Source organism: Lacerta agilis, chromosome 6 (assembly GCF_009819535.1).
Source record: "Lacerta agilis isolate rLacAgi1 chromosome 6, rLacAgi1.pri, whole genome shotgun sequence".
In the NCBI taxonomy this organism is placed as follows: domain Eukaryota; kingdom Metazoa; phylum Chordata; class Lepidosauria; order Squamata; family Lacertidae; genus Lacerta; species Lacerta agilis.
In genome coordinates, this window is record NC_046317.1 from 16,616,165 (window position 1) to 16,904,522 (window position 288,358).

The 288,358-nt window shown below is 40.8% G+C and overlaps 9 protein-coding genes across 18 annotated transcripts; 5 read left to right on the top strand and 4 right to left on the bottom strand.

The window, feature by feature from the left end:
- The first annotated feature begins 1,992 nt into the window (after window positions 1-1,992).
- Window positions 1,993-22,028, top strand: CLCC1 (chloride channel CLIC like 1). Of its 7 annotated transcripts, none has more exons than XM_033151459.1 (13): window positions 2,011-2,085; window positions 2,542-2,672; window positions 6,639-6,773; window positions 8,853-8,981; window positions 10,124-10,234; window positions 11,698-11,919; window positions 12,776-12,916; window positions 14,707-14,800; window positions 16,878-16,975; window positions 17,065-17,211; window positions 17,998-18,330; window positions 20,098-20,158; window positions 21,899-22,028. In XM_033151459.1, exons 3-12 carry the CDS (start codon window positions 6,639-6,641, stop codon window positions 20,146-20,148), a joined length of 1,461 nt encoding a protein of 486 aa, XP_033007350.1. In that variant the 5' UTR covers window positions 2,011-2,085; window positions 2,542-2,672; the 3' UTR covers window positions 20,149-20,158; window positions 21,899-22,028. The 7 variants fall into 7 exon arrangements, with proteins under 7 accessions (XP_033007348.1, XP_033007349.1, XP_033007354.1 ...); XM_033151460.1 differs by having other exon boundaries at window positions 2,012-2,085; window positions 2,596-2,672; XM_033151457.1 differs by lacking the exon at window positions 2,542-2,672 and having other exon boundaries at window positions 1,993-2,085.
- Window positions 22,029-24,807: 2,779 nt separating this feature from the next.
- On the bottom strand, window positions 24,808-62,421 carry GPSM2 (G protein signaling modulator 2). Its single transcript, XM_033151456.1, is given in 20 exon segments — window positions 24,808-25,246; window positions 25,249-25,342; window positions 27,944-27,981; window positions 27,984-28,071; window positions 28,073-28,161; window positions 28,249-28,311; window positions 28,314-28,398; window positions 29,145-29,318; window positions 31,460-31,530; window positions 32,582-32,711; window positions 32,997-33,105; window positions 37,128-37,202; window positions 37,204-37,281; window positions 38,851-38,966; window positions 39,794-39,917; window positions 41,203-41,345; window positions 42,183-42,318; window positions 43,873-44,094; window positions 53,033-53,333; window positions 62,155-62,421. Coding segments are annotated over 19 exon segments (2,010 nt in total). The 5' UTR covers window positions 53,137-53,333; window positions 62,155-62,421; the 3' UTR covers window positions 24,808-25,175.
- Window positions 62,422-66,552: 4,131 nt separating this feature from the next.
- AKNAD1 (AKNA domain containing 1) lies at window positions 66,553-83,416 on the top strand. Its single transcript, XM_033151093.1, has 17 exons — window positions 66,553-67,688; window positions 69,288-69,346; window positions 70,213-70,301; window positions 70,545-70,693; window positions 70,799-70,858; window positions 71,996-72,129; window positions 73,975-74,131; window positions 75,620-75,789; window positions 76,375-76,465; window positions 76,675-76,784; window positions 79,276-79,370; window positions 79,480-79,612; window positions 79,833-79,933; window positions 81,503-81,625; window positions 82,419-82,503; window positions 82,798-82,942; window positions 83,085-83,416. The coding sequence occupies exons 1-17, from the start codon at window positions 66,666-66,668 to the stop codon at window positions 83,226-83,228; spliced, it is 2,868 nt and encodes a 955-aa protein (XP_033006984.1). The 5' UTR covers window positions 66,553-66,665; the 3' UTR covers window positions 83,229-83,416.
- A 395-nt stretch (window positions 83,417-83,811) lies between these two features.
- STXBP3 (syntaxin binding protein 3) lies at window positions 83,812-114,389 on the bottom strand. Its single transcript, XM_033151465.1, has 19 exons — window positions 114,285-114,389; window positions 110,950-110,999; window positions 108,513-108,594; window positions 105,585-105,661; window positions 104,242-104,320; window positions 102,502-102,602; window positions 101,514-101,662; window positions 100,602-100,692; window positions 97,977-98,101; window positions 94,151-94,255; window positions 92,848-92,905; window positions 92,316-92,381; window positions 90,858-90,938; window positions 89,879-90,017; window positions 88,833-88,939; window positions 87,054-87,152; window positions 85,885-85,970; window positions 85,646-85,794; window positions 83,812-84,697 (listed from the first exon to the last, which is right to left on the bottom strand). Exons 1-19 carry the CDS (start codon window positions 114,334-114,336, stop codon window positions 84,600-84,602), a joined length of 1,794 nt encoding a protein of 597 aa, XP_033007356.1. The 5' UTR covers window positions 114,337-114,389; the 3' UTR covers window positions 83,812-84,599.
- Window positions 114,390-116,255: 1,866 nt separating this feature from the next.
- Window positions 116,256-136,381, top strand: FNDC7 (fibronectin type III domain containing 7). The gene is made up of 14 exons (XM_033151466.1): window positions 116,256-116,474; window positions 118,352-118,370; window positions 120,416-120,673; window positions 124,180-124,275; window positions 124,949-125,203; window positions 126,321-126,581; window positions 127,141-127,398; window positions 128,795-129,049; window positions 130,469-130,726; window positions 131,825-132,079; window positions 133,287-133,541; window positions 134,130-134,393; window positions 135,200-135,229; window positions 135,966-136,381. Exons 1-14 carry the CDS (start codon window positions 116,412-116,414, stop codon window positions 136,025-136,027), a joined length of 2,589 nt encoding a protein of 862 aa, XP_033007357.1. The 5' UTR covers window positions 116,256-116,411; the 3' UTR covers window positions 136,028-136,381.
- An 817-nt stretch (window positions 136,382-137,198) lies between these two features.
- On the bottom strand, window positions 137,199-149,903 carry PRPF38B (pre-mRNA processing factor 38B). Its single transcript, XM_033151467.1, has 6 exons — window positions 149,571-149,903; window positions 143,424-143,492; window positions 142,645-142,796; window positions 142,502-142,562; window positions 140,266-140,489; window positions 137,199-139,292 (listed from the first exon to the last, which is right to left on the bottom strand). Exons 1-6 carry the CDS (start codon window positions 149,901-149,903, stop codon window positions 138,431-138,433), a joined length of 1,701 nt encoding a protein of 566 aa, XP_033007358.1. The 3' UTR covers window positions 137,199-138,430.
- A 3,864-nt stretch (window positions 149,904-153,767) lies between these two features.
- On the top strand, window positions 153,768-163,292 carry HENMT1 (HEN methyltransferase 1). The gene is made up of 6 exons (XM_033151468.1): window positions 153,768-153,978; window positions 155,533-155,645; window positions 156,981-157,115; window positions 158,901-159,083; window positions 160,156-160,327; window positions 161,535-163,292. The coding sequence occupies exons 1-6, from the start codon at window positions 153,862-153,864 to the stop codon at window positions 161,955-161,957; spliced, it is 1,143 nt and encodes a 380-aa protein (XP_033007359.1). The 5' UTR covers window positions 153,768-153,861; the 3' UTR covers window positions 161,958-163,292.
- A 1,535-nt stretch (window positions 163,293-164,827) lies between these two features.
- On the bottom strand, window positions 164,828-199,057 carry FAM102B (family with sequence similarity 102 member B). 4 transcript variants are annotated; one of them, XM_033151470.1, is made up of 11 exons: window positions 198,720-199,051; window positions 184,964-185,084; window positions 182,453-182,482; window positions 182,042-182,164; window positions 181,233-181,279; window positions 174,433-174,539; window positions 171,840-171,935; window positions 169,752-169,938; window positions 169,518-169,645; window positions 169,092-169,161; window positions 164,828-167,371 (listed from the first exon to the last, which is right to left on the bottom strand). In XM_033151470.1, exons 1-11 carry the CDS (start codon window positions 198,866-198,868, stop codon window positions 167,329-167,331), a joined length of 1,101 nt encoding a protein of 366 aa, XP_033007361.1. In that variant the 5' UTR covers window positions 198,869-199,051; the 3' UTR covers window positions 164,828-167,328. The 4 variants fall into 4 exon arrangements, with proteins under 4 accessions (XP_033007361.1, XP_033007362.1, XP_033007364.1 ...); XM_033151471.1 differs by having other exon boundaries at window positions 182,048-182,164; window positions 198,720-198,868; XM_033151473.1 differs by lacking the exon at window positions 171,840-171,935 and having other exon boundaries at window positions 198,720-199,057.
- A 13,723-nt stretch (window positions 199,058-212,780) lies between these two features.
- SLC25A24 (solute carrier family 25 member 24) lies at window positions 212,781-232,280 on the top strand. Its single transcript, XM_033151474.1, has 10 exons — window positions 212,781-213,011; window positions 216,749-216,875; window positions 218,055-218,142; window positions 219,160-219,271; window positions 222,460-222,618; window positions 224,035-224,184; window positions 226,263-226,370; window positions 227,255-227,422; window positions 230,032-230,182; window positions 231,777-232,280. The coding sequence occupies exons 1-10, from the start codon at window positions 212,826-212,828 to the stop codon at window positions 231,953-231,955; spliced, it is 1,428 nt and encodes a 475-aa protein (XP_033007365.1). The 5' UTR covers window positions 212,781-212,825; the 3' UTR covers window positions 231,956-232,280.
- The last annotated feature ends 56,078 nt before the right edge of the window (window positions 232,281-288,358 follow it).

The window sequence follows — 288,358 nt, forward strand, 5'->3', positions numbered from 1 at the left end:
TGAGCTCCCGTTGCTCGGTCCCAGCTCCTGCCCACCTAGCAGTTTGAAAGCACATCAAAAGTACAAGTAGATAAATAGGTACCGCTCCGGCGGGAAAGTAAACTGCATTTCCGTGCGCTGCCGTGGTTCGCCAGAAGCGGCTTTGTCATGCTGGCCACATGACCTGGAAGCTGTACGCCGGCTCCCTCGGCCAGTAACGTGAGAAGAGCGCCGCAACCCCAGAGTCAGACACAGCGGGACCTAATGGTCAGGGGTCCCTTTACCTTTACCTTACTCCTCTTCCAGGGCTTTCTAGGTTGTCAGCTCGAGCCAGCTTAGCCCAGCAGTTCCATCAATCAAAGCATTGCTTAGATCCCCTAATCACTTCCAGCGGTTTGACACCCGCAGGTGCTGCCTGGCTTAAAAAAATAAATAAATAGATTGCCAACTCAATGGGTGGTGTGCTTGGGTGGCTTTCCTTCAGGCAGGGAGGAAAATACCCACACATTCCAGAGGTCTTATGCCTATTTCAAAGTGGGCAAGGCCCATTCTAAAAGAACAAGGGAGGTGTTTATGGTGAGTTCCTGCACCTTTTCCCCTAGAAAAACAACAATACTTTTAACTGACAGTTCCTGCTTTTTTCTGCTTGTCTGAAAATCTGAACTTGTCCAATAATATTAATGTACAAATTACAACAGTTATAACCTGCACACACAGGCACCCAAGTTCCTGTGGGAGATATTGTATAGGTGGGTATAGAAAAAGCATAGGAAACCCTTTCAAAGGGAGGGATTTCCAGTGTGTATCACCTAACCATACCCACCTTTGTGGATGGCAGGATCTATAATGCATGTGGATTGAAAGCAGCAAGTTGTAAACAAGTATGCATGATACCTTCAGATATATGGTTTCACACTTTCAACAGGTAAGTATGTCTGCAGCTTAAGTCTCGGGGTACCTTCCAAGACAAAACAGATATTTGCATCTAGGCAGTAGGAGCAAACACTGGCAAAGGCATGCACTTCTCTAACAAATAGATCATTAACAGGAGAATTCAGGAGCAGAACCTGAAATTTTCTTAATCATTTACGGTAACATATATTTGCATGCTGCTGTTGTGACCCAATTTAGATCAGGCTGCAACTCTCCCAATCCACCAGTTGGAAAACCAGTGCACGGCATAATTTGTTGTTGTTTAGTGTGTCGGACTCTTCGTGACCCCATGGACCAGAGCACACTGGGCACTCCTGTCATCCACTGCCTCTCGCAGTTTGGTCAAATTCATGTAGGGTGCCTAAAATCTTGGCTGGTCTATCTAAAAGTTATACTATATTAAAGGCAAAACACTTAAAAAACAACAACTATACAGCTTAAATGAAGCTTGAGGATGTGACATTAGAGGGAAGTTAAAAAAAAAAAAAAACCATTAGTGGGTACAGTACTTCTAAATTAAAGCGGCCTCCCGCCAAAGAGGACAGTACACCAGCTGCAATTCCGTCTTCTGAATAAGAGTCCCGGGTTTCGCAGAATCATGGAGTTGGAAGGGACCCTCAGGACCAATTAGTTCAAGCCCCTACAATGTAGATATCGCAACACGCGGTTTCCCACCCAATCTGAAACCACACCGGAGTACCCTGCTTAGTTTTGCAAATAGGCTAAGCAGTGTTATTGCTGCAATACTAGTAAAACCTATCAGTTTAAGAACAAAAGCACTCTACTTCGAAATAAGATGCGACACCTTTGCCTTTGCACTCTGGCTAAAAGAACTGCCCTCTCTTTTGCAGCACAACCCCGCGCGCATCTAGTCAAGACAAGAAAGCCCTGCCGAGCAAAACGGATATAAACTTAAGCATCCCAACCTCGCCGCCACCACCACCCTATCACACGGCTATCAGAGCGCCCGCGGCAGGCGAGCCAAGTCGACTGCCGATCGAGAGGCGCGAGCGAAGGAAGCCACCGAACGCCAAGCCCCAGGCCGAGGCGGATGACGGCCGAGGAAGCGCGGTTGGGCCGGAAGTTGCGAGACGGATGTGGGTCCGTTGCCTTCGTTCGCTTGTTTTTAAAAGCGCGAGGAACCGTTGGCGGTTGGCGAAGCGAATACCTCAGGTGGTGCGCGCGCGTTGCTAATGCGGCGGAGGGGGTTGTGTGTTCGTTGGTTGTGGGCGTGGTGGTTTCCTCAGTTTTCCTCCGTCCGTCGCCTCTTTCCCTCAGGCGGGGACGCCCCGCCAGCCAGCGGTCGTGGCCTCGGTCCTCCTCCTGTCGTTCTCCCCGCTCCCCCCGGGCCTGGATGACGACGAGGCATTTTCCCTCTCCGGGGTTGCCGTTCCGCCTTCCCCTTTTCATCCCCCCCCCCCCAAGACGGTTGCACGGCGTCTAATGCAGGCGAGAAGCGTTTTCCCTCTCAGGCAGGCAGGAGTGTGGGCGGGAGTCTGACCTGCCTCCCACCCTGGCTGTTGCTGCTTTTCAAAGCAGCAGCTTTCCCTTTCGGTGGCGGTGGCCAACCCTATCTGTGGTGTGCGGGGAGGAAAAGACAAATCCCTGTGACCTGTGCTATTTTTCCAGAAAAAGAGGAGCCGGAAATCCCCATGAATCTCCCTTGTTCTCTTATAATGGCAGTGGCGCCCACCTGAGAGGTGCGCCGGAGTTGAGTTCGGGCGACTTCTGGCTGAAAAAGCCCTGCCTGTGACCCAAAGGTATGTGGGGCTTTTATGCAGGGGGAGGGGAGTAAATAACAAAAAGAATCTGGGTGTCTGGATTCAAAATGCGGGGTTAAATTCACTCCCAAGAAGCAGAGGCATATCTGGGCTCCCTTGCGCTCTGAGTAAGGAGATGGATCACCTCCCCCAATCCCTTGCGCTCTGATGGCCAGCCAGACTGGGGAGCCACCCCACCCCCCGCGAGGCTGTTGCGATGACCCACACTCCGAGCCAGAGTGGAGAGATGCGGTTTTTTGTATCCGCCCCGCCCCCCCCCCAACTGTGCCCTTAGCGTGGTCCAACCTGACCAACCCCCTACCGGTAGCTATGTCCCTGCTAGCAGGAGAGAGCCCCCAGTAGCAGAGTTTAAATTAACAAAAGTCAAGCAGCTCTATAGCCTTATGTTGTTAGACCCTTTTATCCTATTTAGCCTGCTTGCAAACAGCATTCTTTCTACCCATCTTCCAACGAACTGACTGCATGCTATTAAGTAAGTTTAAAATGTGCTGCTTACAAAGGTCATAGATCCATGCATTTATCCAAGCAGCAGCAAAGAGAACACAGGCAGAATACTATTGGGTAGAAAATACAGAAAGATAGCTTCAAACACCTGCTCTAAGCTTGGAGCTTGCTTAGGCACATCTTCTTTGGTCAGTTACATGGATGAGTCTAGGAACAGACTTCTCTGGTCTTAACACCTTCATGCACTGGTCTTAATGCCTTCATGCATAGTTACGTTTGACTGCAGTTCATTCCCTACCAATGGCTTATCCCTACTTGTTTGAACCCCCAGTTGATGGGACCTGGGAACCACGAGTGGGGAGAATGCTGCTGTTGTGCTCAGCTTCTGCTTTCGGGCTTCCCACAGACCTTCTGGTTGTTGGCTGCTGCGAGAACAGACCTGATCCAGCAGGCTCTTCTGTTCTTGTGCAGCATTGAAATGAGGAGGACTGCCAGTAGCATAGTACAGTGTCCATATTTAGACAGGTAGGCAGGAGTGTGTGTAGACAGATAGGCAGGAGTGTAGATAAGAGGGGGTTATATGCTGTTAAGGACACGGGATGCAGAGTGCCATGGCATAATCTGTATACAAAAGCTATGTATTCCTATAGGACTCCTGTCACTAACAGTCGGGACACTACAGCAGCCTCCCGTGTTTACCTATAGGGGAAAATAAATGTGTGTTCTTGAACACACCATTCAAATAGTTAAATCTGGTTCTTAGCCAGTAGGGATTCAAGCTGTTGAAAATAAAGCTGGCTATTGACTTTAACCTGTAGACCAACATCCTGGCTTCTGTTCCTTGGTCATGTAGCAGAGCAGGTAGCTCTGTGGTCTAAACCACTGAGCCTCTTGGGCTTGCCAATCGGAAGGTTGGCGGTTTGAATCCACATGATGGGGTGAGCTCCTGTTACTCTGTCCCAGCTTCTGCCAACCTAGCAGTTCGAAAGCATACCAGTGCACTCGGTATCGCTGTGGTGGGAATGTAACTGGTGTTTCCGTTTGCTCTGGCTTCCATCATGATGTCCCATTGCACCAGAAGTGGTTTAGTCATGCTGGCCACATGACCTAGAAAACTGTCTGCAGACAAATGCCAGCTCTTCTAAACTGCATTTTCTCATTACCTTAAAAACATTTGAGCTTGTATTGGGGTTTGGGATTTTTGCAAATGGAGACAATTCCAGGTTTGGGACCCCTTGTTTACCTAAAACTAGATGGTGTTTGCCTCGACCAGGCTTACATAACTGAATGCAGCATTGGCAATTCATTTTCTTTCAGGACTCCATAGCTCACAATACTGTTATGTAATAACCCTATTATGAAACAAAATAAAAAAAAATCCTTCCAGTAGCACCTTAGAGACCAACTAAGTTTGTTATTGGTATGAGCTTTCGTGTGTATGCACACTTCTTCAGATACTCACATGTCAGTCTGACATCAGTCTGACATTGGTGACTGATAGAGGGTTGTTCTTGCTCAACTGTCAAGGTCCACAGTGGGTGGGAGGGGTCTACTTCTGCACCTGGCAGCATTGAACCCGTTGCTCACCAGCTGATGAGTGAAGGGTTCATTCCTGTGCTGGGTGCTGCTTTGCCAGTCTGTTGCCTGCAGCAAATGTGCTATAGCCAGCAGGATTGAACCCTTCACTCTGCCCATTAGTTTATGACATTGTTTCAATTTACAAATATGAAACTTTCCCTCTTTTTAAATGTCAGCAATAGTGGACCTTACTAGTAGCAAGACTGTCTCTGTTGATGTCCCAGACAAGTGTGCAATGTGTCTAGTATCAGGTTTGGGTTTGATGGTCCCTAGAAGCTTACTAGAAAGAGTCTTTTTGGGGGGGATTGTTATACTTCCAAATGTTATAAGCATTTAAGTAGACAATGTCTAGCTTATTGGTGGAGTTGCCACTTTAAAAAAAAGTCTGCTTGTAAGTATACATGGATACCATTTGGACAAAGAAGAAGAAGAAGAGTTTGGATTTGATATCCCGCTTTTCACTACCCGAAGGAGTCTCAAAGCGGCTAACATTCTCCTTTCCCTTCCTCCCCCACAACAAACACTCTGTGAGGCGAGTGGGGCTGAGAGACTTCAGAGAAGTGTGACTAGCCCAAGGTCACCCAGCAGCTGCATGTGGAGGAGTGGAGACGCGAACCCGGTTCCCCAGATTACAAGTCTGCCGCTCTTAACCACTACACCACACTGGCTCTACACCACCTTCAGCTCTACTATAATAAAGTTGATCTAGTCTAGCCCTTGAATTCTGGTATGAGGTTGCTATGCAATGAGGAAAAAGGAAATATTGTCTTTCATTTCTTTGACACAAAACTTACAAGTCTTTTTGAGAACCAAAAATGCTGCTGCTAACAAATAATGTGTTTGTGTGCAGAGAAGTCTCAGTGAAATTCTTTTTTTAATGCCAGCCAGACTTTCTTAGAAAATTGTCTAGCTAGTGGCACATTAGTAAAGGAGTTATATTTCACCCTGAACCCTGTAAATGTGGTGTTAAGTTTCCCAGCTGCTGTCTGGCCTAGGTTTTGAACATGTCACACCCTATATATGCATCATAGAACTTGAGTTGGAAGAGACCCAAGGGTCACCTAGTCCAACCCCCTGTAATGCAGGAATCTCAGCTAAAGCATGACGGCCATCCAACCTCTGCTTTAAAACCTCCAAGGAAGGACAGTCCACCACCCCTTGTGGGAGTCTGTTCCACTGCTGAACAGCTCTTACTATCCAAAAGTTTTTCCTGGTGTTTAGCTGGAATCTCCTTTCTTGTAACTTGAAGCCATTGCCTCGAGTCCTACCCTCAAGAGCAGGAGAAAACTCTCTTCCATGTGACAGCCCTTAAGATATTTGAAGATGGCTAGCATATCACTTCTCAGTCTCCTATTTTTTGAATTGTGGGTTTGGATATTGGTATCATTCTTTGAATGGCACTAATACGTCTATGAAACTCCTAGCAGTCAATGGGAAGACTGGGTTTTGTTTTTTAAAACATCTGTGGTCAGGCTTGGGTAATAGGAGTTAACAGCTTGCTTTTATCAGATTTGCCTTTGTCCATATGTATGCCAGAGTTTCGCAACCATGATTTAGGGTAAAGTTTACTATATGATCCTCATTTGAGTGTGCAACCTCAGACTTCCACACATACTAGTTAATCTGATCTGATGTTCATGTAAAATTATGCTACAGATCAAGTTTTTGAAGGTGTTTGGAAGCTAAGCAGGTAGAATTTAACGGGTTCTGCAAGAGATAATTTTTTTATGCCACTCTCGAGTTACTTGCAGAAAGGATAGGGTGCAAGTTTAACAAGTAAATTAAGTTATATTTCTATGTTCCTTAACTAAAGTAACCAGATGACGTAGGCAAATTACCTTGAATAATGCTCAGCACTAAATAGTTCAATTTGTCCCAGAGGATTTTGATTCTGCTAAAACCATCAATTGTGTTTTGTGACAGATGATGCTAGTTCCTTTGATACTGTGTGTAATCCTGCTGATAGGAGGGAGCGAAACTCAAAATGATGACTGGATTGATCCAACAGACATGCTGAATTATGATGCAGCTTCAGGAACCATGAGAAAGCCTGATAAGGTACACATTTTGAATTTGAGTTGCTGTTCAGTAAATGGTTTAGTTGATGCCCATTAAAGAAGCTGCTCACCATGGATGTCTGTATTGCCTCCCTTACAGAACACATGTTGTTGTTGTTGTTGTTGTTGTTGTTCAGTCGTTCAGTCGTGTCCGACTCTTCGTGACCCAATGGACCAGAGCACGCCAGGCACGCCTATCCTTCACTGCCTCCCGCAGTCTGGCCAAACTCATGTTAGTAGCTTCAAGAACACTGTCCAACCATCTCATCCTCTGTCGTCCCCTTCTCCTTGTGCCCTCCATCTTTCCCAACATCAGGGTCTTTTCTAGGGAGTCTTCTCTTCTCATGAGGTGGCCAAAGTACTGGAGCCTCAACTTCAGGATCTGTCCTTCTAGTGAGTACTCAGGGCTGATTTCTTGGAGAATGGATAGGTTTGATCTTCTTGCAGTCCATATGCAACACAGAACACATACTGTAACAAATTAATAAACCTAGAGTTGAACATTGTTTTTTCTTACTGGAACGATTCCATTCTGTTCTTATGATCAACTGATTAGTTGATAGGGGGTGTCTTACTGAGCTCTGATTGCACCTTTAGATTCAAACAGAGTAATTACAAAAAAGGGATTGGAAGAAAGTAATAGTTGGTTGATTTTGAAGGCTGCCAAATTCTCTTCCACATTTCATTGGTATTTTCTTTTCCATTTGTTTTTGAAAAAATTATAATCCATGAGTGCTCTCAGTTGCACATATAGCACCATGTGGACAGGAGGGCTTTGGGCAGTTCTCTATGCACATCCTCTCTTGAGTGCACAGATTGTGGTTTTGAAGGGGATACAGTGGTACCTCTGGTTACGTACTTAATTCGTTCCGGAGGTCCGTTCTTAACCTGAAACCTGAAACCGTTCTTAACACGAAGCACCACTTTAGCTAATGGGGCCTCCCGTTGCTGCCGCGCCGCCGCTGCCCAATTTCTGTTCTTATCCTGAAGCAAAGTTCTTAACCTGAGGTACTATTTCTGTGTTAGTGGAGTCTGTAACCTGAAGCGTCTGTAACCCGAGGTACCACTGTACTGGGCAGCTTCTGCTGGCATGGGACTCCCAGTGAATATGGGAAACCCATGGGTAATAAAAGCGAGCCGGGGAGGGCTGGGCAATGGGCTCTGCGGGTTGGTGAATGCTTCCTTCTGTGAGGGAGCAAAAACATCCTTAGACCTGGCTGATATGGCCAACTATTGCCCAGTTTTAAATCTTCCATTCTTGGGCAAGGTGATTGAGCAGGTGTTTGCTGAACAACTCCAAGCATGCCTGGAGGATGCAGATCATTTGGATCCCTTCCAGTTGGGATTCAAGCCTCATCATGGGACTGAAACTGCCTTGGTTGCACTGGTCGATGATCTCCGGCGGGCTAGGGACAAAGGTGAAAGTTGTTTCCTAGTTCTGCTGGATCACTCAGCGGTCTTTGATACTATCGACCATGACATCCTTCTGGACCGTCTAGAGGAGCTGGGGGCACTATTTCTCTATTTACTCTTTTCCCAATAAATATGCAAAATGAAGCAACCACGCAGTGTTTCCCCTATTTTATGACGTAGTCATAAAATAAGCCATAGCAGGATTTTTTCACAATTGCAAAAAATAAGCCGTACCCCAAAAATAAGCCATAGTGCCGCCATTGTCCCTGTCCAGACCCTGCCGCCTCCTCGGCCCGTCCTGCCTGTTCCTGGTGCAGAGGGAGCCAGCGAGCAGCGTGGAAAAAAAGACTCCTATCACCAGAGTCCTGCAGCCTGTTCCTTGAACGCAGGGAGACAGCGAGCGAGAGGCATGGGGGGGGGGGAAGCCTCCTCCTCAGCCCCTCCTGCCAGCGAGCGACTTAATTATAATTGAATAAATGTAGATTGCTGTACCGTACCATACTGACATAATAAAAATAAGACATCCCCTGAAAATAAGCCATACTGTGTTTTTTTTTGAGGGAAAAAATATAAGGCGGTGTCTTAAAATAGGGAAAACACAGTATTGATATGACATTTCCTGTCTATAATTTACAATAGAAAGATTAAGAAATGCCTATGATTACAGTTACTGCAGGTGAACCAGGATGATTCTGAAGATAACGTTCCCCAAAAATCAGTGGTAAAAGAAAATATTGTGGATGTTTCCATGTGCCAAAAGCAACTAGATTCTTTAATTCTTAAGGTTTGTTTGCATGTATGATGCTTCATATTTAATATATTGCTTTATTTATGAAAATATTGTTTACATATTCTTTTCATAAATTCAGATCTTGCTGGTCTATCACTTTCACAGAAATATATTCCTGGGTAAGCATTCATATTGATAGGTGGTGGTAAGAATCAATACTATTAATTAACTATTTGGTCCACAATCTTATTTTATTAAAACCAGTCACAGTTTCATTGTTGACACCAACAGGTGCAGATTTGTACATTTACAGCACAGTCATCTGCACGACTACATACAAGTTAGTCCCATGGAGTTAACTGAGACTTAACTCCAGGTAAATGTGGGATTGCAGTATTAGTGCCTGCAAGGCCATATTTGTTATTGTATTATTAGCTACTATGTAGATTGTGGAGCAACTATGAAGATCTACCACAACAGCCCCTGTCTATGCAAAAGATTAGATGTAGAAACATAGACTGTTTCCTGGGTTATAATAGGCATGTATAGTTTTTGACCCACCAAGCTGAACCTGGCTCACCAGCTATATATCATAAGCTACCAGTTGCTTGATAACTATATTTCAGCAGACATCAAAAGCAAGCAGCTCATTATGCTCCTGTTAGGTGCCATTCTTAGCTGATGGACTGCATTTGGCATGATGGGTCACAAGTCTCATTTTTAAAATGGGTTTCAATACTTGTCTGGAGTCAAATCTCTTGAACATAAATAGACCTTGAACTGTGTTTTTGGGATGCTTTCAGCAAGTAGATTTCAATTATTAAAGGCCAGAGTGCCTCTGCAATTGATGGACCTTAGCCTACATGTGAACATTAGTCTAATAAGTATATACACACTACAGTGGTACCTTGGTTTGCAACCGCTTTGGATTACAACTGTTTGGATTACAACCACATCAAACCCGGAAGTGTGTGTCCCTTTTTTGGATTACAAACATTTGGGGGGGGGGGCATTGGTGAAAGCGCGCCCTGGGTTACAACCTGTTTTGGTTTACCTCCAGAATGGATTATGGTTCTAAACCAAGGTACCACTGTACAGTACAATGAATTATTTCTTGGCTAAGGCATTGTCTGGCCACAGTATATGTATTATATATTACATGAATTAAGATTAGTAAAATGTGATATTGAAACACTTTATATTTGCAGCTTGAAGAATATGAAAAGAAAGATAAAGCCAAGTTATATGAAAACAATAGCATCCATGTTTTTAAGAGATATTTGAATAAGATTTTAATTGAAGTTGGAAGACTTGGTCTTGTGAGTAACTGAATAAGCTAACGTTCTTATTGCTATATACATTTGCTCATTTAAAGATTAAAATGTATTCTTAGCAGTGTCCTATACAAGCAGCACATTCATTGTTAAGATGGGGAATAGTCAGTATGTCATAGAACCCAACCATGTATTTATTCATTTTTTTCTTTTACTTTGCTTTCATGTGGCTAACAAGTAATCTTACATAAAACATGAAAACATCCTATATTCGTGCATAAAATGGGTTTGGTTCTGTAGGCTTTAATAGACTTCGTCTTAGGCAAAGTCTCTTAGAGGTGCCTTGGGGCTGAATGTCTCTTCCCCCCCCCCTCCCCAAAGGTGTTCCTATCTGGCCCTTAGGATTCTTCCCAGGCAATGCTTCCTTCCCAGGCCATACCCCTCACCAACACTGCTCTACCCTTTCCTCAAGTGCTTTGGCTTAACTCAACTGTCTCATTGAGCTGTGTTAATGCTGCTTACATGCGTGCCTGCTTGCTTGCTTGCTTGCTTGGATGGTGGAGAGAGATGTATAAACCTCTTAATGTAGCCAACTGTAAAAAGAGTAAGAGTCGTATCTGTTGCTCTACAGTACCTACTTTTTGCCTCAAACCTTACCCACCACTGCTATGCAGTCCCCAGAAGGTTGTCCAGGAGGAATGCTGCCCTTGGGCTGCAAAAGGTTTGCCAAACCAGTCCTTGGTTTTTTGTTTTGTAAAAACCCTGGATCTAGGACTTCTATAACTACAGTGTTAGGTTTGATATATGATTTTCACATAACTCCCTTCTTCTGTTGGTACTGTATATACCGGTACATCAACAGCTTTACCTGTGAATCTGGGTAATAGGTTTGAGTAGGGCAAGCCCACCCATGAGGTAAGGTGAGGCGACTGCCTCAGACGACAAGATCCACAAAGACAGTACATCTGGCCTGCAAGGAATGCATTACCTGCTATTGCCAATGTAGATCTTAACTTGCCCCTTCTTCCTTTGCAGAGCAGGGGGCTACACCATTTTGTGGTTCGTCTTAGGTGCCAAAATATATTGGGCTTGCCCTGATTTTGAGACTAGAGTAGGTGAATGTGTACTTAGAAAATATTAAGCAGAGAAATCATAATTAGGGTCTTATTTGACAGACTAGTCCTTGTACAGCAACTTACATGCATTTAACTTGTGCACATTCAGCTTTACACGCTTGGCAAAATAATTTTTTTTTAAATGGAAAGCGGGGGGGAGTATCTGGAGAAAAAGACTAACAGTCCCACCCGCCATTGAACCCAATGTGTTTTGACTATACATCATTTTGGTTTTAGGTGTAATCCCCAGAATGTAACCACATAAACTGTATAAGAATTCTTTGCTCTTTGACTTCGTCACTACAGCAGTCAATCAGTGTGATTTAGTAAGGCTTTGTTATTATCTGCAAGAAATGTCAATTGCCAATTCAATTGTGTTGTCTTGTTTTTTAGCCTGATGATAACACTGGAGATGTGCATTATGATGCTGAGATCATCCTTACGAGACAGACATTTAATGAAATCAACAGGTTCCTTAATGAAGAGGGCTGGAAATCAGCTGCTTTGGATGATGCACTCAGTGATATTCTGATTAACTTTAGGCATCATGATGCTGAAGTTTGGAAATGGAAGTTTGAGGACACATTTGGGGCTGATGCATATAATGTCTTTATGGTGAGATAATTTTTCTGCAGTAAGGTGTTTTTCTACAGCCAATATAGTCATGGGTAACTCGCTTGCACCAGACAGAAAAAGATAAAACCTATATGCAGTGCTTTGTCCCACTGAAGCCTGAGTATATAAAGTCTTTTACTGTTTTCAGGCAGCAGTCATAGGTCAGGACTGCTTAATTTGTGATCTAAATTTCAGCCTACTAGCCATGAATGCTTTCCTACCATGAGTTCAGCACCTCATTTATGTCTGGGTGTGCAAAAATAAAGGGATATGAATCAGTTCAAAATTTATAGCGTTGTCTTGAGTACAGCTTCATGGGGTATGTACTTCAAAAGTCTAAAGTCAATTTGTTTGTTGCATTTATACCCCACCTTTTACTCCAAGGAGGTCAAGGTGTTACACATTGTTTTCCCCTTCTTCAATCCCCACATCAACCCTGTAAGGTAGTGACTGGCCTGAGATCCACCAGTACGCTTCATGGCCGAGTGATAATTAGAATGGTATCTGTTTAAATTTCAGTTCACATTTGGCTGCCATCAAGCTATTGTAAATGAAAAGAAGTTATAGCTGTTAGAATATGAGGTTTCATAAATTTTCACCAACATGATAATGGTTCCACATTGCTCAGTTTTACTTCAAGAAACCAAAATGAGGCTGCTGCCACCCTACCCCATGATCCCTTTAATGCATACTGCTCATGATTCCCTCAAGCAGACGCTGAATGGAAGATTTGTCTATTATCAGAGAAATGCTAAAAATGCTTCAATGCTAAAAATGTAGGTTCCTCCCATTTTAAATGGCCTTGGCTTTTATAATTCTTTTGCAATTTATCTCTTTATCTCTTGTTTTCTAAAAGGTACTTCTGTGTTTAGTGTGCATTTCAGTAATAGTTGCTACAGAACTATGGACACGCATTGGTTGGTTTACACAGCTGAAACGTGTTTTATTCATAAGTTTTCTCATCAGTTTTGGGTGGAACTGGATGTACCTATATAAGGTAAACAATTATTAGTGTTTATTAATTAGAAATGGGGAAGTGGATATCAGTGTGCCCTGGAAATACAGAAAATATTGTGCCACTCACTATTTAGCTCAATAACATAAATCATAACAGGGCTGAATATAAACTCAGGCTACCACACTTGCTACCCTTAAAACATAAAATGTTCTTATCTGGCACATTTTGATATTGATCCAATAATAATCAGGAAGCTATTTTGGGATACTTGTGCAAAACTATTTTAAAATATGTCAGGTTCGTTCTCATTATAGTCTAGTAAGATTGGCACATTGGTCTTCCTTTCTCCATGATTTACTAGCAGTTCAGTAGATTTGAACTTTACTTGTTCTGTGTGCCAATCTTAAAAAATTAACAGTGTGCTGCAGCAGGTCCAATAGACGCTTTCCTCTCTGCTATTTTTCAGTAATGTTATGGCTCAGTCACAGAAAGAAGAGTGCTTGGCCTCAAGAGCCATATGTGTGCAATCTGTTTTGAGTAATCATATGTTTTAAGAAGTAGACTTTTAATAACTTTGAATTATGCAGTTTTATTGTATATGAAAGTTGCAGCCACATTTGTAAGTATATTAGTTGGATTCCTTTATATCTTGCTTTTAGGATACAAATCCTACCAAGACAGTTTACAAGTAACATCAAATTGCATTTGTTGTTGTTCAGTCGTTCAGTCGTGTCCGACTCTTCGTGACCCCATGGACCAGAGCACGCCAGGCACGCCTATCCTTCACTGCCTCCCGCAGTTTGGCCAAACTCATGTTAGTAGCTTCGAGAATACTGTCCAACCATCTCATCCTCTGTCGTCCCCTTCTCCTTGTGCCCTCAATCTTTCCCAACATCAGGGTCTTTTCTAAGGAGTCTTCTCTTCTCATGAGGTGGCCAAAGTACTGGAGCCTCAACTTCAGGATCTGTCCTTCTAGTGAGCACTCAGGGCCAATTTCCTTGAGAATGGATAGGTTTGATCTTCTTGCAGTCCATGGGACTCTCAAGAGTCTCCTCCAGCACCATAATTCAAAAGCATCAATTCTTCGGCGATCAGCCTTCTTGATGGTCCAGCTCTCACTTCCGTACATTACTACTGGAAAAACCATAGCTTTAACTATACGGACCTTTGTCGGCAAGGTGATGTCTTTGCTTTTTAAGATGCTGTCTATGTTTGTCATTGCTTTTCTCCCAAGAAGCAGGCGTCTTCTAATTTCGTGACTGCTGTCACCATCTGCAGTGATCATGGAACCCAAGAAAGTGAAATCTCTCACTGCCTCCATTTCTTCCCCTTCTATTTGCCAGGAGGTGATGGGACCAGTGGCCATGATCTTAGTTTTTTTGATGTTGAGCTTCAGACCATATTTTGCGCTTTCCTCTTTCACCCTCATTAAAAGGTTCTTCAATTCCTCCTCACTTTCTGCCATCAAGGTTGTATCATCAGCATATCTGAGGTTGTTGATATTTTTTCCAGCAATCTTAATTCCGGTTTGGGATTCATCCAGCCCAGCCTTTCGCATGATGAATTCTGCATATAAGTTAAATAAGCAGGGGGACAATATACAGCCTTGTCGTACTCCTTCCCCAATTTTGAACCAATCAGTTATTCCAAATTGCATTAATACAGTACAAAAAATATATCAAAATATTAAGTCATAAGGAACTTCCCACAGGCTCTGTGGAAACAGATAGCAGTAGGATTTTCATCCACTTTTTAAAAAAAGATTCCAAAATGAAATTGATATAACAATTTTGTTATAAATTGTTAAAATCCTTTTGTTTCTGTTGTAGGTAGCCTTTGCTCAGCATCAAGCTGAAGTGGCAAAAATGGGAAAATTTGATACTGTATGTGCTGAGAAGATCCAATGGAGTGATGGTCTAATAGGTGAGCTGTTTTTGTTTTGCTTGCTAACTTTCCATGTCAGATTTCCTTCTCGGTAGTGGCGCCCGTCCTGTGGAACGCCCTCCTATCAGATGTCAAGGAAATAAACAACTATCTGACTTTTAGAAGACATCTGAAGGCAGCCCTGTTTAGGGAAGTTTTTAATGTTTGATGTTTTGTCGCTTTATTACTATTATTATTAATATTCTGTTGGGAGCTGCCCAGAGAGGCTGGGGAGACCCAGCCAGATGTGGGGTGGGGGTGGGGTTTAAATAATTTTTTGTTTGTTTGTTTGGTTTAGTAAACATTTAAGCTTATTTTTAAGATTGGTTCTAAACCCTACACAAATCTGGAGTGGAGTACCTAAGACGGTTGGATGGCTCCTTGTATGTCTCCTTCCAGCAACTCCTGCTTCCAAGCTGTTGCCAAACATACTGCTTTGTTTTCCTTTGGACCACAGTGAGCCTGAGAGTGGGGTTTTGTCTAGACAGCGAAGGACCTCCATACACATTGCTCAGGCTTGTGTTTCGGCAAGGTCACTTCGGTGCTGCTAATGCAGAGGTTTGGCTTCACCCCTGGCGGCGCACTCCATTGTCTCTCGAGACAGATGCCAACAACACATTTCTGATATTGCTTATTTTACTCTCTGGGTCACTCCTCCCTGTGCCAATATAATGATTCAAACATAATTATTCCTGAAACATTGCCTGTATATTCAAGCATTTCAACTTGCTTAGTTGGACTGTGTCATTCATACAGCTGGCTCAATGATAATCTTCTGAAATGAATCTTTCCTGGTGGTAGATTCATTTAATATAATTGTCTTTGAAGAAGTCAGGTAGATGTGCTCCTTGAAATATCTACAGAAAACATATTGTCTGCTTGTTGTTGAGCCCAAACTAGTTTTTTTTGCGATAGACTAGGGTCTGGGAATCAGGTCTGCTGAACATCTAAAAAAATGACAGAGAAAGGCATTTTAGTGGGACGAAGGGGAATGAAGACCTAACTAAATACTGGAGAAGTTCAGCATCACCCTTGGCTTTTCAGCCCAGTACACTCTTCTAGTGCTGCTGCTAAACCAAATAGCCATTTGGGAGGAGAACTGAGTTTGATAATCTAGGTTAGCAAACTTCTAAAAACCTTTCTCTGCTACATTTTCCCATTGTAGGGCTAGGAGAAAAGGGCCTGGGGAAGAGAATACAGAGGGAAAGTGACATGTTTCTCTGTATCTGTTGCATTTTATTTATGTACCTAATCAGAACAAAACAGGACTAAAAGCAAATAAATAGGACTAAGTATTTGGCAGCAGACCAAGGTATGGATACTTCCTCCTCCTGAGGAAAGAAAGTGCCATTTGCCATTTGTTTAGCCCTTTTACCATTTTCCCTCCCCTATATTGCTCACCTAAAAAGTTAAAGGTAATGGACCCCTGACAGTTAAGTCCAGACGCGAACGACTCTGGGGTTGCGGCGCTCATCTCGCTTTACTGGCCAAGGGAGCTGATGTTTGTCCGCAGAGCGTTTTTCCAGGTCATGTGGCCAGCATGACTAACCAGAACAGTGCACGGAAATGCCGTTTACCTTCCCACCAGGGCTGTACCTATTTATCTACTTGCACTTTGACGTGCTTTCGAACTGCTAGGTTGGCAGGAGCTGGGACAGAACAACAGGTGCTCACCCCGTTGCAGGGATTCGAACCGCCGACCTTCCGAACGGCAAGCCCAAGGCTCAGTGATTTATACCACAGCGCCAAAATACCAATCTGGAAGGTTGGGGGTGGGTGTATTCTGTTCTGCAAATTGTGCTTCAGCCATGTCTTCCACTCAAGACTGGGCTTACACCCAGTTTAGCAAATATACTTTAAAATACCCTGAGTGTTGGTGTAAATATTAGAAAATCATTTCCTTCCAGATCTTGTATCATTTCCTCTGATAAGACAAGTATATGTGTTTACGTCCTTCTCACTGTCTATATATGACTTATTATTGCACACTGAAAACATCTAGTTATTTATTCATCCTTAAAGCCAAATTATACTTGCTATTTTTGTGGTTGTATGATTTGTTGCTTTTTAACTATAGAATGGTTTAGAAGCTCGATGACGTTCCAAGATGATCCTTGTCAAAAGTATTATGAAACCGTATTAGTAAATCCTATTTGGCTTGTTCCTCCAACAAAGGTATTTTCTATTTCAACCGAGTCATTTGTATTTTGTTTGATTCTGACAGCTTCACTATCATTCTAATTTTACTTTCTGCCTGGTTTTAGGCATTGGCTGTTACATTTACCAATTTTGTAACGGAGCCATTGAAGCACATAGGTCAAGGAATTGGTGAATTTATTAAAGCACTCATGAAAGAGATTCCATTGCTGCTACATATTCCAGTGCTGGTGATCATAGCAATAGCAGTTTTGGTATGTACATGCACAGACACATGAGGGAACCAATATTGCACACATGGATTAGAAATTGTAAGAGTAGATACAACTAACAATGGATTTGCTCAACAATTTAACACCAGTGAGACTGAAGTAAGGGTACAATTAGCCACTTAGACAAGGTAGTTCCAGAAATAGCATCTTAGTTCTAGCACAATTGTTCCACCTCTTTGTGCAAGAAGAGGCAGCTGTGATTGTATAATGATGCTCTTTCTAGTCCTAAGAAAGAAGTGTTGCAAGATAAGGAAGACTTAACTTGTTGACATCTACAGCTAATATTTTGGGGGCATAAATAGTAATTTATTTTTCAAGGATAGTATAATCTTTCTCCATAGTGAAGTATTCTAGAACTCAAAGGAACAATTAAATTATCCATATTTAAAGATTTATGAAATAGAAAATTGGATTATTTAACATGAATGCCACAGCAGTGCTACATAATTTGGCATTTTCTGACTAAAAGTAAACTGTTAATACTCATTTATAAAGCTCTATTCTAATCAAATATGAATATAAGTAAGCCTAATAATTAAATTCTGTTATATAGGACAGTCACCGAAACACTATTTCCACTATGTCTGAATCAAAATAGTTGATAATGAAGAAAATCTCTTGAAAAAATTATCTTATTTTAATGAATATATATAGGAACACAGATCTTGAGGATCCTATTTTCAAAACAAAACAATGTAAAAACCTGTGTTAAAAGGAGGAGTGGAAACAAAGTTTGTCACAGTACTTACAAGGGTGTCTCTTCCGTAGGGTTTCTGTTTTGGGGCTGGAAGCTCAGTGAATGCGCTAAGGATGTTAAGCTACTCGGACAAGCGGCCACCTCCAGCACTTCCTCCAACAGATAAACAGCCGCCTGCACTTCCCCCAAGGGACAGACAGTTACCTCCTGCACTTCCTCCAAGGGATAAACAGCCACCTCCTGCAGTTCCTCCAAGGATCAGAGCATTACAAGAACAAATGCTGCATCTGCAACCAAATGATGCAAGTGAAAACGGTGTCAACATTATAGAAAATACGGAGAATACGAACAGTATTTACTCCATCAAGAGCGGACCTTATGACAGAGGAGATGCTTCAGTAAAGGTAATATTTAGGTTTTTCCAATAGGTGATGTGCTATATATATTGTTGTCCAGCAGCCTCCCAGATCAAGCAAGTGGAGGCAGTCTCTGGCATTGTGTTGTAGAACCTAGGACTATTTCCATACTGAAACTGCTCTTGCTGTTCTGACTCAGGACTTAATGCGATAAAAGAAGCTAGACGCTGGCTAGAGCACAAATGGTGGAAGTCCTACTTCAAAGATTACCAAACATGTGCTAAAGCACATAATTGTGCCTGCTGTGGAAATGAAAGTGGCAAAGAAGGCCTATTCATCTCTGTAGTAAGCTAGGTGCTATGATTGATGCAGTCCTAAGTGACGTTTCCGTCAAGCCACATTTTGTGGGATCATTTTCAGTTTTTTGCAGCCGGATGGCATTGACAGGGTGCTTGTGAATCTGCACCCAAAAAGATGCCCTTTGGACCATTTTCATTCATGGCTGGTTAAAGCTAGCTAGAGGGGTTTAATTAGATAGGTTCTTGGTGTGATGAATGCATCTCTGCATGTAATAGGTTATGCCAGACATCTTGAAGAAGGTACAGTCATCCCTGAAAAAACCCACCCTGGGCCCTGTGGTATTTAACAACTGCCCAGTCACAAATACCTCATTGAGTGTCATGGTGATGCAGCTGCAGGCATTTCTGGAGAAATCAGGTTATCTAGATCCTTTTTAATCTCATTCATGCCCAGGTTTTTTGGAACTGAATCTGCCTTGGTCACCCTAATGGATGACCTCTGTTGGGAAAGGGGCAAGGGAAGCATGACCCTGTTGCTCTTAATAATTCTTGTCAGCTTTCAATACCATTGACCATGGTATTCTGCTAGACTGATCTACAGGAAATTAGTATCAGGGGCACTATTCTGAGTGGTTCCAGTCTGAGGCAGTTCCAGAGGGTATCACTGGATGAGTTCTCCTTGGCCCCTTGTCTTTTGAGCTATGGGTGCCACAGGACACTTTGTCTCCAGTGCTGTTTATCATCTACATTAACCTATTGGGAATGGTCATTAGGAATTTTGGACCAAGCTGTCATAAGTACATTGATGATGCCCAATTCTGTTTCTATGTAATTCCTGACTTGAGAATGGCCAAAAAAGGCTGTTGTCTGGTGTCTGGATGTAGTGGTGGACTGGATAAGGGCTAATAAACTGAGCCTGAATTCTAGCAAAATGGAAGCTCTGTGGATGAGTAGTTCCTGGGTCCAGGAAGTTGGTAATTTGCATGCCCTGGACAGGGCTGGAAAGGCTAGCCAATATGTTCTCTCCTGTTTGAGAAGTATACAGAGATGTATATGGGAATTTAACAATTCAGTTTGGAATCTTTATTGCAAATAATGAGAAAAAGAACTCAATTTTCTGTAGTTATTAACGCAGGAGATTTAATCTGCATTAAAAACAATTCTCGACAGGCACCTCAACTACCAACTAGGGATGCTAATTTCGTAACTGCCTTCTAAAAAACACCTTAACACAATTTTCACATAAGAGTAACAAAAACAGCAAATAAATTTAAAACAAGACTAAAATCCTAACAAAATAGACACTCATGGTAAGACCCATTTATCCAGCTGGGAAAGCCAGTTGGAACAAAACCGTTTCAATTGTTTTAATGCATGCAGCTGGCTTTATTAAAACGTGTTAGGTTTAATAAGATGTATAGTGCACTTAAACATGTCTACTCAGAAGTCAGTCTCATTCAGTTCAGTGAGACCTAGCTGGGGGTTGTAGCCTTATTTAATGACCTTGTTTTTTCAGTCTTCAGAAGAAGTAAATTCACACAACAGAAACAGAAAAAAAGAACAGTGAAGACCATCCTGTAAGTTGATAAATAATATGTTTGGGCGGGGTACTAAATGAAATGTCTTAAGAAAACACTTAATTCCTAGTATGTTTGAATATCAAATTGATATTATATTTTACTTAATAGATGTTTCAGACTGTTATTTATAAGAAACTTTTCTCCTTGGGTGTTGGATGTCTCCTGTAGCTTGAAGCCTGGAAGCCCTATGACATAACAGATTTTGTCAGACCTCACTTTGTTTTCTGCCTTTGCTTGGAGCAGGCCCAGTTGATTGCCTCTTTCTGAAGTTTCTGTTTCCTCTCTCAAACCTGGTGTCTTTATATGCTCCTTCTGCTTATATCCTTTTCTGTGGTCATAGTTCTGTTTTATATTAAAGTGAGGAGCCTTTCAGTCTCCACAGCTTTTTTGCTGCCTCTCCCCCGTTATCTATCTATTTATCTCTCTGATCACTACCTTTTTGATCAAAGGGCAGAAGAGCTTTGCTCTCTGCTATCTAGTTTTATTCTCTATCTTACTTCACCAAACCTTTATTAGGCATTACAAATATAGCCCATCATAAAACATCCATATATAAAAATTTAAAACATATACAGATAAACATCCATGTAAAAACATGTAATAATGAGGATTTTCATTGGAGTTTCTTCCCACTAAATAGTGCTATTCACCACTCTGAGAGATACTATTGATAAAAACTCAGCCACCCTTGCAGTTACTTCTGAGTTAATGTCATACAGATAGAATCTGATATTTTCATTGTGCCATGATGTTAGACTACCCAAAAAAGGGAATAGCATGCATTTGTGTAGCTGGTTGTACAACGGACAGTAGAAAAGAATATGTTCTACTGTGTCCGGCACATTCAAAAAACATCCACAATGTCTCAGCTATCATTCCCTCTCAACTCTTAGCTTTTGGATTCCTTTTCCTCCTTACCCAACTGAATGGGCTTGGCACATTCACAGGGCTGTCAAGATACATACATAGAATGCACACATTCAGGCAAATAAGCACACTATTTCCCTCTTTTCACCTGACCACTTTAGGCAATAAGGTTTCTAATTCCAGCAGTGCTTGATGGATCAAAGCCTGTATTTCATTGGTTTATGAGGCACTACACATTTTTATACCAGGGCTGCAGCGGCTCCATAAACACCCCATTCATAAAATATGGCAAGCAGCCATGTTGTCCACACGTAACACTACGAATTAGACCCGTTTGTTTCAGAGGAGGTAGCTTTTGCAAAAAAAGGTACTGCAACAAGCCATCCCTCATATGTAGACAGCCACGTTGCTCTCCCATCCACATTACACCCACGGGAGAAAGTAATGTTGGTCTTAGCACAGAAGGTTATTCTCATTGAGAGTCATTTGTGTCCCCTTTAGTGGTTTTTCTTTGTCCAGTTCTGTTTCTGTGCATCAGAGGGTCTTACTGAGCTCATTCACAGAATGGAACTGAGGTATGACAAAATCTGTTGTCACAGGGTTTAGAGTTAATGGCCAAATCTCACTTAAGATACATACATATACCCAAAGAGGACCACCTTTCACAGTAAGACCGTTACTAAAATAACAGATTGAGATACCCCATTAAGGCTGCAATCCTATATCCACTTTTCTGAGACTAAGCCCCATTGAACTCAGTGGAACTTACTTCTGAGAATATATGTATGGGATTGCACTGTTTGTATTTTTTGTTGATTTTTGATGACCTAATACTGTTCCACAAATTCAGTGATATGTTACTTCTTGCAGAGTGAATTAGATACCAAACCAGGTGATCAAGCTACTGATAGAATAGAGAACAGCACAGATCAAAGCCTGGTTGAACTGGACAGACCTAGCCACATACAAGAATTTACAAGAGGCAATGAAGATGAAACAAAATGTAACTTTAAAGAGGACAGGAGTGTACAGCAAGAAGTTCCGGATATAACAGGATGTAAGAAGAAAGAGAGCCGCTCATGTGAATTAAAAGAACCCACAGAGAAGATTGTAGAACATTTGAGCTTTACTGTAAGTTTTAACATACAGTATATTTTGTGTATCACAGAAAGGGGATGTACACCTCAGCCAATACTGCCTTTTCTAGTGAGGTAGCATTGTTGAGTAAACAGAGGTCTTTCCCTCGTTTGCCTGCTGCAGAGGCTGGAAAGACCTACACAGCAATGCCAACAAAGCAGCAGTTTCAGCACTTGCTCTATTATGTGCTAATTTGAGAATAACAATGTTACATTCTAGGCTGCATAATCTTGCCTACTCTCAAACGGTGTGGAGATTTAAGAATGCACTCTCTTGCCTTATTTCAACTTTATATAGCCATTTCCAAAAGCTCGGTAAATGCAGGCAAATTTATTTATCAAATTCAGATAATGTAAGAATGTGTCACATCTGAGTTGAAGTCTTAAATCATTTAGGTATCTGATTCCTACTAGAATCAAGCTTAGTAGACAAATGTTGTTTTATTCACTTAAGATCAAAGGATTATATCCAACTAAATTCTACTTAAGAGTAGTCCAATGAAAATGAATGGATCTAACTATTGAGTATCATGAATGTTCGATCTTTGAGTTGTACTATATTGAATATTTAATAACTTAAGGGAAGAGTAAATTCTTTATTGAACCAATTAGAGCATGCAGACTGAAATGCCCAAGCCACTTCCTTAGCATTAGACACATGCTATATTTGAATTGTAGAACAAATGATTTGAAGATAATAAGAGTCATAAGACATAGTAGAAGATAAACTAAACGTGAAAGATAACATAGACAAGATGTTCAGGGTATGTTTGTGTTTTTAGTACTGTGAAGCTTGAGCATCCAACTTAGGCTGTTGGTAGAGGATCTAAGAGTAATATTTTAATTAAATTTTATACCGCACTTGATCCACAGATCACAGGGCGGTTTACAGCTGAAAAATACAAAATTAAAACCCAAAATATATAATAAAAACAGGAACAAAAACAAACCAATAGCCCCATTCCCAGTGCTCGTATTCAACAACTTTCTGTAGTACTGGCGGTATAGATGGTAACCTTATGGCCCAGTTCTGTGCATTTTTACTGGAGAACAAGCCCTACTAAGTTTGAGTAATGGTGCATAGGATTAGTTAGATTCTTTGGTAAAAACAGCTGCCTAGAGCGATTTGCCCAAGTGTGTTTAATGAAACTCTGACAGCATTCTTTAAATAACAAGCATCTTGGCCATGGTGGAAGGTGATATTAATCTGAAGAAAGGAGCAACAATGTTCTGCTCATAGCTGTCAACTTTCCCCTTTTTTGCAGGAAATTCCCTTATTCCAGCAGTTTCCCAATGCAAAAAACGGGGAAGGTTGACAGCTCTGGTTCTGCTTCAGTTTCCATTACCAATTCTCACCAAAACTCATTTCCCCATGTCGAGTTTATAAATTGCATGTGTGCAAACATAAATGCATCTGGAATGGAGGGAATAGGGAAGGGCTAGCTGGGGTAAAGGTTGGCATAGCAGTGAGCCTTGGCCTCCTATACATTTACAAACAATGGCACTGTAGTCTGTGTTTGAAGACGTCCTAATTTTAGCCTTCTAGCATTACACAAAGTACCAGGATAGTGGCTTTGCCTGTTACAGATTACTAAATATTTGACTCCACACTGCAACAGAAATTAAAAATAATCTGAAAGGTTATGGCTTATATGCTTCTCATTTAAATCTTCTCATTTACAGGAACAAAATCAGAGGAACACTGCTTCCTGATAGACCTCCTTATACCAGGGAAATGATTTTTTAAAATGCATCTGCTAACCAACAAATGTTCGTGAATCTACTTTTGTCAGTTTTCATTCTTACAGTACTTCTTTGCATATTAGGTATCAGGCACATTTTTTCTCGAAGACCTAAATTATATTTATAAAGCACCTTTGTTTCCATACAACAACTTCGACACATTTTAGAAACATTTAATGAGAAAATAATGTAAGTCTAAAAGGGGCTCTACTGCTAAAATGCTTTTAAAATTTGTGCTAAAACTTCTGTGGGAGGGTGTAGTTTCAATAAATATACACAGCATATTCGCCAACAAAATAAATTCTTACAAAATGTTACTAATGAAATTTCTTTTATATTCGTATCTGTAAAAGCTTGTTATTTAGGTTCAACAGGAGAACTTTTGTTTAGCTGTGACATTCCCCTACCACAAGATCAAGAACTAATTTTTCCCCAGGTGTCATGTTTTTGCATGAGGAAGGCTTGAAGGGCCAGCAACATTGCATGGAAAAGGAATGTTGGCTCATACCTAAGTCCATGTTCTTCACAGGTAGGAGAATAATCTCAAGTGGGTTGCTCTTCCCAGTCCCTCTAGGAGACAGGACCATGCAAAGCAAGCTGTCTGACAGAGCACACATCTTCAGCCATGACAGTCCTGCAATCTAGCCCTCACCCCACCCACCAAAAAACAAAACAAAAACCCAGTAACAGGCAGGAAATAATGGAAGACTTCTCTTAACTAATAACTAGCGTAGCTGAAAAAGTCCAGGGTGGGTAGGAGATAGGACCTTACCACAAAAGGAACTTATCTGCGTTAAGAACCAACTGCATTCTCTTTGGATCAGTTCATTTACTTACAGACAAAACGGGTTTAGCTAGTATGAAAATTTATTTTCTCTTTTTTGTTTTTTGTTTTTTTTAAAAAAAACCCAATGTAATACTTATCAATTGTTTTGGAACATTCTATACTTCTTAGATGTTAGAAAAACTTTTGAGGTTAAGTCTAGAGTTTTCCTATTTAATTACATAATTTTAGCTGGATTTTTTTTTCATAAGCTCATGTGAAAAGTACCTTTAAACATTAAACCATAAGAACCAAAAATATATATTTACAGGCAGAAAATTGAAACTGCTCTATAGAGCTTTTTACAAACATTTTTAGATATGTTTTTTTCAAGCTGTGGCAGCAGTAACTGTACCATAAAGGTTTTCCTGTATTATTAAAAGAAAAGAATTCCAGTATTACACAATTCATCTGTTTCATTTCAGTGTGCTTTTGGAGAAGTCCATTAATTAGAATTTGCCCTCTTCAAATCAGAGGGTAGAAAGACTCTCTGTTCATCCATTCTCTTCCCTTGGATCTCAAAATAAGGCTAAAGAAATCTTCATCAGGTACAGTTGGTCCTTTTGTGATGATTGGCGGTGGTGCACATCTCTGATCATCTAGTCTAGAGCCCTAAAATCAAAACAAAGTAGGACAAGAGTTACAGCTAAAATTCACTGTTTAATCATTCCACAGTTCAATTCATCCTGTTTGCCCATGTTAAACCTATTAAAAGTCGTAACATTCACATTTTGGCAGAATATTATCACCCATGGTTTCCTGTCCTTTCCCAGCAGAAACAGCATATACATTGTGTGGTCCTGATTGAATATTCACTCAGAGAAGCAGTACTATAGCACTACTATGTCTGCTCCTCCAGTGACAAAGGAAGAAAAGAATTGTGGTGGGGGGTTTTATTTGGTAACATGGTGAAAGATGTTGGCCAAATTGAGGCTGGTTAAAAGATTTTGTAGACCAAAATCCTGGAAAAACTATTTTACCTCCACAGCAAATACACTTGGAAAACAAGTGCTAGAAACATTTGGAAAATCTTAAGTGATAGGATGTGTGTTTTTGAACTTGTCAGTATGCTATTCTCCATTGTTACTGTTGGATAACAATGATGAGTTCTTGTTCTCATTCTTTTTATTGGTTTTTCACATATAATAAATATAAAGTACAATAAACAATAGCAGCTAGCCTGTCATTTCAGGTGGTGGGCTTAATATGCAAGTTAATGCATATTAAGTCTCTAATCCAGTAAGTCTCTACCACAGTGTTTTCCATGGGTGTGGGGAGGTTGTCTCAATGCAGCATCTCTCATACAAGAGAAGAATGGATGCCAGCTAAAGAATAAAGGACTCATCTTGCATTTCGTCACACTTCTTAGCCAGAGCAACGAACTCCACCCGAGCGTACCATGAATGGATACAGAGGTCATAGCCAGATTAAAGAGGAACACCTTTTCAGGTATGCTTGAGCATATACTTCAAAGTCAGCTACCACAACCTGAACCCATTTTAAGAATACTGAGGGACGTGAACTGCTTATCTGAAAGATTAGCCAACATATTTTTGGTACCTTTCATGATAGGAAAAGTGTGACACAAGAACAAAATAGTTTTAAATTTTCCTAATCTATATTTTAACCATCTCTTTCTACTAGACCTTTAGTCTATGAGCTCTTTGTTTGGAATAGTCAGTTATGTCATGGAAAGAGACTATAGCTTCTTTTCTATTTTGTCCATTCAATAAAACTGATTTACACAGTTTGCTTATAATATGCAAGGCCCTCTAAGCCTCCTTCACTATATTTTCTTTTTATAAATGTTATGTTAGCCACTCCTTCACCTTGTCAAGAATGTGTTTGATATTCTGCAAATATTTTGCACATTTTAGGTATTTAATAATATCACTTGCTTAAACTTTATTCCAACTGAAATACTTTTCTCCCTTGCACAAGATTCACAGCTAGTTGTTAGATGCTTGGGAAGTAGGGCTGGCTGGTGTCAGGTTTTTCAATATTACAATGTATCACCAGCCAAACATTACAGTCTGGCAATTCACCACAATGTTGAAATTAGCTGCATTGACCCCAGCCCACAGGGGAGGGAGCAGAGGCAGTTTCACCTCACAGGGCTGGGGTCAATGCAGCTTGTTCCCAGTGCTGGGGAGGAGAGAATATGTGCTGCCCGCTGGGGGGGGGCATGAAGGCTTTTACCCCTCCCCCAGCTGACCAAGCCCCATGTCCCTCCAGCTCACGGGGTGCTTTTTTGCACTGCATTTCCCATAAGACCCCACCTTCACCCTGGTGGGTGGCTCTTACTTTCCTCCCAGGGTGGTGGGTCACCATGGGAGTAAGATGCAGCGCACCTGGTTGGGCCAGGAGAAAGAGATAACCCCCTTGTGCCAAGGTGCCTGTCTCACCACCACCTTGGCATGGGTGCGCGGCTGCCTGTCCCTCCGCAGACAAGTCTAGCAGAGCACCCACAACGTCTCTGCCTTGTGTGAGCCAGAGTGGGAGCTCCCTTAGACTTCTTCCGCTGCAGGGCAGGCAGCCAAGGGAGGAACTTGTACAAAGGCCAGAGTGCATGGTGGTTTCACCTGGGTGGTATATTGTGAGTGAAACTGCCACCAGGTGCCCAGCTGCAGTTGTTTTCCTTTGGCACACTGGTGGCAAAAGGACTCCGTAGTGGTCCTAGCCCTCATACTGGTCCTGGGCACTGTATTGTTATAGAAAACTCCTTTCGATCCAGGCTTTTAAAACAAAATTCTAGTGACATATAAATGTCATTTTTCCTCCCTGTTGAAATGACTATATAAGAAACCTGCAACTGTGAGGGTCAGGCAGCCTGTTCAGAAATGTGCAGAGGGCTGTTTCTCAGTCAGAGCACTGTTTCTGCTTATTTCTCATCCAGACAACAACATTAGATTGCTTATGAATCCAGTAAGTTGAGTTCCTTATTTGCTTACAGCATTTTGGTGACCTATTTGATTTTAAGAATATATCTGAGGGTGACTTACCACGAGCTTTGTTAAAAATGCTAATATTTAACAGAGGGCATTCATTAACTTTTTAATAGAAAAGACATTAAGCACCACATGTATTTTTCAATTCCTCTGATTTTAAGAACCCGCTGAAACCAGATGTCACCATAATGCTGCATAAAGTTTATTTCCTCCTCACCTTCACAAAACATTACATACCATGTAGAGCACCATTTACAAGACTTACCTGATATTTTATCAAAATGTCAAAGAAGTCATCATCTGTTCACTATTGCTACTGGCCATCAAGCGGCCAAGGACCGAATGACTGTTGCGCTGATTAAGACGAAGTCCTGGTAAATCACTGGCATTGGCTTCGCTGATCATCTAGACGTCTACTTTGAGAGCTAGCAAGAAGATCTAGAAATTCATCAGTGTGAGGTGAGACCATGGATGTAGAAAAGGCTGCAGAAAGAATGAAGAAGAAGAATTATGCTGCTTTTATTCTATTCTGTCAGAAGGTGGGAATTATACACATTTTAAAATTATTACATTTTTTCAATGTTCTTGATGGTGCAGAAGAAGCTGTCACTGCCAGTCTGTTCCTGTCCTGGAACAATACCGTTGATCATCCATTCTGTTGCGCTGAAATCGACTTAGCAAGTCAAAGAACCCTTCATCTCCAGGCACATCAGGGCTGTTCTTTTAAGAAGTCAGATAAAAAAATAGTCAGGCCAAAGTTATACTGGTTACTTTTGAAGACAATAGGAGTGTTTTTTCCTCTACCCATGTTACAAAAAAAGCTATGCACAAATAAATAGCATGGGAAGAAGAGAAGAAGAGTTTGGATTTGATATCCCGCTTTATCACTAACCCGAAGGAGTCTCAAAGCAGCTAACATTCTCCTTTCCCTTCCTCCCCCACAACAAACACTCTGTGAGGTGAGTGGGGCTGAGAGACTTCAAAGAAGTGTGACTAGCCCAAGGTCACCAGCAGCTGCATGTGGCGGAGCGAACCTGGTTCACCAGATTACAAGTCTACTGCTCTTAACCACTACGCCACACTGGGAAAGAGGGAGGGAAGAAGAGCCAATGAAGTAAAACAACACTTAGGCTAACACGCTAGCATCAATTTCTACCCTAACAAAGCCAGCACAGTATTTGAGCAGCTGATACAGGTTTTATAATCAAATGTTTAGTTCTCATTCCAACCCAACAAAATTTTCAAACGGATTTTTCCACCCAAATCCTAACCATGCTTATTCAGAAAATATCCACTGAGCTTGATGGGAATTGCTTCCTAAGAGGTATGCTTAGAATTACCATGATGTTGCTAAGATTTTTTTTTTTAACTCAAGCAAACAAGTTAAACCAATATGCTTCTAAAAAGGTGTTCAAACTATAATTTTAAGATTTCTTTCAAGCAATTAAATATTTATCCACAAATACCTTCTGTGAACTTAGTCGGTGGTCAATAGAATTACTAGTATCCTGAAGCACTTTAGAAGATGTGATGTTTTTGTATTTTTTGCCTTTTAATCGATTTACAAAGTGTAGTTTTGCTGAAGGTTTGGAAACTAGTGGTTTCTGTTTGGCCAGAATTTCACTGTTCCAGTCCTGAACCTAGAGAACAAGGGACACAATGTATATCAAGAACTATCCAGAAGAAAGTCTCTCATTAAGGCACAAAATACTACGTGCCTTACTTTTCACACTATTAACACTCAAGTGGCTGGTTTAATTTGGGTCAATATCTCCACAGAGGAAGCCTGTTATAGCAACAAATCCTACACTCTTGAAGTTCTAAGCAGCCTTCCAAGTTAGAACATTACAAGCAGTATCCACTACAACCTGTTTCATTATAATAGACATGCAAATTTTTGGCAAAAGGGTGGTCACCTTTTCCCAGGGACAAAATACTGCCACTTTTTAGTGTTCCTTTGTGACACTGCACTACATTCAAGAAAGTAGTATTGATCCCAGGTATTATTTAGCTATGCTAAACTAATTGTCCAGGATAACTTTTTAAGACCAAAAATTAAGTTCATGCAGTGATGCCAATTCCTTCTTCATTATACTAATCGTACATCACTTTTTCCCTGTTTAAATTAGCTCTGCCTCCTTAGATACACACAAGTATTCTAAATTTTTAAATATCCCATTTCTGTGTAAAGACCAAGTGCAGCAAAAAGGGGAGACCCGAGGCAAATGCGGGGGGGGGGGGTTGGAGGTGCAAGGGGTGGCAGGAAGCAGAAGCACAAAGGAGACAGTGGAAGAATAGATTGAACTTGTATATTTTTAACTTTTTCTCCTACCCTTTGACTCCCCATGTGTGGACTAAGGGTGGTATTCAACAAAGTTTTGTTTGGGGTAGGTCTACTGAAATTAATGGACCAAACTTAATCATGGTCACTAATTTAAATGGGTCTACTATGAGTAGAAATAGCACAGGAAACAACCCTAAAAATGTGAACTTGGAATTCATTTTACCCATTTCTCAGCAAAGCTGCTGCTCCTCGTAATTTTAAAACAATATACTGGCTGCATTTAATGTTTTTGTTGTTTGTTATTTGCTCCTCCCCCCTGCACAACCCTTGGCTTAGTATTCTTTCCAAATAAGGGATCATGGTTAGTTTTCTGCTCAAAAAACGGATCCCTGGATTGAGTGATCTGCAGATTGATAATAAAACATTAACTAAGGCTCATTGTGATGTGAACAAAACCTTGAAAGAAACCCAGAACATCAAACTGCACAGAAATCAGTCATCATTCCATCTTGCTTAGGATATACTTGTGTACCCTTCATTTCCAGTAGCATGCCTCAATTACAGAACCATACAGTGGTACCTCGCAAGACGAATGCCTCGCTAGACGAAAGGGTGACTCGCAAGACGAATTTTCCTATGGCCGTGACTCTCAAAACGAAAACGTTTTGCAATTCCCCCCCCCCCCCCGTAAAACTGCACTTCCTCCGACCGTGCTTCGCAAGACGAAACTTCCGCTATACGACAACACTCACGGAACAAATTAATTTCATCTTGCGAGGCACCACTGTACATTATTACCCTTAGTACTGTTCTACTCATACAGGTGAAACTTGAAAAATTAGAATATCATGGGAAAGTCCCTTTATGTAAGCAATTGTTTTCCTTAGCTACTGGAATTTAATATATGAGATAGTCATGACATGCAAAGCAAGATATGTCAAGCCTTTGTTTGTTATAATTGTGATGATTATGGCGTATAGCTGATGAAAACCCCAGAGTTGAAATTTGGGGTTCTCATCAGCTGTATGCCATAATCATCACAATTATAACAAATAAAGGCTTGACATATCTCACTTTGCATGTCATGACTATCTCATATATTAGTTTCACCTTTTAAGTTGAATTACTGAAAGAAATTAACCTTTCCACGATATTAATTTTTTGAGTTTCACCTTCTTCTCTCTCTTTCAGTGCTATTTCTGGTATTTCCATGTAGCCATCTTCTGTAAACAATGGCTTAATAAATAACCCACAATACTCAAGACAAAGGGAAGAAAAATATTTTCTATCCCTGATATGTAGTCAATCAACTAAATCTCTGCTTCAGTTCAGCTGATTTGGTCTACAGATCATAAACATCAAATACAACATAAGGTATAGACAACCGCAGGGGAGGGGGAGGCAGCTAACACAAAAGTGGTGCCATTTCCAGTAAAATCAGTGGGAGCTAATGTAGTCCGGATCCAACCCATGAAATATGTTCAGCCAGTCACCAACCTTTTCAGGAGTAAGCTTCATAAGTTCCATGTTTTCCATACTATGGCGACGTCCTACTCGGGGTCTAGCACCTTAAAATGTAAAAATAGTTTATTTTAAAGGAAAGCTTCATAACAAGTACAATGAGGGTAAATTACCTGGACGTTCTAAAATCTAATGACCATCAAAGATCACTATTACTTGAGACTAATAATTGAATTAGAACTCGCCTACATGCAATGTAAGATTTTATTAAATTATGTATTTAATCCCCACTTTTCACATGAAGGTCCCAAAGCAGGTTACAACATAATATAAAAATAATTTGGAATGACTTAAAACCATAAAAATAAGGTGGCTCCTAAAACATAAACCTCAAGTGTCAAAATCCAAGGTGCAGCTTCAGCATTCTCTGAAAGCTGTATAATGAAGTTGCCAGATACAACTCAGTGGGGAGCTCCACGGCTTAGCAGCCACCACAGAGAATGCCCTTTCACAGGCCGCCACCACCCCAAGCCTCAGATGGTGGAAGAACTACCAAGAGGACCCCCTCTGCTAATCTCAGCAGGGTCTGTAAGGAATGAGGCCATCTTTCAGATATTTAGGGTATTTTGTAATTAATATGTATGTAATGTATGGTGTTGGGGCTGAGAGGCGAGCTCAGTGGATTTCAGCAGGGGGGCGGACCAGGGAAATCGCCAATAATTATCTCCTAGTTCTGCTGAGGGACTCCACTGTATAGGTGTACAGTGGTGCCCCGCTAGACGAAAACAATTCGTCCTGCGAAAATTTTTGTCTAGCGGGTTTTTCGTCTAGCGAAGCGGCAATGCAAGCCACGTTTTTGCTAGACGAAAAAAACGAAAAATTCGTCTAGCGGGGCACCACTGTACTTATAAAAGAAAAATGGCTTGTGGTTTTTTTTTTTTTAAAAAAAAACAGTTTCTAAAACCAGAATACAAGAACAGACCCAGTATTGAAGATTAAGGATTGCAAAACTTTTCCCCCGTTGCATTGCAAATACACAGTCTTATAATTTCCCCAAATAAAATGAGAGGTATATCCCACAAAGTCTCAACCTATCTATGAGTGTTGAAGATTAATTAAGATAAATCTTAATACATAATCATGGAAGTTTATACTTACCATTCACGCTATGATCTAGAATTTGATTTTCTGTCATCATTGAACTGTTTGTGCTGAAACTTAGGCCAAGCACCATTTGTAGATCTGAGAGGTTAAGTTTAGCTGTTAGTTCTCCAGTTTTATCTCCCACCTGCAATCAAAAGCATTTTGTAATTTCATATCCATACTGAACAAGTTCCTGTATACACTACCCATAAATATGTAAACCCCAGTCCTTGAACTTTTGAGGTGGCTTCCGTTTTGAGTTTCCCTATTGTACTGAGGCTTCCATATTGAGTTTCTCGGTTTTCAAACATTTCGAAACTTAGAACAGTCTTCCGGAACGAATTGCATTCGAAAACCAAGGTTCCACTGTATATGCATACTTATTTTTATAAAAAGTATACCACAAACAACTTGGAATATGACCACAAACCTCTCTCGAAATGTCCAAATGCTTTTCGGCATAGTGCATAGCTTGTTCATGGTTTCCCAGTGCTGTGTATGCATTCCCCAAACTCCAGCACGCTCTTCCTTCACCAATTCTGAAACACAGTTCAACAGCATGACACTTATTAAATGCTCCATACATTAGCTTTCTAACTGACTTAAACCAGTAAGGACCCGTTCCTACATTAGTCAGTTCATATGCCACAGTAAACCAGTTAATAGTTTAATGCTAATACACTGGTCTGTGCCACTCCCCACTAGCACATGTGAGAAACAAATCATGATCCTTGGCTTAGCTTTATGTCTGAATCAGAGATGATGTTTCATTTAAACAAACCACTATCAACCAAGAACAAGTAAGAACGTAAGAGCCTGATGCATCAGGCCAATCCTTTATCTAGTAAAGCATCCTGTTCTTGCTAGCCAACTAGGTGACTGTGGGAAACCTTTAAGCAGGATCTGAGCACAATAACACTGACTCCTGCAGTTCCCAGTAACTGGTATTCAGAACCGTTACTGTCTTCAACCGTGTATAACCATCTTGGCTAGTAGCCATTGATAGCCCTACCCCCCCCCATGAATCTCTCTAATCTTTTAAAGCCACCCAAGTTGGTGGTCATCACTGCCTCCTGTGAGAGCAAGTTCCATTCACGGAGTTTTCTGCCTCTTAGCTTTCCTGGTCTGCCACCTTAGCTTCAAGGGAATGAGCTTGTTCCAAGGGAACGAGGAGCTCATTGCACTTTGGACACACCTGTGACTTCTGCCCAAAAGGGAGATAGCTGTACATGTGACAAGACACTGTAAAACACTGGAAAGCCCCACACCCCTGCTGACATTCCAGTTGCAGGGGTTACTTTTATTGAGCGTTCAGGTTTACTTAAGCTAAAGGAAAGGAGGGGCAGAGTCTCGCGTGCCCTGGCCTCCTTGCCCTGCTGCTAAACCTGCACACCTGCTTAACTCACCTTGATGCTTTGTCAGGTGGGGCTCCCTCTAGCTCACTAGGTTGCTACAAAACATGCCTAGCTTTCTTCCAGCTACTGTAGTAGTCATTGAAGTCAGGAGGTCTGGCTCAAATTTTAGTTAGCCCCCTAGGAATGGGGAGAGAACAATGGACAGTGGCTGTTGAATCAACTAGTCCTCCTAGTGGCAGCACTGAAACTGCTGGCACATTTGCAAAGCTAAGCAGCATCCAGTATAGTTTCAAATAGGAGGAGGACCATGTGTTGAGATTCTTTGCATTGCAGGGGGTTGTACTAGACGACCCTCAGGGTTCCTTCCAACTCTACAATTCTGTGCTTCCTTGGGAGATAGGCTTCCTTCCTGAGAGGAAGTCCTGTTTACACGCTCTTAGTAATGCTACTGAACAAAGCTAACTAGCTTTATTTTTGTTTTATTTACTGGCAACAACACACTTAACAGAGTCAACAAATGCATTACTTTATGGTCTGCAGATGGGATCCATTTCTCTTGCTTCATATGTTAACTGTAGAGAATCAGAAGTATGAACACGCATACTTCCACAAGCTACTCAATTAAAGTAATATGTAAAAGAATTGGTTCTCAGTAACAAAACAGCAGTTTCAAAACAAAGAATTGAGTTTATATTCAATTTGTATATACAAAATCTCATTAATGCACAATTTCAATTAAAAGTCCTAAAGCTACATAATACAAAGCTTAGTGACAGAAAGTTGGCTAATCCCAATGAAAATCTCACAACTTTTAAAAAATAATTATTGTTTATTCCAATTATTTCTTTCTGCCGCAAGCTTCTTTTCCTTTAATAATGCTTTATATCCTCTCTTGAGGTTCATAAGGTGAACTTTAAGCAAGCCTTTGAGCAAATTCCCAGGAATCAGCTATGGACAAAACTGGCAGCAACATCTATCGACCACTGTCTTCTCCTGATTATGAACTTGCATACAAATACCTTCTTGAGAATTAGGTTAGATAGTAAGGGGCTAGTCTCCAATCTGGTTGCCACCACTAGGGGGGTAAGACAGGGCTGTTTGCTTGCCCCTGCCCTGTTCAATTTCTATATTAACTCGCTAGTGGATCATATGGCTAATGCTGCTTTCCATCCACCAAAACTAGCAGGTCGAGCTTTGAATGTCCTCCTGTATGCGGACGATGCCGCCCTTTTAGCTACCTCCCCCATTAGGCTGAGGAGGATGCTTCAAGCACTTCATGAATACAAGATCCAACACGAGTTCCAACTTAATTATGCCAAGGCCAAAATAATGGTCTTTGCTGCTCGACCGAAACTCAATTTGTGGTCGATTAATGGTATTCCTCTAGAACAGGTTAGTTGCTTCAAATACCTGGGCCAGGTAGTACGATCAAACGGGTCTCTCCTGGCACACAGAGAATATATAGCCACAAATGCATCTAAAGCAGCTTTGCTGATTAGATCCCTATATGCCAAGAAACAGGCACAAACAGTGGAAGTTGCCCTGAGACTCTTCCAAATGAAAGTCCTCCCACTACTACTGGTGGGCATTGCTTTGGGTTCACGTAGGGACTTTGTAAGATTGGAATCTATCCAATCGCAATTCCTCAGGGCCATTCTCAGGATCCCCCCTTCCGTTGTGGGTGCGGTCATGAGATTGGAGACTGGCTGCCAAGCCGTTAGGTCTGTGGCCCTTAAAGTGAAATTATGGCTATGGCTCAAGCTCTGCTTCAGACCGGTGGGTTTGGCCCCTCTGATACTGAGGGATAATTTTAAATCACCATGGGAAGGGAAAGTGGTAGAGGAAGTGCGGACTGTCCTCCCTTTATATAGAGTCCATGCCGTATAGCCATGCTAAAGCAGTGATCGCTCAGAGACTGAGGGATATCGCCAAACATGAGGACATAGCCCGTGTGAAACCTGGGATGTTTCTGGGGGAAGAGGTGTATCGGGCTGCACCAGCCCATTACCTGGCGGATATCCACTATGTGGAATACTGCAGACCAGGGGCGTCGCAGGGTGGGGGCGGGGGGGCCGCCCCTAGGTCAAGGGGAGGTGGGGTGACACTTTGGCCGGCCCCTCTCACCCCGCCCCGCCGAAAGGAAGCAGAACAGGCGCATTGAAGCGCTTGCTCTGCTTCTTTTGCCCTTTCCTCCGCTTTTTTCGGCGGGGGGGGCCGACCAGCGAGGAGGGGGTGTCACGCTTGCCACCCCCTCCTAGCTGGCCACCACCCCCCGCCGAAAAAAGCCCCGGAAACCCCTCTCTGCATACACGTGCATCGTGACGTCATGATGACGTCACGAAGCACGCGTCGTGCCCCTCCCCCAGGGGGGTGCCTCTGCGCTGCCGCCGCCCCAGCAGCACTGAGGCTAGCTACGCCACTGCTGCAGACTACTCACTGCGGCCAGACTGAATGTTCTTGACTTGGCAGTTTTGAGTGGAAGATTTAGAGGAGTTCCATATGATCAGAGAATGTGCCATTGTGCTTTGGGAGAGGTAGAATCCACAGAACACATTCTACTGAGTTGTCCCTTTTATAATGACTTAAGGCAATATCTCATAGCCCCATATTTATCTCAGTTTAGTTCCCGATTAAGAGAAAGGCAGGTAGCATATCTGCTAAATAAGCCCACTGGGAAAACAACCTTATCGGTGGCTAAATTCCTCTTCCTGGTGCTCGTGTCGGAAGCATAAAATCTGTACGAGGTTCAGTAGTGCTGTCCTATTTTATTTGTGTATCCCCTGATGTTTTTTAGTTTTATAATTTTGTATTGAGAAATGTTTTTCTTTCTATCAGTCGAATAAAGGATATGTATGTATGTATGTATGTATGTATTATTGTTTATTGAAGTTTCCAGAGTTGTATTTAGATACTGTATTGAACTAGGTGAGCCCCAGGCTTTTGTTTCTAAAGTAGCAGGTCAAAGGACAAGTCACTGCACAAAACCGAAGGGAATTTTCAAAAGTGTTTATGATATGGCATGGTCACCTACAGTTCAAAGGGGGGGGGGAATCCCAAGGGGCAGGGGCAGGTTCTTAGGCATGCATAGTGCAGTTCTTTGGACCTTTGTCTATTTGAATAGGACAATTATTCTATAGGAACTTAATTTTATACCCTCAAAAAGATCTCTCTCTTGTTAAGGAACAGTGGACTTTTAAAAGCCTTACCTATCATTCAGTTCTTCAGCAATAGCCAAGTGTTTCAGATGATAATCGATGGCCTTTTCATAGTCTTGAAGTAAAGTATGTATTCCCAAGGCTGTAGCAAGCTTGTGCTTCTACAGCCCGGTCTGTAAGCTGCCTGGCGAGCTGCAGTGTTTTCCTGAAAGTACAAACAGCTAGAAATAACCTTTGCTTACATGACTAACAAGAATGTATCTGCACATAGTTCAAGTGGCTCTCAATGTTTAATATACAAATTAATCCTAGACAAAGCTAATTGTCTCCCCATTTCCAAAACAGTCTTTTTCCTTAGACGAAGACTATATATGCATAAACAAACATACAATGGGTCTTTATCAATCAATTTCTATTGTTTAGACTAGGAGTCACAACAAAGAAATAAATAAAATAGTAATAACTTCAACAAAACGATATAATTTATTTATCATGCTACTGAAAGGGCAGAAAACTGGCTCAAACTTTAGAAGCTGCCAAAGCAAATATCACCACTGCTAACAGAGTCACCCTACTTTGCAGTTCAGACCAATTAGGTTCCCCATCAACAGCTAGATCTAAGGATTCTGTATAAACTGCAGAAAAAACAGGTCAATCAAATAATGGGGTACATTTTCCACAGAACCAGTGCTGCAGTCTAAAGCCACAGGGTAAGAACACAGAACCACAGGAAGTCAGACCATTGGTACATGTGGCTCAGGGCTTATCTACAGTGAATGGCAGCAGCTCTTCCAAGGTTCCAGGCAGAGGACATTCCCAGTCTTACGGCGAAATGCTAGGCATTAAACCTTGGACTTCTGCACACACAAGCAGATGCTCTACCATTGACCATTCCCAAAATATCAGTATTTTCCTAAAATGATATTTTAAACAGCTGTCGTTTGTTAGGTCCTTAGATGAGTTAAGATAGTTTAGAGCATTAAAAAATGTAATAAGAGCTTGCTGAATCAAGCCCATCTTGTCCACCACTCTGTTCTCACAGTGGCACAGATTGTTTATATGTTCTAATAAAAACTGATTTTGAGGGTCTTAATTTTCTTTTTCTTTTTTTAAATTAACTTTATTGTTTAATACAGAAAGAATGAATCCAAATGTTGACATCGTCTCGAGATAAACAAGACATATACAAAGAAAAAAAAATTGAGTTAAAAAGCCTGCAAATGGCTCTTTGCTTAGATAAAAACCTCATTATACATGTCATGACCTAATCCGTACATCATTACAAAAAAAACAAAAAAAGAGAAAATACTAGGATATCTCTCTAACTAATGACATCCTGTTCAGAATACATTAATCATATCAATCCCATTATTATCTAACCCTTTACACCTTTTACGCATATCTCCCTTAATTCCTTCTGTCCATTCGTCCATTCAATTATTATTCTGTCCTTAATTTTCAAGGGGGGACTGCCAATACTGACCTTTTGAAAAGATCTTAACAAAACTCAGGAAAGAGAAGACAACCAATCAATATTCAAATAAAACATCTAAATCTGAAAGGAGCTTCAGATTTGGAGTTCGAAATAGGAAATCCAGGCTCACACAAATATAATATTCTCTGGGTTGTCCAGGGCAAGTTATATATGAGTCTAATCTACCTAGCAGATAGGCTAAAATCTGGAAGGATTATAAATTTATAATGAAAACTAGAAGAATTGGAAAACTTATGAAAATAATACTTTGGTTAGGTATTAAACAATACATTGACTAACTTGTAGTATTCGGCAGCAGTTTCAAATTCTCCAAGGAAAATATAAGCATTTCCAAGATTGCTGTAGGCTCTTCTTTCAGCAGCTCTATCACCAAATTCTTTTGCAATTAAAAGGCGCTGAAAAATAAATGTTCTGTTGTCAAATACTGTGGATTTCCGATAGACAACGACCTCCTCTGGAATAGTTAGGAACCCATATGCCCACTACTGTGTCCTGAAAGAAGGAACAGTAACTCTTTCCTGCAAAATTCCAAGTAAAGCAACTTTTAAATTCTCAAGTCTGCTGTTTATAATGGTTCATATTGATATCCAGTAAGTAGTTGTGAACTGTAAAAGGGTGGAATTCAATATGTAGCACAAAATTTTTGAATTACGGATTTCAAATAAACCTTAATGTGGGTTTCTTTTAGTAAAAAATTCAGCTATTTCTGCAGAACATACATTGTTACAGATTCTTGGTAAAGAGGAATCCTGAATAAAGAGGTAAAGAGGAATCTTTCATCACTAGGAGTTAACAGATGATAATAATAGTAATAGTAGCAATAATAAAAACCTGCTTTTTAAAAGGCAAGTGCAGAATACATCATGCTGGAAACTATCACCATATAACGCCAAGCCAAGGTTTCTTCAGCCAAAGTGTGGATTGTCTGAACCAAGCCCAGTTGACTAACAATTGTTTGTTTTCTGGCAATAAACCACAGGGTAAAGCCATGGTTTGTTCTTGGCTTATAGACTTGTTTAGACTATTGTGTGGCATTATGTCTGAACCGAAAAGTCTTTGGCCATGCCACCCCAGATGCTCTCTAATCTATACAGCAAAGCAAGAGCAGTCAGAAAACAAACCAAGCTTGGGAGAAACAAGTCACGGCTCTGCAGGATGACTTCTGGTTTGTTGAAACGAACCATGGCTTAGTGTTATGCGTGAACACAGCACTCTCTTGTACCTGTTCATGGGAAGTAACAGCACTCCTGAAGTTGCCCAGAAGATAATGAGTATTCCCCAGGTTTCCATAGGCACGTCCCTGGGCTGCTCTATCACCCAGCTCTGTCACTATTGTCAAGTTCTCCCTATTTAACAGGGAAACAAAATAAAAACAATTAAAAGGTTTATGTTATAAATGCATAACAATTAGCAGCCATGAAGGTGGCTGCTCTTCCTGCTCATGGAACTGACACGATGACCACAATAACTTTTGCTAGAAGCCATCAATATTAGGTGATTTAATGCTTTCACCCTCACAACAGCCCTGATCCAAAGCTGTCCTTTTATTGCCTTGCAGAGACACAGGAAGAGGGGCCTAACCCAACCTATTGTCATTCTCCCCTTGAAGAGCCGTTGTGTATATAGGCGGTGACCACTTTGCACATGTTCAACAGATGTGTGACTGCCTACATGTGGGCACTTGTGGACCTGGAAGAGGGCATAACGGCAAAGCAGGCTTATGTACGCTCGAGCTAGAAACAGAACCCTGCACAAAATGGCTGACACCTGTGCCTAAAGAGAGATTTTGGAGGCTTATAAACGTGTGGTCATGATCCTTCATAAATATATGCTCATGGATTGAAATGGGATATGTGTCACCAGACTGAAGCCAAATACTGTTGAAACCAGTAGTCAGCAGATCTCATGACTTGGGATAGGAAAGTATTGATGGAGTTCAAATGGGAGTGACATGCAGCATGCAGCACTTTTCCATAAAGGCTATATATATCTTTTTCTTCCAAATTCAGTGAAACAACCTGAAAGTGAAATGCATTTAATGTGTGATAGCCCTTGCAGATTATTAAGATGCAACAACCCATATAGTTTTGACTTGACAAGCCTTCATTAGCTTCTGGTACTGTTCCAGGTACAATGCAGGACTAAGTTTGGAAACTAATAAAATCTTGAATGAAACAGTACATACCATTGTGACTGCTATGATAAACTGAAAGTGTGTTCTACACTGTGCTCTCTGTGAATTAATTTCATTTTGAAAAGGCACATAAACAGCTTTTATGACAATTACTCTATAACTGTTGACATTTCCCTCCTTAGAAATTCATCAGCAAGTGCATTTTTATTGGCCAGAATTAATCTGCTGCAACTGGAGAGACAAGGGGAAGAGTTAAAATTTTAAACACTGGTTTCATCTGAATGTTTCATATGTTCTATTTTTGAAATTTATTTTTGTGTTTGGACTTTAACTAATTTTCAAACGAAAAGAGCTTATTATATAGAGAAGGGGAAATAGAAACACAGTTTTGAAAGCATATCTAATATAAAGCACATTTTAAAAGTATATAAATACTATTTTAAGCTACATCAACTCCACTTCCAAGAATAGTTCTCCCCGCTCTCTTTGTTACTTACTCATAATAATCTGCAGCTTTCTGCAGTGCAGCTTTAACATCATCTGGAAACTCTCCTGGATCATGGGTACCTGCACAGGCTACACTTTTACCCTTGGAGTGATATACATTTCCAAGGTTATAAAGTGCTCTTGCTTCTCCAACCTAAAGAAGAAAAGGCTGGAAATGAATTTCAAACTTACTGCCTTATGAATGCTTTCAGCCAGACATATAAAAGCACATTTCTCAACTATTCAACAATGGATGTCTTCCTATTTATACTAAACAATCATTCCTTTCCTCCAATTCTGATGAGCCATTTCACCACAGCATTCCTCAAGAAGGATCACTATATTTGCAAAAATGTTTTATCAGGTGCCACATCTGCAGACTACAAGAACTCCACACAGACCTCTCTTAATGATCCAAACACATGCTACCTGGATCAGTAGGCACAAAACTTGTAAGGCTGCATCCCCTACTGTATAAATAAATGGAAGGGTAAAAATAAAACACATTTCCACTCTAGGAAATGGAGGAAGATCACTGGCAGAGGTTGTGTGAGAAGATGCTGCTGTGATCTTCTGGACAAAGTGCTTAGAGAAGAAGAAGAAGAAGAAGAGTTTGGATTTGATATCCCGCTTTATCACTACCCGAAGGAGTCTCAAAGCGGCTAACATTCTCCTTTCCCCTCTTCCCCCACAACAAACACTCTGTGAGGTGAGTGGGGCTGAGAGACTTCAGAGAAGTGTGACTAGCCCAAGGTCACCCAGCAGCTGCATGTGGAGGAGCGGAGACGCGAACCCGGTTCACCAGATTACGAGTCTACCGCTCTTAACCACTACACCACACTGGCTTTCATGGGGAAAGCTTTCCTGGGGAACTGAACAAAATTGGAATGACTTGAACCAAATAAAACATTAGCTGTAGCATTGTTTAAAAGAACACTTCCTGTCTCTGCCCCCCCCCCTTAACAGTGCTAAATATAACAAGTGTTTTTACCTTGTCACTTAGCTCTCTAGAAATGTCGAGGTGCCTCTGACAGCGGACAACTGCTTCTTCATAATTTCCAAGGACTTTTAAGGTATTTCCCAAGTTTCCACTTGCTTTAGCTTCTCCTAACTGGTCCCCAATGGTCCTGAAAATCGAAAGAAATATGAACTCATTTCTGCCACTTTTATACCGTTATGTGGACTTCAACCTACCTTAAACAGAAATATTTTCCTATTAAATATCTACATTAGTTACCACATGTTCATTACAATTTGAACACACTTGAGTCCCATCCTAAACATGTTTACTCAGTATTAAGCCTTATTTATGTATTTAGACAACCCATGATCACATTAATTCCAGCTAATGGCTTAGCAAAGACTGCTTGGAGATATTTTAACATTGGTCAAACTGCTACAATGCTATGGCTCCAATTCTAAACACTCTCACTAGGATGTTAAGAACTATAGAAAACAATAGGACTTGTATATGTGCATATTATTGCACAGTAAATGTACTATAATTTAGAATTAAATTACAACTAGGTGCAGCTAGATAATTTTATACCATGAACTTAATGATCTTACTGGGAGTGGGGATGGATTTCAAAAGCTATGTGTATTACTTCAATTTTGAAGTGTACAACATTTCTCTTTTCCCCAACTCCCTGCCACCACTCTATGCTTTACCACTGCTTCTACATTTCTACTACATTAGCGCAAAAATCAAACCAAAGCTTCTGCTGCCCTCATGCTAAACACATTTACTTGAGAATAAACACCATTTTATTGTAGAAAAATACATTCTTAAAGTAAAAGTAAAAAAATGAGAATATGTGACCATCTACATGTCCAGCTGGGCACCCCCTGTCTATACAATGTTTGCAAAAATAAGAAAAAAGAATGCTGAGGCAACCAGCCTCAGTCCTGCTAGGAGCTAACAAGCCCATGCCAGCTCAAGTATTGTTATGAGACCTCCCTGCCTTTATCCCAAATCATCTGCAGCTCTTGATGTTCACCAAGGGACCTGGACTTGGAAAAACTAATGAATATTTTTAAGAACAACAATGAGAAGAATGAATAACAAACTTACCTGCCCGATGGATATGTTTTGGATATGGTATAAACTGCATTTATGTATTTATTTATTTTTATGTAGTACTTTACTGGCTGCCAATCTTATGCTGTGCCAGTTTGTTTCTTTGAAGTGTATAATATTGTTTTGAGAGTAAAACGTATGTGTTTTAAAATTAATTAACAGCAACACCACAATATCAGTGTCAGGAAACCCTTTTTGAAAAAGGTAATTTCCAGTAGATATTTTACACAATGCATTCTAAGGTTGTATTTTCAGATATGCAGGTGGCAGAAAGAAGATTAGTTATACACAATTAATACAAATTAAGACCCGAGACAAATTAAGTGTGTCTTAGTGATCAATGCATGCCTTGCTTATACAATACCCTGGGCACATCTGTGGCCGCTCTCATGAAATCCTATTAGCATATTTCATCACATAATTAGCAGAAATTAGAGTAAGAAATTTCTGTTGACAGAATTATACCCAGCAACCTTCCATTATCATGTGTTCAATATATGGTCAAGTATATCTGGTCAATTTCACTGAACAAAGTTTATTCACAAACAGAAAAAGTAATTGCTATCTAGAGAATCCTGAAGGAATCAAAATCTAAAGTTACCTTGCAAGGGTTAAATCATGGTGGTGATACTCCAAAGCTTTTGTGTATTCATGCAAGTAGAAATAGGCATTGCCCAGTTGGCTGTAAATCGCACTGAGGGTTTTCAAGTCTTCTGTTCCGACCTGAACTGCTGCTTCAAAGAAAGAGACACCAGCTCGACAGTCCCCTGCTTTACACAACCGCTCCCCTTCCAAGGCAAGCTCCAGGCAAGAAGCTTCCATTCTGCAGAGATGAAATGCAAGACGCCATGAGTTCCAATATACTGCTATTCCCTGCAGCTGTCATTAAGACCTACCTAAAACCCACACAAAATCCCTTGCTGGGCACTTTTACTTAAACATAGATAAAATATGCTTAGTTCAAGTGCACACTTAAGCACTCATATGATTTTGCAAAATTAAAATTAAGTTCCTATTATGTTAGAACAGCTGATGCCCTTATTACATATACATTATTATACAAAGCAGAGGGTGTGGTTGCAGCAGCAATCCTAAGCAACACATACACTTAATAAACATGTTTGGTAGCCCACCAACACATTATTAGTCATTTTGCAGCTCACCAATAGCCTGAAAGAAGAGGTTAAGTATCTGCTTTTCAGTAGAAAACAATCCACACCTAGGAGCTTCTTTCAGCACATGCAACCAGAAATATGACATATTTACCAGTACTAGCTTCCCAGTTAATGACCTTATAGTGCAGCCCATTTCACACAGCGGAGGCAAGGGTTGATTTCCAACCCAGTAACGGCTATTTTCAAGGCTACATTTCAGTTCAATTGACTGGACAGATGGTTGAATATCTCTGTGCCTGTCCTGCATAAGCAGCAGACACTGCTTCACGTTTTAAGCTACCAAAAAGACCTTAATTAAGCACAACAGGTTTTAGATTACAGTGGTAAGCATAATTAGAGTACAAAACTGTAGTGCAGAGCAAAAAGTTGCAGTTCAAGCATTTGTAAGGCCCCTGGTATATAATGTCTATTTGGGTATGTCTTGACTGTGCACTACGCATGCCTAGTTGTGGAAGAAGTTCTCTCCCCCACCCCTCTCCACCCAATGGAATAAATGAGATGATTTATATTGGGGAAAGAGTATGGAAAGGAAGGGTTGAAAGGGTTAAATCCCCTCTTCCTGAGCACCACAGTCCCACTCTTCAACACAGCCCTATGGGACATCTAAACAAGAACTGTGGGTGACCTAAATCACTGATATCCTACCCCCTACTGCTGCCGCCACCTGTTTCTGTCTGGTTTTGAGACCTTACTAACTGCTCTGTGCATGCTTGATTGCTCGTTATGTTGCGACTTTAACACAGAAACATGGAGAGTAGAAAAAAAAAGATTGTGAATCTCTTAGCTGATAATCTCAAGTGACTATGTGATTTAAGATAAAAATTAACTGTACCACCAAAATATACCGATGTACCGATATTTGATTCCAGATTCCCGGTTGCAGTGTTGGGCTTTAACAATAAGAAACGTGAGTGCATGTTTTGCCACCTATGCAAGCTCTTAAAATCAGATGTACTGCCTCCCATCTTCTCTGAAAGCGTGCTGACAGTTACCCTGTTTTTATTTATTTGGGGTGGGGGGAACACACATGGAAAATATACATAGATAGCAATACTGATGCTGTATTAGAACTGGTTGCGTGATTGCTTCAAAATCAAGATTCTGGCCTGAATTTCCAGAACAGCGAGTTAACAAGTTAGGTGATATTGCATTAACATGAGTATTTATAGGGTTTTTGTTTGTTTTTAAATACAACAACAACAACAATGCAAAAAGGGTCTTTCCATTTAGAAAGCATAATCCTTGCACTCAGGCCCCTAATGTGTCATTCTGATGTTCAATAATGTTTAGGTTCTCAGCTCTCACCCAGCCAACTTTCACACATAAATATTCTTGGATTCAACCTTTACAGGAGGGAGAAAGTTCGAGTTATTCGTGCCAGTTGGACTGCAGTTCACTTGGGTACAATTCAGCCAGCAGGAATTCCTTCCTCATTCCCTGCCTGAACTATTTGGGAAAAGCCTGGAAAGACAGACCATAGAAATCTTCCATCCCTCTTTCTCTGGCTTCTAAAGAGCTTGGCCTGTTAAGTGGGTTAAAGCCAATACTTAATACCAAGTCAGAACACTGAGCATATTATCACAGAGGAAAAAGGGAAAGGGGGGGGGGGAACCAAGATGTAATTACATATAACAATGACTAGAAAACAGGCAAAAAGATTAAAAATCAAGTTCCTTGCAGTGCAGGCTTTAAGCCCATGTTAGAATCACAGAGGCAGTTGGGGGCAGCCTTACAGACTATCTAGTGAACCCCCTTGCTCAATACAAGAAATCCCGAGTAAGAGCATCCCCAATATATGTTCTGCTTGAAAAACTCCAGCTAAAGCTCACCATCCATCTAGGTACAATCTGTTCCAATGTTGAACTGCTCTGATAATGTTCAACTGAAATCTACCTTCCATTAGATTAGTCCATTAGATCCATTAGATCCAGTAATTTGATTTTGTATGTTTCAGTCATTTTTCCACTCCATCAAGAACATTTTAGGTTTACTACTGTATTCTGAGAAGTTAACTATCCTTCCCAGTTTTCTGTCATCCTCACATTTGAAAACTAGTTACTACACCCTTTCATCTGTCACACATAAAAATCTGAAAAATTCCAGGCCTAAAACAAGGACTTGCTGCACCCCACTTGAAACCAGATTGATGAGGAATTATTGATATGACTTGGAATGTCATGGCAATGTTATTGGATGGCATGCATATCTGTGGTATGATAAGATAAAGGCCCACAAAGGTTTTAAGAACCATATAATAAGAATCATGTTTAATGTTTGGATTAGATATAAAGATTTATTGGAGAGGAAGACACCTAGGTGGATTTCACCATTGGAGGCTAAGGCCCGTAAAAGATTGAATACGGAAACCAAGTGGTTAAAATATAGCGATCTGTTGTTACGAGTGTGAAGATAATTTAAATTGAAGTCGTATGAACAACTTAAAGATAAATTAAATGATTGGTTACAATATCACCAAATAAATGAAATGTTTAAGTATGACTGTAGAAATACAGGTTTTCATCTGAAAAATCCAGATTGGAGTTGGAATTGCTAGAGACTAAGACAAAGAATCTTTCTAAAATGTATATTATTACTGGAGTGGCATACAAAAGATGAACAAAGTGAAATCTGTTATGACTGATTGGGCAAAGGACGTGGGTCACAATCTAATGCTGAATGACTAGGAGAGATTGTGGAAAAAAAGGTATGAATTTTACTGCCATGTACTGCTCTGAAAGAAAATATGAAGAAATGATGTGTAGGTGGTACTTAAAGGTAAAGGTAAAGGGACCCCTGACCATCAGGTCCAGTCGTGGTCCAATCTGGGGTTGCGGCGCTCATTTCGCTCTATAGGCCGAGGGAGCCGGCATTTGTCCGCAGACAGCTTCTGGGTCATGTGGCCACATGACAAAGCCGCTTCTGGCGAACCAGAGCAGCACGCGGAAAAGCCATTTACCTTCCCGCTGGAGCGGTCCCTATTTATCTACTTGCACTTTGACGTGCTTTCAAAACTGCTAGGTGGGCAGGAGCTGGGCTGAGCAACGGGAGCTCACCCCGTGGCAGGGATTTGAAACCGTCGACCTTCTGATCAGCAAGCCCTAGACTCTGTGGTTTTAACCCACAGAGCCACCTGGGTCCCTAGGTGGTACTTAACAACCTGTTAAATTAGCCAAGATGCACTATACAGCTGATATAAATGTTGAAATGTAAAGAGAAGGAAGGTACCTTTGTCCACATGTGGTGGACCTGCCCCAAAGTAAAAGACTTCTGGGAAAAGATTTATAACGAAATGAAAAAGGTGTTGAAAAACACATTGTTAAAAACCAGAAGCCTTTTTAACTGTACTTGGAATTATTGGAGGAGAAATCCCCAAAAGGCCATTACATTCTTTCTGTATGCCGCAACAGCTGCTAGACTACTTCTTGCCAAAAACTGGAAGACACATGAGATACCAACCATAGACACATGGCAAATGAAGATGATGGACTTTATGGAACTTGCTGAACTGACGGGGAGACTGCGCGACCAGACAGAAGATGCGGTGGAAGAAGATTGGAAGAAATTCAAAGTTATTTGAAAAAAATATTGCAATATATAGAATTATGGATGCGTAGAGGAGTTATAGGCTTGCAGCATGAAGTTTGATTCTAGTACAGAATTTTTGTTTTTATGGTGGAGTAATAATATAATTTAATAATAGCTAAATTGGTAATTATTATCAATATGCTAAGGATGATTTAACAATGAAAATCAGATAGGAAGGACCGAGGGAAGTCAGCTAACACTGTTAAAGAAAGTTAGAGGAGAAAAAAGAGGCTTTTGTATTTTTGTTATATTTTTGTATGCTTGTTTTGAAAAAGAATAAATATTTGGATGAGGAATTATTGATATGCACTCTTTGAGTATATCATTCCAACCAGCTGTAAATCCATATAACAAAACTATCCTCTAGCAAACAGCGAGTCGGTTTACTGTCCAAAATATCATGAGGAACAAATTAGTTGAATCCTGCCCATATATTCATACTACTACACAAGAAGACGATTAACATTATGAAGCATATAGTCCAGCAGTTAGGACTACAGAAATACACAGAACACACAAAAAGCATTTAAAAAGTGATATGCAGCTTTTTACCCATACTACAGAAATTGGAGCATGAAGTCACATAAGCAGTTAATACGGTACAGCACCTGACTGCGTTACTAAATTGTGTAATTCTTTTAAATACCATTCAAATGCTATATAGGTTGTCAACTGGCAACATAAACCCCAACATTGTATATACCAAATAACATATATTTCTTCAATATCATGCAACAGGACCTTTTAAAAATTTCTAGTCAAAACAAATGCAGAATTAATGCACCACAGACTATATGTAATAAGAAACTACCAAAAGTATACTGTACCTCTTAGCCTTTGACACTCCACAGCCTAAACACAAGGATATGATAGACATTCTTAGCTTTTGTTAAAAAATATAGTGTACGCCTATTAGTCAGGAATCGTACAGAATAAATCTTACATTTCATTCGTAAGTCTAGTGTCTCATGTTGGCCAGCCATACCATAGATTTGGAAACTTGCCAAAATATCTTAAACAGAACTAAAGCCAACTTCTTTCATTTTGTTACGACGATGTCTGGCCAACATGACTTGAATAAAAACAAAATTGACTACAACAGTATGTAACACCACCACAACAAAAGAATTAAGACACGCTATTGGGTAATCTTACCTAATCCTATCCCCTCCGAAGAGGTTCTCTCCGGGCACTTCATGTTGGATGTCACATTCAATTACCAGTAACTTGACATTTAGAAATTATAGTGCTCATCAACATGTAGAGGTTTTCTATCATTTAGCATGATAAATTTATTGTTATCCTTTCCTGAATTTTCATTTTAAGTAATGGTAGATTTTGATTTTTAATAAAGATTTTAAAGCACAGAGTCAAATGAAGCAGAATTTTATGAAAATTATATTATGGATAAAGTGGCTTAAGGATAGATGGCCACAATACTGGAAGTATTTTTATGACTCAAGAGCAGAGCTTGCAGGGATGCAGAGATGAAGTGTTTACTGTTACAAAGGGATAACAGCAAATAACTCCAGTTCAATTGTGTGAAGGCAATTTTTTGGTATGCCATACTGAAGATCAAAGCAGCTTTGGGAAGAAAAGCTATTACAGATATCTCATTGGATCTAAAAGCTGGGCCTTAACTGAGGTTAGATACAACTTGCTTTTAATTACAGGAACAGCATTAGCAGCTGAGCAAACGCTTTACAACTGCACTATGCCTGTTTTTAAACCTTATGAAATGTTTAAAAAATGCTCATTATACAAAAAAAAAATCGGGGGGAGCAATATATACATTTTTAGGAATTCATCAGTCACAAGAAAAGCAGTTTCATATTTTTACTATCTCTTCCAATACTCAATAAAAGGATATATTGTTAAGGATGCTGACCGGAGGGGGGGGGGACTCTGCTGGTTTGTACACTTCAAGATAAATAATGTCCTGGCTTACCACATGACAGTTTTTTAGATTCTGTGTAATATTTCCAACATATTGCTGCTTAATCTTAATGTTTTTGGTTCTACATATAACCAACAGAATCATTCTTCTCTGAACAAAATGTTTCTCAAATATAATTTTCACAACACATTGTCTAATTTTGCCTCCATTCATTTTAGAATTTCTCAATCTTTTCTTTTTTAAGCCTTTTTCCTTGATTCTTTTAAATGCAGGGAGCTGGTACTTTTGAGTACTAATTTAGTCCTAAATTCTTTTAAGCAACTGTGGGAAAGAATCTGAATGCTAGCAATTGTCTTTGTTTCCCGACCACTACCACACATGCATCTTAAGTCAGGGATGAGCAAACTTCAGGCTTCAGGCATTTTTTACATAATCTCCAAGAGCCAAGCAGAGCCATGTGCAAAAGCATGTAATTAGAACTAAGGAATCCTGACCCCAGGGGGGTCATTTTAGTGTTGCTGTTGATAAATAATCAAGAGTCAGAAATCCCTGCTGATCAACTGTAAAACACCCAGAGATCTACTAGAAGATAGCGATCAACTTTCTGTCCCCCTCTGTAAGGTTTTTCAGTGGCTGCTCATGAGTAACCAGGCTGACTCCGAGGCTTCTAAAACTAGGTTTCTTTATTGTGCAAATATATACAGTGCAGCTACAAAAAAGACATCCAGCTCAACCCTCGGCAGAGTCCGGGAATGACCCCTTCCGGTTCTTTGCCCAGCATAAAAGGCGCGGGATACAGAACCCCCGCCTACCCCCTCTGCGTCTTTCCCCCCTGCGCAAGTGGGGAGACTGAAGAGGTGCTTCCCCTCCAGCCTCTGCTTGGCGCGCGGGCTCTCTATCCCTGTCAGAGCCCTGACTCCTATTTCCCCGCTCCCATCTCTCCCTCCCCACTAGAGGGATCACTGCCTTCCTCACTGGATGAAGACGAATTGCTCAGCAGTTGAGGCGGGGGCTCGCGATACCGATAAAGCCCTGGCAACTCCTTGCTTTCCGGCGAGGGCAGTCCCCTGACATCCTCTATATTAAGCTAACAAGAAACTGGGCCATAGTTGCAATAGAAGTATATGAGAATGTTTTGCACTTTCTATCCCTGCACTGTCATTATGTCCAAAAGATAATGTTTGCATCTTCCCACATGCGGAGGTGCTTAAGCTCTTGATGAACAAAAACATACAGATTTTAACATGTTGGAAAATAATTAGTGCAAGCTATTTGCGCTTCTATTGTTCCATTATCTATGTCAAACCAAAAGCTTCTCTAAGTGTCTACTTATTCCTTTCACATTTCTATTTTTTTTTCTTCTCCTGACCTTTAAAGGGAAAACATGTTCATTTTTCTAAAAGATTTAAAAGATTCCCATTTATGTGTTTTCCCCATAATTTATTTCCTCTTCTCTTTTATTAAAGTTTTACCAAATATAGGTGCCTAATGTCATGTCTTGATATACATATACTGAACTTAGTAAAAAGCAACTTCTATCTATAGACTTGTCTTTAGACACTTGCTTTTCATCACATGCAGTTAAACCCACATTACTCAAGAGTTCAGAGTTTCTGATTGATATACTGCTTGTTGCTAAAGGAGCTGTATCTTGTTTTTCATTTTCTGTCTGGAGAATAAAGAAGTATACACAAGTAAAATGCAAATGGGTCATATACATCTAGAAGGAAAGGAGCCACGTAGTCATACAAAATCCAGAAACTTAATTTTATAGCACTACAGTATTTTGCCAGCATTAGTCCCAATCAAGAAAGGAATAGAAATAGAATATGTAAAGCTTTGTGCACACAGTTGTGTAGTGGATAAAGACTGCTTAGATGAACACCAAATAGCACACTGAGATCCCTTTGAAGTAATTCATGTGATATTTCCTCATTCATTAGAAGACTTTCTGACAAAGTAAAGCAGATCTATGTGTTCATTATTAAGGCAGATTTCGTTTGCTTTAACAGGGCTTGCAAATAACTGATCCTTTTCTAGGCATTCGATACAGTGGTTCATGTGGTGAGGTACAGAATCAGATGCATACAATTGGTCTTTCTAGAACAATTCTGTTCATTTCATAAGGATAATTACTTGCTTGGCCAGCAATTTTTCTTCATTTTTGCTCTATTATTGCATGGTTATTTCCCACACTCGCCCCTTTAGCACTGAGACTGACTATCACCAAAAAAACTCACTGTTTTCTATTCAGAGGGAACACACCCACTTCTATAGCAGCTTTCTTGACTTTCTCTCTCTAAGAACTGCCACAGTAGACACTACATAGCAAGGAAATAAGGAGCAAAAAAAAAAAAAAAAAAAAGCAAATGAGTGGCTCTCGCCTGAATACCTATTTGCTATACACAAACAAGTTGTAGGAAGCACCAACAAACAAATATATGTTCCAGGGAATGCTACTGTTGTTTAGAACAGATTCATGTATTACCTTTCATTCAAGAAGGAAAATCAGAAGATATTAAAACTGTAGGGATTGGATCCTGACCAAGTTAGTTGTACTTGAGTCCCACTGAAGTCAACTGAAGTTAGTGATACCTAACTAACTTGGGCTGAATACAACACAAGATTCACAGAAAGCTCTTCTCAATAAAAATATTGCCAAGTATTTTCAAACTGAGCATGCAACAGACATTGGGAACCACTGGAGACAACACTTTGGTTGTCCCGTGCTCAGAGGCTACCCAAATTTCTGAACACATAGCTGGCTGAGTCCCTTTGTGTTGTGGGTCCCACCAAACAGCTGGCTGTAAGCTGTTTGAAAACCAATGCACAAGGGATTTTGACAAGTTGGCAGGGACAACCTACCTGTCAATCCTCTGACACCAAATCACTGTTAAGACAGGTTATCCCACCCACTATCTAAGTTGATCCTTGGAGGTGGGACCAGATAAAGATCTAACCAACAGAACCAAAGAAGTTCCCCACCACTGTGCTAAAAAAAGGTCTATGAAGTCTTCTGAAAAAGGAGCGTGCAATTTACATGCAAGCTTTGTTTTGCTAACCTTTTAAAAGTATATATTAAAAAAAATAGTAAGCATGCTTACCTGTAACGAACATGAAATGAATGGCCTTCACACATGTTTAACAAAACATTTTCTTCCACTGAGTTGCATGGTGAGTAGGAAAGACAATAGCTAGTATGTTGCATGCAGGACAGCCGTAGGTTATGAGAAGTGCTTTACAACAAAGTCCCCAGTTAGTGTATTAACAAGTTGGAGTTAATAAATTCTATGTTCTTGTTGCAGTAGTCTTCTTTATTAACAAAAAAGAAGCTCCTTGTCAGATGCCACTTAAATGTTCAGAAATAAGATGATGGGCTGTATCTGTGGCTCAATCTGTGTATTTCTGCAAAAGGGAACAAAATATGCTTTTGTTTCAAACTATGTTTTTATCATCACAGCATCCACAGCCAATGAAAAAAGAAGTGTAACCACTGAGCAATCATAACAAATAATGCAAATATGGGGTGTTTGTTTGTTTTATAAGTCAATTTTCATCTTATATTTTGTTTTCAGGTTGGATACCCAAGTACAGAAATACATAAATCACTCATTAATTGTGAATAGCACACACAACTATGCACACATGCCCTTTTCTTCATAACTAATATAAGTCATCATTTAAGAGAATTCTTGGTCCATACTTCAGTTCTAGCTCAAGATACCAAATACAGTATAGATTACCGTTTTATCATTTGCTTTACGTGTGACATAGTTTCAAGTCTATTTGAATTCTAGAGATGCTTATTCTGAAAAAAACACCAATTTCAATTAGATTACTTTCAAGGATGCAGGTTTAGATTCAGCTTTACATGCTACCCTGAAAAGCAGCCTACAACTGACTCAAAAGGTAGTTAAATCACATGATGGTTATTTCACTTATTAGGATACTTGTCGAAATGATTGTTTGCTTGTATTCAAGATATCATTTTCTTTACAGGTGAACCACAACACATTCAGATAGGATTAGAATGATAAAAGTTAACATAGCCATAGCTATGAAATAATCTAACAGGGCAAATAAATTGTGGTTTTCAACTACGGTAATTTGTACTCAGAGCGGGCCCATTGTAATTAATGGTCCTAACTTAGTCACATTCATCAACTTCAACAGGTTTATTCTGAATAAAACTTAAATACCACCCACAGTGTTGGTTTTGACAATCACAGAAAATATTAAAAATATGAGTTGTGTGTGCTTTGATTGTTGAAAAAATAAGTTAGTAGGTATACACTGAGTTTAAGTGATCCATGCAGCCACAAAGTCTAAAAACCACTAAACATAAGCTGATTTGTTGGAGTTTGTGCATTCAGTTACATTCATTACAAAAGAAAATGTAACAATACAATCAATGTTTTAGCTCTCAGAAGACTAGGTCTAGGAAACTAGTTTGTGCTAGCCCAGTGAAATTTTTTATTTGACCTTCTTCAATAGCTAATTCCCATGCCAAGTAACATGTTTTTGAAAATGCCCCTCAGTTTCAAAAGAAGTTTGTTGCATAGCACTGGTCAAGAAAATAAGTCTAAAGTCCTGCTCAAGCTCATGGAACAAGTTTAATTATTTTTGAATCTCAGCCAATAAAAAAATGTTGTGTAGGGAATTGGGTGTAACTAAAAGTAAGTACAAATGTGCATTATAACATATTACAAAAAATATATATTCAAAGCATCCATGCAAGTGGATATAATATTGGTAGTCTCACTCCACCACAAAATGTAAGTACATGTCAGCAGTAAGATACCAATTGACTTTCCCAACAAGTATGCCATAAGTTCCTCTAACATAACCCATATAGTACTATCGCTAGAAAACTGGGAGCAACTCCAAAATACTGCAACACTTTGTCCTAGGTTCATTTAATATCCGAGTTGTTAAATATGTGAAAATCATGCCTACTTGAAAGTTCTAGCCCTCAAATCACAAATCTTCGTCTCTAACTTAACCAAAATAATTTTCAAAATTATTCAAAAGATTTGAAGCCAATATACTGTAGAGTGCTTTCCAAAACCAAACTACCTGTTCAAATGTCAAAATTGAAACTGCACATTTAGTAACCAGAGATGACAGATGACTATGCAATCCCATTATAAGTAAAATTAAATACGGTCCCTCTCATAAAATGACTACCGAAGATAAACATGCTACACATTTTGTACACAACCCAGGCAAAATATAGCACTTTTAAATTCCTGTATGCTCAGTAAGAAGCTATTTCCAATGAAGTCAGACTTAAATGTACTTTAGTGGCATTTCATTTCCAAATTTTCATCTATGCAGGTAGTCTGAATGTTACAGTACATCAGCATCTAGGCCAGATGCTAGATTATGTTGTCAACAGCCATCTCCAATATTTCAGATTTTTATCACTTTACCTGGAATTTAAACGCTGACTGGATCATAATGAGCTCACTATCCAGTTCTCTAGTTTACAATAAAACAACTATAAAACAATAACATTCACCACTGAGAACAGCAATATTCAAAAGCAGCAAAACCATATAGAAAAGGATTACCCACTTTTTATAAACACAAGTTTAGATATTTGTGCTTCTTTAATTTGTATATTTCAGTGTCTATGGAACTCCCTGCAACAATAACTCAGAGATCTTCAATGTGATCCTTTTCCTCTGCCACCCATTCTCTTAGAATGCTTTTAAAACCTCATTGTGGATATAATAGGCTTAAGCATGAGACTGGCACCAACACGGAAGAACGAACAAACCATTAACTAAAATTATGAAAGAGATATTTTGTACATTAAGGAAATTTAGGGGTCTTTCATGTACTTTATTAATTTCTAGGGAATCAAGAGACATTATTGCTGACAGTAGCCACCAATAGGATTTTACCTCCAGAAAAAAATATTTTACAATCCACTTCAGCCTCTGGCACCAAAGCCCCAGCTGTACTTCTGACTGCTTAGACAGTTTAGCTGCTTTCAACAACTTATGGAAACTTTTTAGTAAGAAGCACTATTGCCCAACACCAGCCCACTTCTTCTGATCTTCACCAGCAAAATATAGTTATCACACCAAGAATGAACAGCTTAATATTCAAGCTTCGGCTATCCAACTTCACCTCTATCCAACGCCACCTTTCTCTGCTGGCCTTTACCTCAAACCTCCATCAACTGATTTTTTCAAATAATGTTATTTCTCCACAGTGACAGTTAACTGCCCTCTCTTCACTGACTAGAACCTCCAGCCAATCAGAGACTGTCATTTGCCACACCAATCAAATGGAATCTACCTGATCCAGACTCATCTTCTCTGACCCGCCCCCCAATCTTTCAGACATGCCACCAATCAGCTGCTTACTAAACAGGCTTACAACAGAGTAACAGCACATGGCCTAGAATTTTGACAGTTAAAACTGTGACATCTTGTTCAGAGGCAAATACAGTGGTACCTCTGGTTAAGTACTTAATTCGTTCCGGAGGTCCGTTCTTAACCTGAAACTGTTCTTAACCTGAAGCACCACTTTAGCTTATGGGGCCTCCCGCTGCCGCTGCGCCGCCAGAGCACGATTTCTGTTCTTATCCTGAAGCAAAATTCTTAACCTGAAGCGTTATTTCTGGGTTAGCGGAGTTTGTAACCTGAAGCGTATGTAACCCGAGGTACCACTGCATCCCCTTCTTGAACAAGAGAAGTTACAATTCTCATGGCACAGTGTGGATTTCTTAAGTAGTAGCACAACCATCACCTTCAAGTCAACCAAGACTGCCCCCTCTCAGAACCATGCATTACTTCTTGGACCCGTTCAGTCAACGCTGCTTTAATCAGAGATTGGGTGACCATCTGTCATCATGTATCATATACAGTAGCTGAGATTCCTGCATTGCAGGGGGCCGGACTAGATGACCCTCAGGGTTCACTTCCAACTCTACAATTCTATGATTCAATGATAACTCCTTCCACACATGCTTTCAAGCATCCTGTCTGCCTCCTAATGCTTCAATTACAGAAGCTGATCACTGACCAGTTATAATTACTTCCTAAGCAGGATACCATAAGGGGCTCTGCCCCCTTCACACCTTAGGGTCCCTTTTGAGATATGGTGGGCATGTGCATAATGGGGAAATCTTCTAAAATTAGGTGGACCCCCTCCCCACTTGATTTGGGATTACCCCCTCCCAAGAGCCCCCAGGTCCCATCCCAATTGTTCAAGAAGACCTCCCAAGCACTAAGCTAAAAAGCACTATAACTAAAAGCATAGCACCCGCACACATGATGCTAACTTTTGCTTCTTCAAACACCTCAGGAACAAGCTCAGGAAACACACATACACAATCAGGGATGCACGGCAACATCTTGTTGTGGGGAGACCAATTTGAATAAACTAATAGTCTCTAATAATGAATCTTCTTGAAGCCAAAGCCCCAGCACAAGAGGGAGGTATCAGCAGACTCTGGTAAAGCTCAAAGTTTGCATATGTACAAGTTTTGCATATGTACAAGAAAAGCCTCTAAATGGGAGAAATAAAAAAACAGTTGCATAAGGGCTGAATATGCCCAGCATCCATAGAATGCTGGGTGGGGGATAGTGGTATGGAAAATCCTCAAAGGTGACATAGCTGCTAATCTGGCACCATGGAGAGCTACACAACACACTAACATTTTGTTGTGTTTTAAAGTGTCATTATCAGTTGATGCTGTTTGAAACTACTCTCTGCCACCTCTGTGGTCCAAATGCTGCTTACCACCACTCCTTCTGTTATTTATATATTAAAAATATGCACATTAATTGCATTCATGCAATTGACATAAGTCTAATCTGGCCCTAAACTAGCATGAAATTAATTCTAAATTAGCACCTTGCTCATTAATGTCTCCAGAGCATATTTGAACTAGGGAGACAACATCAACAGTACAACACAGGCATAATTTAATGAAGTCAATTCAACCAGAAATTCAAGGCTGGAACTTTCAAACAAAGAGCATCCAAAGGAACATGCAGTATTTCTCAGACAATTAGTCCTGCTTCTCTACAGCAAACTTGTAACACAGAGGTGCATTATTGTTTAGTGTCTTGAAATTACACCAGGAGGTGTTGCCATCACGTATTTAAAGTTCCCTCCAGCTTTACCATGGATAGAATAATAATGCCAACATTTTAAAAATGGCAACATTGAAAAACTAACAGGAACATATGAGCTACCATAACATAATGATATTCAGGATGCAGGATTAATGTGTTTTATTAATTCTTATTCAGCATGTAGTCTGACAGCAAAATGCTATTTCTCAGCATTTTTCAGCATCAGTTCCATTACTATAAAATGGAACCCTGTTAATTGCCCTCCAAGAATTGTGAGGACAAGCAAGAAAAGACAAAGGTGGAGTTAAGCATACCTAAGGCAACTACATTCAATAGGCTTAGGAATGCTCAACAGTGTGTTGGATTGTGACCAAAGGCTATAAACCACTTGGCACATTATGATAAATGAATAATTGTAAGTAGGAGTAATGAAGACTAGCTCTAGCTCTACCATTTAAAAATATTAATAAACACATGTTTAATAACTAAATTTTAACCTAATATGATACATACTGTCAACATGACTCCCATTTAGATTTCAATTAGGAGATTTCAAGCTTGGCTTGCAACACAGGTTAGTGTTTTTTTTAACACTGCCAAACAGCTACATTTTTTAAAAACCTTTTCCCCATAAAAAGTGAAAAAGACTTTCTGCTTCAGCTACCACTCAACATTTTTAGTTTTTTTGCAGCAGTATTTAGTTGGACTGGACCTTCAACAAAGCTGTGCCATAGACTGTGGGAAGTTTGTTCCTAAAGTCACATACACACAGCTTAGTACACAGCTTTCCAAACTTTTCATTTACAGGTGGGTAGCCGTGTTGGTCTGCCATAGTCAAAACAAAATCGAAAAATTCTTTCTAGTAGCACCTTAGAGACCAACTGAGTTTGTTCCTGGTATGAGCTTTCGTGTGCATGCACACTTCTTCAAGTGTGCATGCACACGAAAGCTCATACCAGGAACAAACTTTTCATGTTGGTGACACACTTTTTAGACATGCATCATTCAGCGACACAGTAATTCAGTTTTACTAGCAAACCAGAGGTTAAACTAACCCCTTTCCAGCCCCGGGAGGAGCGCGGGACGTGTCCGCACGACACACCTACACACTGTAGCTGGCACACTAACATGTCGCAACACAGTGTTTAGAAAGCTCTGCCTTAGTACATAACATCATTTTATAATATTCAATGAAAACCTGTTTAGTAGGTAGTAAGCAAACCGAAGTTAACAATATATTTTAAAATGTTCATTTCGACAGCCACTTTAAGTTGGGCTATTTGACAGATTGATTACCCCCACCTGAACCTGATTATGCCCAAAGATCAACTGGACTACTATTAAGATCCATTAGACTGGCAGGCACAAGAGCAGGGGTCAGCAACCTTATTCAGCTGTGGGCTGGTCCACCATCCCTCAGACAATGTGGTGGGCCAGACTATATGGGGGGGGGATGAACGAATTCCTATGCCCCACAAATAACCCAGAGATGCATTTTAAATAAAAGGACACATTCTGCTCATGTAAAACACGCTGATTCCCAGACCATCCGCGGACCGGATTGAGAAGGTGATTGGGCCACATACGGCCCATGGCTCTCAGGTTGCCTACCCCTGCACTAGAGCTACATGATGCCCAAAGGCAACATCACACCTGCCAGAATCTCCTATGGAGCCCACAAAAGGTATCTATAAATATCCACTCAAAAATCCCTAATAGGCACAAAAAATGTTTGCTCTTCATGCTCAGGTACAATGGCTGAGCCCCTCCTACACTAAACACACCCTGAAACACGCCCATACAGTGGTACCTCAACTTACGAATTACTTGACATACGAATTTTTCGACTTACGAATGGACATCCATTGGCGGTTTTAGATGGGGTTTACTCGACTTACTAATTTTAGATGCGGTTTACTTGACTTACGAATTTTTCGTTTCCAATGCATTCCTATGGGGAAATCGTTTTTTGACTTACGAATTTTTCGACCTACGAATGTGCATTCGGAACGGATTAAATTCGTAAGTCGAGGTACCACTGTATTTCATTGGATGCCAGGATTGCACAACCATCCTCCCATCTATTCTGAACAGAGGAGAAGTGAAGATAGCTTCTCTCTTCCCCCACTGTTGGAGGAAGGTGTTTCTCTGCACAACTTAGCGGTCCTGTCTTTTTCTGGGTTTTTTCATATGCCAGCCATTTTGTATTATGCCATGGCCTCATAGCATCCATTTTGTGACTGGCACCAGTGGCATTTTCTCAAAATTCCAAATGTGCCCCGTCCCAAAAAAGTTTGCAAGGCAACCCCAATGAATCTAATGTGTGAAACTTCCTCTCAAGGGATTTACAGTTAGCCCCATTCTGGTCTCCAAAGGGCTAAAGTCTTACTTATTTTGTATGATTTTTGACTAGATGATCTTTTTGAACATGCTTATTGATTTATTATTAGCTTTACTGATCAGTGTTAATTTTGTTCTGGTTCAAAATGTGGTTTAAATTGTCATTTCTGATATTTACAATTTGTATTTTTAAATGAGGTTATGTTACTGAAACTATTTTATCATTTAATATTTGTAGCCTCCTTGACAGGACTTCATCCTGAAAGGCAGGCTAAAAAAATAAAACAAGAAACCAATAGTATATTTTCATATTGAATTATGATGCGTTAACAGTCCATCTCCTAATAAGTTATTCTCATAAGCAATCTTTGAAGCTGGTTTAGATGATATAAACATATGTAAAAATAAACTTGTTTAAACCCTGGATCTGAAGAGCCTCGTCAAGAAGCAGAGAGCATTTCCAAAGGAGATTCCTACCCCCTTCAGAAGCAACTTTTCAGGGGGCTCAAGTGGTTATTATGGGGATGCCAGTAAATTCCAAATATGGATGAGGTCCAATAATTGGCTCATTGTCTGGCAATGGGCACACCTGCTTTTTACTTATAGTTATTGAACAGTTGGCAACTCAGTTTAACTCCCTGTGGTTCACCTACTTATTTTAGTATGCTACCCATATAAATTGCTACCCATGAAATGCTACCCATATAAATGCTACCCATTATTTTAGTATGCTACCCATATAAATGCTACCCATGAAATGCTACCCATATAAATTGAATTAAAGCATTGAAAATAATACTTAATCCAGTACTGAACAATACAATATAAATAAGAACACACTTGTTGAAATAGTTGCAGAGTATTTAATCCTTTTTTTACACACAGGCACAAGCAACTTCATTTAGGGAAAACGACAACCACCTGTAACACCCTATTCCTGCAATGAAACAATTTAAAGAAAGTGCATCCAAAGGCACACTGCCCAATTATTCTTGTTCAGGTGTTGGAGTAGTAGGTCCTCTTTATGCCCAAAATACCACACAGAGACTGGGATATTTGTATGCAACTTTAAGCAAAGATGAATAGGGAGTTTCAAGAAGGCAACTCAAGTGGCATCCAATACAGAGGGATGGCAGAACCTGAGAAGTACAAGGGAGGGAAAGAGGGCCTACAGCCAAATACCTAAACTGATGGCAGAAGCCCCCAAGTTATCTCCCACACAAGAGGGAACCTCGTTTTGCTGCTTTTCTGTATCTGGTGTTCCGAGGGTTGCCTTGCTTCTCTTACCTAGCCCTAGTTCCAGTTACAGGTAGATAGCCGTATTTGTCTGCCATAGTCAAAATAAAAAAAATATAAAAATCCTTCCAGTAGCACCTTAAAGACCAACTAAGTTTGTCCTTGGTATGAGATTTCGTGTGCATGCACACTTCTTCAGATACCCTAGCCCTAGAGACATCTCCACGGATGTACGTGTGGCCAGTTTGCTGGAGAACTCCCTCACACCTGGCGCTGATTTTAATATATATATACTGTATATCGATAAGAAGCTCCGCTTTCCTGACCCCGTAAGGTTTTCCTCAAAATGGCTCCCCTTAAAAAAAGAAAAAGAAAGAAAAACCCCGACTCTCGGTATTCTCCTCACAAACAAGCACCGTAGCTGCTCCGTCGTGTTTTCTCCTCACCGCCGCCGCGGTGGATTCCTCGCCCTTCCCCACAAAGGTTCCCCCCCCCGCTCTTGTGATGCTCCCGCCCCCCCCCCCGGCCATTACCAGCCTCCCCCCCCACGTTACCGGGCTCGGGTGAGCCCCCAAAGGAGGGCGGGCGACTTCCACTCTTCCCTCAGCAAAGCTTCCGCCACCCGGGGCAGCTCGCCAGGCCTCCTCGAGCTCGGCGCTCGCCCCGTCCGATACCTCCCGGCCCCTTCGAGGGTAAGGCACTAAGGGGAGCAGCCTAGAAGCTCGGTGGCTCAAAGCAGCAGCGCCCCGAAAGGGAGGGGCGCCCCCCACCCCACGCGCGCGCACTCTCACACACAAACACGCTTCGCTCTGAACCGTCCCAGCCAATAACATCGCACCATCGAGCTCCCTTCGCCCCGCCCCAACCAACCCCCATCATGCCTTTGCCTGCTTGGTTGAGTGACAGGAAAGGGTGGGTGGGGGGGAAACTGCCGCCCCCGAGCGCAAGCGCTGTACCGAGATGGCCTTTCCTCCCGTTTAAACGGTGTAATCTTTCAACCGCCGCCGCCCGCATCTTTCGCATTGGCCAATGAGAAGGCGAGTGAGGCGGGACGGGGTTTTTTTTCCCCACCTCGGCCTGCTTCACTTTTCATTGGTTTAAAAGCTGACAGTCGCTTAGGACGGGATTTGATTTGAACGAAAGTAGTTACTGTATTGAGTCCGAGCAGGAGCAGAAGGTAGTTATTCGAGGAAAGGGGGTTTGCGCTGAGGTTTCGGAGCAGATGAGTATTTGTTTCCATAACGAGAGTGTTTACTTAGTGTGGACACAGAAATGAATACCACGTAGCGTTGGTTACCACCCCGCCCTCCAAAGTGCATTCGATCCTTTACTGGTGTACATAGGTTTGCGAAAGAACAAATCTTTATTCCGGATTATTTAATTCCGGAATAAAAACTCCTGTCTTTTGTGTAAAACCAGACACCGTATACACACATCCTCGCTCCGGAGCGCCCCCACGGTGACCGGGAAGGCAAAAACAGCTTGGTGTCTTGCGGCACCTTAAAGACTTTACCAGATTTATTACCATAAAACTTTCGTGGACTATAGCCCACATCATCAGATGCATAAAGTGTTCCTCTCAGTTACACGCTGAGGCAGCGAGTGGCTTTCCTTTTTTGCTTTGCTGCCACAAACACTAATCAATATTTGATTACCAGCACTTTTCTTGTTACAATGGAGCACATTATGTTGGGGGGTTGTAAACAGTAAAGTAAGAGGGAAATGAAAATATGATTTACTTTAACGTTGCTGCAAAATACAAGTAATAATCTCTAGATAAAGCATTAGTTCATCCTTCCTGATGGGAAGAATTTCCTGTTGCATATGCACCAAGAAACTGATGGCCCCATATGAATCACCGAACGCTTAATATTGGGTCAAGCTGCCTTTGAAGAGTCTTCCTATATGCAGTAAAATACATTTGCCCTTTTCCATGAGAATTAGGCTAAGGAACATTATAAATGTTTCTACTGCCACGGAAAGGGAGGGACAGTATAAAATAATTATAGTTACCTGCCTCAAGTCTTTGGCAATAAACCTTTATAAATTCATACAGGAAGGGGTGGAGATGGGAACACACCCATCATTCTCACTCAGCACATTGGATGTGCTCATCAGAAAGCATGCTTACCTGGTGCATCAAGGAAGTTTGATATTGTCTAGCAGCAAGGCTGCATCTGGAACTTGAGTACAGCTAAATATATAAATGAAGAGGTACAAGGTGTGTTACGCTTTGGGTGCTAGTTTACTTATATCAGCCATAATTTATCTTACAAGTGTATAAACAGACTAGAGCTTGGGAGACCAGAGTTCAAATACCTGCTCAGCCATGAAACCACTATGTGACCTTAGGCCAGTCACATTCTCTTAGTCTAACAGGGTTGTTTCAAGGATAAATTGGGAGGGGGGGAAACCATTTACACCACCTTGAGCTACTTGGATATAAATACAATAAAATAATCATGTACTAACTAAGAGTTTAGCAACAATATTCTTTTTTTATAAGCAAGTGGAATAGAGCAGTCTGACTCTGCCATGCATACCTTACACAGGATGCTGCAAAACAAGCCTCTGCTTGCACCTCTGCAGGTGCTGAAGCGATATTGTCAGGATGCCTGTGTTTCCTCCTTCTGCTTTCCTAAACTATGTCACTGACATTTTTTAATTCCTAGTGCTTAAGAAACTGAGCTTACATGTGTAAAGGGACTCCGCCTCATAAGAAGATTCTAATGGACTAGAATACAAAACAAAGTAATTATGGAAAATACCTTTGAGGATTTTCAAATGAATGCACAGCAGTCTCCTCCTCCCTTTGCAACTCCCTCTTAGCCATGCTAACATGAAACATTCCTAGAGATTGCTTGTCTAGATAATTTATAAAGATTTCAGGATGCAAACGTTTGCTTTTGATCTTAAGAAGCAGTAACAGATGATGGCCATGATAATAGTAAATAATTAACTTGCATGGACCTTCCCATATAAATAATTAAAAGTCTCCACTGTGTAGGTGGAATAAACAGATTTAAAACATTAAAGGCTTCAGAAGTTAAGAAATCCAATACCCATTCGAAATACTCCTTCATAGGTCCCAATGAAAACAAAAGTTAGTTGTTAAGTGAGACTAGGCTCATTTTGACATTCCTACCCAGGACTGGAAAATGATGGCTTGTTACTCTATATTCCCTTTGTGATCCCACTGAACAATAGCAGGCTGAAACCAGAATAATAAATAGCAAGGTGTCTTGTTGCATTTATAAAGATACTGTGCTACTCCAGTTTGCTAGGCTCAATATAAGGTTACAGCTTATGTAATTAAATATATCCACTATGAAAAAGCATTGCTGTGTCTGAGTCTTAACTGTTTGGTAGTAGGCAACAGAAAACATTCCAATAATTTCGCTATAACTATACTGGTTGCCTAGGAAATTAGTCACCGGTCTACTATGAGTATTGGCAGCATAGGTTTATTTTTTTCAGTAGGAAATTAGTCAGACATTTGCCTGTGATGTGTAAGTATAAGGGAGCATTGTCAATTTAACTATTAATATTTTCTGTACAAGTACATGTACTGTTTCTATTTTATAGATGTAATGGGAAATAAGCAGGATGTGTGTGTTGAAAGATGCGGGGGTGGGGGCAGGCATGAAATAAATATTTAAGGTGTAGTAATTTAAATTCTGTTTACCTGTTTACATGCATTTGCCAAAGGGTATATAAGCTGTAACTTGGACCCCAAAGCAGTTTAGACTCTAGCAATGTTGTCTAGCATTTGACAAATGCTTGATGTTCCAAACTACTTTGGTAGCCAAGTAAAATGTGTTGGTTTGCATATATAGAAACTAAGAAATGGTTAGTTAATGTAAACTAACCCAAAGCGAGACCTCTGGGGGTGAGGAGTAAAATTATACTTCAAGTGCACTTTTCATTTTAGAATATACACAGGAATAGACCTACAGATATCCCAAGAAAAGCCATTCAGATTTACATAAAGAGTGCTCTTTTGTCCAGTTAATGTAAAATTTGGGGCTAATAAAATTTTATCTGGTGATGCAGGTTAGTCAGAGTTTTCTGTTTGAAAAAAAAGTGCCTGGGACAAAACAAAATCCCATTTTTTTATTTCAGTGTGTTTACCTCAGGTAAGAGTATATAGGATTGCCTTGATAAAATATCACCAGATGCTTTCTCTTATTTCCCCTTTTAATGTTCACATTGAAACCTTGCTATCTCAAATAAGGACAGGGCTTGCACATTGTTAATCCATACCTGTATGGAAGGCAGCAACTTTTCATCCCAGTGTTGAAGTGCTATATGTTTGGTTATGCATCCATAACTCAGTGTTCATGAGCCACTGATAAATTTCAAATAGTGGAGGTGTAGGTCAGCAAAACATGCATATTTTTGAAATGTAGTGAGGTTTCTGGGACTAAATAATTACAGTATATTCTGGCGTATAAGACTACTTTTTAATCCAGGAAAATCATCTCAAAAGTTGGGGGTCATCTTATACGCTGGGTGGAAAATCTGTGGTCGAATATATCTCAAACTCTATATTTTAACTGGGAAAGTTGGGGGTCGTCTTATACGCCCAGTCGGCTTATACGCCGGTATATACGGTACCAAGATTTCTCCCCAAAAGGAGCTTATAACAGAGCAGCCCTACATCATGTGGATAAGGGAACTGACTTTTGTTCCACATTGCCAACACCTCAGGAATAGCAGTTGCCTTAGTTAAGCTGCAGCTAACTGGCACTATTGATTGTGGATATAATTTTCCTTCATCCTAGGTTAGATCCTTAGGCAACCCCAAAGATTTTAATTGCATTAATTATAAGGAGTATGTGAAATGGACTCCAGATGACGTTTTAGAGTAGGGAAAAGGAAGACTTACAAGATTATTGTACTATTTTATTTAGTTCAGCTAATGTGCATGTTCTCTCAAATCTTTCAGAATTTGAAAGCTGACGTTCAGTGAAAGTCATATCGAATATGCTCAGAATATGAGCAGGTATTGTAGGTAAGAACAGTCTAACTGTATGAAGGCTAAGCCAATAAAATAGTATTTGATATGCTTTACCCTGAAGACAATACCGATGATGAGCAAGAAGATCTGCCTTATGATGGAGATCTACAAAATACATATCAACACAAGTGTGATTCACGAAACCTAGAAAACTCCACTTGTGTAGAAGATGGATCTCAGCATGTTTTCACCTTGACACCTTCTCACATGAGCTGTCATTTAGAAAAAAAATCAGACTGCAAAACACAAGTGCCTGAAACAAAAATTAATCTGGCAACATTGCAAATGGGAAATGACATGGAATCTCCCAAGGCAACAGAGAAGGAGTTACTAGCTTGGGATGTTAACAGTTTAGGAAGAAATCAACATCTGTCCAACCCAAACATTTCAGATGTCCTTTTACGCCATTTCCCCCAAGAGGAATTATCAAGTTTGTGCCAACTGATTGATTCTGAGACTCTCCCAGAGATATCATTTACTGAAAGTTTTGATGAAACTATCCTAAATAAAACTAAGATTTCAGAAACTACAAGAATATCTTTACCAAAGGAAGAAGGAAAAAATTTTGAATGCTGTAATTCAGAAAGAGAAGTAAAATTTGAATCAGTTGGCAAAAATTGGGGTTTGACTGAAGTTAAGGAGTTTGTAATGGATGAAAGTGTGAATCCCACTTATGACAGAAAAGATTGTAAAGAAGATAATCTTCAACTCGTAATTGAGAAAGAACATGCAATTAATGAAGACTTCCATTATTTCTCTACCCCTAAAGAAGTGTACCAAGAGCACAAATATTTTCTGGAAACAACTTCGCATAATCTCAAAAATGATCAACGTCAGGTTCATCATCGGCTTCCTGATTTTTCTAAGGTTGCTCCAAAGGTCAAAATACCTAAAGGAAAAAATAGCAACTCATGCCCTGTACCTAAAAAGACCACACACACCCCAAATTTGCTTGGCAAATCAGAAGTTGTGAAAGATGTTTTAGAGGCAATGAATTCTTTGGACTCTGTTGCAACCAAGAATGAAGAAAAGGGAATTAGCACACCTGAACTAGACCAACAACTAGAGGTAGATAAGAGGTGATATTGCACGTAATTGGAATTGCCATTGATAGCCAAGCACAATCTTTGATGTATTTATTATACCTGTACCTGTAACAACTCAGCCAGCCACAGATTTCTGTGTGTCTGTAGACACTGGTTTGTGCAACACATTAAACTTTGACTTAGTGGGACCATGCAAATGGGTGAACTCTTAGAACCTAGCAACTCCTGTGCTGGCATTTTGCTGCCACACTGATTTCTTAGCATTTCATCCAAACTAGCATTCATAAGTTGTGGTTAAGCTCTCTCATCACTAACCATGAGCTTACAGCAAACTACGTAGTCCATAAACTGAATGCCTACCTTTTCTTTTTTTGTTAAATGTAAAAAATCAGGGGGACTCCTCTAATCTGTGGAGGCAACCCTAAGGATGCTTATTATAATGAGTAAACCCTATGAGCATGGTGAGAGTTAAAAGTAAAGGAATAAATATTAGCTGGAGTGCAAAGTGAAGAGTGCAGCCTAATTCCTTACATTTGTGCTAAAGAATTTACATGTGGGCTGGGATTGAAAGGAGACCTACTGTAAATAGGAAGCACTTCTACCCATAAAAGGGTCATTCCATTTTTTTCTGCTGGTTCCCCACTCTATGTGCCATGCCCCATACAGTTCCAGAGGTTCCCTGGCTAGCTTTTTGGAATTTCAGGTGACTATATTGGAAAGGATGATAATGGCAGTTGTTAAGACCCAAGCCATTATCTCCAGTCTAACCGCACTGGTTAGGAAACCTCTACCAACCTGAGCTTTCCAAGGGTAATATATGCAGGAAAAACAAACATTTGTTATCTTCTTAGATGGTGGTATACGCATTACCTACTCCTATGTAAGAAAAACTTATTGAAACTTGATTACATCTATTTTTTGCATAGTTACTGTATATCATTTTGATTATGTATAGTGCCTGGTTAATATTGGCACTGAAGAAATTCTAGCAATAAGATATTTCCTCTTCATTAGCATAAGCCCCTTCCATGTAACCATCTGTATGTGATCTTTTATATGTATATATTTTAATTCTACTCCTGTTGTTAAATTATTGATTTTTATATGTTTTTAGTAGTTTCTATTTTAGTTGTAATCTGCCTATATACTCTCATTATGGGAAAATGTGAGTTGTTGTTGTTGTTGTTTATTATTATTATTATTATTATTATTAATGAGCCCAACCACCAGTTTGGATCCAGACTGCATTTTCTATTGCAACCTTATACTTTGCTCATAGCACTGCTTCCTAGCCCAATATCTATATTTCCCCCCTTTCAGATGCATTACCACCATTAGGCACTTTTTCCAGAGTTCCCATTATATCCAGCAATCATCTCCCAGTGTAATAGCATCCAGTATCTCCTGAGCCTAGCTTCTCTATGAGGATTTTCCTGGCCAATTTTTTTGTTTTCTTTACAGCGCTTACTCTATTGAATATAGATTTTTCCTAAGCAGCTAGAACATTAATGAATGACCTTGGCTATGGGAAAAATATTGCTCACAGTCAATTGCTATTTTTGCTTTCCATATACATATATGTTTATTGTTTTCTCTTTTTTTATATCTATTGAAATAATAGCTACTGACAAAACAAGCTGAGGCTCAGAATCATATTGATCACCTAAGATTTAATACAAGGTAAGTCTCCTATAACATTAAGTCAGTTTTTCTTAATATCTTTTCTTGCTACAAAATGTTAATTTTTTTCTGAATACAAATGTTTGTTCATGCAGCTGTAGTATGCAGTGCATGGTATAATGCACTGCGAGCACATTCTGTATTCTTTTCAATGTCTGTTTAAAACATGTTTGTTTAGGCAAGGCTGCCCAGAAATGTAGAAGTTACATGTTTTATCTCTTTTTAAATCTTTTATATATTATTTGCTTTTATACGGAATTTTAATGCTTTATTTTATATTTTTGTAAACCACTTAGAGGTTTTCTTGCAGTTAAACAGAATGCAATTCTTGTTAAATAAATACGCATACTTCCATACTGTGGTTTATTTATCTCTCTGCTTCAGTATTTTATGGAATATAGTGCGCTCACTCTTCCTAGAGCAGATGCACTGGAACAAGCTAGTTTTCATTGGGTATAGCTGGTATAAACAGCAACCCTAGCCCATGGCTATGTATGAACAACCCTAGTGATGACTCCTCCTTTCCACCACCCAACCTCAATGACCTAATATGTCTATTCAATTTGCTATGTATTTCACCTTGTTTTTGTAAACCTGAAAGTTCCATTGAAGAGTGGTATATACATCTTTTAAATAATTAAATATACTGGTGTTGGATATTGCTTGCCTAATTTTACCAAGTTATTACGGTATTTGTGCCAGTAAATGCTTGGGGTGGGGGTGGGGGTATCATAAAGAGAAAGGCAAGTAAATTTTTTTATTGTGGCTGCTGATTTTGTACTTCACAATGAGTTTTGTATATTTTAACTTAACAGATACCTCCTGCTCAAATCAAAATAGACCAAATCCTGGCATTAATCAGAAAGTCCTGGAATAACTACAGAAATGTCTACAGTTCTACCTATAACAGTCCCTGTGAAGCCCATGGTTGGTTTCTCCCAGTCACCATTCTCAGGTAGTTCAATGGAGTATTCAAATAATAGAATACATTTATTATTTTACTTGTATAGCCCTCCAGAAGTTGTTTAAACTACAACTCCCTGACCTTTGGGCTATGCTGAAGGGAACTGACGGGAACTGGAGCGCATCTGGAGGGCCTCAGCTTAAGCCACCGCTGTTCCGCCTGTTTGCTGTTGTACACTATATGAAGGAAATAGCATACAGATCACATTAGCACTTTTGTCATATTGTTCTGTAGAACTGCAGTCACAAAGAATGATCTCACCATTACCCTCAGCTGATGCAGCAAGACAATCATCTGGGAATCAACCTCTGTTGCAAAACATTACCGAAGAAGAAAAGCTTTCTCAGATGTTAATGGAACAGTCAGAAGAGCTAAAATCCAAAGTACTACAAATACTTTTAAATACAATATATATTTGAAACAAACACCTTGTTTTTCTTAATGCTACATCTGAAAGCTTAAATGAACTGCATCCCTTTTTCTTAAAGGTGGAAACATTTTCTAACTGTCTTACACAGAATGTATTCCCAGTGGAAGAACGCCATCAGGTGAATACCTTTTTTGTGTTTGAAAACAAAATTGTTACATTTTAAAACTGTTTTTGAAAAATTATATTTAAAAATAAAATGTATAAAATCTAGAATAGCAGCACTATTCTCTACATCTTATACTCAGAATGAAGTATAAAAATTGCTGCTTAAATCAGTTAAAATTAGTTACCATTGAAATAAGTGAGACAGGTGAGTCGCGACTTACATCTCATAAATTTAAATGGGAACTAAGTTCAGTTAATCTGTGCTTAATAATAAATCATTTTCATCATCTCAGAATAATATGAAGTTGTAATATCATACTTTCTCTATAAGTTTGTATAGGAGAGGTGGATAACCTATGGCCCTCCAGATATTGTTGGTTTATAGCTTCCATCATCCCTGGTCTTGCTGAGAGATGAATTCCAACATATAAAAGGGCACAGATTAGCCACCCCTGCTATTTAGGACTGCAATCTTAATGGAGCAGTTTTATGACCACAGGTCTTGATATAAAGGCAATTATCATATGAATAAATTCCTTCAATTACCTTAATTACTAAATTACCTTCAGAATTAACGGAGATTTTCCTGAAGGGGAGTGAAGGCATTTGTTTAAGTATATCCTGCAGGCCACAGATGTAAAGCACCCGTGGATTAAGATTAATCAAATTTCTTAGTTTCCTACTGCAAAAGAAATCTCTGGATGGCTTAAAAGAAATTTACCAAAACTATTTAAACATAATAAGTAATGATACTTGCATAAATTGTATACCCCAAAGTGGCACCTCATTCACTTCTGCAGAGCAGGCAGCTCCATATGCATATTTCTTTGTGTGTTGCTGCCTTCTCTTCCACTGAAGTATACAGGGCAGTTCACATGTGCCAGAACGCCACCTGCACAGACATACAGAGTTCTCAGTAGAGCAGTATTGTTCAAGGGCAACATTTTGACAAAACAGGCATTCAGTTAAATATAAGAAATATTTTAAAACACTGGTGTAAACTACTTTAAATATGCACGTTATGTTTATCTTGTTATGTTTGAAGCTACAGTATTGCATGGCATGTTTAAGGACAGCACTGAATATTTCAATTACTAATCTATAGAAAAATTGTCAAATAACACCAAGGTTACAAATTTTGTTTGTGAAGCTTTTAAGGCTTTTAAAGGAGCAACTAGACAAGCTGGAATGGAATTATTTAGCCACGAAGGAGAAACATTGTACATTTCGGCACCAAAATCCCATGTACTCATCAATGAGCATCGGAGAGTTTGATCCTAACAGGTCAAGTATTTTTTTTATAAAAATAATAATAATACACTAATAATATAACCATTTTAAAAAATCTTACATTGACAACCTTGCTTATGTTAAAAAATTATTGGGGCGCACATCAAAAATTACTTTACTTTTGGTCACCCACCAATTCTCTCCTGCAAATGCCTCCCAGAATGTACAAGAATAAGCCCAGTCGTGGTGAAAACAGAGTGCAGGAAGAATAACCATCCCTTTCCATGCTTAAAAATGCCTGCCACAAGTGGTACAACAAATGTGGGTTTGGAACAGGACTTAAGGGAGCTATCTTATACTGATTCAGACCATTGGTTCATCTCTAACGCAATATTATCTACATTGAATAGCAGCAGCTCTCCAGGGTTTCACATGGGAGATGCTGGAGATTAACCTAGGAACTTTTGCATGCAAAGCCTTTATTCTACCACTGATTGTGGCGTTCACCCCTAAAGGTTCTCCAAGGGTTAACTTGGCAGGGAGGAGCTTGACCAATGGGAGCTCTCCAGGCAATTAGAGTGTGGAAGGAGGACAGTTAGAGAGGATAGAAAAGGCAGTTAGAGGTTAGAAGTGAGGCAGTTGAGTTAGGGAAGGATAGAGAGAGGGAGATAGAGCCAATGATCAGAGCTAGAGCAGAGTGAATAATAAACAGGAGGCATTAGGGATAGTTATTGGAATACTAGGTAGAGAGTTGATATATACTTATCTGAATAACCATACAGTTATATTAAACGTTTTACCAAGTCAATTGAAACCATACGCTTTGTACACACAATAAAGAAACTTATGTTTTATTTTCACCACAATCTGAATCTGAAGTGAGTTATTCATTGCCAGAGTGAATACTGGCTGGTGGCCGCGGATATTCCATATGTTGTTGGGGCAGTTACCAATAGACCGTTAAACGTCCGGGGGTGCTGCTCAGGTCTGAGAGAGTGACCGCGACACTGATCCATGGCCCTCCTTGCATGGCTCCGCCCATTGTTTGTCCTCCATGCATATTAAGAGTCTTGCAAATATGAAACAGCAATTCCAAACATACAAACTGGCATTGGATTACTCTATGAGGTGGTAGAGAGGAAGGCAACATCCATTAACTCACTATTGATACCACTAGGGTTTTCTGAGTAAGGCAAGCTGCGAGTAAAACTAACAAGTGATCCATCTAGATGGGACAAGGAATTTGCAGGAATGTCTGTGCAGAAGGATCCTATACATGGAAATATGACATTGGGCAGAGGAGTGAAGGGCTAGATAGTTGTGCTCCTTCCCATTCAACTCTCAATGTGTAACTATGTCTGATGTGTGTCACCACATGCAGCTTCCCTGCACATGACATTATTAATAACAAGAGCCCTTTTCTATCCAACCTTGAAGATGTGGAAGAATTATTTATCTGTGGTAGTCCTCCTGCATTGCAATTTTGCTTTGGGGTGTATCATGTGACTAGCAGCACTCATGTTTTTCATGATTGCAACCCTTATTTTGAAGTTCAAACTTCACCATACTCAGTGCATGTTAAACATTGTGGGTTGCATCCTGTGCTGTGCCAGTGGGATTCTGCTGGTATAATGGGACTTCCCCAACCCTCCCAAGCTGATTGTGAGGGCATGCAGGAGGCTGGAAGTGTCAGGAGAGGAAGAGAAAGTTCTGCTACATGCGCAGAAATCAATTGCACCAGTGGAGCTGCAGTGTCGGATATGGCTTTTTAAATACTGTGATTTTTGACATTTCATTTCCTTACCTAGCCCATTGTATCTGTAATACTATAATGATAAGAACAAGAAGCATGTATCAATCTTATAATGTAACTTTGTATCTTATATTATTTGGATTTAGAAAAGTAGAGGGGGAAATATTTAAGCTTGGGATGCTGCTTGAAGATATCAAAGAGAAAATTGATAAGACTGCCTGCAGCCCACGTTCCTCTGCTTTTGTAACATCACCATCATTCACACCCTGTGAATCTGCTTCTCCCTATTCAAGTAGTTCTGAGGTAAACCCTTAAGTCCCAATAAAGAACAAAGCATATTATTTTATATCACATCTTCACTGAGATTTCATGATTGAATTAATGTAATAGTAGAGTGGCAATACATGCACTCAAAATGTAGCAATAGCCTACTGTCATAGTGCCACACCCCTCTAATACACCAGTCCCATTTCACTGGATTTTCAGGTTTAGACCTTCTGATTTTATGTCTCCTCCACAGGATCATGCAATTTAGCTTTAAGCTAACAGCAGGCCTTTGGACCTCTTCCAGATATGTACATATCAAATTGTGCTCCTTGGGATTACTGCTGCTAAATTGTATTGAAATATTATTTTCCTGGTTTAGCTGTTCTGTATCAACTTACAATGGCTTCCTGGGGTATGCTTAAACTTATCAGACATAATTTCTAGCTATGAGCCTGGATGTTAATACATTACCGTAGTTGCACAAGACTCTTCAGTCTAGAGGCGGTAGCTAATTAATCCTGGCTTTTAGATGTTTTATAGACATTTAAACTTAACATGTGGATTCTTTCTATTTCATTAGGGAATAAATTATTTCAAAACTATGAACTTATTAGAATAATAGAATTGTAGAGTTGGAAGATACCCCAAGGTTCATCTAGTCCAACCCTCTGCAATGCAGGAATCTCAACTAAAGCATACATGACAGATGACCATCCAACCTTGGCTTAGGAACCTCCAAGGACAGAGAGGCCACCACCTCCTGAGGGAGTCTGTTCCACTGTCTAACAGCTCTGTCAAAAAGCTCTTCCTGATGTTTAGTCAGAATCTAATCTACTTTCTTGTAACTTGAAGCTGTTGGTTTGGATCCTAGCCTCTGGAGCGAGAAAACAAGTTTGTTTCATCTTCCATGTGACAGTCCTTTAGATATTTGAAGATGGCTATCGTATCTGCTTGCATTCTGTTTTCCAAGCTAAACTTACCCAACTCCCCCATAAGGCTTGGTTTCCAAACCCTTTAACATATTGGTTGCCTTCTTCTGCACACATTCCAGCTTGTCAATATCCTTCTTAAATTGGGATGCCCAGAACTGGACACAGTATTCCAGGCGTGGTCTGGCCAAGGAGACTAGAGCAGGACTATGACTTGCCTTGATCAGGACAGTATACTTCTGTTGATACAGCCTAGAATAGCATTAGCTTTTTTTGCTGTTGCCTCACACAGTTGACTCGTGTTAAGCTTGTGGTCTACTAAGACCCCTAGGTCCTTTTCACATGTACTACTGGCAAGCCAGGCAGTTGGCTCGTCCTATCCAAGTGTAGAAGCTTACATTTGTATCTATTGAACTTCATTTTGTTAGTTTGGGCCCAGTTCTTCACCCTGTTAAGGTCACCTTGAATCTCCTTAATTAACAGGAGTGAAAATTGCAATTAATGCAGAACTCTCCAACATTGTGAAATTGCTGTGAATGTAGGCAAGTTCTTCAGTAGGTCATAATATCCATTTCCCCATGTGGTTCTTTCATAGAGTGCAGCGCTTTCAAACATTAGTGAGTCCCCACAAAAGACTGCTTCTGGCATGAATATTGCTAAGAATAAAAAGTATGGAGACAATAGAAGTCCGCCTATGGAGATGATTCCACAGAGAATGTATCAACAATCTAACAAAGGTAGCCAACGTCATCCCTTTCATCAGAAGTAAGTGTTATCCATAGAAGTTGACTATTAAATGGGTCATAATGTGTTAACTATTTGCTCAATTCAGCAGATCTCCAAATAATGGCCTAGCAGGCACAAAACATATCAAATACTTGCATGCTCTTTCTCATGAATTGGTATGCTATGGTTAGTGCTTGCTAAAAGTGGTTTTACAGTTCTGGTTTGGAGGACAAGCACTACCCATAGCTACTACAGCAACATATAGTGAGCATTAAACTATAAACTGGAAGTAAAGCTGTATGTGAAGAGTGTGTGCATGAGCCCATGATTTTGGCCATTGGTATCTGAGAAAGAGCCTATTCTGACAGGCCATATATAAATGATTTGACTAAGGTCCAAAGAACTACCTTAGGTATGGCCAAGTGTTTACATATATGCAAGCATTCTACAGAATGTAACTTTATTCTTCCCATTTGTAAAAATTCATTCTGTGCCTCCCTCAGATCTGCAAACAGTTGTTTAATGAATTTATACCTGTTTTTAATTTTTTTTTTAAATATCAAAATTACAAGGAGTTATTATTAAAGACACATTTAATAAAACAGAATTTTGCTTTCCCCTTAGCCAGCTAGAGATGCAAACTAAACATTCTTGTGAAGATATAGTGAATCCTCTGGAAAAATCAGAACTCCCAGCAAATAAGCAATCTACTCATGTAAGTCAATTTGATTCTTAATTTATTGTTTTAACAGCTTGATAAAACTAAGATGGTTCTAATTAATTACTGTTGACTAGGCTAACATCATAAGACAATTCAATTGCTGTCATTCAAATAAATGTATGAGGAACAATGTGCATTAATGCAGGTGTTGACGATGTAAATAATAGGAGTCCTTTTTTAATGTAATGTGTTTTGTAATACAGCAGCACTGCTCCTTTTCACCCATTAAAAAGGCTGGAGGGCTACAATCCCACAAACCACTTATAGGCAGAGGAAATCAAAATGATTACAGTGATCAAGAAAATACAGATGGGTAAGTTTTAATCTCAGAGGTTCCAAAATATACTCTTTCAACTATTCCAACTATAACACATTTGCACTGTATGATTAGCAACAAGGTCAGCCTCAGGTTGTGTGCCCTTGGGCAACTGAGTAGCAGTTGACTCCTTTGGCACCATCGATTTTGCACCGTCCCTTCTTTTTCTAACCACACTCCTTCCCTCTTTGTCACTTCTCGCTCATAACCCAAGGTTAACAGATATTTTTCAATGAATCCGGGAACACTTTAAATACATACATACATACATACTACACTACATGTTTGGGACGTTGATGCTGCAGCGATGGCGGTGGCAGAGGGGCGGCCGCCGCCTTGACCTCAAACGCCATGTTTACCCTTCCTCCGAGGCTTCTATCTCCTTTCTCCATGAGCCTGGGTACCCCCTGAGTTGTTGGTTCTTCGGTGGTGGTGGTGGTGGTGGTGAAGCGGTGCGCGGTGAGTAAGGCATGGAAGGTTGAGGAGGGTTGAGAGTGGCAGCGGCGGCAAGGCTCAGGCAGCGTGATTCCTCCTTTCCCATCACAGCAGCCCCAATCCCATTCCTACTTGCATGCAAGCAGAAGGGGGGCGGGGATCCCTCAGCTGGGGATGCTTCCCGTTGCCTAACTGAGAGATCCCTGCCCCCTTCTGCTTGCACGCAAGCTCTGCTGCTCTGATACGCAGCATGAAGCCTCCCTTCACAGCTTAGTTGCTGGGGTCAGGGAATGTGGAAGCAGCCCGGAAGCTGCATCTTAGAGCCCCTGCACCACCATCATATGGGGATTTCTGAGCAGCTCCTGAAGCCAGCCAGAGCCAACTGCTCCGAGCTGCTGAGACTGCTGCTGCTGCGTTTCCTGGGGACATTAGATGAAATTTGTCTGGGGACTTATTCGCAAATCTGGGGACTGTCCCCAGGAAATGGGGACATCTGGTAACCTAACCCTATCATAACCAAAACAAGTCTTACTCAACACAATCTCCTATTTTCAAATAAAAATATACATTTTTAAAAACATCACTAATTGCCTGTTTTTGTGCTGGGGTAGACTTTATAGTCCATCTGTCTAATTAAAGCTGTAAAAATTAAAGGCTCTATTGAAAGATGCCAGCGTTTGTGCTACTGTCACAATCTCAGCCACCATCAAATCAAAACCACTCAGTTCCCAATAGTTGCTAGCGACCAATAACCAATGATCTGAATCATGTTGACTGCAGTTATTCCCCACATAGAGCAATTGAATTTTAATTTGTAACAGACATCACAAAGTTTGCAGAACTTAGTGTTTATCTATGGTCCTTCCTGAAGCACCTGGTGTGCAATATCATGCTGGTGGAAACAATAATTTGCAAGTAACAGCTAGTCACCACATCACAAATTACTCGTAGGATTTTGCAAACTTGTAGACAGATGTTAACATTTACAGATCAGCACATCTAAAACACACAACATAGCAAATCCAGCTTTGGTGTTACAGAAATACCGTATATTCCGGCGTACAAGACAACTTTTTAATCCCGGAAAATCTTCTCTAAAGTCGGGGGTCATCTTGTATGGCGGGTATAGTTTTTCAGGCGACGCAGGCAACGTCACGCAACGTGATGCGGGGTTCCACCCCGCCGCTGGCTGCGTGTGTGCGCTGCCTCAGCCGCCATGGAGCGCAACGGGCTCCTGTGCGGTGAGAGGGGAGGCTCTCCCTGCCGCTCCAGCTGCTGCTGCCGCCACCTCAGCCGCCATGGAGCCCGGGTTGGGCATGGGTGGTGAGCGCGACGGGCTCCTGTGCGGCGAGAGGGGAGGCTCTCCTCGCCGCTCCAGCCGCCGCCACCTCAGCCACCATGGAGCCCGAGCTGGGTGAGTATACCCCAAACTCTGTTTTTTAACATGAAAAGTTGGGGGTCGTCTTATACGCCCAGTCGCCTTGTACGCCGGAATATACGGTACACTTTAGCTCAAACAAGCCAAACAAATGTTTTCTCAGACTCCAACCAGATACCATAATAAAAAAGGACATAAGAAAAAGAAACTTCAAAAAGAAAATGCACACCAGCTGCAATTTGCCTAAACAAAATGGAGCACCATCCCTACTAGGAAAGACTACAATGTTTAGAGCTTTTTAGTTTAGTAAAAGAGAAAACTAAGGGAAGATGTGGTAGAGAACTATTAAATTATGGGTTTTAAAACTATACATGAACCAGGTTTATACTGTTGCATTGCTTATGCGCAGTTTCACTTTTCTTTATAGCTTTGATAACTGGGAATGATTAATAGTGTTTTAACGAGTATCTGGAATTGGCACCTCAATAACTTATTTTTGTGAGGGGGTCTTTTGACGCAACAGTGCTGGCTTGCAAAAGGAGAGTTCTAGGGCTCATGCTTAAAATGCTGATTGCAGAATTATGGAAGCAAGGGTGATATTGCTATGTCCTTTATATTGTGCTGATCCTTTCTCTGACATGCACTGTGCTCATATTTTATTTTTTACCCCATCAGTAATTTAAGCTATTGGGAAATGAGATCTCCACCCCCAGCCAATCCATACAATACCAGCAACCAAGAATCCAACGTGACTATATTGAAAGAACGAGGTACAGAAAGACAAATCAGCAAAGTATATAAGTTTTAAATAACAAGAAAAAATAATTCTAATAGATATCACCCACTAATCCATGTTTTCTGATATACATTTTTTCATAGGAAGTTTATCTTATCCTTCAGATCACAGGTTTCTTGATGAGTTAAGGAATCCTGCAAAGGATCATATTATTATACATCCTAGACTGAAAATAGAGTTATCAAGGAGACAAGTTTGTCCCTGTTCTTCTAGCAGGTTAGTATGTACACTGCTAAACCTCAACTCTACACAAACCAAATGTGCACTCACCATGTTGAGACACACATCCCTGATATGTCTTATAGGGTGCAATCCATTGAATTCAGTAGGATTTAATTTTGAGTAGATGAGTATAAAACTACAATGTTAAGTACTTCTGTGCTGATTGTTAACGTACAATTAAGCCTCTCTCCTGCGTTATCTCTTTTCAACATAGAAATAAAAAAATGGAGCACAGGAAAACAATAAAAGAAAAGCCAGACTGTGAAAGGTACTCTATCTTCTTAGAAGGAAAAACGATGGATTTAGATTTATCAGGTACTTAAGTTTTGGTAATATTAACAAAAGGCCTCACATTATTTGTAATTTAAGTGTGAACTGCTAAGCATCTCTAGTAAACATTACAATAATCTGATGTCAGTTAAAGTCAATGGGTGTGATTGAATGTAGCAAGAGTGGGTTTCTGCTTGCACAGCAGGGCTCCTCCTTCCTTGTCCCAGCTCCCCACCCCCCCAAAAAAATCTGATCTGGAGGGCTAGGAGATCCTCAGAAGCAGATTTTGGGGAGATACAGTGGTGCTGGAACAGGGAAAAGAAAACTGAAAGTTCTGTAGTTTCTAGCAAAAAACAGCTGCTGTAGGCAGCAAAAAAAGATGTGCTGGTGCCCCCATATCAATGAGTAAAAGGTAAAGGTAAAGGTACCCCTGACTGTTAGGTCCAGTCATGGACGACTCTGGGGTTGTGGCGCTCATCTCGCTCTATAGGCCAAGTGAGCCGGATGAGTACTGTCACACAAAAAAGCTTAATATACACGTGTGTGTGTGTGTGTGTGTGTGTGTGTGTGTGTGTGTACATATGCATACATCTTTAAGTACCGTATATATAAGTATTTATAAATAATTTTTTTATCAGGGCAATGCACCTGTGCACTCCCATGGTCTCAATCAAAAGCAACCATCTCATTCAGGCAAAAGAAACCACATGTTCAGCTAGATGCATTTTAAACTTCAACAGTGAGCTTCCTTGATTGTCCAACTAGAAGTATAGCTCTAAAAGGTTATGGGATTCTTAGTAACATAGGGCTCAATTAATGCTTCAGCTGGTTCTGATGACTGACTGGTACAGACCACCATTACTCCAGCGTTAGAAGACCTTGACTGACTTTCCCCTCCTAGCTCAGTTAAAACCGTAAATGGCAAAGGGCCATGGTATCTAAAGGGTAATCTTTTTTCATTTAAATCCAGCCATCAATTAATACCTTTATCAGAGGTGAATCTGCATGTGTACCGCCCTTCTGAAGTTAGGCAGGTGGCAACCAAAAAGCCTTTTCTACTGTAGCACCATCTTATGGGATTCTCCCCATAGAAGCGGAATGCTTTTGCCTGGCACCTAAAAATACATAATGAAGGCACCAGACAAGTCTCCCTGGGGAGAGCATTCCACAAACAGGGTGCTACCACAGATAAGGCCTGCAGAGGAGGCTCACAAAGAAGGGCATCTGATGTTTGCAGGGTCTGGGTCAGTTCATATGGGGAGAGGTAGCCTTTGAGGTATTTGTGCACATAACCCTCTAAATTGTTTTTGCTGCTGCTTTAAATCTGTTGTTGCTGTTAAATCTCCATGCTTTTACTGTTGGTTTGACACCATTTTTATTGTGTCTTGTAAGCTTCCTTGGGACTGTTTGTGGGTGAAAGGGAAGGTGCGAATTCCATTAATATACAATAATTTTATACATACGTTAGTGTTTCAGTTGTTCCAAGAGACTTAACTGACATGGCAGCAGTCATCACAGACTTTAACAAAGTCAAGCAAGCCTTACATTTCTAAGTTAAGGCCAATACATTATATATGCCTTAACATGTTTGTTTAACTTGGGGTGTGGTGTTAGGTAGTGACACCGAAGACACTTCGTTCTCACACCTTCTAGACAGTTCAAGCAGTGAAGTATGTCTGGAAAAGAGTATTAAAAGTCATGGATCATGGACAATGGGTCTACAAGAACAAAATGAAGGTAGAATAATTTTTGTAAGGTATTCTTTTGTATAGTATATGGAAAATTCTGAATATAATTAACACACAATTTTGATCTTTATATGAATTTAGCTGAAGACACCAAAGTGGTATTATCATACTTCTGTACCCATTCCGCTTGTTGACAAAGCTATCTTTAGCCATCTCACCCCTTGCTTTTCCCTTAAGACTAATTGCAGTTGTTAACAGTCGTCAACAGGTTTTCCACACCCATCATCCAAATCACCCATTCCCACCACCCTTTTGAGTAATACCCCTCCTCACTCTCTCACTATATATAAGGGTCTGGTGACTTCTGTTTCAGTGTATCTGAAGAAGTGTGCATGCACATGAAAGCTCATACCAAGAACAAACTTAGTTGGTCTCTAAGGTGCTACTGGAAGGATTTTTTGATTTTATATTTTGTTTTGACATTTCTTTCTTGAAAGGGAAAAACACAATACATATGATCTCAGACAGTTTTTTAAACAAAAGAAAAGTTAAAGGGAATGACCCATGCCCTTCCAAAAGCTGTGATACTCCGTGGAGCCCCTTCACATCCTGCTTTTTGCATACAGAAAATGGCCTTAGAAGTTTGTCACACCCTGTGCCATTCACTTTAAAAGAATGTACATTCCTTTTCTAAGGTGTTAATTAAAAATAAAAGAGCAGTTATACGTATGGTTGAAACATTTAATCATCAATGCTTAATAGTAGGCTGGAGCAGGGACCAGGTAATGCAGTGAACTTGTTTAACTGCATTTCTTAAAAATATTTTTTTTAATTTTTTTTAGCTAGTTCGCAGAAGCAAAGCATCAACCTTCAAAGGATATATACAAAGAAACAACCAGAAGAGTTTATAGAAAGGCTATGTGACAGGTAACATGCATCATCAGTTTTAAAACAGGAGTTGAGCCAAACCAAGTTACTTTTAACCCTATCTTATAATTGTAATTTTCATGGGCAAGTTTGTTCTGTTTGCAGCAATGTATGCCAATACTTTTAAGATCACAACAAAAAATGTAATTTTTGAATTCAGCCTTTTGTGGTGCACTTGTGGGCTTAGTAGTAGTATAATTAATTTAGAGCTAGCAAGCAGACACTAGCTGTTAAACATAGAATGTGTTTTTGTGTATCAATATGATATGCCTGTGATTTCTTGTTATGCTCTAGACAAAATCTACATATTCCCCAAACTCGCTACTCAAGGATGCATGATACTATTATCCTTTCACCACAATACCTCACTAGTAGGAATATTCATGGAAGGTCAGTATGCAATCTGAGAAACAGGCACATCAAGGAGACACATTCAAAGGTAAGTGGGGAGTCTTGTATCTACAGAAAAGGAAATGGAGAAATCCTTCAACATTTTCCTTACAATGAAACAAGTGAACATTTCCCCCCTAGTCCAATCAGTGATGTTAATTATGAGCAGGGTTTTTTTTTCCCCTTAACAGATATTAAGCTCCACTTTGGATGATGTTATACAGACTGCAAACAATTTGAAGAAAACTACAGAACACATGGTACAAGTTGTTTCAGAAGATTTAGCCAAGGCCAAAATTCAGACACTTTCCAGTATTGCAGCTAGCCAATACTAAATCTGAATGTGTTTTGAAAACTGACAGAACTATATTTGAAAGAGAGACTATTGGAATGTGTAAAGAATGAAAATGCACCATTTCTCCCCTTATTCTTCATCTTAAATAACCTAAAATCTGTTACATAAAAATAACAGAAAAGAAATTATCAAGTTGTGATTTAATAATAAATAGGTTTTACAAAATCATGCATTGTATACGTATGTTTAGCTGTTTGGAACTTAGGATAAGTATATTTCCCACTTAGTGTTGGTACAGAAGAATCATCTGTTTGACTAGTCCAGTCATTTAATCTCAGACACAAACTCAGATAATTTAGTTGACGGCGCAATTATTTTTACATCAGTATGGCTTAAAAATTCTAATTTACTGCCCAGCAACAGCACATTTATGTCACTCCCTCCCTCAATTAGAGAAGTAATAAGGGAAATATGGGGAATATATGTGGGGTTGACCAATGATGCAGTTCATTTTGCGAGCTGATGAAAGAAGCAAGTCAGTCATCTGCCCTGTACTGCATTCTTTTTCGGAGTCCTGACAAAAATTACGAAAACAAGTAATTAAGACAACATATTCTTCAGAGTTCTTGATTGTTGATAAAAGGTTTATTACTTTCATGATTAACTTCACCCAAATACCATACAGAGAACCATGCAATCCCCGACACACATAACCAAAGTTCTGTCTTGAGATTTTTCAGGAAAAGTTTAACTTACACTTTGTACCTCACTGAAAGCAGCTGTCTATGACACTCTTACAAGTTGCATGGAATCTTGTAGCTTACCAAATTGTGGTTGTGAAATTGTGCTATACATTTACATTTCCTCTTGTAGCTAAGCTCATTGCCCTTTTATAATAGTATTTTTAGAAACAGACTTTTTTTTCAGGATAGAAAGTTTACACATTATTACTGAAAAATCATTAGCATATATACAAATGTTTCCCAAGTCCTAGCATGATATATTGCAATGGTGAGCATTCTCTACACCAAACACTTTGCAGCAAAATGCCATCAATAACCAAGTACATTAATATAAAAACATAAGCTGTTACATACATCTTATTCTTATCCATTACCTTCCCCTTCCCCCCAACCCAAGGAAAGCAGATTTCAAATTATAAAAAGAACAGTCCCAAATACAGCACTGATTTATAAAATATGTACACAGGGTACAATCCAGTTCAAATCAAGGACTTTTAAGACCTGCTGATTTCAATAGGGAAGTCAGATATGTAACACTTCACCCACTGTAATCATTTGAACTTAAAACACTCTTAATTGTCACTAAATTGTATCCATAATATTTATATTATGTGTTCTTAATATCTCTTAAGTTAAGCACAGCTGAAAATCTTTGAACGTTATAATTTCTATTCATTCTTAAAAAAGACTGTATCCTTTGATTTTGTTACAGTAAGTGCTTTTACATCATCCAGTAGTCTTCTAGGTGTCACGATGTTAGTGGAACCTGGTAAAAACAAGATGTAATCTTGAAGGAATAGTCATCAACAACATTAGCTTATTAAACTTGTAACTGGGGAAACGACAATCTGCATCCTCATTAGGGTGCTGGGTTTGGTAAAGAGGTTTAAACCTCTCTGTTCACCCCCATGCTATGTATTTTCTCCCTTTTTGCTGCCACTGCCAAAAGCAATGAAGTACTGGGGGTGTGATTTGGGGGGGGGTTACTTTGGGTCCCAGGGCTCAGGATTAGCAACCCCTTAACTAAGTAATAACCTCGAGGCAACTTGTTAATTTCCTCCTAGATGCCATTAGTTTCACCAGCAATTCATTATGTCAACAGTAGTACATATTATAGCCAAGTGGCCATAACAGTGAAACATTTGCTGGGAAATGTTAATCACACACATTTCCTACTTCAAACTGCTCCTTCCCCAAACAGTTTTTCCTTTATTCTGAAAAAAAATAAAAGACCATCTGCATGCTATTACATGCATGTGCATTCAACATGTAGTTAGGCTCCTAAGACTATTTGAAGCTAACATGAGTTGCCAGTTGCTGTTATTTCAGATAGACAATTGCAAAATTTGATGCAACTTGACAGAGAAATGAACTATATCAGAATGCAAGGATAAAACACTTGTAGGAGAGGATTCATCCTTTCTGATAATATGCAGACTAGATACAACAGCTATTTTAAATTGCTTGATTCTTAGAGGAACCAAGAGGAAGATTCAAGAGAACCAATCCAGAAATAAGGACTTTAGTCTTATGTAGAAGGGGTAGTAATGTTTAGAAATTTAAGTGGCAAAGTCAAAATGTAGAGGGAGCGGAAGGGGAATAAAATAAAGGACAGAAAAAAGGAAGGAAAAAGAAATCCTGGTGCTCCTATCGCTTCAAAAGCCAAGCAGTTTTTAGAAAACAATCCTGTCTAAGCATAATTGATCAGGCTTACCAATAATAACTTCACAAGACTTGTAGGCTTGAGAAACTTCATATGCACAGCGCATCTCAGAATATGTAATGCCTCCAATGACAAACACAATTAGCCTTGATCCACTTTTCCGGTCGTCCAAGTAACTAGTTTTGGGTTTATTGCGAGCACTGTAAAACAGAGTGGTAAAAAAGAAAATTTGGAAATTAAAGGGGGAACATGCACACAATTTTTAATTTGAATACCATTAAATCACTTACCTCACTGCTCCAGAACCATTCCATGGTGCAGGGCACTGGGAACAATAAGGCCAGTCTTTTGAGTCCAGTTTATTTTCTATAGCATCCTGAAAGAAAATAGGTTCTTTAAACAAATTAAGGTGATACAAAGTATTTATTCTGAGTCTTCAAAATCCCCAGATTTAATATGACCAGAAAGCAGGCGTGAAGCCAGCATACAGCAACAAACACTTCCTAGGTAAACAGATGTAAACATGTTGACAAAAGAATGGAAGTTAAGGTTCCGAAGAACAAGCAACCTTTCTGAATGAAGGAACTGCCTGTTTATAAATAGCTTAAGCCCACACTTTAAACCATTGATTTCTTCTCCCACGGACTACTTGGTCTTTAGGTAAAGGTAAAGGGACCCAAGACAGTTAGGTCCAGTCGCGGACAGGTGGACACTTAATAATTTTTCTGCCTGCTGCAGCAATTTTAATTCCATATAAATTTCTGCATATCTCTTTTTAATCACTCCTTATTCTCTGATGAACAGTATAAATGCTTAAGGCACACTGTCTATTGTGCCCAGTCTGAAAGTTACTTTCTGAGCATGTCAAGATGAGCAGGAGAAAGTATGTAAGCATTAAGAGTGCTCTCATCCTCAGCCCAATAGCAATTCCAATGGAAGAAGTGTGACCATAGATGAATGGAATAGATTTCCACTCTCTTTTATATTCTTATCCTCCCAACTAGCTGCCCCCAAATCTGGATCCTATTTAGATTTTTGGGGTACATCAGGACTGCAGTTGAGAGGACAGAAAGATGAACTCCTGTTGTGTAAATGGTCTGCTTGTACAAAGTTGGATTATACCTTTTGTATTAGACTGAAGCAATTGTGTTATACTGATCTTAAAATTAGGAGTGTGAAACATCAGACTCAGAATATGCTGCTCTAGAAACCTGTACCACGCCCTCAGAACTCTCCCCAGAAGTTGTACAGAAGAGAATAGGGGCCCTGGGCTGAAGAAAGCTCTCCACTGGATTAAATGCACACAACTATATGTCATTCCCCCAGAAAATTTATCAGGAGTAAAAGGTGTATAGTAAATGCAACTAAAATAGGGATAACAACAGCACACAAGCAGAATTTCTTAAAAACATCCAATATTATGTGCATGACTAAAAGCTATTTTATTTAGAAATTTTACCTCCATAATATCCTTAATAACAGGTGTCCACCTAGAAAGCTGAAATGTTTGTTCTGAGGAACGATCCTTCCTCGATGATCTGCGCTGTTGTGATGCAGCCTAAAAAGCCAAAGATATTGAGCTTGATTACTACTGAATGCTGTTAGGAGTAATATCAGTAATGCATTTATAACAGGTTATAAACCACTGAGAGAAATTAATATAACTCAAAGACAACGTTCTGCAGTCTATTATATATTATACAGGGGTTTCAAAGAAAAGTAATGAGAGATAATAAAATATTTTCTTTGGCAAGCAAAAACAGAAGTACTGTACATCTCTTAGTAAGTACATAATAAAATGAAAGTTTTAAAACTTAATGGAAGACAATTTTTATACAAAGGGATTTGTAAACATTGGTTGGCCATGAACTTGCATGCATGCATGCTTCACTACCAACCCTGCCCTCCCAAATCCTTGGCATACAAGGGGCACCCAGGGGAGGGGTGGAAGATGACTTTTGACATCATTAACTTAGTCTATATTTGCCACAAGTTACCCTGCTACAGGGTATGAGTTATACTACATCAGAGTACCTTCCGTACTTGCTACTCTACTCAAACTGTACACAACTCATGAGTCAGCAAGAGTCATACAAAAACATGCCTGAGTAACAGCAGAGCTATCTAAAACATATGCTTCCAATTTTATCTCATCTTTTCTCAAGCAAATGGCATATTCTGCACTTCTTATAGCACAATAAATTCATGTTTACTTGGAAATAAGTCCTAATAAGGGGTTTGCTTGAAAGTATGAGTATGTTTAGGATTGCAACGTTTGGTTTAAGAGGTCACACAAAGAAGTTGCAGTCAGAGTTTCACATTCTTCCTATGAGGCTGGGCTTTAGTGTAATGATGTGAGATGCAAGCCAGTGAAATCCCTGGCTCAAGTCTCCCATCAGCTGCAAATTCATTACACGGTTTTATATAAACCATAATATCCTGCTTTATGCCCCACCCTTTGCTTACAGGGTTGTTGTGCAAATCAGAAAATCATCTGTGTGAAGCAATCAGAATTCTCTGAAGTACTATATAGACATTACGTATTAACAATACAATACCACTTACTAGGGTTTAATGCTAAAAATATGAATATTATTATTACTACTAACCTGTAACAAATCCCCCAATTTGGTCTAACCTGGAATTATGTCATGCAGTTATGCCTTAGGCTGCTACATGAATAAGTTATGTTCAGAATAGACCTATGGAAATCAATGAACTACGACACAATTAACCTAAATCTGCTTGGTGGAATTCAATGTCACATTATGATGAATGTTCCATCAGTGCAAGAATTTCAGATTGCCAGACGGAGCACTCTCCCCTCTTTTCACTTTATGCATTGTTATTGGGGTTCTCTTGACCCCTCCAGAGCCAGCATGAAGAACAACACACACAAGCCATTAAAGCTAAACTATTTTATTGTAGATAAGATGCAGAGTATGTCTCTGCTTGCCAGCTCAGTAAGTCAGAGCTGTGCATAACGCATCTAGCATCTCTCTTGAGCCGAAAGTGAAAGTAAAGATATGCAGTAATATCACATGGTTGAGAAAGTAGACAAAACAGCTGTCTTTCTCATGGGAAAAACACAAGTCATACCAGCCTCGCTGCTGCTTTTGCAGCTCGGTCTGTACCAATATCCTAACAGAAAACACTAATGGCATGAGGATAGTGGAACAGGCGTTAGAAAACAAGAGGTAACACAGAGTTGACAGGAAAAAAATGCTGCATTTCTTACTGCGATGACGACAGGTACACCAAGATACTTCCAATTTTTTATCATGTCGCTATCATTTTCGATCTGTACGTTCTGGATCAGCTTGTCCAAGTTCTCTTGTGTAGTTCCTTTTTCCACATTTAAAAATAAATGTGACATTTTGAATTAGTAACTTTCTGAGATTTGTGTATTTATTAATTACATTTATTTACTGCCCATTTATATATTGCTCATTAACCAAGTGCCGTATGCATTGAAGAAACTTAAAAAAACAAAATGGTTTAGAGTAAAATTCAATCAGAATTTAAGTAAGCATTAATAAGTTTGAAACACTTTATGGAGTGCTACCCTAATACCTGTAGCACTGTTCTGAATAAGTTTGCACCACGGCAGGCCTGAAAAATCTCCATCTCACCAGCAATCCAATAATTACATTCCAATACAGCAGGGGTCAGCAAACTTTTTCAGCAGGGGGCTGGTCCATGTCCCTCAGACCTTGTGGGGGGCTGGACTATATTTTGGAAAAAAAAATTGAACGAATACCTATGACCCACAAATAACCCAGAGATGTAGTTTAAATAAAAGCACACATTCTACTCATGTAAAAACACCAGGCAGGCCCCACAAATAACCCAGAGATGCATTTAAATAAAAGGACACATTCTACTCATGTAAAAACACACTGATTCCTGGACTGTCCACGGGCCGCATTTAGAAGGTGATTGGGCTGCATCTGGCCCCCGGGCCTTAGTTTGGGGACCCCTGCAATACAGCTATCCCAGATATATTTTAAGATTTAAAAAATCTATTCTTCAGGGCTGGGTAGCTTTTTATCCATACAAACAAATGACAATTTACTTGGCTACATCTTCTCCAAAAGAGTAATTTCAACAAGAACTCTTGCATAACTGTCATTTATCTCAATAAGCCATGCTCTGGTGGCATGAGTGAATTGTAGCCTCACATACACATGTGCATACACATGACATTTCATTACATTCATGTAGTTCAGTGTATGGCATATTAAACTATGTTTTAAAACAGTAGATAGAAGACTTAGACCTTACCATTTGTGCTGAAGATATAGAGGAGGATGGCTCTTATCTTATCATAGCTATCGTGATTTTTATTGAGCAGTACTGGAAGAAGGACTCGCATCTGATCTTTCACTTTCTGTCCCTCTACATCTGTTCCAAGAGCCAAATCCTAAGTTACAAACAAGAGATCTCTCAAGTTCACAGCAATTATTTCAGCGTACTTTTGTATGTTGCCACAGATCCACATTTGGCCTTAAGCGGAGGTAGAATTTTGGAGGCATATCATATATGTTGTGTTTCCAGGTAACTATCCCTTCTCTCTCAAATACAATTATGACTGTACTAGATTGCTAGGAGGAATGCTGTAAGAGGAAACCACACAGTAGTAGCAGTAATGGAGCAAAACAATACAAGTTCAGTTGTTAACCGATCCTGCAGTAGATTACTCAAGGAAACGAGTTCACTTGATCCACTTTGCAAATTTATATCTTGTTGCATCCTTTCTGCTGCTGCTGCTGCCCCCTCACCAGGTCTCTCAGTGTAGCACTGGGCCATTAGTCTTAGTTCTGGATTTTTGATAAAGTTGATAAAGTAGCCATGACATAACTGTGGCTCTTTCCATTGTTGAAAAAAAGTAGCTACTGAAACGAACCCTTAAAGGGCAACGAGAGACCACTATGATACTATCCTGGTAGCTTTTCTGATCAGGAAAATAGGGCTATGGCAATACTATAGCCGTAAACACTGCATTACTCTCCTGACACTCCTCTCCCCCCCCCCCCCCCGGTTTTTTGCCAGTAGCTTTGCACTAGTATTCCAGAACTGCAAAGAACATTAGTTATTTTTTACTAAACAGATTTTAAAAAGGCTACTTTGGCCAGAAATGCTTTTAAAAGCCACCAAAATACAGAGTTCTCTCCTTAGGGGAATAGCCAATAGAATTTCTGTTATGCTGTCCCCAGTATTTGTTCAGTCAAAATAACATTGTACTCTTGGATGATTCACATACCTGTTCAACTTTGCACAGCTTTTCTATGTTATTCTTAAATTTACTCATGCAATCTTCAGCTATATTAAGATGCACTACTTGCTGTAAAACAGAAGCAAAAATTTGCTTACTTTTACATAATTATGACACAGCAACAGAAAACAATTAATTAACAGGCAGTATAGTTCAGTGTTTTTCAACCTTTTTTGGGCAAAGGCACACTTGTTTCATGAAAAAAATCACGAGGCACACCACCATTAGAAAATGTTAAAAAATTTAACTCTGTGCCTATATTGACTATATATAAAGTAATTCTCTTGAATTTTTCAATTTTTCCCACGGCACACCAGGCAACATCTCGCGGCACACTAGTGTGCCGCGGAACAGTGGTTGAAAAACACTGGTATAGTTTAATGTGTCCAATCTTATTTCTTAAAAACAATCCACAAAATATAAGCTTCACATTCTACAGTATTTACAGGAAGGAAGGAAGTTGCAGCTAAAATGAACATGAGTATGTTGCAGTTATAATTTTTAAGAATGCTAATTAAGGCCAGCCTAACACTTTCTAAAGCTGCAATCGTAACACACATTTAAGTAGTATTTCCCACTGAATTTAGAAAGAGTTGAACAAACATGCTTAAGATTACCTGCAAGCCAGGAAAATACAATGCAAAGTAGATTTTGGGGTCTTTCTGACACATAGGATACTGTACACAATTTAATATGATAATACATTTTAAAAATTAAGACAAATTCATTAGGCTTAGATCTATCAAAAGCAATTAGTTGTGAGATGTAAATGAAACAGTCGGGATGCCTCAAACATCAGAGACAGGGAGCTAACAACCTTTATGTTTTGCTTTTGAACCTGCTGAGGTATCTGACTAGCCAAATGACAACAAAATGCTGGACTAGATGTTCCTTGATCTGATCCAACAAGGCAATTTTTGTTTATGGAACAATTTTATCTCTCTTTAGGTTGTTAGTATGCCAGTTAACTAACTATGCAAGTGGGACAGTGGGGATTACCTTGCTAACCCTGCTTCTCCTGCCCAGGTCTTTTCTCTGGTCAAAAGGTGAACTTCTGAAGCAATGAGTCTTCTTGTACTCATGAAGGCTTCTCGTAAATTTTAGAATAGTGCAAATGCTTCCTGCTTCAGAAATGTACACTCCAGCATGAGGGGGGCAGAGCTAATGCAATTATCTCCACCACCACCCCTATGTATTTACTTAACTCCAATTGTACCAGGAGCAGTTCACATGGTGCCCTGCAGATGATATTTGACTCCAACTGTCATCAAACTGAGCCAACTTCACTAATTATCAGAGATCATGGGAGTTGTAATCCACAACATCTGGAGGGCACCTAGTCATGCTTATACACCAGCATAATTGGCCACAAACTAAGCCAAATCTAGGCTCAAATCTAAAAAATGCACAGCATCCAAACACATAAAAGTATTACATTTTGCTCACCTTAGTAATCTGTTTGCGAAAGTGGGGCATCTTCTTCATGAGCTGAGCCAGATTACTTAACGATAGCTAGAAAATAATTCAAATTTCAGTTTCAAATATTTCATCATTTCTTTTAATTTGTGTTTGAGGACCGGGAAATGCATAGCCAGGTTCAAGAAGTCTACTAAGACTGAAATCCTGTGTTTACTTAAAAGTTAAAAAGCATCTGTCTAAAGTCATAGGGCCTTTCTTCTGTGTTTTTATTTACTGACTGATTACATTTATTCATCACTCAAAAACTATTGTTATTTAGGATTGCACTGCAATATATATTTAAGATTGCACTACCAATATATATTTTAGTCTCCATTTTAGTAGGTTAGAAGTACCAACAAAAGACAATTCAAAAACACTTGAAAACAAACCCCAGTGGATTCACATTCAGTTATTCTCACTTCCAAACCCATGTCTTTAGTATCAAGGTAGTTGCACTCAGCAGAAGACTAATTTAAAAACATTTAGTACCACTTTAAAGTAAATATTTATTTCTTACTTTTCCTTCTGTTGCCTTTCTCTTTGATGAAACTTCTTTCATAAGTTTTGGTATTTCCCTGAAAGAGTAGAAGAAAATGGCTTCTTAATATTTTTAAATTAAATTGAGAATATAAACAAGTCTGAAATTCCCTTCCTAGAAAAGCTAGACGGGCTTCCTCTTTGTTCTCCTTCCGCCATCAGGTGAAGACTGTTTTATTCTCACAGGATTGGGGAACTCACTTTTTTTTTTTAAAGAAAAGAACTTTTAATAATTTTGTGATGTTTTTACTATCTGTTTTGTACCAGATTTGCTTTTATATTATTTTAATTCTATCACAGTTTCATTACCTTAACTATTCGAATTTATAAGCTTTTAGGTTTTTGTATTTCAGCTGTGTTGTTTTACTTAGTGTAAGCCGCCTTCAGTCCTGGTTTGGGGGAAAAGTGGGAATAACAACAACAACAACAACAACAACAACAACAACAACAACAACAACAACTGCTTAAAGGCTTCAAAATCAATTATAAAATGGTCTCGGGTATGTCTACACAGATTAGTAAGCAAGTTTATTTAGTAGAAATTCAACAAGAGCAGCAAAAAATGTAGATTTAGTCCTCAGAAAGAAGTGGACTATTTTAGTATATGTGCTGCCAAAGCGAGCACAGAAGTGGACTATTTTGTGTATGAGGAACATTCCCAAGGTGCCTCACAAGTCCCCGAGTGGTCAATAAGGTGACTCACTCAACTACTCCAGAGTAAAATATAGGCTGCCAACTTCTACTGACTTAACGAGAGACGGCAGGACTCTCCCTTTAAATTCCTTGGCTGTGGCCTGTGGTTTGCCTAGAGTGGGGGTGGGGGAAACCTAAGGTCTGAGGGCCACATCTAAGCCTCTTTATCTGGCCCTCAGGACTATTACTAGAACCCTCCCTGAGCCACACCACTCACCCTGGTTCACACCTCTTTGAATGCTTTTCAAAGAATCATAGAACTGTAGAGCTGGAAGGGACCTCTAGGGTCATCTACTCCAACCCCCTGCAATGCAGGAATCGCAACACGCAGTCCCTGTTGCGGAAGTGGGAGCCCTTGTACTGGCTTCCACTAGCATGCCAGGTTGTTGAATACAACCTGACGGGCCAGATTCAGCTAAGTCGTACTCAGAATAGACCCGCTGAAATTGATGAACCATACTTAGTCGCACCATTAACTTTAATGGGCCTACTCTGAGTAGGACTAGTACTGAATACCAATACACACACAGTTTTAAGTAGCTATCAAGTAATGTTATGTAAAACAGCAAAATACGTTCAATTGTACGCACTCCAACACATCCGCAATATGCCTGTGTCGGATTTTCACCCAGAGGTCGTCATCTTCTTCCAGAATGGCTTCCCTTTCTTTTCCACTTGCACCTTCCGTCTTATACCTAAACATAGAAAAAAAGCAAATTATTAGCTGTAATATATAACAGATGAATGCACAGAACAGTTGTTTGCACATATATTTGGTAGTTAAAGAAAAGGATTTCAAAACTCTTGTTTTAAATACATCAAGAATCTTAATTACAACATACAAAAGCAACAGTTGCTCTTTTTAGGATATAAAAAGCTGAAATACTAAGCCAAGGAAGCCTAGAAATTATTCCTAGGAATAAGTCCCTCTAAAGTAAGAGCTACTTATTTCCTAAGAAACATGCACACAATATGCTGAAAGGGTAATAATATTTTGTAATGGAATGGAATGTATAAAAGATCATCAACCGAGACACACAATGTCCTATTCCAAAACCTATTGTCTGTTTATATAGGTCATTACATTAATCTCCTCCTTCAGTTCACAGAACAGGTCCTCATACCCCAACGTACAGAGAACAATCTCTCACTTTAAATTGGGGAAATACTGTATTTTTCCGTGTATGACGTAAGTTCCCCCCCCCCTTAAAAATGTCAAAAATTAGAAGGCATCTTATACTGTCAGGATGTAGTGGTGCTTCCCACGAGTAATGACTCTTCCTCTGTATATTTACATTGCTTTATTATACAGATATGTACAAGTCAGAGCTAAGGTTCTAGCGTCCATTCAGTCACTTTCAGATTCCGGAAGTGGCACTCAGCGAGAACGCCTCCAACACAGTAGTTGGGGAACCCCAAATTTCCTCCTCTTTTCCTTCCGTTTGATTCCCCTACGTTGTTGAGGTGACGGGGCTGCCACCTCCCCCTGTTTCTGAGCTGCTCGGTTGGCTGCTCAGGTGGCGTTCGGGCTCTCTAGAGTCTGACAGCCCCTCCACCATGCCGCCCTGTTCCTGCTCATCGCTGTTGCATGGCGTGCTCGGACTCTCAAGGCGTTGCTCGGAAACCTCAGCGTCCAAGACCCCTTTCACCCCCTCATCGTTCTCTTTGCTGACTCCTGGTGGTCCCCTGACATATACATGGGGCTATCTCTCCCCATTTTCTTAAATCTGAGTCCCCAAAAATAGGGGGAGTCTGTGACAGATTGGCCCTAGGGTTGAGGAGTTATTACCTCCTGGCTCAGAAGGAGTTAATCCACCTTCATCTTGACTGACAGTTCATCCTTTGGGGGCGGGGCAGTCCCCGGTTTAAAAGGAGGGAACAGCCGTTTTGACAGTGGAGAAGAGGGAGGGTGTGTGTGGAGACAAGGAAGAAGAAGGGTGTGGGGGCCAGGATAGTGGTGGTTTAGGTTAGGTTTAATTTAACATGAAACTATAGGTCGAAAGATGTTTCTGTATTACCGCAACTAAGATGGTGAATGCATGAATCTTTAAAACAACTATGTTCTCAAGAAAATAAAGTTCAGTTCTTTTTGGTGCCAAGGAGGAATCGTCATTATTGGTCCAGCAGGGTATCAAATCTCACAGAGGTGTGGACTCAAGAAAGGGCAAAACTTACCTGAGGAAAGGGAGGTGATAGTTTGTGTCCTAGAGTCACACAGAAAAGGGTTAGATGGTGAAAACCTAGAGTGCCACGAAGTTGCCAAAGTGTTGAGGCAAATCGAGACAGTGGGGATCCGAGCTGAGGGAGGCCCTTTACTGTAGGCAAGAGGTTGTTCATTTAAGTAACCCAGAGTAGTGAGGATACCAGGCCACGAAAGCTGGAAAAAGACTCTCATTACTATTAAGCCCTGGAAGTAAGAGGGGTTTGTTTTGAGGCGAACTAAGTGGAGGGGGGTTGGTTTCACCCCTGTACCCTTGTGGACACGATTTTAGTAACTGAGAGGTGGGGGCATCTTATAGACGGAAAAATATGGTAATTCAAATCTAACTATTGATTTCACACACAATCACAAAGCAGATTCTTATATGGGAATTATTTAATGTACATGTATCTGTACTAACATGCCTAGTATTGTATTCTTCCAGCTGTTAACCAGATTCCTAAGAACTGGGGGAATGCCACAGAGTTTACTACTGCTATGTCACGAAACACTGTTTATATGTATAGGAACTCACATAAAAACTGATTCAACCAGAAGGCAGTAGAAATACAAGAAAGGAAAAAATGGAAAGTTAGTTAAAACCATATTACTGAAAAATAGTAGCTATTATACAAATATGGGTCTCTCTTGAATGCATTAGTTATTCCTAAAGTAGATGTAGAAGATGGTGAAAAGCTGAAATCTTGCTGTGGAAGTTTGCATTTGAACTACACATACCAACAGGTGATTGTTAGCTATTTACAGTGGAACTTAAAGGCTGTATACTTTAACTAATATGTCTGAAAGTATGGGATAACACTCTTTGTATTAACACAAATCCAGAAAGTGGCTTCACATTAGTATCTTAATAGCAATAAGCAGGACTTGATAAAAAATAATTATGTTGTGTGTTGTGAATATTAGATTGGCACTTCAGGTATGGACTCAGGAAAAAGGAAGTGTGCCTATGTCTGTCTGTCTATCTATGCACGCACACACATATATATGCAGGCTTTCTCTGCTGAAATGAGTAAAACCACAAAAGTGTGGTATGATACATGGAGCTGTGGAGTCACATGGTATTGTTTGGCAGAGGGAAAGATCAATGCTTTAAAATTTTGAGTAGCACTAGTTACTGAAGTGATTTAGCCTGCAGCATGATGCTATGGATCTGTGCTCAGTGGGGCTTACTTACTATATTTAGGATTCAGCATTGGTAAAAATAATTCCTGACCAGATTAAAAAACTAACAATTTCTACTACCATATCTACCTCAGTATTGTCTACACTGACTAGCAGTAGCTTTTCAGGGTTTCAAATAGTGGGCATTCCCAGCCCCATCTTGGAGATGTCCAGGATTGAACTGGGGACCTTCTTTATACAAAGGAGATGCTCTACCACTGAGCTTCAGCTCTACAAGATTGTTCACTGCCCAAATCAAATCAATATACACACTTCCATGAGACTCTCTGCAGACCACTTAAATAGAGGAAGTTGTCACCACTTACAATATACTCAAATTCCCCTTCCCTTTTATGTTGAACTAAAGGTGGACTGTTCTGGAAGCTCTGCTTATGCCATGTTGTTAGCCAAGATGACCCCATTTCTTAATTGGTAGTGGCTGTAGCAATGAGCTCGTATGTGTGTGTATTCACATGCTTTGAAGTGCACTAATTGGCTAGCTTTGACAGTATTCTTTTCTAGGGGTCAGAGATACTTGGCTCTGAGCCCAGAAAGGAGCAACATCAGTAATGCTTTGGGTATCAGCCACCTGTGTTCCCATGTGACGTATGCTGCTTTACCATATAAAGAATGTATGCACTTTAGGCTGGGTGTGCACATTCCATCATCTGCTTGCCTGGTGGTGTCTGTCTCTCGTGCAAAATTCAAGGAGAACTGGCAGGCTACTTTTTGCTGTTAAGTCTAAACCCTTCTTAATAAAGACAATGAAACTGTTCATTCTGGTGTCTTTAGCATCCTTCTTTGGAATTCCTGTGTCCCACAATTTTCAGGAGTTCTCCTCTGTCTCTGCAATGTGTAACACCTTTAAGCAAGGAACTTCAAAGGCAGTCCTTCTAGGCAATGTTCCATTTCAGCCAACACGGGATAACAAATATAGGGCAGAATGTATTCTTACTAGCTCATCCTGAAGTTACTGCAGGAGTCTTTGAACTTGTGAGTATATGAAAAAAAATTTAAGATTAAATTATACTTGCTTGTATGTGTCATTTTCAATTGGTAGCAGATCATAAGCCATTGCTTGAAAAGTGAGTTCATGGAGCACAGTCGACACGGGGTCAAAGCCACGATCAATTATTAACAGCTGGGAGTGGGTTTTCCCCTAAAAATCAGAAAGCATCACTTTTTTAAAAAGATACAACAAGCAAAACAGAGTGATGCACAACCTAAAAAGATTTATTCTGTCTTTTACAAAAGAGGATGCACCAGGAAATTAAAGCTACACAAAAACTAACACTGAAAAAAAGGCTAAAGTTTATTCTCATATAATTAAAACAATAACTTTCTTCCCAACATAGGTATTCCAAGATTTTCCTGAGGTGCACCGATATCCAATAATCCTTTATTTCATGGGGAAGCCATTTAGGTTCCTTCAAGGAATCAGCAGTGAAGAAATGGAATGTCAGACCCCTCTGCCCTCAAGATATTTTATTGAAAGTAACATGCTAGACTTTATATGGAATAAGTTTTGTGTATAGGTTTGTATACACAAAACCATCCCAATGAAAAAGAAATGCAAGAAAGCAAAGTGGCTGTCCAATGAGGCCTTACAAATAGCGGGGGAGAGAAGACAAGCAAAATGCGAAGGAGATCGTGAAAGATACAGGAAATTGAATGCAGATTTCCAAAGAATAGCAAGGAGAGACAAGAGGGCCTTTCTAAACGAGCAATGCAAAGAAATAGAGGAAAATAACAGAATGGGAAAAACCAGAGATTTATTCAAGAAAATTGGAGATATGAAAGGAACATTTCGTACAAAGATTACCACAATTAAGGACAAAAGTGGAAAGGACCTAACAGAAGCAGAAGACATCAAGAAGAGGTGGCAAGAATACACAGAGGAATTATACGAGAAAGATATGGAGGTCTCATACACCCCAGGTAATGTGGTTGCTGACCTTGAGCCAGACATCCTGGAGAGTGAAGTCAAATGGGCCTTAGAAAGCCTTGCTAACAACAAGGCCAGTGGAAGTGATGATATTCCAGCTGAACTATTTAAAATTTTAAAAGAGGATGCTGTTAAGGTGCTGCACTCAATATGCCAGCAAGTTTGGAAAACTCAGCAGTGGCCAGAGGATTGGAGAAGATCAGTCTACATCCCAATCCCAAAGAAGGGCAGTGCCAAAGAATGTTCCAACTACCGCACAATTGCACTCATTTCACACGCTAGCAAGGTTATGCTTAAAATTCTACAAGGCAGGCTTAAGCAGTATGTGGACCGAGAACTCCCAGAAGTGCAAGCTGGATTTCGAAGGGGCAGAGGAACCAGAGACCAAATTGCAAACATGCGCTGGATTATGGAGAAAGCCAGAGAGTTCCAGAAAAACATCTACTTCTGCTTCATTGATTATGCAAAAGCATTTGACTGTGTCGACCACAGCAAACTATGGCAAGTTCTTAAAGAAATGGGAGTGCCGGATCACCTCATTTGCCTCCTGAGAAATCTCTATGTGGGACAAGAAGCTACAGTTAGAACTGGATATGGAACAACTGATTGGTTCAAAATTGGGAAAGGAGTACGACAAGGCTGTATATTGTCTCCCTGCTTATTTAACTTATATGCAGAGTTCATCATGCGAAAGGCTGGACTGGATGAATCTCCAACCGGAATTAAGATTGCCGGAAAAAATATCAACAACCTCAGATATGCTGATGATACTACCTTGATGGCAGAAAGTGAGGAAGAATTAAAGAACCTTTTAATGAGGGTGAAAGAAGAGAGCGCAAAATATGGTCTGAAGCTCAACATCAAGAAAACTAAGATCATGGCCACTGGTCCCATCACCTCCTGGCAAATAGAAGGGGAAGAAATGGAGGCAGTGAGAGATTTTACTTTCTTGGGTTCCATGATCACTGCAGATGGTGACAGCAGTCACGAAATTAGAAGACGCCTGCTTCTTGGGAGAAAAGCAATGACAAACCTAGACAGCATCTTAAAAAGCAAAGACATCACCTTGCCGACAAAGGTCCGTATAGTTAAAGCTATGGTTTTCCCAGTAGTGATGTACGGAAGTGAGAGCTGGACCATCAAGAAGGCTGATCGCCGTAGAATTGATGCTTTTGAATTATGGTGCTGGAGGAGACTCTTGAGAGTCCCATGGACTGCAAGAAGATCAAACCTATCCATTCTCAAAGAAATCAGCCCTGAGTACTCACTAGAAGGACAGATCCTGAAGTTGAGGCTCCAGTACTTTGGCCACCTCATGAGAAGAGAAGAATCCCTAGAAAAGACCCTGATGTTGGGAAAGATGGAGGGCACAAGGAGAAGGGGACGACAGAGGATGAGATGGTTGGACAGTGTTCTTGAAGCTACTAGCATGAGTTTGGCCAAACTGCGAGAGGCAGTGAAGGATAGGCGTGCCTGGCGTGCTCTGGTCCATGGGGTCACGAAGAGTCGGACACGACTGAACGACTGAACAACAATAGGTTTGTGGCTTGCTTCTCCTTTTGTGCTGTGGTTTAAAAACCTTGTTCAATTCCATCCCCTCGTAAATGGAAGAGCATTAGCTCTTTTCCTGCATTTACAGCATTCATTCCTCCCAGCTACATTTCAAGGCTCTCCTATCCCCAGCCTCCTGGAGAAAACTAAATATTCACTCTACCTTTCCTTGACTTCGTTGATCAGATTCATAGTAGTTTTCAAGCTTTTTCTCAACTAATTGTGCAAGTTTGCTGGCGTTATCCAAAGGCTTGCTGAAAAGAGAGAAAAATATATTTTTGCTGACATTTATGAGGACACTAACAGATATCTGAAATAAGTGACCGTGAGCTAGTTAGGTTCATTTGCTTTATTAGAATTTGAAGTGATCAATTGCTACGGAATATTTCATACAAACAAAGCTGCCTTTTTTCAAGTCAGACCATTGGTCTGTCCAGCTCAGTACTGTCTATATTCAGGTGGTAGCAACAATCTACAGTGTCAGATAGGAAGGAGTCCTTCCCACACAGCAGTTCCCACAGATACCAGGATTGGAACATGGGGTCTTCTTTTTTCAGGCAAAGCATGTGCTCTATCACTAAAGCTATGACTCTTCCCTACAGTTCTTTATTCTGTACGCGTTGAGTTCAGTATGGGATGGAGCTCACTAGCATGGGAAACACCAACCATCACAAACTTCATTAGGTTGATACATTTCTCCCCTCCTCACTCTCTGAGTTGGAGTTTGGAAAAGTGTTAAGGAATGGTACTAAACTAGGTAACTGCCAAAGACCTGGTTATGTATACCAAAGCTCTTCTGAATAGAATAGTCTCACACACACCAATGTTCCTTCCGGTGTGCAATCCTGCTTGTCTCCCTCTCTCCACCCAATCCTTTCCCAACAAGCACGAAGTCCCTTTAATACAGAATATTTGACTCCCCAGTATATATTCACAGATTTGTTCCCCACATGCAGGGGAACTGCATTGCCTCCTAACATTTCAGAATGGGCAATGTTGAATTTCCAAGCTGTTCAAAACGTACAATCCATTTCTATCAAACAGAACACTTGGAATATAGTATTTCCAGTTGTACCTTCTGTATCTTACACCAGGATTTTCTTCTAGAGTGGCACATAATGTAACAATTTGTTCAGCTATTTGCTCCATTACGGTGTCATTTGTCTTCTCCATGATGGGACTGTAGCAGCGATAGAAAGCATTTGGGACATCAAGGGTAAATACCTAAAGTAAAGAAATGGTTCCAAATAGACTGTTTTAGGAACCAGAATGTAACAGCAATATCAGCAGAAGACTGAAACTATGATTTTATTAAATTGCAAGTGCAATAAATATCTAGTATAACACAGCTTAATGATACCTTACCCCACCCCACCCCACATCTCTTCTCCTTGGTCCTCTTGAAGAAATGTGTTCCTTGTTCTCACTCACCGTTCCTCTACCACTGTGGTCTACTTTCTCCTCTAACTTAAAGACATTACAGTACAATTTTTTGTTACCTACACAGATGATGGAACCTAAAGTGGTCAGGAACCAAGTTCAATATGACTGGGCAATGTAATGTCAAAATAACCTTCAAGGAAAACGAAGATTAAAACCTAAAAAAGATTAGGTTTTTAAAATCTCAGCAGGTAACCAAAAACCTAATGTCTAAATAACTATACTTTGATTTCACTTTTTCCCATTTGTAGAGTTTTCTGTCAACATCTAGTAATTTTTATAATTTATGGAATATGTTCCAACCACTGAAAACCCCATCTGGTTTCTAAAGATTTAGGAGAAAATACCTACATACTTTAAATGTTCTGTCTGCAGCTATGATGGCTGGCAACATTATGTAAGAGGAGTTGAAATATTGTGTTAAAATATTAAAAGCATATTTGACAATATTCAAAATATGCAGCTTTCTAGTCTTTTTTTGACAGGGTTATCTTTATTTAACTACTATATAATTTAACAAGCAGGACTCCACATAATAGGCATTAGTTATTTAAAAGTTTAAATGAGGATTAGACAAATCCATGGAAAACATGGAAAAGTTAAGTTCAGTAAATTAAACTTACCTGTGATTCATAAGGGAAAAAGTTAATATTTATTTCTTTGCACCGTCTTATGGCCTTTGAACAAGATGACTTCATTTTATTGAAAAGTTTGTCATCACAAACTAGGAGAAAAAGGTTTGTCAGCTGTCATATTATTTCATCTTTACACTTCTTTTATGCAACAGACAGTGTGTAAGTATGTCTTACCAAAAAATTTTAAATATTAATTTTTTTTAATACACCAAGAATACATTGAAAAGTATTTGTTTTTTTCTTCATGTGGGTATTCTGAGTCATCCACAATGGTCTGATTAGGAAGAACACTAAACCACAATTTAGTGTTACAAGAAGCTCCTGCCTCCTCCTCCTCCAGCGCAATCACAGAATTCAGGAGTTCTTAATTCAATATTTTATTAGCCACCATTTACAGCATCATCTGAACCAGGACAAACTGTAGTTAAACTTAATTATGATTAATGAAAGTGAACAAGCTTTAAACCATGGTTTATGCAGCTAGCTTGTTTCCAGTGGTTACAGTTAAGGTTTCAGGCAATTTGCCAAACTGTGGTTAAACTAAAGCAGGAGTGAACAACCTTTGACCCTGCAAGCTAAGCTGGGGCAAATGGGAGTTTGAGTCCATCACCTGGAAGGTCACAGGTTAGATATCCACAGGCTAGCCCATGGGTAGGCAAACTAAGGTCTGGGGGCCAGATCCAGCCCAATTGCCTTCTAAATCTGGCCTGCGGATGGTCCGGGAATCAGCATGTTTTTACATGAGTAGAATGTGTGATTTTATTTAAAATGCACCTTTGGGTTATTTGTGGGGCATAGGAATTCATTCATTTCCCCCCAAAAAATATAGTCCAGCCCCCCCACAAGGTCTGAGGGACAGTGGACTGGCCCCCTGATGAAAAAGTTTGCTGACCCCTGGGCTGAACCAGGTCAAAATATCTTACCTATAGGTAGTGGCAAACTATTTTTAAGCACCAAAACAGAAGCAAGTCTTCAGACTAAAATATTTGTGGAGGGTCACCTAACCCTCTAGAGTTCACGGGGGGGGGGTGTAGAGGGGAAGGGGGGAGACTGAAGGAGAAAGCACAGAAATGTATGGTTCTACTACTGCACGTCCCTTGCACTAACAACAGGAACATTGCATACCACCCACTGCTCTCAACCTTTTTGTTATTCTAATCTGAACGGAGAAGACCTTTTCAGTGGGCATGTCCTCATTTTGTTGTTATCTCCCAAAATTGCTAACCAAGGCAACTGTTTTCACATTTAGATAAATTATTAAAAAGTTTTTTTTCTAGAGCAGCCATTTCCAGCAGATGGGAGGATGGAAGAGTATGACTATAAATGGTATTCTAGTTTTTACTTTGTTTTAACTGTTGATACACCAAACCTATATTGCTTTAGGATTGTCTATGCTTCAGGGCTTTTTTAATGCATGACTGCTGTTTGTTGTGGTTATATTGTTTTATATATAAGCTGTTCTCGCGGCTCAATGGAACCAAGTTGGCAGAAAGAAATTCCAAAGACAAAATACTTAAAGCAGCACTTGGGAGAAACTGCACTATACAGAATAATGTGGGGAAACACGTAATACTCTTGTAAGAATAATGTTGGGTTTTTTTTTTTTTTAGTAATAACCAATCTCCTCACACCTGAAATATACAAAAAGGCTCAATGGTCATTATCCTGATTGCTCCCATTGCTACAATAAAAAAATCAATGAATTTGCTACAATCAGTGAATACTTACAGTCAGTAAAGTAGACATATGCTGCTTTGTACTTGCTGGATGATTTACTGACGAAGTCATTTATAAGCCCATCTACAGACTGAACAATTAAAACAGTACATTCTAATTTATTTCAACTCTTACAAATAGGATCCAAGGCATTGTGGATCATCTATCCTAAAATATATCTCAACTTGATTAATTCTATATTTTTGTGATTATCAACAGTTTGTAGGAAACAAATTTGACTACTACAAATATCCATATCAACTGCTATTTAAGTGCTCTGAAAAAGCTTTAAATATTCTGTGTTTCTAAGCAGAAGTACAATTTCCATAATTGAGAAACTCTATGTATATTTCCTTTTAAAGGAAGTGCTAAAACAAAGATGAACAAGTCAAAATCTTGGGGTGGGGGAACTCCTTTAATTAGCAGAGAGAAAATTAATGGCAAACAAAACTTCTATTTATTTTATTAATATACAGATTTATAGGAAGTGTATTAAATGGACAGCAAATCATAGACAACATACAAAGAAGTGCATTTGGAAGATGCAGAAAAACTGTATTTGAAATGTATGACTATAGTTTTTTTTTCAAACAAGCTATAATCAAACTGTGATTATGATCCTGACTTGTTAACAAACCACAGTGTAAATCAGGCTTTCCCAAACTTCAGTTCATTGACGACTTGATGAGCTTACAGTTAAGAAACTCCAACCCAAATTCTTAGGAATGTAAATGAAATAGTCAAGAAATATCAATATATAAGCAACACTTGTTAAATATCCATCACCATTACTAGGAATCAAAGTGGAAAAAATAAGGAAGCAAAATAAGTGAATGTAATTTATCTTATCAATTGAGATGGGTGGGTCTGATGGGTTTTAACAAGTTTATGAATTTTGGGCTGTTGGTTTGCAAGTCTGAATCTTAAGTCACCGTGTTCTGCTGTATTGTGGAATCATCTTACAATGATTCTTCTTAACAAAGGAGCTGCACTCCGTACATTCCCATGCCCTTCACTTCTCAGGCTCATCGTTCCCAAATAAATTTGTCGCACTATACCTCATAAACTTCTTTTCCACCCCAGATGCTTGTTGACTCCCAAGGTCTTTATTCTCTGTTATGCAGCACAAGTATGCTTGTGCTTTTCTGGATCTAACCCCATTGACAAAAAGAGAATTACATAAAGTATAGACCTTTCAAAAAGAATTCTGATCTGCAATGACCACTGTTCCTCAGCAACACATTTAAATGAATTAGTAACCTATGAACATTTTATCACATGGTAATTTTTTAAAATTTTATTCACAAGAAGATTAAGTCAAACTGACCAACAGGCTTAAAAAAACAACAACTAACCTTTGCTGTAGGTGTGATGAGATAAATGGCTTTCATGTTAGGGACTGGCTCACGGTTTTTATAAACATTCTCCACAACTACAAAATAAGATTTTAAAAAACAAACCCTTCAGTATTTTATACATCTACATTTGCAAAAAGAATAAAAAGTACATGATGGATCCCACTTTTCCTAATAATAATTCCAAGCCAACTCAAAACTTACAATCAAAAGTAATAATTATATTAAATTAACAAAGCATGAAAACAGCAAGATAAAACATATTATGTAAGTCCTGCACTTGATCAACAATGTGAGAGGTGGCAATGGGGGCCATAGGGGAAATCTTGGAAACTCCCACCCAACTCCCTACCTTCAATGGGGAGCACCACTGAATTCAAGGCTCCCTTCCCTTGGAGCCCCTTCCATTCTTAGAGGGGCAAATCTGGATCCAACCCAATAATTTTAAAAGAAGAACTTTAAACGAAGAACTGCAAGGTTGCAAGTATTTCCTTTTCTCTCATAGGGGAATGCCTCTAAGATGAAAGAAGCAAACAAATTGCTGAGCCACATGAGTGTTGTAATTAGAGCTTTCCATTGATCCTTTGATAAAGACCAAAATGACAAGTCAAACCCAAATAGGCCTGAAATCAGTGATGCTAATAAATTCAAGCATCAGTTAGCAAACATAGTTTACAAAATAAGCACTGTACCACAAACTGCATGTAGTCTCACCACCTACAGGTGTAAAATAGATTTACATAATGATTCTAATCAATCACTATTATGTAAATATATTTTTTAATGTTAGTTTTATAATGGAAGTTTTTCAGGCACTTCCAGCTTTACACCATAACTACCGGTACTTTGTATCTGAGCTTTAGGATAGCTGCAACAAGGAAAAATAAATTTATTTAGTTCCTTTAGAAATGGTTGTTTATAGACTATGAAATTTAACACCAAAATCCATTTTGGAAGTTATCACTTCCCACCGCGCCTTCATTAAGCATGACCTTCCTTCTGCCCCCACTGTCAAATGTTCCAGAAAGCCGTAATATACTAGGAGCTACTGCCTCAGCTCACTTCGCTGTCTCTCCGTTCTGCCTTCAAAGTCTCGCTTTGTCCCCACCACAAGGCAACATGCAGGAAGGGCCAGTCAAGAAGCTTCCCCCATCCCCAACTAGAGCAGCGTTGCTTGCTCTTCCCTGCTGCCTACCAAGAGAGCGGACAGTCTCTGATGCTGCTAAGCATGAAACGGCATTGTTTGGTGTGAAGGTGTACAGCAGCAGGAGAGCAGGCAGTTGCTGGGGAACTGCCCCAGTCTATCATGCCACCTAGTGGCAGCCATGCAAACTGCAGCATGATGACAATCCAACAACTATATACAGGCCCATCTTAGAGGGATCTGCCGCCCTGGCGCAGCGATCCCTCGGCGCCCCCAGCCTGCCGCCTCTCCGCCCGCCTCCCTCCCGCGCTGGCCGCCCCTCGGGAGGGGGGGTGGGCGAGCGGGGATGAGAGGCGTGGCGTTGGAGCGGGCGCCCGCGCTCCGGCGGGCGGAGGATGAGGGGCGGGCGGGCGCTCGCACACCGGCGGGAGGGCGGGCGGGCTGCAAGCCGGCCGCCCTCGCCTCCCAGAGCCCCAGCTGGAGTGCTGGACGGTCGCGCAAAGCCCCGCGCCGCTCCAGCGCTCCAGCTGGGGCTCCGCGAGGCGAGGGCGGGCGGCTTACAGCCCGCCCGCCCGCCCGCCCCTCATCCTCCGCCCGCCGGAGCGCGGGCGCCCGCTCCAACGCCACGCCTCTCATCCCCGCTCGCCCACCCCCCCTCCCGAGGGGCGGCCAGCGCGGGAGGGAGGCGGGCGGAGAGGCGGCAGGCTGGGGCTCCGCGAGGCGAGGGCCCGCCGGCGCGCGAGTGCGCGCCTGCCCGTGGGGGCGGGGCGGGTTGGGGAGGGGGAGCCCGGTATGCCGGTGGGCTCGTGGGGGCGCCCCTGGGGTGCCCTGCGCCCTGGCGCGCCGCGCCACCGGCCTCTATGGATGAGACGGCTCTGACTATATAGCAAATTCATTCCGTAATTACCAGTAGCCATTCCCCTACCCACTGTTGCAGCTCAGAATACAAGCAGATTAACATTATGTCACCCTAAGCCACAGAACCTTTACCCCACATTCTCAGTGAGAGCACAACAAAAAAATACACAGAAAGATTAGAGAATGAGAAAAGAAACGAAGTTAAAAGCAAGATACAAGAGAAAAAGCTTGTAACTGTGGTATTATCGGGATTCCTCCCACCCACCCAGGACATGTTCCCTGGCTACCTTCTGTCACTACCTACTGACCTGAAGAGCAATAGGACTCTCCCTTTATAGTGTTACTCAAGTACATCTTAAACAGGCACACAGTATGAGATACATCCCTAGAAATTCACCCATTTCTGAACACGGTAATATATTTAAGTAAGGAAGGTAATCCAGAGCAAGTAGGCATTTAATACATAATACTCACAATTCTAATATCCTATCTAATATGACTAACTTTCCTCATTAACTATGCTAACTCACTCATATCAAATTCTCCCTTTCTCTGTCTCTAACACACACACACACACACACACACCCCTTTCAACTGTCATTTTGCAACAGACACACTCAAACTCCACCTGGCATTCCATTCAACACCCCTCCTGACAATTCTTCCATTCATTATTCTGTTACAACCATATACCAAAAGGATAAGAAACTCAATGAAGACAAAGTTAACAGATGGAAGTAACAAATCCAGCAGCAGAATGAGTAAACAGAAAGAAGTGAGATGAAAAGGGGTAATTACAGATATGCCCCATTGAAATTCATGACTTTTTCGTTTAATAAGTTTCCACTGGATGTCCTCTGCAAATGCTGACAAAACAAGTTTCCCCATATGCCAGAATCACAGAACTCTCTTTAAAAGGTACTTACCAGTGATCCCTTCTGCTAACAAGTCTGTCATTTTACCACATGATGACAGAAGCTTTGTGGTGAAGTCATCTAGAAGAATTATCTGTATAAAAAATGTTGAAGTAGTGCTTTAGAAAATTATATCCAATTGCATGCTTCTTTACTGAAATTGGTTTTGATGCCTGGTTGTAAGATGAGAGCTTAATGATAAATCAAAATCGTTGTACCTACTAAAGTATTCATTTATAAAGTGTATAATACTCCTCATTTCGGGTCCCAAGAACCACTAGGAGCTTCCAAACATTAAATATAATATAAATCCTATAAATTAAACAACATGGCAGCATCAAAAGAAACCATCACAAAAAAGAACACAACTATACATTTTACAACAGCTTGATTTTTAATATTAATTTGCCTCAAAGTATTTCCTAAGTAACTAAATTTTCATTTCTTGCTGAAAGGTGATCAATGATTAACCCACATGGGTGTCTCCTGGAAAAAAACTTCACAATTGTGGCACCACAACCTGAAAGGTGCTGCCTCTCATGCCCACTCACCTCACTTCTGAAAACTGAGGAACATGGAGCAGGGTGTCAGATACTGATATGAGCGCCTATGTGGGAGCAGGCAATCCATTCAATATCCAAGTCCCTTACTGTTCCTGAGTTTTAAGAGTTAAACCAGGCCAGGACAATTCCACAGTCAATGTCGATGTAATGATATCAATGCAAGAAGCCCCAGCTAGAAGTCTGCTCACTGCATTTTGTGACAACTCTAGTTTCTAAACAGTTGTCTTTTCCACGGCAGTCCCTGTAGTAACGTATTGTTATCCCTCAGAAGCCCCTTGGGATATAAATAAAATATATAATGTTATCTGCATCAAGTTTGCATAATGTTAAGCGAAGGAAAAAAGTGATGACACAATCAAAAAATTGCACTAGAAATGGAACCAGTGTTGGAAACTGAGATATGAAAGCTAGGAGCTAAATGGCACCTTAAACCTAAATTATGGGCACAACAACAGAATGACTATGCGTGCTTTTTATAACATGAATTCAAAGCTGCAAATGAATGAACTGCAGTTAAAATATTATGTTCATTTTTCACATGGTCTAGTCCTTCCCCTGCTCACCCCCTAATATTCTGAAGATGGTCTCTTCTCCAGTCTTCAGAGAGTAGCTGGAAGTGGGGCGGCAGAAAAAGGTCCTCCTTTTCTTCCACACTCCAGTTTTAATCTGAAATCTTAGGCACAATACTGCGCCCAGAGCTCAGAAACTGATCACACTCATGAAATTCCCTGTTGCAAAATGCGCCTAGATCAATGGGAGTTTCGAGCACTGAATGGAACCACTGTGCTTACCAGTCCCAGTCCTCTCTTCTGCCACAAAATGAAGACGCTCAACATATACAACTAGACATTAAGGCACATTAAGGTAGTGGTGATCACATACTAAGGACACTGCAATACAGGTCTAATGAACTAATATATTTATGCCAAGGACTGCCAATGTGGGCATACATGCACTCAGAGGGCTTCCCTGGCATCCACATGGCTTTTTACTGTATCTGAAGAGCGTTATATATCTTAGACAGGTGATTTGTTCCTTTGGTTAAGAAAACTTTAGTTTACAAAAGAAGACTAAAAATATTACGACTTGTTCTTTTTGAATAGTCAAAATATTTGAGGAAGTTATACTAACAGTGTTATGCTGAGATATGAATGGGCATTTTGCTTGTTCACGGAGCTCCCTATGCAACATCGGAAAATAAAATCCAGGAACTCGTCAATTAACCATAATTTCCTGTTACATCTAAAGCAGGAACTAGGCTTGCAGGCTTCAGAGCATTAAATGCATTGTTTGAACCTGGCTTGTTCCAAAGGTGGTTCAGACAAAACAGGAAACTATTGTTAATTAGAGGTTTAAGCCAGTTTGTGCAAAGGGAAGAGTGAAGAGGCACCATGAGCAAGCACAAGGCTTGCTTATAGTCTTAATAAATAGAAATATGATTGTCTGATTTTTCCAAATAGTGTAGATGCATATCTCTGCAGCATTTCAGTAGTTCCCATTCAATTTAAATACTATGTTCTTGAAAAAGTATATCCACATTTTCCTTTGACCCTGGATTGTGGGGATACACTGAAGCCCAATGCAAACTTTTAAGTAGTCAAGGTCTGAAGTTCCAAGAAGTGCTTGGGACACAGCTCCTCTGAAATCAAAGAGCCTCTCATTTAATTAAGGACACGTGCACAAATTTAAAATCTGAGTGAAACTGTTTTAAGTATCATTGTTTCCTTAAAAGAACTTATGGAACTGTGATACGGCTATCGGATATGTAGCCCTTCCAAAGGCCACCATTACTTGACTAGGAGATGCCTAGTCAAGTACGCTGTGTAAGTGGTGGATGAACTACTATACAGTATTTCGCAGAGGCAATTAAAAAAGATTAAACTTACCTTCCATTCCTCTTCTTTCCTACAGTCATCAAACACTGCTGTTTTTAGCTCTGAAAAAGAAATCCAGCAGTTAAAATAGCGACACTGTAACAATGTGAAGTAATCTAGCTCTGTAAGGAAAAAGCCTGACAGTTCAAACAACTACGGTAATTTCTGACATTTTAATGCAATGTTTTCGCTAATGGCACAAGCTAAAAAAAATTAGGTTTTATGTTGAAAAGAACATGGCAGCAAAACAGTAAAATGAAGTATGCACAGTAACATTTCAGAAGCGTAAATATAAACAACTCCTTAGATGTCTCCTAACTGCAAAAGATGTGGCACATGACTATTTTCCTCTCTGCACATCTGAACTTCAAAAAAGCAAACTGAAACCCACAAGCTCATCAGGAAGTTCTCCACCTGCAAGATTGCTTCTGTCTCTAATGTATCTATATTTGCAAGTTTTGTTTATTTTTAAAGTATTAATATGGTTACTACTGCTGCAAGTGCAATACTAAACCAAGGTTGTAATTTTTTTAATGGAAAAAAGACATGAGAAATGGTACTTAAACTGGTGCTACAGTTATGTAAAAAAAATTTTTAATGTGTTATACTAGTACGTACAGCAAAGACAGCTCACTCAATGTATTAGGTATTTTTCACAAAATAAGTTACTGCTTTCTAATGCAAACAGCCCACAACAGCATGGTCACTCTTCTTTCCTGCAAATGTGCTTCCTGCCCTATTATTCAATAATATTCTTGAGTCATTCTCAAGGCCCAATTTTTTAGTTGAATGTGGAGTCTGAATTTTCATACCAAAGAAAGCCATAATAATAACTATCACCTCCTCTTCCCCGCTGCATTTATAGAGAATTATGCATTGTGGGGAAATTCAACTACCTATTTTATTCAACAAAAACACCAATAAGAAGTTGGTGAAGACAAGTCAGGACTATTATCTTAAGGTTCCTAGACATACAACCATATGCATGTCTACTAAGGAATATGTTCCACTGAATTCAATGGGAATTAATCCCAGGTAATTGTGTACAGGATTGTATCCTTAGTCTGTCCAGCTACAACAGTATTGCATGCTAGCCCAGAGGCTCAGCACCATCTGCTTCCATCTCCCAAGTTTTGTTTAGCTTTTACACTAAACAAGAGCTTTCCACTAAACCTGAATACCGGCCACCACCGCCACCTCCACAAAACCAATTCCCCAGTCTTCCTAGTGACATACACAAGGGTGTGTGTGTGTGTGTGTGTGTGTGAAGCAAACCTTCATCCCTCTCTAAGAGTCAGTATGTGTGTCTTGTCCAACACTAACTTCCATACCAATACATATTGGAGCAATATAGGACAGGGAAGGAGTAAACAGGAGGAAATAAGTTCAGTGTGCGTAGAAAAAAACCTGCTTCTTCCCCCCAACATACATATTACACTTCTTTAAGAGTTTTTATTATATTTTATTGTATTATATTTATATATAATAGTAACCATATAAGGCAGGTATGAGTCTGTTCTCTGCCACTTTAAACAGTGCTGAAAGCTACTGCATTTTTGTATGAAAACTCTTCTCCAAGGATTCAGAAACCCTCTGACTCAGAGCTATTATTAACAATGATTCAAAGGTTTTATCTCCAACAGGAACCTATAGCCTCTTTTAATCACAAATACTTTTTGTAAATCAAAGAGTAATGACTTCCTTATAGTGTAAACTTGTTTCAAAGTTTGCAATGTGTGAAGCATTTTAAAATTATTTTTATTACTTTTTCAGCTATACAATCTGTAATCAATCACAGAACATTTAAATAAAACTCTTTAAAAACACTGTAAGAAGTGCAGTGGCTTCATGTTCACAATCAGCTTATGTTACACCTTTGTATTATGATGCAACACTACCAGTAACAACAGCCATTTCCATATCACTTACTGTACTGTAGTGTACAAGATCTCCATTTTTCAAGGTCCCTAGTCAAATAGTCAAATAACCACAATCATTCTGTTTCAGAGAACTCTGTATTCTAATGTAATGAAATAATGATGTATTTGGTCATTGAAAAGGTTTTGATGGTGGATCACATAAAATATCCAGCCCCTTATGCCCCCAAATATTTTTAAACACATTCAGAGACAGAAAGAGGAATATTAAATCACAGCAGAAGTAAAATTAGGAAACAAATGTGTAAACAGAAAACAACTGTTACATCATCTTGAGGCCGTTATTATGAGTTGAAAGGTGCAAAGGTAAATCATAACACACACTGTCATTGTGCTTGCTTGCTTGCTTTTTTCTTGAAAGGAATAAAACTAAGTTTCAAAAAAATGATATATATGAGCCCCATATTGTACAAAGCTAAGAAACTATATATATTGAAACCAATGGGCTGTCCCTCTGGTTGCAAATTATACCACCTCTATTTCTTCACCCATTCTAGAATTGACAACTGCTACCTGCATCCTACAAAACACAGTGCTTGAAGGGATTTTCACCACTCGCACAGCACCCCAATCCACAAAAATGCTTTATAGTTTTCATACTGCACCACTCAGCCCATCACTCAGCCCATCAACAGATTCCATTTTAATTTTAAACATTTCCTTAAATCTGAAGATCTCTTCGGGTATCTGAAGAAGTGTGCATGCACACGAAAGCTCATACCAAGAACAAACTTAGTCGGTCTCTAAGGTGCTACTGGAAGGTTTTTTATTTTATTTTGTTTTTACTCCTCATGGTTCATTTCTTTAAAATAGATAGATAGGACTGGAAATCCTTGCATGCCCCCCAACAAAATGAAAATCCATGTAAGGAAGGGGGCTAGAAATCCTTACATGCCCCACAACGAAATGAAAATCCACCGTAGGGAGACACCTGCTCGCATACGAGAGAGGAAAGGCGTATTTTTCCCCTCCTTAAAACGCCGCCCGGTATACAGAAACGTAGCAAGTGAAGCATTTCCAGGCATGGAGATAAAAAGATTGGGAAATAACTGCTCCACCGCATTTTTCTTGCACGTCAGGATGCCGTTACGGGCACAGGTCAGGATCGGAGGTTGCCTCGCTGCCCTTCACACACACAAGCCGACTAACGCCGCCCGCCACCCTCACGCCTTGCACGACCCACTCACCCACCCGCCAGCCTCCCCTCCGTTTTCCCGTGACAGAGAGAGAGAGAGAGAGAGAGAGAGAGAGAGAGAGAGATATGGCAGGCGGCGGAGGAGGAGGCCTCCCTCACAGCCGCTGCCGGGCAAGAGGGGAGAGGGCTGGCTCTGCCTCTATGCCCTACCCCGGCGGGAGAAAAAGAAGCGCGGGGCGTGAGAGAGAGATGTGGCGACAGCACCCGGCACTCACTTTGCCAAACCAGGCTCTTAAGCCCCCGGTCCCCGCTCGCAGCCGGCGCCATCTTGCTTCTTCCCCTGCCCCCACGACGCGACGGGGGGGGGGGAATGCCGCACTCTGAGGGAGAAGCAACCGCCGCTGTCCTTCGGCACGGCGCCCCGCCCTCTTCAGCAAGGCCACGCCCCTAGCCTTGCAGGTCCGCCGCCGCCTTTCCGCTGAGCTTGCGTGCTGGCCGTACGTGCTCCCAGCAGAAGCGAGCGGGCGGGCGAGCGAGCGCGGGGAAGGGGCGGGTCCGTCCTCGCGCCGCGATCCTCCTCTGCAGAGCTTAAGGCGCGCCCGGACCCCATTGGCTTCAGAGGGATCTTAAGGCGCGCGCGCCTGACTGCGCCGTGCCCCCTCTTCCTCCTCCTGTGTGGAAAATGGTTTTCTTTCTAAAAGGAGTAGAAAGAATACTCAAGCGAACGATCTGGTTCCGTCATAGTCTAAAAAGGTAGTTGTGTTTGTTCCTCTTTCCAAAAGGTCTGCCCACCCCCGGTCAGTCTGGCACCTTTAATCCCCCCCTTTTAAGGGATCAGCTACATCTTGTACCTGATGGACTCTAGCCTATTAAAAAGCAAAATTTGTTAATAAAAACATTAAAAAAAAAAAAACAAGCATCTCGCGCTGTAATAAATGTCACCGGTGCTGCAAGAATCGTTTTCGTTTGATACTATGGGTGGGGTAGGAAGGAGTGAAATCACAATGCATAAAATACCACAAAACATACAAACCCATGTCAAAGGATCAAATGGAGAAACATGGACACACAACTTTAAAAATTATTTTAAAAAACTATCCCTGAACTCCTCTCATCCCAGCTGATTCTGCTGTTCTCAAAGTCATAGTCTGGGAAAGGCTCCCAGGGCTGGAGAGTGGGGAAAGGCAGGTGGGAAAGCCACTGCCTGCAGTCTCTCTCCCCTCAGTCCTTCCTCTGGAGCAGAGCAGGTATTTTATAAAGGCTCCCAGGGTAGCAAGGGAGACATTGTAAGAATATTCTAGCTAGCCTATACTAAAATTGCCCTCTGCTGAAATCTGAAATGGCACTTCTGTTTGCCAGATTTTTCCTGGCTATTGAACAAAAGGGTTCATTCAGAAAGTATGTCACACACTTAGGGGGAGGGAGTAACAAGACTGTGACATTTTGTGACAAGGAAAGGGAGAGGGAGGCATATTGCTTGACATTTGATTGTGTATTCACATCCTTGCTCCTTCTCCAGTACAACTGTACTGCATGGGTAGGCAAACTAAGGCCCGGGGGCTGGATCCGGCCCAATCGCCTTCTAAATCCGGTCCATGGACAGTCCAGGAATCAATGTGTTTTTACATGAGTAGAGTGTGCGCTTTTATTTAAAATGCATCTCTGGGTTATTTGTGGGGCATAGAAATTAATTCTTCTTTTCTTTTTCTTTTCAAAATATAGTCCGCCACCCCCCGCCCCAAGTTCTAAGGGACAGTGGACCAGCCCCCTGCTGAAAAAGTTTGCTGACCCCTGGTTTACTGCATTGTTACCCTGTGCCAGACAGTAAGCGCATGCCTTTTTATATGTGAAATCAACTACTGTACTTAGAGACCATAAATATTTCCCATCGAAAGAGGGAATGAGAGTTAAGCATACTGTACTTCAAGTGGGAAATCAGGAGGTGTAACAGTATGATAGTACAAATTTATATTTCATATCTATTCAAAAGTACTGCCTATTAAATTCATTTGGAATGCAAGGGAAACATGTAGAGGGGTTGCAGGCTAAGGAACTGAAGCCACTTCTGGCTAAGAACTTGGATCAATTCTTTTATCAGTCAATAAAATTATGTGTCACAGACGGAAGCAGTGTAGTGTAGCATTTGCCTCACTATTCAGCTGTCATACATAATTGTATTTGATTAAACAAAATAGGCAAGAATGCTTAACTAGAGTCAATCAATAATCCATCTTTTATAGGCTAGCTGTGGCTAGAGGAGGAGCTACAAACTTGGAATGCTTTCACTGCCTCCAAGACTTACTGATTATTTTGGGTGGAAAGGTTATTTTTTTTGCTAACTTCTGGCTGGTAATCTCATTATATCTGTAAGTGAACTGGGAATTAGAAGTCCAGCTTGAAGAATGATTGGCAAAAGATGTAAACATTTCATATTTTCTGGATTAATTTTCATCAACATTAAAATGGTAAGTCCAAGCTGTTTATTTCTTAAACATTTCCAAAAATAACTTGCTGCCTATTGAATTAATAAATTTAAAGTTATTCTCAATATTAAAAAATACTCATGTTTTTAAATGGTTTTGCTATTGCTATGTGCAGCTTGAGTCAAAACATGTTAATTGTAATATCTTGCCAATAAATTACTTAATTATTTATTTTCTATGTATTATTTGGTGCAAACCTCTTATAATACCATGCAACAGGAAAATGCATCTATTGCCATTTCAAAACTCAAGCAATTTCAATCCACAAACAATTTGAAAGGTATATTGCAATTGGCTAAAAGTTTGTTTAATCTGTGATTCTGGTAATGATTAATTTGTAACTCTGAAATCTCTTCTTGCTGTTAGAACCCTGGATGGAAAGCAGCGTTATGTGACCTCAGTACATTTATTTGGTGACTATTTATTTAGGAAGCTGAGTAAGACCATTGATCTATCAAACTCAGTATTATCTATGCCATGGGTAGGCAAACAAAGGCCCTGCAGCCGGATTCGGCTCAATTGCCTTCTAAAGCCGGCCTGTGGACAGTCCGGGAATCAGCGTGTTTTTATATGAGTAGAATGTGTCCTTTTATTTAAAATGCATCTCTGGGTTATTTGTGGGGCATAGGAATTCGTTCATTTCCCCCCCAAAAAAATATAGTCCGGCCCCCCATAAGGTCTGAGGGACAGTGGACCGGCCCCCCTGCTGAAAAAGTTTGCTGACCCCTGATCTATGCTAACTGGCAATGGCTCTCACCTGGGATGCGAAGCATTGAGCCATGGCCCTTCCCATACTTCCTAGTAAGTTTTCTCTTGTGGCTTTCCATTCAGCTTGTCAGAAGTAAATTTGATCAGGTAATTTGCTCCACTGAATCCTGACTGCCAAGTTTCAGCTAGTGCATGTTGGAACTGGTGGCCTCCATGCACATTGCATTCCTTTTCACATCAAAATACAGGTGAAACTCGAAAAATTAGAATATCGTGGAAAAGTCCATTTATGTAAGCAATTGTTTTCATTAGCTACTGGAGTTTCATATATGAGACAGAGTCATGACATGCAAAGTGAGATATGTCAAGCCTTTGTTTGTTATAATTGTGATGATTATGGTGTACAGCTGATGAAAACCCCAAAGTTGAAATTGTTAATTTGGGGTTCTTATCAGCTGTACACCATAATCATCACAATTATAACAAACAAAGGCTTGACATATCTCGCTTTGCACGTCATGAGTCTGTCTCATATATTAGTTTCACCTTTTAAGTTGAATTACTGAAAGAAATGAACCTTTCCACGATATTCTAATTTTTCGAGTTACACCCGTACACATCTCCTTGCCAGAGATGGGAATCTGCATTTAGATATGCAGCTGCATCAGCAATATGAGATGGAAGTTTTCCTGTGCATGAGGTTTTCTCCTATCAGATTTGATAGATTATGGGGACGAAACTTTAATTGAAAACAATGGGATTTACGTCCAGTTAATGTGTTTGAGATTAGAATGCCTGTCTGTCCACAACTGGAAACTTTCCCTTTCTGGATCAATAGGCAGATTCAGAAGAGAAAGTTGAATTCATAATGTGATCTGCACACCAGTGTCAAATCTCATCAACAGCTTTGTAGAAGGTGTGGATTTAACAAGCCAGAATATAATAATATTTTATTTTGATCATTCTTTGTGCTTGTTTTGCTCAAGAAAATAATGGACTGTAATGCTGCAATCCTAAACTCTAGGTGGCAAATCCCATAGAACATATTAGGACTTACTTACCAGTAAACTGCTTAGGAGTCTGCTGTTAAGGGGGGGGGGGTCTGAAAAGAGTTTTTCTCTGTGTTACTAATTTTCTACCATCTTTTACAGATTCCTTCAGCGAACACAGGTAAAATCTGACTGGTATTTTTCTCTTGCCATTATTCTTTTTAGTGGGCATCAGGAGAAAATTAAAGCCCATGTTTGGTAGACATCTTATTGTGCAACACAATGCAACAGTAAGGAAGTCCCACTGAGTTCAGTAGGGCTTGCTCCAAAGTATTGGATTGCAGTCAGGCATAGTAATCCAAACTCAGGGAGAAGCAGAGTTGTGGCTCCATTATTGCACCTGAAGCCCTGTGGGCTAGGACAGACAGTGGGGCAGAAGGATTCAAGAATCTGGCCACTTGGGTTTACACAACTTTTAAAATCCAGCAGGTTTTTGAACCTGGCAGATTTGAAGCCACTAATACCCCCACCCTCAAAACATCTTATTTTGGGTCTCCCCATATTCTGATACTAGTAGAACTACCTGGATGAAGATGGCTGGGCAAAGTTTGGAGTGGAGTCCCCCCCCCAGTGGTATTTGACAGAAATATACCTGCACACCTTGTTCTCATGCTCAGTCATGAAAGTGGGGGGTTGGATTATGCTCTTAGAGTTTAATAAACATTGTTCCTTTTTGAATAAATATATCTAAATTTATTAGCATAACTACCCAATGTAAATAGTCAATAGGTACAAATCACATGGTTAGGATCATGCTGTGAGTCAGTAAAACAATGGCCATAATCCTAAAGACGAGGGGCGAGGATGAGAGTGCTATTAAAGGGCTAGAAACTGTACAAAACCAATTTCTCACGAGACTGTTTTCCTTACCCAAGGGAACAGCAGCCTCACTCTTACACACGGAAGCTGGATGGCCAGCGTTAACTACAGTAGCTGATTGCACCAGATTTAATTACTTGTAAAGACTGTCCTCCATGCCTTGTGAGTGCTTGCCAGCCCTGTGCAATGAGGAATTGGAAAACAGCCAATGGTGGAAATCTAACACCCAACATTATTGGAACTCTTACTATTTCCATAAGCTAGAGATTATATCCATGGACAAACACCAATTAAGGGATTGGTGCCATTGGACAGAATCACTACATGATCTGCAAGCGATCAAATCCTCTAAATGCTCTCCTTTGTTCCCCCTTCTAATAACAGTCCATTTTAGAGTCAGTTACCTGTCGAATCTTCAGCCAGCCTCACTTAGATTCACTTTTACTGAGCTGCATTTTCAAACTATACCCTCCGCCGACCTAGACGGATGATATAACAGGATACCATACAAAGGCAGACTCTGTATATGTGGGCAACCGCAGGTGGAAGACAGCTTGCACTATTTACTATATTGCCCACTATACATTGGACCCAGGAGATTATTTTTCACTTTACTGTCCATACAGGAAAGATGTCTCTCCCCAGCAGAGAAGATCCTATGGGTTCTTAGTGATGTAAACTCTTCAGTGACTCATAAAGTCACCCTTTTTGCTTTGGGAGCCAAAAAGATCAGAAAGAAGACCCTGGACAATATAGCAGTGAATTGCAAGGGAGATGCAGAGATCATTATTTGTGGCATGACAACCCTTTTGCTTGTACTTATTTTTGATTCAGATTTGTCACGGCCAATGGCTAGTACAGTAAAGTTATTTGGATTGAACTTAAAGTGTGTAGGTTGCATTAGGTTCCAAAACAATAAAAATTTGCATGTGAAGCTAGTTATTACAAACCCATTAATTAACAGGAATAATTACACAACAAATGCCTTTTAGTTTTATACCAGTTTAACTTCCAGGGCTTTCCTTATAATAAAAAAAAATCCAGGAAACTTGTAGTTGTGTTAGAAATACCTAACTTCCTCACAAAACTATAGGCTCCCAGAAATCCATGGGTGTAGGGAATGACTAATAAACTTACTGCTAGTGTTGGTATTTCCCTCAGCTTTCTAGATTGTAGCCTATGGGTGACAGCCAACTAAATCACAGAGCAGATCACTGAAATCAGTGGTCTAAAAGCCCTTTGATTTCAGTGAGTCTACTCCTGAGTATGATTTTAATCGGACAACTCCCAGTGACTATTGCGTTGCAAGGTAAGGAGACTGACTGTTCATGTGTATACTTTTTGCAGGTTTCACTGTATCCGTTTACGATGTGACGTCAAGAAGTGTTTATCTCCAGTGGCCCAAATTCCCCGGAGCCTTTTCATATAGAGCCATGGCAACCCCTTTGAACACAGTGGGACACTCCTCGTCAGCCCATTTCAGTGACGTCACACTTATGGGTGCTCTTGCATCTCTAGCTCCCAACACAGTCCACACTGTGAAAGTGGACGCCATAGACAAGAATGAAGTTATACTGGCTGAGGCTCAGACTATGCAGTTAACGGGTTAGTATGAGATGGTTTAAAACAGAGTTGGGGAGCCTCAGGCCTAGGGGCCTCTCTATCTGGCTTTTGGCCTCTCCATAGGCCACAACCTGTCCTGAGGCCACACCAGGACTAGCCCACCGATGAGGCAACCGCCTTGTGTGGCAGGATCACAGGGATAGCAGTTCTGGCCTCTAAAGAATGCATTTCCGGCTGCAGGCCAGATCTGCCTCCTCCTCAGGATTCCCTGAGCCCCATGCCCCTCTATAGCAATATGAGAAGCTGATGGTCTCCTCCTGCCCTTGGGGAGCAAATGGCTGGGTCTGTCCACTGGGGTCTCCTATGGGACTGGGCCCTCCTAGCACAATTCAGAATGTGCTTCTTTCCCTCACCCCACAACAGCCATTGGATAAGGTTGACTTGATTCCCCCCTCCTTGTTCCCAATGTAGAACTTTGGACACGAGTGACGCTGTGGTCTAAACCACTGAGCCTCTTGGGCTTGCCGATCAGAAGGTCGGTGGTTCGAATCCTCGCTACAGGGTTAGCTTCCGTTGCTCTGTCCCAACTCCTGCCAACCTAGCAGTTTGAAAGCATGCCAGTGCAAGTAGATAAATCAGTACCACTGCAGTGGGAAGGTAAACGGTGTTTCCGTGTGCTCTGGTTTCCGTCACGGTGTTCCGTTGCGCCAGAAGCAGTTTAGTCCTGCTGGCCACATGACCCAGAAAACTGTCTGTGGACAAACGCCGGCTCCCTTGGCCTGAAAGCGAGATGAGTGCTGCAACCCCATAGTCACCTTTGACTGGACTTAACCACCCAGGGGGTCTTTACCTTTACCTTTTACCTTTTAATGTAGAACTTACTCACCCCCTTGGTCCTGATGAAGATCTTTCCCCTTTGTTCCTGATGTAGATCTTTACTTACCCCTCCTTCCCTGTCATGGGGGGGCCCTCACAATTTTGTGGCTCACAGGTGCCAAAATATATCAGGCTCGCCATCGTTTGCTATCCCTGTTCTACTGCCTTATTGCTGGCCAGGAAAGAGGGTGGTGTGTATGTGTGTGTGTATGTAAACTCCTGGCTTTTGCATGCCTCAAATGTAGCCTACAGTACAAAGGTAAGGTAAGGTAAAGGGACCCCTGACCATTAGATCCAGTCGTGTCCGACTCTGGGGTTGCGGCGCTCATCTCGCATTACTCGCTGAGGGAGCCGGCATACAGCTTCCGGGTCATGTGGCCAGCATGACTAAGCCGCTTCTGGTGAACCAGAGCAGCGCACAGAAATACCGTTTACCTTCCCGCCAGAGCGGTCCCTATTTATCTACTTGCACTTTGACGTGTTTTTGAACTGCTAGGTGGGCAGGAGCTGGGACCAAGTAACGGGAGCTCACCCCATCATGGGGATTCGAACCGCCAACCTTCTGATCAGCAAGCCCTAGGCTCTGTGGTTTAACCCACAGTGCCACCCGCTGTGTCACATCCATTACTCTACTCACTTTTGCTTCTGCACCTGCCCATTCCTTGTAAAGCTGCCCACAAGATAAAGTGGTCCTCGCAGCTGAAAAATGTTTCCCACCCCTGGTTTTAATAAATAGAGTTGATATATATACAGTGGTGCCCTGCTAGACGAATGCCTCGCTAGACGAAAAACTCGCTAGACGAACGGCATTCGTCTAGCGGAAGCTGCCCCGCAAGACGAAAAAGTCTATGGGGCTGCTTCGCAAGACGAAAAATTTTCGTCTTTTTTTTCCATTTAGCGGAGCGTGGCTGTCATTGCCGCTTCGCTAGACGAAAAAACCGCAATACGAAAAAAATTGTAGAATGAATTGTTTTCGTCTTGCGGGGCACCACTGTATATTGTTATATAGTCCCAATAAAGCTACCAGGGTTTTTCAGTCTTACATGATTATAAGACTGAAAAAGAGTCATATTATTATATGAATCTTTAACAGAAAAAAGAAAAATGCTGCTGTTCTGAATATAGTCAAGCTGCATAAGGCTGAAATCACATATAACAACCATGGAACTCTGTGGGATGTACTTCTAGGTATGCATGCATAGGACCAGGGTAAAAATTCTATCAAAGTCAGTGAGACATAAGCAGCCTAAATATGAGCAGGATTGCACCAATGGCACTGTGAAACTTTGCCAGATGTAGGCATTTGATTACAAATCCCTTTTGCACCAGGCTAGGGGAGAGAGTTTGGATTGTGCAGAGGCATTGCTCTGCCTAGTCCTGCAAGACTCTGCCTACAGAGTGAAGCTGGCATCATTCCACTGGTACAGAGCACCTTTTTCTGCCCATTGAATGGACTAGTGGAAGTGCCACAGTGGAAGGTCCCAAAATGGTTTGGAGAGAGGGAGCGACTGAGCCAGTCAGATATCCATTGGATTCCATGATGGCTCCACTGCTTTCATGTGATGGCATCAGGCCTGATATGGTTCTGATCACTGTGCCAACATCTGAGAAATGGATAGCAATGCTTCTTTATTAATTTTTTTTTAAAAGAATGCTTTGCATACTTACACATGGTGGGAAAGGGGGACATATCTGACCAGCTGGCTGACTAGCACTGAATGAAAGAATGTCTTGGCTTAATACAATGGAAATATTGTTCAATAAGAGCTTGTTGTGCTTGCAGAAGAACAGCTCCTGTAATGTTGCCAAGCTCTCTGAAACCCTATTTTTATTTGTTATGATGGCTGTGTTTCAAAATGCAAACTTACATTTTGGATGCCTTTTTATTTAATTTTATTTCTTAAACAGGGTATAAGTCACAGCCATGTTATAGGTGCTTACTCCTTCTGTTTTGTTTTTAAAGCTCTACTGCAGTACTTCCAGACTGCTTATATTGAATCATTTTTATCTGAATTAAAACTGGGGATTCTTCAGTAATTTACTTCACTCTTTCACTTGGATAGGTTTAGTTCTATATTGTGTAAAGGGTCCCAATTCCAATGTTACTGCATGAAACACTGTTCTTACAGGGACACAAGCAAATTAGGCCCAGCAGATACAAGGCACAATTAATCACTCAGAGAACAGCAAGTAACTTTCTCTGTGGGTGGTTGCTCTGGACTTATAGGAGCTTTTGATTAATTTATTCTCTTTACAGCACTCCAGCATTTATCTTGCAGACACAGTTTGGGAATTACTGTTTTCCCACATACTGAATATGAAGCACTAGATGTAAAATATCTCAAGCACCGAAACACTTAAATTGGCGATTTTCGGACTTTCTACCCTTGGAAGCTTAGTGAGTTGCAAAGGATTTGGGGGCACAATCCAGGGCAAATACTTGGGTTCACATGAACCCCTGAAAAAAACCTATCACAGTCACCCTGTATGAGCAGAGATTAGGAATATAGGAAGGTGCCTTATACCAGATCAGACTATTTGTCCATGTAGCCCATAATACTTTGACAGTAGCTCTCCAGAGGCTCTTGCAGAGGTCTTTCCCACTATCTGCTGCCTGATTCTTTTTGACTGGGCCTGCCAGGGATTGAACGTGAGATGTTCTGCATGCAAAGCATGCATTCTACTGTGTCCCTCTTCTAGAACACAACCAACACTTCACTGTGGCTCCACATTGCAGAGGTCATTCCTGGTCAGCAAGCTGTCCTCAGGTAAGCTTGTCTTTCCTACTGAGGTTGTCACTGAGGACCTCCTGAGTGGCTTCCAATAATTTCCCAGAACTCAGTTTGAAAACTACTGATGTGTGTAATCTGTTTCAACTATGGATCTATACATTTCCCAGCCTTCTGGGCTCCAAAGGGGCTAAATCATATTCCATTGGTATGCAGTACAGATGTGACTCCCATCTTCATCCCTGGAACTGCCCAATGACTTTGTCCAATCCAAATGAATAAATCAGCCAGCGATGTACCAGATGCTGCTGTGCCAGTGGCCAATGCAGTCATACCTGTACAATGGCTCTATGCCATAAGTTGCAGAGTGCCAAAACCTCTGGCTAAATGATGTGTGTGAGTTAGGAACCCTTCGCATGCCTGCAGATCCTAGCAATGATTTATTCCATAGCATACCGCACAAGTGCTTTTCCTATACTCACCAGGACAAAGAGGAATGCAATTTTTAAGGCACACATTGCCTGTCTTGTTCTCGCACTAGAGACTGCTAAACTAATATGTGTTACCAACAGAATAATGAGAAATGAAAAGAGAGCCATCAAAACCATGTCCTTCCGGAGCTGATACTTTGGGAATAAACAGTCACATTCAGCTATGCAAAGTCATGCCCTTGCATGTCAACATGTTATTCCTCTTATTTATTTATTTTAAGCTCCTGAGATTCCGACTATTGAACAAGCTTATTCAAAATTGAGTAACAGTATCACAGTGGAATGGGCATCTGTCGCGGGGGCTTCAAGTTACCTGCTGACAGCACAGGATGGAGAATCATTCATTGAAACAGTAGTCACAAACTCACCAGGCACTGTGACTGGGCTGAAGGCTGCTACACTGTATAAAATCACAATCCGATCTATAAACACTGGAGGAAGAAGCCAACCTTCACCTTCAAAGAAAGCAAAGACAGGTATATTTTCATCTCATTTAGACACTACAGTTGTTCGGTATTAAGGATACATTCGCAACCAAATTGTTTCACATCCTTCCTCATTCATTTTAATCGGACTTCTGATTTAGGTTTGGAAGGAAGACTACACTAATAACCTTGACTAACTCTCTATTTCTTGGAATCAACAGGGAGAATACCTCCTTTTTATCTTTCTAGGTCCCTCATTGGCTTTTGGCATAGGATCATTACCATACAAGAAAGAGCCTTTACAGTGGTGGCACCCTGTTTTTGGAATGCTCTCTCCAAGGAAGCACACTTGGTACCTTCACTGTCAGTTTTTATGCACCAGGCTAATATATGTATATTTATTGTACAGGTCTTTGCAAATTAAGTGACCCTCTACTGTGCTTCTCATATTTTAGTAGGTAGGCTAGGACTTTTCATTATTGTATTGTTGGATGAGGTTTTTAACATTTTTGTATTGGATTTAAATTGTCTGCATTTTAATTGATCTTATCTGTATTCTGTCTTCTGAAGTTGCTTTGAAACTTTGTTTGTATAAACCAGTGGATGCAAGTAAACAACAACAACAATAACCTTGCTGGTTCCTCTTCAAAATCTTAGCATCTATGGAACATTAAACTGTCTCTGTTCTACTGTTTCTCTAGGCCTTTCCAGACAGTGGAGCTTGGTGAATATTATTTAACACTTAGGCATTTGCCCCATCCTGTCCTGCTTTGAGCTTTTGAGAAGTCTTTTCTGTTGTCTGTGTTGTTCAATTAATAGCCATATGACGCTGGAAGAGATCATCTGAATCATCTGAACATATTTTCCCTATATGGACCCTCTTCATGATCTTTTTTTTTCTGACAGGGAAGCAGCAGCAATTAAAGTATTGGACCATCCCTGCCATTAATTTTACAAGGCTCTTTACTGAACTGTGGTTATTTGTATGCTTGCTTCACAATTGATAGGTGTATACCATGCATTTATTTTGTACTCGAGTGTACATACCTGAGTACAAATCATCAAGTGGGAAACAGCTCTAATGATGCAAACATAGATTGATATATTGTCCACATCTGCACAGGTACAAAATCCCACTAAACCTAATGTATTTTTTGCTTATTCACAGTGCTCGCTGCACCAATCCTGACAGCAAGTTCCCAAAGTTATGACAACATTGTTGTGACTTGGAGAGCTGTATATATGGCTGTTGGATTCTTTGTGTCTATCATGAGATCTGATGGTTTGGGGAGCATGTTGAAAGAAAACACCACAAACAACTCCCTGATATTTTCCAGTCTAGACCCAGGAACTATCTATACTATCAAGGCACATGCTTGGGATGCTAATGGGATACCTGGAGATGACTTCACCTACAACCAAAGAACAAGTAAGAGGAAACTGGAAAGCCAAGCCAACACTTGCTGTCAAGGAGGAGTCAGATAAATGTGACAATCAGTAAAGAACTACTATGGCACTACTCATGGACTTAAAATGAAAGGGAAAAGAGTTTGAATGACTATTTAGTTTCAAATGTTACTGCGTAAATTTGTCTTGGCCATTGGAGACAGTGGGTTTTATCCAATGAAGTCATTGCATGAGTGGAATGCCTCTCCTCCCGCTGCACGCCCCTGCACCCCTCCCATATCTGCTCTGGTGGTTTTCCCAACCCTCTGGAGAAGATTTGAGAGGGCTGCAGGCCGTGCATGGGGGAGAAAAAGGAGAGGAAGTTCCACTGTATGAGCATTCTGCTAGCATGGGGATTTCATTGGATTCGACCTAATAAAAGAGGAGTTGCATATAATCCCTGTGTATTATTAAAATCAAGCAGAAAACCATGCACATAAAATCAGCACCAGAAATCCAGATACATATATACTGTACCATTTGTGTCTTGAACACCATTCAGCCTTATTTTCATTCAAGAGATTTATTTTGTTTTGTTTTAGGGCCTCATGCACCGGGAGATGTTCAAGTGGTTTTTGACAGTGGAGCGTTGCGAGCTGCTGTTTCATTCACGCTAGCAGAAGGTGCTTCCAATTACCTCATTGTAGCCCACAGTGGCACCTCCAAAGTAAACTGCAGTACAATGTCCAGTTCCTGCACTATTCCATCACTTGAGTGTGGGGTGGAGTATTCCCTGTCTGTTGTAGCAAGCAATGAGGCTGGTTCCAGCACACCTACAGAGGCTGTGACTTTCAGGGCTGGTACGTGATCTTTAGCAACTCATATGCATGGTGTATGGAGGAGTGTATGGTTTGAAGAATACCACAAGCTTAATACAATTGCCAATGGATGATAGGTGTCAGGGAAAAGAGATAATAGTTTCTGCTTTCTTTTAAGGAAAATAATTGCGTAGGGGGGAAAGACAAGTAGATAGATGTTTATAAAAAGATGAGTTTTGTAGAGGAAATTGATTTTGAGAAACTTTTCACCATTTTTCTAGTCTAAGGAACAGAAAAAACGAATGTGGAGGGGGAAAGCCTTGTTTAGTAGCAGACATTAGCCATTATAACTTATTGTAATTTATTATTTCAGTGACTGTATTTCAGGAAAGGGGAACCTTTGGTCCTCCAGATGTTGCCATCTGGTCCCAGTACACTGCTGTATATATAATTGAATATTGGATGCTGGGGACAAACAACAGAGGGAGGGCTATTGTCTTTATGTCCTGCTGTTGGGCCTTTAAGAGGCATCTAGCTGGCTACTGTTGGAAATAGTACGCTGGGCTAGACAGACACTTTGTCTTTATCCTATGTTCATAGAAGTGAAGATGATTATTTGAAGTCTGCAAATCAGGAACCATTTTTGCTGGGTTCATTTGCATGACAGTTTTGAAATGGCTCAGATGTTCACACTTTCAGTGTATTTCTGAATCTTGCAGCAGTCTCTATGCATGTCTGAGTCTTCAAGCCTGTCTGCACCCTTTCCCTGTTCTGATCATTTTCATACCAGAAGGTGACTGCAAGATCAATATGTGCTAACAAACCACACAACAATGTTCAAAAAGTGGGTGTGGAATGAAAGGTACAAGTTCCAGTTACTTCTCCACCTTTCAGGTGTTGAGACGGGCTTAGCACACTAATCTGTTTCTCAATACGCAGCCCAGCTTTTTGGTACATGTGTGGGTGATTCCCTCCTAACACACAAAATATCCAGCAATGTTGCTGCTGCTTAATGACACGGTCCTAAATTGAAAAATGCATGTTAAATTATAAAGGCAGGCTTTTGATAGATGCCTGTGCTTCTGGGTTAGTGCTGCTGCTTTTGCTCAGAAGTGCGATCACTACTATCCCTGGAAAGGGCAGGTATCTTTTCCTTCAAAAACATCTACAGATAATGACATCTGCTGTGCAAATTGCACAGCATGGATTGATCTTTGCAGTCACTATAATTAGCTGTATGCGCTCTGGGGCACAGCAAGAGCTGAAACCTTCAACACATGTGGACTTATTAGATCAGATGTTCTACAAAACCATATCCAACCCATTGGTTATGCACCAGTTGGGGATTTCCTAATTGTCTTATTGGAGTTTTGTAATAGATGCACTATTCAACTATGAGAATCTGAATATTATTTTTGTTGAAAATTTGACTTTTCAGTCCCTTGTGCTCCAGAAAGTATCATAATTGAAGAGGATGAGCCAGGCTACATGGCAGTTTCATGGTCAGATGTTGACCTGGGTGATTATTATGTTGTCTTTGTGAAAAGCGATGATGGCTTGGAGGTGCACTGCAACACATCACATACCCAGTGTCACTTCCAATCAGACTGCGGCTTCACCTATTTTATTAGTGTCTTTGCCTATAACAAGGCAGGGCAGAGTCCATTAGGTGACATATTTAACTATACCACAGGTAAGTGCCAATTTATTTTTTGCATGTATGTTTGGTATATCTGCATGGGCATTATATAAAGATAGAAACAAGCTTCGAGTGGTGAAATAGCTCTGTGCTTGTGTGTTTGTGTACTCACATGTTTATTAAGATGAAATGGAATATAAGGGATTCCAAGATGAGACAAAGTAGCTTCTTTACATAAATGTTAGGACTGGTGGCAAGTAGGTGACCCAGCAAAAATTAGCACTCTTAAGAGCTTCACTATCTGTTCTTGAAGGATGAATTACTCAGACTAAGAAGCCAGGCTAGTCTCATCTCTCCAGACAACCTGTTTATTTAGCTTTCATCTTGAATTGCTTGCACAAAGCTTACATGGTGGGTAGATTTTGTCCAGTCTTTAAGTGAGCATCCATTCTAATTTTTTATGGGGTGTGTTCACACTTCGCATCAGTTGTTAGCTCATCTCACACTTTTTAACACACTTTCCAGACTGCAAAAAGACCATTTTTGGGGAAGTGGATTTGTCCTGCTAGGGTGACAGAATGCTTTCATCCACTTAAATCTGCAAACTTAAAGTACTGGTATGTATTTGACTCCATTCCAGAAAATACAGACCACCAGTAACTTAATAGGACAAAGTGGTACCCTATTAGTGCCGTATAATATGAGCCCTGCTGAGTTAATAGCTGCATCCCCACCACCTGCAGTGATGGTGCTGAAGTGCAGCAAAATGTGGATCAGCAGTCCATCTGTTAAGCTACCAGCATAGTAAAGAGATGAAGATCCCAGGGCCCCAGAGTCTGTGTTTTGAGACGCTTGTCTAAGTGACTTCACATAACGATAATTGCATCCAGAACTATTTGGTTAACCTCTAATATATTCCTACATATTGCACCAATCCTGGCCCGACTGCACCGGCTGCCGCTTAGTTTCCAGGCCCAATTCAAAGTGCTGGTTTTGACCTATAAAGCCTTAAATGGCTCAGGACTACAATACTTCCAAGGACCGCCACTATATGAACTGATGCAGACCTTGCAATCACCATCTGAGGCCCTTCTTCGTGTACCCCCTCCACAAGAGATACAAAGGGTGGCAGCACAGGAATGGGCTGTTCCTGTGGTGGCAACTCGTTTGTAGAATGCACTCCCCAAGGAGGCTTGCCTGGCACCTTCATTACATATCTTTAGGCGCCAGGTGAAAATGTTACTCTTCAACCAGGTGTTTGGCTGATTAACATTCTATGGCCTTCTGTGTGTCAGTGGGAGGGGTGTTATTGGTTTGTTTTGCTTGTGTTTTCATTTTATTATATATTTTGTGTTGTCATTTTGTATTTCTATGTTGTGAACCGCCCTGTGATCTTCCAATGAAAGGCGGTATGCAAATTGAACAAATGAATAGTAAAATAAATATTGCTGCATTTCCCATTTTTTCCTTTAGCACCTTGCTGCCCCAGTGATGTTAACCCAGTGTTCATTTCTAGTGATACAGTTCAGATTGTTTGGTCTCCTGTCCGTGGTGCTGAAATGTATGAAACCAAAGCTGTGGATTGGACCAACGAATTGCTATGCAATGATACTGCGACAGTTTGCACCCTTTCTGCACTCCAGTGTAACACCCAGTACAATATAACTGTTTATTCATTCAGTGAAATTAGAGGCAGCAATACATCATGCACATCTAAACACGTGGCAACAGGTATTATTTCAGTTTACAATTTACAAGTTAAAAAGTAACTGTACAAGCTGTAAAGGTGAATCAGTACTGCATTGTAACTCATATATTGGAAATATTGGAACTGAACTGAGTATATTTGTCATACGGTTTTGAGTGGAAGGAAATATCTAGTGGAATTTCTGAGTTCAGACTGCTTTCTGTTTCAAAATCTGATCTCTATTTTGCACACTCATCAGTCTCACGTATGTTTTGCTGGATTGCACCACTCCCAGACTTCACTTCTGGGAGATAAAATATTTTGAGTGCTCTCCCATTTAAAATATTTTGCATATATAAAGCTAACATGTCAGGGACATTTTGAGATAGCATTCCCCCAACACACTAGCTCTGAATATGCAGGACGGTTTTGTTTGTGCTGTTCTGACATCTTAACTACACTCCAGCTGTGTGTTTTGACTCTGGGATTAACATTTCCACTGATTCCTTTAGAGCTGCAATCCTATCCATTCTTGTAATTTAAATGCTAAGTATGATTTACTGCCAACTTCAAATAAAAATGTTAATTGCTGTTGTTGCTACTGCTAACAACTGTCTCAAAGGAGTTTAAAAAAAAACAAAACTTTGACTATAGTATGCCAAACTGAACAGAACATGTATCTAATGCCTTTGGTTTTTGGGCAGGTCTTTGTACCAAGAATGGGAAACTGGCCCTTCAGATGAAGCTGGGCTCCAGTCTCGTATCTACCGCTGCTAACATGGCCAATGGTCATGAATGATGAATAAGTTGGATGAATAAGTCCAACAACTTATGGAAAACCCCCAGTTCCCCATCCTTGTTCTATATATCAGCATTGTACAACAACTTGTTGCACTGTGCTCCTGAGTTTGCACATAAAACACTATGGCATTATGTCAGTTAAGCTGCTACTAACCCCCCACATGCAAATTTAAGTGAAATGTTTCGGGAGGGGAGCAAACCTTGGACAGAGAGGATACAGCCTTTGTAACACTGGGTTTTTTTAAGATCATAGATTCTTAATAATCCACAGCTGTCTTAGTGCAACGTAAAATCCATAAATAAGAATGCAATTTGAATTTGCTCCATCTAAAATCTTTCAGCTCCATGTAGTCCGGAAATAATAAGTGTCTCAAAGGATGCTCTTTCTGTAATTAGTGTGCACTGGCATGCCAATAATGATGAAGCGATGTACACAGTCACTGCCAAAGGAGAGGCAGGAATTTGGCATTGTACAAGCTCGGGAAATTCATGCACCATCCGTAATCTTCCATGTGGGTCACTGTTCTCTGTCAGCACTGTAGCAAGCACAGAAGCAGGTCACAGCTTGCCTAGTTACAGTGTGCCTTTGGAGACAGGTAAGTTACAATTGCTGAGATGTTATTTACCTTTTAGGTATCGCTCCCATTTTATAACAGGGGACAGCAGCTCATAATCTGAGCTGAAGTTTGAACCAAGGTGGCCGATATCCAAAACAACATCTGCTGGCTAACACTGACTTCTCCTTATGTATCACAAAGATTGGGAGTCATAGTACTTGCAATATGTCAAAGGATATTCAAAGTATATACAAACAGTTGATCAAATATACAGTGAGCGATTGGACCAGCTCATGCTGCCTCCTCGGGTACCAGGGGTGGACTTAAGTCTTTCCGATTTCAGTGGTGCTCTGTGAGGCCAAATTTTGGCACCCCTATAGCCTGCCTTCCATTCTGCTCATGCACTACATTAATTTCAGTGGGTCTAGTCATTGAATCCCACCCATGATGTATCATGAATCAATGATTAGATTATTAAACATCTTCCAAATTTAATGAAAATTTCTGCATATTTTTTAAAAATTCATATAAAGTTTGCATGGAGATTAAATAAAAATTAGTCTCAGTAATGACTTATGCCTGCCAGCAGGGCCAGCTATTCCATTTGATGTGTGTAGGTGGCCATATGGGGCAGAGATGGGGAACCTCCAGATGCTGTTGGAGTCCGTCATTCCCAGCCAGAATGGCCAGTGGTCATGGATGATGGGAGTTGTAGTTCTAGGTTCTCAATCTCTGATCTAGGGTGATGGAAGGGAAAAAAATATGATGCAGGAAATAAGAAGTGGGGGTGGGGTAGTATTTAACATATAAATATAAAAAATCAGCAGTATATTTATTCTCAGTATATTTATAGTGGCAGCTATTCTGCCTGGTGGAACATTTTTCTTTATATCCTTATCAGTGGTTGCTATAGAAATTTGGAAGGCATAAAATATTTATGGTGCTAAGCTCTTTTGTTACAGAATGTACTGCAACAGCATACCTGCAGCTATTATATGTCCGTGACACCCCACAGAACCCCTGATTTGTTTTGTGTTTACCTGATATATGTACTTTATATCTATTAGAAACTGCAATGAATAAATAAAAAAAATATGGTGACCAGTTAAAAGGCTTGTGATACAGGCTGCAATTGGGAATCATTTTAAATTTTCAGCTAAGGTGCCAAAATGTCCCCTAATAATGTAGTTCTGTGCATGGAGTAAATACACACACAATCACTTACTAAGTATTTTGTTCTTTCAAGCACCTTGCTGCCCAGTGGATCTCACAGTAACTCAAGTGACACAGTCTGTAACAAACATCAGCTGGTCTATTGGGACCGGCGCAAAGACGTACATAACAATTCTGGAATCGCACAAAGGACGTGCCAGGTGTCACACACTCCAAAACTATTGCCTCTTGGGATGCATTACATGTGGAACCAACTACAGTGTGTCTATCAAAGCGATCAGTGAAACAGGCTTAACATCAGATTGCATATACAAAGGATTTTATTCTAGTAAGTATGTGAAAATGTATTTTTAATTAAAAAGTACCTGCATGGTATTTCTACATTTCTACCCTCATATTAAATGCTCAATCTATGCTCATTGGTTTGGATCCTGAAGTTGGACAAAGCTTGCAGAAGGGGGCTGCCCTCCCTTCCTGCACGTGTCTCTCTTTCCAGAGGGTTAAGACTCTCGAGTGGTGTGGACTATGGAATGCTATGGAGAACAGAGGAAACAACATTGGGCAAAATAAGGCGAGGCAGATCTCCTTGCTTTCTACAGCAGACCCCCCCCCCCATCCCATCCTGCACTGTTCAGGAGGGTCCCATGACACTCTTTTAGAGGGAACCAGAGGGCTGAAAAAGCTCACTTCTGGGAATCTGCTTGCGGTTGTCTAGGCTTAGCCATTCCTAGATTACTGTCCTAGACAACTCCTAAAAGCTTACACTTTGAGAGAGAACCTATGGTACTTTATTAGGCCATTCTGAAAATTTTCTCTATTTCAATTGATAAAAAAGAAACCTGACCACATTCTCGTCTATCCCCCAAGAGGAATGAGCAAACTGAATTAAGTGTTATTGGTTGTTCTCCTCTTTTAGGTGCTTGCTGTCCTTCTGGGGTTAAGCTATATAGACTGGGCAACAATGGCATACGAATACACTGGCATACATCCAAAGGTTCAATCAACTATAGTACAGATCTTTATGGCTCCAAAGGAAATTTCACCTGTACACCAAACACAGACCTGACTTATTGTGATATTACCGAGATACCCTGTGGCGATGTCTATACAGTTGTGGTGTCACCTGTAACTGATAGCGAGGGATCAAAACCTGCATTTTGTCCTAAGAAGATATATTCAGGTAATGACTTTTGGGCCTTTGGCATTAATGGCAAAAGGGGACAGAAGCTGGGCCTCAAGATGGCGGAAGTGAAGAAAATTAAAACTGTGGAAACTCCTTGAAACAGGCTACACTTGGTGGCTGCTGCACAGAGCTCTAATCACATGAAATCTCTATGCCATTGTCAGCCAGTTTTGGTGATGGGTTATGGTGGCATGGCAACTGTCTCTACCTGAAGGTGTGGGCATGATTCCATTTTATTCATCTTAGCCACTTTTGCATCTGATGAAATCAACTCGTCCATAAAAGCTTATGCCAAAATAAATGTATTCTACTTTAGGGTCCTGCAAGACACTCGTTTTTGCATGGATTATGGTTTCTGTGTAGCTACCTTAAAACACAATAGAGCTGCCGATACTGCAATGGCTAGCAGAGTATTTCTAGAAAATACTTACAGCAGCTTGTCAATGATCCCCTCCCTAGTCCAGACATGTGCTTGCCAGTGAAGACTGATCTGAATATGGGGGGAAATTGATCTGAATGTGGGGAAATTGCTAATCATTCTCCATAAAGGTAATGTAATATTGGTATTTATTCAGAAAACAACAAGTGTTGCAATTCTACCCTTTTAGAAGCATATTTATTGACTGAATCTTAGTCAAACTCGAATTCACTGCATTTTCGAATTTTCAAGTTTAAACAATCACTTTAAATTAAAACAAATTGGTTATGCTTTTTTTCTAAGTTATATTGTGAAATCCTCTTTGGAAAGCACCATTCAATGATTCTTTCTAGGTGTGTGTGTAATTTTGCATTTCATTTTCTAGTGACGTGCTCCGGAAGTTCAGTAGGAATGGGTAAGTGAATGTATCAAATTCCTCTTCTAATAAATCAATATATTTTACCTAAGCTGAAAATTCTTTTAAATATCTTCTGGGATATTCTATATTTTTAAAATCAATTTTAACAGAGGCCGAATTGCACTGTTTTATTTTCCATACCCTTTGCAAAGAAATATATCATGGTCAATAAAGTTTGGGTTGTATCCAACGGTGTCACTCAGATTATAGCAAGGCCTTCATCAGTGGAACAAGAAAGCAATCTTCAGCCATTTAAGGAAATAAACAGCAGCAGCAACAAAACGCCAATCACTTTTGTATCTAAAAGAATTTGCTCTCAAACTTACACAAGTTTCTCAACCCTGACCATGAAGTAAACATTCATTCACACAATATCTACAAGAGGTAATTACCAATCTAAATATTGGGAGATGTCAAAAGCTACAATGTCAAGGCTCAAGCTGCAAATGTATTTTCAATATAAGTGTTTCTAGTCTACTAATATTATCATCATTCTATGCATTTTCCTTCAGAATTCAGAAGTCAAAATAGTCCCCCTGTCCGTCTGTCCCAATCATCAGGAAGGTTGCATAGTCCTCAAGGGAATCAAGTCCTAGCACTTTTCATTTTACAAACTAAAATGCTGGGAAACTACATTTTACCCATGTAGGATTGATGAAAATGAGATGAAGTTTTAAAAATAAAGTCACTCAATCTAAATTTCTGTGTTTAAACATTTTGAATAATATTCCAGTGATTTACAGAGGAAAGCAAAGCGCAGAACACCACCAAGTGCTACAGGAAAAGAGAGAATGAACCAAGCAGGTAAGACTTATCAGAGTATTATTTCAGTCAGTTTTGTGTTTGGACTGAGATTTAATACTATTGTGGCTTTCAGTTCCTGGGCTAATATACCACTCTGGCTACCATGTCCTTTCTTGAGACTGATGCAGCAGTAACTTGTGTCCCTACAGCTAATGCAACCTCCTTGTTCGCTACCAAGCAGAACCTCTTTTCATTTTACCATCACAACTGGCTCCCGTTATTTGTATTGACTCCTGCAGCACCTATTAGACCAGGATGGCTAGTCATCAGTCTTGGAGACAGGAGCTTTCTATATTCCAGCTTTCTACCTGCTGTGGTTTGCCGCAACAGAAGGCAGATATCCCTTCTCTTATGGGGAGCAATTAATGACAGCCTTTTCATAATACACGAGACAAACTGTAAGCTCTAAGACAAATGCCAACTACCACAACATGTTCAAGATACAGGTTTTCTATTTTATGTTTTGGAGGAGGTGCAACTTATATTCACCATTAAGCTTTATGATCTAACAGCTTGGTAATTATTAGTGAGCTGAAAGGGTAAAATGAAGCCCAGAGATAAAAAGGCAGTTTTTAAAAATCTGTATAGTGGTACCTTGGTTCCCAAACGACTGAGATGTCGAACAAATCGGCTCCCGAATGCCGCAATCCCGGAAGTGTCCCAAAACCTAATCCGTTTTGGGAGTCGTGTTTGACTCCCGAAACCATTAGAACACCAAGGCACAGCTTCCAGTTGGCTTGCAGGAGCTTTCTGCACTCAAATTGGAAGCCGTGGAAGCCGCATCAGATGTTTGGCTTCTGAAAAAAGTTTGCAAACCAGAAGTTCTGGTTTGCAAACTTTTTTCAGAAGCCAAACATCTGATGCGGCTTCCACGGCTTCCAATTTGAGTGCAGAAAGCTCCTGCAAGCCAACTGGAAGCTGTGCCTTGGTGTTCTAATGGTTTCGGGAGTCAAACACGACTCCCAAAACGGATTAGGTTCGAGAACCAAGGTACCACTATACTCACAATTGGGAAGCTGGCTTGCCAAATAGTTCTATCATTCCATTGATATGATGGGCAACCTGCTTGTTACACAATGAACTGGTGTTTTTATTGTTTATGAGTAATAAACCCAAAATGACTTTTTGCAGCTGGCAATGAACAAGTGGGGATAGCCACAAATAAATTAATCCAGTCTTTATTCCAGAGATTTTATATTTCTTATACAGGTCACTAGAACAAGTCTACCAAACAGAAATGAACTGTTGTGATATGATTTCTCTTTCAATACTGCATTTTGACATTATCTCACAAGTAATCAGTGTTTGAAAAAATTATCTTGTTTTTCTGTTGCATGAGAGAAATTCTTCATCTCAAGCAATGACCACAGTTTTTGTAAAAAAAAAAAAGAGACACATTATGCATTTTAAAAAAGAACAATATGAAGATGCTTTACTTTTCATTTATAAAAAATTATTTGGAAGCTTGAAACTGAAGTTTGCTGCTTGACCTTATTTTTCATCTTCCTGTCTCCTCCCTGATTCAGCCACATTCACCTTTTGTTAGTCTATGGTTGCTTCATAAAGCACAGGGCAGTGGCACAACAGTTTTAATGAAAACCCTGGGGATATCATAGTGAAATAATATTTACATGAGCAATAAAAGCTAGCCAGAAAGTCTATGTAGAGATGGTAGATAGGCTTATAAATCTTAACAGTGTCCCTATGAGGTAGCACTGACTACAACATAAACCTTAGGAAAGCCTAAACCCCTGCCTTAAATTGCTACCTCCTTGAAAAGCCTACTCTAAATGCAACACTTTCTTTAGTTTCACAAATAAAATGTATTTTAAATGCTTTCCCAGGACAAGAGGTACAAATGGACACAAGTTCTAGAACTGCAACCTTCATGGATGTTCAATGCACATAAATATTTTAGATATAATACACGTTCAAGATCCACCCTTAAGAGCTTCTGCCATACTATTATGCAAAGCACAGCCATGCTAAGTCAAAGATAGAAACCATAATTCCACATCTATAAAACAAAGTAGAATTAGTGGCAGTTTTATTGCCGTATACAAATTTAACCAACATGGCAAACCATGCCAAAAGGATTAGAACAGTTTCAGGACGTATGTACAGATTGTACATTTTGGAAACATTTGAACAATTAAAAAAATGCACAAACAGATTCGCATCATGAATTTAACTAAACAAATGGGATGGAAATAGTCAACGCATTTAACGGGATTACAAAGGCACTTCCCTACTCAAAATAGGAAATGACAATCTGCAGCCTAGAGGGAGGTTGAAGAAGAGTGCTTATCAACTACTGCACAATTTCAACTGTAAGAAAAAATAAGCAAGATTTCAAAACATTTATAGGATTCAATGTGATCCACTTCTGAACATTCATACAGTCTCATCTTTGTTTTTAGATTGTTTTTCTTGATTCTCTCGTTCTGTACTTTGGCTCCTCTGATGATCATGTTTGTCTGAGTGGTCCTTATCACTGTGATCGTGTTTATGGGAACGTTCTTTGCTTTTGCTACGTTTTCGTGATCTTTCTTTACTGGGACTAAGGTCTCGTTTTCGGGACTTTTCAGCACTATCAGTTCTCCCTCTGCTTCCACTTCCACTTCTGCTTCGCTTATTTGATTTCTCTTTGCTGTCACTTTTGTGTTTACTTGACTTCTCTTTACTCCTGCTTCTACTGTGCTTCCCAGCATTCCTACTCACACTTCTGCTCCTATGCTTCCGGTCCCTACTTCGGCTCCTGCTATGCTTCCTTTCTTTCTTGGAATCTCTTTTATCTTCCCTATGTTTCCTTTCATCTTTTTCATCTTTGTGTCTCCTCTCATCGATTTCACTCTTGCCTTTTCTGTCTTTTGATTTTTCTCTAGAACGATCTCTCTCCCTAGAGCGCTCTCTTTCCCTTTCAACACCTCTCTCTTTCTCATAGTCACGCTCCTTCCTTCTACTACGTTCGTTTTCTTTCTCCCTCTCCCTCTCCCTCTCCCTGTCTCTTCTGTCTCCTTTTCGATCACGACTTCGACTTCTGTGCCTCTCTCGGCTTCTACTTCGTCTTCGCTCCAATGCCCTATCAGAACTTCGAGATCTTCGCCTCTCCTTAGCTTCTCGCTCTAGTCTTTGTCTCTCCCTCTCCCGTTCCAATTCTCTATCAAAACTGGATGACCCACGGCCTTCACGATGACGACTTCTGCTTCTTGATCTTCTAGGTGACCTCCTGGGGCTCAAGGACCTTCTTGGAGACCTACATGAAAAGAAATGCTTAAGAAATTGAGTTTTCCCAACAAGAGTTTCAGCAAACTTTCACATGTACTTACTGTATACCCTTTTCATTCTATTTCCCTGTACTTATCAAGTGTACCAAATCATCCAATATTTTTAGAGGTCTGCATAAATATTAATAATGTGCTGTACAGCTGGTGTTAAGTGTATAGTAGTAGTAGGTAAACTGTACACCATGGTCTGCTGATAGACCACTGGATAGGTTCAGGTAGACTACCAGCACTTGATGGTTGCTAGGATTCTTGCAAATACTATTGGCGTAGGTGAACGCTAGCTCCAGCCAAGCAAAAATGTATATTCTGGATAATAAACATTAAAAGATGCCTTGTTCCAAGTATGCATTTGCACCTCATAATTTTAAAACACACGTGGACCATACCTATCCGGTAAGGAAAAGAAGGAAAACCATACATGCCTAGAATCAACCCACCCTAGATAAACGGGTGTGTACTTGTGCCAGCAGAATCTTACTTTAGCCATGTACACTAAGTTAAACAAAACACAGCGTAGCTCATCTGCTATATGGGAATACCACCATTCCTATAGAGGAGTTGTAAGGATTATAGTGGTACCTCAGGTTACAGACGCTTCAGGATACTGACTCCGCTAACCCAGAAATAACGCTTCAGGTTAAGAACTTTGCTTCAGGATAAGAACAGAAATCGTGCTCTGGTGGTGTAGCGGCAGGTCCCATTAGCTAAAGTGGTGCTTCAGGTTAAGAACGGACCTCCAGAACAAATTAAGTTCTTAACCCAAGGTACCACTGTTTTGAGATAATGTATATGAAGCTATCTAAAGTACTACATAAATGCTATTACTCATTTAGAAGACCACACTGCAAAGTGTTACATAAATACAAAAAGTTTTGATTATGTGAAATTATAGGATGAGAACGTCTAAATTAAGTAACTTATTTTGTAAATTTAATGTATAACCTTGAACGTCTACGTTCCGCATGCCTGTCTACTTCTTCTACTCCCTCCTTGCCATCCTTCTTGATTTTTCTAGGCCTGGCTTTAATTTGTTGATCAATGTTCTTCTGTACTGGCACAGGAATCCTTGGAAATAACGTAGAAAACCATTCCAGCTTAGTTAGAAAAGAGCGCAGCATTTCTCCAATGGTCATGACACAGCCACCACCTGCTTTCACATCAAGGTCCTTCAAAAAACAAACACAAAACAGAACACAAATTCTGAATGTAAGACACCATCTAGAGTTTCCTTTAGAACAAATGCTACTATACTGATTGCCATCTTTCAAGTTTCAAATATGACGGCTTAGCTGTTTTTGCTGGTAAATAAGTTGCCTAAGAACTTCAACTCTTGCACCTTTGCATTTGGCCCTATGTTATAGAGTGGGAGTTGGATTTAATGCATATGCATGCAGGTGCATACCAATCCTGCAGCCAAATAGTAAAGGGTTCATGTCTCAACAGATTAGTGTAACATTTGCTTACACAGCTGGCATGTATGCTACCATCTTTGACTGTTATGCCACAAAATAGATGGTAAGTTGCTTGACATTAATTCTTTTTGAGGATTGTGGTCACAACTGAACAATTGAGGATGACTATTTCCTGTCTAAAAATGACCAGAAAAAGTTGTAGTAGAAAATGGACCCTGCCTAAATCGAAGCAATAGCAAACCAACTGCCATGAAGCAGTGAGGTTTCTAATTTAGAGTTATGCAAAAAAATAAATAAAGGAACAAATAATTGGAAACGCATAATCCATGATGACCATTGTCTCGGAAAAGGGTCATTACCGCATGAAGGCCTTCTTGCTATGCCCTCTCACAGCTCAGGACATGTTAGTCAGCTATTGTCAGGCCCAAACCTATAGTGCAAGCACACAAGGAAAGTGAGATTTGTTATCTAAAACAGGAAGAGAAAATCTCAATGTAAAACTGCTTGCACTCACACACATTTAAGTGTTCAGATATACAATATTTCCAAACAAAACTGCTGCACAGAGATCTAAAGGAAATAAAACACTGGCTTAAATGTAGTACCTGAAGTGGTACATACAAAAATAAGAGCATCAGTGAAAAAGTCAAAGCACTAACAACATTTAGCTAGATACATCCAGAGACACAACGCTGAACTGCTTTCACATCTTCAACAGTGGCAAACTGGGAGAAATGTTAATATGTAGAAATGATATTTCTGTGTTACTAGTTTTAATTGGTTACATGAAAAAGAGGCCAAAGTGATCACAAAGCAGTTAATGAACAGGAACCAAGAATGCCATTCTGTATTACTAGATTAAGGGGAGTCAAAATATATGCCATTAGAGCAAAAACTACAAGCATAAAATATTCATGTAACCTTAAAAAGAGCACTGCGTAGTCTAAGCGAGACATTACGATTGTGTACTGGATCCCTAAAGGTCTTTTTTGCACGGGATCTAAACATTTACTGTGGCGGTAACTAGCAAACTACACTGCAAGGCATTAGTATGAATCATCAATGGCTACTTCTAGAGGCAAGATTCAATAGTTCCTATAACATAAAATATACTTAGGACAAAGGCTGAAATCTGAGAATCAGATTGATGTGTGGTAAAAATGCTGCTGAAAAGAGAATCCACACTAAAAATAGCACATGTACACTGGAGGAAATTACCCCTTTCAGCAGTTTCTGTATGGCCTTATTATTAGTATTTGAAAGTTAAGAGGTTAAAAGCAATTTGCTAGTTCAGTGGCAGTGCTATCAATTGAAAATTTTAGAAAGCAACTTCAGACTGCAGCTGTGTTCACATGCTGTTGGACTGCAGATACCCCATTCAATTCTGCTTCATTATTGTCCATTTACCGGTACTTTCACGTAAAAAACAACAACCAAACAAACAAAAAACCCACCTGATTTTTCAGGTTTCATACTTGGTTAAAAGATAGAGATATTGTCCAATACTGTAGTTATCTTTCCAAGTATTCATTCCATTTCCCCCCAAGCAGTTAGGCTGGTGATATATTCAATTCCAACTTATTTTAAAGGTGTAAGAATGTCCCATAGTCTCTGTTCATTGCAAGTTTGCAAACCATTAAAGATGAGAAAGGTTTTACTTTTCACATGGTTAAAAACTTTTCCAACATACAGAAGTTCATCTCAAAGTTACTTTACTCAAGATTTCAGAAAGAAAAGAAAGTAAATTATTACCCTTGTTGACATACCTCCTCATCATCAAGAAAGGGTTCAAACCAGTCCCATAAATCAGTTGGAGGCTGTGTGTACCTTGAAGTACAAAAAGACTGTGTGAGTTTAATAACATTGTTTGCAACAAAGTTAGCTGACAGTTAAGTATATTGCTACTTACCTAATATACATGAATCCAAGGGCCCTAATAAAAGGGGAGTCTATATGAGTTATTAATCCCATCACTTGCTTACGGGTAAGCTTCAGGGTAAATAGCTTGTACAGCAGACAAAAGGCTGTAGACACTATACCTCCAGTTCCAACACCACGCACCTTTAGAGATTAGGAGAAAGAGAAATACAACTCATGTAACACTAGAGAGTAAGACACTGAAGAGAAATACTTTTCACTTCAGTACATATAACATTAATGTATTTTTTTCCTGCAAGTTTGTAAGCTCATCACTTAAGGAAGGTCATCTGATTCACTTAGAAGTTGCAGAGCAGTGGGTGACTGCACTAACGTTTCCTGAAGCTGAAGAAATTCAAGTGAAATGAAATAATTGTGAGGTGTGAAAGTCAAGCAGATTTAGCATTGATTTACACACACACACACACACACACACACACACACACACACATTCAAAACATTACTTGGGAATTATTTTTGAACTATTTGTGAACATTTTATGATGTAACAATTCAAAAATATGCACTTGTCTTGCATTGTTTAGAATCCAACATTTTCTTTTTCATTCCCTATTACAAGTAGCAAATCAGTCACCCTAACTTCAAAAAAATATGCTCACAATCACCAGTCAGTTAAGGCTTTAGTGGCATAATCTATCAAATAACTTGATTAGAGCTTACAACACTAAATTTTCTGCTGAGTTCAGTGTTGCATTTTTGAAATGATTAGCTACCATATAAAAAACTTCAGAAGGCACGTACTTCTACTTACCCCTCCGCACATCCCTGTCTGGCCTGCTGTTTTTCTGCTGCCTTTCTCCCAAGGCTCAACATGTGTAACCTGAAAACAAGAAAGCAATTACCAGTAATCAACCCACCATCATTTTAGATTGACATTTTAACTGAGACTGTACTAAACACAGTGTGTCACTGCCACACCCATTCCTATTGCCCCAGCAAATAGCATGGACATTAGGCGCTCGGGAAACTACATTTTACATGGGTCTAGGGTGTATTGTGCAACCGCAGAACTGTCATAACACCAGTTAAGACTGGGGAATTAAACAGTGGTAGTGCCCTAGAAAGAGACGTTTGGGCCACAGCACATCCCTGAGGATGTCTTTGGCAGCACAAATCATTCCTCAACCCCAAGTCCAATACAAAATGAGCTAGAGATATACTTGCTAATATCTATTTAAAACTAAGGTCATGGTCTCATATACACATTTATTAGAGAATAAGCTCTGTCAAATATTTTTGGACTTGCTTTTAAACAAACATGCAGAATTTGACTGTCAATCTGGCTTTCACATTTTCAGAATACAAATAAATCACTGCAAATAATTATTATTATGGCCTATGAGATGATTGGTAAGTTTTGATAGACAATAGTCTGTTCTTCTTTCTCTACAAAGTGCTCAGCTATTCAATTATTAATATCTTACCTACCTTTCATTTTCTATTTGAAGAAAATTACACTAGCTCAGTTATTATGCATTTAATTTTGTTTATCTTATGTCCATCAATTTGGTATTCTATATTAAGTGGTTTATAAATTCTAAATATGAATAATAAATGGCAAGTGTATGGTTGTGCAAAGTAGTGGTGACTTAGGCAAGAAGCCAAGTAATGGAGGAAGTAGTTCTGTTTGCTAGGGGTCCACAAATTTTGGCTGGTCCTAGTAACCAGTTAAAATTTGGCTCTACACTAAATGTGTGCCTATGACAAGGGGAGGAATATTTTGTCATTGATGTCATTTTGAGCTTCAGAGGCATTCATAAGTTTGTTCCTATTGCACCAAACTTGAAAAACAATTATTTACGGAGTCTTTGTAAAAGACAACAAGCCATTCTTCAGAAAAGTCAGAAATTAGGGGCTCCTGCCAATATATGCAATAGTCATCAGCCATTAATGGACCCCTGCCATTAGCCTAAAGGGACTTTGAGTTCATTTGTTGAAGAACTGAATCTTGTGTGAATTTCAAAGGAGACCATGACCATAAAAGCCTGTGAGCATTACAATACAGCTCATTCCCAAGCTGTATGTTTCTGAGCACAATTCAAAGTGTTGGTGCTGACTTTTAAAGCCCTAAACAGCCTTGGCCCAGTATACCTGAAGGAGCGTCACCACCCCCATGATTCAGCCCTGACACTGAGGCCCAGGTCCGAGGGCCTTCTGGCGGTTCCCTCACTGCGAGAAGCGAAGTTATAGGGAACCAGGCAGAGAGCCTTCTTGGTAGTGGCGCCCGCCCTGTGAAACGCCCTCCCATCAGATGTCAAGGAAATAAACAACTATCTGACTTTTAGAATACATCTGAAGGCAACCCTGTTTAGGGAAGATTTTAAATGTTTGATGTTTTATCGTGTTTCTAATATTCTGTTGGGAGCCGCCCAGAGTGGCTGGGGAAACCTGGACAGGGTAATTATTATTATAGTAGCATGATTTGCTCCAAGATACATGGGAAGAGAACATGTTGTGGGTCTTTACTACCCCATCTCTGTACCGATTTCCAGGAGTGAAATTATTGTAGTGTGTGCAGGACTTCCGGTGTGAGCGCCATTCCGAGTAGTCGGGAGTTGTCTCGGCTCCGAGACAACTCCAGTGTTCTCAGGGATAGGAGTTACCGCAACCGCGCTGCGGGCTCCGTTAACCCACGGGAGGAGTGTCCCGCGGTCCTGGGTTTCTAGCGGGCACCAGACGTGTCACCCCCGCTCTCAGGCAACCCCTGTAAAGGGGAGGCTTGAGCGAGCGAGGCTCTGGCACGGCGCTGAAGAAGCCATCTCTAACTGAGGACAAGAAGCAGCGGGATCTACCGGATTTTGAGCGCTCCGCTTTTCCTCAATTTGGACTTAAAAGAAGGACTCTGTAAGTACGGAGCTTAATTTGGATCTAAAGTATTGGAATTTGGCTTATGGAGAGAGATTTAAAATGAGGAAGTCCGTCTCTCTCTGACAGCGGCTAGATCAAAGTAACGTTAATGCAGCTGTAGCCACTTAAGATTTGCCAGAAAGTTTAAGGCTGATTTTGGATACTTAAGAAAACCCTGTTTGGGGGTAGGATTGAGAACTTGATTTATTTCTTCTTATGGACTGTGAAGTTAAGAGGCAGATAGTTAACCCTCTGACTAAGGGGGAAATGGCGGCTAGGGTCTGGTTTGCGAAGATGGAAAAGTACTGAAACTTTATCACTTCCTGCCTACTCCTGTCTACTCAGTTCCCACGGTCTCCCTAGACTCAACAATGACCCCAAGCCAGGAAAGAATACTGTTTGAATTACAGCTTTTGCAACAGATTGTTACTGATAAGTTTACTCAGATTCGAGTTACTTGGAAGAACTGTATTACTTCTCTACTCAAAGGGAAAGATGGAGAGATTGCTAATCCAGAGATTTTATCTGATGAAGAAGAGGTACAAGTACAAAAACAAGAGAGGCTTCCAAGACGTTAGAGGTCGGGAGCCGGTAATTGGGACAGTACAGTGAGCTTCTGGGGTGGCAGCTCAGAGGCTTTAGAACAACAATTCTGGAAAATGCAACATGAAGTGGAGAGTGGAGAAAAGATACTTTGTGACAATGTCACTGCAACCATGTACCAAGGAAAATGCAACATTCTGGAAGAGGAAGGAAAATGTAACACTCTGGAAGAAGAAGAACCTGGACTGGGAGAATGTTGGGGGTGGGTAGTCCGGTGGGAGATGGGAAAGGGAAGGGGGAGGATGGTAAGGAGGGGGGGTGGGGTAATAGGAATTAAGAGATATATTATAAATGCTGACCACGGTACTCCGACATCAGAGGGGAAAACGGATTATGAGAATGGAAGAAATACTTAAGTTTTGTTAAAATGTGTTGGTTTTTATATTTTTGAAGTTGGAATCAGAAGGAACAAGGGCAACAGCTTTACTAAGTTAAGTGAAGAAAGGATATAAGAAGTTAAGATTTAGAACTTGATGTTTTATTTGATAAGAATAAGTTGTATGATATAAAATATGCTGATTATAATTGTAAGACTAAGATTAGATGTAAGAAACTAGATTTTACAATGTTACAAAGTTACTAAAGAAGATTAGAAATGAACGCATGAGAACGTGAGGAAGTCCCAAGCTTAGGATTTTAAAGAAGAGAAGGATTATTAATTAATTGTGTTGTTTTGTTGGTGTGTTTTTGTGTTTGTGTAATGTGTGTATTTGTATTTTGTTTAATTTGATTTTGAAAATCCAATAAATTCCTATTAAAAAAAAGAAATTATTGTAGTGCGTGCTCTTCTCAATCTAGTCCAGGTTTTCTATGCTATCTTCACAGTGGGAAGGGCTCCCACTTCAATGTCACAGGTGCCATTTTGCTCTGTGCACATATTCAACTGAAAAATAATTAAAAGCTTGGAGAGGACAGAGAGTATGATTCTAAGGCTCACCACTGTTTGTTCACAGTACAGCATGGTTTCACATTACTGTACATTAAAACCATCTCCAAGGCTGCAATTCTACCAAAGCTAAGAAGCTTGTAAATCTCAGTATAATAAAGAGCTTACATTTGAGTAAATCTGATTGCTCTACACTTCATATGAAAAATATTTCAACTCATTGTTATTTATTTGAAGTATTTCCAATATACATGATTTACATATGTAAGACAATTTTGACTGACAAATTACAGAAACTTAATAGCTTTCCCCATGTTTCCTATGTTTTTATTTAAACAGGAATTTAACACGTTATCTGAAAATGTTGCTTTAAGTTGACTTTGGGAGTATAGGAGGCAGCATGAAAAAAAACAAAGGAAGGAAAAAATGAGGAAAACAAATCTTAATCAAATAATAGAAATTGTAAATTAAAATAATAGAATCACAGAGTTGGATGGAACCCCATGGATCATCTAGTCCAACCCCATGCAGTGCAGGAATATGCACCCATATGAGGATCAAATCCTTGACTTTGGTGTTTTCAGCACCACGCTCTTACCAACTGAGGTAACCAGCATATAAGATATAACTTACATTTTCAGCAAGTATATCTTACATTTTTGTAATCTTTTGTTTAAGTTGTCTGTTGTTGCTTCAGCTTTTTTGTACACAGCTTAGATATAGAAATTAAAGAATCAATAATCAATATTTTGTTGAAGGTAACATTTTTTTGAAAATGAGGCAATTTAAATGTAGATAGACCCACAAGCTCTGGAAATAAATCATTTGCTAGTTAAAAAGAATGAGGTTTTGTTGCTTTTAAATTAAGTGGTAAAAAGAGTCACACTATGCCACACTATAACCACTGAATGATCAGCAAGAGAAAATGCCAATGAAATTAACCGAAGGTCGTAATGCCTCCTGGAAAATGCAGATAGATCTGATTTCCCTATATTTTATGTTATGAAGATATGGATTAAGAGAACAGAAGTGGAGAAAAACTTGAAACATAAACACATTTATCTATGAGCTCAATTAATTTAAATTCAATAGCCCTATCTAACAGCCCACTTGATTTCTGCTTATGCTCCCCCCCAAAAAAAGTCTTATGAGCATATCAAATTATTCTATAACAAAGTATGCTAAGTGATTTAGTAGAAGCAATGTAACATATGAAGAGTTCAAGTCCTTCCCCCTGTATTAACTCAAGTCCCATACCAAATTACAGGTATTTGAAAAGGACCAGAAAGTACAGAAAAATCAATGAATTTAAAATGTAGCTCTATCTCTCTGTAAGAAAACCCCCCACCAAAATCCAGTTGGATACTACTTTTATTGAGACTACCCAAAATGTCATAAACATGTGGCACTTTTGAGTTCTTCAGAACTGTTGATCAGTTATGATACACAAAAGGGGTGTGGTTGGAGAATAAATGGCTACATCATTAGCCCCATTTTTGAACTGTTTACCACCACCACCCTGCCGCCCCCTTTTGTGACATTCTGGTTGGTCCCAAATGGCATTACTCCACTGTGAATTTAGGTACCGGTAATTTAAAGATATCTAAGTGGGCTAGGTGAAGGATGGGGAAGTTGTGCTCTCCGTATGTTTTTGGACTCCAAAAACACCTGAAAGGCCACAGGCTTCCCATCATTGTGTTTAGATCCACACTTCAGACTCACACCTGACCAGTAATGTTTCAAAGCTTAACCTGGTTCATAGAAAATAAATGATAGTCATAATCTTCCAGGTTACAGAATCAATAAAAGACTGTGTTAGCAGCCATAAGAATGACTGAAAGCAGGGTCACATAGATCAAGCCAAACAGCTTTTACTCACAGCAACTGAAATACACAGCGTATTAGAATTCCATTTTAAGGCAGCAGTAATCAACTAGTAGGCCTCAAATTTTAACCTATTAGCATTAAGATTAGCAGGACAGTTCCATGTTGGTATACAGCCAACGTAACAGAATATGAGGCGTGCTGGTTACCTCCTGAATTCCTCAACCGCCTGTTTTAGATCTTTGGCTAGGAGAGGAAGTGAACATGCTGCCCAGTGCAATCGCCGGTTTTAACACACACGCAGCGCTGGCAATAACTTTCTAAATTCAACCAACATACAACTCTGAATGGTAAGATATTGGGGGGTGCGAAGAGAGATAGAGAGAGAACGAGATCTGGAGTTTGGATTGAGACCAAGAATTGCATAGCCATTTCCCAAAGAAAAAAGTAGCCACATATTAAAACTACATCGCCTTCTCTCTGACGACCGTGGGAAAAAATAGGTCAGCATCTCACCCTTTGATTGAGAGACTGGAATAAATTATTCATTATTATTATTATTTATTATTATAAATAGTATGGGATTGGATTGTGAAAGAGACAGCTGCGAAGAGCGTTATGTTTCTGGGCCCAAGCCTGCTCGGCCACGCGGTGATGAGCGAACCAAAGGATTTGAAAACAAGAGTCTCGCCGGCTTCCTCCCAAAGGACCTAGTTCCTTCCCGGGTTCCCGGCTCACCTTGAAGAAGATTTCGTCGACCACCTCGTGGTAGGTCTTGAGCTCGTAAAGCTGCACCTTGAAGTAGGGCGAGGAGAGGATGTTGGTGAGGATCATGGGGTTCAGGTTCATGGTCTTCTCGTTCCCCCACAGGGGCAGCACGTTACCCTGCTTCCCCGAGGCCGCCGGCTTGGGCCCCGCGCTCTGCAGCGGCAGCGGAGGCGACAAAACGGCGCCGGCCTGCGGGAGCGGGAGAGGCGGCTGCTGCTGCTGCTGCGGCGACTGCTGCTGGTGCTGCTGCTGCTGCTGTTGGTGGCAGTTCCCGGCGCCCACGACGGGGCAGTTGTTGGCCATGGCGTCGCCGGAGAAAGGCGACTCCCGCTCACAACGAAACAGCGGTCGGCCGAGCAAAGGCCGCGGCGGCGACGAGGCGAGCGGAAGCCTCTCGGGGAGAGCGCTGCCGAGCCGAGCTCCGCCAACCGCCGACAAGATGGCGGCCGCTGCGGAAGTGACGGAAGGGCCTTCCCGGGCTCGGGCGGCCAATCAGAACGGCGGAAGCGGGCGGTTGGGCTGAGGCTGCGCTTACGTTAGGGCGGCGCCAGCGGCGCCTCAGATACGGCTCCGAGAGTACGAAGAGCGGGTGTTAAGCGACTCTCCTGAGAGTGGGCCGCACCGTTTCGATATGCGCTCAGGCCAGCTGGGGTGAACGGTGAAAGGCCTCTGGACGAGCCACTTCTGTTTCGCTGCTCGCAAAATGCCCTTTGGGAAGGAAGAAGAGTGAAAACACCAATTCTTCCCACAAAACACACACGTTGCTTTTCTTTAAAGTAGAAATTATCAGGAGACGAGAAGCAGGCCGCGGCCTTCGAGTTTTCGAAAGTAGAGGCACCCCTTGTCCCTTTACCTAAAATGTCAAGTGTTGGTAATCTGTTACAAATAGCCTTGTAAAAACCAAGAGGTGGTCGTGTGGGTTTGTAATAATAAGAAAAATCCACCCCGTTTGCAGCAAGCCTTTTATTAGGTTAAGTAAAACTTTGTAAAATACTGTGCAAGGTTTTGTTTTGTTGTTTTTGTTTTTTAGATCGATAGGACTTTTCTTCAGGCTGGACTGGAAGGTAAACAGGACCCGGCGAGCCTAGCTGGTTGCTATATTGTTGTTATTATTTGTTACATTTTTATACTGCCCTCCAAAGATCCCAGGGTCGTTTTAATTCTGGATATGGGTGGCGGTAGCAGTCATTCAAAGGAGGCTCTCTATTAGGTGCTGTGCAGGTTTCAGAATGCACTTAAAGCGTTTGTGAAGAAGGTGCATTCAGTTGCCCCATATTTGAAAATATAATTGGTACTTATAAGTTGAAAATGTAAAATCCAGCTGTTCCAAGTCTCTTCACTCATCAGTGAAATGCACAGGTTCCTTGGTAGGTGAAAAATGAGAACAAAGAGAATCTAGGCAGGTTTTTTTTATTACTCTATTAATATAGAGTATAAAATTTAGGTGGTGTGCTAGGCTTACATTTATTTAATAGCGAAATTGGGCAGTAGATTTATCGTACAACCCTAGCCATATTGGCTCAAAAATAGATCTCATTGAGTTTAATGGGACTTGCTCCCAGATAGGCGTGTGTATAAGATTGCAGCCTAAATCTTGGGACCTTTATTAAGGTGCTTCAAGGTTTGTTCTTTTATCTAATGCTGTGCGAATGGCATATACTTTTGTGAACTAGAACCCGCTTCATTGGATGTAGGACATGAAGGTGATGGCTTTCCCCTGCTGCTGTTCCGAACATAGGAAGCTGCCTTAGGAGGCAGACAATTGATCTATCTTGTTCAGTACAGTATTATCTAGATGGATTTATTTATTTATCTTACTAAATTTCTCTTCCACCCTCCATCACAGGGCAGTTTACAATATAAAAAAGCAAACATACATAATGTAGTGACCAATAAAAACATTGGCCCTCCCCACACAGAATGTCTAGAGTAGAGGTCTGCAAACTACGGCCCGTGGGCCGGATACGGCCCATGGGACTAATTTATTCGGCCCCCGGCAACCCCCGCTGCCACCGCCCGCTCTTACCAGTTCAGCACGGCATGGCTGCCCACTTCTGGGTCGGAGGAGCACTGGAAATAGCTTGTGCGCATGCGCAAGCATTTCCGGTGCACATCCGGGTCGGAGGAGGCCCGTGCACATGCACACATGCTATTTCCGGTGTTCCTCCTACCCGGAAGTGCATCGGAAATAGCGTGTGTGCATGCGTATGGGTGCATGCTCCCCCGCCCTCCGGCCCGCCGTGCGATCAGCGCTGCAGACACCGGCCCGAGGAGTGGTAAGTTTGCTGACCCCTGGTCTAGCGATTTGGGGGATTAAACCAGGGACCTGCATACAAATCACATACTTTGCCACTGAGCTATGGCCCCTTCTCCATCTTTGATTCAGAAGTATGCTTCCTCCGAACTTGATTTCACGTATGTATCTGTTGAAGTGAACTGTAGTCCAGAGAAACCTAGGCTTCAAAATTATAGCACAATCCTATCTAATCAGAACTGGTGGGTCTTACTCCCAAGTATGTGTGCATAGAATTGAGCCTAAATTCATTAGCCTTTAATATAGTGCCAGAAGGATATTTCTTATAGCTAAATAGCTGCTGCAGAATGCTTCCTGATTGCACTGTAAATTTTAAAATACCAGAATAGAAATAAGTATTTTTTTAAAAAAAAAAAAAAACAAGGAATAGTGCTGTGCAAATAATGAAGCATTCAGAGCAGAATCCTATCTATTGAACTTGGGACTGTTATGGAGCAGACTGACAGGAGAAATAGTGCCCAATTTCGGGGCTGGGTACAGTGTGTGATGTGAGTCTGCTCATTTTCCATTTCTTCTATCTCACAGTGTGTTTAGAGACAGCATTTAGCACAATTATTTCAGTTGTCTTAAAAGCTAGACATTTGCCAGTCAGAGACAGCCCCAGCATAGGAAGAAGAAAAATATATTTCCCCTTATTTAGTATTTTGTCAAGAAGCTACTGGAACATTTTAATGAGACAACCTCATAAAATCATTCAAAAAGCAGCGTTGCCAGTAACGTCAAAACATTTTTTAATAATTTTGTAGTTCATACTAATTAGACTTGCCAACCGTCTGTTCACAGCAGGTGCAATGCCTGAACAGTACTAAAATGTGGTATTGGTTATGTACTGCATGCTGAATTTATTTAAAATTATGGCTGTTAATAAAGAACAAATTAACATTTATACCTTAATCTTAAAACATATTTACTCAGAGGCAATGCATATAGATTGCAGCATGGCTTACTTCCAAGTGCGTGTGCTTAAGAAAGCAATAGGCCTTTTCAAGTGTTAAACAATTATGCAGTAGGAAATGATGGTAGTAACTAGTGCTTTTTCTCAGCTGGAGTGCTCCAGAGCGCAGTTCTGGCACCTCTTGTGGGGAGGGGGGTGCTATTGCGGGCTGGCTCTACCCCCTGCCTACTTCTTAACTTTATGTACTTATGAGAAGCCCAAAATGAACGTTTCAAGTCAAAATGGAAGCTGGCCAGTATGTGTGTCTACTTTTTAAAAGATCTATGACTCCACCTAGCTGCTAGCCATGACTGGTCAAGCTACGGGGTGGGGCCATTTTGTATTTCCTTTTCTTCGATCAGTCTGACGTGTAGCGGTGGTGGAATTTAAGCTTTCCAGCCAGGCCGCTACCATTGTGTGAATGCATGCGTGTTTGCGTAAGGGCCCTTCCGAGTTGCTCTAGTCTTAAGAGAACTTGGGGGGCCATTTATTTGACCTGCACAAGAACCAAGGATGACCCCCAAACCAGCTAGAGAGGTAGCTTGCTGAAGTTTTTAGCACCTCTGTGGGTGGTGAACATTGCTGTTGCAAAACCAACATCTGTTCAGAGCTGCCCTGAGTCACCCAGTGACTTACTGTAACAACTTCATGGTGAGTTCTGGCACCTATTTTTCTTGAAAAAGAAGCACTGGTAGTAACCTCTTTTGCATTATTAACAATAACCAATAAACAAAAGGCTTTAATGTCTGCATTAATATCATAATTTATATCAAAAGATAGAAACTAATCTTGATGTTTGTATCACGTTTTGCCAACCAATTTTGTGGAGAAAAGATGTGAAGGAAATACACGGGATACCAAAATGCTACATGTCAAAATGGTGACAAATTTTGTGTTAGATTTCAGACTGAAAGGAAAATAGAAGCCAAGAATGCTCAGGAATTTCCAAGCTGCAAAATAATTGTTATATAGTATTTCAAAAACATTCCTATCTTTTGTTTTTAGCCTTGACTATGGATGCAAAAATGCAAAAGGATGAACTGACAAGGACAATTAAATTTATGCCACCACTATACAAACAACGCTACCTGTTCGTTAAACAGTTAGTGAGTAAACATAAACCTAAAAAGGTTTGTATATGTTTCTTAGCAAAATATGCTCTTTATAGTATGGCTAACTGCTTCAGAATTATTGGCCTTAGTCTTGCTGTGATGTGACACACTTAAACATAATTGAGCTAGACAGGCACTTCCATGCAGAAATAGTACAAATAAGGAAAACTTAAATGGGGGTGGGGGTGATCACAGAGGGGATGCTTTGTATTACTTGTCTCTTGTCTCAAATTTGTTGTATTATTTTAAAGTTTCTCAGCCGCTTGGAGATCAATTCCAAACCCTGACCGGAGCATGAGGACTTGTACAGTGGAGCTGTATAGCCAACACTGTAGCCACAGAACCTGTTATTGTGCCAACCAAGACAGGAGGGGAGGAAAAGTGCTTCTTTGCTGCCCAGATAGAATTTTTCACACACACACAATCTCCTTTTCCTTCTGTTGTATGATTGATACAAAGAGCTTCTGTTAAGCCAAATTTCACTATTAAGTCCAAATCAGGAAACATGGCTTAAGGTTGGTTAACAGACTTTAAGCCATGGTTGCCTAGTTTGGAATTAACAGAGAACTTTGCCTTAATGCTAGCCACAGTTTATCCTGCATTATTATTATTTCTAAATATATTTATTAAGTTTTATAAAAAAACAACAACAATCAATACAAACAAACCAATACTAAATAATACAACCATAAAAAACAAAAAATAACCAAAAAACCCAAACAACTTATACTATCCTTAACCTGTATCCTTAACATTGTATCCTGACTTCCTCCTGTCTCTCCTTCCTGCGTTCCTTGTAAATCCATCTTTAGTAATTTCTTACCATCTTAAAACATCTCACTTTACTATAACAATCATTAATCTAATCTAATATCTTAACTCATTTCCTTACAATTCCAGCACACTTAACCAAACTTTAAATCTACAGTCTAGCTTTCCTCCCAAATTATATCTAATTTTCAATCATACAATAATTTTTTTAATATATTTTAAATTTCTTCCACTCTTCTTCCACCGCGTCGTCCCTCTGGTCACAAAGTTTCCTGGTCATCTCAATGAGCTCCATATAGTCCATCACTTTCATCTGCCATTCTTCAATCGTTGGTGTTTCTCCTGTCTTCCAGTTTTTAGCTATCAAAATTCTAGCTGCTGTTGTGGCATACATGAATAAAGTTCTATCACCTTTTGGAAAGTTTATCCTGCATTAACTGGGTCCTTTGATATATTTTTTTCCAGTGGAGGCAGATTTCACATCTTCCCTGCCCTTTGGCAAACTAAGGGTGATACCCAACTAAGTTGTCTGTTTTGAGTATGACTAACCCTCTAACTGAAGAAGTGTGCATGCACACGAAAGCTCATACCAAGAACAAACTTAGTTGGTCTCTAAGGTTTTGACTATGGCAGACCAACACGGCTACCTACCTGTAACTAACCCTCTGTATGTCACCCTAAGCGCAAACAAGTGCAGAATTAAGGAGCGGTTTTGATTCCTAAGCTAATAATGACTTTAAAGATGTGCCAGTTTTAGTTATGGACTATTAATGTATTAATGTATTAAATTCCAATTGACAGGTGGCAGATTTGGGATGTGCTGAATGCAGGCTACTCTGGATGCTGAAATTCTGTAGCTGCATCGAAGTGCTTGTTGGGCTAGATATTAGTGAAGATGTGATGAAGGAGAAAATGTAAGGAGAAAAATTACCCTTTAATTTCTTTTGCAAAAGCTGTTTGTTGTGGCTTGGAAATTTCAGAATGTTTGTGTGTGTTTGTGTATCTCAAAATCAGCCATTCAGTTTCTAACATGAGATTGGGGGTTGGCTACAGCAGTGGTGAGGAACCTCTAGCTCATGGGCCACACTGGGCCTAACAGGCCTTCCCATTTGTCCTGGCAGTGCACTGGGATTCACTGGCTCTGATAATCATGTGATGGTTGAGTCTCATGGAGCACTGTGCAACTAGCTTTATCTGTTGCAACAGCGATCAGCCTAATTAAGAAAGCATGTGTTACAGTGCAAACAGTGACAATCACACTGTTTCTGCAGAGTTAGGGAACAGTGTGATCACCATGGTTTGCTCTTCTTCACATGGCTTCATAATTAGTATTTTTCAGAGTCGTTAGCACCTTTTAGGTTTGAAAATATTTCATTTGATTAATATTAATAGTTAACAAATGAATATTTAATATTGTGGTTTCGTTGCTAGTACCAGACTAGGTAAAGTACACAGAATATACCTAAATCACCTCAATCTAGCAGTGGAAAGAAAAGCAATGTCAACTGAGAAAAAATACAGAAAACTAATCTGAGGATGACTATTATTATGTGTCATATCCTATGCCATAGTATTTTACATTTGGAACAATGTATGTTTCTGGTTGGACCTCTTCAATATTATTATTAGCAGTTCTCTAATACATCTGAAAGAGTAGTTAGCTCCTGATCAGCTTTGCTCGGCGGCAGCAAACTGCACTCCTCTCCATTTTCAGTTTCTTAAGTTACTTTCCTTTTTAAAAAGCCTAAAAGGTTGTTGGGACAGTCACACACAAAAATTGTACTATTTTTGTTGAAAGTAAGATACTTGGTTTGTGGGAATTATACCCAAGAAAAATGTCTACTAGAGGTTATCTTCAGTTGTGTTTTACCATCTTCCCATTTTTATCTAGTTTTTAAAATATTTTTTTATGTTATTGTTTAATTTTTTATGTAAAATGCATAAACATTTTTATTATATTAAATGATAAAAAAGAATAAAATTGAAACATCAAACTTGCACTGAGAATTACTTCTAATTGTGCACAGTTGTTTCTTATGCTGTCAAGTCAGGGCATTAAAATGTGTTTCCTGTGCAGACTGTAGAGCCCCGGCAAATCCAGTCTTATATTGTACTGACTTGTCTTCCATTTCAGCTAGAGTCAGTTGGAACTTCCTGGTGCACCAGTAGTTAGATGGGTTGGGGGGTAGTATGGGTAAAAGTAAATGTCATCTGAGGTCTTCTATATTGTACAACTTGTTTGCTTGTAGGCATACACTATCTCCCCTTCCTGGTGACTATCTCCAGCCAAGTGAAAGACGTCTGACAATTATCCTCTATCAGGGTTCAGTTGCTCACAAAGACCCTTGTATGCTGGGCTTTGATATGATAACATGCATTGAAGTGTGAGTATTCTACTGAAATATTTTATTTGGCAATGTTTTTCAGGTTTTGGTTTTAAAAGCATGTCAATTTAAATACGTTTTCTACCATATATAACACACATTCCTCTTCCCTAGTTCCAAGCATCTTCTCAAAAATAAAGGAGAGTGCCATCTTTTAACTTCTTAAACTTAGGACAATACAAATTAATACAATTGGGATGGTTGAGACTGTTGTGTGGTGTAGCAATACTTTGGAACAAAGGGCATAGAAACTCATGGAAAACTGAGGGTTTGGTGAGGTGGAGAACCCATAGCTCAGTGGAAGTGTGGATGGGAAGACCTAGGATCCGTAACATAATGCTAGAGCAGGCTTAATTCCCTGACAATATCCAGCTTGCTTCTTAGTAGAAATGAAAAGTGCTGAGCAGCTAGAATTCTTTATAGCATGTTCCAGCTTCAGTTTCTGCACATACAAAGAATATACTAGAAAAACTTCTGTTTACTTTTATAAACTGGAAAAGATTTCTGCACCTGAGAAACGCCATTAACCCTGACAGTGTGAACTAGGACTTATGAATCTTCCAACTTTGGTGTCATTTTGGTTGCCCTTTTTTGAACTTTTCCTGACTCTACAATATCCTTTTTGAGGAGAGGCAAGCAGAACTGTACACAGCATTCTAAATGTGGATGCGCCATAGATTTTGTCCAACAGCACTATGATATTGGCAGTGGGATTGATATTGGCGGTATTATTTTCAGTCCCTTTTGTAATGATTCATAACATAAAATCCACCTTTTTCATATGTACTGCATGCTAGGTCGACATCTTTGAGCTATTCACAGTGACCCAAAGGTCTAGTTCTTGTACAGTCATTGGCAGTTCAGACTTAACTGCCAGATTAACATGTATGTGAAATGAGGATTATTATGTTTTGCCCCAATGGGCATCCATTTATGTACACTTGCTTAAGTTTACTGCCATTGTTTGGGGAGGTCCTTTTTGAACTCCTTTTGGTACAATTGATATAATCACCTCACTGCCTACCACTAACTACAGATAATTTATGAACAAGTTAGAAAGCACAGGCCCCAATACAGATCCTTTGGTACTCCACATCCTTCCATTGGAAGAACTTTCCATTTATTCCTACGCCATTTCCTGTCTTTAACAGAAACATTATCAAAACCTATTTGAAAGTCTTAAGTACAGTGTCAGTTGTATCACCTCTATATGCTTGTTTATACTCTAAAAGATTGATGAAACAGGCCTGGTCCTGCTTCAGAAAGACTTATTCTTCTGTATGTTTTATAATTCTGCCTTTAATAATGCTCTCCATCAGTTTTCCCAAAACAAATGTTATACTAACTGGCCTGTAAAATCCTAAATCCCATCTGGATCCCTTAAAAATGGTTTTATATACTTTACATTCCTTGAGTATAGATGGGTGCCTGGCGTGCTCTGGTCCATGGGGTCACGAAGAGTCAGATACGACTAAACGGCTAAACAACAACAAAGTATAGATGGTGATTAAGAACTCTTGGGTGGATTGTCATCTGGACCTGATGATTTGTCAGTTTTTAATAAGATGTAGAACTTCTAGGTAAGGACTGAGATAGGTCTTGGTTAGAGACCATGGAGAACTGCATAGCTGGAATATATAATACTAGGCTAGTTGGATCAAGTATAAATTAGTGTCATACTTTTAGATATATCAGACTTATTGTAAATGTGCAGCTTTGCTACTTCATTCAAGTATGTACTTAGTCTGTTTAATTGGTAAGAAGATCCTTGTAACCTATCTTCAGAATAGAACACCTGGAGGCGGAAGAGCTGGACAAATTCCCAGAAGTGGTATTTGGTTTTATGTCTCCAGCCATGGTCGTAATAACAACACCAAACTCAGAATTTAATTGTTTGCTTCCAAGTGTAACATTATTCAGACACCCAGATCATAAATTTGAATGGAACCGTGCACAATTTGAGAACTGGTAAGTTCATTCCATCTTTTATATGCTTCCAAAAAGTAAAACAAAAACAGTGGTGTATATTTTAGTGTAGGCTGTGGGGGAATAAAATAAAACCTTGCTATACCCTTTGAAAGCCTTTATGATTTTGAATATACTGTTGTGACTGCTGTGCCTACCTTATATGTTAATCATTTTGGAAATAACAGTAATTAAATTTAAGGACAACCATTGGTTGTCTAGGCGTAGCTTTTTCCACCCCAATAATCTCACAATATGTGGAATGTAGGTGAGACAAGAAATGACAACAATTTCTGATCCACATATTTTCTTCTTTGTGGGGATTTTTTTTTAAAAGACATGAGCACCATTGCGAGGCACTGTAGTAGGTAAAGATAGAGATTTTTTTAGGTGAAGTGGGGTTGGTTTCAAAGCAGGAATATCCTCTAATATAGGGATTGTCTCAAAATTCCTGCATAATATTTGCTCCACCATACAGTAGCTCCAAATTTCCTCTTCTCCCCCCATCCTTTTGTGGGATATCAGCTCCACTAAACCTTCACACAAACACGTATCTTAATAATACTTAAGAATTATTAAGAATATTCATGGTCCATTTTGAGAACTCTCACATTACTATTCTGATGAGGGTGAAGCTTTATGCTCTTTGCTGTCTATTTCATAGTCTAAAGAACAGAACAGGCTCCTTCTGGAAGTCAGTGAAGGTTGGGTATATTTCCAATTGACAGAACAAAAGTTTGTTGGCAACAATCTTGCATTGTTTTCCAAATTCAGGGCTGGACAGAACAGAGGAGTTGTTTTTGTCTCACTGGTCTTGTCTGTTGGGCTGGTGAGAAGGTGTCTTTGTTCCTAACAGCTACAATCTCCTGTCACTGCTGCCATTTCTCTACATCTACTTATCCACACAGGCATTGTTAATAGGAAGGAAGAACTGCCTCTCTCGCAAGAATGGCTTATACTCGTGATGGGAGATTCAGCAGTACTCACTATACACACGTTTGATGAGCAAGATAGAGCTGTTAAGATTGGACTTTCAAAGTTACTTGCACAATTTGGTGTTTTGTCATAAATTTAGGGCCCAAGATGTTGCAGCTCGCTATGACTATACTGTGGAGTTTACTGGATTAGGAGCCCCACCTCCTGAAAAAGATGTTGGGTCTTGTACACAAATAGGTGTGTTTGTGAGAAAATACCAGAATGATGGACCTACACATTTTGAGAAATGCAAGGAACATGTTTATAAAACGGTAAGTAGATCTTTTGCTTCTGTAATGAGGAATAAATAAATTCAGTATAAAGTGGTTACATAGTAAAACATAACACGATAACTGAAATAGAAGGCTATGTATTGAGTTTGTGCTGAATTGATATCCAATGAACCTTGTGACTGATCAGCAGTCAATGTCACAATACATACTAGGAAAGAAGTTCTTTTGATTCTGCTTTCAAACAAATGTGTTATGATTGATGAACACATGGCATGGAGAGGCAACTGGGCATTTAAAATGACAAAAAGTATGGGAATAATTGTTAATTAGTCCTAAAATATTATCAAACATGAAATCATTTATCCAGGGAGAAAAATGTTACTTAGAATGTTTTCTTCCCAGTTTCAGTGTTTAGTAAGCATTATTGGATATTGAACTGTAGAAACACACTTGTTTTTAATAACTTCATTAAGCCTTTAGACTCTATGCTGTAATTCCCACCTTTTTACCTTTTTTTAACCTGTAATTTCCACTAGCATTAGCTGGATTTAAACCCAGGTCCCAAGCCTAACACTTTGTTCAGTGGGCCACTCTGAACTTGGATTGTACTTTTAAGATGGGGAATAAGGCAGTGTAGGAGTACCAACCATATTGCTTAAAATGAATTTAAAATTGTTTTTGTTTTATTTCCAGTAAGTGGGTAACTTATGGAAGAAAAGCTAACTCAGACTAAGGATTTGTTACTTTAAGGTTGCAAGCCTATTCATACTTACTTAGGAGCAAGTTCCATTAAATTCAGTGCAACTTACTTTTCAGCAGACGTGCAAGGGATTGTATTGTGATAGGGCTCTTGCTAGTTTGCCCAAATTCTACCTAATTTTGCAGGAAGGCTTACTCACACCGCATACTACAGGGATTGCTTCTGAGGTTTTTTGTTTTTAAAAAAGCACACATACAGATAGATGTTACTGAAAATTGAACTGAGGAGCATGCACAACCGTTTTATGGTCAGAAAGTCACACAGTTGTAGGCCATGGTCTATCTTAAAAATCAGCAGGAGAGTTATATTTGCATTCGTCAAACAAGTAAGAACAGGCGATTTTCAACTTTATTTTGTGTACTGTAAACATGTTAGAAAAGGTCCAGTAGAGCTATGCCTAGTTTAAAATTCTGTAACATAAAATGCTTTGAACAGTTAGAATGTGCTAACAATACATAAGCTGCATCTTTGTTTTCCATATCAAAGCTTTTCAAAGCTGAATATCCAAGCCTTAAAGATGAAAAGTACTTGCAGAATGCAGTGGTCAATGAAGTTATTTGGACAGCACAAAAAATTGCAAGGAGACTATGGGACCACGTAAAAACTGAATATAAAAAACCCTGTTATGACTCTGAAACAGAAGCCAAATTCCAACCATCTCACCATAGTCTGAGGTATTTCAAGCATCTGCCTTTAACAGAAGCCAACAATAAAAGTTTGCAGCCATTTATTAATGGAAACTCGGTCTACATACCTCTTGCAAACATTTTTTCTTTTCCTAAAGTGAATAAACTTTGTGGAACAGTTGAAACATTAAGCAATCTCATAACTGGCAAAGTTGCACTCAGCCATGATGGATCTGCAGTGCTGATTGATGCTGAATATGAAAATGAAGAGATGGAGAATTAGCTGATGCTTTCAAAAATACTTGTTCTTGGTACTACTTCGCTAACTGGAGGAGTCCAGTGAGCAGAATTCTGCTAGTTGCTGGATTTAAAACTCAGCAGATTGGACTGGCTACTAAATATTTGGATCAGGTGCCATCTTTTTGTGTTGAGGTGGGCTAGAATAAGATGTTCCTACCTAATTATTTTGATTGAGAAATAAACATGTACCTTCCTCACCCTAACTGCTTACAACAGTACTATGGTTAGTAGAACAGAAGTCAGAAAACAGTTTTCTCTGTCTGCGAACAGAAAAAGTAATGTTTAAGATGCACTTTTTGTATTGAAAGGTGGTTTTGCAGAAGTTTGTGTACTATATTATGCAACACCACCATTATCAGTATCTTTATAGTACAAGTTTAGTTGAGAACTAAATTAGTTGCTTAAGCTAATGCTAGGTGTAATGCTCTCTGTGTGCTTTTAAAATAGTTTTCTTCAGAACCATTCACACTGTTCTATATAGAAATGGGTTTGTAGATGCTGTCCAATAAGGACCTTCAAATAAGATTGTAGAATACTACTTGCTGAACAAAGTTGGAAAATACATTTGCTCAATTCATCTACGAACTGATTCTAACCCCCAAAGCACTAGCATAACTTTGGGGGACTGCTAGGTTTTGATTATAGAAAGGAGGAGCAACTCTTTTCCTTAGTCTCAACCTTATAATGGTTTGATCAAGGAGAAGGGTGTGACCTCCTTTTTAAATTCTGGCCCCTACTCCTATGAGTTATGTGCAAGATGGGAGAGACTACTCATTCACCTAGCAGTACTGCAAACACCAGTCATAGGATAGCCTTATTAAAGCCTCAAGTAACTGAAGTTATGCCTTGCTTCCTGCATGTATTACCTGTTCAAGTATGCTTTTCTTTAATTACAATAGTTGGTAAACAGTTTGGCATATGAGCAGATGTAGTTGTACATAAATATTATTCCTGTGTAACAGTAAACAGCCTTTTCTAAACATATTAGACAATTCTATCTCACTAATCTTGCAACAATTTCAACCACAAGGTGGCACGCTTCTCCATAAAGCATTTGCTTGGCATCCTGTCCTCATGTAACAAAAAGGGATGCAGCTTTTTCCAATATCCCTACCATCACCACCTTGGTAAAGAGAGGAGGACTGCAGTGTTGTTTTTATACCAGAGACAACAAACATGATTGGGCAAGAGAAGAGATGGTTTGGTACCTTGTTGCTCTTTGACTTTTTCCCTAATTCAGTTGTCACATTTAAAAATGCTATGATAGATTATTGTTTTTCTACTACTACCTTCTTAGAATGTAATGCTCTCTATTACAGTTGCACTGCAGCTTTCTCCTTGTACTATAAGCAGAACACTGCATCACCAGCCTGGCCCGATTCCAAGCCCCTGCAGAGTGTGCAACTGTAGCCACTAATTTTCCCTGGTGTTCTCTGCTATTATAGTGTCGCTTCAGAGGAATCATTTTTGGGACGAGAATAGAGAAGAAAACCCAGCAGTTTCTACTAGGGCTTACTACATAAAATAGTCACTCAAATGACTTAAATAGTCCAAGACAATCCTGTTTGCAAAGTTTAGTTTAATCACTTATTCAGTATTAGGATTGAAGGCAGTCTTTCCCCTAGACAGATAATCACTAAGTATTCCTTACTACCAATACAAGTAGCAGTTACTAATCATGTTTACAAGAAGCCCGTAAGAGTGGGATGCCAGCTAGATTGCTGATGGAAATGTTGCTGCTCTGCAGAGGAAATGTGAACTTTTCACAGAAATAACAAATGGGAATTTTTCTGCAGGTGGGACTCATAGAAAGAGGATGACAAAAGGCAGAACAAAGGGGGGGAAACCACTAAAAAGCCGTGGCAAGGCCTCAGAATGGTGCTCTAAAACATGGTTATATGTTTAGTACTTTTTGTCATCAGTCAAAGTTTTGTATTGTCTTACTACAATGACAACCACTATAGCAGTTTACTTAGTGAATACCTAAAGTAAACTGCTTTAATAGTTGTAATGGAAACAAAATAAGATTATTTTTTTTGTCCCAAAGAGTGATCAGTGTCTAAATGTTATTTAATACTGGAATATTTTGTTTTTCATGCTTTGGATCTATCATTTCTCTAGATTTTACAGAGTAAATAGATCATTCAACTTGTAATGTTTTAGAACAAAAGTACCTAACAAATCAAAATAGCATAAAAAGCATTTTGAGAAATCACAGCAATCTGTATCAGTGGAATTAATCATGCTGACAGGGTGTAAACACAGGTAGAAAATGTGAGCCTAGCACAGGAAGATAAAGCTGACTTTCCAGAATGTCTGCAAGTCAGGCCTCAATACAAAATGCAGTTTAATTTCCTCTAGCCTTTGAATCAGACTACTAAATTGTACAGAGGTTCCAATATAGATGAGCAAAGAAAGCAATGGAGCTAGAGAGCCTTAAATTAACAGATTCTCTTCTCTACAAAAAATAAATAAATCTTCATTTTTAAAACTTATAATAGGTCAGTATTAAACTCAGTACAAGGAATACAAAAGATTTAAGTTTATCAGGAAACCACCTGACCCAAACAACTGAACTATTCCTGTCTTGGGCCTTTTTTCTGCAGGGAGGTAACATGAAAGTGAGATACAGCTCCTCTCAAAATTTAGCCTGTATTCTTTTGGCATACTATTTTGTATTAGAAAGAAGGAAGTGGAAAGATAACCCAACTCCGTTTCAAGCTAATAATTTAGTGGGTATGGAATGCCATTCATTTGCTCCTTTCAATTTAATAAAGTGAAATTAGTTACAGTACTATTGCAAACACCCATTGCATTTTGATTCTCTGTTCATAAAAAACAGCACATAAAATACAGGTTGAAGACAAAACTTTTATTGAGTTTGTAAGACCACTTTACATCAAGTATTTTATGGTAAAAAAATCAGACTTTACTTAAAAAATGTTAATTTTCGGTATCACTGTACAGTTTACACAAAATGAATGCCATATATGAATATGAAGTTCATTTCCCATGTCTTGGGGACACAAATGGAATCACTTCATTAAAATGGCTCAGTTGACTAAAGTGCATAATAGCTGTTTAATGGAACTATCTTATGGAATTCAAAAAAATTACCAGAGTGATGGGTACAAGAGAAATTGCCTTTGTGTAAGGTTTATTAAGTCAGGGAATACGGGTATTTACGCCAGGAGTGACCAACATTGCATTTGAGTAAACAAGCAATACATAAAGCTTATTGAATGTTGAACATGATAGTTCCTTTGTAGTTAGTGACCTTAGTTCTTTTTTATCCCTTGTGTTCTTTCTCCCTCATGCCAATTTTTTCTCTCCAAATCACTCATCTTTTAGGACCGACACTTTTTAGAACTAGCAATTTTTCAACAGATTTGCACACTATTTTAGTGACTCACTTAAACACACTGAGAGCAAACTCAATTTTACCTAGATCACTGTATGTTTCAAAGTAAGCTTTGTCGTGTATTCTCTTTGCATTATTTTAACAGCAGCTTAAAAAAATTAAATATTTACTGGAAGTCAATTAGAACAATTCAAGCTAAATAAAATGTTTTATGAAGCAGTGACAAGTTACCTCTGGGTACCATAATACAGAAGAAATGGTTCTCATTTTAACAATTCACACATATGATTTAAATAATAAAAATGAGTTGCAACATATCTCCAAGATACAAAATTCCTTCATTTAGCTAAGCACTTAAATCTTTCATTATGTTTCTTGAGAAACATAACAAAAATTGACCAACTCCAGGGAATTCATAAGAACATCAATCTTCCGCACAGGCCAAATAACTCATTAGCTTACTCAAAGTTGTTTTGAAGATACTGATTAATTCTAGTGATTAACTTTTTTGACATCTGAAGCTCACTATCTAACTATTAATATGTTTCTGAATTGTTGGCAGCCTTCACTCCAAATCCCTAAAAAATTCTTTACAAAAATAAAATGGGCTGTTTATGTTGTCAGAAAATGCTTTGTCGAAACTGTTGCATAGGCACATTACATGTTTCATTTGTGCAAATTTATATGTACCAAGAACTATTTATCTGCACAAGTTCCACTGAAATCAATGAGCTCTGTCTTAACAACAGCTGAATGAAATGGACTAAAATGAGATGACTTAAAATGAGCTATGCAGACATTCTGCATGACCAGCACTGCACTGCACTATACCACATGTGTGGCAGTTGCAAACACCAATGTATGTATCAGGTAGAACAGGGCAAATACCTTTTCAACGGAGCAAGTACAGAGGTAAGTTATTTGCTCATATCCATGCCTCATTTACACTGGGCCTGAGTTAGCAATTCTAATTAAAATACAAGACTCTGGTTTCAGATGGGGTGAAGAAAATTATATAAAGTGCTTTTCTTGACAGCTTAAGCATATAGCAGTTATGTTAGCTGTTTTATGGTTGACCTTAAAGCTTTATAAGAAATTGTTCTGAACTCCTTTTTCCTCAGGAACAAGGCACTCTTTTAAGTGTTAAATGGTTTGATTTAATATTGTATGAGCTAAACAACATCCTACTGTATGCTCAACTTTTCATTACTGGTTATTATTCAATGAGATCACCTATGATGTAGTACTTTTGTTTTTCAGTACACACCAAATGTCAACGAGAATTATCTTCGAATACTATAAAGTTGTACTATGGGTTCAAATATTGTCAGCAGTGAAGACTGTGTAATTCAATACAGATTTAATTTTGTCAAAGCTAGTCACTCATTTTAAGTAATAAACTAGTTCTCACATGTGACTTTGCCTTAAAGTTGCACACATTTGTAGCAGTATTTAATCCTATTTCTTTCAAAGCACAGCTGACTGGCTCACTTCCTTGAAGCAGCTGTTCCTATTTTGTAGCAATTCTAGTTTGACAGGAACAATTAATCCAATACTTGAGAGGCAAGATTCTCACTCCCAGAAAAGGACTGAAATAGATAATGTGTTTGACTTTTTAAGGGATTAAAAAGCAACAGCAGCCAGGTTGCAATTAGAGAACATCACTGAATGCATTTCTACATACCGACAATTGATTTCACCATATTAAAGTCAAATCAGATACCATTTGTCCTATCTTCAAAAAAGGTGCTTTGATTGACACATAGAACAATGTAACAAATCTACCAACACATTCACAATGGCTGGCAAAGTACTTGAAGAAGAAAAATTCGCCCTTATACCACAGGTAGATAACAGAAGAGGGCACTTTCAGTAGGAGCAACCCAATCCGACAACTCGGGTCGATGGAAACTTGTGTTTTGGAAGCACCCATCTTCAACAGTATTGGGAAATAAGCAAGTTCCTAGAATTCTGCCACTGTAGTCCAGTTCCTCTAGCGTTTAATCACCACTTGCTCGTATGCTCCAGATCCAACCCTGAAAAATTAAAGGCAGTAGAAAATACTGGAACAGAATTTTATACTCTTGAACAGGAGGAAACTTGATATTTATTACAAGAGGCTAAATGCTGCTTTCAAAACACAGCAGCCTACGTGTCTCTGCAGTGTGTGAGGTCCTTGGCCAAGTGAGTGGTAGCAAATGAAAGGGAAGAGAAAAGTCAAGGCTCAATGTTACCACATCACACATTTTTGTTTTTTTAGATACTATATGAGAGAAAGCTTGATTTGTTTTTGACCGATATCTCTTGTAACATCTAGTTCTATGCCCAGTATGTTACCTAATTTGAAACTGTCAGGGAACTGCCCTCAGCAGGGCGGGAACTGTCACTGATGTAGCGACGCCTCGTGAAACGGGAAGAGCGGTACCTCCTCCAGCGGGGAGGAGCAACTTGCAGGCAGCCTGGTGAGGCAGAGGCTTGAGGATGTTACTGAGAGCCCCAGCACGCCTCGTGAGTTTCGCTCTGGGGGAGCGCGCCACTTCCGTCGCCCCAGTTGCGCAGAGGGGTCAAAAGGGGACAGCGGAGGAGGCGCCTCAGTATGCCTAAATTCCTATGTTGGGGTCACAGTCGGAAACCAGCACTCCCGGATTCTGCAAGTGACTGAGATGGTCACGTTTTCTTGTTCTCTGCACTGTAAATAGTCTGCACCAATAAACTGTTTTAAAGACAGTTGGGACTCATGCTTGGTCAGTCGTGAGCAACCGCCAGCAGATCTGACAGAAACAAATACCCACAAAATAGAATTAATGGTTTAATTGCACACGCTTGAACACTGGGAGTTGGATTCTTCAGTTAGTTGCACTTAAGCTCCACTGAACTCTGTGGAACATGTTAGGTCACGACTAAACTTCAACACTGATTTCAAGGGACTGAAGTTCAACCAACATTCTAGATCCAACCCAATTTTTCCATGATTCCCAACCAATAACTCTATCCTGTGGTCTGTGCCAAGGCTTTGATGCACATGTAAGCTATTGATAATCACAGACACCATATGTAACACTGAAATCAGATTACAGTCACTAAATATTAAAGTTATATTAATAAACCATCATCAACAATTCAATCCAGTTTTGGGGGGAAATATAATTTCCTCATTAGAACACTGTTCAAACAGCAGCAGGCCCTTTTTTCTAGCAAAAGGTGCACTGAAGACACTGCAAGTATAGACACTCAGTACCTTTAAAATAAATCCATGCATTCAAGTAACCGAAGAAGTCTGCTGAAAGTCCTGATGACAATGGCAAGCAGGACAAATAATTCTGTTGTCATGGAATGTTATTACTTTTCACATCAAATGAGGAATTGATCTCAACTCAATCATCAGCCTCACTCCCAATTTTCCTGTTCCCTCCACATTTTTTCTTTTATATATTGTGCATTAGACTGTAAGCTTGTGGACATGGACTGTGTTGCTTTTCAGATCTCAGCACAGTGCTTAAAATGTTTTATAAATATATTAACATTAATGATCAATTTGCATTTCAAAATTCTACTGGTGGTCTGTGAGTATTACAAGCCTGTGGTAGTTAGGTGTCATGAAAGAGCAGTTCAGTTTTCAAATTACATACAAACAACCAAAAGGCTATGTCCAGATGATTTCTGGAACATGTTTCCAAATTTTAGAACTGCTCAGATGTGGTCTTTGTTGCTTATTGTGTAGTAGGTAGGGAAGATATGTAGAATTAGTATACATACCTATTGGGTAAGTGATGACTTCCAAAAGCAGTACTCCCTCCAGGGCCTACAAAAAGTCTTAGCCCTTCCTCTGAAAAAGAAAAAGTCAAATTTCATAACATGCAATGTTATCACACTTGACTTTGATCTAATAATAAGCTTGTAGAACTCCATTTGTGGAATGGACCTTTCCTGCACCCTTCCTTTGCGGTGCAACTTTCTGCCCCCATGAAAACCCCAGTCCCAGGATTCAGAAACCCTTGGGAATGATGTGGGAGACTGCAAGTGGAAGAGGGAGTTGCAGATCCTCCCTCCCTTGTGTGAGCAGTTGTCTTCTGCCCATGGTAGGATCACTTTGGACCTAACTCATTTGGAATACAGGCCCACTCAGGAATGAGGAAATTTGGAGCCAATAATTTAAAACCCCCCCCCCCGTGCTTTACAAACCTTCTGCACTTGAGTCCAAACTGAAGTCTTGACTCTGCAATATTTTTTCAACAATATCGTCTGCATCCACTCTGGTGGCATCAACCCTCTTTAGCTGAGATTCCACAGAATCCTGTTTCACTGGGTGCCTATGAAATATTTATTATATATAACATTTAGATCACAGTGCAGTTCTAAAATATTTCTGCGGAAGTACTTGAGCAAACTGGAAAAAGTATTTTGCAAGTCTTGTACCTGCTGAATTTTTCTGAGGTTGTGTCTTTCATGGGCACTTCCAAATTATCCTCAGTCGTTTTGGTTTCAGCTTCTTCACATGGCTCCAGAATACTACCTATACCAGTTGATGTGCTTCCAACAGAAGTATTTCTCTTATGACAGAGATCAGAGAAACTGGATGATCTGGAGTGGCAGGTGCTATACCCTAGAAGAGAATGGTTCAGAATTACTATTTTGATGCCAAGGCTTATACTTCACTGAATTGCAGGATTTTGGTTTCCACTTCTACCTTGAATATGACACTCATGTCAAATATTTGCGATTCATTTGGTAAGTGAGAGAATCAGAAAATAATTTTACTTCAAATACAGTACATCAAAGACAAAATAAAATAAAATAAAAATTCCTTCCAGTAGCACCTTAGAGACCAACTAAGTTTGTAGGTCTCTAAGGTGCTACTGGAAGGAATTTTTTATTTTATTTTGTTTTGACTATGGCAGACCAACACGGCTACCTACCTGTAACTAGTACATCAAAGAGGCAGACACAGTATCAAATAACTTAAAAATAATAAATAAACAATGAGACGCACATGACCATCTATGAACATGACATTTTACAAAGAATAAGGAGTCAGGTCTGTGTTCCCAAGGCAATTCTAATCTAGAAATAGGCACAACAAAGAAAGGAGAAAAATGGAGGCAGGGGAAGACTGGTTATCACACAAGTGTTCAGATTGGGCCAGCAATTACTGGGTTAAATATATAAATGAGACAATTGAATCTAAGTTTAGGACAGGGGGAGAAAGGGACTTAGTAGAATGAGAGGCAATCAGATTGCAGTTTTTACCTATTCTAAGGCAAAGGGGACAGAAGGAAATTCTTCCTCAGAGCTCTGCTGTGAATCTGGAAATCATTCCTTGCACCAAGACACTGGCATTGCAAAGTAGGTTCATTACCACTTAGAATAGCTAGTTAACAAGCCAAAGCTTGTTTTCTACAGATATCCAGGGAAAAGACTAATGGGGGACTGAGGACAGGCCAAAAGTCTTTGTGGGTCCCCATGGAACATTTAACCAATATATGTTCCATGGGGAAAACTTGCTCCTTTCTTGTCCTGTATGGCTAACTCTCTGCTTAATATACTTCTTCCAGGGAAGGGGCTCAAATAAATAATTAAAGTGGCAATTTGGTTATTATTTACATATTATTAATTAATTAATTAAATTTGTATACCACCCTATACCCATAGGTCTCAGGGTGGTTCATAGCATAACATTTTTAAAACTGACTACTCTGACTAATCTCTTCTCCAAGTCACTTTGACTGACTTTTCTGTGCATCATGTGTAGCTCCTCTAAAGTCACAATGACCCGGGGACATCTTTTGGGCTTCCTGATGACTCAACAGTGGTGGCTAACCTTCAACGAGCATAATAATTTGCTTTAAATGCTTGCATTTCACTTAAGAAATGAAAGTTTGTCTTGCTTCACTTCGGCTTTGCCACTCTAGTTACAAATTAGTCACTGACATTTCCTTTTAATTGGCATTGCTCCTGGTATTTTAAACAGCAGCCTGACGTATTTGAATTTCCCTTTAAGGAAAGGGCCATAGCTCAGGGTTAGAGCTTCTGCTTTGCATGCAGGAGGTCCCAAGTTCAACCCCTGTCATCTGGGAATGTACCTTGTCTGAAACCCTGGTGGATAGCTGTCAATCAGCAGAGACAATATTGAGCTAGGTGGACGAATGCTTTGACTCAGTCAGTATAAGACAGCTTCCTATGTCCCTTGGAGATAAAGCTTTTCCTATAATGGAGGTTCAGTAGAAAGTGTTAGCCATTTAATTTCACAATGCAGTTAAAAGCACAGGAGTAGCATTTTTAAAAGTAATGCCTACCCCTTTGACCATTTTTGTAAGTCATGTCAAGACTGTGCTTTTAAAATGGCTTCCACATAAAAGCCTTTGCTGTTAAAATAGTTTTCCTATTTTTACTTATATTGTCTGTAAATCCATCAAGAGCTTATAAAATAGCAGGTAATTAATCTCTCTATTTTTTCTCTCTAAATCTACTGAAGTAATTAATAGTGCACATCAAGAAACCTCCTACCTGAAACTTTTGATTGCTGGCTTGCATAGCTGGAGGTTCTAGAATGCCCACATGCTCCAAGTTCATCTGGGACAGACATGCTCTTGGTTGCGAGATCTGCAAAAAATGAAGATCAAGCAACTCTGCTGCCAAATTACTTCCTCAGATTAATCGTCCACATTGAGTAGTGATAGACTTGCTTAAAGCATACACTTTCTTCAGCGGGTAATTCTCAGTAGTTTTAGCCATTACATTATATCAAGGAAGTAACATGCAGATGAAATTATTGCACCAGGTTTTCAAATTATTTGTGTAGTTTTGACTACTTTGTTTTCCTGATATAATTTTCTAAAATGGTCAAGAGCTGAAATGGAGAAAGATTATAGAGTTTTTATGTAGGAGACATGGGCTATATAACAACAGAGGGGTAATTTCTGCTGGTTCCTTGATTGGGTGAAGAGATAAAGTTAGCCACATCCCTTTTTATCAGCACAACACAAATGGCTTGGAAGGCTATATTTTGCACCCATAACATTATCTAATGCAGCAGTGGGAAGCCTCCACTCCTGGTATTAATGAGGCCTGCCAGATCTCTGAATCTGAACCCTACCAAGGCCATTTTGGGCAAAGCATTCTACCTTGTCAGTCACCCTAAAGTCATATAAGTCAGGTGGGAAATCTGTTCTCTCCAGCCTTAACACTAAGCACCACAGAACTAAGATCAGGGAAGAATCTCTGCTTACGGCCAAGGTTTGAACTTTGCATCAGATGCTGCCATATTTCAGAATGGCCAAAGAGTAAGACACCCTGATCTAATGCATTTTCAGCCATGCTGTGGGCCATTTATATGGCCCCATATTTTTTTTTTAAAAAAAGCCAACACCAAACTTGAGTTCAGTAATTTCTAATAATGAAGAACTGATCTACATATGCAGAAAAAGCATATAATACTGTTTCTCCTGAGATTGTACAATTCTACTTCTTCCTTCCTATATACAGAAAAACTGTAAGGCTGTCATTGTGCAACCCCAATTGGAGGATTTGTTACGCCACATCACAATGAGAGCCAGTGTGGAGTAGTGGTTAGAGTGCTGGAGTGGGACCTGACAGACCAGGCTTCAAATCTACACTCTGCCATAAAACTCACTGGGTGACTTTGGGCCAGACACTGTCTCTCAGCCTAACCTGCCTCAAAGAGTTGCCGTGGGGATTAAATAAGGAAGGAGAGAACAGTGTATTCTACCTTGAGCTCCTTGAAGAACAAGGTAGGACATAAATACAATAAATAAATAAGTCACAAATTCAGACTTGTAAGAAGTCAGGTTGGTGTATGGGAACAAAAGAGAAGACAGACAGCACAACACCAGTGGCCATGGCATGGGAGAGAGAAGGTAGGGGCACTGACAGGGAGAGAGTGGCGGCTTCAAACAACAGCATAGGTTTGAATAAAGCAGGGATGGAAAAATACTGCGATGAAATAGTGGCAATTTAAACAATGACACAGATTTGAGTAGAGTGAGCAGGTGCTGACACAGGGTTGGGGAGTGGCTGTTTAAAACAAGGATTGAGTACAGCAAGAAGTGAGTAGGGAAAGGTTCTGTTGTGTTAGCTTTCTGATGTTAGTTTCTGTGTTGTACCAATCTCTGTTATTTCTCCTTGTTTTACACTAGTTTAAAAAACAAACTCCCCTGTGCTTCTCCATTCCTGCTTTATTCAAACTTATGCTGTTGTTTAAAACCACAATTTTCCTCTCAGTCTCTCTCCACCCCTGCTTTACTCAAACTTCTGCAATTGTTCAAGGACAATGAGAAGGAGGAGGCTGTTTTAAACTCCCCCCTCTTCCATTCCATAGCAGCCTCATGTGTGAGGCAACATTACATTATACCTTCCTCCAACAATTATCTATACAATAAAACCACATAGAAACTAAAAGCCACAGTTTGCTGACTACCTATTGCAGAAAGCTTTTTTTTCTTGTCTTCATAAGCCTAGCAGCATAAAAAATTCAGCAAATATTTAAAATTTATTACAGAAGACACCTATTAAATCTCTGTTTGAAAAGTACTTCATAGGATTGGGCCAATGATACTGGCACTGAAGGCTCAGTGCCTTGTGGACATCAGATGAACCTCACCAACTCTAGGAACAAACAGCAAAGTTCCTACAGGTAATCTTGGTAATCGAGCTGGGATTGTAAGTGTTCAGGCAGTCAAGAGTGCGGTGGGGTACTGCATGTTTGAATACTGCCCCATATTAAGAACTATCTGCACAACTGGTGCTGCAGGGAAGAGGAATCAAACCCCCAACAAGTTAGCTCTCTGTAGACAAGGTTTCAAATTGTGGAGAATTCAATCATGCAACCACTCTAGGAGCTCTTAGATGTGATACAATGCTTTTCCTAAAGGTGCATAGTATCCCTGAGGTACACCTCTTAGTGTTATACCTGAGCAGTTTTTTGTAGATAGACTCCGTATGAAAACAATTATGCCAAAGTACAGTTTTCAATTTATATTTTAATACCAAGAGATGTCTGTGTTAAGTGGCATTCCCACCTATCTAAATGAAATTATTCTTTTTATTTTCCCCAGGCTTCTACCATAGCATTGCTCCCTACCTGATATAGTTAGATGCGATGATTTTGTATTCTCTGCTCCTTTTCTGTCTTCATTTAGGGATTCTGGTTCTCCAGCAATTGCTATAGACATTGCTGTGGATGGGGGCCTGAAGTGAAACAAAAAGACTGAGATTAAAACTGGTCCTATCTGTGTTTGCCTAGGGGAAACAAATATGCATTTCACATATACTGCAAACAAAATCCAACAAATTCATAACATTTCCCCCCAGAATTATACAATATTATCTTTTTCAGTGCCAGGAAGACCCAAATAACTGTTAATTTGTAGATTTCATCTCTCTAAAAAAACTTTTTATTTAGCATCTTGGAAAAAAGCAGGATTTGCAGAACAGTGGCTATAGCAGTTATACTGTAGTTCAGCGTCTTATAAGTGATGTTTTTCCAGCTAACTTTCATGGCTCGTGTTTATAAATATTGAGTTCAATGCTAATGTCAATAAATAGAAGATTTATATTTGCCTTCTCCTTATGTAATATGTCAACCTGGCACTTCCTATTGTTTTCTACTATCATAAAAATCTAAAGCAGTATTTTGTGTATGCTATGCCACACTGTAACACCAAACACAGCCATACAAGGTAACAGAATTGTTGCAAACCCAATAAAACAGCAATGTCCTGAACAGTGTGTAAGGCAGATTTAAAGCAAACAGTAAGCCTTTCAAATAGATATATGCCATTACTCCAGGACTGCACAAGATGTGACCCATCAAGTAAAATAAATATACAGGTGAAACTCGAAAAATTAGAGTATCATGGAAAAGTTCATTTATTTCAGTAATTTAACTTAAAAGGTGGAACTAATATATGAGATAGACTCGTGACATGTAAAGCGAGATATGTCAAGCCTTTATTTGTTATAATTGTGATGATTATGGCGTACAGCTGATGAAAACCCCAAATTCTCAATCTCATAAAATTAGAATATTGTGAAAATTCACAATCTCAGAATATTAGAATATTGTGAAAAGGTGCAGTACTCAATCCATAACATCTGCAAAGGGTTCCTGAGCCTTTAAATGGTCTCTCAGTCTGGTTTAGTAGGAATCACAATCATGGGAAAGGCTGCTGACCTGACAGTTGTGCAGAAAACTATCTTTGAGACCCTCCATAAGGAGGGAAAGCCTCAAAAGGTAATTGCAGAAGAAGTTGGATGTTCCCAAAGTGCTGTATCAAAGCACATTAATGTAAAGTTATGCAGAAGGGGAAAGTGTGGAAGAAAAAGGAGCACAAGCAGCAGGGATGACTGCAGCCTGGAGAGAATTGTCAGGAAAAGACCATTCAAACGTGTTGGGGACTTTCACAAGGAGTGGACTGAGGCTGGAGTTAGTGCATCAAGAGCCACCACACACAGATGGATCCTGGAGATGGGCTTCAAATGTCGTATTCCTCTTGTCAAGCCACTCCTGATCAAGAAACAATGTCAGAAGTGTCTTACCTGGGCTAAAGAAAAAAAGAACTGGTCTGTTGCTCAGTGGTCCCAAGTCCTCTTCTCTGATCATGAGAGCAACTTTTGCATCTCATTTGGAAACCAAGGACCCAAAGTCTGGAGGAAGAATGGGGAGGCACACAATGCCAGATGCTTGAAGTCCAGTGTGACGTTTCCACAGTCTGTGTTGATTTGGGGAGCTATGTCAGCTGCTGGTGTTGGTCCACTGTGCTTCATTAAGTCCAGGGTCAACGCAGCCGTCTACCAGGAGATTTTGGAGCACTTCATGCCTCCTTCTGCAGATGAGCTTTATGGGGATGCTGACTTCATTTTCCAACAGGACTTGGCACCTGCCCACACTGCCAAAAGTACCAAAACCTGGTTCAATGCCCATGGGATTACTGTGCTTGATTGGCCAGCAAACTTGCCTGACCTGAACCCCATAGAGAATCTATGGGGCATTGCCAAGAGAAAGATGAGAGACACGAGACCGAGCGATGCAGAAAAGCTGAAGGCCGCTATTGAAGCATCCTGGTCTTCCATAATACCTCAGCAGTGCCACAGGCTGATAGCATCCATGCCACGCTGCATTGAGGCAGTAATTGATACAAAAGGGGCCCAAACCAAGTACTGAGTACATATGCATGCTTCTACTTTTCAGAGGTCCAATACTGTTCTATTTGCAATCCTTGTTTTGTTGCTTTCATTTAATATTCCAATTTTCTGAGATTGTGAATTTGGGGTTTTCATCAGCTGTACGCCATAATCATCACAATTATAACAAATAAAGGCTTGACATATCTCGCTTTGCATGTCATGAGTATCTCATATATTAGTTTCATCTTTTAAGTTGAATTACTGAAATAAATGAACTTTTCCACGATATTCTAATTTTTTGAGTTTCACCTGTACTCCTGCACTGCACAAAGGGTAAACCCACCAAGTCACATGCAGCCCACTACTCATCTATTGTGGCATGCAGAAGCCTAACAACTCCCAGCCACATATGGTACTTGCATGCATGCAGCAAAAATAGGTTTATCAGACTCTTGATAAACCACTCTACTGTTCAAAACACTGCTGATGTGTCTCTCATTTGTTTCAATGGGGCTCTGCAACACCATATGTGCTATTAAAATAGGTTGTGCAGCTGCAGTGCTTGATGTATGCTCTCAGGCACCCTCATAAAACAGAGAAACCAATTTTAATCATTCTACAAAATGTTTTTCTGACTGGGTGAATTAGCATCAGAAAGAACCGCCATCTGGGTTGTCTAAATGTATGGCGTACTTGGAAAACAGTTCTTTTAATTTTTAAGAACTGAGCAAAATTGCCCAGCAGTTAAAATATGAAAAGCCTTCTATAAAGGCAAGATTTTTTAAAAATAGTACGCTAGCATCAGGCAATTTGTGGGTACCAATGTGGGGAGCAATGTGCCTGGTTCTCATCTCTTGCTCAGTTCCAAGGGGTAAATCCAGCCCCAAGGTTCTTCTAGCTATCCTTGCGCAAAGCCTTGGATCCTAATGCCACCATCTCTACACACTATTATGCACCACTATTTCAGCAAATTGAGATGCAGGCAATGAACTGTTAAGTCCCCTAATAGGCCCTAGAGAAGTCCCTCCATAGGTTCCCATATACTAGTAAACTGTTGAAGAGCTCTGCCAAAGCCTATGCTATTGTTCATCCACAGAGATGAGATTAAAGAGGCCTTTCCTTAGGGTCCTAATTTTTCCTAATTTTTATATAGAGATGCAAATTTAAGTCGCTGAGTAAATTAAGATGTATGGCTAGAGTCTTCCTTTGTAGAATTGTCTAGCATACCTATACGCAAATTTTTAAAAAGTGAGGGAGGAAAAGGCCAGAAGATCTGGCACCTAGTGCAAAAGGGGGTAGCACAGTAGGTTTGAGCCCCAACAACAACCCTGCATTTCCATTAATGTCACCATGTCTGCCAGTGAATCAAGGGGCTTAGCAGTGTCCTCCAGCCCTTGCTGAGTTCCAATTAGACCCCTTTCAAACAAGAGCTGCCACCAATGTGCCCACCATACTTTCTATGGTGCCAATGTTCTCAGTATTAAAAGTCCTCTCAAAAAAATCACAATGCACAAGGAATCGTTTGCTCTTCCTGCTCAGTTCCTGGTTGCGCTGACTCAGCTTCTTCTACACTGGACATGTACTCTTAAACATGCCCACACATTTTATTGGATGCCACGATTGCATAACCACTCTCTTATCCATTCTGAACAGAGGAGAGGTGTAATGAGTAAGTGTAGCAGTGACTGATGTAGCTGTCCCCCTCCCCAATTGTGGTTCTGTTTCTTTATCTGCTCCTTTAGATGTGGCATCCGTTTCGTCTTATGCCATATCCCCAGAACATCCCTTTTGTGACTGGCACCCAAGACGCACTCTCAAAATTCTAAATGTGTCCCCTGGCACAAAAAGGTTGGTGATCCCTGCTTTTTTGGGGGAGGGGGGAGCACATTTGCTTGCCAGAGCAGTAGTGAAAGAATGCCACCCAGCAGAAACTTTATAGTAATGTTTGCAGAAGAACTAAAGAGACTGGTTTGGAAACTAGCCCTTTGCTAACGTAAGGTTAACCATTAAACTCAAGATTTTAGTGATATGAGTTCCAGCAACTCTTTATCAAGGAACTATTGTGTACTCAGTTATTATACAGTTCATCAATCATGATGGAATGAAGATTCTATTGGAAAATATGTGCTCGCCTCAGCACATTGTGTTCCAGCACAAAATCAAAATGTTAATTCTATTTTAAAATAGTAGGATAGCTTTTAGTGGCCTCAAAGGAATCTCTGTCATAAGGTAACACAGATAACACTCAGTACCAGTGATGGTTGTAGACAAGCTAATAAATCTGACCCAAATTAAATAAAGGAGTGTGCAATCTAGAAAGCTTCAGCAAACAGTTACTCACTAAACTGGCTATCCATACAAGATGCCTTTCAAGCTGAACCAAACTAAGATTTCAATTTTTAATGGGATTATTTGCATTCTAAATGAGAGGTAGTGGTTTAAAATTAAGTAGTTAACTGAATCACACGCTTCACACAGGAATGATGCAGTGACACAGAAGCTCTAAAAGTAAGAGCTTACAAATTAGTTCACCACTATAGCATCACATAGCATAGAGGGCCCAAATAATGCTATAAGTAACAGCCCAACTGTTTAGGATCGGGTCAATAATGACATTGATATAAATTGGGTAGCCGTGTTGGTTTGCCATAGTCGAAAAAAATTAGAAAATTCTTTCCAGTAGCACCTTAGGGATCCTTAAGGATCTGGTGACTTCTGTTTCAGTGTATCTGAAGAAGTGTGCATGCACACGAAAGCTCATACCAAGAACAAACTCAGTTGGTCTCTAAGGTGCTACTGGAAAGAATTTTCTATTTTGTTTCGATTAATATAATTCTTCAACTTGTTGTTATTCCACTATTTTTGTAGGGAAAAAAATTATTTGAAAGATTTGTATTGTGGACAAAAACTCAATGCAGCTAATAAGAATCAGTTTAAATTAGCTTAAAGAGCTTCTTCACACATTATAGGCAATAGCAATGCTAGCCAGAGTACTAAGTTACCTGTTTATTTCAATGAATTTACTCCAAGTAGGACATCTAAGGTATTTTAAAAGTATTTGCCTAAAAAAGCAGGACCATTGCAAATACATGTTTGCAAATGTGGCCATCAAGCCAAGGGTTGCCCCATGTCTTGTGGGAAACAAGCTTACACCTGATCTTACTATTATAACAACTCATGAGTTAAATTGTATTATCTTCATATAACATTTTCACAAAATTGATTTTACAGAACTCCAACAAGCTCTGAGCTTTTCGTTGTTCTTCATAGCTTTCTGGAGGACTAATAGAATTTAAGGCTGCAAAAAATTGTATTCTATGCACTACTTCTGCTTGAGGCAAAAGTGACATCTGTTTATAATAGTCTAGCACAAATACATTCTTGTTTAAATTTATCTTGCCCAGAAACACCAACTCACAAGAGAAGCATTTTTTTTAAAGAGCCTCACTTATGATTAAGAATTTATGCTGTACTACACCTTTTTTAAAAAAACAACAACACTGCCTACATTTAACTTTTGCAGCATGGCTGATGGAAATAAAAGCTTCCCAGCTGCATTGCTACAATTAGACCACTCACCAAGCTTTATGACTCATCACAAAATACCTCATTAGTCTAGAAATCCATCCTAACCACATTTTTCCTTTTGGTGCAGTACACGTAAACAGTCTGCTGCAATAGGCATGCGCAGACACAGGGCCTTTTAACACTCCTGAAGCTGAAGACCAACACAGTAAAATTTAGAGCATCATTAATCCCATGCACCTTGTTTTATATCCTTAATTCTAGGCATGCATTTGTTTGGCTAAGGCTCACTTTAAGAGTCTCACTTTATTTTAAGAAGTATTTAACACCATTTACACTTTCCAGGGATTAGAATTCACCTAATTTGTACTCAAGAATTTGTACACTATTACAACTGGGGACAGGGACCGGAATTTTGAGACAACTGCTGTGATTCAGAATCCTGAATGTGAAAGACCTGTGCAAGTTCCAACGTTTTTGTTCAAATTCTAAAGATATGCTAAACCAACCCAGATTCCATTTAACGCTCTATAGCCTAATGTGTTCTTCCATGAAGATAGGCTAGCAACCAGAAAGGGTATAACCAAACTCCCCTCCCTCACAAAGTGTGTACAGTAAGCTCACAATTTATGCAGGGTTTACGTTCCAGGGATTGCGTCTAAAGCCAAAATCACGTATAGTCAAACATATTGGGTGCAATGGTGGATGTGATTGTCAAAGTCTTTTTCCCTGGACGCCTGCCCGTTTATTTTATTTTATTTTTGCCATGTGCGTAAAGCTGAATGTGCACAAGTTAAATGCATGCAAGCTGTGGGCATACTGTACACAAAACACAGTATACACTGATCAAATATTGTATTTCCAATCCTTTTTCTGCACTGGTAATTTACTCTGCACCTGTACATTTCTTCTGCCCCTTGCATACATGGATTAATACAAGACTTCTTGATTTATAAAAAAACACCATATAGCTTTATCTATTATTGCCCAAATATACTATCTCCCCTGCCCTGCAAATGGGTGAACAGCACAACTGCATGCAAAGTGATGAGCTATATCAAAGATTATTGATGTAGGCACCAAGGACTGCTGATACCCAATAACCCTTACAACTTGGTTAACAACTCTCTTTCGGAGAATGATTTGTACAATTTATTGAAGCATTCCAAAAGCTCATTATTAACAATACAGTACCTAAAATTTCACCTGCTGTATCATATGTTAACTTACGTTTTGAAGCATGGGTCTCCAGACATTAGCTGCATGCTGATCAAGACCTGTAAGTTAGGAAAAACAAATAAAAATAAAATCAGACTCAAATACCAAAAAGCATGAAATGGGAAAATCCATGTCAGACATCTTATATGTGAGTGGCTTAACTCACATGGTTACTGTGAAGATGAATGACACAATTAACAGTAAAGCTATCTGTCAACTAAAAATATTCATGGAAGTTAATAATTATAGTTAGCCTGACAGAAGACAGCTTTTTAAAAGACACAGAATGGGCAAACATGCTGTCTATAAAAGCAATCATATAATTTATATTATAACTAGCCATTTCAGAAGGAAAATAATTGCAATAAGCAAATATTACACTTCCATAACAAATTTATTTGGCAAGGTTCAGCAGTGAGGAAGTGGAAAGTGTTTTTACCTTTTCCTGGCTGACTATATTACAAGCCATGACTGACAGCAAAACTGGCAAATTCTCCCTAATACTAAAAAGCAACCTTGAAAATTAATTAATTCTCTGATTAGGTGAGTTTATCCTATTTGCATGGCTGCATTTACATAAAACACATTTAATTATTTTCCTCCACTGGATTTGAACTGCATTGTACTTGAACATCAATTTCCAAACTTCTACTGGAGAACTGTATTATGACAACCTAATTGCTTGATTTCTTACCAGCTATCGTGTCAATGTTTCAAAAAAAGTTACAGCTTTGGTAAATGAATGCTATCCTTTGCTTTCCCATTCAACATTAAGGAAAAATACTATTCTAAAAACAATGGAAAACAGAAAAAACACACACAATTACTTTGAGAATTGAATTATCCTGCCTTGTGTTTTTGGTATCATAACCTTCCAGTAAACAGCGACGAGTGGTATTTCCTGATCCAGCAAACTCTGCCAAGTTGAGGTCTGCAAAACCCAGCTATTGACAAAAGATTAAAAGTCAGCAATTACAGAACCATCAAAGGAAACAAACAGTTTAGGCATCAAAGGATTTGTACTTTAAGAAAGAAGTTTCTCATAAGATGACAAAAGGAAAAGCAGGATACAGTTTTCTTAGTGCTACACAACTATTCCTTTTAAACAGTATTTGCAACATCCAGTATCCTTAAGGACAGGAACTATAAATCTGCACAGTTCTTTAAATTAAAATTACATATGTGTAAGTAAAAGGAGAGGAAGTATTGTATTGATATGGTTGTGTCTTTACCTTTGCATAGGCCTTCCCACCTTTTAATTCCTGCAAGAATAACCAATGGTTATGGTTTAGTAATCACTATTTTCTGATGAAAAATGTCAAAGAGCTAACACACAGCATGTGACATAAACATTTAACACCAGCAAGCAATACTATTGAATACTGAGGAAGTTTTATAAGTTGTAATGGGTTTCCCTAAGTCAAGAAAAAACACATTTTGAGCCCCTACAATATTATCAATGCTATCAATAGTAATCAAAGGTAATTAAGTTGTGTAGCTCTTCTCCTTCACAGGCACAGTAGATCAAGATAATCAGAGAAGACCTTGCTGTTGGTGCTGTGACCTGTGGAATGTCATCTAGTGCGAGAACAAAAGCAGGCTATCTCTGTAGTTGCACATCCCCTCTGGGAGCCAACGACTGTTGGGTGCCTGTTTACACAGGCTGTCTCTGATCATTAGCAGTGACCCAATTGGGTTATTGATATCTATAGTGTTTCTTTTTATATACAGTACCTTTGTTTCTATTATTTTTTAGAAAAAAACATTTCTACCCTTATAAACTGCTCTGCAATTACTTGTTAATGGTAAGCAATATAAAAATATTACTAAATAAGTAAGACAAATTAATAGTTGCTTCTCATCTTTGATTACTCAGTATTTTTGGCAGTGTGATATTTATAGAGAATTCTGTTAATTATATTTGGTGAGATCAATAGAAATAATATACAGTGGTCCCTCGACTTACGAAATACTCGGCATCTGAATTTTTCGACTTACGAACGAAAAAGTGGCCGCACGCCTACAAATTTTTTGACATCCAAACGGAAATCCGTTGGCGGTTTTAGATGCGGTTTACTCGACTTACGAATTTTAGATGCGGTTTCTTCGACTTACGAATTTTTCCGAATATTTTTTCCGAAAACTGCTTCTCCCATGGCATTTTGCGTATGGGAGGCTTCAAAACCCCTGTGCCATGCTTCCAGATCTCTGTGGGTTGTACGAGGCGTGGAGTGAGAAGGTGTGGAGCAACGTTGGAGAGAGAGAAAGAGAAAGAGAGATTTGGAGCCAGTTGGAGTTGCTTGGAGAGTGTTCGAGTTTCTTTTTCCTGTAATTCTCTACTGCTGGGAAGGTAGGTTGATTTTCCCTCTCTTTACTGGGGGGGTTGCGGGGGGGGGTGTCTTGTTTGTGTGTGTGTGGGGGGGTGTTCTTTCCATGCCATGAGGTTGTGTTTAGGTTTTCTGAGCAGGTTTAAGGCTCCTTTTTGCTTTCTGGCCTTTCTGCTGTTTTAAGAGTTCTTGATGCTAAATTGCATATCTGGTTAAACTGAACTTTTTTCCATGTCATGTTAAAGTGAACTTTCTGCTCTTTTGTCTTCAGGATCCTAATGATGTTTTTCTTTCTTTCTAGTGTTTGTGGTGTCATGGCACCAAAGAAGCCAGCAGAGTCCGGGAAGCGCAAGAGGGAGCTGATTCTCTTGGAGGTCAGTTGCTGGAAGAACTTGTGGGCAGCCTGCGTTGCCTCCACTGAATCCAGCACACAGGAGCAGGCCATGGTAGAGATCGTCTCCCTGGGGCAGACCACAGGCCTGGAGGTTTCAACACAGGACGTGGAAGAATTGGTCGAGGGACACAACCTTGAACTTTCCACCGAGGACCTGTTGAGCCTGCAGGAACAGGAGCAGCAAGGGGTGCAGCCAGACACACCTGAGGAGCAGGAGGAAGAGCCAAGGCAGTTGCCTTTGTCGTCTTATAAGAGGGCCTGTGAACTGTGGGGAGAGCTGCAGACCTTTGTGAACGATCTCAGCGAGGATCAGGCTGTAGCCCAGGAAGCTGCGGAGCACTTTGATAATGTGGTCGTTGCCCCATGGCGAGCAATGCTCCGCAAGAGACAGAGGCAGCAGGCCATGGACCAGTTTGTGGTGAAGCAGGTAAGGCAGGTGGAAGAACCTTGCTTTTCTTCCCAGTTGTCACCCTCTGCCTCCTTTTCCCAGAAATGATTTTTTTGGTTTGAAAATTAAGAAGTTCATTGCTGTTTGCAGTTTACATTCCTGTTTTTCCCGTTCCCAAGTGTGGTGTAAAGAAATGTAACCTGAGGGTGAGGCATGTTGACTCTGCCTGCCTGCCTTTAAAGTGCCCTGCATCAGGTCCCCCAAAAATGATAAAGTGCTGTTGTAAATGTTTATTGTTGAAAAATAATGCTGCTCTGCAGTTTGCATGCCTTTAAAATGCACGTGATAAAGAGTTTTGCACAAAAAACTGGGTGTCTGGGTCTTTTTCCTAGGCTCCGGAACGAATTAATCCGTTTCCAATGCATTCCTATGGGAAATTGCTTTTCAACTTACGAACTTTTCGACCTACAAATGTGCATTCGGAACGGATTAAATTCGTAAGTCGTGGGACCACTGTAATTAGAGTATGGATGTACAATAAGTAAACAGCATTAAGTTGCCACTTATTTAGAGGCACACGGCCATAGCATAAACAAAAATGCAAATATCAGAATAAGAGAATGGTCATGTTTACCTTCCGAACAGACACTCTGCAGATGCAGGGGTCCAAGACCCCTGTAGTGGCACTTGCACTCATTTTACACATAAATAAGAACCTCTTTTTCCAATGGACACAGTTTGCCTGCACCACTTCCCTGTGAATAAAAAAAAGCAAAACATTGAACATCAACAAGAAAAACTGAACATTTTCTACAGAGGTGGGTTGTCATATGTCCTCTTTTTCCAGGACACACCCTCTTTTTCATGGGTATGTAAAATGAGAGTAGTCATAGAAATCCATAGTTAAAAGTAGAAGTCGGCAAATGTGTCCTCCTTTTTACTCTGTGGCAGGGCTTAATTTTAGTTTTCACAAAACCAAATTTCTCATTATGTATGGACCAGGGGAAATGGTTTAAAAACAAACTCTGCTTAGTTTAGCAAACCAGCTTCATAACCCATGGGTTGAATCTGACTGTTATGAAACTTAACAGAAGTTGTTTTAAACCACAATCATGGTTTCATACACAAGAACCAGTTAGGTTTTATAGAATGTGCAACTTAACTCTACTGAAGTCCTCCCAGGTGGCACAGGAGGAAAACATGGGAAGGGGAGAGCAGGAACCCAAGGTGCATGGTGGCTCCTTTCTGTTCATACACGTAGCACTAAACCATGGTTAAGCATTACAGGATAACAAAACCTAATTTATACTCATGGCTCCCTCACAAATGAACCAGCATGACATCTTACTCAACTGTAGCAACTAGACTGTAAGAACTGGTTGGACCTTTGCCAAACTTTTGGGTTGTTTTCTGGTCTCTTCTGCTATTGTATGTTTCCCCCCAAACAATGGCTTTTAGTTCTTGTTCTGCTGTATTGTGTTGTATTTTGATTTTATGACTATGAACCATATTTGGCAACCTGTGTGAAGCAGAAAGGCATGGAAATTATTTTTATAAATAAATTCACACTTAACAATGTTAAGGTATGAATAACTACAATGTGAAGACTTTGCATTACCCTCTTCACTTTCATGTCTTGATTCCTCCCAGTTTACATATCAAATCTTCAAAACAGAACTTGTTTAGATTTGATTTGCCACCAAAAATAAGCATTATTAAGATGAACCTCTCAACATTGTTCTCAAAGACCTTCATAGACTCAATGACATGTACTCTTAATCACCCATGTCATTTTGGAGTAGACAATCTCTTATCTTTTGATTATTCTCTGTATTCCAAACTGAGAAATTTAAATTAATCCGCTTTGGGTCCCTATTTACACACAATACAAAAAATATAAGAATTTGTGCCCACAGGACTTGATTGCTGTGCCTGAACACCCAGAGTTAGTATTTCAGAAATCTATGGCTTCATCACTGGTGTGCTAACACTGTGTACATAGCAGTTGAGGGACTGGTTTCAATATGGAATGTGGCATGTCTATGTTTTTTTTTTATAAGCCCAGCATCATGTTTAAATCAGGCAGTGATTTAAATCCCAAGTTATTAAATCACTGCTAGGTTTGCTTTAGAAATAATGTCAGAACCACAGGTAATGTATGCAACTTTAATTTACTGTTATTTGATCTTTTTGGATTCCTGACACCCTTTTCGAAATGCTGAATAAATAATTCTGACTGAAGTTTGTGAGTAACCACATACAACAAAATAATGCACAAGTGCACTCACCCATGTATTTATTCATCCCCACAACCAAGCTCATGACCTTCCTCTATGGGGTTCAAACAGAGACTGAGAAATGAAGATGTCCAGATAAAGTATTGGAGGAAAGTCACGACAGTTTAGAAAAAGGGGTAGGGGAGAATGCCTCAAAATAAAAAGTTTTCTGGGCTTGGCAGTCAGTCACTAACAAACTGATATAATGAGGCTGCTGAAATCTAGGTTATAACAAGCCACAATTTCAGAGTCTTCAGTTAACAAATGTGACAGCTAGTATTGAGGTTAAGGAGGGGGGGGGAGCAGAGCTTTGTGTGTGCACAGAATGCCTTGGTGAATTCTTTTACTCTGCAAAACCTCCTGAGCACATTTTCCCCTTGTGTGCCAGAAAGAGGTTTTATTCTGTAGGCTCTATTTGAAATTTACTTGGCAGTCTGAAGACAGGAAGGAACAATGCCATGGACTGGCTGGATGCAGAGGAATGGTAGGCGGCACCAGCTAGGGAACCCCCAAGGGAAAAATGGTCAGAGCCAGGGGATTGGTGGTGGGATGATGATGGTCAGAGGGAGAAGGCGGAGCAGGCTAGGAGGTGGAGGTGTTGAAAGCTGAAGAGGTAACGATTTAGTGAGCAGGAAGAGGCTGTCGCAGAAAGCAGTCCAGAACCAGAGGAGGAAGTGGAGGCTGGAGAGGAGGGGAGGCCAAGAGACAAAGATGACGCAGGCTGTTGATGAAGCCAGGGAGCCCCCCCCTTCCTGTGACCAGCTCCCTTCCTCCCTGGTCTCCCAGAACCTGCAGAGGTATGAAGAGGGTGAAGCAAAGACAGACACGGTGAAAGAGCCTCAGATTGCTTGGGAAGCAACTGGGGGAGGAGGAGTCTTAAGAAGGAGTGGAAAGGCAGGGACCTTCAGTCCTCGGAACTGCCTCACTGGGCAAATGCCTACTGGGCAGAGTTGCTGGGCTCATTATGCTTGAGCTGTTTTGTTTTTTTGAATAGAGTTAACTTTACTGGCACCTTGTGAGTTATTACTTACCTGACCCTGCCACCCGCCTTTGACAGTACTGTATGGCATAGATTCCTGACAGAAGTTGAAAGAATTGGCTTGGTTACTTTATCCTAGAGCAAATATTTCTATTGCAAGAAAAATATGTTGGCTTATATTCAATGCTACACACATGTAAATGGGAAACTTATAATGGAAAAAACAAAAAAGCAGACCTAGTGTTAAGATACTGCAGAGTACAGGACTTTTAATTATGGACCCAAGTAACTTTTCTGTTGATTTCAAAGGGCCTCTAAGTATGACTAATGCTGGCTATTACCCACGTTCTATATCTTTAGATTAATGTGCAATTCTCACAACCAATTTAGCATTGTATCTGCTGCTCATTAATTGAAAACTGAAACAGAACACCAGGTTTTCTTCACAATCAGCTAAAAGACATATCTGAACAAAAGCACTAGGCCAGTGGTTTTCAACCAGTGTGCCATGGCACCCTGGGGTGCCTTGAATAATGGTCAGGGGTGCCGTGGGCAACACTGGCCTCTGTTCCTCTTTCTCTCCTCTGATGCACTCTCATGCCGGCCTACCAAAGGCTTGCACAGCTGTTTGTTGCAGCAGCCCTGGCTACAAGCTCCACAGGCAAATGGTGCCTCTGGGGCTGGCCAGGGGGTGCTGGCTATCAGGAGCTAAAGTGGCATCAGAGTAAGCATGCGGGTGAGGGAGCCCAGCCAGCTAGCCCTTGCTGTTGGGAATGGACAGACAAGTGTGGGGCTGGGCAGGTAGGCAGGTGCTACACTAGGCTTTCTTGTGCTTGCTGTGTGCAAGGCCTGCCTGGGAGCTGAATGCCTGGTGCTGAAGGCACTGGTGGAGGAAGAGGAGTGGGGGGGAGTGCCCCGCCCCCACGATCCCAGTGGGGTGCCATCGCAGCTGCCCCCACCCGCGCCCCTGCAGGCAGTGTGCCCCGCCCCCACCTGCTCTCTGCCCCTCACCCGGTGCTGGAGCATGAAGCTCCACAACTGGCTGAAGGGGAGCCTTTTCCCCATGCAGACCCAGCAGCGCCTGCTGCTGCCTCCCAAGGTAAGGTGCTGGCCTCACATTGACCTTTGGCTAGTCTCCTTTGGGCCACTAAGGCTGGGGGTATCGTCTTCCCAGGCCCCTGTGGGGCAGTGTGAGGAGGCCCCTTTCTTTGGGGTGGGCGGCGGCAGCTCAGAGACAAGGGATGGCAAGAGTGGATGCCCAGAGGACTCCCATGGAGACAGGAGAGGAGACTGGGAACACTCCACAAAGGAGGGTGTTTGAAAAAGGGTGAGAGCTCTGCAGGCAAGGGGTGACATAACTAGCATCCTAAGCCCAACAGGGGTGCCGCAGAAAGAAGGTAGTTGGTCAAGGGAGCTGTGGACTCAAAAAGGTTGAAAATCTCTGCACTAGGCTAAAACTTTCAAGGCAAGCTTTAATAGCTGCAAGACTATGTATTTAACCAAGGCACTTAAACATCCCATTGCATTCTGCTAAAGTAATTCCAGTCTACATTCTGTCTTCCTGAGACAGAAAAAAGTTCACCAAATACAAACTGAGTTGTTTGTTTCACTGCTTTGAGAATTTGTCCCAACTGAAAATCTGTCTATAAATTCTTAAATAAAAACAAATGTGGTACTACAATAATTTCACAAACAATTTAATATTTATTTACCTACAGCTGAAAAGCATTCAGAGAAAGTCAGCAAATAGAACACTGCATGCAACTAAGTACAGTGGACCCTCTGGATACGGATTTAATTCGTTCCGGGGGTCCGTGCGCACCATGAAAAATCCGTAACCAGAGGTGCGATTCTGCACATGGCGCGATAGACCGCTTCTGCACATGCAGTGAAACCTGGAAAAATACCTCCAGATTTGCCGCTTTCGCAACCCGAAGTTTACGTATCCAGAGAGGTACGTAACCAGAGGGTCCACTGTAGACATAAGTTTAACATTGTAGGGTTTTCTAAAAATCTCCCCCACCCCACCCAAAAATGTTTCACATGTTGATTGGTTACCATGGAAAGTGAGCAAAGATGACAGCCTACTTGGCAACTGTGCTGCAGAACAAGTTGATAAAAATGTTCCACTGTGAGTCAACTTCATATGAGCCTTAGGGAGTAATTTTGTCATGTACTGTGAGTAGTGTGTGTTTTTTTTTAATGCCTGACTACTGCATTAAGAAGGAAGAAATTCCTATCTGTATTATGAAGTAGCAGTTTCATAGCTATGCTGCAAAAAAAAAAAAAATCCCTTTAGGGCATGCCTACTAGGATTTCCCTTCCTTCCAGCAGTTCCTCATGCAATTTTGGAGCAATTTACAAAGGCAGGCTTCCCTCTTCTTTTAAATATATTAGAAGAAGACGACAACAACAACACAACAGTGGTTGTATCCTTCCTCCCAAGAGGGAGAGACAGAACATTGTCTCTAATGTCACATTGACCTTTGGAAGCATTCAGAGCCCAGTGCCTTAAAAGCACTTTCAAACCAGTAAAACGTATTGTAGCTTTTCAAATCTCCAAGGTTCAGTGTACACACAAGGAGCCTTCACTAGTCTCCAAGCTTAGGAGAAATGCAGGAACTTTCCCCGTTTCTAAGCTCTCACCTGGTAAAATACATGCTTGCCAATGGCTAGTGAAGTTATGGACTCTTGCAAAGGCTGCCCATTGGCAATATATTGCTGTGCTTTCCCAGGCAATTGGCCATTCCTATTTTTGCAATCATTTGGCAGTCTATAAAATCAAGAAGCTTATCATCCCCCTAGTGTGCAACTGTATGTACCTGATGGTTTTGGACAGTGGCTTGGCGTAGGCTTGACTTTAGTTATTTGATACATTCATCTTTTCTGTAAACTTTTTAAAAATTTAAGCTAGGCTCCAGAATTTAAGTTTAGAGAATGGGGGAGGATAACTTTATAATGAATTATAATTAATGCACAGATTTCACACAAACGTGCACACTGAGATTCTGATTTACGGCACATGAATGTTCAAACATTTTGCTAGAAATATTCTTAAACACCAGCATAAGGTTTGCTTAAATAAACAAAACAGTAGAAGCAAACAGTGTTGCCAACTTCCTAAATTTGCAAATCGCAATTTGCCTAGTCACCTGGTGTAAATATAAACTGCCCAAGGCAAACAGGCCTATTCTGGAGGCTGTCCTTTGTAGTGTAAAATTTATAGCTTGTTTTCAGTGGGAATTCAGGCAGTGAAGAAAAAATAAGTTAAGTTTGCATATGCTCAGTTCTGCACTAATTGAGCTTTAAGTACTCTTGCTGAAATGACTGAAACTTTCTGCTTTGTTTTACAAACAGTGTGGCTTTCCTACTACTGGATTTTGTATTTGATTGAGACGCTGTAATTGGATGAGTCAGCTTCATTATTTGTGCTAGTTTAGAACTGTGGAGTTATCTTGTTTACTTGGATGCAGTTTCATTCCAGTCCTGTTCCTATGCATATTTACTTGGAAATAATGTCCTCTATGTTTAACAACAGTTTTTCCTTTTTTATATTAAAAAACCCTGTACATATGCTGTGCACCATTCACTCAAGCAAGTCCCACTGAATACAATCTGGTTTACTACTTTATGTTATTATACTGCTCTTACTCATATCAGATTTCCAGCGGAACTATACATCATAAAACAAAAACCAGAAGAGAAATACAGGTAAAATGCCTCATACTTTATCTTGTTAGTCTGGGATTGCTGTAGCGCACCTTGCCGAACCTGGAAGTACAGGAATGGGTTACTTCCGGGTTCGGTGCTATATCGTGCTTCACGCATGCGCAGAAGCGCTCAATCGCAACCCACGTGTGCACAGACACAGCACTGCAGGTTATGGACGGCTGCGGGTTGCAAATGCACCTCCCGCACGGATCACGTTTGCAACCCGAGCATCCACTGTATTTCACTGAAGTAAGCTCTCTTCTTTAGCCATCTACATTTGATTCTGCAAATGATAGAGCCCTCTTTCTACATATGCTCCCCTAAACCCTTCTCCACTGGTACCAAACTTCTTGTAATATTATTTTCTTTATCTCCATGCAGCTTCCTAACTCAGGAATACCATTCCATCCGCCAATATATTTTCTACCTCTGCACTAACTTTCAAGTGCCTCCTTAAAACACATCTGTTCACCTTGATTTATTTCAAATTCCCCTTTATTTTCCCTCCCTGCCTAATGTGTCTTAATTTTATTCTTAGACTGCAAGTCTGCAGATGGGGCCTGTGGCTTTTTATTTTATTCCTGTGACCAGGAATGCTAAACCCTTTATAAAACAAAAACATGATTCTGTCACAGGCAACACAGTCCACTGACACACCATTTTCCACCTTGCACAATATGCAGTGACCCATGTATTTCTCACAAACATAAGAAGCAGAAAAATAAGTAAATAAATCAAATAAAACATTAAGCTAGAATATGCAGTGTCGCAACAACACTACTAGAGGAAAAGACAATTAGAAATAGTCATCGTATATAAACCTTCTTGGCTGAGGTAATTAAAAAGTAAATAAATAGAAAGGCTGTCCAACTGATTCAGCTCAACATGGGAGATTGCAAAGGCAGCTGTCTTTAAAAATAAGGGAATTCTAAGTGCTTCAATCAGTAGTGTGTGAAAAATTGTCATTTGTTATTGATGAAGTAACTCATTCAGAGGACTTGTTAAAATACAGGCAGAGACCAGTTTGCATGGTGCTTACATTCCGGACCCCCCCTCCAAGCGTTGACGGGGCCCATGTAAGGCTGCCCTGCCCTGTTCTGTCCCCTTTTTGTGACATTTTTGGGTCACTTCTGGGTTTGGCGTGAAGTGTGCGGTCACGCACATATCGGACGCACATAAAACAATCACTGCCTGTATAGAAGGAAGGACTTTGAATGTATCAAACTGGAGAATGAAAATGAGTCAATTTCATTACAGAGCGGAATGCCAAATGTATTTTCACATCTACAGAATTAAAAGCAAATAATTGTCAAGCCTGTTATAAACAAGAACCCAGTGTCAATGTCTGGAGCTTATCTCTCAGTACAGGTCATACTAAAAAGGAAATTCAGCACATAAACTTTATTTGATATTAGGGATTTACAAACTCTTTTTAGTATTTATATCCCGCCAGCACTAAAACTGCTACATAATTTTTGTATACTGGCACACAGCATCTCATTCTGCTTCATTAATCCACCAGTATCCTGCAAAAAGAATTGAGACCGCAGTTTTGTTGCATATGGTCAGGGGGAATTCTGCCAAGTCCCCACAGCTGGATTTCCTCTGCTGCACTAAACGAATCAAAGTCATTTGCCAGTAAAATGTGCCTCTAACACAGGAAATAGCATGAAACTTCATACTTTTACAATAAAAAATGTGTTGCGGTTCTAAATGGAACTATAGATTTATAAAGTATGCTGCATCTCATGTACATAAGTGTTTGGGGGTGGGGGTGGGGAAACTGCCAAAAAAGAATATGGCACAGAGTGATTAGGTATTTCTAAATACTTCTATATACAGTACACAGAAAAGAGAAGAGCTGCATGAATGTCCATCCCTCCAAAATTAAGGGAGATTAAATGTGTGAACATACACACACAGTCCTATTTTGAGATAGCAGGGATTTCAGGTTCACCTTAATACACCCTGAGATTAGGGCTGCAACACTGCATACACTTTGCAGCCAAAGCCATACAGCACAAATGTTACAGATTCAATTTCTCAACTCGGCCCTTAGCATTACATCTGGGGGAAAGGTAATGTTTACTTCTCATTTCTTAGCACATTTGAAATTAGCTGTGAAGAATTTGAATCCAATTAATTAACACACAACTTAGTGCTGTGATTTTGTTTAAGATTTACTTTGCTAGGAAACATGTACTGCTACACTGCGGCTAATCATAAAATTTAATATTATGATGGCATTGCAGAATACTATGGGCTGACAGCTTCCAACATTACTTTTTCTCACTAGCAATGTCAATTTGCATGGAGAAAGGCAACCAGGTAATGGCGTAAGGCCAACATCTTTGAATGTCAAATGCCTGAAATCTATGAAGGGCAGAAAAAATCACTCCCTCCACAGTCAACAAATCTGCTCTGGAGCATTGGGGAATACTCATAACAGATTTAGGGGGAGCATGAGGGAGGAGAGAAGAAAACATTCTGTTACACAATCCTTGTGCTTAGTGCTATGTTGAATACAACCCACAGTGTGCATGAGGCCCAATGGCAACTGCCTTCTTCCACATTAAACTCATTGTTCTCAGAAACTAGTAACAGACACACAAACACGCCTTAATATTGCAAAGAACTATACTGCTAGATAGAGCAACAGCATTCCAATAAACAAGAAAAGAAGGGTGGTGAAACATATCATGGAAACTTCTAAGATAGGTCTGTGGTACAAAATAAAACTTTGGTTTTAGATGAATAAATCCATAGTGAGACATACAGCACACTGAACTAACTTGGGCACTCTCTCTTAACCCATCCCTTTCCTCACAGGGCACCACAAAGAAACATCAGGTGCACATTATTAAAAGAAATATATAAAATTATACTTTTCAGACACAGAAGAGACCCATAATTTAATGGTTCATTATTTTTATACAGCTGAATGTTTCTAGCACAGCTACTCTAACGCTATTTAAAATTTCTAAGTTTATTAAATGTCTTCCAGGTTGTTATACACTATTAACTGTCCTTTATCTTTACCTTACCTTACTATACTATACAAAAATCCTAATCTTTTAAGAATTATCAGAATTCTGGTTATTGATACTAAATTAAATAGCATGTTTGAGATGTATGGCACAAAGTATGCCACCTCATAAAAACTCAGTAGGAGAGGGCAAATGAGACCATTTTGCAAATAGAAGAGTGATGTGTGTTACAATTCTAAAGGTAAAGGGACCCCTGACCATTAGGTCCAGTCGCAGACTCTGGGGTTGCGGTGCTCATCTCGCTTTAACGACCAAGGGAGCCGGCGTACAGCTTCTGGGTCACGTGGCGAACCAGAGCAGCACACGGAAACGCCGCTTACCTTCCCACCGGAGCGGTACCTATTTATCTACTTGTACTTTGGCGTGCTTTCGAACTGCTAGGTTGGCAGGAACAGGGACCGAGCAACGGGAGCTCACCCTGTGGCGGCGATTCGAACCGCCAACCTTCTGATCAGCAAGCCCTAGGCTCTGTGGTTTAACCCACAGCGCCACCCGCATCCCTCATGTGTTACATCCATTGCTAAACATTAATTTTGAAACTGAGTTTCTCAAGTCCAATTTCAAAATGCAACAGACTAGACCACAATGAAAATGCCAAAGATTTTTTTGTTTTTTGTTTAAAAAAAACTTGTAATGGTAATAGCCTAAGAATAGCTAGCTCATATTTACCAAATTCAATCACATTCACTCATTAGTGAATATTCCAATTCTAGGAAATAATCATTGTAAACTACAAAGCCATGTAACTGCATGTTTGTGCTGTCTATAGCTGTCACCTCCATTAAAACTTCAGATTTGGCACATTGTTGTGATATATACAACACATACACATACAAAAGCAATTGTCTGTGTTTGCGTGTCATAAGGCAGAGTTTTGAGCTTATTGTGGTTTATTGTGCACAAGCAGCATGCTGGTTGTCTGATTGTTCCCACTTCACTCCTTCCCTGGTGCAAACAGGACAAACTAGGAAACTCTCATAAAGCTTGCTAGCCAAACTTAAAACATGCATTGTTATTGGATTGTTGAACCTGGCTTTTTTTGGACCAACAAGATCTTGGGTTCAGATGTAACAAGAGTTTCTCCTGCTTTTAACAGAGGAGGAGTGAAGTAGGAGCATAAATAATAAATCATGATAAGCTAGAAACCCTGGCTTATCATGATATATGATCACATCATCAAGCTAATACTGTATAAAACTGGATGTGACAGTATTTATTCAAAGCATTTATACCCCACTCTTCATTCAGAAAGGTTCGCAGAATGTCTTACAGATCAATAAAAACAACAGTTGCTCCCCTGAGGCTTACAAAGTAAATACAGGATGCACAACATAAAAGGAAAATGGGATGGGGAGGAAAGAAGAAAAGAAGCAAATTCACATGCAAAATTATTGATATTGTAAGGTTCTAATTATGATAAGCTCTGATGGAAAGGGCTACAGGCCTTGATAGTCCACATACACTTCTGGGCAACACACAGAAGCTACAACCACTTGGTAATCCATGCGATCACCCTTTCACAATTTATAGAGAGTCTGTGGTACCCAAAACAAAATCGAAAATTCTTTCTAGTAGCACCTTAGAGACCAACTGAGTTTGTTCCTGGTATGAGCTTTCGTGTGCATGCACACTTCTTCAGGTATCTGAAGAAGTGTGCATGCACACGAAAGCTCATACCAGGAACAAACTCAGTTGGTCTCTAAGGTGCTACTAGAAAGAATTTTCGATTTTGTTTTGACTATGGCAGACCAACACGGCTACCCACCTGTAACTGGAACTATGGAAGGCACCACATTGAGCCGCATGAAATGGAAGTCCATAACGTATCTGAAGAAGTGTGCATGCACACGAAAGCTCATACCAGGAACAAACTCAGTTGGTCTCTAAGGTGCTACTAGAAAGAATTTTCGATTTTGTTTTGACTATGGCAGACCAACACGGCTACCCACCTGTATGTGGTACCCAAGTTAATCCTGCCATTATCAGATCCAGTCAAACAAAGGAAAACTGAAACCCTCAGTATGATGCAATTACAAATCTCTCTTTTTTCCCATTTTAAAAACAACGATTTAGTTGAGACTCCTCAATACTGTAATATGATGCCCTGGTGAGATCACAACTGGAACTGTCTCCACATGTGGAACAACAGGAGGCTCACCTAGGCTTATGGAGCACATCTTCAAAGTAGAAAAAGGCAACTAAATGATTCAGGAAATAAACAGAATTTTCTATTGCTGAATGATAAGAAGGCTCTTTGTTGTAATTTACAAATGTCACACTAAAGTGGGAGAAATGCTATGCAGGATCAAGAAAATTGTGACCATGATGAACCAAAAGTGATTTCAAGCAAGTCCAAGAGCTTGGTTACATTTAGTGGGATTTTTGCTTTTTTGTTTTTGAACAGCAAATTCCTATGCCATAACCCAAACTATTTTTGAGAACTCAGTTTCAAAAGCTGTTCGCCATAATAAGCACTGATAAATGACTACGTGTGCATGTGTGTTTGCACTTGAGCACACTGTTTAAGAAACAAAAGCCCTGAACCCCCTTGGGCACACAGAAACAGCTGTGTAATTCTTTGTATGCTGGTCTGAAGTGGTAAGAACCACTGCATACAAATTTGCCTTTAAGAGGTTAGAAAGCAAAAGAAGATTTCTTATTATAAATTCAAGAAATCTTCATAGAGCAGCTGTTGGAAGGAAGAATCTCACAGGGTTTCAAAACACTGGTTTCTCAACTGAGATGAAGTAGTGATATTATTTTAATGAATTGTAAAAAGTCTCCCCTTCCTCTGAAGCTTCAGGCACTGCGACAACAAGAGACAGGAGTTATAGATTTCATTAAATATTCATTTGGGGGTAAATCTGTGGATGACTTTTGTATTACACCTAGGACAACTTCACCCAGTACATTTGACACTTCTCTGCATATTCGATCACAGTGATAAATTTTACTTTGAAAAAACAAAAATTGCAAGACTGATAATTGTTTCTGTGATCATCATGGAAACTAGGCTACCACGTAGCCTGTTTGCATGAACCTCCTCCCATGTGGGTCTGCCAATTTTCAACATATCATTGCAAAATGCAGAAACAGAGGGAGGAACTGCATATAAACATCACTGGAACTGCGTAAATAATTGCTTCCAACACACAAAAGTAGCCTCAAGGTGGTTCAAGCCAGCATCCTAGTAGCATTTTGTGTAATGTGTGACTTGAGATCAAACTGTTCCACTGGTTGAAATAATACCTTTCTCCACTTCCCCAGGAATGATAAGACAAGCTTGCATGTCAGTTTGGCTACTTTATCTTTTTCTGTGGTGTACTACTTTACTCCAGCTGGAGCTATCTACTTTGCTGGCACCTTCGTGCAACACAGTGATCATTCCTAGTCTCTGCAAATGGCATAAAATAGAGATAGTTGTGCGAGACAGTGGTAAGAGCCTAGTCTTGGGCGTTGGACCTTCTGGCTCCATTCTAGTTCCCTCCCAGAAATTCCACTGTACTTTATAGGGCTGTTCTGTAATAGGTCTGCTGAAGGAATACTTTGAGACTGGATATTGTTAGGCAATCCCTAACACTAGGTCTCAATATTTGTGGGGGAGGTTACCAGTTCTGTGTTGTTTGGATCAGCAACAGAACTGCTAGGTCACGTAGGAAGGAAAACATTAAGTTGGTGAGATTTATGGAGTAGGTTCCAATATCGGAATTGTAAACTACTCCATAAATCTCACCAATTTCGGCCCTTAACTTAGGGAATATATATATGGGCTAAAATTAAACACAATATGTTTGAGGGGCTCAAATCTGCCTGGAAACAGTACCTTTTGATCTGGAAGCCACACGCTGAATCCCATCCATTTTGGGGCAAATGCATTATTTTGGTCACCCAACGATGTGGCCAGAGACACTGACTTCACTACTGCATTACACGTGCATCATGCAGTTCGAAGAGAACTCAGCCCTGGAACCGAAAATAGGCATTTGGCGGGTGGGAGTGGGAGCTCAAGATGGTTTTGAGGAGGAAACGAGTTCATTCCCCACCGGGTCTATAAGGACTGGGAAAGGACACGTTTTGCAGGAGGAGGAGGAGGATCAAAACCGAAACACGTCTACTCTACTGTTTAGCATTTACTACACTCCCTGCCCGCGCAAAATGAGCGTGTCTCCGGCGCCTTTGAAGACTTAACAGGTGTATTGCGGCTGCGGGGGAAACGGAGCAACCCCGCTTGTGTGCCGGGGCGCGTCCGCACTATAACGGGGCTGAGCGGCGACATCTCTCTGCCAGCCATTTGCCACCGCTCCGGCCAGGTTAGGGCTTCTCAAAACGAGGGGTTGTGGCAGCGGCGGCCGAGGCTGTTAGTCCCCCCCCCTTTACCTGGACGACTCTCCGCTGAAGCTGCCGCCGTCCTGCAGCCGCACCTTGCAGAAGAGGATCCCGTTGACGAAGGGCACCGAGGAGAGCTCGTCCAGCTCCAGCTCCACGCGGAATTTGAACTTCTTCTTCTTCATCATCATGAAGGCCATGAAGCGGGGCGGCGTGAAGCAGCCGAGAGGAGGGAGGGACGGAGGAAGAAGCAAACAAGGCGGCGGAGGGAGGGGGGGGGAGAAGAAACCTCTCCACCCCACCGGCGGGCTAACCCCCTGCCGGCTCCTCCATTACCACAACCGCGCCGTTTCCTCCTTCGACCCTTGTGACCAAGCGCAGGAGGAGGCGGCGAGGAGAAAAAGGAGGAGGAGGAACAGCGGGGAGAAAAGGGGAGGGCGGCGGAGGGGGGGGAAAGAGAAATGCTCCCGCCCGCGCGAGCTGTTTCGCCTCAGGCAGGCGGCGCTGCCACGCAGCAGCACCCGGCCGCTCTCGCCTTGTTGAGCCCGCCCGCCCGCCGTTCAAAAAACAAAAAGACCGCCTCCCCTCCTGAAGCCACAGAGGCGAGTCCGCCAACCCCTTTCAGGGCAGCGTGGCTATCTTCGGTGCCAGCGCGGCCAGTGGTTAGGGGCAGGGCCGGCCCGAGACGTTTTTGGCGCCTGAGGCGAACGACAAAATGGCGGGGGCTCCTCAACCCCCTCAGGGCTGCCTTGTTGCCCTGCAGACCTTGCGAACTTCCACCATTCCTAGGCCAGCATGACTAGGGGGCAGGGCCGGCCCCCAGGATTTTTTTCTTCTTTTTTGGCACAAAATGACTCTCCGTCTCCCCTATGTAATGAGGGGTGATGGAAGATATACATCATAGACAAGGGGTAGGGAATAAATATCTACACTGGGATCTGCTGGTCGTGTGGGTCCTGCCGCTGGAGGCATTCGCCTCAGCTTGCCTCACTAGGGATGGTGAAAGGTGAGAGTCCAGCACCACCTGAAGAGCCACAGGTGCCCCCAGCCCTGCCCTGCCCTAACAACTTTCCCCCAGGCTCCATCCCCTGGACAGTTAAGAAAATGTTCCAGATTACAGAGTGAGCAACCCTATAGCACAAGCCAAATCATGTCTACTCAGAAGTCAGCCCCACAGTGTTCAATGGGACTTACTCCCGTTGTATGTATTTAGGTGTTAAGAGGGCAGGCTTATTGGTGAAAGCAATCAATGCCCAATTTAGGTTGGTCATTGAGCTGTTATTAAAGCCCTGTCAGAAAAGTGGCAACACTACAAAGCCCAAGAGGAGGAGGGACAAGTTCTATATTACACAACCTCATCCTTTCCCTGATCACGTCTCAAGTTGCTCTAAAATAGTTGCTACCACCAACCCTTCCCCTCTTACAGTGATTAATGTGATGTGGTTCACTCCTTTTATCACTTTTTAGCCACCCTGATTGCCAAGGAGCATAAAACAATATACCGTATCTCCTCACCTTCTTTACAGTTGATATGTGCTTGTGTTATTGGATCAGTGACCTGGAGAAACTTCTTTCACACCCTTCCTGTGCCCTTCTTGGCCAAAAACCGTTGCACAGGATAGATTTCTAAATGTATTAAGGACCTTCAATTGAGGAGAAGTTTCTTAAAATAGCAAGAGGATTACTGTCTTGAGCACGCTCAGCAAAAAAAAACCTAGTAATATTAAGACTGCTGATACCATTAATCACTTGATTTAAAAGATTGCCTAAATCCAGAAGAGCCAAAGATGTATTTGCCAAATATAATGCGGTACCAATTACTTCAATTTATTTATCACCTTTGATCCATGGAGCTCAAGGCAGTGTACGTGGCTCGTCTCCATCAATTTTGACTTTACAACAAACATTCGAAGTAGGTTAATAAGAGAGACAGTGACTGGCTCAAGGTCACCCAAGGGAGCTTAATGGCTGAACAGAGAATTGAAACAAGGGTCTCTCCCTCCTGTCCTAGTTCAACACTGCATCAGACTAGCAATTGTAATGATTACAGATATGCAGAGTTTTCAGCAGCACAATTTATATATACCATTTTTAAGTTTATCCTCTCTCTGCCAATTCCCAATATTTCATCACATGGGTGGCTTTAGATTTGGGGGGCATTTAGCCTTCAGTGGGGCTTTTCTCCATTGGTGTGCCCTCTCCTTGGCCAATCCTTACAGCAACCAAGGAGGTGAGGCAAGTGTGGAGGCTACTCTCCTCACTCACAGAGGGAGGTGACCAGGCAGTGACAGCAAGAAGGATCAGTGGGGTAGGGTGGAGGTTAGAGATTGTCCTTATTTACATCAGGACTTAAAACACAATGTGGTTGTCGTCCCATTCCCCCCCCCCACAGTGTTTCAAGTTGCTTTTTCACTTTGCTGTACAAACCAGAGAGGGAGTACGGATGTCTTTACCTGACGTGCACAACGACTGTCCCATACATACACACCTCATCTTAACCACAGCTTACATTTTCAAATCTGTATTAAATATTTTTGCTATTCAGTATATTATAAAAGTGGTTGGTGGTGGTGGTTTTTTAAACATCTGTTCATAAGCCTGATGTTATATCTCCCTCTACTGTGTTCACAGTATCACTACAAATGTTCAAGAAGAATAAAATACATAAAAGGTATTAACAAAATATATTTTATGTATTTTAAAATATATAGATATTGAATATGTGTGACTAACAATTAAATCCTATAAAAGTCTACTCAAAAGTTGGGTCTTCTGAGTTTGATGGCACTCGGGATTTAGGACTGGAGCTGAAATCAGACACACACAAATTTGTTTTGCCAAGCACTTTTTCAGTGGCTCAGGGATTTCCATTCTTTCCCTCATCTCAGAAATACTCTGTTTACCCATCAACTCTGAAGCTCCTGTCAATCATCACTAATATATATTCTATTAATTAATCATTTTATAGTTTGCTTTTTGCTTTGTAAAGGACAGGCTTTCATGACATGCTTTATTCAGTGGTATTGAGTCATCGAGAGGGGTCATGATGAATTGTGAATCATAAAGCCTAATCACTATTTCTATGCATTAGTTTAGGAACACATAGTTGTTGATGTTAAAGTGTTGGAGGACAGTGGTGTTGAGTGTATATCCCCACTTTCATTCATATACATACACACATCATGGCACATTATGTTTGAGCATGGGGCAGGGGTGGGGAAAACCACACTGGGCTGGACAGAGTGCTGGGATGTCTTGTAGGAAACAGTTTCCTGGCACTGGTCACATGTCATCTGGAGTGACTCAATCTTTATTTTGGGGTGCAAAACATTTTCCTTATTGATATACAGTGGTACCTCGGTTTAAGAACAGTCTGGTTTAAGAATGTTTTGGTTTACGAACTCCGCAAAACCGGAAATAGTGTCCCGGTTTGAGAACTTTACCTCGGTCTAAGAACGGAATCCGAACAGTGGAAGGGCACTGGCAGCGGGAGGCCTCATTAGGGAAAGCGCGCCTCGGTTTAAGAACAGTTTTGGTTTAAGAACAGACTTTCGGAACGTTTTAAGTTCATAAACCAAGGTACCACTACATATGAACCATATTTGGCTTGGGGGGCATCACACTTGAGAGTCACTTGTGCAAAAACAAAGTGAACATGATCTCCCAGTTATCTATTCACTTGGCTGCATCGTGTTAAATGAATGAATGCTGTTTGGTGTGGAAAGAATGCTGGTGCTGTGCATCTCGAAAGAAGCAGTCTCCCAGTCATGGAGATATACCAGTAGCCCAAAGCTGCTTTTTGCCCCTGGTTCAAGGGTATACAGTACTGGTATATACTTATTGTTCTTTCTTCAGACAGCTCATGTAGCTGTGTTGAATAAGGAACTGGGAACTAGCAACAAACTTTAGCTTCATGTCAACTTAGGTCCCATGCCTTCCATTGTTATAGGATCAATGCCTGTCATCCTTACCTATGCTATGATATTTGTGGGGAAACAGAGGCCAAGGTCCAGTCTGCCCCTGCGTCCTCTTCTAGGCTCCTTGCACTCCGTCAGCGATCAACTAGTCTGTTCTGATGAACACCACCTTGTTTGTATACTATTTGAAAAGTAACCAAGTGCAATATAACTATGGTGATGGTATAACTTTCTTGGAGTCAGTAGGAAAAGGATTAACTGACAGGATGTGGCTCTTGGAACATAAAACATTACCAATTATTTGAAACGGTACACCTAGTGCAGAAGTTACATGATATGGAGTAGCTATTTTCCCTTTTTTCTCTGAGGCTATTATATTAAATAAGTTTGCATTCCCTTGGAAAATAAACTATAAATACATTGATGTAAGTGGGTGGAATCCTAGAAGACTGCAGTAGCCTGTCATGCATTTTCCTTTGTATCACAAACAGATTTGGTGCTGGAGGGTGGGATCCTGCACACATATACTTCCACTGGCTTTAGTGTGTTGGAAAGGCTTGCCAAATGATCAGATACAACCCTGTTTTGCCGCTCTTGTGCCCTTTAACAGAGCTACAACCTGAAATACATAAATGAGCAGCTGGAGATTTTCACATGAAAATAAACATTATCACCTGTTAATGTTTGCATATTAAGGTGCTATTATGAGCAGTTACAGGTAGAAGTGTGCATGCACAAGAAAGCTCATACCAAGAACAAACTTAGTTGGTCTCTAAGGTGCTACTGGAAGGATTTTTTTATTTTTTATTTTGTTTCCATTATGAGCAGTTAAAGTTGGCAACCTTTCTTGCACACTGGGAGGTAAATGGGTACATGGCTCCTCTGAAAGTCTAAGCCCCATTGTAATCAATTTTGTTGTTCTGGAGGTGAACAACAGAAACCTTTTAATAAGCTACAGTATATTAAGCAGGAGTGTACATGTCTTAGAAAAAGAGCTATAAATAGAGTCAGATGTGGATGGCATTGAGGCAAATGGGAATCACACTAATTAAAGGACTGTGTTAGACAATGCATGTATATATAACATCCTAATATTGTTGGCACCAATATCAATGCATCACATTGAGTGAAAGCACAACAGTTCCAAATATGGTTAATAGTAAATGCATACATAGCTCACATGTAACTGAAATGTTACCCTACTTCTGGAGAAGCAGACAGTGAGAGAAACAGACGTTCCATTTTAAAAATTTATCTAGTGCTCCACACATCAGCCAATTTCCTTTATGAAAATCTGGTAAAAGTTTCCTTATATACAATTGACTTGTAGTCTTAGCTATGTGCTTCCCCCCCCCCCCCCGCAAAAAACCTGGACAGATACAGAGGTGGACAGGACTTTTTACCCTGAATATCTGTGGAGAAAAGGTAATGTTTAATATTATTTATTATTTTAATATTTATTATAATATGCTATTTATTAATTAGATGATGTGCTCTCCCAAACCCACATTCCCAGCATGTTCACACTCCTGTCTCAGAGACGTCTTGGTCTGGCTTGGTCATATCCACAGAATGGAAGATGGCAGGACCCCCAACAATGTGCTCTACAGGGAGCTGACTACATGCACTGGGCCCATTGGCAGACCAAATCTGGGTTACTTACAAACGCCACATGAAGGCTGGCAACATCAGCCCCGCCATGTGGGAATCCCTTGCATTTGACCACAGTGCCTGGAGACAATCAGTCAGCTCATGTATCCATAGCAGAGACCAGAGAAGGAATGATCATTGGGAGAAGCGCAGAGAAAAGAAATAACATGGTGCATCTGCAGTAGCACAACTGGATGCCTTCATCTGTCCCATGTGCAATAAAACATGTCTCTCCCGTATTGCTCTCAACAGCCAGAACAGGTGCTGCAACCTTCCAACAGTTTGACTTCATTCCCAAAGGCACACTCCTCCAATGTCTCCTGAGACGGATGCAAACCACAGAAGATTTATACCCAGCCTTTCAATCAAGTGGTTCTTAAGGTGGCAATAAGGTAAATAGAAGCAAAAGAGAATGTGATTTCTGTACCTTTAATAGTTGAGTTGTGTACCTTGAATAGTTTAGTGAAGCCTGCTCCTTATTCCACACAGCTGTTAAGGGTGCAGGAACCCTGCTCTCTGTAGCTTTTGGCCACCCTATTCAGAAGTGCAAAAAACAGGCACCTAGTTGGGAGTGCCGAGAACTTAGAATCATAGAGCTGTAGAATTGGAAGGGGCCCTGTGGGTCACCTAGTCCAACCACCTGCAATGCACCTAGTCTCAACACACGGTCTCCTATCCATTGTGAAGCCATACCAGACACTGCTTAGCTTTGCAAATGTGCTAGCAGTTTTACTGCTGCCAGCAGCATGGTCTGCAAAATCACATTTGGATGACTTGCTCTGTTTATGGATCCAAACCAGTCATAGGTTCGGCTGACAAAAGACTTACAAAATAGTATAGCTGTCTTGGAACGACACTTTATCTTGCCTGTTTAACAGAGGTGAGATGGACAGGTCGAGGCTTTAAAGCCCCCTTAAGTACATGTTGTAAAGGACTCTAGAAATCTCAGGGCTCTAACCAATCAATAGGTGAAATGCTCTAATTAGATTAGGTACCATGCCAGCGTACAGGAGGTCGAGCAGTGGTGTAATAATCGAAGAGGAATGTAGGGAATGTTCTAGGACATATTTTCATAGATGGAGCAATGACATCATCTGCTAGAGATCTAAGATAATTGACAGATCTTTCTTGCTCCGGCAAGTGCACGAGGTGATAATGAGGTTTTCAGGTTTTACTATACTATTGTTTGTGGCATCAGCATTGAGAAAATCAGAGAATCAATTAGGGCTTCCTGTATTGATTCCCCTTGGGCTGTGACCATGGGGGCTGTCATGGTGAGCTCCTTCATCTCAAAAAACAAAAAAGCTTTGTTTTCTCCATTTGATACATTCAACAGACAAAAAAGAGAAAGGCCTAGGAATTTAGGGGTGTGTGTGTATGAGTCTGCATACAATGAACATAGATATCTGTCTTTCCTTATTGATCTTTTGCCATGGAAAGCCATGTACTTTTCGACATGAAAGCTTGCGACAATATGACTTTATTGTTTAATACACATACAACAAACTACTTATTTTAAAAAATATATACATTTATTTTTATCACATATTCATCCCTTTCGTTTCCACAATATCATTTTATTAAGCCACATTATCTCTGATATAGCATTTGTACTTCTGTATGATGTTTGGAAGAGCTCATAAATACCGGTAGTTTGTCAACTGTAGGAAATAATAACAATGATACCTATCGTCTTTTAGGCAGTGGTATGAATGTTGAGAGAACAAAGTTCCTGCCCATAGACTTAACAATCTAAGAGTTATGGAATAAAAAGGAAAAGAGATAGTTAAGGAACAGGAAAAGAAAGGCACTTACTCTGTTACAATTACATAACTGTTTCATGAGCAGGTGCAATGGTCATTGAGGCAGTTCTAGGAGAGGCAGAGCCATTAACAGTTGGTCCTATAGACTGTACTATCTCACTTTTCCCTCTGCTGCAATCAGCTAGAATGACTAATAATCAACAATTCTGGAAAAGGAGCAGCCAAATGGCAGCTGATCCCAATCAAACATCCCAGATGCTATATTTTCCTTAAGAAAGAAAGAAAGCAATTTGCACTTGTAGCTTTCTGTTTTCCCAGCAGTTATACTTGAATGACTTCAAAACATAGTGTTTGTTTTAACGTAGCTGTCCAAGGTAACACATTTGACTATGCAATTCATTGTTCAAGCAGAAATGATTAGTACAGGATGTCTGAATGACTCACTAGCTCAATATCTATATTAAAACGGCTTATGCAGTCACACACTATGATCACTCTTTGGTTGATTTTAAACAACATATGAATTGCAGAATAGCCGGGTGAATTTTTTGCATAAAAACAGTTATGTACCTGTAGGCCTACATACCACTATGTTGTGTGAACAGTCAAGATACAAAACTGGCTATATAAATGGAAGTCAGCCAGCTCTATTTGTACAATTTTATTATTTAAGAAATAGTTGATGCAATGTTGTGATCAGTGTACTGGTACCATGATAAGCACTTGTTCTGTACTTCACATGTATTATAGTCCATATGTATTTTTTCTACATGGAGATCCTGTGATCCATTTCACACATTGTACAAGGGCAAAGCTAGGTTTGCTTGTTAAGCTTACATTCAAGAGGGAGTTGACCCTTTGAAGAGTGTATGATTCATGTGTTTGCCATGTCTATTCTGCATTTGTCAATGTACTTAAAACACCTTAGTGACATGTATTTTTTATATATAAAGGCTAAGTCTGAAAAAGCAACTTTAAAGTGTGGTGACTACATTCCTCAGCTATTTATATTGTTTGCCCCCTATTTGTTTCCGTTGCCTTGCACTAAACTGCCCATTATATAATATATGCAAACACATGCAACTGTAGCCTGTCAGACACTAAAAGAGGAAGCCCCATTTCCAGAGGAGGGCACAGAGTGGAGAAATGGCAGGTGGGGAGGTGGTGTTTAACTCTTCCCGGATCAGCACTTGTGTGTTCCAAATTGTGCAGCTTTTCTGAGGAAAGATCATTTGTCTGTTGGCACCGGGGCCAGACCACACATGAGGCAAGGTGAAGCAACTGCCTCAGGTGCCAGGATCCACAGGGGCAGCAGATCCTGATGTAGCTCTTTATTTCCCCCTTGTTCCTGATATAGATCTTCACTCATCCCTTCCTCCCTGGCAGAGGAGGGCACCAATTTGGGGATTACCTCGGGCACCAAAATGTCTTAGGATGACCCTGGTTGGCACAATACATAATTAAGACAGTTAAAGGTTACTTGCAATGACACTTAGCTTTAATTCAGAGCATTCCAAGTTCAGATTTTAAGTGATTTCCTGATATATGTAGCCTGTTTCCAACATCTATATCTTTTGAAAAACAATTTTGCCCTGACTGAAGTCCCTTGGGTGTTGACGTTGCCTTAGAAACCATATTTTGTCGATATAGTAACAGACTTAGCAGTGAAAGCTGTTAATGCAGCTGGCATTCTATTTCCTCCAAAAGTGCAGAAAGAAAATCAGGACACTTTAAACCTATCTAGACACTTGTAATTTAAATTCCTTAATCTGGATACATCACAGTCTCATGAAATTATCATGGGTTTAAAAAAAGGCTACAGTTGCTCAGAAACAAGGGGGAAAGCTTTGAAATGATTAAAATCACTTTTCTGCCTAAAATTGTCTTCCTCCAAAAAGGACCATGTGTGGGTTACAAGAGGCAACATCTAACACAGCACACTGATATTAATGTAATTAGGAATGCTTACTTTCTGGTGGGTTGTGGCCGTTAGATGAGCACAACTGAGAATCGCAGCAAAAGGTTGCAGTGAAGTGCTCCTGTTCAGTTTCAGTCAACCAGTCTTGCCCATTTCTAGAAATTACACTATTCCATCCCCCCCATTCCCTCTTGTTTTCATTTCCCCAAGAGCCAGCCAGCATTCCGTGGGTCCTGAGCATGCCCCTGTTTGGCAGCTAACAATATTATGTGCCCCATCTACTTGGAGGAAATACTACGTCTATAGGGATTTTGAGCTTTTTGTGCTTCTCCTAGCTAGTACTGCTCTCTTCAGATAGGGGAGGAGGGTTTTTTTTTTTTTACACTTTAACTTGTTACTGCCACTTTAAACACCAATACAGCTTTTAGGGAGCAATTAGTTACGCTATTTGACCTCATATTTATTCCACCCCAGTTAAGCCTTACCAGTGCAGTAACTGAGGACTTTTGTTAAAGCCTGTTTTGATCCCTACCAACTTACTGAAAGGCAGATCTGTTTAGCATTCTAAACTGCCTCTCATTTCTTCTGCCTTAATATTGTAAACACGTTCTTCCCATGTCTTTTTACTCTAAGCCCAGTGATTCAGCTGCCCCAGCAAGTCTTCTGGCCACCAAGCTACACTTCATTTTTTTCAGATCTTCTTTCTGAGTTCGCTTCCTCTGCTGTCTTCTTTTGGTTATCTTGCTGGTGGTTGCTGGCATCTGTCTCCAACTAACACAGACTGATCTTGACTGAATAGCACCCAGCTATATACTCACTTCTTGTGCCCCACCTAGTTGAGCGCCAGCCAATCACACTGCCCAACTAAGAATTCTAAACCTGTAACCACCAATCAGAGTATGCATAGGTTCTAGCCTTCTTTTGCATATTGAGTGTTCTAGCTCCAACCTCTCTCCTCAACTGTCAGTTAAGGACCCTAGTGACAGTTAAACCAACTTTCACCTGACCAGACAGAAGACTTTCATCATCAAACACATTAAAAGATGAAGAAGAGTTTGGATTTGATATCCTGCTTTATCACTACCCTAAGGAGTCTCAAAGTGGCTAACATTCTCCTTTCCCTTCCTCCCCAACAAACACTCTGTGAGGTGAGTGGAGCTGAGAGACTTCAAAGAAGTGTAACTAGCCCAAGGTCACCCAGCAGCTGCATGTGGAGGAGCGGAGACACGAACCCGGTTCACCAGATTACAAGACTACCACTCTTAACCACTACACCACACTGGCTTAATGTCTATTACAATGCAAATGACTGACTATATTACACAGTACCCATTAAAACACATTTTAAACAAGCAGGGCTTCTTCACAGTGCTAAAAAGAAATTTCAGAAATGCAGTGTATCTGTGATTGGGTAGTAGCATATCAAGCACACAACAAAAGTTAGCTGCAACAGGAGTTTTATTGGCGTAGCTCAGAAGAAGGGGCTTTTGCCCAATGCAACACTCTTACTAGCTGAGGTCTTATTTCATGCAGATAGGTATTTCTTCCCAAGTTTGTAGACATTTTAAAAATTACCCTGCCAATGCAAAGGAAGTCCACCTTTATATTATACCCATATTGTAGGGGTGGGTGTGCAGCTGAGAGATGGATAACATCAGGGGTAGCTAATGTGTCCCCCCCCCCTCTCAGGGCTTTTGAACCATAACTTCCATCATGATGACTGCTGGCAATGGAAGTTTTAGCCCACAACATCAGATTGGCTACCCTGGAGTCCTATCAACCCTATATTGTTATATCCATAGTGTGGGTTTGAGGTGAGCTGATAAGAGAACAGTATGTGACACACTCCGGCAATGTAGTCCGATGTTGTCATGCAGTCTCCTGGTGTGCTGAGTTTTCTAGGGAAATGCACTGGATGGGGTGTGAAGTTGATTATAACACCAGCACAGAGATAGGTGGGGGTGATCAATGCCTTTTTCCACCCATGGGAGAAAACAGGACCTCTAGTAGGTGCGTGTGTGAATTCTGATTGCAAGAACACCCAAAAGTGTCACTTCTCCTTCCTTAGTACTGTTTCAGCAACCAATTTCACCGCCCTCTGCCTGCCTTTCCCATAAAAACAGCAACCCTGAAACCACCATAGGCAGGTTTGAGACTTTGGTTTGTTAAACAGCGCTTGAAAGTGCTTTAGCAGAAGTAGTCTGCACTGCACCCCTCTGCACATCGATGGATGAGCTCATCCTGCCACTGCTCTTGGCTAGGCAGCTGCAGGGGTTGGTCTGACCTGTCTGGGAGACTAGAACAGCAATGGCAAATGTTTGCTATGGAAACATGTGGAAAAGTCTTCTTCAACCAGCTGTAGGCACACAGTGACTGAAAGCTTGAGTAGTGGGAAATGGGGAAGTACTTGCTCCACTTGCTCCCCATTAGTCATCCCTGAGCCTACCAGAAGCAGGAAGAGGCAAGCTCAACTAGGAGTAAGCAAAACTCTTCATGCACTTAAGGTACTTTATTCTCTTTTGCAAAATACCCAGGTCTCCCATACTGTGTAAGTTTCCAAATGTCATGAAATGTGACTTTAAGCAGTACTGGTGGGCATACACTGAAGGGAAATACACAGATGTATTGTACGAGTGTGTGCACATAAACATCATATACTACTGCACGGTTTCAAGTTTTCCTTAGGAAAAAAACCCCAAATATAGTTTTAACTGCATGTGCATGCACATCTGCAAATTTTGTGAGTTGGTTTGTTGTTAGGGGTGGAGAAGGAGGCCCATTAGAGCCTCCGGCAAATCAGTATATTGCAGCTTAACCCACCTCACAATATGGTTGTAAAGAATGATGAGAATTAATGGGAATTAATTGTACAATTTTATTGAGAATAAGCCCCAATGTAAGGCTGGCTTCTGAGTACAGTATGCTTAAAATTAGGCTATAAAGCATTTTGCATGCAGATACTTTTTACGTGCAACAGCTACTACACTTATATAAAGTATAGATTACATGCTACTCCAATGAAGTTTATTCCATTTAAAACTAAAAACACCACCAGGATTCATTTCGGCACTTGCTTGCATGACTAGGCACACCCAAATGCTTAATTATGCACACCGACAAGTTTGGTTTTTACTGACAAGGAATTACAGGGTGTACTGCGTGCAAACCCTATGCGCATTGTTTTGTAATGTACTTAGCAAAGAATGACGTGGGCCCGGTGTGCAAGAAATACCTTCCTACATATATTGGGGAGAACTAGAACTGCAAGATTTCAGGGATGGGTATAGCTGGGTAGTAAGTTTATGAATGGTAGTTAAAGCTTGTGTTGCCAATGCTGATTCTTTCAATCATTAAATGTCATGCAGAAACCCAGCTACGAAGCTTTCCAGGAAGAAAGGTGCAGCAATTGGGTGGGGAAGCATCCCCCAACGAGAAAAGTTGGCAACCTTTAGTATAAGCCATTTTGCTTCAAGGTTCACATGTCAACATTTACAGCGCAGTTCTATACATGTCTACTCAAAGGAAGTCCCATAGTTCAATGAGATTCATTTGTTAAAATATTTGTTAACTACTGTTACAAGTATAAACATGTACATCTGCCATATCTTTGGAACAAACATGGAAGGCGAGGATGAACAGCTATGTTTTTACAGGCCATATGGTTGATGCCTGCAGCATATCCCAGGTACGTGTATATAGAATTGCAGTGTTGTTTACATATACAGTATAAATAATCCACTCCAAACTTTCTACTACTGCCATAATTAGGATGATGAACCCCACTCACTTCCGACAGAATGCTCATGGTACATGACAAGTATTATTATTATTATTATTATTATTATTAATTTGTATAGTGTCCTTCATCAGAAGATCACAGGATGGTTCACAACATAAAAATAAAACATGAGAACACAAAATACACAGTAAAACAAAAAAAGAAACAAATCAATAACACCCCCCAAACACATTTAAAAGCCTTAAGAATGTTAATCAGCTAAAGGCCTGATTGTAGAGAAATGTTTTTGCCTAGCACCTAAAGATATGTAATGAAGGCATCAGGCAAACCTCCCTGGGGAGAGAGCATTCTACAAAGGTGAGCTACTGCAGATAAGGCCCATCTTGTGTGGACACCCTCTGAACCTCACATGAAGAAGGGCCTCAGATGATGATCACAGGTTCTGGGATGGTTCATGTGGGGAGAGGTGGTCCTTGAGGTATAGCCATCCTGAGCCCTTCCAAGATTCATAGGTCAAATTGGGTCCAGAAACTAATTGCCAGCCAGTGCAAATATGGCTGGGATCAGTGTGTTATGCTCAAACCGTCTCTACATTCAACAGGTGTAGGTTTCTCCATCACTGCATTTCCATGTAAGTGGGGGCAGAGTGTCAGGTCAGCAAAGCCCTATTATGCGCGGTTGGGTCGACGCCCGAGTAAACGAGCACAGCACCGGGTGTCTCAAACAGCAGCATAACCCGCCCACCCCCACTCCACGCCGATGAGGTGCAAGCAAGGAACTTAGTCACTAACTTCCACATCGTCTGCCTCCTGGGCGCAGATCTCCTCCGTCGTCCAAACCGAACTACTTCCCTTCTGCAGCGGGAAGAAAAAAAAAGACCCAAGTCCCACCCAGGCCGTGACCATGCAAGGCCAGGGCACCCAATGAGAAGGAGAAACCCGCTCTTCGCCTCCCTTCTCCCTCCCTGGGCGTTGGCTCTTGCGTGCCATCGCTTACCGTTTTTTTCGCTCCTCCCCAAAGTGGGAAGGTTGCAGCTGTGTTTTTTTCTCCTCCTTCGTCTTCTTCTGGTAACGCTCACCAAATTGCGGGGGCTTCTACTTCTTGCTTCTGCCCCGCTTCCCGTCATTTCTTCTGCCCGCCCCCCGACACATTCCCCCTCTCTCCTGCATCATGTTTCGCTTCTGGAGAAGCTCGTTTGCGCTCCCGGAGGCTGCCTGCGAAGCGCCCGACAGGAACCCGCGGTACGAAAACCTCTTCCAGAAGCTGGACCGCGATGGGGACGGCCGCGTGGACATTGCCGAGCTGCAATCCGGACTCAAGGCTCTGGGCATCCCCCTGGGAGATGACGCGGAGAAGGTGGGTGCGAGGCTTGGCGCCGGAATCTGAACCCTGGAGGGCGCGAGGGGAGGCGGGCCAAAGCCAGTTCCAGCATTACAAGCCCTAGGATATCGTAAACTAAGGCCCGGGGGCCGGATGCGGCCCAATAGCCTTCTAAATCCGGCCCGCGGACAGTCCGGGAATCATCGTGTTTTTACATGAGTATAATGTATCCTTTTATTTAACATGCACCTCTGAGTTATTTGTGGGGAATAGGAATTCGTTCATCCCCCTCTCCCATATAGTCCGGCCCCCCACAAGGTCTGAGGGACAGTGGACCGGCCCCCTGCTGAAAATGTTTGCTGACCCCTGCCTTAAAGGGTTTAACCGAGTGGTTTGATGAGGCAGAATAGTGCAAAAAGTAAATTACTGTTTTTATTATTATTTATTCGATTTTAAAACCACCTCTTTTATGAAAGAAGGAACTTCCTTTTCTACATTCCAGCCTGCCTGAGTCAGTGCAACATGGACTATTGACCTAAAAGACTATATCCACTTGCCATTCATGACTAAGGGCCTATCTGGTCTGCATCTGAATAGGCCTGTGTGGCTTGAAGCTGCTTGTGTACACTACAGTGCTGTTCTGTCAGAAGTTACAACACGAACTACATTGACTGCACTGCCACAAAATTACCCCGTTGAGGTTATGTGGTGGTAAGAATGTTGCAGTTCTGATCATCTGCACTGCCTAAGGAAATTTGTTGTCTAAGGTGATGCCCTGCCTTCTGTTGTACACATGTGGGAGTCAACCAGACCAAGAGTTGTTTTCAACAGTGGTGATGGGGCATCACACCTGCTTTGCACTCAAGGTGCAGGGGCGGACTTTGCTAATATAGTGCCCTGAGCAAGGACAAAATTTGCCCCCTGCCCAATATTTCTTATTTTTGTGCTTTTCTCCCTCTCGCCTTCCACTCTGTGCATGCTGTCAAGTGCACTACATCACAGTTGTGGCAACTCAAACACCCGTCTGACCAGGGTCTAACTTTGAGTAGGTACCTGTGTAAATATAGAGATTATTATTATTATTATTTTACACCCCACCGTCTTGGCGCCCTGTGCAGGGGAACCATCCACACTGCCTTAAATCCGGTGCTGTTCCCTCACACTCCTCAGGATATTTAGGAAGGACATTAAAAGCCCTTAATAGACTGGTACTACCTCCTCCCATATTCCTAAAAGTATCTCTTTGGTGGTGGCTGATGAGTGTGGTTTTTGCCATTTTCACATTTGGAGCCAGGAACTTTCCCCTGGAATGTCCACCCGCCCTCTTTCCTCCAGGTCTTTTGCAATGCTGTGAAGACTTATCCCCCACCCCCAGCAAATTCTAGAAGGCCTATGAAGTTGATGTTTTTCTTGACTTGTTTTAATTTGTTCCCATTACTCCCATTATTTTTTGCTTTCATTTTTATTTTTTAAAAATTCCTGTAAGCTAGTTTGGACACTTGTGTTGTGGCAGTTTTTACACATTACATATACAGGTACTCTATGTGACAGGCTACTGATCTAAGAATAAAAGGAACGTGCCTGCCAGAATCATCAGTGCATTTATGTCCTCATGTTTCAGGAGCCACGTACAGGGGTGACAGCACCAATGATGCCCCCATGTGTTCTGCTTGAGGCAGAAAAGCCAAATGTTGTTCCCACATGGTGGTGAGACTATAATAGTAAAGAATGAAGTAGATAACAATTTTCTGCGCTTCAATGATATTCCCTGGCCTCCTGCCTCACGGTGAGATGGACCTGTTTCTTTAGGGAAGATAGTTACAGTACTTTGAACTGCATAATCACTATGAATCTTGCATTCCTAGAACTTGTGTTAGCAAACCTGTTGTACTGGCCTTGACAAAAATGTATATGCAGTATACTCATGGTTAGTATAATAGCAGCGAGTGCACAAGCTACTTGAGTACACATGTATGTATGTCTGGGAAGGAGGGTTGAATCTAGATATTTATGTCCATGTAGAAGATATTTCTGTTTTAAAGCACATAAATACATTACACACAGATGCTCACAACCAACTGGAATGATACCAGAACCAATAAACCTTATAATGATCAATATTTTGGGGGGGGGCAGGGGGTTAATCTCTGTCTATGAACCTCTAGGTCATTGTTCGGTGATGTTCTTCGTAAAATAGAATTCCTGATGCCACTGTGATTAGTTGCACATCATCTGTATGTCATTAAGGTAGCCTAAGTATCTCATTAGGCTAATTAATACTGGCATTTGAACCTGTTTTAGGGTTTGCTTTTGTGGCTTATTAACATGAAGCAGCAGCTCATATTTATGGAAACAATAACATTCTCCCCATATTATTTTGAGCAATTCATGTATTATAGCTAGCTGCATAGGTAGTAATCACTGCATTAAAGCTATCTGTGCAGTACGGGGTTAGCCATTTAAGCTAGTGGTGATTGCCGCTTAAAGTGGCAGTGCATTCCAGAAGACATAGTTGTGTGAAGAGGTATTCTCTTATGGATATCTGCAGCCTACTGCCAGTTAACTTCTGAATGTGACCTACTTCTTCATATTTAATGAATTTTGTTCTTTTGTTTACATGGTGTCATATAATGTTAATTTTTGCTAAATAAGTGCTTTTCCAAGAAAGAAAGTCAGAGTGCTGCCCGAGCTCCTTTCCAGGCACTGCTACGTTTAAGTAGAAACCATATCTAGGGCTCCTTATTTTTTTTAATCATTTAGAATTTTTCTTGCAGCACAATTCTATTGACAGCAGAGTATGCTGGGAGGCTGAAATGGTGTTCTTTTTCATGTTAGATTTTTGCCCATTTATTCTTTAGCACAGGCATTCCACCAGAGTAGCCAGAGGCGGAGAATGTTATTACCAGCTATCAAGACAGAACAGCTCAGCTTTGCATTGCCCTTTGGCTGCTTTTTCCTCTTGCGTACAGTGGTACCTTGGGTTAAGAACTTAATTCGTTTTGGAGGTCCATTCTTAACCTGAAACTGTTCTTAACCTGAGGTACCACTTTAGCTAACGGGGCCTCCTGCTGCTGCCATGCCACCGCCGCACAATTTCTGTTCTCATCCTGAAGCAAAGTTCTTAACCCGAGGTACTATTTCTGGGTTAGTGGAGTCTGTAACCTGAAGCATCTGTAACCTGAAGCATCTGTAACCCGAGGTTCCACTGTATGAGATAATACTACTACTAATAATAATAATAGTAATTTTATTGTTTATACCCTTCCTATTTGCTTCCAGCAAAATAAAAAATAAAATAAAATGTCATACATTAAAAATAACAGTCTTATGTTTCTCATAATGCTCTAATGAGGTTGTGTAGCCCAGTACTGTAGATAGAATGCCATGAGGGAATTGGGCAGGGACAAACAGATGCAGATTGCAGGCACAATATTGGGTCTTCTTCCATGGTAAAACACATCAGAATACATTTGGAGCAGTTCCTATGAAAAGATACATGCAGAAAGTGTTATTCCAGTTAAATAGGATTTAGGGATACACCACTGCAGGCTGGAATGCAGCTTTTGTAATATTTCAGTAGCAAGATTCCATAGACCACATCCAAGAAGAGAACACTGTTTAGCTAAATTACTGTACTGCATTTAATTGTCCACATTTCCAGGAAATGTATATAATTCTATTAACTGAAAGTACAGAAATTATTTGTTCAGAAAAGGAGAATACTGTAAGCACCATTACTAATTCTTCTTCAATATGCATTTTTTTAAAAACAGAAAATTTTCAGAGCTGGAGATACTAACCAAGATGGCCGGCTGGACTTTGAAGAATTTACACGCTATCTTAAAGACCATGAGAAGAAAATGAAATTAGCATTTAAAAGTCTCGACAAAAACAATGATGGTAGGATCCAATTTTTCCACCATATCTGTTGTGTTAAGATACACAAAGGAGTATATTTCTTTCAAGTCAATCAAAAATTCTCAGCGCAACATAGAAATAAAATGTAAGCATTAATTACATAATTATGTGAAGAGATCAGCGTTAAAAATGTAAAGACGACATAAACAAGAAAGTGTCATGATACAATATCTAATTAACATTTTCAATAAGGTAAAGGGACCCCTGACCATTAGGTCCAGTCGTGTCCGACTCTGGGGTTGCGGCGCTCATCTTGCTTTACTGGCCGAGGGAGCCGGCGTACAGCTTCCGGGTCATGTGGTCAACATGACTAAGCCACTTCTGGCAAACCAGAGCAGTGCACGGAAACGCTGTTTACCTTCCTGCCAGAGTGGTCCCTATTTATCTACTTGAATTTGACGTGCTTTCGCACTGCTAGGTTGGCAGGAGCAGGGACCGAGCAACGGGAGCTCACTGAACCGCCGACCTGATCAGCAAGCCCTAGACTCTGTGGTTTAACATTTTCAATAGATTTATATTAAAGAATGAAAACTGTCAATGAGCTGGTTTGGAAAGCCATATGTAATAAACCAATACAGTATATCAGGGGTGGCCAACTCCCAAGAGACTGTGATCTACTCACAGAGTTAAAAACAGGCAGTGATCTACCCCATTTTGGGGGGTTCAGGTTGTAGAGCTTTTTTTAGGGAGGAAAGCCCATTTTTAGGGGTTCAGGTCAAAGTTGTTAAGCTTTTTTAGGGGAGTCAAAGTTGTTGAGCTTCTTTGAGGGGAGCCAGTGATCTACCGGTAGATCACGATCTACCTGTTGGACATGCCTGCAGTATATGAATCAGTTTTTTCAAAGTATCTGCAGTTTGCTGTCTCCTCTGAACCAACTTCCCCACATAGGAACATAGGAAACTGCTTTATACAGAGTCAGACATTGGTACATCTAGCTGGACCTTGTACCTAGTATTTTTAATGCTCTTTTTTGGTGTACATCTTTATATTTGTTTTGTTTTTTTGTATACTGACCTACTCCCTGTTCCCAAATTCCTGGTGCTCTTCTCTTGACTATCTGTAATAACATGCAAATATTTAAAAGTCTGTAAGGTCCGAGTCAAGCGACCTGGAGCTGCAGAGCCCTTCATCTCATTTGTCTTTTCTCTCCCTCTTATAAAGGAGTAATTGACGCCTCAGAAATTGTTCAGTCCCTCAAGATCTTGGGTATAGATATTTCAGAAAAACAAGCAGCAAAGATTCTACAAAGGTCAGCACCTGCTATTATTTTAAATTGAGTAGCATTGAGGCCAGGAAGGGGACAGGAGAGGCTCTCCTGAGCATCCTCTCTTCTCCTACAGTGTTGAGCCAATATTTGGGCAGTGACAACACCCTCAGGTAGGGAGAAAAATCCATTCCTGAGGGAGTTGTGCTGGGCTCTGACAGGTGTGAATGAATTCTAGAAGCTCAGTCTCCTCTGTTAGCCTTGACTGGGCAAACGGGGAAAGGTGTGATGTCAGGAGAAAATATTATCTCTGATATAATGAAATGTGCCTGCTTGTTGTTCCTTGAAGTCCCTTCCAACTCTATAATTCTATTATTCTATGAAAAAACACATGTAGGGGGAAATGTGCCTTCCCAAACTTTGTGACCTAGCTAATTTGCAGGACACCACAGAGTTGGCGCTGCCTGTTAACAAGTGAGGACAAACAACAAAATGCTAGGAAGTTGGGGGCACATCATAACAGGAATGCCCATGTTCAGGATTCAACTCTGCTTGGAACATCGACCTAGTGGCCCTCTTGGGGTTTATAGTAGTGGGATTGGGAGGAGCTTTAGATTGATGGGAAGCAGAAGTGCCACGTCCCCCCTGCTGAAATCTCATCCCACTAGGATATGTAACTATTTACCAGCCTCTCTTTGCTTGGTGACAAGTGAGTCTTGCTGATATAATATTTTATACTATTTTCTAGAAGCATAACTTAGGTTGACAAGGTAAACCATGGCTTCTCTGTGGCCATCTTTGCACCCTATACTATGGTTTATCCTGACATGCTCAAGCTGGAACAAGCCCAAGCAAGCCTCATCTTTTTGTACACAAATATACAAGCTGTAAACTCATTGAATACCACTAGAAGATTAAGTTGTCGTTGTATGTGAACCAGGGGCTCTGGTTCATAACAGACTCCAGTTGATTTAACAAACCAAAGCTTCACAATGCATGGCTAGAAGTTGGTTTGTTTTGAATATTGCAAAGAATTCTGATTATGTCATTTTGAATTTTTAGCATAGATGCTGACGGGACAATGTCAGTGGACTGGAATGAATGGCGGGACCACTTCCTATTTAATCCTGCTACAGACATTCAAGGAATCATTCGATACTGGAAACATTCTACAGTGAGTATGCATTACATTTTTTTATGGTAGTCATAGTGCAGACAATTTTGAGCAGGATTTACTAATGAGTTGCATCAGCAGAAGTGCATGTTGGGGGTATGCTTTGGTTCCACCAGTCTTAGGCTGCTACTGTAACCCTTAAGCTGCAGTGACTCTGCTACTGTTAAGATTATGGCTCTATATGCTTATTGTAGGAAGGGGGGGGGGAATCCCATTGAAGTCAGTAAAAATGGTTAACTGGTGAATATGTTTATTTTAGAACATCCTTCTAAAGAGGTCTCCTATTTTGGAGGAAGATCAAAATATAGAGAGTTTGGGGCTGGTGGCAGCAACCCGCTTTTGGAAGGGCATAGAAGAATTATTCTTAGAACATGCCAAACCTTGTATAGAAGCAGGTGCTTGGGTTTGGAATACCGAGGAGAAAAGGTTTAGCTAGTAATCCAAAGAGTCTTGAAAATTTGTTGTTGTTCAGTCGTGTCCGGCTCTTCGTGACCCCATGGACCAGAGCACGCCAGGCACGCCTATCTTTCACTGCCTCCCGCAGTTTGGCCAAACTCATGCCAGTCGCTTCGAGAACACTGTCCAACCATCTCATCCTCTGTTGTCCCCTTCTCCTTGTGCCCTCCATCTTTCCTAACATCAGGGTCTTTTCTAGGGAGTCTTCTCTTCTCATGAGGTGGCCAAAGTACTGGAGCCTCAATTTCAGGATCTGTCCTTCCAGTGAGCACTCAGGGCTGATTTCTTTAAGGATGGATAAGTTTGACCTTTTTGCAATCCATGGGACTCTCAAGAGTCTCCTCCAGCACCATAATTCAAAAGCATCAATTCTTCGGCGATCAGTCTTCTTTATGGTCCAGCTCTCACTTCCATACATTACTACTGGGAAAACCATAGCTTTAACTATAAGGACCTTTATCGGCAAGGTGATGTCTCTGCTTTTTAAGATGCTGTCTTGGTTTGTCATTGCTTTCCTCCCAAGAAGCAGGCATCTTTTAATTTGTTTATTATAAACACTTGCAAATGTAAATGCACATTTCCATTCTGAATTCTGGATTCTCAGTTTGTAATTCACTGTTAAAAAGTGTGGCTGTCAAGCTGAATTCTGTTTGATTTCATCCCATTTCTGATAGAGTTAGAATCAGAGTTTAAGAGCAGCTGCATTTTGGATTGACAGGGTGTCTAAAAGACGAGTAAAGTCTGAGAGAATATGGATATTTAAAATTAAAATACCAGTATTATTGATAGACTATGACTGTAGCTTAAATACGTTTTAAAAGCATACGTTCATTATAAGCCCATTACTACTTCAATTTATTGGAGATGTCTTTTGAGGCCTGCTGAATTATATCATAAAATAGATTTTTATATAGATCATGGTGCCAAAATGTCAGCTAGTTAAAGAATTATGAAGAGGAAAGTCTATATTTAAACTACTTATATAGAAAATTGTTGTCTTTTTCTCTTCAGTAATTTTATCAAAGATTCATCCCTTTTAACCATGAGAATGGCCACCATAGTAGCAAATTTCCTGTTGGTTCATCCCATAGAACTGCTGCAGAATTTCAAAGCCCCCAACTGTTGCCCTGGTCTTCACAACTCAATTGTTTCATAGCAGTAACAATTCCACGATAAGAACTTGTGCAAACTGGCTATGTTCATGTGGTTGTGTAAGGTCCTCTGCTCGTTGCTCATGAGTAAGCAGGCAAAACTCTGAGTTTCCTTTAAGAGTTTTATTGTGCAAACTACCGGTATGTACAGTGCAGAGCTAATAAGTTCGTGTCTGTATCAAGCGTCGTCAGAATCCGGGAATGGCCCCTTCCGGTTCTGACCCCAACAAAAGAGCTTCGGTATACGGAAACCCCACCTCCCATCCTTTCGTTTCACCCCTTGACGCCTTTGGGGCGCTGGAAGCTGCGTGTCTCCTTCCTCGCCCCTTGAGTGAGAGCAGTGCGAGATCTCTCCAGCATTCTCAGAGCCTTTTCCCTCCATACCCTGAAAAGCCTGCCCCCTCCCCGCTGGAAGCCTCGCTGCTCCCTCTTCTGCCAGAGGAGGTGCTGCTGGTCAGGTGGGACCGGGGCTCTCTGTAGCATCCCGAGAGCCCTTCCACCACCTGACAGGTTGCATAACTTTTAATGTTGTAGCAGCATCCTATGGGGAAAAAACCCAGTGCTACTGCATTGTTTAAAGGAGGGAGTGAAGAAAATCTGTACTATATTTCGAGTATAGTCTACCTCAGTGTTTTTCAACCTTTTTTGGGCAAAGGCACACTTTTTCATGAAAAAAATCACGAGGCACACCACCATTAGAAAATGTTAAAAAAATTAACTCTGTGCCTATATTGACTATATATAAAGTAATTCTCTTGAATTTTTCAATTTTTCCCACGGCACACCAGGCAACATCTCGCGGCACACTAGTGTGCCGCGGAACAGTGGTTGAAAAACACTGGTCTACCTTACACCACAGATGGTCAAAAAGCAGTTTGCACTACAATAAGAAAGACAATAATGTGGTGTTTAAAACAAAGAAAAAGTACTGGTAATCAAGTTCTGTAAATAGGCATAGGACAACTTGCTTTACCTGCCTGCTGAAATAGAAAGGATTGTGTGTTATACATGTAAAAATAAAAATAAACTATATTTGGACCATGCAATCTGGTAGAGTGGGGGGGGGGGCGAACTAATGATAGATATGCCAAAGCAAGATGGATGTCTTCTTCTTCTTCTTTTAATTAACATAATAATTCATTGGAGATAAAAATACTTGGATGAATTACAAGTAACTGGGCTGATAATCTTTTTAGGAAGTTGTCAAAAGGTTAATCTTGGTAATCCTTAAAAGCTGCCGGGAAGAAAGTCGAACTGTGCTTTGTAGCCATTAGGATTTCAGCACTCTGTCTGGAAAGCATCGCTCACCTCCATGCCATGTCTCTTTTACAGAAGTATACGAGGCAGAAATTTACTATCATTTTTAATGATGATGGTGCGGTTTTTGAAATGGTGGGTTTTTTAGACTGCACGGTTTCAGATGTAGTCAGGAAAAAAATATGTATGCTTCCTTTCTCTTCTTGTTTTTCATCGTAGCTGCTTGGAATTGTCCTCACGTGAGTTCTGTAACAATGAGGGCTCTTTGTTGAAAGGCAAGGCTGTTGGGTGTTGATTTAACTCTTTTGTTTTGCATCTTAACAGGTATTGGACATTGGAGACAGTCTGACTATCCCAGATGAATTCACAGAAGAGGAGAAAAAGACTGGGCAGTGGTGGAGACAGCTTTTGTCAGGAGCGGTTGCTGGTGCAGTATCTCGAACGGGAACAGCGCCACTGGACCGCCTGAAAGTCATGATGCAGGTGGGTTGCTTTAAAGCCTAGCCCCCCGGAACCATATCCAGACATGCTGTGCCCAAAGGGTTGAACACACCTGGTGCGATTTTTAATTTTGAAGAGCAGGCCGTCATGTTGAATAAAAAAAGATTTGGGACAGTGCCTGCTCTTTCCATAGTAATTTGCCCCATGTGCTGCTGTTTGAGTCCTACAAACGCAAGGCCTTCTGGGACAGGGCTGACAAGTTTTGTGCCTCTTTGGCGTATTGGGTATCTTGCCCTTCCTAAGAAATAAGATTGAATCATGAGATACGAGCCGTTTTTGAGAGAAGCTCCATGTATAAAGAGGTTATTTATAGGAACCTATTTTTAGAGAGCCCACGAGTGCTAGTCATTATGTAAATGGGAAATGCATTTGTTGCAATGGGTTGTTAACTCAAATATAACATGAATATATGCAGGAAGGACTTAATAATTGACTGGGGCTTTCAGTGCAAGCCTGTATGCGTCTGCTCAAAGATAAGCCCAGTTGACTGGAGTAGGTAAGTGTGTTAGGATGGCAGCCTTAGGTCTGTGTCTGGAATCTTCTTCTTAGTTCAGCATTAGGATGTTGGGCGCATCTTGCTGCTGATTCTCTATGGGTTGTTTCTGTTCTGCTAGCAAAACAGAACTTCTGTTTCCTCCCCTCCCCCCCCAATACCCCCCAAATGCGTTCTGGAGAATCCCCCAGAACTGCAACATTGGATCCGGCCCTAAATGCAGTGCCCTTACTTGACTGCTAGATCTGTTGAGTAAAATTCATTTAAGCAGTGCATGTCGTCATCACATGTAATGCCAAGAAGACTTGGCATTGTAGAATGCAATCTGTTCCCGAAAAAAAAAATCACATTGGGAGGCAATGTTATATCTGCAGTGTATTTTTATGGGCACATAGTTGTATTTATTTTTGAACTTCCTTAGTCTCAGACCATATATTTTGTTCTTGGTTTTTAACTCAAAGCAGCTCAGGATGTATATTAGTGGAATGAGGGCAGGACTAGGAGAGGCTGGTTAGCCCTTTCCCCGCCAGCTATTTCCTCCTCAAAATCTCCCTCCTCACCAGCTACGTTTTGATCTGTAGGGTGAAAGTTCTACCTTCCAACTGAGAAACTGTTTTAAAGAGGACCCCCCCCTTCACTATTTAAGATACAGCTCGGCCCAGGCTGATTCGGGATTTTAAAAATGCAGAGGAATTTGACTTTGCTTAACATGTTGTTTAGGCCTTAACCTGTCCTTCAGGTGTAAGCCAGGAAAAGTAACAGCTAGCATAGAATTTGGAATGGCTCCCTCCTTAAAGGGGTTGCACACTTTATTTCTGTTTAGACAAAAAAAGGGGGGGAGTTAAACTGTCAATTCAGCTTTCTATGTGTATCAAACAATTATGTTTTCTCTTTCTTTGCTAAAGGTCCATGGCTCAAAGGGAAAAATGAACATAAAAGGCGGCTTGCAGCAGATGGTTAAAGAAGGAGGCGTCCGTTCGCTTTGGAGAGGAAATGGTGTCAATGTTGTTAAAATTGCACCTGAAACGGCTATTAAGTTCTGGGCGTATGAACGGGTAAGATGTTAAATGAAGGTGATCGGCATGAAATAAATGAAGGAAGGCCAGCTGAGCACACAAGAAGTTCCAGTTGTGCAATGTATGAAGTTGTTTTGTTTTTCTTTCTTTCTTACCTTTGAGAAAGAAAAAATCTTGAATGATTTAAATTTGATTTCAGAGGCACTTTAAAACATTCTCCGCCACGTGCTGGATTTCAGCCTTGTCACCTCAGCTCTACTTCAGCATTTGTATGGCAAAATGCTTGATTAGCCCATCCTACACTTCACAGCCATTATTCTTCTAAGGTCAGAATTAACTGAGCTGTAGTAAGATGGGCCTCACCATGGATTTCGGTGTTATATTTACCTCTGAATCAGCTTTAGTAGGTTATATAACATCCTAATCCCCCTGCAGGAGAAAGTGCCTCCTGAGATGGAACTTTAGCTCTTCTTCTTCTTTTACCAATGTTCCCCTTGAATCGGAAAGTTCTGAAAGCTAAATCATAAAAACGTACTTTAAAAAGTCACGTAGATATCCTGCCCTTCCTCCAAGTCACACAGGATGATGCACACAGAATAGACCCATTTTATCTGCGCGACAATATTACAAAGTCGATTCAGTTGAGAGTGACTTGCTTGGGGCTCATTCTGTATGTTTCATGCCTGAATGGGGATTTCAACTTTGTGCAGTAAACCTAGGGTACAACTCACTACACAGGCTTGAAAATTGAACTAGAAATTCTGTGTTTCCCAAAGGTATCTTAAAAACAAACAAACTGATAAATAATATATTTTCTGACACATATTGAAAAGAGGGAGAAAATGGCTGAAGTCTTGAGCTTTGTTATTCTGGGTCAGATAAAAAAACCGATATCTGTTGATGGCAAAGTTCCTTGGTCTGTGCGGCGCTGTCTCCTGCAAGCTCTGAATGAATCTAATGGCCAATGTCTTATCACAAACATTTTAAATTAGTGGTTAAGGATTTAATTACATATTTCAAAGGCTTTACATCTATTATTTACCGTGTTCTATCTTATAGAGTTTAATTTTAACCTGCTTTTATTTACATGTTCTGTATTGCTGTATATGTCCGTATTGCTTGACCGTAATCAATTGATTCTGATTCTGCCTGCTACATGAGGGAGGGGGGGAATTAACGTGGCTTTAGAAAAATGCTGAGGTTCGGAGAGGAAGAAATATGGAAATAAATATTATTGTCAGGCCTCTTAATCAAGATGTGAGCCCAGTTTCTCAGTTGAAATGACAGACCAGTGAATCAGGTGCTGATTCAGCCATCAGCTTTGCTTCAGGTGGGTGACTCTCTTTTATGGGATTTTAAATAATAATAAAAAGAGTGGCATGTGCATTTTTCATTTAAGCATTTGCAGTCTTACTTATTTGTGAGTTGACACACACACACACACAGAGATTAAAAATAGTTGCAAAACTGCTCTGGAGTGGCGAAGAAGGTGGCTTAGTGATATCACAAGTGCCAGCAAGTCAATCTCACGCCTCGCAGAAGTTGCTACTATAACATACAGAGCAGGTATCTTCAGAGCCTGGTCCTGGAAAGGGAAAGTGTTTTTCATCTGCACTCATTGTGTTCCCTTCTAGAATTGGAGCTTGTTGTTCAGTCGTTCAGTCGTGTCCGACTCTTCGTGACCCATTGGACCAGAGCACATCAGCTGGGATAGCTCAATTGGAAAGAACATGAGATTTGTTGTGCTGCTATAAAAAACATTACAACCATCTTCACCCATTAAGAGGCAAAGATTAAAAATCTCCAGGATCGGATGCTCTGTAACTGTGGAGGAGGCACTTGAGCATGCCTCTCTCCATGTCCTCACATGGGTGATGGTTGGCATTGTCAAAATGATCTCAACAGCAGCCCGTCATAGAGATTTGCACAAGGGATGGAGACATTATTGTGGTGACAGTGAGCTGCCTATGTGCAGGACTTTGCCATGTAGACCAGCAACTCCTCCCACAAACTAACATGGCTTGTGTTCTTGATACTGCTAAGTGGTTCTGTTAGCTGCTTGTGACTATATGGGGAAGAATGTGACCTTTCCTATCACTGTGTGTTTTAATATTCAGTATAAGAAGATGTTCGTTGATGAAGGGGGGAAAGTCGGCACTGCTGAAAGGTTTATTTCTGGTTCCCTGGCTGGAGCGACTGCACAGACTTCTATTTATCCCATGGAGGTCAGTTTTGGATTGACCTGCTCTGTTTGTGAACATGCACCATCTATCCTTTTTCTGAGAAGCGACTTTTTTGTAGATAAGTGTGGTCAGCACTTTGGTCAGCATTCTGCAAACTTCTTTAAAAATTATTTCCAAATCTTTGAACTGAGGTGAGTGCTGTTTTAAGCCTGTTGCTGCAGAGCGATCCTAGATCATTGGCAGAATGCACACTCCACATGCATGAAGGCTCAGGTTCAATCCCCAGCATTTCCAATTAAAGCATCTTGGGTATCGGAACTGGGAATGTCACCTGCTTGAGACCATAGAGATTTTTCTAGTGGGATTAAGAAGAATAGAAGAAGATGGAGCATTAGTCCGAGTTAGTATGCAATGGGTCTCTGCTATCAGAGGCCCCAGGCAACCTTAGCAGCTAGGAGCAGTGGCAGACTTGGGTACTATGGTGCCCTGTGTGAGCCCAAAATTTGGCACTCCCCCCACCCCAGTTTTTACGGTCCCTTCCCAAAGGCGGGTAAGTAGGAACCTTGGTTTGGGAAGGAGAGACAAGGGCTCAGGCAGGGTCCCAGGGCCCTCCCACCTCCTCCTCAAAGCTGGAAAAGCACAAACTAGGACTCTAGGATCCTGTCTGTGCCTCACCCCTCCTTCCCAAAGCCCAGTGCCTCGTTTACCAAGCTTTGAGTTTAGTGCCCATTGTGTGCACACCACTTCCACAGCCCTAAATCTACCCCTGCTGGAAGTGCCTTTTACCAACTTTGACTGGTGATACCGCTGTGTGCGCGCGTGTTCATTTGTTCGTGCATGCATACATACATACATACAAGAGAGTGAATAGCAGATTTTAGTAATGCAATATTTTGATTAACTTCAACAGTTTTTCTCCACCTTAGGTATTAAAGACCAGACTGGCTGTGGGTAAAACAGGACAATACTCTGGAATGTTTGACTGTGCTAAGAAGACCTTAAAAGGAGAAGGCGTGAAGGCTTTTTACAAAGGTTATATTCCCAATATTTTGGGCATCATTCCTTATGCTGGCATAGATCTGGCTGTTTATGAGGTAAGTGGAATTCACTGGCGTATCCCATGACAATATAACTAAAGGAGCATTATATAATAGATGGTTATGTTAGACCTAGATTGGGGAAAGAGACTTGGGTTCGCATATCTGCTTAACTCAATGTCTGCCAAAGCTCATTTGGCTACCTTGTTCCAGGTATTGCCTCACTGATCTGGTTGTTGTGTAGATGAAGTGGACTAATCCTTGTGTGTACTACCCTGAGCTCATTGGACAAAAGGCAAGATATAAATGGAATTAAATTGTGATTAATAAAACACTCTCTTAGGTTCCATTCTCCAAGCTATTTACTCTGAAGTAGCTCGACTCCCAAGTGAATACTTTGCCAGTTGGTGCCAAGCATAACCAGATATTTGTGTGTTACATAACCTCAATAATAACTGAACTTTCAGCATAATTTTGTGTATTTGAAATGTTGCATTGGTGTAGTTGTTGTTTCACTACTGCTCGGGTATTAATTAGCCTAGTGAATCCTGGAGTCAGGCTATTTGCCATTTTAAAAACGTATTTACACCTGAATCTGATGTTACCTTTGCTATATGCATTAAATCTTTTTCTGAATGACTGTTCCTGCAGGGACATAGGTCTATTGATGTGTGACCATTCTCTGCCACAACCCTCTTAAGAACTGATTCAGATGTGCAGAACAATATGTGATATAGTCCTTTATGAACTCTTAACAGAAGGGCTGCATGTCTGACTGGGTTCCTAATCTAAAGACTCCTTTCATGGGGTAAACCATAAGAAATGTTTTAGCTTAGTTCCCCCCCCCCCGAGTATGCTAGTTTTCTATATTCAGGAAGTTTTAAAAATTTGTGGTAGCATTCAAACATGCACTCTTCCACCTGTAGTTTGAAGTACAATCCAGGGAGGATTGCAACAGGTGCTATTTCTAGCTATTTTAACTCAGCTCAATATGCCTAGAAACCAGACAAACAAGTATTATTTGCTGAGATAACAATTGGCCTGCACAGTGATACAAGTGAGCCTGTAGGGTGTAATGTAGATTGACTGCTGAGTAGCTGTCTAAACGTTTGCCGTTTCTGCTTTTCCAGCAAGCAGAGATCTCAGCACGGCAAAATCATGTATTATTAATTTTGTAATGAAAGAGTGAAGTCGCTGAACCAGAATTATTTAGCGAGTCTAACTGCAAAAAGTAATTCCTTCTCCTTTTGGTGTCAATACTATAGCCAGGTTCACATGATCACATTCTAGGTTAATGAGCCAAGCTATACATGAATTGTGTGCATGTATCTCCTTTACTGCCAATTCACTGGTCCCTTCTTGAGTGGCAAAACAAAACAGATCTGCCATTGTTAACCATTGTTTCCTGCTTACATGCAATCCTGGTAAACGATGGTCAGTGGCTTCCAAACAAAGGAATCTTCTATATATATTTGGGTTCTGTATTTCAGTCCTTAGAATTTTTACAAACCTTTCTAACATGTGCACATGGATGCACACAGGCACGGTATCTGCCAATGTAGGATTGGGGCTTCCCTTTAGTGGGGACTGAGGAAGAGACCATTTGGTGCATGGGATATTAAGGTAAGTGGGGGAAGTTGAAGGATATGCGGAATAGTGGGGTGGTGTTTGGGAATTTTAACAGCTGGGAGAGTGTAGAGAGGGATTAGCTGGGTGAGAATGGGTGTAGGAGACTGCTTGTTCTAATCCATTAATCTCAGGCGTCAGTTTATATAAGGAACAATGAAAACAAACCAGTACTAAACACGCTGGCTGTTGTTAGCCCTGGGTAACTCAGTGAAACCCACACTTACAGGGTTTGAACAGTGCTGTTAACACAGCAAGACCCTGAGAAAGCTACTTTGCAAAGTGAGGTCTACTCCACAAAAGCTTATGCCACAGTAAATGTGTAGGTTTTTAAGGTGTTAGCAAACAGACTAACTAGAAACAGTTCTCTAACACTGCTGCCTTTCTGAGGTTCATGCTATGTTACTTAGCCCCACAGCTGCTGTCATTTATAAAGCAGCCTCCTCTCATTATAACTGCAATACATTAATCTTAACACATTTAAGCATGCCACATGCTGAAATAATTTTGTACTGATGTTTTCTGCATTTGCTACCTGTCAGCTATCTATTATGCCAACTCTGATTAGCTGGTATTGTGCTTTCTTGTTCTGAAATACCCTGCACCGGCTTCACTAACAAGTGTACTTAAGTCTAATTTCTCTCCTATCTACATAACTGATTTTTTTAAAACAGGTGATAATTAACGTGTTCCATAGCTTCCCAATGCTTATGAAACTCCTTATTACTTCATTCATTACGCCGCAGGCATGACTCCAAAATCTTACAACTAATTGAGGCTGCAATCCTTAACCCCACTTACCTGGGAGTAAGCCTCACTCAATTCAGTAGGACTTACCTCTGACTGGACATGGTTAGGATTGTGCTGTTAGGTTGGAAAGAGATGAGAGGCGGTCCCAACTATCATGGACCAATATGCACTTGTAAAATATGCTGATAGTGAGTTTAGGAATTGGCTTGACATGTTTCTCATGTGAATACTTGGCCATTATGGTTTTTTGAGGTAAAGTTCAATTAACTGCATCAATGTTCTCTTGGCAGGCTTTGAAGAAGACCTGGCTAGAAAAATATGCAACAGACTCTGCCAACCCTGGTGTACTTGTGTTGCTGGCATGTGGTACCGCGTCCAGTACATGTGGCCAGTTAGCCAGTTATCCTCTTGCCCTCATCCGCACTCGAATGCAGGCTCAAGGTGAGTGTTGGTCTCTGTGGTAAAGGAGCTTGTTCACCTGTGTTGAACAAGCTACCAAGGCTTTAATACTTTAGGTGCTATTGCCCATTAAGGGTTTGGCCACATTTTCCTCTTTTTCTTGGTAGATGCTCTCCCCCATGCTTTTTAATATCTATATGATGCTGTTGGGAGAGATCATCAGGAGGTTTGGGCTGGGTGTTCATCAGTATGCAGATGACACCCAGCTCTACCTCTCGTTTAAATCAGAGCCAGTGAAGGCGGTGAAGGTCTTGTGTGGGTGTCTGGAGGTGGTTGGAGGATGGATGGCAGCTAACAGATTGCGGTTGAATCCTGACAAGACAGAAGTACTGTTTTTTGGGGGACAGGGGGCGGGCGGGTGTGGGGGACTCCCTGGTCCTGAATGGGGTAACTGTGCCCCTGAAGGACCAGGTGCGCAGCCTGGGAGTCATTTTGGACTCACAGCTGTCCATGGAAGTGCAGGTTAATTCTGTGTCCAGGGCAGCTGTTTACCAGCTCCATCTGGTACGCAGGCTGAGACCCTACCTGCCCGCGGACTGTTTTGCCAGAGTGGTGCATGCTCTGGTTATCTCACGCTTGGATTACTGCAATGCGCTCTACGTGGGGCTACCTTTGAAGGTGACCCGGAAACTACAACTAATCCAGAATGCGGCAGCTAGACTGGTGACCGGGAGTGGCCGCCGGAACCACATAACACCAGTCCTGAGAGATCTACATTGGCTCCCAGTACGTTTCCGAGCACAATTCAAAGTGTTGTTGTTGACCTTTAAAGCCCTAAACAGCCTCGGTCCTGTATACCTGAAGGAATGTCTCCACCCCCATCATTCAGCCCAGACACTGAGTTCCAGTGCCGAGGGCCTTCTGACGGTTCCCTCATTGCGAGAGGTGAGGTTACAGGGAACCAGGCAGAGGGCCTTTTCGGTAGTGGCGCCTACCCTGTGGAACACCATTCCATCAGATGTCAAGGAAATAAGCAGTTATCCTATTTTTAAGAGACATCTGAAGGCAGCCCTGTTTAGGGACGTTTTAAATATTTAATGCTGTGTTGTTTTAACATTTGTTTGGGAGCCGCCCAGAGTGGCTGGGGAAGCTCAGCCAGATGGGCGGGGTACAAATATATTATTATTATTATTATTATTATTATTATTATTATTATTATTATTATTATTATTTTATATATACTACCTGCTATCAGCAATTACTTTACTTCCCAGAATTAAGCCACCCTTTTAAAATACACCAGACCAGCTTTTGCCAACATTGTGCCCTCCGTAAGTTTTGGACTACAATTCTCATAAACCCCAATCAGCACAACTGTGCTGGCTGCAGCTGATGGGAGCTGTAAATTGAAACATCTGGAGGACGCTGCGTTGGCAAAAGCTGCTTGAGACAAATGCCTGCTTCACACAAGCAGCACGTGAGGCAGCGAACCTCTTTCTGGAATGTTGACGCTTCGGAAGGATTGATTGCATGAAAAACACATTCTATTTTTTGTTAACTTCAGAATACTTCTTAAATGATACTTTTAAGTAATACTTGTCTCTTTCTTTCTCCTTTTTTTTAACCCCTTCCATAGCCATGGTAGAAAGTGGCCCTCAATTATCCATGGTTGGTCTCTTCCAAAGGATTATTGCTAAGGAGGGAGTCCTGGGACTGTACAGGGGCATAGCTCCTAACTTCATGAAGGTGCTCCCCGCTGTCAGCATCAGTTACGTGGTATATGAAAAGATGAAGGAGAACTTGGGAATAGCATGAGAAGAAAGGAGGGAAGAAAAATAGAGGTTTATTACAAAACATGCACACCTGATGAAACCACATTGGATGCTAAATTTATTCATGTTTACAATTGGATTCAAGTCTTCTCTGTACAGATCTTGTGGGGATCTCTTCAAGGAAGCAGAAGAGGACCCACTTTCCAGAAACAGCTGTAAGCCAGGTATCTTTTTTAAAAAAACACCAAATCCGACAACCTCAGGTTCCCATATCTTAACAATCAAGAAATATTTGATTGCTAGCCGAGCTGAGTGATGGAAGATCTTAAAGAATGAATCTCTAGTCAATGTAATTTTCTGATTTTTTTTTCTAGAATATATTTTACTGAGCTAAATATATATTTTTATGCAACACATCCTGCATTATTAGGATTTGTATTTGGTCAGTCAGTGGATTGTCCCATCTTGTACATACCAAAAATATAACTGTCCTTTGTGTTTATATTCTGCAATAGGGAAATTGGGTTATTAAAATATTGTTAAATTTTTGTTTTTATTTTATAAAATTTAAAAAGGCACGGGCAAAAATGCAGAGACAAACAAAATGTCACAGTACTGTTCATGAATACATTAGATTCCCTTGCTGACTTAAAATATTAAAGAACAACTTAGTCTTGACTAAGTCCCATTTTAAAAACATTGGAAGCTATTAGTCACGGCTAGGTAAAGTCTCATTTTTCTTTCAGTGGGAACTTTGTTGTGACTGACTTTGGCAGGAGAAGTTCTCAGCAGATCATATGCATTTGTCAAATACTTCAGTTAGAAAAATGCAGATTTTAAGTGTCTCATGGCATTTTGAGTGCTCTGAGCTACTGCCCATGTGACTTGTAAATGTTTCTAACCAGAAGCCCAGAGCAGTGTTTGATGCCCTTGTTTGATTGCTGCAGAAAACTTGCCTTTAGGGAATGCCATAGCACCTTTTAAGAACAGTGTGCAGTTTCAGAATTATTTTTTATGTTTTAAACTGATTCTTCATTATCTCTTCCTTGTCTTGGAATGTTACAGGTAGGTAGCCGTGTTGGTCTGCCATAGTCAAAACAAAATAAAAAAATCCTTCCAGTAGCACCTTAGAGACCAACTAAGTTTGTTCTTGGTATGAGCTTTCGCACATGAAAACTCATACTAAGAACAAACTTAGTTGCTCTCTAAGGTGCTACTGGAAGGATTTATTCCTATTTTATATATATATATATTTTATCTTGGAATGTTTCAGCGATTAAGTCTTTGGCCCTATGCAGGTATTACTAGTAAGAAAGTGCAATGTTTTCCTGCTGGTAACACCGGCTGATTACGTGAAGGTTGAAAAACACAATTCAAAAGAAGAGCAGGAGTGGGATTACTTGTGCAGCCTTACAGCAACCACAAATTTTCCATTAGTATTTTTGGAGGTCAGACCTGGCCTCCTTGATGAAACACTGCTCATTTTTTTAAATATTGGAGACAATTGATAATGGAAAACTCCCTGTCTTTTCTCAGCACCCAAATCAAATAACTGAGTAGACTGGCCGAGAAAAACCAGTTCACCATGGCAATAAAGAACTTTGCCATCCAGTTACCAACATTGCAATCCTAAGTCTATTTACTTAGAAATAAGTCCCTCTAAGTTCGGTAGGACTTGCTATCTACTAATGGTATTCAGGATCACAGCTTAAATCAGTAGAAGGACTTTAAGAAAATGCATGGCAAGCACTGAGCTTATCAGTCAGGCCGGGCATGCAAGAACAGATTGCTGAGAAGACTCTTCCTGCATGCCTTCCTTGCAAGATCTTTTAATGTACAAACATCTTATTGAATGGATCTCAGTTTCAGAGTATATTTCAATTATCCGTAAAATTAATGGATGCTGCTGCTGCATGTCGAACACGTCATTAAAACCACGTCAATTGCAGACGCTCCCCACCGTCATAGAAGCAGATCTGCTTCTTCAAGGTCCACTTATTCTCCTTCTCTTTTATAAAACTTGAGCATGACAGGGTGGCATGGAAAATTGCACTAAAGTGAATAATTTGTTTTTTGGTCTTTGAAGCTTCCAACACCGGTTCTAAAAGGTAGATGTGGTATGGGAGGCAATGCTTCTCTTGAAGAACCCATCCTCTGAGCATATACAAAGGACCTAATCCAAGGTCAATTGGAGGAGTCAGTAGGGGCCAATTCCTTTACGACATTGCATGACTAGAGAGGTCAGTGATTACTGCTGTTGTACATCCAGGAAGGTGGCAACTATTTCCATGATCATTCATGGCTGTACTTCTTCTCAGCAACCATTATCACAGAGATGGTTGCAGTTCCCCACTATATAACCCAGTTCATGCTAGCTTTTCTTGATTGTGTTCAATTGGAGCAATTTGGTAGTGTGAACTGTCCCTAGAAATAGCCTAAATCACGTCACTACCATTGTTCTCCCTTCCTTGATTTGTCTTCCTTTTACCAGCTTCTCAATGTTAGTAGGATGGCTTTGTAAGCATGTACTAGGCACACTTTCTTTTGCATTAGCATTATGTTGATTTATGGAACCATAAAGATAGAGGAAGCGGTTTTCTTTTCCTTCATAATGCTGCCTTTTCTCTGTTTTAGCCAGATAACCCCTGCCCCTAGTCCCTCAAAGATTTCACAAATGGGCTGGGGGATCCAACCATATCTTTTGACTGGTTTGAGAAGCTGATGTGAACTGCAAATAATATAGCCCACCACGGAGAAGCCGTATTTGCACTTTTTGAGTAGCATTCCGTTTTTCAATTGTTTGCTATGCAGAATGCCGTCTTTAATGAACTTTTTGATGTCACTATGGGCACAATCTAAAAATCATGTTGTTGTAGTGGAGCTTTGGTAGGTCATTTCCAGTAGATTGTGCCCATCCTTTATGAATGGCAGTGTGTGTTTTTTTAGGTTGCAAATCTGTCCCATGATAGAAACCTTCACTCTTTTTGCAGTTGATCAAAACCAAAGAATTAATTCAGCAGAAGCACTCTGTAATCTGGTATTGCATGCTGTTATGCATTTGCCTGTTGTAAATGTGATTTTCTAAATCACCTTTAAAAAAACACAACCAACTGTAACCTATACTATGTATGCCTATTCTGTATGTAATTTTAAGGTGACATGACCAGTATGTGAACCAGTCTCAGTCATTTTTTTCATATACAGTAAGTGCACTTAACAAGAATGTCGGTGATGGTGTTTTACTGTATTTTCTTTTTTTGGAAGAATGCATGATATGGTGCAGATCTGATTCCTTTACTTTGTGCCTAAAAAGAACAAGGTTCTAATTGTGCTTTCTTGAGTGACTTATTTGGTGAATGCTTTTTATAACCTTTAAACTGATCTGTTTATAATAAACAATGTTTTGTAATGCAGTTGTGAAGTTGTTTTGTAACTAGTTGGAAATGTATTTACTTGTTATATTTATACCTTTCCTTTCTTTTGTGGAACCCAAGACAGTGTATGTATGTATGTATGTATGTATGTATGTATGTATGTATTGGCATTTTGGGGGGACACGGGTGGCGCTGTGGTCTAAACCACTGCACCTCTTGGGCTTGCTGATCAGAAGGACAGCAGTTTGAATCCCCATGACAGGGTGAGCTCCTGTTGCTCTGTCCCAGCTCCTGCCAAACTAGCAGTTCGAAAGCATGCCAGTGCAAGTAGATAAATAGGTACTGCTGCTGCGGGAAGGTAAATTGTGTTTCTGTGTGCTCTGGTTTCCATCAGTGTTCTGTTGCACCAGAAGTCATGCTGGACACATGACCCGGAAAGCTGTCTGTGGACAAATGCCGGCTCCCTCAGCCTGAAAGCGAGATGAGCGGCGCAACCCCATAGTCACCTTTGACTGGACTTAACCATCCAGCGGTCCTTTAACTTTACCTTATTGACATTTCTAAACTACTTAATATTTCAAAATTCCCTATGTACAATGTAAAAACAGTATCCGTTAAAATGAATAGAGCCTAAAGCCAGTAAATCAGCAGTATAAAGCACATAAAACAAGTAAAACAGATTTCCAGGGACTCATACACATAAATCAGGGTCCAATCTTACAGGTCACGGAAAACCTAGGCAAAAAGATTGGTCTTCACAAGACATCTGAAAAAACTTGTGGTTGCTACTTCATACAAGGCAGTGGTAAGATCATTCCACCATACAGGGGTAATAGCAAAAAATGCCACTTGTTGTGTCGCTGCCCTATGATATTCTGTGGGGTGGGGTGCGGTGCCACAAATAAAATTTTCCCAGATGATCTAAGTGATCTTACAGGTATACGTAGAGACAGGTGGTCTTTCTGGTAAACTGGCCCCAAGTAATTCAGAACATCATATGTTAACATCTGGAACGTGGCCTGGTAGCTGATTGGTAGCCAGTGCAGTTCCCTCAGCACAGCTGTAACATCTGCATTTCCCAAGTTTCCCACCAAAAGATGTAGCTGCAGCATTTTGGACTAATAAAGTTCCCATGCAGTCATCTATCTAGGCACTGAGCAGATCCAGGGCTGCTTAGCTTCAGTGAGGTTCCTGTATGATGGTGTCCTTAGACTACATGCTGGGTTCTAGAGGTATAAACCCCACCCACCCAAGTGCAATGTGGTTTTTTTTCTGTACAAAAGAAATCTTAAGTTTCCAAGACTAGTGTTATTTGTATGTCTAATATTACTTTTCCGTGCAATTCATCCAGTAATAGTCAAACGGTGGCCTTCAATATTTTGGCAGACCTCTTGGAATTTGTGCCCAGCTTACCTGTTCTGCTGATATAGCTTATTGTATCCTAGCGCCTTGTAAACCACAGGGATCAATTGCCCTGCAAGACCAATATTCTCAATTAGCCCTGAATTCCCTCCACCTCTGCTGTTGGCAGCCAGGACAGAAATATGGCAAGGTCTGTTTTCTTCTCAATACAGAGTATTAGGTATAGTGGATATTGAAACTCGACAGTTAAGGGAATTGGGTTTGTTTAACCTGGCAAAGTGAAGACGAAAGATGTGAAAGCATGTGTGAACTGGCCCTTAATATGCTGAAAAAGCAGAGCGAAAGCAGTTAATGAAATTGCATTGAATTGCTTCTGTTGGTAATCAGCAGAATGAAAGCCAGTTAGTTCTATCAGCAGGACAGATTGACGACCCCCTCTTTTAAGCCCTTATTCACCAAGTTCGTCCTGAGATAGGCATAAATCTGCTCTGAGTCAATTATGCTGATTTAAGTAGCTTATGGATAGAGCTGCTTGTTTCGTTAACGTCAAATGAATTATTTTCTAAACGCAGGAGCCAACTGCTACCCTCTAAATGAAAATTACTTCCAGCAGGTGCTAGAACCTAAATATATGTTGTATTTTTATTTTCCATGCCTGGCATGGAAATTTTTGCACTGTACTGTACAGTATATATAACCCAGGGTGTTATGTCAGCAGCACCACCTGCTGGTAGAATAAGGGCAGTGTCACAGCAATGGCTCTTGCCTGGTAGGTCTTGAGTGTCATTCAAATAGGATAGTAGCCGCAGGACAGCCAACTAAAGAACAGCAGGGTGGTAAACTTGCTTGCTAGTTTAAAAACAACAAAGAGACAAGGTCAGGTAGCCACTTAACAAGAGACCTGTCACCCCCCTAACCTCTCTGCCCTAGCTGCACTTGTGACAGCATGTGATAAATAACTCGCAGAAAAAAAGCAGAACATTTTACAGATCACAGCTGGGGACAAGAATTTTGTAGTAATCAGGATGCAAGGCAAGGGGCTGTAGCCAACAGGTAGCCGAAACAATTGGCATCCACACAAGGCCTTATTTAACCGAAAAGGCCATAGAGAACACCTTTTCTATAGGAGGAAATATTGAGGGCTCATAGAGGAACTTCTATTATTCATTTTGTTCTGTGACTCATTCTGCCTTGTGTGTGTTTCGCTGTTCATCTCAATTTTTATTGTGCTTAAAGGCAGTGAGCCCTCCCTCCCGTCCTATAGTGATGTTGTAGGACATCCGTAAACATGTGCCAGAAGCTCAGGAAACAACGGTGCCGGCAACACAAATGTTCACAGCCCAGCTGTTATGAGGGAAAGGGAAAAAAGCCTGTCAGTTTTGTTACCTCATTCAGGCCCTATGGAAAAAGGTGGTTCACAGAGGAGGCTGAGGACCAGAAAGGTCTTTGGAGAAAGAGGTCAGAGAATAACAGAACTCGGACATTGGAAAACTCAGTGGCAGGAATTATGAAGCAGAGGTGGGCAGTGGAGTAATGCTAAGAAAAGAGAAGTCTGAGGGAAAGACTTGACTACATTTTGCTAGGAGGAGTCAAGGGGGTATGTGGCTGCTAATTCTAGACCCCTAGGGCCTTCTGTGTCTTTAAACATAGCATACAATAGGGGGATTCAGATAGGTGTGTCTCCTACACTGACTGTAGCATGGAAGTTCTGGTGTGCAAGAGACCTTTGATAAGATTGTGAATGCTGCATGTCAGTTTCAACCTACTAACAAGCAGCTGGCGCCGCTTGATCTCTCACTGCTAAATTCCACTGCCTCCCATCTGGATATGTGTAGTCTCTCCTTTGAAAAGATGGAGTTGACATTTTAGGGTACAAAAGTTCTGACAGCCATTTGACAGCCATACATGCAAGCCATCAGTTCACCTCCCTGGTCACAGGCAGCATGCGTCTGAATCAGTTGGGGGGGGGGTATGTGGCAGCACAGGGCCAGTTGCCCCTGGGTACAAAATTGTAAGGGGCACAAAATTTCAACATCCAGTCCTGCCTCAACACAGCTGCACGCTTCCGTTGCTGGGCTCCGTTGAAAACCAGGCTGTGTGAACCAGGAAACGATCTCTCCAGACAACAGAACGACTCCTCTTATCTCTGCAGCTGTGATCTCCTGGGTGACGCAGATGCTGTTAGGCGGTTGAATGTGCATGTGTACTCCATACGTTTCCCGTCCCTCCACTGGCAACCCACGCTACGCTGCTGTTCTGAATACCAAGTGCTGGAAACTGCAGGAAGGGAAGGTGCTGTTGTACTCATGTACCTGCTTGCAGGCTTCCCATGGGCATGTGGTTGGCCACTGTGAAAAAATGATGCTGGAGTAGACGGGCCACTGGCCTAATTCAACAGGGCTCTTACGTTCTTATGTAGTTGGTGTTACACTCAGAACGGCTATGTGAAAGCAGGCCTATACTGTAGTATAAAATTTGAAATGATTATGTTTGTACAGTAGGTGGCGCACCACACTTAGAACAAGAAGGCAAAAGCACTACAAACAAGACGTTTGAAAAGAGTCTCACTGGAAATGTAGTTTTTCTTTACCATTCACTATAACACCATAGCACACATTCTGGAAATACATTAATTAGGGTTGTTGTTGTTGTTTTAAATGTTTTTATTGGGTAACAAAAGTACATATAGCTTCTCAATTTTCAATTCATTTGTTGTTCAGTCGTTCGGTCGTGTCCGACTCTTCAGCCTTCTTTATGGTCCAGCTCTCACTTCCGTACATTACTACTGGGAAAACCATAGCTTTAACTATACGGACCTTTGTCGGCAAGGTGATGTCTTTGCTTTTTAAGATGCTGTCTAGGTTTGTCATTGCTTTTCTCCCAAGAAGCAGGCGTCTTCTTATTTCGTGACTGCTGTCACCATCTGCAGTGATCATGGAACCCAAGAAAGTGAAATCTCTCACTGCCTCCATTTCTTCCCCTTCTATTTGCCAGGAGGTGATGGGACCAGTGGCCATGATCTTAGTTTTTTTTATGTTGAGCTTCAGACCATATTTTGCACTCTCCTCTTTCACCCTCATTAAAAGGTTCTTTAATTCCTCCTCATTTTCTGCCATCAATTCATAGAATATATTTAAATTAATTATATGAGGCAGCAGAGGCACAAAAAGAGTGCTTTTTGTTAAGGACATACCGGTATTCTTCTGTGGCATATTCCTCTGTTGGTGGTTAGGAGCAATGGAATGTCCCCAGTCCTGTGTGGTTAACAGGTACGTTTTCCTTCTTTACTTATGTTTTGCTTTCCCCCCTCCCCCCATTCTATTTAATTAATTTTTAAATTAACTTTGATTTACTTAAGAGATGACCTTCTCCTAAATATGCCTATTCAGTTGCTTTGGTCGGGAACTTGCACTTGTACAGGTGCCACATCATATCTGTTTCACATTTATGAGGAGCCAATCTTTTAGTGTGGCAGCACCTGGACTTTGGAACTCCCTGCCTATTGACAGCAGGCAGGCACCCTTCCCTATGTTTTCGTAGATGGCTGCTGAAAATGTTTTTTGTTTCAGCAAACCTATTCAGATTTAGAATTTATAACTTACATATGTCTTAAAGTTTTATTGATTTAAATCTTTGTTTTTCATTATGTAACGATTTTGATTTCATGCGGGGTTTTGTTTTGTTTTGTTTTAAGCAGACTGTGGATTTCAGCTGTGTTTTATCTTCAAGTTCATTTGTAAACCACTCGGGAGATATTTTTTTTAAAAATCAGGCCAACATCTGGAGGGCACCACATTGCCTATTTGTGTGCTATGCTTTGTTTTGCAAACGAAGTGATAGGATAAGACACAATATGTTTCCCTTTTCCTCCGAGGTCTAGCAATGGAAAGAAGCAGAGCAGAAAGCAGGGGTGCTGTGGGGGGCCCTAAGCCCTCAGCTTCCTGCACCTCCCCCACCCCCTTCTTAAAGCTGAAGGTTTTTTTTTGTTTTAAATTTTGCCTAATACGTGGCTGGTTGCACTGAAAAACACTGAGACTTGAGAAACCTGCCCAGAGACAAATTAATGTACCAAGGAAATCTTGTTTGAACTCAATAAGTCCTGAGAGGGACAGTCAAAACTGTGCCTAGCTTTTAAATGAACTCTAGCTTGTTTGGGGGAACTACACGAACTTTTGGGTGGTTTCCCTATCTCTACACAAGGAATGATTTGTAGGTGTCACTAACCAGGTCATGGCACAGAAGTAGAAGAAAATGCTTCTTGTTTCTGTTTCTCCCTGGTTCTGTGGCAATGAGAAAAAAACAACTCGGGCCCCATCTACACTACACATATAAAGCATCATGCCACCTTAAGCAGCCATGGCTTGCCTCAAAGTATGTTGAGGGTATGTTCCCCTCACAGAGCTACAATCAACCTTTTCCCTCAGGGAATTCTTTGAACTGTAGCTCTGTGAGGAGATTAGGTGTCTCCTGGCAGTCCTCAGCACCTTAACAAACATCAGTTCCCAGAATTATCTGAGGGAAGCCACCGGCTGTTTTCTTAACACTTAATACTGCAGACGGGGCCTCACATCTTGCCCACAGATCAGCCATGCAACTCACAACAATTGGCAAGTTGCTAGTGCTTTTATTTCACCTGCGTCTGGACGGTGTGTAAACGGGCCCTCAGGCAATTTTGTTGCTAAGAGTATGAAAACAACAATCGTGAGGGAGGTTGAGCTCTAGCATGTGACTCTCCCTCCATGTGGTGTGGCAGACTGTGTCATGAGGAGAAGGCTGTGTTGACAGAGAACTTTTCATATGAGAAGGACATTATCATGGGCAGTGCTTTATTCGGGGGCGGGGGATGCAGGGGTACCCCTAAACATTTTGTGAATCTAACGGGAGAAGAAACTATTTTATATATATATTTTTTAGTTTCTTCTCTAGTATGGTGAGTCGTCAGTTCCGTTGCTACCCCCGATGGAGGCCTCATTTCCTGTCACGGTGTTTCCTGAGTCTCAGACAGAAGCGAGTGTTTAATGTGTGAAGTAGGAGTTGGAATCTAGCACAGTGATTGGTCAGTATTTATTTATTTTTCCCAATTTGAACTATAAAATGGTGAACATTTTTTAAAGAAAAAAAAAAAGCACTGATCGTGGGAATTAAAGTCACAGGAATTGACTCCCTCTGGGGCTAGCCTGAAGTCTTCAGGCATCCACGACAAATACTAAAGCATGGCCCTTCTTTCTTATAAATATAGAGGCGTCCTGTTCCATAATAATAATAATAATAATAATAATAATAATAATAATAATAATACCGCACTCATCTGACTGGGTTGCCCCAGCCACTCTGGGCAGCTTCCAACATATATAAAAACATAATAACACAATAAGCATAAAAAACCTTCCCTGTACAGGGCTTCAGATGTCTTCTAAAGGTTGTAGAGTTATGTATCTCCTTGGCTCAGGGGTCTCATAACTCCATACTCTCCAACATTTTGCCGATGAAAATAGGGACGTCCTAAGGAAAAGCAGGACATTCCAGGATCAAATCAGAAACAGGAAGGCTTCTGTAAATGTGGGAGTGTCCCTGGAAAATAGGGGCACATGGAGGGTCTGAACGTGGTGCCTTGTCCCACTTTTCACTATTTCTGTGACTTGCCAGTCCTGGATGGCACCATATTTGCACTCTGTTTCATAGCTATGTCATTGTATTCCCTCGGACTCAAGCTACTAACTTACCCAGTTCTTAGTTCAGGCATCGTGCCCGCTTATTTCCTTGCCTGTTTCCCCTTTCTTCCATCTGTTGTGATCACTTGCTTGTTGTCTGGTTCCACACACACACACACACCCAAGTTCTCCATACTAGACCCACCACCAATCCTTCCTTTGTTCCTTGAAGCTAGAAAGAATCGCTCCCTATAATCTGCTCTGGCACAAAAGCAGCTGCCCTAGACAGTCATCCTAGGTTGCCTAGCAATTAGACCAGATGCAGCCTTATGCCCATTTGCCCTCAGTAACACTTCTATAGGGAGAAATGTGGGTAAGGCTGCCCCCTTACTGCGCTCAGGAGCTCGCTATCTGACTTGAGTTTGGCGAAGAAAGGGCAGTCGCTCCATAGGAGAGCATCTGTCCTGCATGCAGAAGATCCCAGTTTCAATCTCCAGCATCTCCAAAGTAGGGCTGGGAGACAGATCCCCTACCTGAAACCCCAGATGTCACAAATGGCCTGGGGGAGTCAAATCATCTTTAAATGTAAGCCACACTTCAAAAGCTAAGGGAAGCATATTTCATATTTAGCCCAATCAGCAGCAACTTCTTTTTAAGTCACTTTGAAACTTTTGCTTTTGTATAAAATGACAGACACATGTAATAAACAACGACAACAGCATTGATGTTCAGTGGTTTTCCAGAAAACCTCTGTTCTCAACTACTTTACCACTTCTCAATATGATTTTTTAAAAAACCCCTCAGATGGTGTACTGAAATGTAGCATACCACTAATTCCTTTCCATCTCCAATTTGGTGCTCAGTCACACAACCTCGAGTCTTCATTCTTCCACTGGAAGAAAGGAATCTTTGGATGCCATTAACTTTTTTGTTGTGCCTTTTTGCCAGTGAGGCTTTCTAAGGGTGCACAAACATTATATGAATGGATTACACAGCCTAATACAGGGAGCAAGAGGCTGGGCAAAGGGAAAGAAAGATATTCTTCACCTATTTCTATAGGTCTATGATGTGGCTGCTCTGATTATTTTATCTGGTGTGTCATAAAAATACAGACTTAACTGCCGTTATTCTATAAGGTGCAAGCACAGAATCATGATTTGAGAATGAAGCTAAAGACTAGATGCCACATTTCATGGCTTCCATTGGTTTCATTCATTATGCTAATGATCTATTTAATGCCAGACTATTACCACTCCTAATGAAAATCCTCCAGGTATGGCTGTGATCGGATATTAGTCATAGAATTTAATAGAAAGTAATATAGAAAAATGTGTGTAGAATTTAATGAGAAAAATTGGTTGGAAGTATTATTATTTTTATTCCAGTGCACAATTTTTAGCAATGCAATTATCTGTTTTAAATTGTGCAGTCAGCAATGTGGTCAGCTTAAGGCAGGGGGAGTGAGGGAAATCTAAAGGATTTTAACAAGAGTACCAAGTATAGAAGAAGACATTTTTAAGTGTGATCCATTTATTGTAAGGGAGAGAGTGAAAAATTAATGAATTAGTGTCTTCTTATAGGATCTTCAACTCATAGCATTTGGGGGGAGGTGGAAGTGTTGAGAACAGAATAAAATTTGCTCTTGAGTCTGTTTCCCAAAATTCTCTCTCTAATAAATGTCTGATATTTACTGAGATTTTTTTAAACAAACAAACAAAATCTGTTATATGATGATAAGCATTCAACCTGATTTGCTTAGTTCACATTCAAGCTGTTCACAATATTTGGCCCAAGCCTGAACCATAAACCAAATCAGGCTGATCAAGGTGGATCTGAGCATCTGCTGAATCAGATTGAGATGGCCTTGGATCCCCATGGGACAGGTCAGAGCAACCTGGCGCTGTCAAAAGGCAGAGTGGTTAGGCAACAAGAAGGAAGAAGGAGAGACACTGCTGTCCTGGTTTCATCATGCCACCAATCATTGCTGGTTGCCAAAAGGGGGAGGGTCAAGACATTGGGGTGCTCTGAGGGGTGCAACCCCATGCAGGCACAGCAGCAGGAGTGATGCAGGAGGTAGTGAGGAGGGAAACTTGTGGTTCCTAACTGGAAAACCCAAAGAATGCTAGGGATGGCAAACCTCCAGATGTTGGGTTACAGCTTTCATGATCTATCATCACTGGCCATGCTTGCTGGGGCTGATGGAAGGTGAAGACCAATAACATCTGAATGCCCACATGTTCCCCATCCCTGCTTTAAGAGAACATGCCCCTATATGTATTTTCTGATAATGCATGGCTCAGCTTTTTCTCTCTCTTCAATACATTTAGGAATTATGAGGATCTTATAGAATGCCTGTAAATCAGAGAAATGTCTTCTAAGCTTCAGTTAGGAGCCACTTTTACAACATTACACTTGAACTTGCATATGGGACTCGGAAAGATATAGCTGTGTTAAGGACAATTCATAAGGCTAGTGGTGCTGCTTTATCAGTTTTATGTTTCGTTTTGTGGATTGATTTCATTTTAGTGGATTTAAATTCCCTTGGCAGAGGGATCATTGTCAGAAATAATATCCCCAACTTTGTCTCTATCTTAGGTTCCATGCCCGAAGTGGCAAATGATGATGGGACTCAGAGATGGCTACGGATGGTTTGTGCTGATTAGTTTAATTATGGCTGCAGCTGCAGGAATGGTTTGCAGCATTAAGTTTTCTCCATGGTTAGTTGTATGCTAGGGCAGCTCACAAAAACTTCCTCACGTACAGTATTGAAAGAATGTATTAGGAGGCACAGAGCAGCCTGGGTTATCTATGCCATGCATGCCAGCTTACCCCATGCATGCAAACAGCTCACACATTTGGCAAGTGCAAGAAGGGGCCTTACATATGTACTGACCCTCTTTTTCCCCCACAGGAGAAATCATGATTGTCTCTCCTCTTATGTAGAGGAGTTGTATGTACGTTTGTTAGTAGACTTCATTCTCACATGTGTTTCATGTGTGGTTGGTGTGTGTGTGAAAGCTGGATCATGTTCTGGGGATGAGTGACCCTGAGCCCCCCCCCCCAACCCATAACTTTGGCTAGTGCCAGAACATTTGACAGTGCAAATAAGGCATAGTAACAAATAATAATAATAGCTGTTGTTGTTGTTGTTGTTGTTAATTAAATTTGTATACCGCTGTATACCTACAGGTCTCAGGGCAGTTACAAAGTAAAATCACAGCATAAAAACACAAAATACATAATAAAAACAAAAATAACTCAATAATGCCCTTTCCCCAATACATTTTCAAAGGGCATTGGATGTCACTCAGCCAAAGGCCTGGTTAAAGAGGAATGTTTTTGCCTGACACCTAAAGTTGTGGTATGAAACTTCCTTACTAGTCATTCCAGCCACCGACAAAGATGTATGGGGAAGTATCCAGAACAGAGTTCCACTATCCTGCCACGAAAGCCCCCAGCTTGGTCATGTGAGCTTCTGACTGTCAGCAAAAGGAGGAAGTCAAGCAAGAGTTTTTGCTGCTTCAGCATGAGAATGCGTGACATTTCCCATACAATCCAATCTCCACCCAACATTGGGTGACTACGTTTCAGGAAATGAATGGAATACTGCTGAACTACAGCAAAACAGTTCTGTGGGTAGCTGATGGAAAGTCATTGGCATATCTAATAGCACTGACTGTGATGGGGAGGGAAGAGTCCCTATTCAGTAGCTAATCTGAGCTGTTCCTGTCAGACAAACAAGAATTGGTATTGAGCCTTCATGATGGTAACTTCATGTCTTGTTTTCCTTCTGCTTTTCTGGGGAGAAGAGACACCCCAGTGTAAACATATTGTTACACGCCACCCCATCCTCCTCCCTGCAATGCTGAGATCTACTAGGGGGGTACTGAGGACTCAGCTATACAGCTGCAAATAGAACGTTTTAAGTGTGTTGTAAAGTGCATTATACAAATGTGACACTAGATGGCGATGGTGAGCTATGGCAAATTCAACATATATATATATATATATATATATATATATATATATATATATATATATAAGCATTTTCACAACTTTTTAAATGTGTCTAGATTCCACCTGAGTCTAAGAAAGAAAGAGGCAGTTGACAGACAGTTGTGAGTGCATGTGGGGGCTGGCTGAGGGTAGACTTGAGGTTGATGGGGCAGTGCCTCATTCAGCCTAATGCATCAGCATCCAACAAATCTGGAAGCACAGGCACTGAACTATGCAGCAAACATTTCGCAAAGGAGGCAAATTTGCAGGGTGCAATTTAGGGTGAATTCAGTTGTCTCACTTAATTGATAAAAAGATGGTTTAGAAGAATGCTTCAGTGAAGTTGGACTTGACCAGGTAGACAAAGATGGAGAATTAGAGCCTGGTGTTATATATTGTTAGACAAATATGTTTTCCTAGAATTTCTTTAACAAAAGAACAGTTGAAAGCAGGAGTGGTAAACTAGATCAGATGTAGCTTTAAAGCAAGGGGCGGAGAGCCTTTTTGGTGCCACAGGACAGATCCTTATCAGGATTGGCACTGCAGGCCTAATTTGGCAGGTGGGCAGGCTAGGATTGGCCTGTGGGCCCGATTGTTCCCCACCCCTGCTTTAAAAGGGTGCTAGTTTTCCTGGGTGCCAGTTTTCATTGATAACCTTTTAGTCTTTTCCTGAACTAGGAGCAATTAAATATGAGATTTATTATTCCAGTGCAGTGACTTCAGTGGTTGTTATTGCAAAATGATTCAGAGGAAGGTACAAGGAGAAGTTGCTTAGCAATGATACAAAGCAATAATAAAACAATATATTTCTCTTTCAAAGGACCTGCTTAGTTAATCCATGGAAATGAAATGCAGTGGACTGGAGCCAGTGCTTTGGTGCAGACGACAAGCTATTATTTTTACAGGTTCATTAGGTATTCACTCACAGGCACTGAAATCACCTGAAGGCACATTCTAAGAAGCTAACTCTTGCCCTCAATCTTGTGGGTATGTTGAGGGCTGGCATATTACCCATCTTTTGTGTTTCCCCAAGGAGAAATGCATTTAAAAAATGACCTTTTAAAATGAAGGGGTGCATACTGGTGGCCCTCAGCTCCCAGCCACTGTTGGTGCCTCTTTAGCAAGTCTGACCCTTATTACTACTAATGCACTTAGTGAAAACATGGATCTAGTTGCCATAAAGAGCTCATTGCTTTGTTTTCCACATATTATCAAGATCAGCAATCTTTCTACATCCATCCATTTGTAATGATTAGCCCATGCTTTGCCTGCATAAGAACCCATGTTCAGCTGGCATCTACAGTTAAATAAGGACAGGTACTGCTTCTTGCTTCTTTTTAAGGATCAATTAAGAGGTGATGAGAAAGACCCTGCCTGAGACCCTGGACAGCCACTGTCAATCAGAATAGGCAAATTGTCTATGTTCAGACTTTACTATTTAAACCATCACACAGTGCACTTGTGAACAACCTGGAAATTACGGGTATGTACAGTATATTGGTTGGGATGTGTGTTGTCAACTAGTCAACTTACATGACCCCTAACACAAACAAACAAACAAACAAACAAACAAACAAACAAACAAACAAACAAACAAACAAACAAACATTGCACCTTTTGTACTCCTCAACTCATAATCCACGTCTTGTTACCTTTTAACTTAGATTTTCCATGCTACAGACCCTGTCTCTTCCTTTGAGACTTGGCTGCATGAGGGCCTAGCTTTGGAATAAAGCCACAAACCTGGGCTGAGTTCCGGGTGAGACATCTGCCTTCACTCAAAGCCCGAGGCATCTGCTAGTTTTTGGATTCCAGTAACCCTCCTACACATGAAGCTTGGAACGGTTTTATGCCATATCATTTCAGCTCAACAAAATACTTTATATTTAACACAGGCACACACATGCCTCTTTCTGTGCTGCTTGTCTTGTTAAAGAGGACATTTAGAAGTGAGATCCCATGCACATCTACTGAGAAGTTAAGTCCCACTGATTTCATTGATACTTACTCCCAGGTAGGTGTGCAAAGGATGGCAACTTTGGCTTGCTACCCTGAACCAGAGGCCGGGATTCTCGGGACCATGGTTAACCATTAGAGCACCCTAATCCAGATGCTTCTCCTGTCCCCACTGTTGCCTGCTTGCCTGCTCCCTCTTCCTCTGGTCTAGAGGAAGCAACAGCAGCTGCTTAATCACTTCCCTTCCACACTCCCAGGTAGAACTGAGAATTGGGCGCAGAGTGGGTGGTGACAGGAGGAGGCATCTTGCCCAAAAGCCTCTTAATATCTGGAGATGCCCTGGCTGCAAATCTCCTACATTCCTCAATCCTCAAGGCTTTTATTTATTTTTTAACCAGGAGCCACAATATCATATAAATTTATGAGCCAAAAGGCAATGGAGGTCAGGTTCGTGTTCTAGTATTCATATTGTTACATGCCACCCGAATCTCCAGAAGTGGTGTGAGATTCCAGGGGTTGCAGGTGTGATTTGCAGAGTCTATGTTTCCTTTTGGGACAATGAGGCACAGCAGAGGTTTTAATGATATATGGTTTTATTTACACATATATACAACCTGCAGCTAGATGGAGTGATTGCAGAGTATTCACATCCTATGAGGGTCTGGCTTCCCCCTCAAGGGCAGCATTGGGTTCAAAAGACAACAAAAAGCCATCCTCTGTGTCTCTTATTTCCAGTCTTGTCATCTCCAGCTCACATGGAGCTCTCCAACTCCAAGAACCTCCCCACAACCAACATCATTCAAAGTTGAAACTCTAAAGCTGGCCTTTGCCTTTGTTCACTAGCACCCAACAAAGAAGGGACCACACTCTCCTTTGCCTGGAAGTCTTGCCCTCTGATGCTTTCCTTGATGGGCCATCACTGGTCTTTGTCCCCTGCTAATGGCCCATCCAGATCCTGAAGCTGAGGCAGAACCTGAAGCTGAGGCTCCAATACTTTGGCCACATCATGAGAAGAGAAGACTCCCTGGAAAAGACCCTGATGTTGGGAAAGATTGAGGGCAGAAGGAGAAGGGGATGACAGAGGACGAGATGGTTGGACAGTGTTCTCAAAGACAGGAGTGCCTGGCGTGCTCTGGTCCATGGGGTCTAAACGACTAAACAACAACAACGGCCCATCCAGCTAACTCTGCTGAGCTGGCTTGGCTGATTAGGATAACCAAATCTAGGGAGTTCTGTGTTGGGCAAAGTTTAACCAAACCTTGATTAAGTCTAACTGTTACTAAATCCAGGAATTATGGGGAGGATTTGGCACCCAGGAATTTAGGGGAATATGGCCCCCGACAAATCCATAACATCATGATGATGTATGTCATGAGAAACAGGCCCGGTTTAAACAGAGTGCCTGGCTGGCTGGTCTGCCATAGGTGATGTATTCTAAATTGTATCTAAATGGTTGAGTGAAGTGTCTAGTCCAGGGGTCGGCAGGGTTTACCTCACCTGGGTTGGTTAACTCCAGCGAAGATCCCTCCGTGGGCCAGATCGTGTGCGCACCTGAGAGGGCGTGCCTGCAATTTCTGGCATCTGTGTCTGTGCAGATGCGATTTCCGGTGCAGTAGAAGCGATTCCCTGTGCCGCACTGCTTCAGTTTAGCACAGTGCATGGGACTTGCCGAGCAGGCAGCTTGGTTTGGGGGTGGCTCGGGGGCCGGTTAAACGACCCCCGGTGGGCCGCTTGTGGCCCATGGGCCTTAGGTTGCCTACCCCTGATCTAGTCCTTTGCTTTTGAGATTCTTGTTTCTTCATTGGGTCAGCAGAATCTACTCTGTATGTCTTGGTGGAGGGAGGAGTACACAGTCAGTTAGGTGCAAGATTTTTGGAGCATATACGGTGAACAGGTGGAGAAGATGTTATATATTGTATTGTTATACTTGGAAACAGTACTAGAATCCACTGAATGAAGGGCGGTCTAGAATTTCTTCAGAAACAAAAAATAAAGCAGCACAATCCACCAGAAGCTATAAAAGTGAATATTAAGAGTATTAATATCATTAGTTAGGACCATTTTAAATGCTTCAGATTAAGTGGACTGCCTGTTTCCTTTGTGTGTGTAATTACAGAAAGGTGATCCTCAGTGTTTTGGGGGGGTCTTTTGCAAAATCTTCCTGTTGGGTCCTATTTCTGTCCACAGGATGCTCATGACAGCATATCCTGGAGGTGTCAAGGCCCCTAAAGTTCAGTGCAGACACTACAAGCCAGTTTCTCACTTTCTCTCCATTCTGTCCTAGGTTGAAAAGGCTTTGCAACCTCTTTAAGATATGCTGCAGGCAGCGCAAAGTCCACTCCCTGGTCTCCAAGAAGGAACACAACTTCTTCAGAAAATCCAGGTAAGGAAATGTCCTCTGCTGAGCAGGAATCATGGTGAGGTCAGTGAGAATCTGACTGACTAGGTCATAAGGAGGCGGGTCTTGGATTCAGGAAGATATTGGAGGCAGCCCTTTGGAAGAAGGGAGATGATAATTATTATATACATGCATACTTGCATACCTAAACTACTTTGAGGGTTCCCCACCCACCCCACAACCAAGTGCTATATAAATTTTATGAAATAAATCAAATACATGTATATTCTGATGTCCCTTGTATATAAATGTATGTTTGAACACACATGAATCCTGTGCAGAAACAGACTCACATTTGTTGTCAAAACATAGGGTATGTTGCACACACACACACACCCCCCAACAATTTTTTGTAGAAGTATAGAAAAAGAATCCTTTACAAAAATGGTTAGTAGAAACTTTAAAGTGAGCCCTCCAACTTTTTTTTTTTAAGTCAAGCATAGCATTGCCTTCAGTGAAATAAGCCATACATGCATCTTCAGTAGAAGAATCCAGTAGCTGATGAGAAAGGAGGCCATAAAAGACATGTCCAATACTTCTAGGGACCAGGCAGGATCAAATTTCAGCCCATTTATCCCCTCTGCCTCTCGGTCACAACTGATCCTAGTGTCATCAAGTGTGTGGCTATTTTTGTTTCTAATCCTCTTCCTGCCTTGTCTGAAAAACTCAGCAGGTGAAATTTTTCTCAGCACTTTATCCCTATGTCAGGAAAACCTTAACATGCCTAATTTATTTGTGTCAGGCTACTATTAAAAGCAAGACCAGAAGGGAAGGTGGATGAGGAATAATGACTCCTTTGACTTTTTTTTTTTAAACTCTCTTGTCTCACATTGCAAGTGAATAGGCAAGCATCCCTTGAAAGGCTCTTGGATGGTTTTAGGATGGTGTTGTCCAGGGGCATCTTACCCATAGAGGCTAGTGGTGCGGGGTGCCAGGGCACCAAGTTCTGGAGGGTGCCAGGGAAGAGGTGGAGGCTGCACGTGGCACCTCCCGGCATCAGCTTGCCGCCCTCGCCCGCCTCCACCATGCCTCACTGAAGTAGCACTGTGCCCGGAGCCTCCGTCTGCCATGGCCGTGGTTGCACAAAGCAGCCAAATGAGCTGGGAGGCATCACGTCCAGCCTCTTCCCTTCTGGAGGAGCAGCCCTCCAGCCGCTGCCCACCTCCTCCAGCCCCATTGGTAGTGCCGTCCTCCCTAAAAAAGTGGACAACTCTGGGAAACGGGGGCGGCGGCGGCACTGGAGGGAGCTTTGCACCACAGCCCCAGATATGCTTAAGATGGCCCTGGTGTTGTCAAGGTCTCCAGAACTAGAATTTTCCAATCTCTTTTAATATGTTCTTTCTCTGAGATAGGATTAATGGAAAAGGTCTTAGTCCACTTTGTTTCCTTTCCATACAAGTAAACTGGTAACTCCATTACTTTGAATGACAGTGTGGGTTTTTAAAGCAAAATTCTGCACCCTTTAAAAATGTAATTCAAAAACAAAACACAAGGTGGTCCGAGGGCTACCGTGGCTTTTTAAAAAAACAATTTCTAGCTACTTGGAGTAACCTCACAAAAACATACAGAAGAAAGCTGTCTGCCCCAACAGGGACATGGGGGCAGCCATCCTTTTCTCTGGTCAATTATCAAGGAAGAAGTGGCACATCACCATGGGATTCTGCTTCCAAGAGTCTTTATTCAAAACTTTTCAGTGAGCGTGGTAAGAACTCCGTTTTCTAGCTGCTCCAAAAATTGATGAATGTTAATGTTGTTTGTAGCAAATAGCCCCTCACGCAGATGATGAGAGGCGGCCATTCATGCTTGGCTTTCCTCATTCATGTGTCTGCTGCACAGCTGATTGGTGGCCACATGTGACACATAGTCCCTCCCAAGAGCTCCATACCAGCTTTAACTGAATTTGGTAGGGTGTGATTGAATCCCACCTAAAAGTAAGTGGCAGTCTGAGGGGCCCCCACTTGTTTCTGTCCTGTAGTATCTTGATGGATCCATTGACATTTGTGGTAAGAAAGCAGGAAATGAAGCTTTGGATATATGGTGTACTGTTCCTCAAGGGATTCAGGCGCCTACAAAGAACGTCTCTGTTACTAGGTCTTTAATCAGTACTGACTGGTATTTTTTGAGTACTCACATTGCTTATATTGTGACAGTACTCACTGTTACCGGCACTTCTTTTTGCTGCCTTTGGCAGCCATTTTGTGCTGGCACCCTCAGGACTTTTGTCAATATTTGGGTAGTGGAACCTCATTTTTTAAACCCCCTCAGCAAAAAAGCACTGGGTACTATTGTTAGCAGTACTAGGCCTCCCTGCAGGCGAACTTGCAAGACCATAGTCATGCACTGTCTCTCAAGCTTAGAGTCTGGGTTCAGATCCCTGCTGGAGGCTGGGATCATGACAAATAATAGGAATGGAGAATTACTTCTCCACCTCCTCCTTTCCCCAAAACTTGGAAATAGCAAGTGAACCAGCTGTGCCTCCATCCCACCATATGCTCCTAAAATGAAAAGCAATTATTTCTGTTGTCAAGGAGCCACTGAAAAATGCGAATCTTAGCCTTGAGGGAGATCTGTAGCCTTTGTCATTCTCCTTGCAAACAGGAGATTGTATTCAGGCTGTCTGAAAAATAAATCCATAATGATGTCACGAAGCTGGGCTATAAGTGGGATGGGAAACAGGAAACGTAATGGACTGACTACATCAGCACTCAGATCTAGTTCTAGTTGGTTTGGCATGACAAATAAACTTCAGGGGGAACACAGACACAATGTTTTCAGAGTGGTGTTTCCTAAGAAAATGTACATTCCCCCTTGCTTTGGGACAAGTTCTTGTAAACAAACAAAAATGGTTCTGCAGGGTTTCAGCATGGTACAGCTGTGTAGTTCCTACTGGCTACTGTCCGTAACATCTCCAACCCATTTCTCATATAATCTATTTTGCATTATATTATTTTTTTTGGGGGGGGAGAGGTAAGGTGAAGAATGAACATATAAACCCACACATGCTGCATTGTAAAAGAGAGAGAGAGAGAGAGAGAGAGAGAGAGACAGACAGACAGACAGACAGACAGACAGACAGACATCCCATATAACCAACAAGGGAAGATGTAAGACTAGGAACAGACCCATATTACATTTGTAATGCAAGTTGCAATGCAAGGCTCTTAAACTGCACATACAACACATATTTAAAGCACATTCTCCCACAAAGTGTCCTGGGAAATGTAGTTTGTTAAGGGTGCTGGGAATTGTAGATCTGATAGGAGTGAACTATAATTCCCAGGATTATTTGGAGGGTGGAGGTGGAATGTGCTTTAAATGTATGTTTTGTACAGAGCCTTACTGTTGCGATCACTTTATACTGTATATCATGTCTGTTTTTACCTCTGTCTTTGTACCTGAGACAGTTTTTTGAGTTATGGAAAGCACTGCATGCATTTGAATTGCTATGGGGGTGGGTGGGTAATCTGTTAGCATTCTTTCAACAATGCTGAATAATCTCATGTATATCAGCCTCAGTTTATATATAAAACCACTTTTATTCTGAAATAAGTTCCTATATCTGAATGTCCATCCCTTAACTGTTCCAACAGCAGCTCCTTCAGAATCTCACCAGGTACATCATGAATGCCAGAATGTATTTATGTATTTATTGAGCATAGCTTTGGCATAATTTGAGACCTGTAGGACAATGGGGATTAATTGGAGATATGCCTCCAGAAAACACTCTTCAAATGCATATTTTGATGCAGATTAATGCCTGAAGCATAGATTTAATAATAACTGTATTTATTATACGAAAAGCACTGAAATAACTAAAGCTGCAGTCCTATACACCAGTGGTAAAAAACCTCAGACCCAGGGCTCTGGGAACTCTCGAGGCAATTCTCCTCATTGGCTTCCTCCTTTGCCAAATGAAACATTTAAGTACTTTTCCTCTTTTATTTAATACTAACCTTCTCCTCCTTTTTATGGTTTTCTGCCTTCTCAGTTGTGGCTCCCTAACTTTGGAATACTTTCTTCAGGCGTGATCATCTGGCATGGATTCTTCCCCCCCCCCCCAGTGCCAGGTGAAGTTCTTTTTATTTGTGTGAATCTTTTAGCTTTTTAGATTGTATTTTTACCTAGCTTCTCCCCGACATACATATATTTTATGCATACATACATTGTCCTTCAGTATAAATATGTCCAGAGAAGCTTACAGAATTAAACTTTATCTATGGTCTTTGTATGGAGGAACATTCAATCTGGTGAGCTCCTCCCGCCTGCAATCTGAATGGTATAGCTCAGTATGTATAGGTCAGGTATGTTTGTGACCCCTGTTACCCAAAAAGACAGAGTGCCTCCAGAGTGTCGCTAATTTGCGGGGGGGGGGGGATTCAGGCACGTACTGTAATTCTAGTTTTGTGAAATTAAAGTGATTTAAAGCAAGCTGTCACCCTAGCACCACCAAACCACTTGAAACAACAACAACAACCCCACTGGACGTTTTGCAGTTAGGAAAGTGACAGGGAAACACATTGAAAAGTGTTGGACAAAACGTGTGGGCCAAATGAACGATTAACAGCAAGATGTGTATAAACGCTTTTCAAACTAGCATTTTCTCCAGCCTCCTGGGCTAACTGCATGCTTTTGCAGTAGAATTGCCACACTTCCTCCCCCTCCTCCTCCTCCTCCTCCCCCTCCTCCCCCTCCTCCTTTCTAAATGTGTGCTTGCCAAGATGTGTTTGGAACCCAACAACGGATCTGGAGCAGAGGAGCAGTGGGTGGAAAATGGGTTAAACACTCATCACTTCCCCATTCCTGCCCTGCCACCTCAGTTTCTCTCTCTTTTTTGTTTTTTAAAAAAGTTATTTCATCTGTTACATGCATTTAAATGTTGTCCAATTTCATCCTAACTTTCCCCTATTCAGTTATCTTCTCTGATGCTGCTGATTTCTCCCTTCACTGGAGCTAAGAGCAAGAGAGCATTCATAACTCAGGCTCTTCCTTACATCTAGAGGACGTCCCATAGCTACTAATAAAACTAGTGGTTTTAGGAAGTGAGACAAATTGCAATGGCTTTGTGTGCCCCTCCTCTCATTTTCTTGTGAACCAGTGGAAAGGAACTTACTTTATTCCATCTCTATTTCCCCTCAATTATGTTCTTCTTTAAAAAAAAACAAAAAACCAGACCTCACACATCTGTGTTATAAATCCCAGGATTACCTAGGATACAGATGATGAAAATCGACATTTTCAATCCCAGCATTAGCCCTGTCTTAGTTCATAATGCTTAGCTTTTATGTAATACTTTTATCTTTGGAAAGTGATTTGCAAGGATTAATTGATCAATATCTGCATTATTTGCTTCCATTTACCATACAGCAAGCAGAGCAGTAAGCAGTAGGGGTGAAGGCAGACACAGTGCTGATTTCCCATTCTACAGTTTTAGGGCATGCACACTGTAGAGCTACAGTAGCTGCGTGGTGTTTCCACTAAAACTGGAATGTTCAAAGTGGCTTAATGTCTTTCTTCTTTAAAGAACAACGTGTGAAAAATACAAGACAAAAATCTACACTAAACACTTAATCTGGTCATTTTCTTCTTCTTTGGGAACCCTGTGAACTGAAGTTTAGAAGTGGTGCTACATTGTTAGGGATTTCTAACACGCCGTTCTTGGCAAACCAAACTACAGTCCTTAGGATCCTTTTAAGAAAAACATTGGCAGTTAAAACTAGTGTAAAACATAGAGTAGTTTATCCCTGTGCTTAATATGTAAATACAGAGACTTTTACAGGTATATGGGAGGTAGGGAAAGACGCCTTGCCTGCAGAAAGTCCCAGGTTCATTTCCTGGCATCTCCATGAGAAGGATCGGGTAGAAAGTGATGAGGAAGACCTTAGCCGGAGGGGAGATCCACCCCATGCATTTAAAGCACATGGCTTCTCCTCAAATAATATTGGGAACTGTAGTTTGTTAAGAATGCAGGGGAATTGTAGCTCTGTGTGGGGTAGGCTACAGTTTCCAGGATTCTTTGGGGCAAATAATCTCCTTTAAATGTGCATTGGATGTACTTTAAATTTATGGTGTGCATCTGATGTCTGACCCTGGAGAGCCACTCTCAGCTAGAGTAGACAGTACTAAACTTATACCAGATTGATCTGGCAGAAGATAGCTTCCTGTGGATTGTATGCAACATTAGTCCTACTCAGAGCAGACCCATTAAAAGTAATGCGCAAGAAAGACTAATTTAGGACAATTAATTCCATTGGGTCTGCTCCCTTTGTTCCAAGTGCAACGGTTGTGACAGGTCCTCAGTGTAATTTTGTGCTCCTGAGTATTTTGTTATGTATCATTTTGCATCCCATCTTTTTTTTGTCTAAAATAGGTAACTAAAGCATAATATGTACAATGATCCCTACAACCGAAAGTGTTTTAACACTTGGGGAATTTGTCTCTGCATTTCTTTTTTCCACATGAATTATATCCAGCTATGTTTTGCATCTCTGTGCTTTTATTGCCCTAAGTTCTTCAATTAATAATAGAGCTTCCTTTGAAGATGGAAAAATATGACATAGTTATAAATAGGCTATTGAATCAAACTATGTCATCATTAAGGACAAATGTGCAAGAATGCTTTTAGTCATAGTCAGTTGTTCTTATTTATCAGTCAAATTTTGTTTGAATTTATTTTGCTGGACACTGGATGAGCTTAGGGAGACTCCCATCTTGAGGAGTGACCATCCACCAGAGCGCACCTCTTTGGACTGAGTTGGCATCTGTTTATAAATAATGTGCTAGTTTGTTTTATTGTGCAAATGTTTGATTTAGCTGCTGTCCAATGAGTTCTGATGTCCAGCATGTTGAGTGCTTTGGTAATGTGGCTCCATAAAAGATGTCTTATACTGATAACTCTCCACCTCAAATGATCTCCACATCTCCTCTTATTTCCCCACATTGCTCAACATATTGCTTCTCCAAGGTCCTTTGATACACAACACAGAACCCAGCAGTGGATCATTAGCACCAGTAGTTTAAAAAGTCTTCCTGTGCCATTCAGACGCCAACCTCTGCCTTCAACTATTCCCTTCCTTCTTATGATGTCACCTGTAGCAAGCTACCTTGCAGGGCTGGCTTTCTGCACTCCTATATTGCCTTTTGACAACTTGCTCTAAGCAGACAGTTTTATTCTGATTTCATTAAACTATTTACACTGCCACCGCCCTAATTCATTTCAAAACTCTTCTCTTCTTAAAAATTGACCAGGCTCCCCTCTATAGATGCAGCTGACCATGAAAAGCTTCTTTTCAGGCACATTTTTAAATGGCAACTCTTACACAAATCACTAGTAGAAAGTTGTGTGGTCCATCAGATTTGATGTTACTTTCTTTACACAACTGTCTGCATGTGGTGGGATTTCAGTGCCTGTGAACTTGGCCTATGTGGCTGACCAAAGATGAGTTGGAATCAGTGCTCCATCGAAATAAGGAACTAGCTGGTGACAAAAATAAACACTGTGGGCGGAATTCAACATTGCGCTCTTCTGATTCTTTCGTTAGCACAAGTATTTCTGCTTGCCCAACAGACCAATCTCCCTCTCTTTCCAATGCCCACATGCTGTTCTGGGGGTTCTATTGACCCTCCAAAGTGCATTTGGGGGAGGCATAGGGGGCACTCAAGGGAAGGAGATGGGGTAGAAGCACTAGCACTCCAGTTTACAGTTGAATCTGGGCCTGTGTGATTCACGTTATGATTTAACCAATCCTTTGCCTTCAGGCCAAACACTGACAAAACCCTTCTCTCAAACATTTTTTCTTTGCTTCTAGAAGCACCACTTGACTCTGGTATATATCACAGTCATTCTGTGTATGTATTGTAATCATGACAGGTTACCATAAATCAACCAAAGAGAAACCTCCTGTGGTTTTTCTTCAAATTTCTGGCCATATCCCACAGGCCCATCGGCATCCTTATGAATTAGAACAACAGAACTGGCTGTTGGATTTGCCAAATCCACAACTCCGAGCTCTTCTTGAATGGGATGGGTGGGTGGACATATGGGCAAAAAATGGACTTAGAAATAAAAACATGAGGACTTGATAACTTAAACAGATGCAAATGGGCCACTAAAGTAACATACTTAACCCTCGAGGAGATTGTCTCCACTTTTACCATGTTCCCACATCCAAAGCCTGATAGATGCAAAAGATTGTACTCTGCATTTTATCAAAGAAGGTAGAAGAGAAATTATTTATTATTAAATTTACATCTTGCTCTTCCTCCCCAAGGAGCCCAGAGTAGTTAAAAAGAAGAAGCAACAAAGCAACATCTTTAAAACAACCCCACAGCATTAAATTTATTAGGAAACAGTCATTTGAAAACACTGATTAGAGGGTTGCAATGGACCTAATCTCAGCCCCTTTGAGCTCTCTTGAGCCTGACAAACTTCAGACATTTTACCACCTAAGAAATTACAGATCTTTAGAGAAAACTGGATTGTGAAGTGTTCTGGTGAAAACTTCTCCTAGGTCTGTTCAGTCTTGTGATGCCACTATCAAATATACTATTAATGTTCATGTGTTGATGAGGCCCTGCTTATCAGATGTGTCAACTAGTTCACTAAGTATCAAAATACTGCAGACGGTTCTGAACTGGCACATGCAAATCTCTGCGACTGAATGGAGATCTATATTGCATGAATGGAGAGCACATTAGATTCCTTTCCCTTGGAATGCAACTTGCACCATGCAAGTGGAGAAACTGGATCCACATCATGAGACCAAGGAATCAGAGCACATAAGCCTGCTTATTTTTGTTGTTCTCCCTTGCTTTGTTGAGAATAATAAAGCGCCCCCCCCAGTTTCAGCGATGAAGCTTGGGAGATATCAGAGAGTGCCTCTAAATGTCTGGGGTCTATCTCCTCTCTCCAGTCTTGTTGCAGCAAGCTTGCCCCTTTCTTTTCCATAATTTATGTTTGTCCATATGAGAATGGGCAGTCCTGGGACTCCTTCTACTGTAACATTTTTTCTGCAATGAAGTCTTACTCAATTTTTTTACTGCAAGCCTAGGTGGGAAAGCATAATTTCAGTGGCTGCCTTGGTTCCCTGTTGTGTTCTGGATTGATTCCAAAGTGGAAATAATGATCTACATAGCCCTTAGCAGCCTGAGCCCAGCATATTCAAGAGGCAATTTTCACAGACTACCCTTGGTATAGAGCATAAGATGAATTAAAGATCCAAATCAAAGGCTGTAAGTTCCATTCCAACCACGGTCAATGGATTGTGAGTTCGCTCAATAACAGACAAATCAATCTGCATGGTCAGAAATATAGGACTGTACCCAATGGTTGTTAATGTGTGGGTTACCTCATCTGTACCATGCTAAAAACCAAAGCTGAGAAGCATGTGATGCTTGGAATACAAACAGCAAAACCCACACATTACCATGATTTTCCATATTTCCTGACGGCTAGATTAGATCAGAAAAAACAGAGGAAATGAATATCTTGTTAGTATTTCTGTTTCCCTCCTCTGCATCATTAAATGGCCATGTAACATTTTCAAAGAGACTAAATTAGATCTTGACTTACAGGGAAAGCATCCTTTTTGGGCCTGCCAGGAACTAAGAGAGCATCTGGAGTCAGATGCCAGGTTGCTGAGGTAGGAAAGGAAGCACTGAATCAAGGGAGGCACATTGGTATGAGAGAATGATCTCTGCCTTTTTTTGTCTTGGTCACTATTGTGACCAAGAAATGGAACCAATTGAGGGATTTTGAAGACAGGCATTATCTCAGTTACAAGTGGGTCCCCTTAGGTTCATAGGGACAAAGTCAATTCATATCTAAGCTTCCAATACTGTATGCATAGAGTAGGCAAAGTACAGCATTTTAGTGTGTCAGTTAAATGTAAAGGGACCCCTGACCATTAGGTCTAGTCGCGGACGACTCAGGGGTTGCGGCGCTCTTATCGTGTTACTGGCCGAGGGAGCTGGCGTACAGCTTCCAGGTCATGTGGCCAGCATGACTAATCTGCTTCTGGCGAACCAGAGCAGCGCACGGAAACACCGTTTACCTCCCCGCTGGAGTGGTACCTATTTATCTACTTGCACTTTGACGTGGTTTCGAACTGCTAGGTAGGCAGGAGCAGGGACCGAGCAACGGGAGCTCACCCCATCGTGGGGATTCGAACCTCTGACCTTCTGATCAGCAAGCCCTAGGTTCTGTGGTTTAACCCATAGCACCACCCACGTCAGTTAGATGATTGTAATTGATTGATTTGGCTTTCTACCATTTTGTTTTTGTTTATCAGGTCTCCCCCCAATCTCTGCTGTGATTGTTTTGTCTGGTTGTTTTCTGTCTTGTTTGAATTTCTTTTATTACATTTTATTGCATCATATTTAATTATAATACTGTTCACTACTCTGGAAACATCTTAACTAAACAGTGGCATATATATATATTGAAAATAATTGAATAAACAAATGCCTGGTTCTGGTTGGCTTCCTAAGCCATGATGTCACCAAAAACCCTTGCCTGCAGCAATTCTGTACTTTGAACATTAAAAAAAATCAATTAGGCAATGACTGAATGGATAAACATATTAATGTCTGTGTGCTGCCTTTAAAAACCAAAAAAGGGAGCTAGCTTGCTTGAGCAGGGGAGGCAGGGTAAGATGACAGCTGAGCTAGCCTTCAGTTTCCAGGTATGCACATCTTTCATTCTAGTTGCAAAGCCAGAATCATGCATTTCTATACCACTCTTCTTCCAAGGATCACAGGGAGCTTTACAATATCAAAGCACAAAAATACATAACTAGTAACAAAAAAGCTATGCCCCCTCACAGTTTAAACACCCATAGATTGTTTAATTAGCCAAAGGTCTGGGAGAAGAGGAATGTTTTTGCCTGGTGCCTAATATTGCAACTGTGGTGGGAAGCCGTTGTGTTAATAAAAGACTATTAAACACTGTTCCTTCTGTCTCATGCTGGTCAATATACTGAATCCAAGAGTTTCCAAAATCGCAGATCATGCACCAGTAAGCCACCACGTAGTCTGTGGAGGAGCGCTGCATATATGTTTATGTTCATGATTTTTATTTTTGAGGGAGGGGGTGTTCTGTGACTGTGACATTAAAGGTTTGAGGCTGTGTACTATTAAAAATGTTGCAAGCCTGTGCAGCGGTAGATCAGATGACAGGTTCTGACAGTGAGAGAGATGATGGCTTAAAAATCTTATTAGATGGGGCCTGGATCAGGTAAATTCAATCTGATTGGTTTGGGTGACAGCAGACTGATTGGCTGGAGGTTAGTGTCAGTTGGAGTAAACCGTCAGTGAGAGAGACAGTTGTCTCTAGCACTGGCATCCATCTGAAGGCATTCCTGGTGAGCTGGTGGCAGCTGAAAATCAGAGGAAGGCACATATCTAAATCTGTGATGATACAAAGTGAGGCTGATGGAGTTGTTGTCCCTGACATAGCCGTAAAAATCAGCTAGAATTACGTCTGTTCTTTTAGCTTTGCTTTTAGCTATAGGGGAATTGTGCTTGCTATGATTCCTTAATTGCCTGGCCATCTGATGAGCTTTTTCTGTTCTGCACATAGCAAGCATAAAACATCCACACACTGCTTGTGCCAAATGTTTTCCGCCTGGGGACCCTCAAGTGTGCTTTCCAATTATTCCAGTGCTCCCATTGTCAGAACTTATGGCAGCGCCTGAAATTAAGGTGCTTGCCAAAAAATTTTTTTTAGCGTGGGAGTGAGAGGACAAACTTCTGTTTTTCGCAGGGGAAATTGTGTTTCTATGTATCTTGTAAGCCTTTATCCCTTCAAGATGTTGCTTGTAGGTTATTTATACAAAGTGTACCAAGATTGCTGTATTCCTGCACCAGACTTCAATGTGTACATTAAGTAATGGAGCCCAGGAGGCATAATGCTCACAGTGGAACTTTGCTCATTTTCTCTGGGCAGTCAAGCAGAAGCTCACAAGATATTGTACCTTCTGCCTCTAGGAACTGCAGCACCTCCTAATCAAATTTTAAACTGGCGTTTCCCAAGGGCCTGCAAATAATCTTGAAGAATAGCGCACATGACCACTTGTTTCTAAAACTTACTTGGGTAGTAAAACGCAGCACTCCCAAAATGAAGCTGCTTGGTAGCCTTATTGTTGTAGTTGCCCCTCTTTTCACATACAGCCTATTGCGGTTTTAAAGCTCTGGCACCCTGAGCAGTCATCCAAAAAGGCATGCAGAGAATATGGCTGCAGCCATCTCACAGATGGCAGCCATAATGTCCAAGTCCTTCAGCTGAAGCTCTTCCTCAATCAACTCTAAAAACAGCCCTCATAAGTAATGTCAAAGAGCCCTGCCCTATAACATGGACTCAGAAGTTGTCTCAGGAGACCCTAAGTATTAGCTTCCTCTTCCCCGACTTCTCCTGCAGGATTGACACAGACTCTGAGCATTTCCTGCTGCTCCACACCCCGCCTCCCCCTTTGCATCTGAATTGGCAACAAGCAGGGCTTTCCCCCCGCAGCCGGAACTCACTGGAACTCAGTTCCGGCACCTCTCAGGTGGGCTATATTGCCATTATAAGAAAACAAGGGAGGTGTTCATGGTGAGTTCCAGCACCTCTTTCTCTAGAAATATAGCACTGGCGACAAGGAAAAGTGTATCACAGAGGGTCCTGGATCTGCTACCTGCTGATCCTTTGCATAAATCCTCACTTGTGAAAATAAATGTGGAAACTGAAAGATTCCCAGCTGTTTCAACTGAAACAGTATCTATTTATATAAATGTATATTTATGTGATTTGTTCACATTACTACCTTGTCCATAGAGAGATACTGCAGATTCTGTTGGGCAATAGCTGCAAATTATATTGGCTTTCATCAGATTAATGATAATCGCAAGGACCCTAAAACTGCAAGGTGCAACAGAAAATGCTATTTTAATTTATCTAAACCCTTGGTAATAAGTTTATAGATTTCCTTTTCGCTAGTCAAGAGGCCAGAAGAGAGATATTGCTAGAGCTATCTTTTTTTTTTTTTTTTGAAGGCTGCTCCTCTGTATTGGTGTGATAAAACTAGCATTTAATAACAGCTTGAAGATTTTCTGTCAAATGCTTTTGCTTTAAGCAGTGTCTTAAGATGTGATCACCTGGTATAAATTTGGAGGTGACTGTGAGGAACAGATTGAACCAGAAGGTGGCAGTAATGGGGTCTCTCCTATGGTTTTAGAATCAGAGAAGCCATTGATATCAGAAAAGGGAAAGGGCTGATTGAAAAGTGAATTCAAATTATTAATATACCTTTATCCTGCAGTTTGTAAGGGCACCATGTTGTTTCATTAGATGGTCAGAGGTAGTGGTGACTGCTAGATTCACTACAAGGCTCAAAAAAACAGCTTTCTGAAGTAGTCAAGAAAAGAAAACTGCCAAACAAATCTTCTCCTTTTGATTCTAGTTTATTGCTAAAGAACATTTATTAGTTTGCTGTACCTTATAATATCTGGAAACATAGGTGTTCTGAGGCATAATCAGAAGCTATCTGAAATACTGACACTCCCTATCTCCCTTAAATAGCACCAATATGGCAATGTTTGCATGAAGGAGGCGAAATATTTCTGTAGGTATATAAATACATACCCAGACTACTCACTTTCACAAACTTTTGTGATTTGGATACCTGCCTCGTAAAAATAAACCACTGATAAAATGTATTTTACATCAGCAAGTGGGTAGGTACATTCTTACTGTTTTGAATAGTATCTTGGTATCTTGGCTTTTCTATGCCAAACAAGGTCTTCAATTTGCCACATAGAAATAATAAAGTAACACATGGAAATGCAGTAAATAAAAAGGTTTATATACAGTATACAGATACCTTTGTAATTAAAAAAGGTTCAGAGGCTTCTAATTCAAAATTATGAAAACAATAACCAGTTTTCCCCCATCTCTCCAACTCTGTAACAACACTCTGTAAGTATTATTATAATTCATTTCTGACTGTATTCATTTATTGCCCCATGCCCCAAAGCAGCTGCTCTGTAGTTGACGGAATTATAAATTGGTAAAACTCATGTTGAACCAATCTGTGGTTGATGCTGTTTGCATGTCCAAACAGAGGTAGAAAATTCTGGCCTCTTACAAGGCCATTTTCCTGGGTGGAGAGTAGGCTACTGGAGTCATGTTTATATTACCTCTTCCTTTATAAATTAATATACAAGCTGAACATTGGGCAGCAAGCAATGACCCATTAGTGAGGGCTAGTCTTTTAAGTAGCATCAGATTCGAAGGCAAACAGCATATCCTGCCTCCACCTTGTCCCTTCTCTGCAACTAGTTGCAAAACCTTCATCTGCTGGCTACATTTCAAAATGTCAGTCTGTTTCTCCCTGGCCCTGTATCCTGGCAGGTGGAATATGCAGTAGCCAGTAGGCACCAGCCACCAGTGCTATATTTCTACGCATCAGTATCTGTTAAGAAAGCATCTTTAGCTATCAGCTAAAACAAACAAGAAACCCCTAGAGAGGGGGAGAAATTATTTATTTATTAAATTTGTATTTAACAAATCTGTATTCCTCTGCAGATCCCAGGGCGGTTCACAACATAAAAGCCACAAAATACATAATAGGAACATGAACAAAACAATTAGGGCCTCGGATGATGCTTGGAGGGTCTGTGTAGGTCCATAAGGAGAGAGCCTGTCCTTGAGATACTGCAGTTCTGAGCCATTTAAGGCTTTATAAGTAAAAACCAGCAGCCAGGACAGTCAGGTTAGGACAGGTGTATAACCTATTGCTGATAACCTTAACAATACTAAAATCAAAATGTACATATTCCCATGTTACTTAAGGGCTGCTCCTGAGTTTTTTTTTTGGGGGGGGGGAGAAAAAGGCTCATATCTCCAACATGTAACCAAAACATTTAACAAGTGGAAGAGGACAAATGACCAGAGGGTAAGAGAGAGGGTAAGTTGTGGCAACATAGGATAAGAGGATGTCGATTTATTGCCACTTACAAGCAGTAAGCACAGTTTGCCATCTGCCTAAATATTTTCTGGTTGCAAAAAATAGACTGAAATGCCGGCTATTAAAAATGAATTTGACAAGTTTCCACTCATAAATGTTCTTCTGAAATGTTCAGAGTTTTTCCACTTACAATATTAATGGAATACTGCATTTTCCACAAATTGTTATTTGAATTATTTAGCAATTTCCCCCCTCTCTCACACTCTTTGGGTCTAATAGCAAGCTATTATCTGCAAGTAAACAGTGTCTTGGTGTTTAAGTGTTTACGTATGAGTGGTCAGATAAAATAGACTTTATTGGTTCAATATTTTTGCCTGTGCTTGGGGGAATAGTAGCCCAAATAAAAATATAATGTTTTCTGTAACATTAATTATTTGTGATGTTATTTCAACCCACTTCTGGAGAGCTGCAAAGGTCTGCTTTGAGTTGTTCTGTTAGTTAAATTGTGTCTGGCCTACTTAATGCCCCAAATATTTGTAGTGCAACATTGTAGAAGGCAGAACAAGAAAATAAGCCAAATATTTCCCAGATGTAGATGGACTTCAAATGGTACCATAAAGAATGCCACCTATTTCTGTGACTGATACTTTTATTTCCTTAAAAAAAATCATTTATTTCCTCCAAAAGAAAAGAAAAAAGGTTGAATTTACACAATAACCTAATAAACCACTTCTATCTTGTTCCATTTTTGTGAGGTGGGCTATCATGACAGGTCACCTTTCCTAGATTCCTTACATTTAATTCAGCTTCTGCTAACCTCCATTCACAAAGGAGCCTTCAAAGCAACATAGTTAAACAAGAAAACAGTCTACATTGATCATTCCCGTCTACTGAGTCATACACAGCAATGGCCCTAGTTGGTGCTGAGGTTTTTGTAATACGTAAGAGGCATAAGCAACCTGCAAAATTGGGTAACCTTGTTGAGATTATTTTGTTGCTGGCATAGAAGGAGCAGGTGGGATTGTAAATGTAATATTGCTCCAGGCACTTTGAGGCTGGAACTTCCAGCAGCCAAAGGAAGTGGCCACGTGGCCCTCAGCTCAGGCCTTTTGTGAAAGAACTCTCAGAGAACCTCATGGCCATCCTCAATGTGTTGTTTTTTTTTGGAGTGATGTTTGGCAGTAGCACTGCCACAAAGAGCTGATGGGTCTAGATGCAAGTGGTGCAAGGCATTCCTCCACAGGGCACCAAGCCAAGAAGGCACAAAACAACAACAACAACAACAACAACAACAACCCTATATTTATATGGGTGCCTACTCAAAGTTATGCCCTGGTCAGACGGGCAATTGAGTTGCCATACCTATGACATAGTGAACTTGAGAACATGCGCAGAATGAAAGGCTATCCATCATGGGCATAGAATTATAGAATTGTATAGTCGGAAGGGACCACAAGGATCATCTAGTCCAACCCCCTGCAATACAGGAACCCTTGTGCCCAACATGGGGCCTGAACCCACAACCCTGAGATTAAGTGTCTCATGCTTTATCAACTGAGGAGTGCATTAAAATAAGAAATATTTAGGGAGCACCAAATGTTGTCCTCACTCTGGGCACCATATTGCCAAAGTCTGCCCCTGATGCTGAGCTGGCATAAGAACCTTAGGGGCCCCCAGACTCCGTCTCATCTGTTTCCAACAGTGGTTAGCTATACACTTATCCAAACCCTGAAGTAAGGCATCCTGCTGTTGCTTGTTCCCTGCTGATGATCATCAAAAGCATACTGCTTCTGACCATACAGTTTCAATTTAGTTGTCATCTTTCCTTCCCACAATGAACTCAGCTGCTGCAGCAAAATTAGGCCACTGAGAAACAATCATGCTCAGAAGAACTTCAGGGTTCCCAGAGGTACAAACAATTAGGATGAAATTCTAAGAGGGCAAAACATACACAACACAAAACCCCACCCTAAAAATGCCAAAGGAAGACAGCAGGATTGGTGGCCACAGAATGCTGAGTCTTTGCTTTGGGAGAAAATGGAAAACTGGAAATTGGGAGGGGAAGTAGAACATAGTATCTTGAAAATGCAGCTTGGCTTTTTGAGTGAACCACTGAACAGGAGCACTCAGCATTGCAACATTTTGTTGCAGGTCCTTCCCAATAATAGCAAACTCAGGTTGTGAAGTGCCTATGATTTTGGAAGTGAAACAGGGCCGCCCAAAGATAAAGTGCTGGTTTTGACGTACTGAGGGAACTCCCTAGGCAAGCAGAATTATATAAATTAAAATGACTTAAACATAATAGAAAACCCCAAAGCTGCCTGACTATAACTTTGCCAGTCTGTTGCCTTCCATATGTTTTGGGCTACAACTCCAATCAGCCTCAGCCAGCACACCTTGCTGACAGAAAGCAGGCAGGCTATGCAAGTCTGTAAATTAAATATTTTGATGAGAATGGTTCAAGCAGAGAATTTTAACTGAAAACAAGACAAAACTAATTCAATGAAGGAAAACGGAGGATGGAAAGAAAAGAGGAAACTCATTTTTCATGCTGACAGATTGTTTGATGTGTCTTAGAGAAGAAGGAGTGAGCTTATACCTGTCGTGTTTTAAGAGCAGCATCCTGTCCCCCCCCCGACTTTTTCTCTTTCTCCAGAAGTGTGGGCCCTCCTCCCCTATTTAGCTGTAAAAACTCAGGTTTGCATTTGGCAACCTCCTGCTGCTTTATAGCCCAGCCAGCAGAGGCCTTGGGACGGCGGAAGGGGAGGAAAATCATGTTCTTTATTCTTTTCTTACTCCTGAAACTTTCCTCTCCCCAAGGGGCCTGAACAAGACTGCTGAACAAAGCTCCTTCTCTGGAGTCCTAAATAGGAACACTCCACTTAGCAGATGGGAATACACTGTTAAGTCCCACGTCTCATGACTAATAGCCATTGATCGACAAAATTCATGTAGAAGATAGGTCTCTCTGTTCTTAGTGCTATCTGTACCACTGACTCTCACATTCACAACATCTGGGGCAAGGAAGTCCATCAATTAATTAAGGGACGGTTTACACACTCGGGTGTATAATTTCCAGTGGAGCAAGGCTTGGGTTGGTGCATGTTGAACAAGGTGCGTGAACAGGTGTACACGTATCAACTCTTAGGTGTTTGTCCTATGTGGGAACATGAAAGTCATGCCAGATATGGCGGGAATAGACCCCTGCCTGGACCCTGAGGGCTGCTGCCAGCAGTGACAGGCATATAAGGTGAGCAAGCTCTGCGGGGAAGCATCAAACCCAGAAATCTTCACATACGATCATTTTGTCATACAGTGCAGTTATACATTAATCCATTTCCCCCCTTTAACAAAAATGCACCCAGTCTGAAGTTGACCCACTGCCGACCAACCCAAGATTGTCATGCTTATTAATATTTGCCATAAGTATGCATCTATAATTTATATACATTCTGGAGATGTGTACGTCATATTTAATAAAATACCTTCTCATAATAATGTTTTGCCTCTGAACAAGAGGTATGGAATTGGATCCTGGTGAATCATCAAACTAAATTGGAAGGGGAGGGGGGGAAAAAGTATTTTGTACAAAAGCCTGCAAAACGAAGTATGCCTGTCACTGGCTGCCCACAGTATTGTCTAGTGAGTAGACAATAGTGAGCAAGATGGACTAATGGTCTGACTCAGAGTAAAGCAGCCATCTGGGTCTCAGTTGTAGAAGATAAAGGTAGGGGTATATGTGCCTAGATATGTATGCATAACTCACGTGTCACAATCCGAGGCATTCGGGTTTCCCCTAAATCTTACTTTTAAGTGCAGATGTTGTATAAGGAAGTAAGGGCAGGGCTTCAAAAAGCAGTCCTCTCATACTTAATATGCTAGTTAGAGTGGAGAGATTTCCCCTGAGGGACCAGCACCCCAGTGTGATATGAGACCTGTTCAATAAGCCTTGTGTTGGTGTTTCACACAGGAGAGAAATGACCAAGGGTTGTTAGGAAACCAGTCACCAGATTGCTAGTTAAGAGAGAGTATTAATAATTGAATGTCATTAACAGTTATGTGAATCAGAGTAATAAGGGCCAGATTGCAACTGAGGCCTATTACAATTTGTGTGGGGAAACAACTGTGTTGTAATAATCCACATGAAAAAAAATGTAAATATAATGTTGGGAGTGTGTTATAAATCCATTTTCTATACCAGGCATCCCCAAACTGCGGCCCTCTAGATGTTTTAGCCTACAACTCCCATGATCCCTAGCTAACAGAACCAGTGGTCAGGGATGATGGAAATTGTAGTCCAAAACACCTGTAGGGCTGAAGTTTGGGGATGCCTGTTCTAGCCACTGGTTATTCTAGTCAAAGTGGAGCACTCAGGGAACAGCACACTGGAGTGATAAGCGGCTGTTTGATAAGACCCAGTATTGCGTACCTTTGAGTACTTGCTGAAAAAAAGCACTGCTCCGCACTGTGGTGAATTTGTCCCATGATCCACAACTGAAGAATCTTAGGAGTTTCTCGAAAGTGCTGAGGGAATCATTTGTGCTTCTAGAAGAGGAAGAGAAGCTGGGTGGCTTGGAGACAAAGTAGTTCCACCTTAGCAGCAGCTGCACCAATCAGTTTGGGAGGTTGGGCTTCAGCTATTTAGCATCCCAGAGTGTCAGTCCTGAATACATCACCACATTAATTTTCAGTACTGAGACAGCAGTATTCCTAGTCCCTACAATTTCACACTTTGTTCAAAACTAAGCCAGCTGCTCTCCGCTTTGCAGACACATGCAAAGTCTGCTGGTCCTTCCCCAGCTGATACATTGCCTTTCCCAGTTACCGGCATGTTTTGGGTAAACAAAGAGGAAAGGAAGTAGAAGCCACTGTGTTCAAATGCCCCTGTCAAGTAAAGGGCTACAACAGGGGCACGAATGCCTGACATACAGATCATAGTCAACCTTTTGATCATCTGTCATTTTGTTATAAGAAAGCAAGCCATCCTTTACCACTGTTTAAAATAGCCCCGGAGGAAGTCAAGCATTAATCTTAACCTCAAACACATTGAGCCTTGCATTTCCTCTCAGGCCCTAGAATGTGCTATCTGGTTTCCCACACCTCAGTCCTGCTAAGTTTAGTTCCTTCAGGCCAGCTGCTAAGGAAGGAAAATTGAGAAAAAAACACAATGCTTCCGATGGATATAGCATTGCATTGCCCAGAGCTGTCTTGTTTGTTTCTCCTTTCTCTCAGAAATGTCTAAAGATGTCTATAGAGAAGAACGGCATGCAATTTTGTTTTACTTAAATGGCCTAAGAGAAAAACGCTTCACAAATGCAATGAATGAATACTAGTTTATTTAATTTCTCAAGTGAGGAGCTGCTGACCTGCATATTTTCAAATAAGTAATTTGACATTCAAACATTTAGCAATGGTCAAGAGAGTGCTCATTGGAGTATGTGTTAATCATATATTAAAATTAATGCACAGCTAGCATGGTGAACAATCACAGATTTTTTCCAAATGTGCTTAATGGTATGGTCCTGTGCAGAGGTTAAATTAAATTGTGGATGAAGGGAGACAATTACCGTAGAAGCAGGCCCAACTACATCTGCAACCCTAGCAACATATAATAGCTGCATAAAGGTGTGTAGACCCCCAATGCACATTGGAACCTATTGTGTGAACTGCATGCTACATTTTTACTGGTGATGGATAGGCAAGTTGGGAGTCCATGCTTAATCCTTATGCAGACAGTATGACCAATGTGTGAATGTTGGGTGTATGGAGCAGGTTAAACTTTCTGCCATAATTGTAGCCCTGCCCCTCCATGCTTATTGAATGCACAGAACTATTGTCTCCATAAAATAAATACATTTTGCGCCTCTGTGACAGCATACCATTGAAATGCATCATCAGCATTCGCCATAGAAGGGACCATTAGAAAGCCGAGAGAGAGAACGATAATTGGTTGTGTTTGAAAAAAGCTGTGGCCTTTCATCTGATAGAAAACCTCTCCAAGTGTCCCATCCCCCTTGGAACAGCCAGGGCTCACCCAATACATTTTGCTGCTTGAGGTGAAGGACAAAATGGCACCTACTTCTTGGTCCACTTTTGTGGGCTGGCAACTGAATCTTATTTTAACACTGGCCACAGGAAAACATCCTCCACTGCAGAGTTTACCTTTTCCTAGATGGGCTACCTTCCCAGGTTCATGAGCCCCACCTGCCCCTCACTTCCCTCTACAACACATGCAGAAACCACCTTCTTGACTGTTGGACTCACTGTTGGTATCGCCTGCTCAGTATACCTGTCTTCACATGCAGGGAAAGTCCCTAATGCCCTGATGGTTTAAGACTCATCGGCTACCCTCACGTGTCTTAGCTGTCCAGTCGAAGTTGTTTCTGGGGTGTGACCAGAGGTACTACCCCTCCCCCAACACCCCATACACTTTCTCCTAACACATGCATTTTTGTACACATTTTTGGGTTGGAGAATCGCATCACAAAATTCGTGGAAGTGCGAATTTCCAGGAACAGCTGTATTTCGGTTTGCATGTTGTTTCAGGAAGTGTGAACTAGTTGAGTTTCACATTAAAATGCAATCCAAATTTCTCTCCCATCCCCCCCCACACCACTCCTCCGAAAGCTCTCTGTGCTTTCTCTTGCTACTGTGCAATGGCCCATTCATATAATAAGAAAAATGACCTTGAGCTTCATCCTGACTTAATAGATAAAATCAAACAGTAATGTGTTCATTGCCCCATGCTCCCTTCAGGGCAAAAATAAAAAAATAAAAAAATCTGCCATCCCCACCCCCCAATTTCTCCAGCACACAGGCTAAGCGCTTTCCCTGTCAGTTTTAACATATATTTAGCATTATAGACCATGACTGAACAAAACAAAAAACCACCCACTGAAAAGACAATTTCCATGTAATGAACAGGTTTTACAACATAATTAGATGGAGCTATGCTACACAGAAGCCTTGACAGGTGCAGTAATTTAATCCAGATATATGTGCACATATATAGCAAGGTACAGTATCCCATATTAAGCATAAATTACCCCTTTGGAAAGAGAGCTGTTGAAATGGTTTCTGTAGCTCTATGAAGAGCCTTATTCCTGCAGTAGAATTTTTATAGTTGCCGTTAAATGAAAGTACATTATCAATCTTACTTTTTCATTTGTTCTAGAGGTCTCGCCTTTCTTTAGCATTCCTGTAACATTGCACCCTTTCATCACTTTTTGAGACCTGCTGTTTAATGTAGATTTTATTCAAATATAATGCAATAAATTATGTGGTAAATAAAAATGTCCTTACTAATTCTTAACTATGTTTGTTAAGGACAGGTTGGGCCCCCAAATGGTTCAAAAATTGATAAATTGAACTGGAAGAAAAGTGTAGTGTGCTTTTAGATTCTTGTTCATGTGGCTGGATTAAATTCAAACTGGCCATGAGCAATAGCTAATGGACGGAAGTTGTGGTCACTGTTTGATTCTGACCTTCTATGATGTCCCATTTGCAATTAGAGCACTTGGTGACACAGGGCTACTTTTTCATATCACCCATGTACTAAAATATAGGGTACAATATTCTGAGTAAATGAGCCCCAGATTGCAGTCATAATGTTGGTGGAATTAAGATATATAGCCCTGAAAAAGACACATGTATAAACAAGATGCTTCTGGATACTTCCCTAGCCAAAAGAGGTCTTACCAGGGGATAGTAACAAGTGTTGATGCTTTCCATGTGATATTTTATAGACTGGCATAGCTTTCTGCTAAGGACAGTGATTTATGCTTAAATCCAGTGCTATTTTTTCTAGAAAAAGAGGTGCCAGAACTCCCCCTTTTCTCTTATAATGGCAATGGAGCCCTCCTGAGAGGTGCTAGAATTGAGTTCCGGCTTTTTTAAAAAAGAGGCCTGCTTAAATCAATCCAAGTTCACTTTGTTGGGCTTATTCCCAAGTGTGTGTGGAACAGCCACCTTAAGAGTCAAGGGGCATTTCCATACCTGTTTGTTGAGCATTCATCTTGATCCAGAGGCACCAACTCATGGTGGCCAACTCTTAGTTCCCCCAATATTTTTAGGAGGGGGGGGCAGCCCCCTAATGTTCCAAAAAATCAGGGGGCGGAGGAAGTCAAGCATGGAGCTAAACGCAGTGTGGCTTCCGTGGCTGGCTCCTCCTCTTCCTGCCGCAGAGGAAGAAGGAGGGTTGAAGCAGCCCCCTGCTGGTGGTGGCGGCATGAGGAGGAGGAGCCATTCCCCATTGAAGCCATGCTGCCACCGTGTTCGTCTCCACCCCCAGATCCATGCAAAATGGGTACTACCGAGGCATCATCTTATGTAGTGTAAAATACAAGGGCATGGTTGGATGGGAGCTGTCATCAACTCGTTCCCCAAATGCTTAACGTGTAAAACATGTATTGGTCTCCACCTGTCCATTGTGGTTTGACAAATGATGTTGCCAAGAGAGAATGTGCTATTTTTGATATGGCATCTATTACATGCTTGACTGCAGCACATAACAGGCCCTATGAAATTTAAATCAGAGGCAATCTTTGTTACACATTGCTGATAGGATCTCAACTGACTATAATAACGGATGGCACTTCAATGATCACAATTTAAAAATATTATAGATATAATGCAGTGTGCATAAACATATAGATCAGAGCATGCTGGTTTGTGTGTTGCCCATAAGGAATTTTCTATTTCTATAAAAATAATCAGCATATTAATTGAACAGCTTTCTGGGGGAGGGGGAGCGGAATGTATTTTTGTTGTCCTTAAAATGTGCAGTACTATATTGTTGTTTAGTTGTTTAGTTGTGTTCGACTCTTCATGACCCCCTATCCTTCATGTATCACTACCTTGTCATGGCGAAGGGGCTTGAATAACTCAGAGAAACTATGAGCTATGCCATGCAGGGCCACCCAAGATGGACAGGTCATAGTGGAGAGTTTTGACTAAACGTGATCCACCTGGAGAAGGAACTGGCAAGCCACTCCAGTATCCCTGCCAAGAAAACTCCATGGACAAAGAAAACAGGTAGTACTATATAGTGACTATAAAAAACTCTGGAAAGGATGCTGTTAAATAAATATCAGTGCTATACTGGATTCCCTCTGCCAGAATGAGGTCTTTGCTTCGTTTAAGTAGAACAAGAATAAGAGAAGCACAGAGCTTTGAAGAAAGAGTAATTTTTAGCACTAATCACCCATTTAACTACTTTCAAAATTCCACGGAATTAGCTTTGAAATGTTAATGAGCACAGTATTTAGAACAGTCTAACTCCTTCCTATCTCAGTTTGTTTTGGAGTTTTGAAATCAGATCTGTTCATGGACGTCCAATATGTGAGTGAATGTATATAAGTACACACACACACACACACACACACACACACACGGCTGTCTTTGAGGGCTGCTTATAGGAGACAGCTTGCACAAGCAAAATATAAAAGACATTAGAATCACCAAAAAAATCACAAACAGTTAGAAAACAGCACCTTTAAAAAGGCCAGAAACATTATATAAAGGTTATCATAAATCAAATTATAATCAGCTGTGTTAAAAACAGCATTACTTAGACCCTTTAGGAAAGGGCACCTGAAACATGTGAGCTTTTCATGCCCTTTGAAGGCTTGCATTGTAGAGACCCCTGGCTTCCTTCTCTCTGTCCTGCTATTTGCTGGTGGTAGTCAGTCACCCTCTGCTCTTCCTTAGCTCCTCTTGCACCTTGCCTGGACCTTTCAGCCTTGTTTCCCGCTTTACAGTTAACAGCAGAAACGCACAGGATCAGGCCAGCGTTTACTATGATAACATTTATTTCTGTGCACATTTTCTTTTCCTCCCATCAGATCTAGTGAACATCTATAAATAACCTCGCTAAGACTCAATGAAGGTTTCTTTATATTGCCTGACCTGCAATGTTGAAAATCATTGGAGCTCAACATTATGTTTGCTGGAGCAATTACAAGTCACTTGAGCACAGAGTTGCTCTTCAGGGCAGGGATGCCAACAATTATTTTCCTCCAGAGGCTAAGGCAGCACAAGGGCAAGGGGAGATTGCTTACGATTTCTAGTGTCCTTGCATGGGGCATTTAATGATATCTGCTAGTCTTACAAAGCTTGCTTACCGCAGGCTGGTTAAGATAGATATTCTGTTAGTTCAGGACATTTTAGAAATTATGTGGTGGTCACACAAGCCCAGCACAGAATCCTGGGAACTGGACTTCGGTAAAAGTGCTGGGAATTGTAGCTCTGTGAGAGGGGAATTACAGTTCCCAGGATCCTTTGAGGGAAATCTTGTACTTTAAGTGTATGGTGTGGATCTGCCCCATTGTATAACATCTCAAAGAGGACTTTATAGCTGTGTATTAATTACCGGCTTAAAGTGTTCTTTCCCCTCAATTTGCATTGAAGCTAGTTTGGGGAGAAGCACATCAAAACATCCCTGGACGGGATGCAGAGTAAACGAGTGTGTGTACACAGCCTTTCTAAACTTTGTTTAGTCAGGACTGGATTTATGGAAAAAATAGGCATTTCTTTTAAAATGCCAGGGCTTCAGAATTATATTTAGAATATCTGTCTAGATGAAATGATGTAAGACAAACTGGCCTTTCCTGAATGGTTGTTAATGTTATGGGTTACCTCATCTTCTTCACCACTAAAAACCAAAGCCGGAAGCCATGTAATGCTTGGGATACAAACATCAAACCCCACACACTACCATGATTTTCCATATTAGATCAGAAAAAGAGAGAAAGTGAACATCTTGTTAGTATTTCTGTTTTCCTCTTCTGCATCATTAAATGACCATGTAAATATTTTTAAGGGACTAAATTAGATCTGGGAACATGGAAAGCATCCTTCTTTCTGGGCCTGCCAGAAACTAAGAGAATGTCAGGAGATGCCAAGTTGACAGTCAGATCTGAGATAGAAAAGATTAGCTTTTAGTCCAGAAGACAAGCATCCTCTTACTAACTTTGGTAATAGCCGCTGAATGGAGACAGCTTTCGCACTATTTACATTTTCAATAATGCCCAAGTCAATTGTATTCGTGCAACTCATGCATTCATGCAACCAGCACCACATCTAGTTTGGCCCTCGATTATCAATGGTTCCCAAGAAATTCCTTGGGACAAAGTGAATCAACTGTAATTAGCAAAGCTGGTGGGGGAGAACATTCGCTCCCTGCAAACCACATGGTCCACAGGGGCAGGAGGTATGTTCAGCCTTTTCTTGAGTGCAGCCCTTTACTGTTGGCATCTGTCTGTCTTGAGAGACAATGGCATGTGCCTTCAGTGGTGAAGTTAAACTGCTGGAGAACCACAGCACCTGCTGTACCTGCAGAGACTGGTAACTCATAACTGCTGCCTCCTGCATTGTTTTTGCTGCATTAGCAGAACCAAGTGACCTCTGGGGCACAAGGCTTTCTCATGAATGGTTATCTCCACATGGCAGCAGAGGTTTAGGATCACAGTCTTCCTTCTCCTAGATGGGCTGCCTTCCCAGGTTGAAGAGCCCCATCTGTCCCTCTACAGCATATGCAGAAACCACCTTCTTGACCCTTGGACCCACTATTGGTCTTGTCAGCAAAATCCACTGGAACCTGTCTTTGCCTGCAGGGGCAGTCCCTAACTCACCGAGGGTTTGAGACACACCATTAAGGGAGGGGTAGTACTTCTGGTGAAAGACACATCGTACGCTTTCTGGGATAGTCTGTCTACCTTTGATCCCCACCCTGCACTCAGCTCTCACCTGTAACTCCTAGAAGCTGTCAGAATGAGATAGTGGCCACACCCCGGGAAAGTCCTCTATACTTCATCTGTTTAAGGGTTAAACTATCCAAGACACCATTCATGAAAATAGCAATTATACCAGCGGCTTTTAAGAAGGGCATACCAAGGGGTAGGAGACATGGGAGGGAAATGTGTTTTGTACAAGACCCTGCAAATGTAGTATGCCTGTCACTGGCCTGTCACAGTGTTGTCTTGTGATGAGAAGACAACATTGAGCAAGATGGACTAATGGTCTGACTCAGCATAAAGCAGCCACCCAATTGTAGAAGATAAATCAATTGGGTGGAGTGTACATACATAGGTATGAATGTGTATACTCCCATGTCACAATTCAAGGCATTGGGTTTTCCGTGATTCTTACACTTAAGTGGAGATGTTTTATAAGAAAGAAAGAAAGCAAAGCATCAAAGAGCAGACCTGCTCCTACTGATGTCAATCTGGTGTATTTTATAATTTACTTGCTCCCCAGGTATCCCTGAATCTTGTAAAGCAGGTCATGCCCAATGTGATAGATTGTACTAAGTCGCAGAAACATTTGTTTCACTTACTTCTTAAACGTTCATTTCGGTGTAGCCACTAAATGTGCATTATAATTTTCCCTTACATTGTTATCAACCATTTCTGAAAATACAGAGGAAGCAACAAGATAACCGCCTCAGTCTTTTGAGCTTTTGAACATGCTTTCCAAATTAACATGGCTCATTGGTTTGGAAGGAAATGCCGTATACTTCAATGTTTAAACCATGACGGATGATGAAAAACTGTTCCTCGTGGAAATGAACAATCATCTGTTTTGATTATTGTTTCCCATTGTGTACATTTTATGCTGAATAACAAGGCCATGGTAATTGTACATACGGCACACAAAACACATAGGTTCCTTTGGGCATTTGGTAGCATCATCCTTCCTTTGGAAAACCGCATGATTTTGATGATGTTGGTTAAATTAAAGGAAGTGCAGAAAATTGAGTAAGTTCTTAGACGTTTTGCTGCAGCCTGCAGTGACTTGTGAGGCGGTTTCCTGGAGGTTAATAGGCTTCTGCCACTGAGTATTCAGCATAGGCTGCTGATGTCAATGCTTGTATACTAGATACTCAGCAACCATGTGCCGCTCCTGTGCCTCTGCAATGCCTTGTAGTGTTCCTTCCCCCCTTGATCACTACTTAAAAGCAGAAGCCTATTTTTCTTCAAGCGAATCACTCCTTGAGCTGCTACTGTTTCACAATAAGCACCATGCCGGACCTTTTACGTGCATATGGAAGGTTTCAGTCTGGCTTGTTAGGAGCCAGACCAGTCTTAGAGATATAAAGAGCCACAAAGTTTTAGTGCAGAGCTGCATTTAAACAAGAACTTTTAAGACCAACAGTTCTGTTTCCGAAGCAACATTCTTTACGGAACAGAAAAGTGTAATAACTCAGTTTAGGGGCTTGAGGATTTACAATGTTGAAGTCAGAAAAAGAACATTTGCTCTTCTCTGCTGGAGTTGTTTCACTTGATATTGGACATATTACGTCCAATTATAACCTTAATTAGTAAATTCCTGCTAGGCACCTAGGTGTATAATTTTATTTTATGAGTTGAATGCATTTCGAACAGAATCCTCAGCTTGGGCCACATCCACACATTCGTGTGCATGCACATGAAAGCTCATACCGAGAACAAACTTAGTTGGTCTCTAAGGTGGTACTGGAAGGAATTTTTTATTTTACTTTATTTAAAGCACTGTTATGCCACTTTAACCATCATGGCTTCCCCCAAAGAATTCAGGGAATAGTATTTAAGGATGCCGTGTGTCGTTAGGATACTGCTATTTAATCTACAGAGCTGCCATTCTCAGAGTGGGTTAACAAGCTCTCCTTCTTCCCAGAGAATTCTGGGAACCGTATGTCTGTGGTCTCCTATTTAGATGATAACGTGTAGATTTCACTTAACTTCAAACTGGGGTAAGCTAACCCTGCTGCATTTGGGGGGCTTTCCCACTCATTCTGCTTGGGCCACTGTCTCAAGGTCTTGTCCTGTCAGCATCACTGATTGCATCTGCATCTTACCTTTCATCTCAGGAGCACAAGAGGGCATACTTTGGGTACCTCTCATCCAAGCACCAACCAGAATTCAGGCATCCTTAGCTACTGCAAGGTAACCACATCCTGTACCTTCAGACTGTCTTCTGGGCTGGTACTTAAGATTTATTAACTGACTTTCCCTTAAAAACATTCAGAGCAGTACATAAGAAAGGACGAAAAATCTGTAGAATTTAGCTTTTAACTTTCCACTCATATATGATGATAACGCAGAAAAACATTAAAGTAATCATCTAAAAAGATCCTCAGTATGTTCTTACTGGATCATATTACTTTAAAGCAATCTAGCAACTATTCATGTGTGAAACAGTAATATTTCTTCCTTCCTTAGAGTTGCTCCTTTCAAATATGTCAAGAAACCAACTTTAGGTTCCACTGTCAAATTAACTCATATAACTTTTTTTACAAGTGCACCAACATTGTAGGATATTTATTTTTTCCCTATCCAACATATTTTCACCACATTGCTGTATTATCTTGGTAAAACAGTCACGTATATTTGTGCTATCATTTTTTAACAGTTTTCTCTCAATGCCAGATACAGATTGTTCAGCTTTGTCTATACCCTTGCATATTTCCATGTATTGATTGATAGCTCAGTCTTTAAACTCCCCCTCCCCACAGTCTTAGATATATAGCTCGGACTACTTCCTTTTATCTATTTGTAATTATATTCCATGTATCTGTGACAAAAGACAGATTCACATCTCATTCTCTGTCCTGTTTCCCCCCCAAATTGGTTGAATCCCTAGTCACCATACATACGGTAGTATTCTAAAAGTTTCCAATAGAAATATCAAATTAAGACATATTTAAATGTTGGAGGGCTTCTTCTAAAATAGATCATGAAATAAATAGCAAAAGCAGCACTCCAAAAGCAACATTTAAACTGATTTGGAGAACTGAAATGTCTTCACCGGGAATTGAAATCTAAGTAGCAATTGTGCTTTGCAGGCCTCTGGGCACTATTCCAAGGTTGCAGTACCATTGCTGAAAAAGCTCTGCTCTAGCTAATCATAGATCTTACCTTAGAAGTCAAAGGCACCCAGAGCAAAGCATCCCCAACTCATCTCAAAGAACAGGGAAAGGCATGTGATACTCACTAAAGATGCTGCACCCAGTCCCATTACACCAGGGGTGGCAAATCTGTGGCTTGAAGGCCAGATTCGGCTTTCCAAAAGTGTTTGTTTGGTGTTCCCTAAACCTCAACAATTGGACAGATTTTCTTTATTATATGAACAATTCATATACCACTTAACTACCATAGTTTCTAAGCGGTTTACATAGAAACATTCCACTTAACTAGTCTCCAAGCAGTTTAGAAATACAGTGGTACCTCGGGTTAAGAACTTAATTCATTCTGGAGCTCCGTTCTTAACCTGAAACTGTTCTTAACCTGAGGTACCACTTTAGCTAATGGGGCCTCCCACTGCCACCGTGCCGCCACCGCCGCACGATTTCTGTTCTTACCCTGAAGCAAAGTTCTTTACCCGAGGTACTATTTCTGCGTTAGCGGAGTCTGTAACCTGAAGCGTCTGTAACCTGAGGTACCACTGTAAATTTAATGTGTTTTTATTATTATAAAAAAATAGATACCCATTTTGCCTAATTTGCATCAGGGATTGGGAACTTTTTCCAGCCTGAGAGCCGCATTCCCTTCTGGGGAGGCTTCTGAGGGCTGCATTCCAGTGGTGAGCGGGGTCAGAGGCAAGTGTGGGAGGAGCAATGAATGCATATTTTACCTTTGCATAGTTTCTACAAACATGCACACACCCCTCTGTTCTTCATCCACACAAGCAAGAAACATGGCAAAAGCATTTGGAGTACAAACCAGGGACAGTGAAGTATGTGTCTTGGGGAGAGTTGCAGAGAATCCTGGAGCACAGCATTTGGCCTTCATGCTTGAGGCTCTTCACACCTGGCTTACACAATGGTGGCGTATTAAAACACCCCATGAGATGGAATTATCCCTCTAGTCAGCAGCAGATCATAAGCCTGTGCTGCCCAGGGCGGGTGTGCTCCCGAGGGGTGCCCTCCCAGGTGCAGGACAGCTGCTCGGGTGCCCGGGGCGGCGTGCGCGCCCTCTATCCAGGGGCGGAGCGAGCTGTCCATGGCGGACATTTGGCACGCCACCCACCTGCAACTCCCAAGCCTCCCCCAAGCTGTCAAAATGAAGGGGGAAGGGGGAATGCTGCTGGCAAAGCGGCACAGCCCCCCCTTACCCCAACCGCTCAGGGTAGGCTTCAGAGTTTGCGGGTGGGCAGTGCGCTGAATGTCACCCCCCTCAGTGAGGGCACCTGGGGCATTCCACTCTCCCTTCCAATGCCCCTGCCTTTAGTTCTGTAGAAATAGCAATGACAGATGGCTAAACGCCTTACTGATGGAACCACGTTGGCACATGATTCTGTTTTGAGTTGTTTTCTTTTGCCTTACCTTGCTTTCTTTACATCATCTGGCTGGCCTTTTCTTCATGGACAAAGGTTAATCAAAATTCTGCCATCTCCCACTTATTTGGATTCCTGTGGTGACCTAATGGAATTTCCTGGGGGGAAATGCACCTACAGAATTAGCGGCGATTCCATTCTTGTAGTCTATAGATACATTCCTTTCATTTCTCATCTGCTGTTTGGCGACGCAGCCCAATGTTGAACTTAAGGAGTGCAAACTGTCCAGCAGCTGCTAGCCAGCGGAACTGAGCTTCAGAACAATATTTTCCTGTTGTGGAAAAAAAAAGAAGAAGCTAGGCTGAGGTTTAGCAATGAGATTAGAATCAAAGATGTTTCCATGGTTGGTATCACAAGCTTTGTCTCCTTAAGATTCCAGCTAACGAGAAGGTGAATTGGGTGGATTATGGCACCCAGCCTGTCACAATGCATGGCTCTAAGTAACGTGTGCCTGCAATCTGCGAGAAGACAGCACAGAATGCATAGAGCTTCCCAACCCATGTTTAATGAAGGGAGGGAACACATCTACATGTACATTCCCTAGCAGATGCTGAACTTCTTCTTCTTTTGAACTGAAAGGGAAATCTGTGCATGCAGGAACTCCCTGTATCTACTGCAGTTTACATGAAACTCCAGACTGGGGCACACGGGTACAACTAAATGTTAAATTTAATGCCATTGAGGTAAATGGCAGTAATGCATTTATCTGTCTGCTTTTGTCCCATTGACTGTTTTAGAATATCTAACTTGGGGTAGCCAATGTTGTGGGACCAAGTGGATAGGTTGCATCACTTCACCCACTGACATAGAGGAAAGTTTGAGATGGAAAGAGCTGAAAGAGTCACTGCACCTGAAATGGAAATGTTGAGCGAAAAAATATGCACCATAAACTCTGAATGTTTCCATTTACAAGTATTTGCACGGTGGCAGTTATATTACCATAAAACATCCTGCTGCTCATTAAGACAATTTATATGGACAGGGAATAGGCTCACCAGAAGAAGACTACAGAAATAGTTGCCATCTTAGTTCCAGTGAAAGAGAGATAGGACCCAAAGTGATGTGGGTGAACTTTTAATTGGGCCAGTCATAACGAAAGAGTAAGGACAGTAGTGAATGATTTGGTGGTGGTGGTGGTGGTAGTGGGGTGTGGGTGTGTGGGTGTGGGTGTGGGTGTGGGTGTGCACGCCACATCGCTTCCTGACCTTCTTCTGTCTGAGCCAATGCTGCATACCAGGAAGGCGAGAGGGAAGTGTGAGACATTGGTGAGGTTGGTGGAGCCAATCCAGTTGGTAGCTGAATATTTGGAAATGGGGAATCAGCCAGTAAGTGTCTTCTTTCCTGAGCTCCTTAATTGTTGTTGTTTAATCGTTTAGTCGTGTCTGACTCTTTGTGACCCCATGGACCAGAGCACGCCAGGCACTCCTGTCTTCCACTGCTTCCCACAGTTTGGTCAGACTCATGTTGGTAGCTTCAAGAACACTGTCCAACCTTCTCGTCCTCTGTCGTCCCCTTCTCCCTGTGCCTTCCATCTTTCCCAACATCAGGGTCTTTTCCAGGAAGTCTTCTCTTCTCATGAGGTGGCCAAAGTATTGGAGCCTCAGCTTCAGGATCTGTCCTTCCAGTGAACACTCAGGGCTGATTTCCTTAAGAATGAATAGGTTCCTTAATAGCCTAAGTTTAACCCCATTTGAATGGGGTTCATTTGAATACTGCCTCCCATACTCCTCCTTAAGACTCTTATCCGGTACAGTCACAGATGGATTGAATAGCTGCCCCTGCCCCCCACTTTTTGCCACCTTGTATTTAGCCTTGTAAAGAGTTCTGGGGAATTCAAAAGGTTGTACATTTTTAATTTTTAATTTGGTCTAATAAAGGTATTGCCCTAGTAAGTGTTTTGGGGTTGTCAGGCCTGTTACACATTACAGCTTACCGGACAAATAATGCATAGTGTATTTGAGCAGGTATCTGGATGAGTTTTAAAAGCAGAACTGGAGCAATTCTGTTGTTGTGGCATTTGGCGGAACGGGAGGAATATTTAATTATTCATTAGTTTGAAGATCTAAAAACCTGCCTCAGACTGATTGGCATTTTCACCATCTGCTACAAGCCTCATTTAAATGAAAACAGATACTCAAACATTTCCACAATTTATATGGGCTGCTATTAAACTAATGCTTTAGGCTCTCCCATTAACGTCAATCCAATTATTTTTTGGTGAGTAATCATTTTATCAAGCAGAAATGTTGGCTTTTCCAGGGCAGCAGAACCATATGTGTTTTGTTTTGTTTTTTTAAAGAACAGAAAATCTTCACCCTGCTGAAATGGACAATGACAGACTCCGATCAGCTGTACTGGGAGTAAAAATTCCTTCCACTGGCCGATTGCCATTAAGATCTGCCATGCTTTGTGAACTGTGAAACACTAGCTGTTGTGTTCACACTTGCCTAACATGAAACATATGCACTGCAGCATCTACAGTAAAGGGCAAATCACTGGCCCCTGCAAAGGAGCTTCATAGTCTGTGAATACTCCTCAGTTCCAATGTGTCACTGAAGTCCCAAATGGCGTCTGTGGCTATGAGTGCTTATGCCCAGCCTAAACTGGTTCACTTGCTGCAGCTATGCCTAGACATGGCCTCAGTAGTTCATGCGCTAGTGACCTTCCATCTGGACTACTGCAATCCTCTCTACATGGGGCTGCTCTTGAAGAGAGACCAGAAGTTGCAGCTATTGTAGCATGTGGCTGGTGGATGGCAAATGGGGCAGCCCTAAGGGACCACCTGCCAGAAGTCCAGAAAGCACTACACTGGCTGCCAGTGAGCTGCCAGACCCAATTCAAGGCATTATTACTAGCATATCAAACCCTAAACACCTTGAGACCCAAGTACCTAAAAGATTACTTCCTCCAATATCAGCCATCTCAGTCCTTATGAGTGGCAGGGGAAGCCTTGGGTTAGTGCTGGTGCTGGCCTGCTGGTGTTAACCCATTACAGGGCCTTGTTGGTGGTCTCCTGTTCATAGAATACCCTTCTTGTCTGTCCCTCTCATTATTAACCTTTATGTGGAATTTAAAAACATCCCAATTTTTCTGGCATTTCATGGCTGAAACATATTGTTGCTGGCAACTGTGAAATTACTTAGCAGTGAGGATATTTGATTGGCTTTTAAAACTGTTTATATTGTTTGTTGTTTGCTGCTCAGGGCTCATTTGGGAGGAAGGGTGGGATAAAAATCTAATGATGATGCCTACATTATCTCTGGTATTGAAGGTAATATGCTTCCTGGATGCAGTAGTAATTTTTGGGTGAACATGAGTGGGAGAGTGCTATTGTGCTTATGTCTTACTTGCAGCTTCCCACTTGTTTGCTGTGGACTAGATAGGCTAAGCAAGCTTCTCATGTTCTTCGAGGGGTTAGCTGTTTCCTGCTTGGGATTGTACATCACATTAGGATGGAGAGAGTCCAGTAATCTTCATACTTCTGCTGCCCCTCCTTTGCTTCCTGGAGAAGGAGATAACTGATGTTAATCTTCTAAGCTGCCATCCTGTTTCTCTAGAGCTATGGGGGCAGGAAAAATATTGGATATAGTGGGTAGACAAATCAGTCTATTTCTAGTCCATGCCATTTTCACGTGTTCATTCCTAAATCTGTTCCATCCTGTTTCCACATTTTTTTTAAAAAAAACCACACAAAAACCTGCATTTGAAATACACATTTCAAACTTGTTTTCTCCTAAAATACAGATATGTTTTATTTTCTAAAGGGGAATTTTAAAATATGCACTGATAAAATTTATTTTAAGCCAATAACTGCATTACAAATACTTTGAGAAGTGCAGAGCTATGTTCTGATCCACACATGAGTTTGGTAGGCTCATGTCAGATATTGCAAAGACAATTCCCCAAGCATCCATACTAGGAACCCTACTAGGGAGGTTGCAGTACTCATGGAGGCCTTTTCCCTCTTTGGGAATGGATAGACAATATGGTGCCACCCAGATGGTGCTGCATTATAGCTTCCATCCTCCCCAACCAGCATAGCCAACGGTCTGCGACAACAGCTTTACCAAAGGTGTTATGGGCTTTGAAGACACTCAGGACAAAAGGGAGAAATGTGCTAAGAGGAAGGCACATTTGGCAAACCCTCACCATGATCAACTCCCACCTGGAAACCTATGTCCCCACTGTGGAAGGACGTGTGGATCCAGAACTGGCATCCACTATCCCTTATAGACTCACTGTTAAAACTGTGTTCATGGAAGACAATCTTACTCAGCTACGAGTGATCACCAAATAAGAATAAAAGAAGAAGAAGACATCAGATTAGGATGGAGAGACTCTGTTAAACTTGCATGGTCCTTCTGCTATCCTCCTTTTCCTGTGTCTCTTTGAAGAAGGTGATGCCATCTTTCTAAGCTGCCATGCCATTTCGCAAGCACTGCCGTTTCACCATAAGATTGCTCTGAAAAAGAAGAAGAAGAAGGGGGAAAAGGAATCCTCCCACTTCCTCATGTTTCATAGAGAAATGCATCTAGGAAAAAGGAAGAAGCCTAGATGAAGCAGAAGGCAAAGGTACTTCTATTTGCTGCACGTGTATAGGAATTATATGGTAACAGATGGGAAAGTGCTGCTGCTTTTTTATTATTGGGCCTGCTGTGTCCCCTGTGTTTCCTGATATATAAACTGCAGCATCCAGAAGGGCAATATGGCTTATCAGTAGGCTAATCCTGCTTCACTCTGACTATTACTCCACAGTGTGCAAGGCGGAGGGAGGGCCACCAACCTCTCTGGAGCATCTTCCCACTTACGGGAGCGAGAGAGAAAAGAGGTGACATCTGTTAAGCTAACTGTCAAATTATCATAATGGCTGGCTTATATTCAAGAGTGAGCAGAGAAAACAGGTTGAAGGAGGAACACAAGCTGTATTTTTTTTTAAGAAAGAAATCTGTCTGCATTTAACCTAAGTGGGCTCTTCAGTTTTGAACATCTTGCCATAGACCCTGAATTGGTTGAATTTGCCACATACAATGGATTGCAGTAGCATCATTTCAGAGCAATAAATGGGGGCACTGGGATTTTAACTTTAGCTAGGTGAAATCTTACTAGCAGCTTGCTGTTGGGTACGACTGGAAATCACTCGCAGTTCTGTCTATCAGCCACCCCACATCCAGTGATAAAATGCCACCTCAGTCAAGAAGATCTCATAACAGTTACAGGCGATGTTAAGCCTGGTAGCCAGTTCAGACACACACTCATTGTGGCATAAAATTTATACAGGGGTGGCTAACTGGTAGCCAACTCCCATCAACCCCATGCAACATGGCCAGTGGTCAAGGGTAATACAAGTTGGAGTCAAGCACCATCTTGATGGACAATGGTTAGTCACCCCTGATTTATATCCTGCCCAGGGTGGGGGACGATGACGCATATTTCTCTTAGTGGCTTAGGAAATAAGCTAAGACAAAACTGGCAAAAGATATAGCAAAACCAAAGATACATAGTATTAAAAACAGCCCATAGAAGCAGCATAAGCACCAGTTTTAGAGGGAGCGAAAAGCGAAAATGCCACAGATAATAAGCATTCCTGTCATTGTGAATTTAAGTTCTCTCTCTGTCTCTGTGCAGGTTTACAATTGCAGCCATGACAGACTGTGTCTTGATTTTACTGTTTTATCTTTCGTAAACCACTTTGAGGTTATTTTTTGTTTTTGTTTTTTACTATCAAGCGGTATATAAATTTTGTGAAATACATAACTACATAAAATAATTTGTGGGAGCACAGTTCTAGGTGAAAGGAAGCGAGTTTGCTTTTCGCAATTCCATTCAGAAAATAATTCTGAACTCATTGTGAGAAATGACTCTGTTGAGCAAGAAGCAGATTTCACGAGAAGGCTGGAGTTCTGAAGGGGGAAGTTCTACAAATACAGTGAATCAGGTTATTTACAGGTTACTTACAATCCAGGTTACTTATAATGCATTAACAGTGCAATTGTACACGTTGCATTTAATGTGGCTTATTCTCCAGGAAAGTTATTGTTGTAATGGACCCCAAGAAATCTAGACAGCTGCTTGATGATTCATTTTCAATGCATCTTTAATGGATCCCTGGTAGTATCTGGTTCCTCTTGCACCACCAGTTGCCTGAGGTTATTGACTCATGGAAGCACCAATCCTACACAGCCTCTCTTTGGCTCTGCCAAGCTGGAGAGAGAAATTGCATGACTCTGCTGCCCTACCCTTTCCTGTGGTTAAATGAAGCACTTTTGCCAGCTCCTCTGCCACAGCAGCAAACCCTGGATGCCCTGTTCACAGCTGTTACTGCTGCTTGGACCAGTGACAGCTACCTTTGGCCATGCAACAGGGTACCAGAGCTCTGTAGCTTTCCTTCCTAGTCACAGCAGGTACTGTTGGAAGCAGATTAATGGCAACCTGCTGGGACATTGCTGGACCCTCCTTCTC

Excerpts from the sequence above, each read along its gene's own strand:
- CLCC1 (XM_033151457.1), top strand. The coding sequence starts at position 2,008 with ATGTGGGTCCGTTGCCTTCGTTCGCTTGTTTTTAAAAGCGCGAGGAAC. Across the intron at positions 6,774-8,852 it reads CCATGAGAAAGCCTGATAAG|TTACTGCAGGTGAACCAGGA; the intron begins GTACACATTTTG and ends CTATGATTACAG. Across the intron at positions 17,212-17,997 it reads TCATAGCAATAGCAGTTTTG|GGTTTCTGTTTTGGGGCTGG; the intron begins GTATGTACATGC and ends TCTCTTCCGTAG.
- AKNAD1 (XM_033151093.1), top strand. The coding sequence starts at position 66,666 with ATGCTTTACCCTGAAGACAATACCGATGATGAGCAAGAAGATCTGCCT. Across the intron at positions 79,613-79,832 it reads TGTCCCTGTTCTTCTAGCAG|AAATAAAAAAATGGAGCACA; the intron begins GTTAGTATGTAC and ends TTTTCAACATAG. Across the intron at positions 82,504-82,797 it reads ATAGAAAGGCTATGTGACAG|ACAAAATCTACATATTCCCC; the intron begins GTAACATGCATC and ends GTTATGCTCTAG.
- STXBP3 (XM_033151465.1), bottom strand. The coding sequence starts at position 114,336 with ATGGCGCCGGCTGCGAGCGGGGACCGGGGGCTTAAGAGCCTGGTTTGG. Across the intron at positions 102,603-104,241 it reads ATATGTCTACTTTACTGACT|TTTGTGATGACAAACTTTTC; the intron begins GTAAGTATTCAC and ends TTTTTCTCCTAG. Across the intron at positions 101,663-102,501 it reads TTTTCCCTTATGAATCACAG|GTATTTACCCTTGATGTCCC; the intron begins GTAAGTTTAATT and ends TCTTTACTTTAG.
- FNDC7 (XM_033151466.1), top strand. The coding sequence starts at position 116,412 with ATGATTGGCAAAAGATGTAAACATTTCATATTTTCTGGATTAATTTTC. Across the intron at positions 124,276-124,948 it reads GGTCAGCAAGCTGTCCTCAG|CTCCTGAGATTCCGACTATT; the intron begins GTAAGCTTGTCT and ends ATTTATTTTAAG. Across the intron at positions 130,727-131,824 it reads ATCTAAACACGTGGCAACAG|CTCCATGTAGTCCGGAAATA; the intron begins GTATTATTTCAG and ends AAAATCTTTCAG.
- PRPF38B (XM_033151467.1), bottom strand. The coding sequence starts at position 149,903 with ATGGCCAACAACTGCCCCGTCGTGGGCGCCGGGAACTGCCACCAACAG. Across the intron at positions 140,490-142,501 it reads CCTTTCTTGATGATGAGGAG|GACCTTGATGTGAAAGCAGG; the intron begins GTATGTCAACAA and ends TGTTTTTTGAAG. Across the intron at positions 139,293-140,265 it reads GCGGAACGTAGACGTTCAAG|GTCTCCAAGAAGGTCCTTGA; the intron begins GTTATACATTAA and ends CTTTTCATGTAG.
- HENMT1 (XM_033151468.1), top strand. The coding sequence starts at position 153,862 with ATGGATGCAAAAATGCAAAAGGATGAACTGACAAGGACAATTAAATTT. Across the intron at positions 153,979-155,532 it reads GTAAACATAAACCTAAAAAG|GTGGCAGATTTGGGATGTGC; the intron begins GTTTGTATATGT and ends TCCAATTGACAG. Across the intron at positions 159,084-160,155 it reads CGTGCACAATTTGAGAACTG|GGCCCAAGATGTTGCAGCTC; the intron begins GTAAGTTCATTC and ends TCATAAATTTAG.
- FAM102B (XM_033151470.1), bottom strand. The coding sequence starts at position 198,868 with ATGGCCTTCATGATGATGAAGAAGAAGAAGTTCAAATTCCGCGTGGAG. Across the intron at positions 185,085-198,719 it reads TTCAGCGGAGAGTCGTCCAG|GGAAGTGGTGCAGGCAAACT; the intron begins GTAAAGGGGGGG and ends TTTTATTCACAG. Across the intron at positions 169,939-171,839 it reads CCAGCAATCAAAAGTTTCAG|GGTATAGCACCTGCCACTCC; the intron begins GTAGGAGGTTTC and ends ATTCTCTTCTAG.
- SLC25A24 (XM_033151474.1), top strand. The coding sequence starts at position 212,826 with ATGTTTCGCTTCTGGAGAAGCTCGTTTGCGCTCCCGGAGGCTGCCTGC. Across the intron at positions 213,012-216,748 it reads TGGGAGATGACGCGGAGAAG|AAAATTTTCAGAGCTGGAGA; the intron begins GTGGGTGCGAGG and ends TTTTAAAAACAG. Across the intron at positions 218,143-219,159 it reads GCAGCAAAGATTCTACAAAG|CATAGATGCTGACGGGACAA; the intron begins GTCAGCACCTGC and ends TTGAATTTTTAG.